Source organism: Mastigoproctus giganteus, chromosome 5 (genome assembly GCF_048544385.1).
Source record: "Mastigoproctus giganteus isolate SK-2022 chromosome 5, ASM4854438v1, whole genome shotgun sequence".
Classification (NCBI taxonomy): domain Eukaryota; kingdom Metazoa; phylum Arthropoda; class Arachnida; order Uropygi; family Thelyphonidae; genus Mastigoproctus; species Mastigoproctus giganteus.
The window spans coordinates 137541409-137829766 of record NC_143579.1 but is presented as its reverse complement, the minus strand read 5'-3'; positions in this window follow the sequence as shown (position 1 = coordinate 137829766).

Below are 288358 nucleotides of genomic sequence, written 5' to 3'. Positions count from 1 at the left end.
TCCAAAAAGTCCACATTATCAACAGCCTATGAAGATTTATAAGTGCTTGGTTCTAATCCAACAACAATCATTTTGGATAACTTGAAATTTCATCATGTAGCATCATGTTTAATTTGATAATCGCAATTCTTATGTAGGAAATTGTTTCTTCAAGAATTCCTTCATATTTACGTAATGTCAGAATTCTTAAGTGCATGCACATCTTCAAATGACGACACAGAAAATAAGTGCTTTCTTGAAAGATTATTTACATCAGCATGACAGCTGTCTAACCTACGCCCCCCTTCCCATCCATGCTTGCACGTGCTCATGACTATGCGGAAGAAAAGATAGGTGAAGCAGTCAAAGGATCTAACAGGTGCTTCTTTGAATTATTTTCTTTGTATTATCTGGCTCGTCTTCAAGGTCACAGTTTTGAATGTCAGCGAATATTAAAAGTGATGGAGGGGAGGGAGAGGGGTGGGTACAACGAGCACCACCTTGAATATCACGAGAGAAATTATGCTACTGTCGAATAAAAGGAAGAGGTGGCGATAGGTGGTGTGCCTGTATCCTCTTACTCGGTAATTCCGTGTACATCATGAATAAACTAAGTTTTTGAGTGCGTTAAATATTTGCAAGTGGGAAGAAAGAATGTCTTAATATTTGCATTCTGTTTACGAATCTACGGGTTTTCCGTGCAGAATAGAATGGGATGGATTCAAATACCGAACAACAGGTGTCAGTCACTCATAATAATGCACCAGTATCTCAGTGATATGTCTTAAATGATTATATGCATGTTTTAAGGATTCTTTACTTAAAGAAATCTTAAATTTTTTGAATAACTTGCCGAATTGTCCCTATTTGATTGTTTGTGATACTAGAATTTAACAAAAAAAAAAAAAAAAAAAAAATTAGCCAATGTACGCAGTGCGTTACATTTCACGCTAAACATTAATTGAACTTTTTTCTTTTCTAAAATTAATAGAACTAAAGAGTAAATAACTAAATACTAGATAGATGTGCGGAAATTTGTCTTTAGCCAGCGGGTAGTTGGTTGGTGGAACAGATTTCCATCCTTTGTTGTGGAAGTTGATAGCCTAAATAAATTTAAGGCTCAGCTGGACAGGTATTTCGAACGAAAGGAGGGATGAAATGGGAGTGGGTGTTTTTTTTTTTTTTTTTTGGCTGATGCTGCATAAGCTTGCTTTCTTGCATCATATCCTCTACTAATGCTAATACCTTGATTCCAATTAATTAATTATATATAAAAGTTTTCAATTTTTATTTCGCTACGCATATACCTCATTATGTAATATTCAGTCAACATTTTATTACTACTTTACTGACTTCCTCCTGGATTTTTAATAAATTTAAACGCAACACATGTTTCACGGTTTTTTTTTTTTTTTTTTTTCCCTGATTTCATTAAGTAACTAAATAGCAAACATACCCGTACGCAGTAAACATCTTTATAAGGTACTTAATATGTCATCTGGATTTTAATAACAACGAAATGTACCACGCATTTCATTTTTATGCTGTGATTAATAGATAAGCAATTGGTAATAGTTTCGCGATTTATATATTTAGTAAGCTGATAATAATAAAAACACTTTAAAAAGCAACGAGTTTCATATTCGCGAACAGAGAACGTTTCTTCTCTGCACATCCGCCATATTTCTCATTAATTCCTCCAATCAGCACGCGACAACAAATAATAATATCCCATGCTTTCAGCTTCAATCGGTATGTGGATATAGGCTATCCGCATACTGATTATTTGACATGTGTGAAAAAATGACACGAAACAATAATTACCATATTTCTATTTGTCCGATTAAAGTGAAATTTAGTAAGGCTCGACAAATCTTCTACAAAAGCTAAATACAAAATTTCACGAAGATATGTCCACTAGAGTTGTTTTCAACGTATACACAGAGTTTGTTTTATACATGAGATAAGGGCTCAACTAAACGTACGTAGTTTAATAAACACAAATGTGTCATTCAGATGGATTAAGAGTTTTAACCCTTCACAGTGTGTCGTATTTTAGTGATTATAAAATGTCATCTCATTTTCAGTACTGTATCTTAATTCTGATGTATTCCTAGATGATTCTGATGTATCATCTGTGTTCAATATATAAAAGAAGTCAAACCAGCTTCCGTGGCGTCTCAAAAGCAGCCCCAAGTTCAGAGGAGGAGAGACTTGATTAATCCCATTAGGAACTTCGAAAAATAAAATGAATTAAGATTAAGACACATAAACACATCAATAAAAGAACCTTTGCCTCTTTTAATGAAAAGGTAAATGACTTCAGGAGCGTCTATGCGTAAAGCTTTTTAACAACGTGACTTGTTAGTAATATCTCAGTTCATTTGAATCGAACATGTTCAGACATGTCTAGGAGACTTCACGTGACTGTCATACTATAATTCTAACACCTTTTGTCTACCATGGTTCGTAGCGCGAAACCAACCATGTGATTAGGCTCCTTTACTCTTCTCCGCTAGGAGTCGCCACCTTTTTATTTTTTAAACAAATTTCTATATTAAGAGAATATAAAGTTTTAATGAACAAACAATACTTTCAATGATGAAAAAACTTATATTAGAATGTAATTTCACATGATTTTTAATTAAGGGAAAAGTTTAATTTTTAAACAGAAGAATTTAATTAAAGTTTTAATGTATTTGCATATTATTCTGGTTATATATTTTCTAAACAAATTTTTCATTGAAGACACAGATTTTAATGAATTTATTGAAAACTATTTACAAAAGGGCTTTACCAATAATTTAAAAAAATCTGCACAATTCTAATAATAAAGCTCTAAATTCTGATGATATACCATTAACAACACTAAATAGGATGCAAATTGTGGTTACCAGGTTTTCATCGATTGTCTTTTGAGCAGTTACTTTAATTTGGATGCACTCTTCGCCCTTAACGACCAAAACACAAATATTAGACTCCATTTGAAAAATCACAGTACTAACACGAACAACTCACTTTGAACACAACGAAAGATAACGTTATCAGGGATTCGGTGTAAATAATTTTGTTTTTATTTTATTTATTTATTTTTTTGCAGTCATAAATTCTCATTCTTTGAATATTAATAGGAAACTTCACCTACAGACATGGCAGGAGAATAATATCCATGCAAGTTATTCGATCGTTAGAAAACACTATTTCTTTTTTTTATTATTGTTCGTTTAGTTTCAAGGAAAACTGGACGTCATACACAGAATTTCAACAGCAAAAGCTGTTGAAATTATGGGGATACCTTTTTAGGTATCCCCCACAGAAGCGTTTATTACCACCTCCAGAACCGATAACTGTATTGTAAAGCTTGAATAAAAGTGCAACGTGTAAATAAGTACAACGCAATGGTGGCAGTGTTAACTGGATACTTTTGCAGCATCCCCGTTCTTCAGTATTACACACTGGCTGCTTCAGCACAGCAGAAAGAAAACACATTTTTAGCAAACACCTCGCTGTGCCTTATACCGCTGCATGCAAAGAATGACTCACCTTGGCATACGATTTTTCACCTGGGATGTAAGGTAAACCATACACCGACATCTCCAGATAAACATACTTTGCTCTTTATTAGGAAGTTGAAATACCGCATGGAACACTTTTGGTTTTTCCTCCACAGAAACAACTCAAGCTTACTTTACTAGAAGTTTAAAATCAATGCCGTACACTTGTTTGAAAACTGGGGGGAGAGAAAAGGTACAAGAAACTTAACTGTGTCTTTTTATCCATGAAGTGCTTCTTTCCTTCAACACAACTGCACAGCGTATCATATGATTTCATTAGCCAGAGGTCGTAGGTCTTTCAACGGAGTGAAGCATCGACACCCGACGGTGTTCACTTCCAAATTTCCGTTGCACAATGTGACAACTGTTACATTCAGTGGCTGAGATGGCCATAGCAAAAAAAAAAAAATAAATAATAAATAAATAAATAAAACAAATGAAAGATGACTTATGAGAAAGAAAGAGAGAACTTTTCCTATATGCATGTTCTGTTATCACAACCAAAAGGAGAAATACAGATCGTTCTCGTAAAAATAATCAATTTTTTATTATTCTCACTCTCATTAATCCTCTTTGTGCGAGTATAAAGGGGATATGTGCGAAAATCTGTAAAGGAAGATGAGAATCGCTTCCTAAGTAATGTTTAGAAAAATATTGATTAGTGCGAGAGACCCATAGGAAATAAAAAGAAAGGAAGGAAAGGGATGTGTGAACCAATTAAATTATATTGTATATAAATATGACGAATACACGTGAGAAAAGTTGATACATATGTGTATGAGATGAAGAAAATTCTTATACTGTATTATGGGACCTAACGTAAATTCAGTTTGGAATCTATATATATATATATAATTTTTTTATATAGAAGGCTCATTAAAATTTGTTATTTATATGTAAATTTTGCGTCGTCTTCGTGCTCTGTTAACTTACTGCTTTACACACCCTAGAATTTGGAATTTTCTGAAAATAGCAGTCAGAGTTGCGGTTTGTGTCCATCAGGGACTTTAGTAGGGTGGAAGTAAATTTCAATTAGAAAGTAAATTATACATGGCTGGACGACCAAAACTGCCGAGCCATCCAGGGATGGTACAACAATTGACGTATAGCCAGCTAAATAAAGATAAATTAACTGGCAACCGCAATTGGCTAGAGCCAGCCAGGATTGACGACAATTGGCATATATAGCCAGTGATAAATAAAATATACGAACGTACACAGTAAATACTAATTATTAGATAAAAAAAGACACTTGTTATTTAATTCAAAAAATAGTTATAATTAAATAAATTTACTAATGGACTTAATACTTTAAGATGAGATGATGTATCTAGAGATCTAATACTCTCTGTACAAGTATGTAGGGAATTTAAAGATCATCTAAATTCGAATATTCTTTCAGATAAAGTGGGAATTTTTTCAGGATTTCGAAGACTGTCTGATGAAATTTATTAGGAAATTTAAAGAAAAAATAATCTCAGTATCAAAAAACTTAGTAATAATTTTAGCTAAAAATAACTGATTACGAATAGACTTTAAATATACTGTAAATAAATTTAAAATTATGAAAAAAGACAGATTATTCATCTCATAACAGAAATATATGATACACAAAAACAACTTATTTCAGATTATATGCCAGAATTATTTGATATCGATATTAAAAAATTTAATTTAAGAGACGATTTAAAACTAATTTACCATGGTTTACTAAATAATACTGAATATATGTTTAATTTCAATTATTGAAAATAATTTTTAAAAAAATAGTATTTATTTTTACATAATGTTTCTCGAAAGTTGCATTAAAATCGGCCAATTCGTCTTTGAACGTCCATAAACTTTATGTGGACTCATTAAACAAAGTTTAATGAGTCCACTTAACTTGCATTAGCATGAATAGCGTTTTCTACAGTACTTATTATCCTTTATTTACTTTTACCTACTGATAATAGCGTAGGTGTTAGAGTTAAGTTATTGGTTTCCCTTTTTCTGTTATAAAAATATCAATTTCACGACGTAGTTTAAAGAACCGATGTAATACTTTGTCACGACTAAGGTATCTCTCACTGCACAATATAAAATTACATCTTCAATTTCTGAAAGAAACCATAAAACATTCGGTGATTAAGGCCATGTGATCCTATAAAATTTACGGTTTTATGCAAACACCTCATAACGTGTTGGAGGTTCAATGCTTTCCTACAAAGAACTTCTTGATGCACAATGCGGTGAATTGCAATCGGAGTTTCAGCTCCGATATCTATCATTTTCTTGGTTATTCTACCCATAAGCCCAGTGCTTATGGGTAGAATAACCAAGTAACCAAGAATAACGACGTACCTGAACATATTTTTTGCACTGCCAGTTGTGACTCCTACCGGGTTTTTAATATTTAATCCTAACTTTTCAATAGATTGGTAAAAAATTTCAAAAAGATTTTCACCTACAGTTGTTCCGTGCATACTCTGTAGGTCAACTACAAAATTATCATTAATTCCAGATATGAAGATAAGGAGTTGGGCTGTGTCATTTGCATCAGTACTGCCATCCAGTGCCACACCAAAATATTTCATTTGTTTTATGTTTTCGAAAAGTTGTTCGAACAAATTCTTTCCAATATCTTCTACTCTTCGCATAATTGTTTGTCGAGACAAATTTCTTGTATCATTGTTCTTTTCTCCGTACACATTTTCCCACAACTTTTAACAAACAACGCTTAACAAATTCACCATCACTAAACGGTTTATTTTCAAAAGCGCGATCAAATGTGAAACTTGATAACTGGCACTTACAGCAGATAAATTTCTTGACTGATACGTTTTCAGTACGTTTTGTTGTTTTCTTAATTCGTTTTGTAACTCTGAATATTTTGCTCTTCGCAACACTCCTTTATGTTGATCATAACATTTATGCTTGGAATCATAGTGTCGTTTTAAAGTATATTCTTTGAAAACTCAGTCTCCTTAGGTACAAAACACACTGCTTTTTCGTGGTAATCAATGAAGAAATAGTCTTCGGTCCGCCTCTGATCAAAAACACGCCACTTCAAATCGATTTTCCTCTTTTGAAATATTTTTTATGGACGATTTTTTTTTAAATTCAATACAATGAACAAATTATATCAAAATAATAGAATTTCACGATAGGAAAAGATTGATACGTACTTAGCGTACATATGATGGCACTGAACCACATGCACACTTTTTTTAGGCCACCCGAATAATTAAATTCATCTGCCGTACATTGTGTATTCTGTCTGTAAATTGCGTGTGTTCTCTGGTCGATTTGCCTATTTTGCTGGATGAAAAACCCGAGTTACTGGGGAATAAAACCTTGCTATCTACGCCTGAGTCCGACTAACTCAGCCACGGAATGAAAGTCGAACTCAACGCTTGCATGGCTGTACACGCAGTGAGGTGACTCTTTAAAACGCTGTTTTAGTTCACTTTCCGTGCGCGCCGTATAAAAATTAATCGCGGGTTGTAGGTTGGACACCACATAGGGGAATGGTCTCCAAATTTTTTGGTCGCGCACCCTTATTTTACTTAAAAAGGCAAGTGCAGTAGCACACGCTCTTTGAGTAGACCGGAGTTCAAGCCCCTGACTGCTGAATACGGTCGATCTGCCAACCCGCACTGGACCAGCGTGGCAGATTATGGTCCATTTCCCTCAGCATGAATTGTTGAGAGGGCTTCCATCCTGCAGTGAGTTGATAATGGCTGCACTTTACCTTTTTACACCCCGGAATAAAAAAATAAATATATAAGTTTAATATATTTTTTATTTATAAACCATTTACATGGAAGGCATTATATCTAAAATCACATAATTTTAAAAGATCACAAATAAAAAAAATAAATAATAATAATAATAATACAAAACAAAATTAAATGGAAGTTCAAGTACAAAATGCATGTTTTTGAACGTGCATGATCAAACAAAGCCGCATATTGAAGTATTAAAAAACATTTATGTTTATTTTCAATTACGTTTCGAAAAACTAAAGTTTTCATAATTAATAAATATTGATTTATTGCGGATTATCTCGCGCACTCCACTTTTGGATACCACTGATATAGAGGATGTATAAAATAGATATGTATATAATGTATATAATTAGGACAGGATTTTTTATTAAAAAGTAAGCTTAAAACAACGTTATTTCATTTAAAATGTAAATAATTTTAATTTTTCCATTTAAGGTTTTGGCAGTTAACATGTTAACTGCCAAAACCTTAAATGGAAAAATAATTAAAATTAATCTTTAAAGATTAAAGTTAGTCTTGTTCAAGGATGTATTTACCGGGGTTTAGTGGCGCAGTTACTGTAAGAAGTAGTTTTGTTTTGGTTTTTTTTTTTTTTTTTTTCAGTTCCATTTCATTCATTGTAATTACTACTTTTTTTTTGTTTATTTCATTTAAATCTCTTCATTTCCACCTGAATTCTTTCATATCCGATTTATGTTAGAGCACTCGACGTACCTGAACATATAGCACGCATTTAAAGGGTGCTCTAAAAATAAGTGCGCCAGGGCTTCCGTCTACCTGAATCCGGAATCGATCTTATTTTTGTTACCAAATATTAGCGTTCCGGTTGTTAATCTTTTTCAAAGTTCACAATGCACATTTGAGTTCGTTCATTTGGTTGGGACAGTGCGAAGACACCTGTCTTTCTGACGGTTTTAAAATCGGTGCAGTCAGGCACATGTTCGCAAACATGAAGTCGATTTGCAAGAAGTAACAGCAGATAAATAAACCAATGCGGGGAAGCATTTGTTCGCGCGTGTTCCGCCAGTGTAAACTCACTTAAAAGACCGACGAACACACAACTGGTTCGGAACCAGCTTTCTGAACTTCGTCCATAACTTCGGTTTATAGACCCGTCTTTAGAATTACAGTTGTTATTTAACAGTAGAAGTAATGCTTTGCTCATCAGTAATCAGCGAGCAGTTAGTCATAAAGTTACGTGCTCCAAATCTGGGTCAAGATCCAATTTTGTGTCCGACGTTGTGTCGTTCTCTTCATTCACAGAAAAATCTTGTTTCCGGAAGCAGTGACGTGCGCGAATATATATTCATACATATACATGCACACAAGATGAAGACGACGAAACGTGCTGCCAGTCACAGGTCAAAGGTGAGAAAATCCCGGAAGCCTTGACTGTTAAGTAGCAGCCACGTCTTTCAAGATTATTAAGGATGAGTTTCGTGCAGTAGGTCACCTAATATGAAAGTATAAGGACCGGTAGCTACGGTTACGTGATGCAGAGAAATAAATTGCAAAATAATAATGGATAAAATGAAAAGACAACATCAAGACTTTTCGCTCTGCTGCCTTCTGTTAGGACAACGTGTCAGGGACTGCTATCGATTATCTGCTAACATATCAGTGTTGTTCTCTTTCCACGTCTCCCCCCTGAATTACTGGAGCCCAGAAACAAAGCTTGCTGTTAATGAGACGGGAGGGTTGTTCGGCACATAAAGTAGCAATTACGAGTACTGCGTGAAGTAACGTGTTTAGAGATGTTGAACTGAACTTACGAAATTCATGAACCACAAAATAAATACAGCAATTAATTAATACTGTTAATAAGGTTATAGGTAAGGCAGAAAGAAGGTCGAAAGGTTTCTGGCCTCTCGTAGAAAGAATACTGGAATGTTGTGTGAAAATCCATTTTTTTTTTGTCCCAATATTCCTTCCTTACAGTTCCCTCCTTAATTTAAAACACCCATTTTTGGCATGATCACTTGCTTTCGTAACTCGCTCAAATAAAATTCAGGCGATTTCGATTCAAACCAGTTGTTCATTGCATCCATTACAGCATTGTCACTGCAGAATTTCTATCATTTCAAATCCTTTTTGAGATTTGGAAATACAGAATAGTCCAGTGGAGCCAAATCCGATAGTAGGGCGGATGCATTAATATCTGAAACCCACGTTGAATTACAGACGCTGTACGTGCCGGTATTTTGTCTTTAAGCAAACTGACTCCTTTGGCGTTTTTCCCTCACTTCTTGAGCTTCAGTTCATCGCGGAAACGTCTCGGTAGGTTAGAATAATATTCGGCATTGACAGTTGCACCGCGTTCCAGGAAATAAACCACGATAATCCTTGTGCATCCCAGAATACGGATGCCACGAATTTCTCCGTCTACTTCTGCACTCGACTTTTTTAGGAGGGAGGGAGAGGAATATTTCCATTGTGTTTGATGTTTTCTTTTGTTTCAGGGTCGAAGTGGTACACCCATGTTTCGTCCATAGTGACATACCATCAACTGAGCTTCATTAGCTTCGAAATGTTGCACAATCTCATGATAAAACCTCTTTTTCCCGTTTCTAATCTGCATTCAGTGCTTTAAGGACCCACCTCAAAGAAACCTCTTCGTTCCTAAAACATTCACTACAATAACGTGAGATCGCTCACGGGAGATCTTGAATGTTGTCTCCATGTGTTTTAATGTTATTCTGCGGTTTTGCATTATAAGATCATGAATGGTATCCACATTTGCAGATGTTGACACGTTAACAGGCCTCCCACTGTGGGGTGCATCTTCAACACTGTCTCGTCCACGCTTAAACTCTGCAACCCAGTTTTTGACCGTGGTGTAGACAAGATTCCCTTAATGTTAATTCCCCTTTATCTACATGTTTTCATGAATTTCTTACGGCAACGTTCCCTTTAAATGAAGGTACTCAATGACTCTCTGACTCAGACTTGGTTCTTTCAACAGTCGCCATCTTCATTCAGCTTCCGCTCTTCAACGTTCTGCAAACAAGAAGAATGTAGTTACAAATCTGAAATTTTCTGTGAACGCACAAGAGTCGCAACGCAGATTAGCAGTATTGTCTTTCACGAAAACCTTTGAGATCTGTATTGAGCTAATAACTTTTCAACTCCAAACTCGTATAAATAAGTTGACAAGTATAGGTAAGGAAGCCCCGTTGTTGCGTTCGTTCTTTGGACAGAGAGCCGCACGTTCACTTTTCCAGGGATCAGTGCTGCCTTCGTCTTTCTCTTTTCTATTCTTAATCTTGTTTTTATGTTTATTGTTTATTTGTGTTTGATATAGTGGTGGTCAGGTTCATAGGAGCAGAATATCCTCTTTCCTTGACTGTAATCCTATTAACAGCATTAATAAATTTGCCGTATTTATTTTGTGGTTCAAGCGTTTCCTTAGTTCAATTCAATAGCTTTAGCGATATAACCACGTTTTCATTCTCCATAATAAATATTTAGAAGTTTAAGAACCTATCTAGTTCAAGTAAAGATGTAAGAATCGCGAATATTGATTAAAAAAAAAAAACAAGAATCATTATTTTTAAATAATGAAACACTAGGTCGCTTTGCTTCTTTTGATAAAATAAAATACTTACACAAGCTTTCGAATCTGTGTGTCTCTCTTCCTCAGCTATGAATAAATAAATACTTTACTATATCTATAAATTATATCAATGTAGATACACCTTAGACAACTCTTAAAGAAAAAAACTACGATCCTAGTGTGAAAGGTATCATTTCATCTGTATCTCATATTGTGCTCATCCTTCACAACGAGTTACCAAGTATTGCACTTCCTCGAATAAATAACGCTTCACTAATAGAATAGAGAAGACTATTGTCACTTATTCTCGTGGGCACCACCACCCAGACGGCACCGTTTCAAAGCTAGTTGGCTTTTCATCGGTGGGTGCCTGTCACACTACGATCGTAGTTTTTCTTTAAAAGTTATCTATGGTGTATCTACACCGATATTATATAGATATAGAATCGTAAACTCTATATGCCTTGTTACATTTAGTTTATTTAAATAAATACGTTACATGTGGAAATCAAGAATGGTACCGCGTGGTCATGTTAGATGAACATAGCGCGTGACCACGTTTACCGCAGTAAAACAAGCTTCTGTTACTTATTTTTGTATTTGTTGCGTAATACCACACAACCCGCATCTCTCTTCTCCCATTGGCTGAATAAATATCATTAGGAGGAAAATTATTTTAATGTATAGAAAGATAATTAATAAATATAAAACAAATAAATGACTGGTTTATTTATTCTAATATATGCCTATAGTTCGAGAAGAATAAAATTGTTCATTTACAACAAGGTCGGCAGCTCTCAAAATGCCGTATGTCAAATTAAAATATAATATTAAGAATTCTAATGTCGAAATTAATATTGGTATATTACAGGATAGCAAACATATTAAAGATATACTTTTGTAAGATGTAACTAGATCATATAAAATAACTTCTTAATTTTATTAATTCTATTGAGCAGTGAGTGGGAGGTTGGGTTTCTTCATTTCGGAAGAGTATAATGGGAGGACAGGATTGGAAACATTACAGACTAGATGTCTACGACGGGTTTCAACAGCGGCCACATTGGTGAATCTGAGTGGTATAGAAAGTCAATAGAAGGTTGACCAAAAACACAACATGTATTTACAAGCAGCTACTGTCAAAAGATAGTGCAATCTAGCTAAAATAAAAATAAGTAAAGAAAAATAAATAAAATAATTGTAGAATCATCTTAATATCCAAAGACAGTCACACTGCTTTTGTGTACTAAAATGAATCATTTTAAAGAACGAATAAATTAATAACGACTTCCTGCTGTGAAGAATATCAAAAATGGTTGGCCTTTAAACAAGTTAAACAGCTAAGTATACTAAGATGATTTAGAAAGCAAAGAATTCATTTTTTAGGACAAAGCTTTGATTTCAAAAAAATTAAATTACAGTATAGCAACAACTAGCTTAATTTAAAACAATTTTAAGGATAGAATCATGTAAATTCAGACAACCGAAAAAAAATGTGATTTGCGAATAACTTCTGTATATAAATCCCTAAAAAAAATCCCTAGAACCATTTGGTTTTTGACAGAGATGGGCAAAAGTTGCGGCCAATGACATTGGCAAGAGACCAGAATGCTCGGCTACCATTAGGGCAAGAAGCACGTTTTCTACTCTTAGCCTGTTCAAAATATAGTTTGGACTGATGAATAACTGCTTTACAATTGTTGCGAGCTTTGGTGTAGGCAGAAAATGAAACGGAAGAATTGGAAACAAGCCAACTACGATATGCAACATTTCTTCTCTTGAACAGCCTTAGCACATTTATTGGAAAACCAAGGTTTAGATAAAGGACGAGATTTTAATGTGGAATAAAGGATTCCATTCCTACAAGAATAAGTTCGCTGACACGATCTGAGAAAATGTTGTTATCAGAAGTTTTGAAAGAGTAATCCGACCAAAGAAAAGAAGAAACGAAATCTCGCAGGTCATCCCATTTTGCATTATTGTAATGCCAAACAACACGATGTTGGGAATAGGAATGACATAAAGGCTTCATTGGAGAAGAGACAATCACCAAGTTGTGATCTGAAGTGCCTAAAGGACCTCTCACTTCGACCGTGGAATTAGTATGGTTCTTTGGAAGAAAAAGGTCAAACGTGTTGGCTGCATGGTTAAGATTGTTCGGTATTCTGGTAGGTAAATGAACAATCTGTGCGAGGTCATTAGTAATTGCAAAAGCCTCGGCATCTCTACCAACTGGACCTGTGCGATTAGAAAACGGAAGCCAGCTGGAGTTGTGAACATTAAAATCACCAAGAAAAATTCTCACTGTTAGGAAAGTTGGACTGGAGAAAATCAAGTTGCAAAGAGAGGAAGTCCAAGAGTTCCAAGTGATTAGTGGAGTTGGGAGAACGATAAAGACAACAGATGAATTTGACAGAAAGAAGTAGAGAGATTTTAAGCCAGAGAAGATCGAAAAGAGGAGATTCCAAATTACCAAGTCTCTATATTGTAGTTTTAAATGGTTTTTTTTTTTTTTTTTTTTTTTATGTAGAAATAAACCAACCTTATGTAGAAATAAAACACAACGAAAACCAGTTTTCGTTTTCGTTGTGTTTTATTTCTACATAAGGTTGGTTGAAAAACATTTAAAACTACAATATGAATATACCCAACCTCAGAGGCCTGTTTGAAGAATTACCAAGTCTCTGACAGGGAATATCGAAACGGACATATGCCCAAGTACCACCTTTGAGACGAAAGGAATCATACAGAGAATAAATTGGGCAACTGAGATGAGCAGTGGTTGATTTAGGCGATAACGGAGATTCTGTCCGTAAAAGTACATTTGGTTTTGCAGACTGTAAGTGTAAATGGACATCATTGAGATTAGAACTGAAATCACATATATTTGCCAATTGAACTAGGAAGTGTTCATCACGGCACCAGCTTCGACGAATTAATGAGAATTATTTATTTTATTTTATTATTATTATTTATTATTTATTTGTTTTTTTTGTATTTTGTTGCGACCTCCATGGTTTCCCCTATACGCCGCAAAGGGGTTAATGGGATACAAACCACTAACTTCCTTGCGTGGAGTCCACTTGAATAGAATCTTCTTAACGTAGTTCGGTTGGAAATGTTTTCGTTTGTGGCCGCAGCAACCTCAAGACACAGTTCATGACAGGACATCGTAGGGTTCCCTATTGCTTGGAGCCAGATATCGGTCTGTTTTCGTTGGCGTAGCCCTCGGGCGACCTTGGCCAGCTCTCTTTGTAATGGCTCCTGTCTCCTGAAACTGCTGTCGTAGTACCGACGACACTGCTTGACACTTTTAGCCAACGTGCCACTTCTACGAGCAACCAGCCGGCTTTAAGTCGCTGTTTAAGTCACCATTTCAAAGAATAATCTAAACGAAGACTTGCCATGCTGAATACATGAGATGCGGCTATCCCACTGAACAAGCCAAAAAACGGGAATGAAGTGATGTGGTCGCAACCCATGTTTTCATAGTCATGAATAATTTGCATAATGTGTAACTCTGTAAGGAGTAGGTCGATCTTACAGAAGCAAGCAAAAGAACTGAATAGATATCGAAATGTAGGAATAGGTAAGTTCCTTTCTTCTTGCCTATTCCTACATTTCGATATCTATACTTTAGTTTTTCAGTTCTTTTGCTTGCTTCTGTAAGGTCATCCATGAACTGTATGCCCTACTAATAATATTTAAAATTATATTTATTGTCACAACTTATTAGACCTTATTCTAGCCGCAAAATTTCAAATTTCGTGAGTAATTTTCCGACATGTTCTGTATGCTAAGGAGCATGTGTGTAGACACGTACTCCTTAGCATACAGAACATGTCGGAAACAGAAGCAAGTACATAGCGGTCTTTCTCATAATTTTGGTGAATGATCTCTGACGAAGACACTGAAATTGTGAAAAACACTGCAATGTATTCCTATTTTGGGTCGCCTTTTCATTTTTTATTTTAAGTTTTTGTCAACTATCTGTCCCGTTTTTATATCTTACTTGGACACTTCATCCTAACATATATCGCTACATTTCTTATCCTTTTCGTCAAATTCACTTCTCGTGTATACCGTAGATTCAATAGGATTAAATAATATATCTTCTTCACACTTTCTTCATACTACAAAATATATACACCGTACGTTATGGCTAGGGTTCGTCTGTCTATGCAGTGTCCCTGATCCATAACTAACGTTATCTTTCTTTTTGCTACAATTACGCTGCAACCCTTACTTATTTTTTCTTAATACTATTATATATATATATATATATATATATATATATATATATTTAAAATATAGAAATAAAGTGGAATTTACCTCAATGCATAAAAAATATTACTCAATGGTTTCCTTCCCTCACAGACATATGAATGGTCCGACTTATCCGCTATCGGTAGTCAAGATCTCCCAACCCCACCATTAACACATCAAACCACCACCACATAATCCTGAGGGTCAGAAAACATCTTCTCTTATAATAAAATCATTAAACCCATTAAAATGATCGCAGCGTATAAAAGGTAAAATCTTTAAATTAGCTAAAACAATTGAATCCAATTTTGAATAACTTCTTATTCCTTTGAACCCATTAAAACCATTAAAAGGAAGATAAGTTATTCAAAATTGGGTTCAATTCTTTTAGCTAATTTAAAGATTTTGACTTTTATACACCACAATCATTTTAATGGGTTTAATGATTTTATTATTAGACAATATTTTCTGACTCTCAGGGTTATGTAGTGGTGGTAGGGAGATCTTGGATTCGTCGAACCATTCACTTCCCTCCTTCGTTTCCTTTCGAACCATTCATTTCCTTCCCTCACATGTCTGTGAGGGAAGGAACCATTGAGTAATATTTTTACGCCAAATTGAATTTACGAGGATGTTGTAGTGAAGCATTCTACAAAAAAAGCATTGAAGTAAATTCCTCTTTATTTCTATACAGGGTGTCTCAAAAATAAACGGCATAACATCAGGAATGAGTTCCTCATATGCAGACAATAAAAATATTTTATATCAACATAGTTCCGGAAATGCTTGGTTTCCGAGTTTTGAAGGTCTGTCTATGACACTTACCTTGTTCACATCACCTTATAGTAATTGTTCAAAATGTCCACATTCTGCCTGAATACAGGCCTCACATCGACGTCTCATGGACTCGCGAAGACGATGCTAAATTCCTGGCATGTTTCGTATTGTATCACAACCTGCCACAATTCGATTGCGGAGAGCTTCCACATCAGCTACCGGAGTCGAATACACCGACTTTAAATGGCCCCACAAGAAGAAATTTAGTGGGTTTAAATCAGTTAGCGTGGAGGCCAGGCAGTTGGTCCACCCTCTACTTCATGAATCGTATATCTTGGTCGTCCTCTGGTGGCAGCACGAGGTGTAAAGGTCCCATGTTCACAAAGGCGGCGATGGATACCTTCAAACGTTCTCCTGCCTGGACATCTTCATTCTGGGAACCTTTCGTGGTACAAACGATGAGCCTCCAGAGCATTGTCGTCCGCCAAACCGTACATAAAGTGCATTTCCGCTTGCTCCTGATTTGAGTACATGGTTGGAATGGAAAACCTGCGGGAGATAAGACATTCCGTTTAATAACTCGGGAACCAAGCGATTCCGGAATTATGTTGATATAAAATATTTTTGTTGTCTACATATAAGGAACTCATTTTTGCCGTGCATTTTTGAGACACCCTGTATATTAATATAAATGTATAACTCAATGGGCATGATAGCTCTGTTTTATTTATCCTAATTTATTTATTACCTACGCCGCAATATTTATATCAAATTGCACAATGATTAAAACTTAGCAAAGACCTTCTCTATTAAGTACGTATTCGCTCAAAATTCGTTTCATGAAAAGCATCTGAATAAATCTCCTCCTTACTCATCAGAAACCAATATCCAAAACCACATATTGTTTATCCAAAATATTCTATGTAGTTTCTTGTTTACGAAAACATCATGCCAATACACAACTTACACGCACGTTGACTAATGCAGCCTAATTAACTTGATGCGAATTAGAAGCAGCCAACCAACCAACCTTGATTATATTGACATATTTTAAAATGAAGGAATGGAGTGTGATCAAAATGCTTGTTGCAAGAGGTGACGAATGGAGTGTGATCAAAGTGCTTGTTGCATGAGAAACTCTGAAAGCCATGTTTCGATCAGATGTGCAAGTAATGCGATGGCCTTTTGATGTTCCAAGCTTGTTGTAAAAGATCACTGTGATTTTATGATAAAATAATACTTTTTAACACCACATGTATTGATACTGAAAAATTTTCACTAGGAATAATCAAATATTCAGTCGCAATTATCGCAAAACGCACAGACCATGTGATAGTGGTTATTTCTTCTTGGCCTTGAAATGTTTCTGTAGAAAAGTACATTAACGTAAAATAACCATGAGAATCTTTGTCCAGATTCCTCAAAATAAAGAAGAATAAAAAAAAAAAAAAACTCTTCCCAGATGTGTTGACTTTATATAAATCACGATCTTGCACTGTTTCAGACTAACACTGCCAGAAGGAATTTTCTGTCGTCCTACTGCTTCCATGACCTGAATGAGACTGTACTGAAATTATTGTTAAGGTCCATGGCAATCTCGTGAAAATATATGTACACAACTTTTTTGTTGATGAGCTTTAAAAAAACTCTTCCTTAATCTTTTAGAAAATAAAAAACTTCATTTATAATTTTATAAATATATATAATATCCTTGTTTTATTGATCATAGTTTTAAAAAAGGCTTTTATCACATAAAGGATGATCCAGTTTAGTTACTCTAATTGGATTCATGGTCTTAACAATCACTAGTCATTCAAAAAGAAAAAAAAGAAAAGGAACAGCAAAAACGGCCATCCTCAACATAAAAAAAAACTTTCATCTATTAAATAGGTAATATTTCGTCGACATAAGCAGTTGATTTAAAGGACGCGTTCAAAAGGCAAACTAGCTATGCAGCATTAGAACCAATGGAAAGTCATTGCACTGTATAACACTCCAACCAGAATGGTTGGGTTTCGGAAATAAAGGATTTCGTACTATGGTACGAAATCCTTTATTTCGTTTATTTAGAGTACGTTAGGAATTTATTTTATATATCCTACAGTCGGATTCCCTCATAAATCTTTCTGATAAGTCGATTAAGCATACTTAAATTGAGTATTCTGTTCATACAAGGAAGTAAACCTCATAAAATTTGAAAAAGGTAATAGACAATTACAATGCCACTAGAATAATATAGCACATAATAATAGGAATAGATAATAATCATAATAATAATAAACGAGTAAAAGTGGTTACCTCCCCTAGGTATTTTGCCCAGCATCGTTGTAACCGGTTATTACTGTATGTAGGCCAATCACAATTGCGTGTTTCGCTGCAGATGAACGGGTATAGTAGAGGGTGTCTGACTTAGCCTCATGGTGTTTGGGCTAATATATCACTCCTATCTTGGCAGTCCTACTGTTTCAGTATAGCGCTTTACTTCCACCTGTTCTCTAACCGTAACTTTCCAATGACCCAGTAATCCTCTATTTCTCCCTTTCGTAAAAAAAATCCTTATAAACTGTTTTCTCATCGTGGGGTAATCACTTCATACTGTTGTGAGGTTATTATTTATGCATTTCGCGAAATCTTCAGCTTCCTTTCTCAATAAATCGTGAAATAAAATAAATTTTCATGTTGCCACTTCCGTAATGGAAGATAAGCTCACAATTACGCTTCTTTTGTGGTGTATCATTCTGAGTAATGCTAAATGAAATTACGTACTTAAAAAAGAAAAAAAAAAAAAAAAGAAGCAGATACTAAAGATAATAATAACAGTTAAACCCTAGAGAGAATGTGCTGGGTTCATGGGGTAGAATTTTCCCAGCGTGGTCTGTGCTTGTTAACAGGAGCAACTGTTTTTGTAGGGCTGGGATACACTTAAATAGAAGATGTGCAAGGATATTTGCTGATGCTCTCGAGGCAGATATAGGTGGGTCAAAAAACTGCTGGCTTTGGGGATACAAAGACTAATAGATTAATTAGAGCCACAGACAGAGGTGAAAGTGATTCTTTCACTGTTTCTATTGGAACATTCAGCAGCTGGAAAGCAGTTTCGAGGATTTCAAGCCATTCTGTGGGTTATCATGGAACAAGTAAATACATGGACTGTGTTAGTGTAACTAAGAGTAAGAACATGTGCATGTGGTATTCTTGCATGTACACTAATGCTAGGAGCATTGTAAATAAATATGATGAACTGATTAAGTCATCAAATGCAGATATTTTAGGAATACTGAAGACATGGTGTCACTCAGCCGTAAGTGATGCCGAATTTGAATATGGGGAGTACAATGTATGCAGGTAGGACAGCAGGGATGAAGGGATTACGCTCTCAGTTAAGAAGTATATTGAATCTAAGCAGAGCATCATCAACATAAGGCAGAGCAGACCAGGGCAATGCCGAGTTAGTTTGGTGTGATATAAGGAAACGAAAATTGAGAGTAGGTGCGTGTTATTGGCCTAACGACTGTGATAAGTATACCAAACAGCTATACAGAGAAATAAAATGGGCCAATAAATCAGAATGTTGTATAATGAGAGTTTTTTTTTTTTTTTTTTCTAGTAACTTTCCAGATGGTGGCTGGAATTTGTGGATTGGTCACAAACACACTAGCAAGAATTTGGAGATTTATTGGATGACTGTTTTCAAAAGCAGCATGATAGAGAAGCAACAAGAGAAAACAATACTCTTGATCTGGTTATCAGCACTGATTCTTCGTGCATGGATGACATCCATGCATGAAGAATCTACTGGTCAAGGACGCAGTGGGTCCTTTACCTGCAGATTCCGACATCCTTTTAGGTCTAAATGGATGTCAGATGAACCATTAAGACAAATGACAGAGTAGAAAAATGCATGGGATGCATATAAATTATCAGAAGTCTGTGGTAAATATAAATTACTGTAATCTAGTCACAAATGAAGTTAGACAAGTTAAGGCAGATTAGCTTGTCTAACTTCCTTTGTTGAAAGTCTGTGACGAAAAATGCAAAGAACAGCAGCAAAGCCTTCTATGCTTATACTAACAGTAGATGGAAGGGGGGATTGAATCATATTGGGCAACTTTATGTCAATGAGTTAACTGTTGATGACGCTGCTCAGTTCACTGAGAAAATGGATGATATTTTGCGTATACATTCACACACGAGGAATTCTGTAGGTGAGGGGATGTCAGAAGTTTATCACACTGTAATAGGAGCTAAATGATTTTGATAACTGAAAGGAAAGTGGAAGAGATTGTTGAAGCTAAACATAAAAAAGGCGCATGAAAGCTATCCATTTATATTAAGGAAGACAGAAAAGTAGGTAAGAAAACACTTAGACATAATTATGAGAGCATCTTTGGATTCAGGAGAGGTCCCTATGGACTGGAGATGTGCAAATATATCCCTATTGATAAAGGGGAATCAAAAGGTGACAGGAGCATCTTTGGATTCAGGGGAGGTCCCTATGGCTGGAGATGTGCAAATGTATCCCTATTGATAAAGGGGGATCAAAAGGTGACAGGAATAATTACAGACCTGGTAGATTAACCTCTGTTCCAGGGAAAATAATGAAGTCACTGGTTAAAGAAAAATGTTCTTGTTTATACTCCGGCATGACCACCAGGTCAGAAGTTTGCAATAAATTATCAATACAAACATTAATCGTATTTAGTAGTCACGGGCTTGAACCCCGGTCCACTCAAAGAGCGCGCGCTACTGCACTCTCGCCCCTGACCACTCGGCTATGTCAAGCCGTAATGTAGATCTATCTAGACAAGAATATAATTATACGATACAGTAGCAGCTTGGATTTCTTAAGGGGTGGTCTTGTATAACCAATCTGATATCATATACTTGGATTTCAGGAAGGCTTTTAATACTGTTGCATGTAAAAGACTGTTGTACAGACTGGAACAATGTAATTAAGGGCAATTTATCGATTACTGCCATGGATAAAGTAATGGTTGAGTGGAACAAGACAGAGAGGGGTTATCAATGGACACTGACCTTCGTGAATAATGCTATTAGTGAAGTCACCCACGCTTCAGTTCTGGGCCCATTGTTGTCTTCAGTATTTATGAATGATATTGATGAAAGTATATCAGGCTTAATATCTAAATTTGCAGATTATACAAAGGTTGGCAACATGATCTAGATAAATTCTAGATCATGTTGGGCTGAGAAATGGCGGTTCAAATTTAATATTGACAAATGCAAAGTACTGCATATGGTTAGCAGCCAATCCCGAGCAACTTGTCAACTGTGTGGCACTATAATCAGGGAAGTGAAAAATAAAGACTTGGAGTCTATTTTTCACTACCCATTTTATTTGCCTCAATAGCGTTTTGTCAGTGATATACAAAAACTTTGCTAGCAGGGATAAGAGGCGGTTATCCCTTTGTACAAGGCCATGGTTAGTACTAATCTTGATTACTGTTTACAGGTTTGGAGGCCTCACTTTAGGAAGAATGAACAGGTGCAGAGGACAACTAGAATGGTGAAAGGAAAAAAGTGTGCTCTTACCAAAGGCTTTAGTTCTGCAAATTGCAGAGTTTGGACACTGGGCATTTGGAGAGATCTGATTGAGGTGTTTACCTCAATCAGATCTCCCTGCCCTAGATGCCCAGGCCTTGAATATATTAAATAAACTGAAAGTTGATAGCACTCTTCCTCTTGCTGAGACTATATACATGAAGGGGCACATATTCAAGTTGGAAAGTCGGAGAAATATGTGCAGTCAGCGGTGGTTGATTGCTGGAACATGCATCGTTTGTTGTTGCGAAAATTGGTTTTGTTTGAATAACTTCAAGGAAGAAATAGACATTCTTAGAGGGTGTGTAGTTTATTTTTTATTATTTTTTTAATTTATCTGATACTATAAGCTTGCTTTCTTGCATCATCTTCTGCTACTACGGCCTTAAAGAGAAACTTGAATTGCAGAGTACGGATAGATGCATTCTTCTTCCGCAACCACAGTTTTTTAACAATAAAAGGATGATTTTACTGGAAATGTCGTCATTCTTATTGACCACCATGGTAGACGCGTGGCGCATATGCTCGTGCAGTTTAAGTGATGGGGAACCCTTTCATCATCAAACTGCATAACACATGCTTTTTATTATTTTGTAGCTACTTAAACAGATGTTTGATGACTTTATACATAAGCGATTTCGGCCGAATTAGAAGCGAATATGCGACGAGGTCTGTAGGAATCAAGTTTTCTGCTAAGTAACACGGGCAAAGGTTGCAATCTGGTTATCACGAAGATGACTTTTAACGGATGTACGCAGGGTTTTTAAGACTTAATGAGCACGCCTTTCTACACAACTTGAATAAGACACGTCAAATCCAAACGGATGCGGAGCAGTAACTGATTTCCTGATTCCCACAATCCTCTTACATCCCTTCTCCTTAAGCGTCAATCTTTTTTCATTTTATTTCTTTTTTTCGTACATTTCTGCGAAATTCTACACATGTCTTCTGTCAAATAAACGGTTACTAGTCACGACTGTAGTGAATTATTGGGCTGAATGCATTAATTAATGAATTGGTTACGGCTTCTTCAAAGAAGGGTCAAGGCCTGCTGGCAAGCAGACAATTGGGTGGAGGCGAGGTTATAAGGTCCCTTGTAGTTAAAAACATGTTCGATGACTCTCCTTCGTCTTCCTTTTTGTGTGTGTGTGTGCTTTTTTTTTTTTTTTCCCCTGTGCGATTTCTTTCTTGTAATTAGTTTTTAGCTTTTTGTCAGCTTTCGTGTAAATCAATTTATCTGATAGCCAGAAAAATTTGAAGTTACCGTCTTCAAAATATTCCTTCAGTTTTTTTTCCATTAGGGTGGGGGTGATATTTGCATTGCCGAAGTAAGGTTGGGCTCTGGTGGCAAGTAGTTTTTGATGTGAAACATTTTTACGCGCACCCCTTAATTTTCGACACGGAGTAAACTCGCAGCAGGTATGTCACAATATCGGGTGACGGAAGTAACGGTCATCGCCCACACCACCCAGTCAGCTGCGAGAGCGCATACCAGTCTCCGCCTGGTACTGCTTTAGTATGGAGTAATTTTTAGTAATTAGATAAAATGTTAAAAAATAATTATTATTAAAAAAAAAGAAAAATAACAATTAAGGGGGGGAAGCGAGAGAGATAATAAGGTTAACACTGTCCTAGGAAACAATGAAGCCTAAGTAAATAAAACTGAATTTCAACACAGGAGGGTGAAGATCTTGTTTATACTCCGGCCAGACCACCAAGTAGGCAGAGTTTACAATAAATCTATTAATGCAAATGCTAATCGTATTTAGTAGTCACGGGCTTGAACCCCGGTCCACTCAAAGAGCGTGTTCTACTGCACTTGCGCTCCTGACTCGGCTACGTCAGGCCTCGTGAAAGTAGTTTTATTGAGTACAGAAGTCAACTCAGTAATCCGCGTCGTATGTTAAAAGATCATGTACTGTACTAGATAATGTTTGTCTTAAATCTTGGTAACTGGTCAAAAGAATAAGACATGGCTTTCAGAGGTGCCGCAGAAACAGGTATCTGACGTAGCTAGATTGAATTGAAGAAGACGAGCGTTCAAAGAACCGTGGCCAGTTAGATTGTATGCTGCAAAAAGGCTTGGGTAGAATCAAAACTGATTACCTTTCGACTAGTTTGGTTTGACAGTGTCCAACGGACCTTTTTGCTAGCTCTCCTGAGAACTTGCAGAACAGTTTCAACTGCATCTTTGCAAGCTATCGCAGGCTTATTACCTCTAGATCTGTACCTTAAGTACAAAGGCTTTGCTTCCTATATTTGTAAAGGATATTTTCTAACTTTTTCCGATTTGTCCTATGATCCCACTGCCGATCCAAAGAATGAAAAGGCGACATGTTGGATTGAGCTTCATTAAAGATGGCAAGTGTGATTGAATTCCTCGGTCAGAGGAGCAGCGACCAAATGTTTTATACCTGATATTAAATTCACTACCTCAAAAAAGTAATCAGCTTTGGTTTCTACCCAAGCTTTGTTTTCCGACGCGACATATTTTCCCTCAATTAAAACGTTTGAAACTTTCTGAAGAATCCACTCCTGCTTTGCCTTATTTAAATTACAACAGACATCGTTCCACACAGAGTTTGAAAGAAAATTTTGGAATACCGAATTTGGTGAAACGACGAGAAGCAGTACTTCTGTAGATGCAGAAGTTTTCAGGTAGAGATTACTTAATTTGCAATCATAAGTCTGTCTCATTTTTCATTTACCAAATCAATTGTATCTTGTATTCCGGAAATTGAAAACTAATAAATTTCAATAAAAAAAAAAAAAAACTTCTCCCACTTTTTTCTTTATTTCAAAAAAATTAAATTCCACAGAGATGTTTCACATAGAAAACGTCGTGTTCGCGAGTGCCGTGTGTATATATATATATATATATATATATTTTTTTTTTTCGATTTCCGAGGAATAAAGAAAAAAAATGTAGGGAAAAATTCTAGCAGATAGTTGTCTTAATGGTTCCACAAAATTAAAGTGTGTATCTTGCAAAAATACGTATTGCCGGAGACGAGTTCCAACGAACACGTCTCCGGCAGTACGTATCAAGTGCCATAAGACCTTAACTCACCAGTGTAGAAAGCAATGATTATATTCAGAAAAATTGTTTATTTCTTAAATGCGGATCTAAATGTAAAGATTTTCTGTGTTGTGGAGAGCAATTTAAATACACAAATGTTATTAGACTTACCATATGTCCGAATTATGAATACAGGTAATCTATGATATGATTTACATTGGGGACGTGTTCCTGTTTACAGCGGCGTATATATCGAAAGGACTTCAATCAGAGCCGGCCGGGCTAGCCGGGTGGGTAAAGTGCCTGCCTGGCAACCCAAAGGTCGCGGGTTCGATTCCCGCCTCGGGCTTGGATCAAAGTACTGCAAAAACCTTGGGAGGTGCATTATGGCCACAGAAGCCTATGCGCCAACAACTACCCAAAAAAAAAAAAAAAAAAGACTTCAATCAGACATTTTTTTTTATTACATTTTCCCATTAGTATGTTATAAACGAAAAATGCATTCAATTTTTTGGACGCTAAATTAAATTGATTTAAATACTCGTTAAAAACAAAAATCAAACAAATCATTTGATTTTCGTTTTTTCAATCTTCAACAAAGGCAATAAAAAAACATGCATTTGTACGCACATAAATATTTATTAATGATTACATGAACATGAGCAATAAATGGCAACATTTATTGCCCATTGACGTGGGCTCCTATGCTTGGTGAGGGACTTCCCAGTGACACTGCTGGTCCTCCAGACTAGCATCACTGTGATCTAACGCCCACAGCCTAGATTTCAGGCTAACACCATAGGAATCTGGCGAATTTGCCATGTTGCAACCTGTAGAAACTCGGAAAGGGGGATCCTGGTGGTTGAGGAGCCCAGCTTCAATACATAACTTTGGTTACTACTATTACAACCATGTCAATGCTATGACCCTATCCTCGTGGTTTGAGGGACAGGTTTCAGACTCGTGGCGATGCGGACATAGTGTCTGAGTAGCCCTGGCATCCCACTCCCGAGCGCATGGTTCTCTCTATCTCGGAAACTCGGATTTTTCGTCTAGCAAACAGAAAATCGACCACAGAACGCAACGCAACTTACAGAGAGTATACACGGATAAATATGGCCTTAGTCGCTAATGCTACTAAAATCCTACTACAACAACAACTCCCGAGCACATTTATTGCTTGCCGGCTATTGGGCGCCCCATTTGGTCTCAGTGGTGGGTAGTGAGCCCGAGCACTGAACAAAACCCATGAATCATGATAAAGTTATTTCTTCTGGAGCTCCAACACCGTCCCTTTCAGAAAAATTATATGTTGACCTCGATAATGCCACTTCAGCAAAAATTCAGAAAACAGAATTCATATCAGATCCAATACTGCTTACCTGATAATGCACTCTACAAGTGAGACACCTTTAGGGGTTTCTCACTTGTAAAGTGCATTATCAGGTAAGCCTTCTTTATCCAGATGGGTTTTGGAAGGGTTGGCAGGCTCTCCTAAAGCAGTAAAACGGCTTCGGTCAGGCGACATCCTTGTGGAGACCAGAAGCGACAGACATTCAGAACAACTCCTCCAAGCCACATCTATTGGGAGATACCTATCACAGTTCCCCTCCCCACCCCCCCACCCCCGCCATAAGACATTTAACTCATCCCGTAGTGTCATCGGTGAATGGGATCTCCTTGAAGTGTTTGAAAAGGAGATCTGTTCTGAAATAAAACCCCAAGGAGTGACAGCCTGGAAAAGAATATTCATGCATAGGGACGAGAAACGTGTTCCCACTGTTCCGTGCTTTGGAAAAGGTGTTTTTCTTCCTTTACAGGTTTACACATCATTTTTACATCAGTTGTCTCTTACTCACTAAAAATCGCCAATGTATATCAAATCACCCATCAAATCAATTGCTATTTTCATCACCTTACATCAGTAGTATTTACTACATATCGCTTATTTCTATCAAATCAATTACTATTTTCACCTTACATCAGTAGTGCTTACTACAACGTCACCCACAAGCATCTTTGTTACTTCCCTGTTCTGATACAGAGTGGGGTTCCCCTTTTCTCTCAGGGTTTCTCAATAAGATAAATTTTTCTTCCTTTTACACATTACCTAGAATCTTATCTGTTATATTATCATCTGTTAACATATTGTCTTGAATAATAATATAAGTTACCACATTCTCATCCCACTACGCCTATGATTTATTCTATTATTAATTCCCTTATATGTTTTTTCTTCTTTACCCCTTCGGTACCCTTACATCATTTCATCGTCATTAAATTTATCTATAATCTAACCCAACTTAATTGTACATTACAAAAAAAAAAAAAAAAAAAAAGATTTCCTTTGAAAGAACTATCAAACTCACAGAAATTATTTAGCTTATAAGTCTATGAGTTGGGGGTTCAATAAAACTGGAACACACTTACGTTCCGAAATGGCCCGCTACTTTCAATTATTTTGCCCTCTGGGTTTCCTCCGTGGCAGACATTGCTTCTCACTTCAGCTTAAAATCTTTCTGGTGGTCTATCTCCCCTTCTTGGGGCTCTTGGACGTCCATTCCTTCCAAGTAGATTTCTGAACTCGCATATCTGGCTCATTCTCGACGGGACCGGATCTATACGCTTTTCCGTTTCTGTTCTTCATCTGGACTCTCTCACACTTCTCTGTTTCCGAACTCCAACTCTAAAAGTCTAAATCTAAAAACTCTCCCTCTCTTCACTACCTCTGTTTTTTTCTTCTTCTTCATCTTGCTTCCACTATTTCCGAACTCGAACTCTAAAACAACTAACTCCCACCCAGTCGAACTCGCAACCCACGACTCTTCCTCAACTTTCTAAACTCTCTTCCGAACCCTTTTTCCTCAGAAGTTTGGAACGCCTCCCACAGGACTCTCAACCAATCCTAATACTATATTTCGTTTCTCACTCTTTCCTATTTGTTGAAAAAAAAAAAAAAAAAAAACTTACCACAGCCTTCTCCCTTGTGCAACAAAACAACCTCAAAACTCCTCTCTTGTTTATTTTCGCACCCCAGCATTACCACTCTTTCATCTATGTTGAGTGCTTCCTAAATAGCTATTTTTCGTTTTTACACTTTCCTTGTTAAATGTCACCAACTTACCTAAATTCGCCACAATGGAGCGGTCTTCTTTTTACGAAACCGCCAGACTATCCACTCGTTGCCTATTTACTTCCAGGTGCACGGCTCAGTTCAAACGCGCTTCATAATTCGGTCCTATTTTTTCTCGCATTTTGCAAATGCCACTCCTTTCCTCGCCTGTTCGAAAATGCCATTCCTTCCCTAATACAGGCCACTGCTTTGTTTACTCTCAGTTCACCCTTTTTGTATTACTTGTTACTTCTGGTCTCCATTTAACTGCTATTTAATTCACACATTTATAACCTTCCTATTTCTAAACTATATTTTTCAAACATTAACATTTACCATATTCACACTTAATATTCTAACCTTAATGTGTACCATATTCAAATTTAATATTCAAGCCTTAATAATTATTCTTATTTTTCATCGCCCTACATGATCTCTTGCAGCTCGAAGTGCTGCAAAGGACCAAGAAACTACATCATGTTCAGCCAGAAAACCCATCTGTATTAACTGCCAAGGAGAACACTCTGCATGCTCACTAGCATGTCAGAGGTTGAAGGAAGAAAAATAAATTTAGACTTAAGGCAGAGCTGAACATATATCAGGAGGCAAAAAAAAAAAAAAAAAAAGAAGCAGTGAAACCTATAAATGCAAACAAGCCTACGTATGTTCAGAAGATAGCAGGAAGATATCCTATCTGAACTCAGACAGAATTGACCATCCCACCAAAAGTGGGATGGTCAATTCTGTCTGATTCACTTCCATCGCACACTACCTGTTAAGTTCACAAAAACCAGCACAGAAAGATCAATTAGCTGCCACACTCCTGTATCTGTACCTCCTAATGCTCACCAATAACAAAAGAAATGACTGAAGAATATAAGAAGTCTGAATTACCTCCTAGTTCCCAAGAAAAACAGGATGTCGAGGTGAAGGAGGTAACTGAGGAAACAGTTTTGGAACTCTTTACTGAACAAGAAATGGACATAGGATAATATCAGTGCTTCCCCAAAAGAGATAAATCCATGGTTGAGAAACGTAAACCCTCAAAGCCGCCCTCATGGAAGTAAATCCTCTGTAATGGAAGTAAACCAGCCGTAAACCCTCATGGAAGCACTATGGAAGCCGCCTGATGGGCCTACTAAACCACAATAATGGATTAGTGGAATTGTAATGGAATCTAGCGAAATACAGACATCCTTGCACCCCTGCAAATGATCAACCACCATGCATAAGGATAGAATTGTGGATGGTCCTGCTCTTGGAGGAATCGCTGTTCTCATGGGCAACCAGACCCCATTTCAGCCTTTGCTAATAACTAGCAGACGGTTCGAAGTCGGAATCATGTGTAGGATCTGCTGCTGTCTTTCCAGACATTACTATATTCCAGCAGATTCTCGCTAAATGCACCATATACATTGCAGAACTGCACGCTATAGGGTTAACCATGTATCACATTAGGATCTGTCAATACCAACGGTTTATTATATATTCTGATTCTCTGAGGGTATTACAGGATTTATTAACTTGGAGATACAAATTTCATCCAGTTCTGTCTTTGGTTCAACAGGAGATTAATTATCTCTGTGAATTAATCTTCTGCTGAAACGGAATTTTGATATCCGTTTCTGCTATAATCCTATCCATATTGGGATCAGGGAAAATTATTTGGCTGATACTGCAGCCAAATCAGCAATTCCTTGTGATCATCATGGCCTCCAAATCCCATATACAGGCAAACAATACACAACAAGATTCGCTCGCAGTGGCAGAATCCATGGAACGGACAGACTTCAAATAAATTACATTCCTTAAGCCATGACAGTGTAATCTGCGTAGGAATCGTAAAGAGGAAGTTGTTCTTGTTCGCTCCTCATGGGACAGTCATTTGACGTTTCTTTTTGGTGGGAACTAGTGACCCTCCTATGTGCAAGTCCTGTGACACCGTGTTATAGATTAAACGTATTTTAGTAGATGTAAATCTGACTGTACAGCTTTTCACGATATATGTTTTAACGCTCTGAGCCTTATACACTCAGTCAGATTTTATCGACAATGGCAACGTGTCAGCTGTTTTTAACTTCTTAAATATATTGATTTATATACACGTATATAATATATCGTATATATTTTTATATATATACATGGCATTCTGCTCTTACCTACATAACCATTTGATGAAGTAACCTCTATAAAGGTTATCAGAATTTATTTTTACCATGCTGATGTTTAATTTTTAGAGGAATGAATTTGTTGAGTTGAGCGTTCTTCAAGAATGTTACTGAATGATTTCAAACTACTCGTAATTCAGCAATTGAGTTGCGTTTTCTTTCAGTTTTTCAATGTGAATATGGAATACACTTACCAATGAGGGTATCAAAGATATAATTCAGTGAATTCATTTTCAGAAAATTTCACAAAACTTTTGTGAAATTTTCACAAACATTTACAAACGCACAACATTCTTTCAAATCCTCAGGATGGGTTAATGTTGATAAATTTTGAAGATAGCATTTTCAGTTGCACTATGTACACAATTATTTAAAATGTGAGCAGGGCAACTCTGTTTTTTAACAACGTTTCCAGTTTTGAAAATACGTTATTCCCTTTTTCATTGCGGCTGATGCCTCTGAATATTATATTTTAATTTATCAGCGGTAAATGAAATACATTTTTCTAATAAATTGTTTTCGAGTGTTCTTTTTAAATAGTCAGAAACCGTTTCTGCTGTCTCATCTGTTGTTTCTATTTCAATCAAATTTGGTTGCGAACCATTGACTTTCCAATCAAAATATTGAATTTTTTTTTCTGAACCATGATTACTAGCATCAGTGAGCTTTGATCAGATCCCGATTGGATTATGGTGTTCCACTGTATGATTCTGCTCGAAAGGGTACACTACGCTGGTTGGATCCTATACAGCATTGCGGATTGCACGTGGTGCTTTCAGGACATCTCCTACCCATAGTTTATATATTGAAACTTATGAGCTCCGTCTTTACCTCCACAGAAAAACATCACTACTTAAGAACGCAGCTAAAATACAAAGTTAAGCCATACCTGTTTAATCCTCCACTGAAAAATCTCTATAGAATCAAACCCAGTAAAATAAGATCAGATGTGTCCTATTGCTTTAACGCAGAGTTGGAATGTTCCTAATGTCAACAGGCTACAAGTAATGAAATGCTCTGATCCACCTTGGACACATCCTCCTCAATTAACTTGCGATACTTGTCTTCATAAGAGGGGAAAGAATCATCTACCGTCACTCAACGTGGAACAACTCCATGCAAGCCATATTCAGAAATATGCTAATTTATTGCCAATATATACTGATGGCTCCAAATCACATTCAGCCGTTGGAGAAGCAGCAGCAGTATTTCCCACTACAATCATTTCTGCTGCCCTTCCACCTGAGTATAGCAACTAACTTCTCTGCAGAACTTCATTCAATAAAATTAGCTTTAGAAAACCTGACTCTCTATCCATCTTTAAAATACATAGTATACACTCTATCTGAGCTCATTTACAGCAATACAAAACTTTTTTCTTTCAAGGTTCACCTTATGTTAAACCAAATCAGAAGCCTCTTATTAAAAATTGAACGTCATCAATCAGTGACAGTTTGCTGGATCTCAGCGCATTCGGGGATAAAGGGGAATGAACTTGCTGACAAAACTGCCAAAAATCCATCAACTTATGATTTAACCATCGCTCCTATTCCAATCTCTGATTATAATCATATCATACAAACAACCTGTCTTGCAAAGTGAAAAGAGCTAGGACACACCCAAACCAATAATAAACTTTAACAGTTGAAACAGGATTCCCAGCTGTGGCGCTCTAGCACCAAAACAGTGCGAAGAAAAGAAGTAGTGCTTGCACGAGCACGGATAGGACATATGTACCTGACTCACCTTCATCTACTTACAGGAGAGGATCCTCTTCAATGTCCACACTGCACATTTAACAGTCAAACACATTCTCATTTACTGCCCTTACTATCATCAGGACAGAACATCCTCCTCTTTTCCCTAAAAAATCTTCGAGAACTGAAGACATTAAAACATATTATTGGTGACGATGCAAACATCAATGAATTTTTCTCTTTTTTGAAAAAAAAATTGGAATCTGTCAATTCTAAAAGATCTCTAATAAAAAATGAAGTGATTATATCTGAAATGTGTTTTTTATCATTTTCCTATGAATAGGCGCACTACAGGGTGTTTCAGTTAAACGTTTCAGAACTTCTAAGAGGGGTAGGGTACATCCTGACAACTCGAAATCATATAGCAATGTGGGGTCGGAAATGCTTTCCTGAAGCGGTGTTGTACACAGAAGCACCATAAAGAAAAGAGACCGTAAGTGAGAAATCGTTTTAATAATACATGAAAAGAAGCAAAAGATACATGGATTAAAGTAAGTATTCGAAGTTTCTTCCACGGGCTACAATGCACGCCGCACATCTCCGACGCATGGACATCCGAACATTCTGGAATACTCCAGGCGAATTTCGAATTTCTTCGGCAGCTACTGCGATTCTTGCAACCAGCTCCTCAGCATTGTCAACAGGGGTGTCATAAACTAGCGATTTCATATGACCCCAGAAATAAAAATCAAGACATGATAGGTCGGGTGACCGAGCAGGCCAACGCACGGGACCACCACGTCCGATCCACTGTTGACCAAATGTGACATCCAGGTAGTTACGAACATCTCCGCTATAATGGGCAGGGGCTCCATCGTGTTGGAACCACATTGTCTGTTGCGTCGATGCAGAAATCTGTTCATCTCTCAAAAGTTGTCACCCGACCTATCATGTCTTGATTTTTATTTCTGGGGTCATATGAAATCGCTAGTTTATGACACCCCTGTTGACAATGCTGAGGAGCTGGTTGCAAGAATCGCAGTAGCTGCAGAAGAAATTCGAAATTCGCCTGGAGTATTCCAGAATGTTCGGATGTCCATTCGTCGGAGATGTGAGGCGTGCATTGTAGCCCGTGGAAGAAACTTCGAACACTTACTTTAATCCATGTACCTTTTGCTTCTTTTCATGTATTATTAAAACGATTTCTCACTTACGGTCTCTTTTCTTTATGGTGCTTCTGTGTACAACACCGCTTCAGGAAAGCATTTCCGACCCCACATTGCTATATGATTTCGAGTTGTCAGGATGTACCCTACCCCTCTTAGAAGTTCTGAAACGTTTAACTGAAACACCCTGTATAGCCCCAATAGCTCGTGCGCCATTAAACTCCCATAACACACACTAGCATCAGTGAAACACCACAGAACGCAATATTGTTCATTTCGAATGTTTTTATCGCATCTTCAATTACAGAAACGATGGCATCATTCTTGGTTTTTGAACAGGAAAGCGTCTTGGCAATTTCAGAGTCAGGAAAAGTTTTGAACAAGATGGATGTGTACTTCATTGAATTAAAAACTCCAATGTGTTTGATACAGTAAAAGCAAAAACACCTTCGGCTGCAGAGACATTGAGGTTATATTTGTCATCATTCGCATTTCCAATATAAGTTGACAGTTTTACTCTCGCCTCTTATGGCTTTTTTGTGTTTTTCGCTTTCCATGTGATGTTTTAAATCAGCAGCACCTTTATTTGCCATTGAAACGAATGTTCCAGATTTGCATGTCAAACATTCTATTTCCCAATCATCTCGACCATGGGTAAAAAATTAGAATTTCTTTTCTTATGGGCTTCTGTGAATTTTCGTTTTGGCATTGGTTAGGGTGGTAATTCGTATATGAAATATTATTACATTTTTATTCAGTTTTATTACGGCCATCACAATGTTCTTGAATTATTCAGAACAGCCACTGTAATCGTCGAATACGAACCCAATTGAAAGTTTATGGGTATTGTGAAGGCTGAAGTGGCCGAATTAAAGCCTAAATATTTTTGCGAACTTAAAAAAAATATATGTATATATATTGAAGTTTCGTTCTAGTTTTTGACAGGTTTCAATTGGAATCAAAACCTTTCAAAAACTATAGTCGAGTTTTAGAATTTCGGGTAATTTATAGAAACTTATAGAAAAAATCTAAATTATAAATATATTTAGACTGATACTCGGTTTTCTTTTCCATTCATTCAAAAGTTACCAAATAGACTCGGTCACTTCCACCGTTATCGCATATTAAAAATGGCATAAATTTGTTTTTATTTTAAGTCTTTAGCAAATTTTAACAAAAAAACATCAGCAAAAAAATTATTTAACTTAGAATATCTTAACAATTTAGTTTCTTCATTTCCTGTTGATCCGTATTTTATTTTTCTATGAAACTATTTTTATAACCATCGTGCAAAATAACGGCTATATTTTTTGTATTTTGAGTTCGGCACAACAGTTTTAGAGTAATATTTTTAGCAGCGCTGTAACTCTGTGCTGAACATTTTTATGAAAATATGGAAAACATCTAAAAAAATCGCTTGCTTGGTTGATGTAGTTCAGTTAAATGTATTAAATTATATATTAATTTGATAGAGTATCTATAATCGGATAAACGGATCTGGCCTAAATTAGGCCAGATCCGTTTATTTGAACTTTTTCTAGAAGGAAGGACGGTGAACTGTACAATAAAGATCTTATTAAATATTTTAAGGTGGGGTTCCACCTTATGTGGATCACGTTGTTTATGAAGGTAACAAAACTCTTTTGGTCTACGAGAACAATTAACTCCAAGCACGGCTAAATCAGCAACGGATTGGACTAAATGAAAGACCAAGTACAGTGTCCAAGACACCAAGTACCAGCGCTCCTTCGGTGGATTTGCGATTATAATTTCGATTTCTCATTTTCTATCAAAATTTTGAATTCACTCACTCATATTACTTTATTTTAAGAACACTTATGTTCTAGAAACCACATACTGTATTTATCCAACGAAAAACATATTGACACTAACAACATTAGAATATGGACTGAACTGTAGTTCAGCTATAAAAATAAATACTGTACAGTGGACGCCGCTTATTGTGATCACTTCGGGACTCAGCGAAACTCACAATACACGAAGGAACAAAAATGCATCTGTTTACTGATGTGGAGCGAAAATGTATACTATATATGAAAAGGTGGAAGTCGACAGAAAGAAAACTTTAAAATAAAGTAATATGAAATACTTTAATTTGAATGTCTCCTTTTCCTTCGAGAAAACCATCAATAAAAATGAAATTCTCGATGTTTCTATATTTAAATAAAGAATTAGAAAAGGGTTACTGCTCTACTGTAAAAGAGTCAGATTGATAGGAGTACCGGTGCAGTCCTTTTTTTCATAACTGCACCGACAACTGTACGAACTAAACGAAGTAACAGCAGTAACTAGACACGCAATGTATTGGAATTCAAAATAAATCGGGATGTTACGTTCATCTTACATGCGATAAGGCAAAAATAAAAAAAATAATAATAAAAAAAAGAAGAAATAATATAAACCAAACCAAGATTACAATAAAAGGTCGTTCTGTGTATTTGGGGGGGGGGGGGGGCAAACCCAAAAAAATACACAGAACGACCTTTTTGCGTCCGGACGGATCACAAATTTGCAAAATATCCTGCTTTTTGCTATATCAGAGGTTAAACGACTGCTTACATTTTAAAATGTGTCTAAGTCGATAGTCTCTTTAATTTATTTAAATTGTTTTTTATTTGGTAGTTAACTTATGCTAATTTATTAGCATAAGTTAATTATTGTCATGATGGCGTGACACTTGATAACCACGAATGTGCTTAAGACTATCAGGTGCCGAAGATTAAAAAAAAAAGAAGTAAACTGCAGCCATTATCAATCCACTGCAGGATGGAAGCCTCCTCAACGATTCATATTGAAGGAAATGGACCATATCTGCCACGCTGGTGCAGTTCGGGTTGGCAGATCGACTGTATTTAGTAGTCAGGGGCGTGAACCCCGGTCTACTCAAAGAGCGAGTGCTACTGCACCCCCGATCCTGACCACTCAGCTACGGTAGCCAAAGATACAGCTATAATAACATAGTGAAACATCTAAATATATTTCTTGACTAAATTTCAGAGTATGAAAAGGCTGTTTAAGCATTACCCATGCTTAAACAGCCTTTTCGTATTCTTTGACATTTAGTCAATAAATATATTAAGATTAAACCATGCACACCATGAAGCATATCTAATATTGCGGAGTTATACTTCATAACTGGGTTGTCACTATTGCAACAAGGTATTTGCCCATCCACCGATGGTGAAGCCAATCAGCTTCGAAACGGTGCCGTCTGTGTGGTAGTGCCCATCTGAGAATAAGTAACAGTAGTCTTCTGTACCAGAGAAGCGTTAATTATTCGTAGTAGTGCAATACCTAGGCAACTCGTTGTAAAGGTATTCGCAATATGAGATGGAATGAAACGATGCATGCATACTACATGGGTAGTAGAAATGATGGAGATGCATTACCCATGCTTAAACAGCCTTTTCATAATGAAACGTAATTTCAGCCGTCCCCTATTAAACTCACCTTCTGTTAAACATCAACCGGTGCATTTTTTATCGGTCCCTTGCTGAGTCCCTTTTTTGAGATCAAGCTTTGGGAGACCTGAGTACACTGTTTACGTTAGATAGGGTGATAATTAATTAATAGAGGGTGTTCACAAGAGGGAATTAGCAGGGGAAAACAACAAAGGATGATGCAGGTAACACTTGATCTAGGATTCACCGGATATATATATATTTTGTTGTTTGAACAAAAGGTATTTGTGCATGTGTTTCATTATTGACCTTAAAAAAGAAAAGAAAAAAAAAAAGTGGATTCGCATCTCCAGGGGTTACGTGCACTCTTAGTCGAGAATTTAGAACCGGCCTGGGAGTGAAAATAGCTCATAAAACCCTTTCTTGAAAAATTATACCTAACCTTCAGATAGATATACAGTATATAAAAAAAAAAACTAATCAAACCGGACCTTTTCCATTGAGTATGAGTGAGGGCAGTGACACTGTCCAGCACGTTATCCTCTAAAACAGATGCTCCCAAAGTGTGAGGTGAGCCCAAAAGTGTCAAACAGTGTCAAAAGCTTTCGTGAAATCCAAGTATATAATATCACAATTATTTTTTGAATCCAGTTCCTTTGTAACCACATCGTCCCAATCAAATTTGTCAGACAAGACTTTCCCTTAACAAACCCATGCTGTGTCTGAATTATTACTGCAGTCTTGTCTAGATAATCCTACAATGGATATTTAACCAGTGACTCCATTATTTTATCCGGAACAGAAGTTAAACTAACTGGTTTGTAATTACTCGTGTCACCCTTCGACCCCCTTTGTGCATTGGGGATACATTTGCATATCTCCAGTCTGTAGAGACTTCCCCTGAATCCAAGGATGCTCTCATAATTATGGCTATGGGTTTGCTTAGTTCCTTTGCCGCCTTCTTTAATATAACTGCGTAGATCCCATCCACCTCAGGAGCCTTTCTTATGTTTAACTTCAACAATTTCTCCTCCACTTTGCTCTCAGTTATTACAAAATCATTAAGTACCCTGTTACAGTTTGATAAACGTCTGGCATTTTCCTCCCTTAATAGCTCCTCGTGTGTGAATGTAGATGCAAAATATGCATTCAGTTTGTTAGCTACCTGAGCAGGATCATCAACAGTCGAACCATCGATCAAGTGGATCAATCTGATTCATCCCCTTCCTTTTAGAGTTTATACATATATATTAGAGTTTATATAAGAAGTCCTTGCTGTTTTTCTTAGCATCCTTTGCCAAAGATTTCTCGTAATCTGCCTTCGCTTGCCAAATCTTCTTTGTGACTTGATTACAGACTAGCTTATATTTGCCATAGGCTTCTGTGTCGCCTGATAATTTATATGCATTCCATGCATTTTTCTTATCTGCCACGAGTCTCATTTGACAACCATTTAGGCCTAAACCTTTAACAATATTTCTTAATCGGTATGAAAAGCTTCCATGATTAATTCCTTCAATCATTATTTGTTATGACACATAATTAAATTTTCTTAAAACAAAAATGCTTGCTTACAGGCCAAAATTACTATGGGAGTGTAGAGTGTGTTTAGTGTGAAACAACACCAGTGGTTCTCCCCCCCCCATCTCCGCGTTGCTTTCATTGTATATGTACTAGTTCACTGGGAAGGACAGAGATTAAAAGTGTGTGGATCTTATCAGTAAAGTGTTGTGTATCGTTGTTCCTCTGGCCATTTTGCCGCTGGATTCCTGTTGAGGCCCAACATTTCCCGCACTCTGCCCCGTGGAGGCAGACCAGGTACCCAGTAGTTTAGATAGTATTTGCTCTATCAGGTCCTGCTACCTAGTTTCCTGAGATTTCAGTGGCTAGGACCTTAAAATAAAAAAAAAGAAATAATAATAAATAAAATAAAATAAAAAAGGGGGAAAACGCTAGAATTTTGGTAGCCAAAAGTCGTGCGAGGTTCAATTTTGACGTGTGGGGCGTACTCTGGTGTATAAGTAGAGTGGGGGAGGGAGACTGAAGACTGGGGGGAAAAGACAGAATGGGGACGATAGAGAAGACGACCCCGATGGTCATTGGGGCCTGCCCGGGCCCCACCAGAGGAAAATAGGGGATGGCAGGGAGGGGGGGAGATGGATAACCGGCTCCTTCTGCCCCGCCGGGGAGGAGGGTATAAAGTAAAGCGAGACAGGGAGCTCGATTAAGATCGCCAATAGGACATTTTGCAGCAGAGATGCACTGTTCAACTCTGGTGGATACCGTCCAGCCTCCGCAGAGGTTCGATCAGGTTGTTGTCGTACATGAGACTCGGGTGCTGTCTTGAGTGTAGTCCTTGCAAGTGGTAGTCAAGTCCAATGTTCGTCGCGTTTTCATCACTCTTGTCCGGCAAGTGGAGTTTACTGGCCGGGTCTGTTCGTCATTCAGTAATCATATTAGTCAGTCATATTTCATGATGACTTGTCGGGGAAGTGGAGTTCACTGGGCTTCGTTGCGTTCTGTGATAATCGCCTCGGATTTTGAATCACATCCTGGGATGGGTATGTCTTAAACTGGTTTGCTCTGATTTTCGTGAGAGCATCATCCTATCCTAAGGTGGTCAGATGCCTCTTTTCAGGCAATAAGCCGTTATTGCTTGGGTTTGATGCACTGTAGTTTTCATGGTAGCGGGTTTCTTTCTGTTCAGGTAGGTTTAGTGGTTGCGACAAGGTCAGTCTTGTTATGAAGAGAATAACTATGGAGGAAGTGTTTTTAGGGTCAAGTGGTACCAGGGGTTTCTCCCATCTCCGCGTAGTTTACGTTGTGTTATATTACAGTGCACTGTAAATGCCAGAGATTGAAAAGTGTATGGATCTTGGATCGTGTAATGCCGTGTACCGTTGTTCTTCTGGCCATTTAGCTGCTGGACCCCAGTTGGGATCTAACGTTGCCCCACTTACGCCGCGTGGAGGCAGGCCAGGAACTCAGTAGACTTAGTTTACTCTGGTAGGTCCTGCCGCTTAGGAAACTATTCCTAAGATTTCAGCGGCTAGGACCAAAAAAAAAAAAAAAAAACAAAAAAGAAAGGTGATTGTTATTATTCCCGTTGACGTGGGAGTATTGTAAAAAGTGTCAAAAGCTTTCCTGAAATCGAAATATATGATATCAAAATTATTTTTTGCATCCAGTTCCTTTGTAACCACATCATAATATCCTATCAAATTTGTCAGACAAGACTTTCCCTTAAGTCTTCTAGTTTCCGTCCGTTTGAGGTTCCCCTGCGGTCCGGTGTGGCACTGTGCCAGACAGGTGATCGGCAGTTAACAATCAAGATTTTATGCCTTGCCAGGGTTTGTCTGTACTGATTGTACATATGTTATGGCAAAGTTGATTTCTACTCCAGGCCTACAGTAGCGGGCTATTATGTAGTAGCTGCCTATGGAGAATATTATATGGGCACAAGCTGCCCAGGGTGTGCAGAGTTGTGGTATTTTTGTAACCGTTACCTCTGGATTTCTTACTAGTACTGCTGCTCAGGGGGTGTCTTCGTTGCTTTGCACAATTTTATAATTGAGCGGATAGTCCCTTACTTGTTTCTGATTGGTATATGGTTCAAGGACTATGGTAATGTCGGCGTCGTACCTGCTTAACAACCGCTCAAGCTCCCTGGGCGTTTAGTTGGTGTATCTTTAGTACGCCGTAATTTTATTTTTTATGGTGTATTCCCATAATCTATTCTTTGTTGGTAGGTGTCTTTTACATGAGGTAGGTGGAACAGTTTGCGTCTCGGATGGAGTGGTTGTGTTCCATTCTGAGGGGCGCAGTATAAATGTAGTCGTTTTTGTGCCAATAAAATCAAAATCAAATTAAAATCCATTCTGAGGCTTTCGCAATTGGTGCAGATGGGTTCCTTAGTTTTGTTGGGGCAGGTCTTAAAATCATGTCTTCTCTCTGAGAAGTGGCCGCAGGTTGGTTCCTTTTGGCGTGAGTGGTGTGGCTATATTTGCAACATCTAAAGCACGTCGGTATGGCCACATGCTCTCTAAAACGGAGGCATCTCCACTCGATAAAAATCCTGCTTTGGTTTTTTAGGACCTGCCAGGCGGGCGGAGTCAGCTCAACTGTTCAATTATATCCTCCATTTGTTTTGGATTGGGTTCTGTATTTTGGGGTCAGCAGTGCCGCCCCTTCTTGATTCGGTAGACCTGATGTAGACAGGTTTTTCCCAAAATTACCTGTATGGTTCCACCCAGGCCTATATGCCACCTACTTATTGACGGGTCACGGCCCCTTCAACGAGAAACTAACATCTCTGGGCCTCCTCCAAGACCCCAACTGTTCATGTGGCGAACCGGAAAGCTGGACCCACCTTATGCACGAATGTACAAACTACGAGGACCTACGTGGAAATCTAATAACAAGATTGACCTACGTGCCGCGAGGCCAGGAACATCATCTCTTGGACATAAGCGAAGAATATAAGAACCTCACCAGATTTGCACAGGAACTCTTTGCCAGAAGAAGAACCTGTTCTGCGATCAGGAACTAAGGGCACAGTACGCCTTGTAGCAGACATTAAACTTCCACAACACCGGACTATAAGCAGCACTAGACCACAATTCCTGATGATGGAAACAGGATCAACGGACCAGACCCATCCGGGATGCAAAAGAGACACTCCACGAGACTACCCTGGTCGTGTATATAACCCATAAATGTGACTGACCTCAACTTACCTGGATGGACACATAGCCAATGAATGACATCGGGGAACTGGTTCCGACTGCTTCGTTGGACCCATATCTTTTTCCCCAACTTGAACAGCAGATTTGCTGCCAGTGCGCCAAGTGGCGACCGAGCTGGGCACTCTTTCCTGGCTTTCTTTCCACTCCACTTCCCTGGCAGGGGGGAGGTGCCTGTCCTATTGTCTCCTCCCTTCCTCGCCACCCCCATTTTTCCTTCTGGTGGGGCATGGGCATGCCCCACTGACACCTATTGGAGTCGCCTTCCCTATTGACTCCATATTTCTGTCTCTCCCCCCCCAGTCTTCAGTCTCCCTCACCTACTCTATCTGTACACAAGCGATTGCCCTACACGTCCAAATTTAATCATGTCCAAATTACTGTTTGCCAATAGTTTCGGCCTTTCAAATCCTAGCCCTCTTAACCCCCCCCCACGCAAAAGATCAAATCTCTTTTTTTTTTTTTTTTTTTTTAAGGTCCTAGCCACTGAAATCTCAGGAAACTAGGTGGCAGGACCTGCCAGAGTAATTAATTATAATGCTGATATACCTGGCCTGCCTCCACGGGGCTGAGTGTGGACAACGTTGGGCCTCAGCAGGGGTCCAGCGGCTAAATGGCCAGAAGAACAACGGTACATAGCACTATACATATACAGTAATACCCCGACTTACGAGAACTCAGAGTTACGCGGTTCTTGATTTTTTCGTTTGGCAACACTGCCGCCCACTATCTTCAAGGTCGTTTTTCTTTAGGGGAAACACATTTCACCATAATATCGTAAAAACCAACACAATTCCAGCTATCGGTATGCAATTAGATCGAGTTTACTACCAGTTTATAACAGATTCCACCAGCAGAAATGAAACTGGATTTTTATTGTTTTATGGCAGTAATCCCTAGAAATGTGAGGTGTTAATAGTGTATCTCTGCCTTTATGGTGTTGTTTATTCAGTTGCTACATGCGCGCAGCTTTGTTTATGCATATCAAGCGTGCCTCCTCGTTTTGTAATTGTGCTTTATATTCCCTAAAAATGAGTAACATACTTAAAAGGTGTGAAAAGGAAGCGTACTGAAGACACTGCAGATTCAAAGAGAAAAAGAAAAGCAATTATCGATGAACAGAGGCGGACTGGGTCAAAAATTCTTACCCGGGAAAATTTATAGTGGCCTCATACTATGGTTTATGGCCAAAATCACACAGGCCCACCAGGGTTTCCCCGGTAAGGCTTATGGCCAGTCCGCCTCTGTCGATAGAGAAAAAATATGAAATTGTGAAACGCTTTGAGCGAAATGAAAGACCATGTGATATTGCAAGTGCTACAGGCCTAAATGAGGCAAATGCGTAAAGCACATGACAATTGCAAACTTGACAGAAGGTATCAGCTAAATTGAAAAGGGCTTAAAAATTTTAGAAAACAGGCTACAACGAAGAACGCGTTATAGCTACAAAGTAAGGAATGAAAAATTATTAGCTTGCTACGAAGAAATTCTGCGTGAAAAAAAGAAGTCTCTGTGTCGTCAGACGAATTTGTTAGATTTTATGAAGCCATCAACATCGAAATAACTTTTTTGCGTAAGTCATTTATTTTTTTAATACATATTTTGCATAATATGTATAAAGAACTGCAATTTTATTAATATTTTTCTTTTAAACTAGTGTTTTTGTTAGTCCTTGGTCCCAATTAAACAAAATTTATATGTATTTATATGCAAAGTTGTACCCCGACTTACGCGAATTCGACTTAAGCGATTTTCGTCGGACCCACCTATCGCGTAACTTCGGGGTATTACTGTACAATATCCACACACTTTTAAATCTCTGGCCTTTCCAGTGAACTGGCACACCTACAATGAAAGGAACGCGGAGATGGGGGAAACCCCTGGTGCCGCTTGACACTAAATACACTCTACACTCTACACTCTTGATTCGGTAGGTGGCTTTTTAGGTTTCTTCTATATATTTCTTCCGTGAATTGTTGTGGTTGTAGATTTTGGTCCACATTGAAAATAACTATTGATGGGCCTTTCTTTTTTGGGGTCTCCGCCATGAGTTCCAGGGCATTTAGCTTGGGGTTTGTTATTATCCCCTCGGCTTCCTCCTTACTTTCCGTCTCAATTACGATACCAGGACTTCTTGTTTTCCGGATAGACTTTATCCTAGTGTCTTCGAAGTCCTCTTTGAGATTGTTTATGACTTTTTTGCTTTATTTGTTCACTGGAGGGGTCTCTCTTCTCCGGTGGGTCTCAGTATGACGAGGTTTGGGGTTTCCAATAATACTTTCTTTTGTTGGATTTCCACTTTGTTTATTTTCTATGTTTCGTTTGGTATATTCCTCAGCGCTTGGGCATGTCATATTTGTTTGCCCCACATTCCATACAGATTTATAGCCGTGTGGCTATTCTCTCACTTTCTAAGTATGTATCATAGAGAATTGTCTCCATTTTGTGAAATATTGCCAATTTGAGAGCTCAGTCCGGAGGAGACCCTGTTAGGGTTCTCTTTGAATATATTTTCCAGGGCTGTTTTTAAAATGGGTGTTTTCTCGTAGACGGAGCCCTCTGGAAGAGTGGTTCAGGGGTGGTTCCTGTTGTTTGTTTCCCTTTGAGATGCTGTGGAGTCGGGCTGCTCTTTAGACTCGGTCTGGGAGCGAGTCACTTGCTTGCAATTTTTTCGCTTGGCTTGGGAGGTCCCTGGTCGGGTGTCCTCCCTTTCTTCTGTCTCCTCAATAATGTCGAGGTCGTCACTTTGCGACTGCATCCAGAGTTCCATAATTTTTTTTCTGCTTTCCCTTCCATTTAGCGAATTCTGGATAACCGGGACAGTTCGGTTTATTGGGCGTATGTTGGGATGATTTGGTAGTGCACTGAAAATGCTGTCGGACGATGTCCTCCACAAATCTGTGGTTGAATTTGGGGGCACACAGATGGTTATTGAAATTTTGGGCTATCCCCCTCGGTCACTAAGTGGGGGGAAACACCCTAGTGTGAAAATGCTCCCAGAAGAGCAGGTTCTCTTCCCAGAGGGGCTTCTGGGGACGCCGGAGACGATGGTATCATTAGTAATTCCACAGGATGCATAAGTAAGGAGTTCACAGTCAGCCAGGCAAAGTTTATGGAAGGGGGGGAGTCACTGAATTCATTGCTTCTGGTTTAATATACACATACTGCAGTTAATATACACATAATATAATATTCAGCAGTTATCAGCACAGTTTAGTGGAGCAGACTTCCTGCTCGGTTTTAACACGGTTTGGGAGCCTCCCCAGTCAAGTGCAAACTACCGACGTGGCCACTGCTTTATATCAGTGCCTCTCTATGACCCTGCCGCCAGCCACATGGTGACCATTGTAGGTCTGACAACAAAGGACACAGATAAAAACGCTGGTAGTTTACTAAATTCCCAGTAGAGTATAAAAAATTGTCTCACCTGGGGAATCCTCCAATTAAGTTCTTTCAGCTTGAACACTTTTTTTTTTTTTTTTTTTTTGAACTGTATACACATTTTAAACTACTAAATTTCATTAAAAATCAGGAGCGCGATAAAACGTGTCCGGACACTAAGGCCGCCATATTGGCTTCCCCTCAATATGGGGAATTGATGAATGCGCTGCTTGCTGGTTTTGTTTAACATGCTGATGCCTGTTAAACAAAATACAGTTAATAAACGATGTTTAAACAGACACTATTGTTGTAAGTCGCCAACGACGTGTCCCGTAGTTTTCTTCCATAGAAAATTCTGACTAGTAATATTTAATATACAATTAAGTTTTATTTATTTCGTAACTTAGTATTGTACTTTTATTTATTTTGTAATATAGAATTGATTTAACCCAAAGTACCTCGTTTCATGAATATTAGTGACTAGAAGCAACAGCAGGAGAGTTATTGAGCTTGCAATTTAAGTTTAACATCAAATTAAAATAATTCTTTTACTATCATTCCACTTTTTTTTTTTTTTTTTTTTTGTTCAAAAGTTTAAGAACTGTACTGAAGGAATTTACTTATGCATGGGTAATGCGCTCACATCATTTCTACTACTAAGGTAGTTTTAATGCATCGTTTGATTATATCTCATATTGTGAATAACTTCACAACGAATTGCCATGGTATTGCACTTCCTCAAATAAGTAAACGCTTCACCTATGGAGAAGACTAATGTTACATTCACTCAGCGGATACCACCACCTAGACGGTGCCGTTTCGAAGCTTATTGGCTTCTCATCCATCTGCCCACCTACCAATAAGAAGCCTCGAAACGGTGCCGTCTGGGTGGTGGTATCCGCCGAGTATAAGTACCATTAGTCTTCTTCATAGATGAAGCGTTATTTATTCGAGATAGTGCAATACCATGTTAACTCGTTGTGAATGTATTCAAAATATGAGATGTAATCAGGCGATACATTAAAACTACCTTGGTGTAGTAGAAATGATGTGTGTGCATTACCCATGCATAATTAATTTCTTCATACTCTTGGGCATTTAGCCAAGAAATATCTTTTAGAACTGGCCTGGTTTGTAACACTCTTCCCTCAATCTATATGTAACGTTTATTTTCATATTTAAAGAACTTACCTAATTGAAAGATATTTGGTAAGGAATGCGAGAACATATTTTAAGAAAAACAAAGGGTAACATTTGCTGTAAAGCTTAAGAACTGCTGTATGAGGGAATCATTTTCTCCCGGAATCGCTGGTTTTAGATCCTGCAACACGAAAACAGTCCATAAAATACGCGGCATACAGACAAATTACGCTTCTTTGGGTTGCATAATAGGCCTGAGTGTAATGTCTTCCTCCCCACTTCTCCCCTCAGCTTCGTACAAAGCCAGTGCAACCACTTTTTTTTCGATATCTTTTGATTCACAAAACGCTTTATCCGATTCAAACCCCCATTTTATAAACTGAACACTCAGCGCTTTCTACGAAAGAAAGTAGTAATTGTGACTAGGCAGAAGAAAACCCGAGTTTTTCTTTACTAGTAGGACTTGTTTTTTGTCGTCTTTGTTACATTTTCCATAATGAGATTTTGAGCATTTGTAATCACTGTAATGCATATTCATAGTACACGTTGGTTGTTAAATGCAGAGATTATATTATTAAAAAAATGCACATTCGAGTCTGTGGCCTTCCATTTTACTCCTAAAACAGCATTGCTTTACGGTGTCTGTGAAATGCTAATGAAAAATGCGCTTTGCTGTAAGTATTTCATCGTATTTGTAGTTTTGATATCAGCCTTGTTGTTGCCTGCGTGATAACGGTTATCGCAATGAAGTTTATTTAAATTCAAAAAGCATTTCATTTTCCTGTTTCAGGAAGCAGCACGTGTTAATCGTTGGATGCAGTTGGCCATTACAACTAGCGACCTACTTTAAATGGCCCATTGTGTGAGAGAAGAGAAAAAGATATTTAACCCTTTGTTTCCGCTTTTTTATTGGTAGGAAAGCAATTTAGAACGTGCTAATTCGTTTGAAATAAAACGATGCAATGAGGAGGGAATTTTAGTATTTTTATTTAACCCGTTTTTAAAACAACACTCGCGAGCAAACATAAATTTAATTGTATTACGACCAGTTTAAAATGTTGATTAAATATCCAACGGCCGCAGAGCTACTGCCGTGAGTTAAGTCTATCGTTTAACTATTACTTACGGCTTTTCTTTATATCATTGGGATAAATCAATCAGTCCAATTTGCTCATCATTTAGAATAAAGTGCTTTACGGTGGTCAAGCAATGTTTGTTCTCGTAAAGACACAAAAGCAGACTAAATCGCGGTTCCTTCCGAGGTCCCGAAATTTCCTAGTGAACTCTAGTTTTATAATCGGGTTAAAGTTAACTGCAGCCATTATCAACCCACTGCAGGATGGAAGCCTCCTCAACAATTCATGCTGAGGGAAATGGACCATAATCTGCCACGCTGGTCCAGTGCGGGTTGGCAGATCGACCGTATTCAGCAGTCAGGGGCTTGAACCTCACTCTACTCAAAGAGCGTGTGCTACTGCACACCCGCTCTTCACAAATCAGTGTGTTATGAAAAGACAGACTACAAAGTAAAGGTCTTTGCTTTTCTGTTGCGGTACTAGCTGGAATTTTAAATGGTTTTTAGAAAGTCAAAGAAAACACTTCTTCAGCTATTGCCAGTTTCAGCCGGGTGGGCAGATTAGAAATTGTAGTATTAAATGGTTGAAATTTGATCTGGGTGACCCATGTGGGGCCAGTTAACGGATGAAGATGCTTGGTGGGAATCACACGATTCGGGGTATTCTATATTAAAAAAAAATAATTTAAAAAATATATATTAATTAAATATATATCCATAATTTCATTTACTGTGAAGTTAATTGAAAATTAACAATTATTAGCTAGCAAATAATTAATCTTATTTCTGTGAGATTAATGTTTCTTTTACTTTTGTATCAGTATCTTCTATTTACATTTACACTCAGGAACAATCTGAGTGTAAATGCAAGCAGCTTACAACAAAACGTTTTTAATTCTTCTGAAAATTTAGTCATTTAATAATAATATCATCGTTAAACGTATTTAGCAGTCATGTGGATTCTAACAACAGTCAACTGAAACACGTATACTACTGATTAAAGTATAAGTGCCTTAATCGGGTACCTTGGACTTCATTAAGTTATTTTCCTATTACAATCCAAGATGTGGATATCTTTATGATATACACATCTTGGCTGATTCAAAATTCGCTCAACCCGAATTGAAACAGCTAACTCCTCAATTTGTTAATACACATTTCTTACAAAACTAAATCGGTGGCAACAATCCATACTGCCGCATGCAGTAATTTGTAAGATTCAAACTCATTCATTGCGAGCCATCATGACACATTTCCCGACTGTACCGCTTACAGTCGAATAATAATACTTTTGTCAAAATCGTATCTGAACAGGGGTGGAAACAAGAACAGATGGCCAAGAAAGGTTGTTCATCTGTGCTGACTGTATTTTAATGTATATTGATCACATTAGATTGTATTGATGTTATGGATAATCCTTTAGTTCCGAGGTGAAATGACGATAAAAGATCGGAAACGTAAAATACCGGAACTTACCTCCTAACTGCTTATATATTAATCGATGCGTTGGATTCCGATATTTTTTATTGTAATCACATTAAATTAAATATTCAATTTTAATAATAGATTTGACTCTTATTACAATCGATAATCACATGACCTTCTAACAAACCCGATCATGTCATAAAATAATTGAGTTAGGAGCGTTTCGAGATAACTTTTATGGCTCTGAGATAATCTCTACTCGCGTAATGCATTCAGGATAATTAAAAACTTTTGTATTTTGATTTTTAATATTTTTAATTACAATATATAATATTTTATCTGGGGTTTAAGTTAAGTGGGGAAGGCGCATTCTCGGGCCCCGTTGCAATAGGAGACCAAAAACTTATATGTACAGTATTATATTCGAGCATTTAACTCATATTGCATCTGCTACTACCCATGATCCATTTCTGATCCTGCTCTGTATGCTCCTTATCATCATCCCCACCTCCCATAGCGATAGATAATTAAGGGACTGTTAACAGCTGTCCATGTCTATCCCTGGCTTACTTGCATATAAGCTAAAATCCACTAATAATTTTCACATGTCATTGTTCAATTAACGTAGCTGTTATTTTCTCTCTGGCTGCATCACTTTGATTGTAAACCCCTGGCTTTCCTTAGCCTCGAAGGGACTTGTATTTTCATGTGCAACAATAAAGAGCATACTTATTTATTAATTTATCCATCAATCTGAGGGGGGAGGATTTGTCCGTCGAGAGAGAGATTTTAGCATTATGTATTAAATAGGCTTTTGCAGACTACCCTGAAAAACTATTTATAATCTTTCTTCTATGGCAAAACACGTTCAGAACAATCGACTTAACGAATGAGCTTTTGAGACAGAACTCATTCGAAATTTGTTCTAAGTTAAGACGCGTAATGAAATGCGATATCCAAGTTATTACAATCAAATTTCTCAAACATTGAAGAATTTTTTTAGGAATTCAAGAATAAAAAGTATTTTCCTTGTAATGATGGCGGATTACTGGATACGCTAGTATGATTAAGCGATTTCTTAGAATGTTTGGCGTAAATTTCTTTGAAAGAAAAGGGAGGAAAGCGCAGTGAGTACGATAACAATAACGAGAAACAAGTCGATTTGGAGATGTATGTACGAGCCAATTCTCCCACCTCCCCCTTCCTGTAGTGGAGTGGTTGAGAATTCATGTTGGAGGGGGGTGGGAAAGGACAGCGAGGAGGAGTAGGAGTTCTCTTTTTCTACTTTGAGGGAGTATCTTTTATTGGGATTTGGGGATTTTCAATCCTGGATCGGATGTCTTTGCAGCCCCACCCCCCTCAAAGTCCGCCGGCAAGGTTGGCTCTGGTATAACTTCTAATAATGACTTAATTGCTTTAAGTGTGAAGTATACTTCTATATGATCCTTCCTGTTAAGAAGAGATCATATTGTGGATTAATATTACAATCGTAACTATTAATCTCGCTGTGTTAAAATAATAAAACTAATAATTTTAGCACAACCCTTTCTATTCCTCGCACTCACACTTCAGGCCCTCTTCGAGGTCATCTTCGAAGTACCAGCGATTCATGGCAATTTCCCAGCTGTTCCGCCATTATATGTCAGAGCCGAATTTCGAATAAAATACCTTGATTCACCTGTATAAACAAATCAGTTTCACGATTAGTAACCCTTTTCCCAAAACAGCGTTAATAACAAAAAAAAAAAAAAAAAAATCATTCTTCATTATTAAGCGAAGAGAATTTTGAAAATCTTATTCAACGTTATATTATAATTAGCTAAATACAAGAAGAGGAAAAACCAACTGCGCCGCGGCCAATTCCTGGCTCACTGCTGATGCTCTCGACGTATAGTCAGAGGTGCTCTAAATTCATTGTTGTAACGGATTTTGCGGTGAATGCATCGGCAGTGAGCTACAGTGACGCGGCGCGGTTTTTGTCCTCTTCTTGTACTATGAATATTACAATTATTTCCTAATCAATGTGAATGTGACATCAAGAAAAGTCGTATGCAAAAAAAAAAAAAAAAAACAAGTACTGCGTGTTCTTCAAACGAAAAAAAATAAATAAATCAGATTTATACACGTAATTTTGAAGTTCCTAAAATATCAATACTGTACGTTTCTACTTTCTCGAGTATTAAATCAATTCAAAAAAAACGTCTATATTGATTTCTTCGAAAATAATTGTTTGTGCTGAACAAAAAAAAACATAAGAATTGTGATTATCTGGGAAGTTTTGACTGAGATATCAAGAAACAGGACAGACGTGATGCATTCGGGTGTTTTGAAGGTGGATTCGTCTGTTATTACGAGATGAATAACTGGAGTTTCCAGTGAAAAAGCACATCTAATCTGACACACATACACAGTGGTTGCATATCTCTGAAACGTTTCTAATTGCAAAAAAACAATAAAACATACAGAAAGTTCGTTTTTTTTTTTAATTTTCAATTTATCACTTTATTTCATATTTTGCTTCCTGCTTTTTAAATTTCTTCATATCCTTTGTCTTGTAGTGTCCTTTTTTTCCTGCTGTCATCTTTCTTTCCTGCGCTGTGTGGTGAATATTTAAAAAGCAGCAAACGAGAGAAAACTTCATCAGAATCTTGAGACCGGAATTTTTTAGAACCAGGAAGAGTTGAAGGCAGGAAAGTGAATGTTGTTAACAGATATAAAATATTAAACATTTTGCGATGATTTGCAGTATTTATCAACGTGAAGTCAAAACCCCACCGGTTTGCTCCGCCCATCGGAGAGCTGCGAATGCATTAGTAGACTGAAGGTTACCCGCCTAGTGTGTGTGCATCAGACAACTCTCCACAAGGCCATTAAGCCCTGACGTCAACCGGTGAGACTTCCTTGTGTCCGTGAGAGCAGTGGATGGCACATGCTACCGATCACGTGGAGCCGTCCTTCACTGGGAGCAGCTTTAAAAGCTACCTTTAATTTACAAGCGTGCAGGAATGACAAAGTGATATACGTGTCTGCATTGTGTGTAGAAATTTGTTAATCTGTAATCTACCGGGAATTTATGTCCTTTGAAAACTTTTCCCTCTAGCTTTACGTCACACGTTTATGCATAACGTAATTATTTAAAATGTGAATTTTTCACAGTGAGGATAGCGAATTTTTTCTTGAAATGATGCCATTTTCAGCCCCTCCAGCCCACTTCAAACTCTCAGAGATTTTTTTTTTTTTATTTGCGAAAACTGTTTTCAAAATCTTCCCGAATCAAGTTTTCAGGAACAAAACAGAATAGATGACATTCCTCACTATTGTTATTGCAATAAAAGATGCCCGGAAAACATATTTTGAAACACCATTGTGAAAACTTCTTTTATTAGGCATGGGGAAAATCAGAACTCAATCATTGTTTTTATTTTATTTCGTTTAGCATTCCACTCCACGAGCTCTATCTTCAATTTAACAATTCTGAAACGCTCATCGGAATTGAAATCTTTTCATTATAAAGTTTCATAAAACAATTTTGGCAGCATTTCCTAGCTTCGGCATTATGAATATAGTCGTAATTAAAATTTCCTTATTTATGGTTATTTCATTTAGAACAGTTTGTCATTGTAAAATTGTAACACTTTGTCACTGTCATTGCAAAGTACAAGCAGGTACCGTGTGATGGCACAAGCCAGAGATTCATTACGGGTGGCCAACTTTATTTGTGGTGCGATCTACTTTTTTTCTTCAAAATGTGCCGCGATCTACCATCTTCAAGAATTTCATTGCACATAGTTAAAAAAGTTAATCAACGCATATTGAAAAATGTTGTTTTTAAATTTAATTACAATTCAGGATTCTTATTTTAAATTCATACATTTTTTTAATTTATGCGAAGTTTGTGTCTTCATTTCATCTGCTAAGCTTTCAAAATCGGGAATGTACTATAATAAGGCCAACCGTAAAGAAGCTTCTGTATGCAAGAGTAGAGCGATTCTTCGTCTTTGGTTTTTTTTTTTTTTTTTTTCAAATGCGAAAAGGCCGATTCATATAGATATGTGGAACCAAAACAGGAATTTAAAAGTTCACTGCATTTTTTTACATTTGGGTACTTTTCTCGGCAAACATATTTCCAAAAGTCTTTTTCTGATGATCTGGCTTTTAGGAAGATATCGTTTCCCAATGTAATCATTTCATTTTCAAGTAATATTTGCTCCGTGTGAAAAATCTCAGCAGATTTTTTCTGCAATTTGTTTCGTATCTAAGTCGACATTAAATGGATATTAGTAAATTAATAAGAGGAGTTTACCTCAATATAGTACGTGGAACACTTCCGTATGATACCCTCCAGAAATTAAAACGGAAAAAACGAAAAAATCGACAACTTACCGGTACATTAAAGTAAAATATAAATAATTAAATAATTAAAGTAAAATATAAATAATCAATTTAACACAATTCAAAATCAATTCAAAACAATTAAAATTCAAATGATCGTGATCATTTGAATTTTAATTTGAAATTGAAAATTCGTGATCACAGGAATTTTCATTCCTGTGATCACGACAGTCGGTCGAAAAGCATTGTCAGCTTCAGGAAGGAAAATCGTTTTGAATATTTTCGTTAGATTCTTTTAATTGCGTTAATTTGAATTGATTTTGAATTGTGTTAAATTGATTATTTAATTATTTATATTTTACTTTAATTATTTAATTATTTATATTTTACTTTAATGTACCGGTAAGTTGTCGATTTTTTCGTTTTTTCCGTTTTAATTTCTGGAGGGTATCATACGGAAGTGTTCCACGTACTATATTGAGGTAAACTCCTCTTATTAATTTACTAATATTATTATCAACGTAGAACATATTGAGTATTACAGCTCTGATTCATACTATCTAATTAAATGGATATGAAATATATTGAACAATGTCTTCAATTGTTTCAAAATCATCCACAACTTTTTCAATTTCAGAAACATATTTCTCACTATTAAATTCAAAAACATGATATTTTTGCAAATGATCTTGCATATTTGCAAAATGATAGATTTTTTTTTCTTTGAAATCCTTAGCCATTGCCAAAAATTGATATTTATATGCAGAAATATTACTAATCATGCCACCCACATTTTTATTTTTATCTTGTAATTCCAAATTCAGATCACTTAATTTACTGGTAAAATCTGCCAAAAAAGACAGACCACACAACCACTCTGTATCTTGTAGCTGCTGATAATAATCTCCCCTTTGATCAACAACTTTTTAAATTATATTCAGCAAATTTCGAAATCTCTGTAGAAACTTACTGCACTCAGCCACCTCACATCTGTGTGTAGTACCAGATCTGGTTCATTTTCATCGAGTTGCATTTTGAAAAGTCTTCTTTGAAGAGATTGTCCTCTGATGGAATTCACGCCTTTGAAAGCTATGTCCACTTTTAGAATTTAATCTTTTTCTGGTTAACACTTGTTGGTGGATGATACAGTGGTAACGCAAAAAATCCGGAAATTCATCATCATCATCCTTTTGGCACAATGCGATAAATTCTTAAGATGCCCTGTCATTGCTTTAGCTCCATATGTTGTTATTGATATGAGCTTAAATAGTGGTAATTTAATTTTCTTCAATAAAATTTTTGAATGCGTTAAATATATCAAGACCTCTAGTTCTTTCTTTCTTTCGAAACCATACCCAGCAGTTCTTCTCTAGTGGCAGAATCATCGAATAAAAATTCGTAATCTATGTTTTTATATGTTTAAAATTCGTCGTGATCGACTTGATGGCCAACCCTGCTGTATATCATTACTGCTCCTTAACTTTTTTTTTTTTTTTTTTAATGAAAGTAAACATTTTCGATCCTTGTTTATACTCCGGCACAACCACCAGTCAGAGGAGTTATCGCATTTAGCAGTCACGGGCTTGAACCACTGTCAACTGAAAGAGCACGTTCGCTGTGACTACTCGGCTCCGTCTTCCGTAGCACATTAACCAAAAACAAAACATTAAAAGCCTCATAATTTTGTTTCCATGTATATTGCCTCAGGAATTATCAACAGAAGGAGGGAATTAAAATTCTTAACTACACTCAATGTACAATAAGGGTATTTTACTTTTGTTTAGGGGCTTACCATGGCCTAGGAAAATCATGCCAATGTGAAGTTTCACAAGCGAACTTGTACAGTCCCACCAATAGACGGGCTGCGGTCTTCAGCCCATGGATGCATAAGGTTAATCAATCCCATTGTTTTCACAGCGCGATCTGTTTTTATAGATTGAGGGTACTGTTAGCTAGCTGCTGTGCTTTCGGATAGTGGTTCCAAATTAAAGGTGTTGGCGGGTGTCTGCGATCTGACAATTTCGTGTTACATTATTATTATTATTATTTTCTAAGCTTAGCGGAGTTTACTACACTGGCTTTTTTACATTACTCATTAATGTGCATTACTCTCACCCAATTTATTATGTAATTCATATCTTCCTCATTCCAAATTTAATAATCCCATTTTGCTTTTTCTTGACACAATTTATTTAAAAAAAAAATAGTAAAATGGATAACAAAATGACTAATGAATTTTTTAAATTTTCACTTTATGAAGTTTCTGTTATGTATTTTAAGTATGCCACTAAGAGTAGTAAACCCATGAGTAAGCTCGTAATTCCTAATAGCACATAATGGAAACATCTAAGAGCAGTTTCTTTCTCCCTGCACGTAAAACACCCAGCTGTACTCTTATCATGATCTTTCTGCTTAAAGGCAGTGATGTTTTTATAATGTGAAATTTTTAGAACTCTTTCTAGTAGGTGACTCATCAGGCAATACCCTTTCCATTTCAGTTTAGTCCAGTTTCCTGCCATGATCACACGTGATGCACTGATGTACCTTTTGGACTTTAAATAGAATATTATGTAGATTTTTGTTTTATAATGTTAGTTCGCTTTGTGGATTTTGAGAAACAATCCCCACCCAATTTCCTTGCCTTATAAATTACAGACGCAAATTTGAGCTGCGTTGGTAGCACGGTAACCAGTTATGTATTCATAATGAATTATGCATCCCTCAGTGCATGTATCAAAGACAAGATGGATGTCTTTTCGTTCAGGGACGTATTTATTTGAGACTAAGCAGTTGTTGACTAACGTAACCATCGAAAACAAATTAAAATATCTTCAGTTTTCTCTTCACGAAATCGTTTCCGGAAAGATGCCTTGCATAATATTTAAGCAAAATTGAAGATGAGCAACAGTGACATCATAAATGTTGTTGTTAATGACCCTAATAGGAAGGCTAGAACGTGACCTCACACCCAGGTACACTAAGCCCACACTGCTTACTGAAGAAGCCGCATTCCTAGCACCATGGACTGGAACTCTGCCAACCTTTCTCAGAGGTGCAATTAATACTTCTGTCAATCGCTCCACATAAACAAAGACGGTCACGGTTAAAATACGGTTTCTAAACATCAAGATATTTAGAATCTCAAAAGAGATTTTAATTGGGTTGAAATCGAGGCGGAAAGAGAAATATGGTTGACTTAATAACAACTTTTGATTATCCCTTTTATTACGAAAGACTGACAGTTGTATTCCCGATTCAATAACAAGCTGGGACGAATAAAGAAGTTGGTGAATGAATCCTGTTCTCATTGTGACTTTTCACCGGCTGGCTAATCGGTAAACGATGGCAGACTAAACATGTGGGACGGAATTCAGTCATAACTGAAATCATCTGCCACTATGAAGCCAATGTGCATTAATAAATTGTGTCAGAAGTTGCTTTGTGTAAAAAGAATGGCGCATCTGTTAAATAGGAAAAAGTTGGAAAATAAGGACTGAAATACAATAGACTGAAACCCATTACCCCTGAATGTGCACCTCTAAGTGGGGACTGTCCTTTCCTTAGAGAAGGCCATTTCCATCATTAGCACAGTCAGGAGCTATAATGTTTTCATGCTGACTGTGAAATAAAGCTTAGAAAAGAATAATTTAATTGACCAAAACGAGGTGCTGGGAATGGCCTTGAATTAGACGTCATTACTCAATTTTATGGTTGAACGTAACCTATTTCAAATTCTAGATTTTTTTAAAATTCCGATGGCAGCCTGACGTTTAGTATAGATTGCGAATGCCATATCCTACCAAGCAGTAATCCAAAGCATCTTAAATGTACGTTAGATCGTTTATTCATTATAATTTCGACATTGGCATTCTGTTAACAGTTCTATCTGTACCGTGTAACTCTTTTAGATAAAAAGGCCGCCGTAGCCTAGTGGTCAGGCGCGCGGGTGCATAAGTACTCGTGCCTTGAGTGACCGGGGTTCTAGCCCGTGACTGTTTCTTGTATTCTGTGTATCTTGTAAACTCCTCTGACCGTTTGGTTGTCCCAGAGTATAAACAGAATATTTATTTATTTACTTTGGTGGTAATAGGCCCTTGTGCTCGAGTTCACGTCCCCATTATATAAGTAAATATTCCTTTATTTACTTACGTCTTGTATTAAACCAAGTAAGATTGTAGGCGAATTTTGTCTGAAATGTACCAAGTAATAAAAATTGTATTTAAATTCTTATCCTCTCCTAATGGAATGTCTTACAGACATTCTTCTCTAACTGCCATTAATAGGATGTTCATAACTGCCAGGTTTCGACGAAACCATTTCTCCCATAGATTATAAATGAATGATACGTTCCAGAAGACCAAATCGGCAGCAAATGGAAGCGTTCGAGGCCAAATTCGGGCTTAAATCAACAAAAAAAAAAAAAAAAACACTAAAGGCTTAAATCAACAAAGCGTGTTGATGAATTAGACAGAGGTACGGACAGAATACAGAGATTTAACGGGTTAGCTGTTGTAATCGGTGATCGTAGCAGTCTCAGCCGGCCCTGTCTGAAACCGTTCTTTGAGCTTTCTACAAATTGTAATCGTCTTCTTATCACGGTTTCGATACACATGGTATTAAAACTTAAGTAAACCTCCAGATACTGCTACATTTTTCTGTTAGAATGTAAGATGGGAAATCCACTCTTCCAAACTATGAAGAAATTGCTGCATCCTCAGTCCTCTCTGCCATGGCGAATAACTTCTATAGTTCAACCCTTTTATCCGTTTATTTTTGTAACCACTTTTAGTGTTTAAGCGTTTTAATAAATTTGTATCTATCTTCTTATGTAAAACACCTAGAATTTCGCTGTGTTTTACTTAACCATTTGTACAATAAGTATTCATTTATTTACTTATTTTGTGTGTTCTGTGGTTGGGTTGCATGTTTTGCTAGATGAAAAATCCAAGTTTTCCGTGGGGGGAATCTTGTTATCCTTGCTTGAAACCGACTAATTCAGCCACTGAGTGAAAAAAAAAAAAAACAAAGAGCCCATAAAATTTCCATGCATCATTGGCGCGATTCGAATTCAGGCCTTTTTTTTAACCAGCTTGGGAAGGATGGTAATTATAACCATAGTGCTACCGCAAGGGCTCCCGTAAGAGTTCGACACAAAATTGCAGAGACATAATATGTAAGAAGGACCGCGTAGAGTAGAATACCATGTGAGCTGGAGCACGGTGACCAAAGTAATAAATAATAAATAAATTTTCTGTTTATACTCCGGGACGACCAAACGGTCAGAGGAGTTCGCATGATAGATTGAATACAAGAAACAGCACGGTATTCAGTAGGCACGGGCTTGAACCCTGGTCACTCAAGGCACGTGTACTTAAGCACCCGCGCGCCTGACCACTAGGCTACGGCGGCTTACAAGTAGTCGAGCGTCAAAGATACCTAACGAAACAACAGTAGTTGTCCACAGTGCAGCAACGAGTTCACTTTTAATATATTTTATGAACTTCGATTTTGGAAATAACAAAAACAGTCATAAATAATAGTTAACGTACCGGTTAAGAAAACAGCGTTGTAAATTGTTTCAAAATCTCTAATTTTCTAGTACTGTACAGTACAGATTTTCTCCTTCATCGTGACGTAATTTCTGTTACATAAAATAACAGAAACTAACTTATCACTTAGGTACGAATCGTGCCAAACTATCATATAATCAGTGCGTGTTATTAATTACTTCCAGCTGTAGAAAAAAATGTCATTGAAACCTCGTTGTAGTAGAATTTAACAGGCAAGCAAAAAAAAAAAAAAAAAAACAGACTGCGCAAATCTTTTAAGTGAAAAAAAAAAAAAAAAACGATGGAAAAAACACGTCCAACACAGAAATTTTTATTATGCAGTTAGGCTGCTTTATTAACTAATGTATGGAGTAATAAAGAAAAACATTTTTTTTTTATAAAGGCGGATACCACTATCAATAAAGGAGGGGAATATATACATATTTTAAAAATCAACCTTGGTATTGTTATTAATTAATCCCCTCCCTTCCGGTTTAATACGTTCCGGAACGTATTAAACAGGCAAAAAAAGAAAAAAAAAAATTGCGCTAATTCTCAAGGCAATATAGAATGCCTATCGTATTAACCACATCTTTAAGATTGTACCATGATTAGAACTACACTACTTGTAAAGCTGACTGGTTTAAGAGGCGTCTGTGCTTTTTTTTTTTTTTTTTTTTTTCAACTTCCCTCTTTTTATTTTATTTTATTTCTATATTTTATTCTTTTATAAAAATTCCCAATGCCTTTCTCGAACAACAAATACTTGATGACGGTACGTTTGTACAAAACTAATAATTTTTAAAATCAAAAATAGTTTTCTGGCAAAAAGACACGCGAAGGGAGGCGGAGTTGGGTTTTCCTTGATCTAAAATTCTCTTTACTTTAGAGGCTGGAAGCTCAAAACAATGTTTGGAACGCTTGACAGCTAAATGTTCCTATCAAACAGTTAATGTGATAATAATTATTGTCTGTATAGGGTCATGAGTTATTACATCACTCATTGAATTTATATTGTGGTTTTTGTCCATAGGAAACAAGTTAGTCAATGCAATCCATTACATTTCAAGCAGTTAATTTTTTTTCTTAAATAAATTGAAATTTTCTTTTTCTGTGATTAATAGCAAAGAAGCGCAAAGTAAATACATAATTATCTTGTTTCCAATTAATTAATAATTTATGAACTAATATTATGTAAAAGTAATTGTTTTTACTTTACGCCTCCCAACGTAATATTTAGTCCACGTTTTGTAATACTTTATAATCAACATGCGTGAAATGCAACACGGTATCTCAGTCTCTGTGATTTTTATAATGGCTAAATATGATGCAAAGAAACAAGCGTTTTCTGCATCTTACAAAAAAAAAAAAAAAAAAAAAAGACTAACAAATAATAAATCCTTCATTCACCTCTCTCGTTGCCAAAAAGTGCCTGTCCAATTCCGCTTTAAATTTTAACGGACTATCCACCTCGACCACTGTTGCTGGCAATTCACTCCAGCGATCTATGACACGCTGCACGAAAGTAAACTTCATGAGATCCAGCCTTCTGTTATTCCCCAAAATACTGTACTTGTGTCCCAATGTTTTTCTCCCTTTTTCCAGTGAAAATATATCCCCCCCCCCATTCATTTTACTGATTCACTTCAGGGCCTTATAGTTCTATCTCCCCCCCCCCCAAAGATATCTAGTTGCCAAACTTTGTATCCAGATACCTTACTGCGATTACAAACGTCATACAATGTACTGAAAGGGGAAAAAAAAAAAAAAAAAATGGCTATCCCTTTGGCAGGAGAACAAAAACAATAAAATCTGTAAGATTAAAAATTATCACAAGCAGTGGCCATCAAGCCGAAGAGGAAATAGGAAGGAAGAAGTTGTACTTTCTAGATTACGGATTGGTCACACCCACCTAACTCATAGTCACCTACTCACACGGGATAATCCACTAAAATGTTCTTGTTTATACTCCGGCACAACCACCAGATCAGTGGAGTTTACAATAAATCAATCAATAGAAATGTTAATCGCATTTAGTAGTCACGGGCTTGAACCCTGGTTCACTCAAAGACCGTGTGCTACTGCACTCGCGCTCTGACCACCCGGCTACGTCAGGCCATTGTGCAGCAACTGTCAATTTCACCCGACAGTAAAACACCTTATAACTGAATGCCCATTATACTTGTGAGAACGACATATAGTTTTCTTTTCACTTCTACGTTCTTCTGATCAACTTACTTTATAGCATATTCTCGGAGACCGACCACATATAAATGATCTCATTACCTTTCTGAGAACGATAAACAAATACTATCTGATCTGAATCCACCTGTTTAGTATATCAAGCCTGTACTAACTAATATTGTAATTGGTACATTATGGCCTTAGGTAGCCCTTGCACCAATAAATAAACAAACAACTTATAACAAAATAGAGCAAAAGAAACGACTTTTATGCGCGAAGTAAAACTGAGTACATTTCATTTCTACATATCCTCTATATCAGTAGTTTTTAACCAGGGTGCCGCGGCACCTTAGGGCACTGCAACAACATTCCAGGGATGCCACGTAATTTGGGTTTAAGTTACTTAAACTTATTTTTTTAAAATTTATATATTTATTTCATTATAAAAAGGTGCACAGTATATTTTTAATTTTGTGGTAATCTATATTTTTATTAATTGATTTTTATTTAAAACTCCTATATCAAGAATAAAATTTTTTATATATATATATATATAAACTGTAATTTTATGTTTCAATAAAAAGAAATGAAAGTATGCCAGTAGCGTGGCAAACCAGTAGAGCGAAGAAGAATTTAACATGCAAAATTAAGAATAGAGAAATAAGTTGGAGAACATTAATAAAGAAACGTCGAAAACCACTGCTCTGTATTGTCCATTCATTCCTCCAATCACTGCAGGGCAACAAACGTAATATCCAGTGTTTTAGCTACAATATACAGTATAGCGATAACCTGTGTGATATTTATTCAAACAATTAAATAACAATTGCTTGCGGGATTTCTGTTGGTCTGATTTTAATGAAATTTGGAATGCCTCTAAATTTTGAAAATATAAATATCAAAGTTCATGAAAATATCCATCCGCTGGGAATCCTGTTATTATATAAATAAATAAAATTTCTGTTTATACTCCGGGACGACCAAATGGTCAGAGGAGTTCACAAGATAGACAGAATACAAGAAACAGCACCGTATTCAGCAGTCACGGGCTTGAATCCCGGTCACTCAAGGCATGTGCTCAGAACCAGTACTCGGTCCTAAGGATGGACTTATAATGTGAACTGGAGCTGAAGACCAGATTTTTTTATTTATTTGAGAGGCATACATTGCAATTGGCAAAATCGGAGGCCAGTTTGTTTCACCTCCAATTCCGCGTTGGCTGTTTATGATTATATATTAGTAAAGTCACAAAATTTGAAACACACACACAAAACTCTGGTTAATAAGATCACGGCCCTGATCATACGTCATCTTCCTGCATGACCAATCGCACTTTTGGATCCGCGCTACATTTCTCAGCACAAGATCCGGTCTGTGGCCAAACACGTCAACATCTTCCGATCTGATAAACTTTGTCAGCTCAACTAATTAGTGATCTGCAGACGAATTTGGTAGCAAACATATGCATGAATGACACGTGGATTCAGAACCAAAATCGGTAGTTGAGACATTGCATTTTTTTTTTTTTTTTTATGAAAACCCCAAACACGAGAGGTATTAGAACCTATAGTACTTAGTACCGTGCTTGGGTTGGAGGTTGAGAAGACGAAAGAAGATATTTGTTGACAATGGACTTGAACTTCTGTAGACTGTAATTTTCAGGAAATACGTATGAAGGAAGGTTGTTCCAGAAAACGGCAGTTGAATGAATAAACGAGGAAGATGAAAAGTTGGTTCTGTGAATTTTAAGTTGGACAGTAAATGGGTGTTGGCTGGTGGTGGCATGTGTTCGGACTGTTTTGAAAGAGAGAGCTGGAATTATAGAAGCCAAGTCAGAAGAACAGTGCCCATGGAAGAATCTGTAGAAAAGGCACGCAGCAGAAACAATACGTCTATGAGACAGCGAGTGGAGAAACTCAGTTAGAGATGAGTCGTTAATTAACCTAACTGCCCTATGAAAACACGTGTATATAATGTAGATTCGAAATTGAGGACGGAGGCTACATTAAACCCACAACTGCGAGACTTGAAAGCTACAGTATAATCGACGCGACAGCTGGAAGGTGTAATAGCAGTGGTTGAGCAATACAAATTGCTTCCATTATGTATATTAACACAAATGAAAGAACATATCTCGTATTGTAAGCGTTGGAATTCCCTTCCTTTCCAAATGACACTGTTATCAGATTCATTCTTACCGCAAAAGGCTCTGACCAGGAATGTACTTCACCGACCTTTGGATTTCTTGTCTTTACTGATGTCCTTGGTATGACAGTCTTTGAATTCAACTTAAGGACCAGGCTTCGTTTTCTTTTTCAAAAAGACTGATTTCAACTAGAAGTTAAAAAAAAAAAAGAAAGAAAGTGGGAGTGGTAAAAACTATTATTGCGAATTCAGAATCTTTTTAAAAAAATAACTCTTGGCAGTGGCGTATCCAAGTATCATCGAAAGGGGAAAACATGGCAACCAGGTCCAGCTATCATCGTAATAAGGGGGTTATGGCGACCAGGCTTTGATTTTTTTTTTATTTTTATACAACGCCTCCTGCTTTATGATTCATTCTTAGGGCCCCCTAAGGGTCCCTTGAGAACCCCTCTACTCACCCCTGAATACGCCCCTGACTCTTGGTAAGCACAGATATTTAGTAAAAATTCGTATTAACCTCATAAAATTAGTACGGTTTTAAATTTTTCCCCCTTTTGAATTTTAACAACACGTAAAACGCAAAATGTCTGTCCAAAGAAAGTTGAAAGAAAAATAAATCTTTTCCTAAGCAAAAAGTCATTTCTTCTATCCAACAACTATTAATTATGTGCATACTCCTATATACTAGAAACAGTTCTTCAAGTAATGTAACAATTACTAACAGGATTTGGCATATAGAAAATACTAAATTATTGAATTCTCCAAGAATTTAATTCATACAATTCATATACAATTGTATGAATAATTCATACAATTCCAATGATATGTAATTATGAAATTGTTGAGAGAAAAAAATATATATATATACAGTATATATATATACAGTATATATAAAAAAAAATATATATATATACAGTATATATATATACAGTATATATAAAAAAATATATATATATACAGTATATATATATATATATATATATATATATATATATTACAAAATACATGTAATATATATATATATATATTACATGTATTTTTTTTTCACAAGTTGAATAATTTGTGGTCGGCATATGAGTACTACATGACGATACGTTGCTAGTTTTTTATTCTCTCTACTTTGAAAGTAAAATTTGTGCATTGACTCATAAAGAAGACTGCTTTATCGTTCACATGCTCTTTTCACTTTCTGATTTTTATCTCAAATATTCTTTTGAATGGAAAAGCTTGTTCGATTTGCCAAAAGCTTGTTGGTAATTTACCACCCTACATGAAATCTCTTAAAAAGATATATCGAATCAAGGCAAACCGTATTAAATTGTAGGTTATCTACATATTAGGAATAGAGAAGTAAATAAGCTGAGTCAATTCATCCTGAAAGATATTAATTACGGAATATTGAGGTATTAATGAATTAAGTGACTCTAATAATCAGAAAAACCAAATTTTTTTTTTATAAATTCTTAATTGGGCAGTGAAATCTTCACTGGAAATTGATATTCCAGTAAGAAATATACTGAGGACAAATGGGCCTGTTGCCCATGGTGAAAGAAGATTATACAATAATTCATACAATTCCAATGATATGTAATTATGAAATTATTGAGAGAAAAAAATATATATTTTTACTGGTTAACACTTAATCTTCTTTCAAGACATATACTGTTATATAAAAAAAATATTGAAACCTGACACGACATTATTTTTTATATGTAACACGGGGGGGGATATCATTCACGTATGGTTTTGTAATTCTTGTGAACACGGAAAATCCGAATAAGTTGGTCACAAAAGAAGTTGTAAACGGTTTTAAAGTTTAAATTGTTTGTGTATTGATGAATATTTGTTTCGTGGTTTTAACATTTTTTGCAACAATTGTTTTTTAATTATCACATTAGCATGCGATATTGGTTGGTTGGTTTTTTTGGGGGTTGGTGGCCGCCAACTGTCCATGGCTCCTCTCGATGCGCTTGGTGTGATATGAGAATTGAATGCATGATGATTTTAATTAGTCGCTATTTTTAATTTGATTTATTTGAGACTAAGTGTGTGGGTTGGGTTCATTTATTTATTTTATTTATTTTTTATTTTTAACATATGATATACACAACAGGCATTCGCCCAGTTAAAGTGTATAACAGAGCAAAGGTTGTACAAAACATAAAAATAAATGGTAGACTAATATACTTTGTACAATGAAAGTTAATTCAAACGGGAAAAGTCCAATTCACAAAAATAAAAAAGATATTCATGACGTCAAGTCCAGCGCTATGTAAAATCGCAGAAAGCAGTTTGCTGCAGGAGACATCATCATACACACACGAATTAATAAGGACATCTTTAGCATAGAACTCATCCGTCAATCGGTCAACCTACTCCAAATAGTTCTGTGAAATTGTTTCTTGTTCACAGCCATATCCAAGTCAAACTTGTTCATGAGTGCCAATGTTCTTTTGAAGAAGGAGTTCCTGGATATCTCTAATCTGGAGTTACCGATGTGGAATGTAGTCTTCTGTCTAGTAGCCACTACTGGAGCGTGAAGGTCAATATGGCACAGAAGATCTGGCAGGTAGGTTGAACCAGCGAAGATGTGGTACAACAATTTGAGATCAAGAGCAGTTCGTCGAGTTTCCAAGTTTTGAAGCTTGAAGTAGGAACAGAGATTCCGGTAGAAGATTCTGTGGTAAAACATGGGATTACGTCTGGAAAGATAGTAGATAAATTTCATCTGGAGCGATTCTATTTGCTATATCATGTATGCATAGTGTGGGTTCCATATAGGAGAAGCAAACTCCACTATAGGGAGTATAGTTGTCTTAAATAGGAGCACAGAGAACTGAGGATCTTGAAATCTGTACGTCTGCCGTTTAATGAAGCCAATTTGTTTTTTCGCTTGGTTTAATATATTCCTAACATGTTTATCAAACCCACATGTAGCGGTAAAAGTAACTCCCAGATTTTTAACTTCGTCAACTCTGGAAATCGGCATCTCCTTGATGTAATATTCATTAACTAAAGTCTTAGTTTTCCTCGTAGCTGCAAAGGAAATAGAGCTGCATTTCCTAGTGTTAACCTCCAAACCATTCAAAGCAACCGAATCAGCAAAAGAGTTGAGAGCAGCCTGAAGGTTGACAGCATCATCTTGACTGCTGATACGTGAATATAGTTTCACATCATCGGCTAACATTAGTGTCTTGATTCCACCTCTCTCAACAAATTTCGGTAGATCGTTGATAAAGATGGTGAATAAAAGAGGCCCAAGAGATGATCCCTGTGGTACTCCTCTCGATGGAAAAAATTCCCTTGAGACTTCCTGTCCGATGATCACCCTATGTTTTCGATATGAAATATAGCTCATCAACCAGGATAATAAAGGGTCAAGTATTCCATAGTGGCTTAGTTTTTGAGCAAGTTGATTATGCGGGACACTGTCGAAAGCCTTAGTAAGGTCTGTGTAGATCACATCAACCTGTCCCCCGCGATCGACGGTGTCTAGAACCTGTTGCCAGATAGTGAGAAGATTAGTGGTAGTTGATCGGCCCTTGATGAAGCCATGTCGGCAGTCGCAGATAAAGTGATGAAAATATTCCATTAATCGGTGGTGAATGACAGTGTCCAGAATTTTTGCCAACGAGTTCATAAGGCAGATGGGACGGTAATTCTCTAGTGAGTGGTTTGCACTTCTCTTTGGGATAGGAATAACATTAACAGTTTTGAAGTGAGTGGGGTAGATACCAGACTTAACGGAAAGATTGAATATATGCGATATTATATATTTAAGTTGTGGAAAGCATTTCTTCCACAAGATAAGTGGAATCTTATCTGGGCCTGCAGAAAAATCTTTTGTTAGTTTCCGAAGCGCTTGAATGATATCGTCTGTGTCCACCGAGAGATTATTCAGTGTATCATCCTTAATGATTTGAAATTGATAAGCTGAAGCAGCAGTAGCTGCTGTTTTCTTTGAAAAGGAGGAGAAAAAGGTCGCAAAAAGATCTGCTTTAGTTTTGTCACAGGTTATAGGCTTTCCATCGGAATCAATGATCCTGGTTCCTGTTGAGCAGTTATTAGAATTCTTTAGCATGTTCCAGAATGGCTTCAGGTCTCCATTTACTGTGAAACTGTGTTGAATTGATTGAATATAACGAGCGTACTGATTTCAGATCATCCTTTTAACGTTATTTCTGTGTTCCTTGAACAGTGCCATATATGCTTCATTATGTGTCGTCCTAAAGTGTTTTCTGCACTGTTCTTTGGCTCGTATAATCGCAATTATGTCTGTCGTGATCCAATGAGGGAATCTTTTCCTGTAATTTTTACTAAGAGGTACGAACTCTTGAATGATAGAGGAGATTGTGCTAATAAGATGATCGGTGACTGCGTCAAGATCATTAATCCGTGGGAAAGAGAACCAATCAATGCAATCGAGCTCACGCCCTAATAGTTGCCAGTCTGCTCTCCTAAAGTTCATCTTGGCTGGGACCGGAGTAGTGCATCTACTCTTCTGTGATATGTTTATTTGACAGTTTAAAGCCTTGTGATCAGACGGCAGAAATGAAACTGCTTCTAAAATAAGGATCTGCTTGGATGCGAAAATGAGATCCAGGATCGCCTTGCCTCTAGTACAAGTATTGTTATACTGCTTGAGACCCAGTTCCGACATGATGTCATATAGCAGCTTAGTTGTAGCGGTTGACTCCTCAATGCCTAGTGGAGAATGTTGAGTATTGAAGTCTCCAAACAAGTACACCTCATCCGACTGGTGAAAAAAAACTCCCAGAGTGCTTGCGACAGCCTCTCCATAAGAAGAAGATCGACCGGAAGCGGAAGGTAGATAGCTGCAATGAGCACAGTTTTATTATGAACCTTCAGCTGACAAAAGATTCCTTCTATGTTGTGGAAAGTCCTGTGCATTGTAACTGCAAATTGGTTTGAGATAATAATCGCGACACCACCTCCCCTAGATCCCCTGTCTCTTCTGAGGACAGTATAGCCCTCTGCTGCCACTTCCAAATCCAGAATTCCATCGTGTAGCCATGTTTCTGTGAAGATATATATATCAAACTCCAGAGAGCAAAGCGAGATTCTAAATTTGTCAATTTTATTCACTAAGTTCCTACAGTTCTGATAATATATGTGAAGAGATTGCTGACAGGTAGCATCGGTTCTCCCTGTATGTACAGAATCAGTAGAGGCCTGGAAAAGAATAGAACAAGAGTTATTTGTGCACCGTGATTGCTAACTATCATTATTCTTCTCCACATTATTTGTACTCTTGTTGTAGATTTTGAATGGTCTGATTATTAATCCAGGAGGCCAATATAGGGAATCCAGTAGTTTTCTTTCATCCAATGTATTGCAGGTCACCAGGAAAGAAGCGTAGGATGGATGTTTAGTTCTAAGCGCACGAACTTCAGCTACCACTCCGAATTCGTTTCTGATGAATTCATGTAAAACTTCCACTTTTGTGTGTGGACTGAGCCGGGAAATAAATACATTCATCCGCGATTGAGTGTCGAGAGAATTACAGTCCTATTAAAAAGGTATGAGGTTTCCTCTTATAATTTAAGATTATAATAATAGGACATATTGGGCTTCATTGCTCTTTTGATTCTAGTCAGTTATTATTTTACATACTTGAAAGTTGTGGAATACCGAATTGTCCCAAATTAAAGGATATTATTTTACCAAAATTGCTGTAAATGTACAAAGCATGAGAAATACCTACAAAAATATAAAGGATTGAGGCAGTCCATCACCGGTTGTGGTCCGTGGTGTTTCTTCAATCTTTACTGTCCTAGTGCTCACAGCCACGCGTCTTTGGAGTAATAGATGCCAAGAGAGGGAACCAGTGACAGCTTCACTTTATTTTACATTCATAGTGTCATGGGAAGCATTGTCGTGGCAATTTTCAGTCTGGTGGTATCTCATAACTGTACGTAAGTTTGTATATGTGTCCGTTAGCTTCTGGCGTCTGTATATGCTGCCTGCAGGATTTATCCAGGTCGATGGCTAAATTGTTGATCAAACCTACCGTGTTTCCTGGGAACATGCGTCTCAAGACTTTCAGGTTGTTGAAACTGATTCTGAGTGGGAACCTTGGGTCCACTTGATTTCTACCGGCAATGCGGGGAATTTTTTTATCAGATCAGTGATATCAGGGGCGTCCAGTCCTCCTGTGATTAGTCTGGCAAGTGTAAGCAGGTTTGCTGCTACAATCTGTTGTTTCCGTGGAGTGTCGCTGCCTGTCAGTCCCCTATACAGACTACAGGCAATCAATACAGCAGAAGATACATTCCCAATGGCAGGATTTGTGGAATGGATAGACTGGAAATAAACTATATCGTATAAAGCCTGTAACTGAACCGTGGCAGTCTAGTCTGCGCAGGAATCGTAAGGAGGAAGTTGTTCTTGCCCGGACCCGCATAGGACATAGTCATTTGACTCATTCTTTTTTGCTGAGGGCTGATGACCCTCCTATGTGTGAGTCCTGTGGCCCAATTTTATCAATTAGACACATTTTAATTGAATGTCCAGATTTTAGCAATATCCGTTTTACCGCTTTTAACCATCTGACTGAGCCATATACACTCAGTCAGATTTTATCTGACAATGACAATGTGTCTGCTGTTTTTAGCTTTTTAAAATCAATAAATATTTTTACTCGTATATAAAATTTTTACATTTTTCTTTTATATATTTGTTATACCTTTTGACATAGTGACCTAACTAATTAGGTCACTGAAAGTTTAAAATTTTTTATAAATGACCTGGTCTTGGCGCATTATAGCCTTAGTAGCTAATGCGCCAATAAAACCAAATACAAACCAAACCAAACCAAATTCCGTGGGGTGACTTCGAGATTTAAGTAGAGTTGGGCCCCAGAAATGGTGTACTGGTTACCAGTCCGCCAGTTGATCTATTTCAGGAGCCAGTATTCCAGGCTGAGGAACTTCTTGAAGTGTGTTGTGGAAGCAGAGAACCAAATGATTGCTACATAGAGAGGTATGGGATAGAGACATTGGATAACATACAGTATTTCTTTACCAGTTCGGCTTCATGAATTCCCGTTAGTTCCTGGCGGATTGCCCACATAACAGAGTACATTTTGGGTTTTGTGTTCAGGAGGTGAGCCTGGAATATCTCCCCCTCATCCCATACAAATCCGAGATCCTTTGTGCTTTAAATTTCTGAATGGGTGATCCATTGATGGTAAGATTGATATTATTGCGTGACTTCTTCCAGGTGAAAGACATCTGAGCCGTCTTTGCTTGATTAATCTGTAATCCGATTGAGGCCAGATATTGTTGGAGGTTATGAATAGTTTTACTTGCATGCAAGGTAGTGCTAAGAACCTGAGTTTGGTCAGAAGATGTGATGTAAAGTTTCAGGTCATCAGCATATGATTGGAAGTCAGTTTCGGATGCCAGGAAGGGCTCCAGGGCTCCAGCGCTGCGGCAAATAAGGTCGATGATAGGACCATCCCTTGTGGGACACCTCTATTAGTAATGCATGTTGTTCGAAAGCTGCGATGTGAGATGATGAGATGTCTATGGTCCAGCACTGATATAATGATGCTGAGAGTTCTTCCATTGATATTGAAGTAATGCCGGAGAATGGTGATTAGAGCTGCTATATCTATTTTGTCATAAGTCGCTTTTATGCCAAAGAAAATAACACCAAGATGTGTCCTGTTGTTGAGGGCTTTCTGGATTCTGGTAAGGGTGTGCTATTAGTAGATCTCTCCTTAATCGCGGTGTGGAGGTACAGGGGCCTGTGATTGAAACAGTGGTCTGCAGTGGTGGGTTGGATTGCTTTTTTCCAAATATCTTGAGGAAGCCACAGCCGATGGCAATAGGCCTGAAGTCTTGAGTCCGCTTGGGGTCTCTGCATTTGGGGACTGGCCGAACAAAGTACGTGTTCCAGATCTTTGGAATCTCTCCACTTTCTAGGATTTTATTGGAAGTATGGATCAGATATTGGAGGTTTGCGGGGAGGGCCAAAATGTGTAAAGGGGGTGTGCATGTGACTAGTCGGTCTGTTGAAAAGTGAGCTAAGCCCATTCCTTAAATATTTCTACCTTCGTAGTGATTTGCTTGTGGCTCTATTTCTGGAGTCTTTTACATCCTTTCAGCTTATCCAGGGCAAGTTGGTTGCAGACAAGTCTTTTCTGTCTTAAGAAGAGAGTCCTTGCCTTTTTATAGGCGCTGAAGTCTTCTGCGTCAGCTGAGTTTCTGCATCGTCGGTAGGCCTCCTGCTTCTGGAGGAAAAATTGTTGGATTAAACCATATAGAGGTTCTGGAGGTGATGAGTATTTCTTTTGCAGCTCCCTCTTTGGCTATTCCATAAAGCTCTTCGGCTAGGTGGTTTAGGGCTACATTAGGAGGGACAGTAAACTATGTAGAAAAAGAATCCCTTATTGACACACCTGAAGACCGCCCTCCAACTGCTGTTGCTTCCATTCCCTCTTCCAGCTCACAAGTTAACGTGTCATCAAAAACATATCAGTCCCTTCTTCTAAATGCAATGATGCAAAATGCATCATTGCATTTTGCATCATTTGCATGTTATGATGCAAAATGCATCATAACAAAATGATGCAATATGCGACAATTTTTTATTACATTGATAGAAGAATGGGAATTCAATAATATGCTAGAGTGAAAAATGCGCAACTTATTGCTCAAACTTTCATTCTACGAGTCGCCTTGATCGAGTTAATCTATAATTGAAAATTCTTCGCTATCTGCTCAAATTTTTTTATGGGTATGTTAGTATTAAATTTTCAGTCAATACAAATGCTTCGTCCCTTACAAAAACAAATGGCATTGCCGGTTCAATTGTACCATGAAGAGCTCTATTTAACGGCAAATTAAGTTGTTTCATTAGCAATGTTCTTCCAAAATTATTTGTGCAATACATCCAACTTTAACGACATCCATTTTGCAACTGAGAATAGAAAAAATTGAGTCGCTGGTAGTATCCAATGAAATGTTAGAAACGCCTCCTCTAGTTTGAAACGCTACGCATAGTTTGCGTTTTGGATGACTTTACAACGCCAGCTGACATCGGCGCTTTAAGCGCCCGTCTAGTATAGCCTTTAATTTCGACAAGCAGAGTTCAGCATATACAATGGGCTAGCATGTTGAATCCTGAGGGGTTAACCGGACGACCTTCCACAATCTTTAGAACGCTTTGCATCTTCAGAAGAAATGCCTTTGTATTAGACATTGTGTCTCTGTGAAACTGTATGCAGTTCCAGGGGCGCCTCCGTAGCCTTTTCTTCTCCCTTTTAAAGTCGCTGGCTGGGTTAGTCGTAATTCCAAGCATTATCTTAGACTGGCCTTTTTTTAGGTAGTAAATCAAACCCCGAAAAGCAATATATAAATCTATAGGAATCGTACCACCAAGCATTTGGAGCGCGTTGTTTGAAACAGTCCTTGGAATATTATTGATCGTCAAAAGAACTGATCTTTGTGTGCACCGAGTTGGAGGAAATTATGAGATCGCTCAGGATAGTGATGACCGCCAACACCACCCGAAGTCTGCCATCGAGAGATTGATCATAGCCAAGAAAGGAGGAGTGAGTAGGTTTGACTGACATCACTGATTAAGAATCTGCGGGATTACTTCCAGGAAAACGCAGCGCCAATCTACCAAACCATAAGGAAGACAGACAAACGGACACACTGCTCAAACTCAACAACAAGGAGATCCCCACTCACACGGACAAAAGAAACAAAGAAAGATATGCGAACAAGGTACTCCATGGTAGACACTACAACGACCTCCATCAAGCCTACATAGATAAGATGGCTTCGAACGCATGGTCTCACGAGCGGGGGGCTCTTCCCCCAAGACCGAAGGATTCGGGGAAGAGCTGGTCTTGGATGTCGTGCTCGACATCCAAGACCAGATAATACATATTGTAAATTCATCGCCAAAGGCCTCGACTAACAGATGATACATGTCAACGATGCCACCTAGCCAGAGAAACAATCCAATACATCATCGAGGGGTGCAGCTACACTCACAGACACGACCAGGTCTTCAGGATAATAGAAACTAGCGCAAAAGTACCAGTTGATCAAAGAAAGTGTACCGTATTAGGCGTACGAACAACAGGCCGTACTAAAAATTGCTACTCACAAACAATACGACGACCGCGACAATACGACTAACGGCCAAAAAACCAGACATAACCTTCATCGACAAGAAGAAATGGCTACCTACCTGATCGATATAGTGGTGTCCAACACCAGCAATATGGAACAAATAATGACCATCCCGATCACCGTGTTAACCACCAGATGGTACTAAAGAGCATCCTATTTAGTACCGTCTTATGGATGCATAAGAACCTAGCAGCTTTTGGCCTCCCACATAACACTTACATGTAACTCCAGAAATCTGCGATTCTGAACACCTGTAAGATAGTAAGAGTTTCTCGACAACAGTAATAACAACAACAACAATAATAATAATAATAACCGGACAGAACCAACCACCCCATGCACTTGGTAGTAAAATCCGTGACGGGGCGGAAAAATATTCCATAAAGAAGAACGTTTTATAATAATGACAATAAGGAGTTTGCGCTTACGTCCCCTATGCATATACACCACTTCCAACTCATTTGGAGAGGTTAGGGTTTATATCCAGTCAAAGACCGGAGGAATTATTAAAGTTCAGGTGGAAGTAGTAGTTTTCTAGATTTTATTCCGGGTTTTTCAATCGCACACCACAATACACAATATATGCGTATCATAAGAACTGGCACACTAATGATCAAAGTAGTCGAGAAGCTAGAAATCTCTAAACAACCAACCGCCGTTATTGAAAATTCATATTATTGACTTGTTTAGGATGGGTTACAGCGAGTCTTATAAAGAAATTTATGATTTAAAAATATTGCGCTGCAGGAAGACAGAAGTAAAAGAGTAATTTCCTGTCAGAATGAGGGAAAATGAGATTCATTTATCTTTAAACTTGAAGGAAAACATCATTCACTTACATAGGCAGTGCATACAAGGACTACACGCATGTTAGTTTAACATATGTGCATGTATTCTTTGCATATTTAATAAGCTACAGAAACTTTATTTTCACAGACAAAAAACAGGATCTATTAAAACGGGTTACTTTCAAGGACGTTTCATTTTGGTTTATCGAGGCCGGATATTTGCAATGACGCGTCACAACACTTAAAACTTAATCATCTTGGGAAAGAAAAAAACATATCCGCCAACATGAACATCAAGATTGTTCAAGTTATCATTATTACAGAAATGAACGAGTGCTCATTTCTGTAATAATGCGGTAGTGAGAATGAACATTTTTGCTTTTAAGAAATCGGAATCTGAATAATGACCGAATAATGAAAGTAGAACGACTTTTTAGGAAGTGGCGACAACATGCTCTCAACATTTGCTCTTTCATTGGTTTTCATTAACCATATATATACTTTTTTTTGATTGACTATAGTCTATACTTTATAGGCTACTTATAGACTTAATAAATATTCCTGGGAATGAGCAAATAGACTTACAAAAGAAAGTGAATCTTAATAAAGAAGAGCATGAATCTTTGGGTAATTGCACTCTTCTTTTTTCAACTCCTCTCTCTGTCTCTTGAGAGAGAGAGAGAGACAGGAGATCAAGGACCTTGCAGTAGGTAGGAATATTTTTTGTTCAGCCCATTTACCTTTTCTCAGTTTTCCAGATGGTTTGAACTTGTTCGTCCTAGTAGAACGAAATTCTCCTAGCGGATAGCGTTTCTGTAATGAAAGGGTGTTCAACCCGCTACCCATTCCTTCACATTCAGTTTGGCCAAGTAGGCGGCTTTCATGTGTTATGCGTCCCCCGAGTTTAAAACTAGTGTCACAAAATATAGTTTCACATTGACTACTGAAAATATGTTTTTAATAAAATTCGATTTCGTTTATTTGCTTTCTCATGTTTTTTGTTTCTTCCTCAGAATGTAAAAATATTATTATTATTACCACATAATGTGAATGTTATTAGTAATATGTAAAAATTGGTGGATTTTCATATTTAATTAATGTAAAAAAAAATAAAGCACTAAAATTTTATTCTATTTAGATAAATGGAAATTAACGGTAATGAAGTCGTCTTGCGGCCTTCGACTCGTTTGCCCTTACCTTCAATAATTTGTTTTAGCCACTAACCTGAAAAGTTTGGATGCTGTTAATGCTTTTTTCTAAAAACTGTCCCCATCTTAAACTGTTTACAGTACCGTATTTGTCGGCTTATAAGACGGTGCGGCGTGGAAGACGCACCTTAATTTTGGAACAGTAAATTTAAGAAAAAAAAACTTTTGAAAAAAATTGTTAATACAATAGAAATTGTATAAATTCAATAAATATTCAATAAAAATAAAACCCAAAATCCAATAAAGAAAGGTATAGGATTAATACTCTTATTATTCTAGTATTATTCAACTTCAGATTCATTTCTGACTTGATCATCATTATTCTAAACATCATCATCGTTATCCTCTTCACTAGTATCACCGTCACTCTCATACAAAAATGATCTTCAGTGCCATCCATTGCATTACTTGTACCACATTTTTTTTTTAAAAAAACTTGACCACATTTTTTTTTTTTTTTTTTAAAGAACTTGACCACAATTTCAGTTTTAACATCGTGCCCTGACTTCAACACACACACACACACACACACACACACACACACACACACACTTGTGCTATTGATGGACGTTTCATACTTCCCGCAGGCGTGGTATCATGGTTCCCCTCTATCATCCATTTATTCCATTGCCCCCGCATGTTGTTCTTGAATGGCTTATTGACGCTGGCATCAAAGTCAATGGAATTTCATCGATATTACCGATTTAGCTAAGTTCGTAGTTGCATTTTGTCGCTTGCCGATTTTTCCATTGTGCGCATGTGCTGTATTGCCACTTTAGGCTTCTAAAACGCAGGGCGATTTTTTAAGGAATTTATAAGGAAAAAAAAAAGTGTGTCTTATAAAAACCGACAAATACAGTAGTTTGGAATTTTTTTTTTTTTTTTTTTAAATTCGAAAGCATGTTTTCGAACGATTGCTGGAATGGACGGTAATGGTTTATTCTCTTGTTACTGGATTCGATAAGTCCCATAATGATAAGGTTTTCGTGATGTCTAGAGCTTAATGAGCTAATGAGTTTAGGGCAGTTCATTGGATATTGTCAATCGTATGTATTCATGGCTAAAACGCAGTAATAATCTACGGGAAAAGTTCCTCTCTCTCTCTCTCTCTCTCTCTCTCTCTCTCTCTCTCTCTCTCGCTCTCGCTAACAGGATTTGAACCGTGATGACCTCTCCGAACAAGGAATAAGGGTGGAACCCACTACACTGTCACGGAGTGAGAATGTAGCGGATTCACTTAAAGCAATAAATGAAATTTAGTGTCGGTATAAGTTATTCTTCTGGGCTGGATCACGATGCCCATGGTTGGAGACGTAGAATAGCGTGGATATCATGTAAGGGTGCTACGTATAACTTTAACTTTCTCACGGTCCTTTATTTCAATACATAAACTTCTAGAATTCTAGAACTCCCAGCCGAAAGCTTATTAATTGTAATTCTAGTTTAGTTTGCTCTGAGAAACAAAATAAAAATTTCGTTCTAGAATTATGAAGTTGGAGCAAAGAACAAGCATGCTGCACAATATTACGAGATGGGAGTGTGCGATCGTGTGAGGCGTGTCTTGACTAATCATTCCGTTCCAGGCACTTTTTTTTTTTCTTCTTTTCTTTTAAGAATGTGAGCATAACAATTTAATTTCGTTTTTCTTCTTTTGTTCCATGTCAATCCGAAGTCCACGCTTATTTACTTTTGATAGAATTTCTCTGTTAATGACTACATTGATTGTTTGGTCTAATTAATTTTGTACATACCAAGCGCGCTGATTTTTACGTATTGATTTTTAGGACAAGTTATTTGAGCCACTAAATTAATTAAATTAACTATAATAAAAATAATCAAGTTTCTACTGTTGTTTCTTGAATAACTGCTAGATATTGCTGAGTATGCGAAGATTTTTTAGATCTTCCGCATATATTGGAATATTAGTGGAGGACATAACGAAGGCTTCAGAATCATTGTAAATAGTATTTGAGAGTAATGTATATCACCTTGGGGAGATACCACAGTTCGTTTTGATATACGAGCTCGTAGCTTTCGAGATGCTCATATTTGGAATAAAAGGTATGTTTATTTTAAGGAACATCAGGATCTGAGCATGTCGTTGTTTTCCTTTCTATTTTTCAACATCTTATGATTTTATGTTGGTACTATCCTTCATTTTCGAATAGGAAAAGAGAAATAAAATACGAACAACACGCGAATTAGTATTAGTAACGGCCGCATGGTGCAAGAAAGCCTATGGCTTATGCTGCACCAGCCAAAAAAAAAAAAAAAAAAAAAATTAGTGCTATTGCATTAATAACATCACATTAAAATTAGTAATGAGACAGCGAAAGGCGTCTTGTATGCATTAATTCACTTTTATCAGAAGAAATTCCTAAACTATCGAGATTATCCATAGTAGAATGCTGGCAATATGCAGGAATCCATAAAACACCGGTACTTTGCTTTTGTTAATTTAAACTTAAACTGCCATTTCTCAGTCCGTCTGGCTTATTTTTCTAGATACTTTTGCAGTAGCTTACCTTGATTACTTTTATTAAAACTTAGACATTAAACCTGACATACCTTCATCAATATGATAAATTAATGTAGAAAACATCATAGTCCTAACAGTGAACCCTGGGGAACTCCTCCAATAATATTAGTCCATGAAGAGTAGTGTTCATTAATAACCAATTTTCTCTTCTCCCAATCAACCGCCCCTTGAACCATAGCACTAACTTGCTCTTAATGCCACTTTGCTCCAATTTATACAGCAGTGTTTTATGTGCAACTGTATCAAAAGCTTTCCCGAAATGCATGTATATGATATCGGAATTCTTTTTTTGTATCCAGTTTCTTGTTGTTGGGCAAGCAAGCAGTAAATCTATGCTGTTGGACAAGATCTCACTTTAACAAATCCCCCGCTCGTTTAATAAAATTTTTGCTGCGCTATTTTTATTTTAAAAGTTATGGAAAATCTGCTTTTGGTGTTTGTTTTTATTAAGACTTGTTTATTCTTTTAAACATGTCATTGATATTGTTCTAGTGAAAAATAGTATCTGCTAATATCCTTCATTTTATGTTAAAAATAGGCCCCGAGTGCCAAGCGAGTGATCATAGCGATATTTCCAAAGTGATTTGAAAGCGTATTTTCTCTAAGCGACAGATTGTAGAGATTGTTAAAACCTTCTTTATTTCAAGTTATTTAATTTTGGCTTTTTCTAAATAAAGAACTAAGCTTAGTATCAAGGAAGGAAATACACCTTTCTTTTTTATATATATATATATAACCCATTTCTCTAACAAACTAACCACTAATCTCGTATCGCTTGGTCACTGGTGGCACCGCTCCTGCCTCCACGTGGCGGGGCTGGTAGTCTGAGTATTAATCTAATACTCAGGGCGAAAAGGAGCAATTATGGATCCATTAATATCACCGACTGTAGAGCCCACGTGCTCGCATGAACTTAAGTCATCTCAAGCAAAAAGAATCAAAAAAGATGATTCTTCACATGACATACCTGCTTTTCTAATTTTACACTCTTTATCAACGAAACCTCTTAGTAGCTTATCGCCATTTCTTGTGCAGAAAAGCATAGAGGCTGTAGCAGGTACTCCCAAAATTGTCAAACGCCTTCGCTCAGGAGATCTTCTTATAGAGACTTCCCATCCCAGTCATTCTAGACAACTCCTGAAGCAAACGACCTTCGGAGGCCTTCCCATTTCGGTAACCCCGCACAGAAGTCTAAACACCTCAAAGGGAGTCATCTCGGAATGGGACCTCCTTAATGTTTCTGAGGAAGAAATTGCCGAAGAACTTAAAGCACAACGTGTTGTCGGTGCTAAAAGAATTATGACCGAACAAGATGGTGTCCTTACACCCACAAGAAATGTTATCCTTACCTTCAGCAGTCCGAATCTACCAGAATCAGTAAAAGCTGGCTACCTTTCCTGTAAGATCCGACCATATATACCAAATCCACTTAGATGCTTTAAATGCCAGAAGTATGGTCATTCTCAAACAGCATGCCAAGGTAAGACAATCTGTCCCCTGTGTGGCTCATCAGACCATTCCCAAACTTAATGTACAGCAGCTACGCCAAAGTGTCCCAATTGCCAGGGTACTCACCCCGCATATTCTAGAACTTGCGAATTATGGAAAACGGGAAAGAAAATAATGAAGTACAAGGTAGAGAAAAATGTATCTTACCAAGAGGCACGTAAACAAATATTAAATGTGATCCCTGCCAAATCATATTCCAATGCAGTTAAAAACACTAAAGAATTTTCTACACAGACTTATAAAAAGAGATAATTTAGGAGGAATAGTAATAACTATTCCTCCTAAATTATCTCTTATTCAATGGGCTAGATCCATCCTTGCGGATGGTGAGACACTAACAGCAACAAAGACAAAGAGTCCATCAAATTCTACTAATACAAAGCCATCCAAGCCACAACAAGACGTTCCAAACTCAGGCACATTATTAAAGGAGAAAGATGTTCATCGTACACAAAATAAACCAACTGAACGAACCATGGAAACCGATGAGAAATTAGACAATGATGATGCTGTTCTCATGCTTCATGCTGAGATGGATATTACTCGCCCAGTCTTTTCAAAACGAGAGAAATATAAACAGGATCGAGGGAAAAACAAACGATCAGACCAATCCATCTAACCTAAACCCAAGTAATGCAGAAAATTATTCAATGGAATTGTAGAGGACTAAGAAGTAATCTTGACGAATTAAAATACCTAATGCACCAGCATGATCCTGCATGTATTTGTCTACAGGAAACTTATTTATCATCAAATTATAGCCCACACTTCTCACGGTATACACTATATAGACGTGACAGATGTTCCGATTCTCCAGCAAGAGGAGGAGTAGCAATATTAGTTCGTAGTAATGTACCATCGAAACCCGTTCAGCTTTCCACTAATCTAGAAGCAATAGCCGTTCGTATTGTTCTTGGGATTAATCTCACTCTTGTCACCATTTATATTCCACCAAACGTTTCATGCTCCATTGCAGAACTTGATAATTTACATAATCAACTACCCCAACCTGTATGCTTTCTAGGTGATCTGAATGCTCATCATCCTTTGTGGGGTTCCCCGAACATGGATCGTAGAGGGAGGATGATCGAAACTCTACTTGATAACCATCACTTAACACTACTGAATACCGGTGTGCATACTTATATCCACTTGCCTACAGGTTCTAGCTCTGCTCTGGATCTGTCCATATGTTCCTCGTCCATTTATCCTAGCTGTGATTGGACAGTATTAACTGACCTTCACAACAGCGATCACTTTCCTATAATTTGTGAAATACAGACGGATACAAACTATACATCTAACCAAAAAATTACGTGGAATTTTCACAGAGCTAACTGGGAAAAGTTTTCGAAAACAGTGCAATTTGATAACCATTTGATTCTTTCTGCATCTATTAATAATGCCACTAGACATATAGTAGAACAATTACTTGGAGCTGCTACCAGCGCAATACCGAAAGTTAACCTTACGAAACAAAGGTATAATAATTGGTGGACAAGGGACTGCTATCTTGCCAAAAGGAAACAAAACAAAGCTTGGAACACTTTTCGCCGAAATGCTATAATGGAGAACCTTATAAACTATAAACGGCTGAAAGCTGAAGCACGCCGAATTCGTCGAAAAGCTAAACAGGATGCGTGGATTCGATTCAGTTCTACCATCTGCAGAAACACTGACCCCAGAATAATTTGGAGAAAGATCCGTATCCTCAGTGGAAAGTGTCAACAAACCAAAGCCCCAATCTTGTCCTGGAAAGGAATAGATATTTCTTCTCCAACTGATATTGCAGAGGCTTTAGCACAAACATTTGCAGTCACTTCATCATCTCAATCTTATGAAGACTCATTTAGACGCAAAAAAATTTCCATGGAAAAATATAAAATTAACTTTGTTACAAAACAATCTCATTCTTATAACCTTCCTTTCACTATGAATGAACTCAACGAAGCTCTCCAGAATTCTAGAAATAGTTCTGCTGGACCAGATGGCATTTTCTATATAATGCTTTGCCACCTCAACTCAAACTCAAAATCTATACTACTGAAATTTTACAATAGAATCTTTGAGGAGAATGTTTACCCCGATACATGGCATCTGTCAGTTGTGGTAGCCATAGCGAAAGCCGGGAAAGATGCTTCCTCTCCCAATAGTTATCGTCCTATATCTTTGACCAGCTGTTTAGGAAAGATAATGGAAAAGATGGTACACAAGAGACTTGTCTGGATTGTTGAAGATCAAGATGCTATATCATGCCATCAATTTGGTTTCCGCCGTAATAGATCTACAACTGATGTCCACGTCAAGGTCGAAGCTCAGATTCGAAATGCTTTTCTTAAAAAACAGCACATGGTAATGATAACATTCGATATTACCAAAGCATTCGATACAACCTGGAGATATGGAATCCTCCAAGACTTATACAAACTTGGACTTAGAGGTAACCTGCCTAGATTCATTCAGAATTTTCTTCACCTCAGGACCTTTCAAGTAAGATTCCAGAATGAGTTGTCCAAAATTCACACACAAGAAGAAGGAGTACCTCAGGGATCGATATTAAGTGCAACACTCTTTGCATTACGTACCAGTAGCATCATAAGAGACATCCCATCCACGGTAGAAGTTTATATGTATGCAGACGATCTTGCTATTTCCTGTCAATCATCGAACATGGCTACCATCGAAAGACAACTACAGATAGCAATAAACAAAATTGAAACTTGGACAGAAAGCAACGGCTATCAATTAACTGAGGGAAAAACAGCAGCAATACACTTCTGTAAATTACGATCGCTTCATCCGGAACCTGTATTAAAACTGAAAGGCAGAGAAATACCGATGACAGACTCCATAAGATTATTGGGTCTGAATTTAGACACCAAATTAAATTTTCGTAAACATGTGACCTATCTACGAACTACGTGCCTCCAGAAACTAAACATCCTTCGTGCAGTATCCTCAACATCTTGGGGTGCAGACAGACAGTCATTGCTGAATTTGTATCGTGCTCTAATCCGGTCACGATTAGACTATGGAGCTATAGTTTATGCATCAGCTAAAAACAGCATCTTACGGTCTGTGAACACCATTCAACACAGTGCCCTTCGATCAGCACTAGGCGCCTACAGAACCTCTCCTGTACAAAGCTTGTATATAGAAGCACACGACCCTCCGCTTTATCTTAGAAGACAACGCCTACTCTGCCAATACGCTGTCAAAATTAGAAGCTTTCCAACTCACCCCTGTTGGGTATACCTCAACCAACCTTTATGGCCAACACTTTATGAATCCAAGCCTAATGAACCCAGACCTGCTGGGATTCGTCTTCAAGAAGTAATCAAAAAGTGGAAACTCGATCTCAATAAAATTGCGGAAAATGAAAATATGCCTTTACCTCCATGGAATAGACATCATATAAACATTGATCTTTATTTCGCTCAGTGGCCAAAAAATACCATTCCACTATGTAATATCCGACAGTTGCATGCCAACTATACTTCGCAACACAGTGGGAAACTCATAATCTATACGGATGGATCTAAGACCCAATCACATGTAGGTGCAGCAGCCGTGTTCCCTTCGCATGTAATTTCAAAATCCCTTCCAGTCGAGTGCAGCATTCTATCTGCAGAACTCTATGCTATACAGCTTGCATTAAGTGAAATATGTCAACAGTCGTCCCTCTCTGTCTTAATATATTCGTATTCACTCAGTGCTATTTCAGCCATACAGGGTAAACGACATTCTCGTCATCCTCTCCTACAAGAAATTGACTTTCTAATCAACCTCTGTCAAAAGAAACAATCTGATATAACTCTTTGCTGGATCCCAGGACACTGCGGAATAGAAGGCAATGAAAAAGCAGACATTGCAGCTAAGTCAGCATCAGAACTGCCAAATAGAACAATGATAGTTCCACACACTGATTTTAGTCCAATCATTATTAGAGAAAGTGAAAATGAATGGGCTCAAATATGGAAAAATGAAATCAACAATAAACTGCAGGAAATAAAACCTAATCCAGAAATATGGAACTCCAGCATCAGAGAGAGTCGCAGAGAAGAAGTAATACTTGCCAGACTGAGAATTGGCCATACTCATCTTACTCATTTTCATCTATTGGCAAACAAAAATCCCCCACGCTGTGTCCAATGCCAAGTTCAGCTTTCCGTAAAACACATTCTTTTGGTATGCCCTCGATTCAGAAATTCCAGATTCCTTTGTTTTCAGAGTTCATGCAATAACCAGAATCCAGTTACCCTTCAACAGATTTTAGACAATTCTGCGAATATAGATGAATTACTTAATTTTATTCGGCAAATCAGATTTGATAAACAAATCTAATGTTTGATTTCCATCAAAAACTTGGAAAGACACATCTTGGCCATTGATGCCCTTGTGTCTTTAAACCCTTAATCAACAACAACAACATGTTAAAAATATTGCTGAACTTTAATGGATGTGTTTCCATGTGGTGTGTTATTAGTACTTATAATGCAATAAATAGAAAGAAATTTTAGCGTTTTCTGATCAGAAAAACTTGAATATAAAAACCAGCTTAATGCATTTGTTGAAATCTGTGAACTAATGGAATCATAAGAAGGCAGTCAATAAGAAGAAATCCTCACAAGTTATAATTTCGTCAGTTATAACTGAAAATGAGAACTCAGTCAATTGAATGTTTTCCCCATTATTTGGTTAAATGCAAAATGTGCCATAAACAGGCTATTTTAAACTCTGAAGAAAAATTACATAGTAAGGAAGATAAGTGGTTGTAGTGATATCTCAATTTATTGTCAAAGCAAGTTAGTGAAAATGCATCAATTCTGCACACATCACTTACTAATTGGCGTAATTTAAGTATATCTCCTATTGTGAATGCCTTCACAACGAGTTACCGTGATATTGCACTACCTCGAATGAGTAACGCTTCACCAATGAAGAATACTACAGTTATTTATTCTCGGCGGATACCACCACCCAGACCGCATTGTTTGAAAAATGGTATGGGATAAAACACTATGGTATCCGCATACTGTCCTTATTAGACTTAGAAAGCAAAAACGTGTAGGAAAGTGATAGTAGGAGAGGAAGAAGAAGAAATGTCGTTGAAAGAGGAAAAGGATAGTTACTCACACTCACTCGCTAAACTAAACTACTTACAAATCCCCCGAATAGGAAATTTCCCAATTAGGGAAGAATGTTGTTCCCTATTTGCGGTAACGAGGGCTCCATAAAGAACCCCCCCCCTCAAGACCGTTTCACCGTTTTGAAGCTGAATGGCTTCTCATCGGTGGGTGTGTGAGCAGGTACCCTGGTGTTGCAATGACGACAACCCAATTGTGAAGTATAACTCCACAATATGAGAGATGCCTGATGGTGCGCAAGTAATTAAGATCATAGAGTACTTTAGGGCTTAAAGCCCTAAAGTATTCTATAGGGCGTATAGCCCTAATCTATATATTGCGAAATAGTTAACTGACATGGAAGTTAGCGCAAATGCATCATTTCTGCACGCAGCCAACTACTAAGTAACTAGGAATTGGCATCATTTAAGTATATCTCATATTGTTAACGAGTTACCATTATATTGCACCACCTCGAATAAGTAACTCTTCACCAATCGAAAAGACTAAAAGACTCCGAAACGGTGCCGTCTGGGTGGTGGTATCGGCCGAGAATAAGTAACAGTAGTCTTTTCCATTGGTGAAGCCTTACTTATTCGAAGTAGTGCAATATCATGGTAACTCCTTGTGAACGTATTCACAATATGAGATATACTTAAATAATGTCAATTCTTAGTTGGCTGCGTGCAGAAATGATGCATTTGCGCTAACTTGCATGTCAGTTAACTATTTCGCAACCTGAGGCTTATATCCCTAAAGTGCTCTATGATCTTCATTGCCAAAGTTAATATATGAGAGGGTTCAGAAAATATTTGGATTCACTCAGAAGTTCAGAACTGCTTGTGATAGAAGGTCGCAGTGACAACAAAGTCCTTTTGAAGATAATCTGTATGTATTACACCACGCTGATCCAAAAAAAACTGCCAGCCCATGGTTGCACCTTTGCATTGTGTGTAGCGAGGGGTAATTCTGCATGCTTCCACTGTTTTGACATTTGTTTAGTTTCGGGATCATAGCGATGGATCCAAGTTTCATTCATGATGACTAGCCAAGGAAAAAACTTTTCTTGCTTTTCTTGCCACATCGATTACAATATCACTGCACATTGTGTCCTTTCCTTCTTCTGATAAGTGGTAAGAAGTCTGGGAACCCATCTAGCAGGTACTTTACTCATATGTAACTGTTGACGGATGATATCCTCCACAGACCATAAATTGCAGGAGGAATATTGCAGTTTATCAATGCATGTTTAGGTAATCTGTCGGAAGCTTGCCAAGGAGCCATGCCTTATCACAGTGAACTGAGAAAAGTGGTAAGAGGGAAAAGGAACAAGCTAGCGGCATATACTGCTAATCCATCAAACTTGAAATCATTAGTGGTTCCTCATATTTTCCAAACCTGTTCCTGTAACGAACTTGAGACAGAAAACTCTTTGCTTGGTGACTGTGGCCAAGAGTCATGTAGAATTCTTCTGCTTGGGAGAAAAGAGAAATGCATTTTTGCTAAAAACATCGAGAAAATAGTACATTTGTAGCACTTTCAAAATTTCACCGCCTTTGTTTTCTGTGTTATTATATCAGAAATGCATGGAGGAGTACATCCAATGGAATTGGATGTACGCTCCCTAAAGCTGCGATATTACAAATTATTTGATATGATTCTCCAGATTCAAGACGAGTGCAACCAGAAATAATTTATTTATTTATTTATTTATTAATTAATCTATATATTTATTAATAAATAAATATAATTAATTATAATTAATCGCAACTTTGAGTGGCTACATTCAAGATTATAAAGCAACATTTTCCACTTGTTGAAATTCGGGGTTGTATTTTTCATCTTGCACACAACATGAAAAATCATCTCGCTTCAATGGGGCTTTCACGTCAATAGATCAATCATGGCACAAACAATAAAATCACTACATTATTAATAAATTAAAAATATTAGCGCTATTATTAACATATTTTCTCGTCGCTATAAACGTAATGTGCTTTATCAATATCGATCGCTGAATTAAAGGAACAAGAATCACTTCGTTGTGTGGTCTCCTGTTGTCGTCACAAATCAGGGTTAGAGGTGGTGGTGTTAGGTGGACCTGTTTTATGGAAATCAAGGCATGATCAATAATTAATGTGCCTTATATGTAATAACTATACATATTCATAGTGCTTATATTTATTGTATTGTAATAAGTCTTGTGCGGAAAATCAATAAAATGCAAAAAAAAAATAATAAATAAATAAATAATAAACAAAACATAATTTAACTCACCAAATATGAAGATATTGAAAAGATAATGCGGATAGCAGCGATATAGGAGGATCGATTAGAAATTTGTGAATCTGCAAATGCATTGCGATGTTCTTTAAAAAGAAGTTTCCCCTTCGATTTCTGCGGTTAGAGCCCCGAGTCCTTTTCAATTTTAGGCTACGTTATATCAAAGAGTTCGTTTCAAACAGTTTGTCAGCCAGAGCTTCAGACCTGTTCAAAATCTTCGTCCATACTTTAAGCGACATCTGACAAATTTACATCGCAGCACTGTCTTTTTTTTTTTCCCCCTCTCGTTGTTTTCACCTCCCTTTCCTTGAGATCGCAGAAACACTATCCTTCGCACATCATGCGCCAAACTCACAATCGATGGTTTAGCATAATAAATAAATAAATTTCCCTTCATTCTCCAAACGGCTAGTAGAACTCACTTATTCATCGTGACTGCGTACATAATTAAGGGAAGCCGGAATTTTTTTTATTTTTTTTCACCGCTGCACAGTGCGTCGTGCATTTTCATGGCAGCATACAAGCTCGATCTTTCAACCTCCTTACTTAATATGTTTGCTTGTGTTGTAACTTTTATTTTCATTTTATTTATTTATTTATTTTTCTTATTTTACGGTATGTGTTGCAGATATGCACTTGGAATTTCATACTGCAATTCCTCCTTGTGTGAATTAAACAAAAACTACACAAATGAAGGCATATTAGTGCATTTCTTTTCGACTTGGTGCGACCATATACAGGCAAATTGTTCCACCGTTACAATACACTTATGAGTGCATTGTAACGGTGGAACGAATAAAAAAAAAAAAATCCCATTCAGCAATGTTTCAGCATACTTGTTTACTTAATCGTCACCTTTAAATCGCTGCTGGATTTCTTTTCAAATGCCTGCGCAGATGAAAGTCAGAAGGGGAAAGGTAGGGTGGATGGGCAAGCACCTCCCATCCATAACGTTTTAACTGCTGATATGTGCAAACGGTACTGTGTCTTTGTAAATGATTACACCGAAAACAGATATTTATTATTAACATCCTTTTATTTCCAGATCCGTGAACTGCCACCAGTACAGCCAGGTTCGGCAAAAAGGGATTTGTTTCTTGGACGTGACTGTTGGACCACACGCACACAGCTCGCAGTTGCTGAGGAGTATGCAGGCCTTTGGCATGAAGAAATGGGATAATTGCGCACCTTTCTTCAGTTTCAAGTAAGGTAGCCATTTAGGTTAGTCACTTATGTCGACAAACGTGAGGTATCCTATAACAAGTTTAAAGTCAACAAAAGCCAACACCATCCTGCAACAACGTTTAATAAATCGAGGGGTTAATGTCAGAAAACGTTAACCACAAAATTGCATTTTTGTTTTGAGACAACTTTAGTTCAACGTTATCCAAATAACAATGCATATCATGTAATAGAAGTGTATTTCTCTAGTAGTTTACAAATTAGCCTGGGCTATAAGCACATTTCCGGTAAACCAAGAAAATGTCAAATAACTTTTTCTTGGTTCAATTACAAAACCGCTTACCAGAAAATGATTTTGTAGTTAACGTTGTCGAGACACTAAACCCTCGTTTCTACTACATGAATGCATTTAAACATACGCGATGTTTTAGTATCAAGGCAGGCATGATCTCTTCTAAAAACATCTGTTACCTTACTTTACAAAACAACCCTTGTACATGTGGGCCATATATTGGCCTCTCCTGCTAAGTTACTACAGTTGGATACTCCAGTATTCAGTATAACATGGTTATGGTAAAAACAAACTTATTAATCTGTGTTATAATAATAACTGTTTCTTCTTTTCTATTCTTTAACTTCTGTCATCGTTTATTAAAAAAAAAAAAATGGTTACAGAGTAAACTGTTACCTAAGTGTAGTTGCGATTAAATAAAAACATAAATAGAAGGTTTAAGGGACATAAATAAAACAGATACGGTTTACCGAAAATTAATTTGCAGTTAATTTGAGAGTAAGAATGGATGGCGATTCATTGCGTCCAGATGTAATTGGTAAATACTAGTGTTCTCTGTCAAATTTAAAAGAAGGAAAATTGTGATACGTCAAGTTTCGAACATTGACTTCTTCGGGATCTACTCATTGACGCAGTCAATATTTACATATTTGGACATGATTTAGTATTGTTATGACGTAATTGGAATCCTAAGATGGTTAACGTGGTTAGGTGTACATGATTAAGTTACTAATCGAAAAGAGTAATAAATGAATTCAGTCTAGCGCTATGCGTTGGTGTTTTGGAAATAGTTTTTTCTTGTATGGGCACTCGATCAGAATAATAAATAAGTACTTTGAAGCAAAGCTGCCTTCTTGATGAGTTATTCTAAAAGTTTTCGTTCCATATTTGACACTAAAAATGACTCATTCTTCTCTTACTGGCAATGATTATGCAATTCATACAGTTTTCATGGTCAACAATTCGCAGATAATTTTGCCCTTGTATGTTATCTGATTTCAAGGACATCGATTGCAAGAAGCGTATGAAGGACGGTACGGAACAATAAGGAGAACTTTAACACCAAGTAATGCACAGTTTGTTTTAAGTTTGTAGTATAGACACATTGGAAGAACACAAACCAAATTTTGGTCTCACATGCACTTAGAAATTAGAAGGTCGTTAAAGAAAATGTTCATTGGTTATATTGTCGAGGCTTTTCTTTCCTACTGTATACGAGTTCAGTGGGATCCCAGGACGTTGTAGAGGGGAGCTGTGGGAAACTACCGGTGGGTTCCAACAACTGCGTCGTTTCTCTACGATGAAACAGTACTCTGTAACAGCCAGAAGTGTGAGTTGTTTTATGTAGGTGTAGTACTGGGTTATGTTGTTCTTCTAGCTTTCTGCAGCGGGGCCCCTAATGGGACGGCGTTTCGCCCGCAACTAACCTCTGTGAGGTAGCCAGGCACTTCCAAAATCTCTGACTGGTCTCTGTCAGGGTCGCCTGACAGAAAAAAAAAATGATACAGTGGGGATTTAGGATCAGAGGGAGCTGAAGCAGAGTGTGTTTAGTGTCAAACGGCACCAGGAGTTTCCCCCATCTCCGCAGGGAACTGAAAACAGTGTTCGGGGATTCATTATACTTTAAATATCATGTAGCAAGAATAAAAAATCACATTGTTTTGATCACAAGGGTTAGGAGCTATCGCCCCTTTAAGTTATACAGCGAGAATCCCAAGTAGGGGACAGCCGCTGTATATGAGCTTGACTTACCGGTTATCACGGTTTTTGTATGCGGTGACCCTGGGTTTTCATCCAGAAATCAGGCAAACCTACCAAACAATGCACAAAAATTATGATAAACTGTATATGTTTTATAGAGTTTATCATAAGTAAAAGTATAATACAGTATAAGTAAATTAAAGAGACTTTTATCACTTGAAATAGGACACAAAATAAGTTTAATCGAAACTCATATAAGATACAACTTGATATCACACAGATGATCTTACAGGATTCTTAATCTTTCTGAAACGGAATAGTAAAATGGCGCCTACTAGCAGTCTAGTGTAGATATCGAGCTTGTCCTGATAATATAAATATATAAAATCGAAAGGGTGGGGTTAAGACGAACAGCTACAATTTACTAAAAATTAATCTACAGCTAATTTGAGAGTAAGAATGGAGATTCACTGCGCCTAACTGTTGTTGATAAAGCAACTGATACCAAAAGAAGGAAAGTAGGATACCTCTAGTGGCGAACATTTGACTTATTCGGGATCTGCGCACTGTTGTGGCGTAGTCAATATACATATATTATGACCTTGTTTAATATTATTATGACGTAATCAGTTTGGTTAAGATGACTTGAACAGGCTCCAAGAATGGTAAGAAAAATGACAGATATGTTTTTTTATACAGCAAAATGGAAAGTTTGCCACTTGGGAAATAACAACCTTAAAATTACTTACCCACTTGGTGGGGTTCATTTTAAAGCAGTAAAGGAAGAGAGGGCTCTGTGAGTTACATTACGGTCAGATATGAAGTGCTTTGAGTAGCTTAAACAGGCGACCAGGAAAGCCCATGGTGTCGAAATTTACGAAAATATTCTGTAGAGATAGTGAGGTCATAATTCCACTGTGTAGGCCAATTGTAAGACCGCATGCGGGATATGGTGTCCGAGTATGGAGACCATATCTGAAAAAATATTGAGTTTTTTTTTGGAAAGGTCCGAAGACCGGCCACTCGCGTGATGAAATCGGCAAAAGAACTGGACGAGGAAAGACTTTATGTGGGCTGCAGAGCTTGGCAATGAGAACACTTAGAGGAGTACCTGACTAAGGTTTATAAGGCTCTGACAGGAGTTCATTTTAATGAACGAAGGCGCAAGTTTCGCTGTTATAAAGAATTCCAGAATTAGCGGCCATAAATTCATATTACACAGTTTAAATTATGGAAGTCCATAATTTAAATTTTATTTTCTACTTTTTACTTTTATTTGTTTATTTTATTTATTATTATTATTTTTTTTTTTTAGGCCGATGCGGCATAAGCTTGTAGCTTCCTTTCGCTATATGGCTAATATTATACGATTTATCGTGCGAATAGAGACCACACAATTCCCCAATTTTATTTTAAAATGAAATTATGTTAAACACCTCATAACCTTTGCTGCCGTGGCTAATAACACACATTTAAAAAAGTGTGCGTAAATTTAATTACTTCAGTGTTAATTATGTAATACAGATAACAATTTTCTTCAACGGCAGTGGCCAAAAAAAGGTGTGTATTCAAGGCTAGTACTCCCACAACATCTACGAATCGGGATCCGAAGTGTTAGAGTTAGAAAGACAATATGAGAGTTACTTAAATATCCAGAATAAAAGGAATTAGTAGCTCTATATTGAAAAACCGCGTAAAAGTTATTTTAAATTAACAGAGAGCTACGGCCAGCGACGAGAATCAAACCTAGCATCTTCAATACAAGTATCTTGTACACCAGGGGTGGGCACACATGAGGTCAATGAGAGCCGAATTCCGGTTTTTCATATATTATAAAGAGCCACACCATAGTTACATAATATTAAATACACAAATTTAAATTAAATTAAATTTAATTATTATGATTGCATATTCTACACAAGTCTTAAGTGCTATGTAAAGTATACATACAGATAAGAAAATATAATTAAGAGAAAGAAAATACAAAATAATTATTTCAAAATTTTAATAATAAAAATAAAATATAATAAAAATGCATTAATAAAAAGTATAACATTTAACGAAGACCTTTGGTCAAATCTTTGAAATTTGGCCTAAAATTTGTTAAAGCCGTTTGCAGCAATTCTGTGAGATGATGATTGGTCAACTGTGAATTAGACGGCAAGCAGCTTTCTTTAAATGTGGATATTTTGATTCTGGCACGAGTTTCCAAAATTCAATTATAGAAGTAGATTTGTCTGCATTTGCAATGCCTGATCCTCTTTCATCTCTAATAACTCCAATTCCCCAGCCTTACAAGGATAGCACTCGGATAACACTCGCTTTTTGTAGAGCTTGTCGAATGCAAACTTGTGAAGTCGGCGTCGAGTTTTTAGACCTGAGATAACTTCAGTAATCGATGGATATGTTATATCGCATACATCCAGACTACTGGAAGGCAAAAACAGTTGTAAATTTTCCCCTGGATAGAGGGGCAAAATTTGGGATGCAGTTTTTAATGAAATAAAAGTATGGGATGAAGTTATTAATAAGTTCTAAATTTTCAGTTCAGCGAGGATTCCCTTCCTGTATATTTTGATGTCGACCCCTTCTTAGACCGAAAGCAAATCTCCAAAATTAAATTAATTAATTAATTAATTTAACTACTTTGGTAGATGGCTACGTTAAAATTATGCTTCTGCACTAACCTATATGTTAGTCATTCTGCCTCGTAACATGAGGCCTTTGCCCTTAAATATTTTAGTCTATATCACTGCACACCATCAGACATCTCTCATATTGTGAAGTTATACTTCATAACTGGGTTGTCACTTTTGCAACACCGGAGTACCTGCCCACCCACCGATGAAAGTCCAACAAGCCTTGAAACGGTCACTAGGGGGAGCCTGATATTCACGGAGTTTCCGAACATAGGTAACAACAGTCTTCTCTACTGGGGAAGCGTTGCCTATTAGATGAATTTGAGTTTTTGAGTGGTGTGAGTTGAAGGAGTTACTGTCCCTTTCATTCTTCTACACAGTTTCTTTTCTTCTTCCACTCCTACTATAACTTTCCCTCTACCTTTTGTTTTTCTAAGTGTAATAGGGACTAGTAGAGTTATTATCCCACACATATACAAACAAGCTTTGAAACGATGCCGTCTGGGCGATGGTATCCGCTGAGAATAAGTAACAGTAGTCTTCTCCACTGTTGAAGTGTTACTTATTCGAGGTAGTGCAATGCCATGGCAACTCGTTGTAAAGGTATTCATAATATGAGATATAACAAAAACGATGCCAATTTAATTAATTAATTTAACTACTTTGGTAGATGGCTACGTTAAATGATGCTTTTGCACTAACCTATATGTTAGTCATTCTACCTCGTAGCATGAGGCCTTTGCCCTTAAATATTTTATAGTAATTAACATTATTAAAGCAGTTGGAACTCCAAAATTCGACTAAGTTCCAAATCATGCAAATCAGACAGTTATAGGGGGTTATACATGTTACAACAGCATTTAAAATCTAACATGGTACAGAGCACTAGGTTGTTACTTGACTGTTTTCACCCTTTGATCGTAGTGCGTCATTTACTAATGGTCTTTATTGTATCTATTTTGTCTTGAAATCATGTTCACTGACTGACACGTATAACGTGTACACTGGAGGATCCATTAAAATTATGGCAGGAGCACCATTTTGTGCCTTGTGTTTTGTTGGTGCACAAACAGGACACAAAATAATGCACAGAACAAAACAAATACGACACTCACACGTAATGTGACTGTCAGACGTAGGCACAGCTAAACTCTGAATTACTTTGAGATAAAAATTACGCACGACCAAACTGCGTGACGCCTCGAACTACAGGGTGATTCAAAAGTCTCCATACATGGGGAAAATGGTCACATTTTTAAAAAACTGTCACTTTATTCACAAAACATGCTCGACATGGTTGCCATTCCTTTGGAAGCACATGCGGATACGTCTCTCCCATTCATGTTGTTGAACTCGCTTTAACACATCTGGTGTTATGCGTGTAATTGCAGTTCGAATGCGTTCCTTTAGGTCAGCGTTTCCAAAAGTGGGCCCGTAGACTAGTTCCAGGTGATCCGCGAAACGGATCCTCTGGAACTGGTCAAATTATCAGTTCTATGTATAGCAAATTGATGATAAATAAAGTTTTTTATTATATGTTTATGCAAAAATAAGAATAAAGTCGAGTTGTTTAAAACATAAAACTTTGAATTTTCTTTTCAGAAAATCCAGTGTTTATACACACACACAAGTATATGAGTGTGTGTATACAGTGTGTCTCAAAAATATTGGTACGAACGTTTAGGGGAGGTAGGTAACATCTAAAGTAATGTGAATCGCATAGGAACCCATAACCGGAAACGTCACCGTAAGTCGGTAGACGGCGCTGTCCATCAGTTCGCGAGAGGGAAAATTTCTGGTTTACTCATTCAAGCAGTTGTCGCCGCACGAAGAGCATACATCGGTATACGAACTGTGAGCTGGCGGATATGCACCTAGTGTATGGATTAGCAGAGGGCAATAGACGAGCCGCTCAACGAATTTATTTTTTAATGGATGTAATTTTTTAATGGACAATAAAATATTTGTATAATAACGAATTATATTTAATCGGAATTCAATACATGTTTAATAAACAATTACCACTGTCAGTCATCGTTAAAGGAAATAAAATATTATTTTGAAGAAAAAAAAAAAACTATACCAATAACACTGGTTTACAGTGTACTGGGGTTTGAGTAAAAGTATGTGGCGTTATTTATGCATGTTTACTGATTACTAAATCGAAGGCCGTTTGTTTCTATCACGTAAAGCGCTAGTTGTTGGTATTTCAGTGTGTTTCTTGATTTCCTTTTCTTTTTCAGCTCGCTCTTCTTAATGGGTTATAAATTTATTCTTTGTTGTCCTGCATTTTTCACAATTCATTAACAAAATATTACCTAGGTATTATACTCAAATCTGTACATAACTATGGTTTATGCAATGGTTTACAAGTTTTATACCCCTATATTCGTAATCAGTATAAAAAATATTGCCTCAAATACAACAAATTGTGCATGTTTAACCCGTAACTAGACATTACAAGGTAGCCGACCATGTCGAGGGAAGGTAGACGGCTCCCACCCCGCTCTTCCGACCCATCTGTGATTCCCAGAATTCATTTTCTGAGTGGAGTCTGGGAGACTCCTATGTGTAGTTACGGGTTAAACTTGCCTGAGCATGTACGCACTTGTTTGCACAGGCCACTCAACCACGGACAGTGTCGGATTTAGCATTTGAGAGGCCCCGGGCACAATTCAATTTTGAGGCCCGCCTCTAAATATTTTCGGTACCACTACAGTGTGCATTCTACTTCTAGGCGCACGTTTTTACTATAGCACGCGCTCTACATTTGGTGTTGCGGTTTTAATCATTTTGGTTGCGCAATTCCTTCATACATATTTTAACTAATGTTTAAATGAAAAAAATTACACAACTACCATCCCTGCCAAATCTAACATTAATACAAAAACAACAAATCTCCAAGCCAAAGCTGTATTAATGTGATGTTTATTCTTGCTTGCAATCCGCTGTATTTGCCAGCCATATTTTCCGCATTATCGTACGTTTATCCCCTACAGTTTTTTATATCTACCGATAAATCTCTTAAAAATTCTAGAACAATTCGTTCTAAATATTCAGAATTGTGATTTTCGATTTTAAGAAAACCAAAAAATCGTTCTTTTATATTTCCATTTTTGTCAACAAATCTCAAGATACAAGTTAATTGGTCTATATGAGCAAAAACTGGGGTAGAGTGTACAATAATGGAGTAATAAACTGCTTCTTGAACTTCAGAAATTAAATATCTCTTGACTTCCTTACCCATTAAACCTATAAATTCGTCACATACCGTGTGCGATAAATAATTCACCTTTCCACTACCTGGATTGCTAAATTTTTGCAAATGAATTTGCAAAAAGCTATCGAATTCCGCTAGATACTCAATACAACTTAAAAAATTTCCCTTTCGATTTGAATCTGTGTCTTCTCTGTGGCCACGAAATGCTACTCCCAAACTCGCCAATAATTTCACAGTGGCAATGATTCGTTGTAAAACGGCTCGCCAATACTTCTGTTCTGAATAAATTTGCTGTTCCAAGTGCGTATCAATACGTTCAGCAATTGATAATCGTTTTTGTAGAGTCAACATTGATTTGATATGGCCTCGGGAAGATTCGTGTTCTTTTAAGCTTCAGACTAAATTTTTCCAGTCATTGAATCCCGTTGAAAATTGTCTGTGCATGGGAAAACAGTCTACACACATAATAATAAAATACAATTACTTGTTCTTGAATATATCAACCACTGACGGAATTCTTTGGTGCCATTTGCTTTCACACAATAAAAATTTGAATTCGCAAATATTTCTATAGTAAGATCGGTTGCTGTCTACATATTCTACTTTAAGAGTTGTAATATCTCCAGTATTGCATGGTTTATTTATTAAATAGTATTGTATCATTTTATCAGATGAGTTCACTGGCCACAATGCAATATCATTGGAAAAATCAGTCATCTTTATTTTTACCATAGTCTGCTGATAATTTGTTTTGTTGTTCCGATTCCTCTTCGCTGTTATTTGGTTCTTCATTGACGACATCTATATCACAAGTTGTTGATCCTTCAGTTTCTTTTTCAGCTCGCTCATCAGTTCTTTCCGGTTCCACTTCATTATTATCCCGTTCTTCATTAGTAACATCTATAGCGTTAGTTATTGGTATTTTAGTTTGCTTCTTGATTTCCATTTCTTTTTCAGCTCGCTCTTCTGAATGGGTTATAAATTTATCCAGCGAATTTCTTTACTGTCGTGCATATTTTTCTTTTTGTCTTTTGCGTTTCTCGGCTCCGCTCTCGAATCTTCTTTTCATGGCTAGATAAATTAAATAAATACATTAATAATAAATAAACAATAATTTATGAGCACCAATTCCTAACAGTGTTCGTGCATAATTAAAAGAAATTGCTGTGTTGTCACAAAACACTATGCCACTACGTTGACGGCCACCAGTTTGGGAAGCACTGTCGTAGACAACATAGCGTTTTGTGAAAGGGGCCACCTGTGGTTTCCCACATCTGCACCATGGTACTTTGTGAAGTACAGAATCTCTGTAAAAGCCAGAAAAGGTGTAATGTCTGGTTTCTGTCAGAGTAGCGTTATGTTTTGTTGTTGTGTCTCTGGTTGCTTGGCCGCAGAGCCCCTAGTGGGACCCCACGTTGCCCGCCACCACCACTGGGAGGTGAGCCAGGCTGCCAATTATACTCTGGCTGGCCTTTGCCAGGGTTGCCTGAGCTTCCTGACAGAGGCCAAGTAAAAAAAAAAAAAAAAAAAAAAAAAAAAAAAAGTGGAAACATAGAACCCAGGGGTACAGGAAGAGGGGAAAGGATGGCGGACTAAAGTTGAGGAGCAGTCCGTACTTTGTGAGGTGAAAATAGGAGTCTGGGAGTGGGAGTTAAAAGTAGCAGGGGACAGGTGCCCATGCATGATCACCAGAGGCCAGTGGACTCTGTATCCCCCACTCAGGAGTTCTCCAGAGTGCCAGCAATCCCGCACCAGAACGGTGCCGGCTGATCCTACCCTAAAGGGGTTTGCAGCAGTATCCCGCAAATGAGTGCCAGCAGTCCCCCACCAGAATGGTGCCAGGGGTGTTCCTACCCTTAAAGGATTAGCAAGCTGTCAGGGCAGTGTCCTCTAGCAGAGAAGGAGCTAACCCACGCCAGTCTGATTCAGGCCTTGGGCAGCATGATCCAATGTTGTTCTCATTTCAGCAATCTTGGCTCGCCTCAGTGCGAAGATTTCCTGCGCATACACAGTCAGTGTTCTGTACGTGTTTTCATCGAGCAGCAGCAAGGACTCTTGATTACGTGGATTCCTTTGAATTGCGGTAACCAATTTGATTCTACTGTTGTCATAGGCAGGGCACTCATATATGAGATGCCCTCAGGACTCTTCTTCTTCACAATGGCACCGTGGGTCTCTTTCAATCCCCATAGCTGTAAGTTTCTGACGGAAGGGGCCGTGTCCAATGATAATAAACGTCATCTGCAGACTAGGTGAGAACCAGGGAGGGGGCTCTGGGTGAGTATGGTTTATAGTTGGGAGGAATCGCCTCGTGATGTCTCCTTTCTGCGTGGTTTTCCAGCTCTGGTTCCATATCGCTTGTAGGTGTTGGGTGATTCTCCTCTTCTCTATCTTGGGGTCATTTGCAAGATCCAGTTGGAGATTTACTATTTCAGCTGGTGTTCTTTTCCTAAAGTGGTAATATAGGCCTCGCCTGATTACTTCTAGGTAGAATGGCTGACAACCTGTTAGAACTTGCAAGGCAGGGGGGCACGCCCTACTAATTGATAGCAGCATGAACCTTTGAATTGTATCCAGCTTCTGTTTGTTTTTTGCTAGTGTAGCTTGTCTGTACCAGGTAGAATCACCGTAGCAAACTATCGGGACATATACTGTTTTGTATATGAGGGTCAGAGCTTTGTGCTTCAGGCCCCAGTCGGCTCTGCTCACCCTCCTGATCATGGCGGCATGCTTCCGGATTTTAGTGGCTAGATATTTCAGGTGGTTATGGAAAGTAAGACCCGAGTCAATGTAAATACCTAAGTATTTTACCTATGTGAACAGTCGGATGGCAGTGAAGTTTAATTTCATTGTAGGTGGTCTTCTAATTTGTAGTCTGCCTTTGAGGAGAATGGATTTTGTTTTTTCTGCCAAGATGGTAAGATTGTGCAAGGCTGCCCAGTTCTGGAGCTTCACAAGCGCTGCATTTGCAATAATTTCCAAGGACGACCTAGTGTCCGCACGCACCAGCAGGACAAGGTCGTCCGCAAAGGTCAAGGGCTCAGTCCCCCCCCCCAGGTCCAAACCCACAAACTCGACCAGAGGAACGGGCCAAGCACAGAGTCCTGCGGACAGCTCCGGTGGATGAATTTGGTAACTGTCTGATATTTGTTAGTAACTCGTACTTTTCTGTTGGTTAGGTAAGACTTCAAACTGTTATAGAGATCTGTAGAAACATTTGATTGCCGAAGTCTCCGAAGAACGCTGGGCCACCACAGGCGGTCGAAAGCTTCAGCAAAGTCCACAAATATAGCAAGAGAGTACTTGAAAGCTGAGTGCGTTGCTTAGTTGGTTAGATTGTTGATAGCGTCTTTAGTGCTGCAGCCTGTTTTAAAGCCATATTGTTTTTCTGAGAAGAGTTGGTGTTCCTCGTAGCAGGCAGAAAGTCGAAACAAGAGTAGACGCTCCAGTGGTTTGGCCAACCGTCGTGAGCTCTCATTGTGTGTTAGTTTTCTTTTAGTATGGCAACCAGAAAGTGTATAAACAGTCTCGACATATTTTGTTACATGTGTGGTTGTTTTGTTCCTGTAATGCAGAGGCCGACTACTGCTGGTGTTTAAAAAGAGAGAAACCTGGAGAGATAAAAGAAAAATGATTAAACATTCTTTTCAAACAAAGAGACGGTCTGATTAATGAAAGTTTCAGAATTTTGTTAGTATTTTGTGTACTAAATTGTTAGTATACTAACAATTTAGTATACAAATTAGTATAACTATTTAAATTGTTAGTATACTAACAATTTAGTATACAAATTAGTATAACTATTTAAATTGTTAGTATACTAACAATTTAGTATACAAATTAGTATAACTATTTAAATTGTTAGTATACTAACAATTTAATAATTGTTAGTATTTTGATATATGAAAATGTAATCCTATCAATTTGTCATTACTAATTACAATAAACTTATATACTTTTGTAATAAACAATACTTTTTTATTTCTTAAATTGTGATGTATCTGGATATGATAGAAAAAAAAATCTAAGTCATATTTGAAATCAGAGCAACATATTTTGGCAGTAGAACCTATTGAAATTCAAACCCCAGTAAACAAACTTAAATTTGTAAACTAGTGTAATTCTTTCAAACACAAATACAATATTTCGAAAAATGCGTCGCGGACAAAACACATCGTGCGTCCGGTCGTTTTAAGGTTCCCCTGCTCGAGGGCTATTTTTGTTTTTTTTTTTTTAGTTTGGCGAATTGTAATTTGGTTTGAAAACTTATACTGGTATTTCTACTCTCCTGATGACAACCCCCCTCCTCCTGGCTGTCACCCGAGGCGGACTGCATTTATTATTATTATTATCTGTTCATTGCTCTGTTCAGGAGCCGCCCCCTGGACAGAATTAAGCTGGAGGGTGATACGTTAAGACAGGGACGTGTGTCCAGGGTTACATGGAGCACTTGTATACTTAACCTGAAAGGTACAGTATTTACAGTTATTTATTTACATACTTGAAAATTGCGGAATACCAAAGTATCCCAAATTAAGAAAGATATTATTTTAACAAAAAGTGCTGTACAAGAATATGAAATATATGTACAATAATATAAATTTGATGGAATGCCACGAAGTACTAATTTGCTGATGTTTTAGATTTTGTGTTTGTATCTTTTGGACATCAATATACAGAGCTATGTTTATATTCATTAAACTATTAATCCATCAGCAAGAGATTCGGCCTTCAGTCTTATCAATATTAGAGGTGTTGACGGTAACTATTTATGGTTAAGTTGGCTACTGCTAAGGTATCTGAACATGAAATTTGCGAATTTAGCAGATTCCATATCAGATTCCACACTCCTTAAGAGAAAGAGCCCTCCATTTCTCCAGATCTCGAGAGAAAGCCCTTGGCACAAATCATATTGTCTCCAAATACACGTATATTCTCAAAGCCCTTGAGAAAAAGCCCTTGGCACAAATCAGATTGTCTTCAAATATATATATTCAAAGCCTCTTTCCTCTGAACAGAGGAAAACCGGATTAAATTGGATGCTTCCCAGCCATTGGTACACCTGCCCCAAACATGAAACACCTCCCACAACCTGTTCTAAATGCGTTTAGTTCAGTCGTTGGAGCTGTTTTATAGGCACTGATTATGAAAATGAACAAATGGAGTGTATTATGATCACGTTGCTACAAACGGTCTGAGAAACGGAAAAATCGAAGAAAGTAAGTCGACTAGTCAAACGCGGGAGTGCAGCTGTGCGAGCTGTCGTGTATTATTGTTAAAATGATTAGTTGTAAATGCCTATGTGGGCCCGCTGGAATATAAACAGAACTTCTATTTTTTTTTTTTTTTTTTTTTTTTTTTTTTCGTAACTTCCTGATGGAGATCTTATGTTTTGTCGTGAGATGAAGAGCAAAATGCATTGCAGGAATATAGAAACAACTCATTTTCGCATTCAAGCGACTTAAGAAAGAAAGGAAAACAGCCAACATTACTATAAAAATCCGTGGAGTGGGCCGATTTCCTTTCCAACCCATTTTCCAGTAAGCATGTCAGTTATTTTCCATCCTACAGCCTGTTCCACTTCACGATTACCGCGACTTAATTCTTCTTTTCTTCTTTACAGAAATAGTTATCTGTGAAATAAATAAAGCCACAGGCTTTATGTTTGACCCTTATCTAAGTGATTGAGGTGCACAGATGACTCCCACTAATGTCCAGAAATACGACTGCGATATCCGGTGGCTGCACAAATGGAACGATTTGCATTCGTGCCACACAATTGGCACCTGGATATCGAAAAGCAGATCTAGTCACGTGTTCGTCTTTACCTGTTTGGTGGTTTCCAACAATTCTCCCACCTGACGCCGGTTACGTGACTCGCGGCACGTTCACCGCTGCAGCGAACAAGGTGATCTACTTTGGAGCTGTAGCGCGTTCAAGGTCGAGTGAATCATTAGCGTTTTCACCCACTAACGAACGGTACTCCTGTGTTTGGGGTCAGGAAAAAGTTGAAAGGTGAGAGTTCAAACGATTCTGAGTTCATCAGAGAGTGGAATGCTGCAATCAGGAAAAAAGCAGCCATCTGATTTTGCTTTCGACGCAGTCATTAAATTGATAAACGCGAAAATGCGTGCCCCCTAAATTTTATTCGTGTTATTTAAAGCTGACCGATGGAATGAGCGACTCTTCAGAGAAGCAAGAACGAAAAAGAATGCGCAATAATACGTCATGCTTCCAATGAAATCACTTTCCTTGACGTCAATTAAATTTGCAGGAGTGCATTTCTGAGAAAGCCGCATGTGTATCCTGTTGTTTCGCTTATGTAAGCAAACATGTTTCTTTCTGAAGAACCCAACGAAACAATTCTGTCTTGAATTCTTGAGATGAGACAATCTTGAGCCGCGGTAGACGCGTGTACAGAAGTATGCGCGTTTAAGTGACCGTGGTTCAAGCCTACGTGACTACCAAATACAGCGATGTTCTTGTATGTCGTGTATTGTGAGCTTTCCTGGCCTCTTGTGGTTTCCCCGGAGTATAAACAGAATTTATTTTATTATTATTATTTTTTTCTTTTAGATAACGTCTGCGCCACATCAATTGAAAGCAAATTTATTAGCAGAACTTGCGTCTGCTAGCTTAATGGCAGTCCACAGAGCGGAATGCCATCAAAATGTGTACAGAGCAGTGTTTCTCAACCTTTTTTAAGTATCGCGCCCCTAAAGGGCTTTGTTAGACAATTTTTTTTCCTAATCGTCCCCCATGAAATTTTAAATAAGAAAATACTTTATACTTACTCTTTTTATTACATGGGATCCCTGAGCTTGATGTTTCTTAATTAAAAGTTCAATGTTCTCTATGATGTTTGTAAGTTTAATTCTAATGTCTCCTCTTGAACATATATCAATTCTGTTTCTTTCCTTTGCTAATATTTTATTTACTGAACTAAAACCACTTTCAACCATATAAGACGTTGGAAAACAAAGTATTACTATGGCCATTTCAGACCACATTGTTGGATTAAAGAAGTTTAGTTGTTTTTGATCCCCACAACTGAGCCATTCCACCATTTTCGAATTTATATTTGCATTCTTCGTTACATTTTAATTCAATGAGTTCTTGAATTTCTTCACTAGCAGACCCAGTATTGCATCTAATTGGATACAACATCCATGGCTTCCCTTCAAAAGAAAATAAATCTGAAAATCGATTTTTTATTTCACCTTTTAAAGAACACAAATGATCTGAATAATTCTTAATATCATTCTCAGTGAGAGATTCATTCATTTCAGCTAACTCATGCATGCCATTAAATTGTTTTCTCATTAAATTGCTTTCAAATATTTCCAGTTTTTCAATGAAGACTTTTAATACACGTTTCCACCATAATTAATTTCCCCTTGAATTTGAAGTGATACTTCATTAAGTTTTTGAAAAATCCAAGCCATATAGTACACTGGTGTTCAAAGAAAGTGCATCACCTAGGAATTTCACATTTCTAACCCTTTTTCGCGATGGTATGTTATACTGATCACTAGCATCACAAATAGAAATATAAACAAAAGATATTTATTAATAGTTAAGGCAAAGCTAAGTAATATTTGATAGCTGCTCTCAAAATATTCCAAAATGAGCATTTGCAACCTTTATACAACAGTTTTGGTAAACACAACAGTTATGGCTGAAATGTTATCAGAAGCAATCAATTTGCTTCAGTTTATCATTTTAAATGGAAAACAAAATGAAAAGTTCACCAGGTGCAAACTAATATTTAGTTTAACCGCCTCTGGCCCTAATGACTACAGCACACCGTCGAGGCATTGACAAGATCAATTTCTGAAGATAATCAAGTTCGTGGTTCCAAACACGAATTATGAAGTTCACGAAGGGTCTTTGGTTTCTTTCTGGCAACTGCCGATTCCACACGATGCCAACAGTTCTCTATAGGATTCAGGTCTGAGCTATTTCCTGTCTAGCTAAGAGTTGTAATGGACCGTTCTTCCAACCAGTTTTTCACCTGTAACAAATGTAAACACTTTACTGTCGAACCTCTAATGCAGAAATGAAGCTAAAGTAACTGTAGAAGTGTCTACTCATACTTTTCGCCCGATGACAAGGAGCAGAGTCGTCCTGCAAGATGCAGTTACTTGGCAGGTTGAAATGGTCACTAAATGGTTGACAGCAATTTGCCTTCCAATATAGGCAGGTATCCATTGGCATTTACTGAACCTTTTATAAACTGCAGGTGACCTACTCCGAGAAAAGGAAATACACCCCCATATCATTTGGCTGGTAGGGAATTTCACTGTAGACACCATACAGTCTGGATGGTATTCTTCACGACGTCTACGACGAATCGTTTGTCTCCCATCAGAGCCATGCAGGTTGAATTTCTTCTCTTCCGAGAAAATAACTGACATCCACTGCCCGGGGTCCATTTGACATGCTCCTTACACCAAATTATCGGGCTTTTTTAATTTTTTGTGTCAAGAGAGGCTTCTTCTTAGGACGACGGGCTATAAGTCCATTTTTTGAAGGCGCATTTTCTGACTGTTACTGAACTTGCTACCACTCCTGTATGTTCTTCCCATTCTCTTTTCAGCTCAGACGAAGGAGCTTTACAGTTTTTAAGGAATAAGCGTTCCAAAACGCGGTCCTGTTTTGGAGTAGAGACTCGTTTGCGTCCGGTTCCTTTTTTCCTATCAGCAGAACCAGTATTCTTGAGTTTGGAAAGAAATCTACTCACTGTCGACTGATTACAAGAGACTCAAGCAATATGACGTGAAGAACATCCTTCCTCACGTAAAGTAACAATAGCGGTCTTTCTTCGTGGCGTCAACTGCACGTAACTCGCCATCCTGACACAAGCAAGGAATGACTGCAACTCTTGCAGAGCGTGCATAGCTGAGAGTAACAGCTGATGCAATATTACGTCATCACCCACGCGTGTCAATCTTATCTGATGCAATCTGTAAGAAATATTGCCATATATATATTTATTTATTAAATCCGTTTATTAAAAATAGCAAGTGTTTGCTTTCACTCCTTATACACAGCCGACCGGCTAGAACGGTGTACAAAATGCAAGAATTGCAATTATATGCAATATAAGAAGGGTGTACAAAAAAAAGAAAGAATTACAATTATTTACAGTATTTACAATATAAAAAGGGTGTACAAAAATTCACGATTAAAATTATTTACAATATTTACACAAGTGCGTATATTTACAATATTGTTTACAAAATTCACTCATTGACAATATTATAGCTGAAGTAAGCTGGGCGCTTCTGAGAGGCTCTTCACTCTGTACTGCTTGCTTTCGGAGTATTTCACAGGGTATATTGCCAATGAATTGAAAAGGTTGACTGTGTTGTTTGGGAAGAAATTCTTCAGACAGCACGGTATAGAATGCAACAGTAGGTAGGGCTGTCATTACTGCGTCCAGCACGTGGAGTAGAGAAGTCCTCGAAGACTGGGGTCGTCAATCACACCGGTAATCATCTGAGAAAGAAGAAGAATATTCCTGGATGCAATGTGAACTCTCCAGGAAGTGATATTTAAGTTGGTATATAAAACAGCCCTGGAGATGGTGAATGCATTGCCCGTGACCCTGTTCATCCATCGCATTACCCAGTACTCGACTGGGAGGAATCTATTTATGTACGACGTCGGGGCAGAAGACCAGATTGGTGATGCATATAGTGCGATAGGTTGTAGACACCGCTGGACGTATCCTCCGACTACATCGACGTGGAGTAACCCCGTCAGCTCTTGTCGAATTGCCCACATCGCCGAGAAAGTCTTATTTTTCATGGTCGAGAAATGGTTCTGAAAAATGAGGCCCTCGTCCCAAGTCAAGCCGAGTCTGCACTTTCCTTATCTGCACTCCGTTGTGATAGGTTGTGATGTCATTTTTTATTCAATTTTTTGTAAATGTGATTTGGGCTGATTTAGATATGTTTAGCTCCAGACCTATCTAGTAGATAGGTTACAAGGCTGTTGATCAGGACGGCGACTCGCTGATTTATCAGGAGGGTTTGTTCAGGGTGTTTTGATTTTATATGTAATTTGAGGTCATCTCCATATGATGAGAAATCAGTGTACCTTGCGAGGAAGGGTTCGAGGGCATCGGCGAACAGTACACAGGATAGGACACCTCCCTGTGGTACTCCTCTCGTTATAATGCACTCCTGTTGGAAGAATTTATAGTTGATGATGAGTTGCCTTGGTGTAAGGAAGAGGTTGATGGTTTTTAGCAGGTTTCCAGTAATGCCAAAGTACTTTTCTAGAATGTAGATGGGAGCGGGAATTGAGAGCTTATCATAAGCAGATGAAATATCAAGGAAGATGACGTCCAGCTGAGATTTACTGTTGAGAGCAGTTTGAATTTTAAATAGGGTATCCAGTAGGTTTGTATATGTAAATCTTTTGGGGATCACAGTATGCAGATGTTTGAGTCTATGAGAGAAGCATTGGTCGATCAGTGCTGATAAGATAGCTTTCTCAAACATTTTTAATAGAGAGCAACCCACTGAGATCGGTCTCAAGTCCTTAGATTCCTTTGGGTTTCTTCTAAGGGATTGATCGGGATTGTCGGGATTGATCCGGACTTCAATATGCGATTAAAGATTACAAGAAGGGGCTCCTCAATGAAGGCACTACATACTTTAATTATGAATAGAGGGAAGCCGTCAGGACCAATTGTAGATTTATTAGGAAGTGTATTGATGGTATTTATAAGGTGTTGTTTTGTTAGCGTTATATACTTACGTTATTCGGGCGACAATTACAATTTTAAGGGGTGATGCATTTTCTTTGAACACCAATGTATATGTTTGTTTATGTTTGCTGATTTCCTTTGCTAAAGATGTGTCTCCTTCACTTTATAAAAAAACTAATTATCGTATCAAAAAGGTTTACAAATCTTGTTAGACAGTTTCCTATAGAAAGCCATCTGACTTTTGTATGTAAAAGAAGCCTCACATATTGTTCTTCATTATCAACACAAACTTTTCTGAAAAGGCGATCATATTTGAAATGTGACTTTATTTTATTGATGGTTTTAGTAACTATACTGAGATACTGATAAAGAACCGGAGTAATATTTTTGCAACCACATGTCTGTGCACAATGCAGTGTAGTGCAAGAACTTCGGGACATATTTCCTTAGGTGGGCACTAAAACCTTTGTCTTCCAACCAAGTAGCTAGCACCATCAGTGGCACAGGATACCAAATTTTCCACGTACTGTACTTATTTTTCATCAAACCGTGTTTTTACAGCAGCAAAAATGGATGCTCCAGTACAGACAGTTCCTAGATTTTACAAACGAACATCTCTTGTTGCAATTTGCAGTCATCAGCGAAATAACGAACTTTTGCTATTAAACAATGGCAAAAGTTCGTTAGGCAGTAACTGTGGATTCATCCATAGAATAGAAATTTTTATGGTTTGTCAATTAGCTGCTCTTCAATGTTAACTGCCATCTCATCGATTCGTCTTCCAATTGAATCGTTGCTCAATGGCAATGCTTTTAAAATGCTGAAAGTATTTTGATGCATCACTGTTGAAGTTAGTCTCTAATGCGGGTCGTATAACAGTCTCAGCAACTATATGAGCACTACCAGTTTTTGCAATGATTTCTGCAACTTTATAAGGTGCGATTATTCCATCGTCATTTGTTTGTGTTCTTAAATAAGGAAGCAGCAGTGTTATATAGCTCAAAATTCTGTTTCAAATATTTGAAATATTCAATATGTTTACTAACTTTATCAGGATGTTTTCCTTTTTAAGTGATCTAAAAGTCTTAATGATTTCAGAACCTCATTTGTAAAAAAAAAAAAAAAAAAAAAAACTATTGCGCACAAGACATATAGGTTGTGTTAAGTCGAATGGGCTTTCAATAAAACCATAAGCAAGATATTCATCCAGGCACTGTCGACACTTTCTCTTTTCCTCACTTGACATGATTGATGACTGAATAACTACAAAGAATTAAATAATAAAATATAAACTATTTTTATTTAACTCTCGTAGGCCATGCCACTCACAAAAGCACTGGATGAAAAAATAAACAACTTCCACAAGGAAAAAATAAATCAATACTAATTGTCACTTAGAAAGTAGAAACAATAGACTGAAACATTTCCTCATCCCAACCATGCCTCATATAATGACCAATGAAACAAAAGAATAAATAAATAAACCACGTCCACCATACCGCCGCCAAGTAGCAGCTTTCGGAAAGGCGCCAATGACAACGATTGCGAAGACATTGCCTCTGAAAACGCTTAGGCATTTTAATGCTTTTCATAAGCAAAGGTGGTTGAATTAAATCACGCCCATTATCTTCCTTTTTATCAAAATTTCTCACTCACTCCTAATATTATATGCCTGTATGTTAAAAATCAGTTGTCTCAAGGGAAAAGAAAACAAAGTGAGAGAGATTAAATATTAAGGAATAAGATGTCGTCGGGTAGGGTTGAACTTTTGAGGGCCACAAACCATTGTAATACCAATGATTTTTTTCACCCCAAAAAAACAATTTTCACCCCCTTGGTGGCGACGTTGCCGCCGTTGAAAATCCCTAGTATAGAGTATATCTAATTGTTCTTATTTACTATACAATAAGGACAATTTCTCCACCACCAGGTCGGTCGGGGACAGGGGGCAGTTTGGTAAGGTTGTTAAAGATCACTGTGCAGCTGCTCAGCATTTTCGCGACGCGGTGCGGGAGAATTTACAGTGTATTTCCACTGCTGGACGCCTCTTAGTATTTCTACAACATTTCATTTAGGTCTGTCCCTAGTAGATTATTCAGCACATACATACATATCTACATTCTCTGTATGATACTACTGTGCTTATACTTAAGAATTCAGGCCGGCCGGCCGGCTTTGACCTTTTCATCCTCGGCAAGCTCGCAGGGTAGGGCTGTATTCGTCACATCGAAAGCCCGTGTCACTCAGAATTTTGAGAGGTTCCTCATTTTTGTAATTACTATTTGGATCTTCTTTTGTAAAGCTGTCTACTGTGTTAACGTATATGCATGTTTATTTAAAACTTTTTCTCTTTCACTGTATTTTTTCCGTCCTATGAAAGCCGCGATCCTGATGAACACCTATAGGATATTAAGCGATTCCATTGCTGGTACAGAAACTCTTAAGTTCATGGAGTGGTTGGGTGTGTCCGGTTTATAGTCTTTATTATTAGTATTGGTCGAGGAACTGTCTTCGTACATGCGTTCAGGATCCAAGCTTTCTGGAGTTCCATGTAAGTGTTTTTTGGGAGGTCTTATTGCTGATAGGTTCTTATGGAAGCTCTTTGACCAGCCAGTTGTTGACACGGTGATCGGGAGGGTCATTGATTCTTCCATTTGCCACATTTCTTTGACTTCTTCTATTAGATCTGTGTACCTCCTATTTTTTTTTTCTTTTTTTTTCTCCATAGGTTTTCTGGAGGTTGCTTATGTTGGGCACCGCTATGTCGATCAGATAGGTGACCATTTCCTTCTTGTCGATGAGGGCTGTGTGCTTATAAGGCTTGCTTCCGTCTGTTGTGCGGAATCGTCTTGTCCTTTATTAACGCACTATCCGAATATAGTGCCTTAATGAATAAACTGATAATAATAATAGTTTGTGAGTAGGGATCTCTAGTACGGCCTCAGGCTCGTAATGCGGTAAACTTTCTTTGATCAGCTGATAATTTTACGCTTGCTCCTGATGCAGTATCCTGGCGACCCGGTCGTGTCTGTGAGTAATCCATCTGAGTCTCCGCATCCTGCAGTGATGTGTTGGATTGTTTTTAGGGCCAGGTGGCATCGTTGATATGTATCATCGTCGTCATCTGTCACCAAGACCGGATTTACATATAAGCTAAACTAGCTACAGCTTAGGGCCTAACATTACAAGGGGCCACGCTTCATCTTAAAAAATCCTTTTTGAATATTGTCACAGATGAAGTGTAAGAGAGAAAGGCCTCATACATGTTATAGCTTAGAGTCACAACAAGTTTAAATCCGGCCTTGTCTGTCACTCTGGGGTCCTTGGCGATATAATCTCCGGGTGCCAAGCGTTTCTTGTGCGATTAGACAGCGTTTTCTCACCGGTGACTAAGTTTTCCTTGGTTTTCTCTCTGCTTATTGTATTTCTTATTCCTGTTCAAGAATAATGAAATCATAAGGTTCAAGTATAAATTGGAACAACTTTTGGAACTTGGTAAAAGAGAAAATTGAGTTGGATCAATATAAATATATCTAATATGAATGCAGAGGAATTTGCATTCTACATTAAGACAGAACATAATTTACAGGGCTCTTTATTTTTCAGTTAAAAAAAAGGAGGGGAATAAAGAAGTTGATTCCTTGGTGGAATGAACAATTAAGTATTAAGCGTAGATAGATATTTTCAGCGTCATAGGCCATTGGGATTGCAGAAAGCCATGTATTATAAAGAAATCTATAAAATTAAGAGGGCAGTTTATCATAAATTAATACTTAAAATAAAAACTGAATCATGGAAAAACATGGTCTCAGGGGCGGGTAACTCTAATTCATGGAGCCTCCTATATAAGTTAGTAACTAATAAGATGCAAATCAGCCCCCTGTTATCTATTATTAAGTCAGGTAGTTGCGAAAAAAGTGATTGGGAGACAACAGTTGCTGGTATAGTTAACTGCTTATTTCCGGATGATAATGTGGGAGATGATACTCTAAATCAATTGCACATATGGTGTGGTAATTGTAATTATGTTGGTTTAGGTGAGGATACTTTATTTATGGTTAATGATCTTAGACAAGTTTGCTCGGGTATTAACATCAATAAAACTCCAGGTATTTACCTTGTTGAAAATAATGTAATACTCAAAATGGTCCAGGTCTATCCACATCTAATGTTGGAGATTTTTAATAAGTTTTATTTAGCTAGTAGCCTTCCTGGATATAGGAAGATTGCCTTTCTAAAGTTGATACCTAAACCTGGCAAAGATTTGTCAGAACTTAGAGCATACAGGCCTATCTCTCTAATATGTCTAAGATTTTTGAAAGATTGTTACACCTCAGATTAAATGATTGGTTTATTAAGTGTAATTATACACTACCCATCAATATGGTTTTAAACGAAAATGTTCCGCTGAAGATGCACTAAAGGACCTTGCAGGTTATGTTGGCGCTTCAAATAGTAAATATGTATTAGTTATTTATATAGCCTTTGAAAGAGCTATATCTCTTTCAAAGGCTAAATCCTGGAGAGAATGGTCAATTCTCGTTTAATATGGTATTTAGAATCAAATGACCTTCTCTCCAGCATCCAGTGCGGCTTCCGAAGGAACCGGTCCACTTTGGACCATCTTATTAGACTGGAAACATCCATCCGGGATGCTTTCCAGTCTAATAAGATCTGCATAGCCTTGGCCTTAGGGGGCAACTCCCCATTTTTATTAAAAACGTTTTAGCCAATCGATCTTTCCAAGTTCGTGTGGTATCCTCACTCTCTCGTTCCTTCAGTCAACAGGAGGGAGTACCACAAGGATCGGTATTAAGTGTCACGCTTTTTTGCCATCAAAGTAAATTCCATCACAGAACAACTTCCTCCAACAGTGCCCTCTATGTTGATGACTTTAGCATATTTTGTCAGTCATGCAACATGAGGGTTATTGAAAGACAACTGCAGAAAGCTATTGATCGCCTCAACTCCTGGGCTCTTGCTAATGGCTTCAGGTTCTCGCCGGAGAAGACCGTTTGCGTACACTTTGGTCGTAAACGTAATCTTCATCCTGATCCTGAATTAAAGCTAGGACAAAATGCAATTCCAGTAGCAGCGGACACAAATTCTGGGACTCGTATTCGATAAAAAGCTGACCTTTCTGGATCACATCCGTCAACTCCGCACAAAGTGCACAAGAGGGCTGAATATTCTGCGCTCTCTTTCCTCAACATCTTGGGGTGCGGATCGATGCACCCTACTATGCATCTATCGTGCACTTGTACGATCCAGACTAGATTACGGGTCCCTGGTATACAATTCGGCCAGAGACAGTGTACTTCGATGGCTGGATCCTGTCCATCATCAGGCTCTCCGTATCGCTATTGGAGCATTTCGAACATCTCCTGGCCAGAGCTTATACGTCGAAGCAAACGAACCACCGTTATCACTTCGAAGTAAGCAATTGTCTCTAAAGTACGCCTTAAAACTGAAATCCCTGCCAGACCATCCTACGTGGCCATTCGTTTTTGAGCCACGATGGGAAAATTTGTACAACACCCGTAAGACTGCCAATCGTCCTTTTGGTATTCGTCTCCAAGAGCTACTCAAAGAACTTAATATTAAGGTAGACAAGGTTGCCCAAACACCAAAGCAACCCCTTTCGCCCTGGCATGCTCATGTACCAACATGTGACTTGTCTCTTAGAAATTGGGGAAAGTCGGACACTCCATTGTCTGTCTACCTGCAGCTTTATTCAGCACACCGAGCTGAACATTCTGACTTCGCGCCAGTTTACACAGACGGTTCGAAGTCGGAATCATATGTGGGATCTGCTGCTGTCTTTACAGACAGCTCTACATCGGAGCAGATTCCCTCGGAATGCGGTATATTTACTGCAGAGCTGCACGCTATTGAGTTAGCCTTGGATCACGTTAGTGAATGCCAATACAAACGGTTCATTTTATATTCCGACTCTCTCAGCATGTTACAGGCTTTAATATCGGAGAGATATAATCCTCATCCAGTTCTGTCTAATATTCAGCAGAAGATTCACTTCCTCCGTGGACGTGAATATGATATCCGCTTCTGCTGGATTCCCAGCAGACACATTGGGATTAGGGGAAATGATTTGGCTGACGCCGCAGCCAAATCAGCAATTCCCAATAATAATCGCTGCCTGTCAGTCCCCTATACAGACTACAGGGAAATAATACACCAAAACATACACTCCCAATGGTAGGACTCGTGGAATAGACAGACTGGGAATAAACTATATTGTATAAAGCCTGTAATTGAACCGTGGCAGTCTAGTCTGCGCAGGAATCGTAAGGAGGAAGTTGTTCTTGCCCGGACCCGCATAGGACACAGTCATTTAACTCATTCATTTTTGCTGAGGGCTGATGACCCTCCTATGTGTGAGTCCTGTGGCACAATTTTAACGATCAGACACCTTTTAATTGACTGTCCAGATTTTAGCAGCACCCGTTTTACCGCTTTTAATCATCTGACTGAGCCTTATACACTCAGTCAGATTTTATCCGACAATGACAACGTGTCTGCTATTTTTAGCTTTTTGAAAGCGATAAAGGTTTTTAATCGTATTTAAAATTTATATGTTATTGTTATTTATTTATGTTTTTCGTTTTTAGATCTGGACATGGTGGCCTAATTAATTAGGTCACTGAGATGTTATTTTAGAAATTACCTGGTCTTGGCGCATTATAGCCTTAGTTGCTAATGCGCCAATAAAATCCAAACCAAAAAAAACAAACAGACCTTGACATCCCGGTGCTTACTCCTTGCCCGACTGTCCCATTCACAGCGGAATTGGAGAAAACTCCTGGAGCTGCATTACAATTAACACTATATCCCACTCACGAAGAAAAGCAAGGCATTTTTGAGTAGCCAGGTTGCTGTCCAAGTAAGATGAGTCAAGAGTGAACTACTGGAATTGACACATTTTTATTTACATTGTGGAGCAATACACCTTTGCGACTCCTCTTTAATAAGTAATAAAAAGTCTCCACTGTGTAGGATTGTAACTAATTCCTGAATAGTTCATTAAGTCATTTATTTATTACTGGAATAAACATAGAATTGTCTTCAGAAAAGTAGGAGAATAGTTCTCATTGTCTGTGTCTCTACCATGAGAGAAACGTCCCATGACTAGAAGATTTTTTAAATTTAAGTCTAAAACCAACGAGTTCTGCGGATTCCTTCGGTAAATTTAAATCTCCTACCACATTATTGAGTTCATGCTGTGGAAACTGTTGAGGGCTAAACTCAGTCTCCAAAGGTGTAGGCTTCAATTTCATTTTCAGAAGTGTCTCCTACTGCATTCTGCAATATAAGTGGAGGGCATGGACTCGGCAGGTTATCTCCATGTGGGACTGTCTAATGGTATGTGGACATGTGTTTTTGTAAGGGGCGGCTCCTAGAACGTTAGTTCAACTCCGCCTCGTATCTCTGTGAAGATCAGTATCACTACAAATGGGCCAGATATGTGTGTGATGTCGGTTTGTGTGTATTATGTGTGTGTTCTGTTGTTCTGTTCTGGCCACTTGGCTACCCAGAAGCATCAGTCACCTGGACAGATGATTCTGGGTATTCGTCCACACCACGGGAAGGTGGGCCAGTCTCAGCTAAATACGTAAATATGAGACTCTCATCCACCTGATGTTGCCAAAAGGTGGGCCAGATTCCTCTAGGGGCCCACTCCAGAGGAGAGAGAGAAAAAAAAAAAAAAAAAAAATATATATATATATTTATTTAGATTTTTCCCGTGGTGGAAAAGAAAGAAAAAAATAAATAAATAAAACAAAAGATGTCACTGTAAAACGCGAAACAAAAAAAAAGTGACAGCAACCCTGAAGAACGCAAAAAAAAAAACAAAAAAAAAAAAAAAACAACTATGTGACTGATTGTAGAACGTGAAGAGAAAAAAAATATATATTAAATAAATAAAAAATATATAATAAATAAATAAATAAATGAATATATAAAAAAAATAATAAATAAAAAAAATAAAAAATAAAAAGGGCGGGGGAAGAGAGAAAGATGGTGTTTTCCTTCCTGAACACAGGCTGCAGAAACAAGCTCCACAGCCCATGTAGAAGGATGGGGGGGTGGGAAATACATGGTTGGTTTCAGTTTACTGTTGGGTCCTCGTTGTTTGCCACTGGGGGCCTGTTAATCCTTCGTCTGCGCTTAAAGACTTCAGCTGAGTAGGTTTGCAGTGCAGGGAGGTTGTTAGGATTCTGTAGGAAGAGCTCTAGATGCTCGCCAGAGATCTGTGTACAGCTGACAAGGTTGTGTCTCAGATCAGCATACGTAATGCACTCGAACAGTACATGCCACCAGTTCTCTTTGGCTCCACAATGGCAGAGATCTGTTGGGTGGAGACCCAGATGGTGTAATTTTTTATTCATGGATCCGTGTCCGGTAATTAGGTATGATGTTTCTAGTGAAGGGGTGAACCAAGACTGTGTAGGTTACATCAGGTAGGAATCTTTTTGTGACAATTCCCAGTGTTGAATTATGCCATTGAGTTTGCCAAATGTTTAAGAGCTCGTTGTAGCAACGCGTCATCTCAGCCTTGGGGTCAGCATCCAGATTAACCTCAATGTCGAGGATCCTTGTTGGGATATTTCTCGTAATTCTGAAGCACAACCCTCGGAAGATGACATGTAGATCGAGCGGAAGTGCTCCAGCAATGACCTGGAATGGCAGGAGTGGAGACCGTTCTACACACTCGACAGTTTGCCATTAACATTGACCTCTGGATGGTTCCAAGCTTGTTTCGCATCTTTACAAGGGTAGATGGAATATCAGGATAGATAATGCCCTTCTTACTCTTCCATTGTATTCCTCTACAGCAGTGGTTTCCAAACATTTTTGGGCGCGCACCCTTATTTTACTTAAAAGGACTAGCGCGCAAACCGGAATAAAAAAATTAAATATATAAGTTTAACATCTTTTTTATTTATAAATCATTTACATGGAAGACACATCTAAAATCACATATAATTTTAAAGGATCACAAATTAAAAAAAAATACAAAACAAAATTAAATTGACGTTCAAGCACAAAATTATATGAAATCATTAATGTAACAAGTGTAGTAAATGTAATGTAATACTATTTGTTTTATTTATAAATAATTTACATGGTATGCATTATATCCAGAATCACATATAATTTGAAAAGATCACAATCTAATTCAATGCAAAAATACAAAACAAAAGGAAAATGAAATTAAAATACAAATCAAATAAACAGCATTTTTTAGTGGGAAAAAGTGCTTGAATATTTTTCATTATTGCTGTGTATCTCGGTTTCATATTTTAGGAGACAGCTACCCGAAGATCTGGTTCCAAGGTAAGTTTATTTTTAAACTTGGTTTTAATAATAGACATTGCAGAGAAAGTCACCTCACATAGGTACGTTGATCCAAATGAAAGGATTACATCGCTCGCTCTGCTTACCAAATCCCTCCATGGAACATCTTGCGCACCCCACTTAGCATTAGCATTAGTAGAGGCATATGATGCAAGAAAGCAAGCTTATTCAGCATCAGCCAAAAAAAAAAAAAAAACCCTCTCCCATTTCACCCCTCCGTTCGTTCGAAATACCTGTCCAGTTGAGCTTTAAATTTGTTTAGGCTATCAACTTCAACAACAAGTGATGGAAGTCGGTTCCACCAACCAACCACCCGCTGGCCAAAGGCAAATTTCCGCACATCTATCCGACATCCGTCCTTCCTCAATTTGAATTTATGCCCTCTGAGGTGATTATTCTGAGAAAGATGAAGAATCCCATTGGCATTGAGCATGCTCAAACCATTCAAAGCCTTATACACCTCTATCAGATCACCTCGCCGGTGCCTAGTCTCCAGACTCTGTAATTTGCAAAATTTAAGCCTTTCTTCGTAAGAGCAACCCTTTGTTCTATTTACTAATCTTGTTGCCCTTCTCTGTACCCGTTCCAGCAGCTCTACATCCTTCTTGAAATGAGGCCTCCAGACCTGTATACAGTACTCAAGATGTGGCCTAACCATTGCCTTATACAAGGGAATAATCACCTCCTCGGCGCCTCCGTAGCCAGGTGGGAAGGAGCAGCAGTGCGTAGCACACGCTTCTTGATTAGACCGCGGTTCGAGCCCGTCACCACCAAATACGGAGGATGCGGAAAGGTCAGGGAATGACCACCGCATATCCCGGAGCAATATGTCCTTAGTTGCTAATGCTCCTAAAAAAAAAAAAAAAAAAAACCAAAATCACCTCCTTATCCCTGCTAGAAAAATTCCTGTATATCATTGACAAGACACCATGAGCTACTCTTGCAGCTCGTCTGCACTGCTCAGAGAACTTCATATCTGCCTGCACAATTACCCCCAGGTCCTTTTCATTCTCCACCACTGTCAGTGTAGTACCGCAGAGTTGATACATTGCTCTGGGGTTACTGTTACCCATATGTAGTACTTTACATTTGTCAATGTTAAACTTCATTTGCCACCTCTCAGCCCATCTGTTCAACCTTTCCAGATCCTGTTGCAGCAGCATAGCGTCAGTAGTGTCCTTAACGACCCTGCCAACCTTTGTATCATCTGCAAACTTAGACATTAAACTTGATATCCCATCATCAATATCATTCATAAACACCGAAAACAACAATGGACCCAACACTGAACCTTGAGGAACTCCACTAATAACATTAGTCCACGGTGAGCAGTGTCCATTGATTACCACTCTCTGTCTTCTGCCACTCAACCATCCCCTTATCCATAGCAGCAACTTGCCTCCAATGCCACACTGCTCCAATTTGTGCAGCAGTCTTCCATGTGCAACAGTATCAAAAGCCTTTCTAAGATCCAAATATATAATATCAAAGTTATTCCCTGCATCCAGTTCTTTTGTGGCTACATCATAGTATCCAATCAAATTGGTCAGGCAAGACCTGCCCTTAACAAAACCATGCTGCGTCTGAGCTATAACTGAATTCTTGTCTAGATGATCCTGCAGTGCCTCTTTAACCAGTGCCTCCATTAATTTACCTGGAACAGAAGTTAAACTAACAGGTCTATAATTACTTGTGTCAGCCTTTGATCCTCCTTTGTGAATTGGGGTTACATTTGCACATCTCCAGTCTATGGGTACCTCCCCTGAGTCCAAAGAAGCTCTCATAATTATGGCTAGGGGTTTGCATACTTCCTTTGCTGCCTCCTTTAATATAACTGGATAGATCCCATCCACCCCAGGTGCCTTTTTTATGTTTATCCTCAACAATCTCTCCTCCACTTTCCTCTCAGTTATTACAAAATCATCCAGCTCACTGCCAATGTTTACTTTACCTACATCATTCTCCTTCCTGAATAACTCCTCATGCGTGAATGTAGATGCAAAATACTCGTTTAGATTGTTAGCCACCTGAGCAGGATCCTCAACTGTTGAACCATCAATATCCAGTGGACCAATCTGATTCATCCCTTTCCTTCTCGAGTTCAAGTATGTAAAGAACTCCTTTCTGTTTTTCTTTGCATCCTTTGCCAAGGATTTTTCGTAGTCTGCCTTTGCCTGCCTAATCTCCTTTGTGACTTGGTTACAGACCAACTTATATCTATCATAGGCTTCCATGTCACCCATTAATTTGTATGTATCCCATGCATTTTTCTTCTCTGCCACATGTCTCATTAGTCCATCTGACAACCATTTAGGCCTAAACCTTGAACAATATTTCTTAGTTAGTATGTAAAGCCTGGTAGCCACCAAGATTAGTTCCTTGAATGCTTCCCATTTTGAGTTTGCTGTTGGTAACATCATCAGTTGGTCCCACTGTATAGAATTTAAATACTGTCTCAGACCATCATAGTCGCCTTTACGAAAACAAAAACCCTTCCCTTTACCTCTGATGGTAGTTACCTCCTTGAGTAAATCCCACTTCAACACACTGTGATCACTGCCACCTAGTGGTTCATTTATCTGCAGGTTCTTAATGCATGAAGAATCACTACTGATAATCAGATCAAGAGTATTGCTCCCTCTTGTTGCCTCACGAACATGCTGATGTAGAAAACAATCATCCAATAAATCCACAAAAGCCTTGCTAGTGTGCGAGTGACCAACCCACAAATTCCAGTCAATATCTGGGAAATTAAAATCCCCCATTATAAGACTCTCTGATTTACTGGCCCACTCTATTTCCCTGTACAATATATTATTATACTCATCAGAGTCCCTATAGCACACTCCTACTCTCAATTTTGATTTCCCTATGCTTATGTCACACCAAACTGACTCGACACTGCCCTGTCCATCGACGTCAACTGGCTTCACTTCCTTTGACTTTATGTGTTTCTTAATTAATAGCATAAGCCCTCCTCCCCTCCTGTCCTGTCTATCCTTTCTATATACATTGTATTCCCAAAATTCCAGTTCCGCATTACTTATATCTGTGTGACACCACGTCTCTGATATCCCAACAATATCTGCCTTTGATGATTTGAGCAATACCTCAAATTCATCAAATTTATTTACCAAACTCCTAGCATTGGTGTACACGCAGGTATACATGCACCTGTTTCTATTCTTAGCTACCCTAACACAACCCATGTGTTTACTTGTAACACAATGACTACCAGCAGTCTCTGAAATATCCTGCATCTTGTTTTTCAGACTTCTGCTCATTTGAATAGAAGCAGTGCAAGAATCACTTCCACCTCTGCCAGTGGCTACTGTTAATCTATTAGTCCTTGTATCCCCCCAACTAGCAGTTTTCCGACCCACCTAACACTGCCTCGACAGCATCAGCAAAAATTCTTGCACCCTTTCTATTTAAGTGTATCCCATCCCTGTAGAAGCAATCCCTCCTGTTAACAAGTACAGTCCAGGCTGAAAAAAATTCTACCCCTTGAGCCTTGCACAATCCCTCCAGGGCCGAATTGATCGACAAGGCTCTCATCATATACTCCCTCCTATCGTGTCTGGGCAGAATTGCAGACACTTTCAAGTTCAACCCTAATTCACGGCTTTTTTTCAACAGTGACCTGTACTTGCTAAGTAATTCCACCGGTCTCCTACTCTTAATATCATTAGTGCCAACGTGTACAACTATATCACCTTTTGTGCCCTTAAAAGATGATATCCACTCTACAACATCATCAACCTTTGCCCCTGGCAGACATACCCTGGTCCTATTCCACCTATCCTTTTTACAAAGCATGTTCCCCGTTTCCCTGACAATAGAGTCACCAACTACTACTACTTCCTGTGGGACCAGCGCATTCTGCCTAGGGGGCTGCCCCTGTGTTGCCTGATGACCAAGTGCAAGCTCTGGCGTTGATGTGGGCAGCTGAGAGCTTGATGGGCCCCTCAATTTATTTCCTTCGAGGGCATCCACCCTGTCCTTCAAGGTCTCATAAAGGCCCATAACAACGCTGAGTTGTCGCCTGATTTCCTTGCACTCCTTACATCGTGCACACACAAAGACCTTGGCAGTATCATGTCCCGTACCCGACTGTCCGCAAACATCAAGCAAACAGTGCATTTTAATAGACTGTGATTCAGAAGGCAACTGCCCCCCTCAGTTCTCCCCTGAACCACAGCACTCCCATTAGCTTGAGCCTTTTGCTTTGCTGCTCTGGTCTGAGTCATGATTCCAATTTAATTCAATAAAATTTAAAACAAAAATTAAATCCTTAAGTTATATCCCAAAACAGTTATGTTATATATATATATATATATATATATATATATATTTTTTTTTTTCGGTATCTAGTGTTCCCTTTATACAACTTCCGTATCACGTGTACCACTATAGTTATGTATTAATTATTTGTTACGATTAAGTTGTTATATATTATTTATAGAGTTAAAAATACAATTTAATTGACAATAAAGTTTATCAAGATTAATAGATTTACTGATTAATTGACAGTATTATATTATGCAGTATACTACACTAAGCTTATGCTATCGTGTAAAAATGGCGGGAAGTCACGAACGGTATTTCTACGGACTCGTAAGTATTGATTAGCTTCGAAATCTCGCTATCTCAATTTAGAATAAACTAAGGATCCTGACTAGGTCTATAATCTACTTATAGAAGATAATTTGATATAACAATTGGTTAATAAATCGACTAAATTTGGTTAAAAGACCTCTCGTTCAATTTGTGACACGTGGATTTGATACCGTTACCGATACTAAGTAATATCTACGAAATCTCTGTCTAAGTTAAACTTTAAACTAAGTATCGTAACTAGGAATATAAGCTACTCTAGAAAATAAGTTAATATGACAATTTAAACTAATAAAGCAGAAAATAAATCAGGAAAAACTTCTCTGTTTGAAGAGCTTTAAGGAGCAATGGCTGCACAGGCTAACCTCGCACCCAGACTCCCCAATTAATTAATTAGTTAATGTAAACTGTAGAGTAGTGGTCACTTTAGAGACCACTACTCTACAGTTTACATTAACTAAGCAAAAGTAACACAGATCACAGTGGTTTGTAGGCTCTCGACAAACCATGGGAATTGCAAATGCCATAGCCTTCCTCTTACCATTTGTCCACACTCTCAGTGCTTCAACACAGGTTCGGAAACCTCTATGTGGAGTCCATTATTTATCATTTTCGCCGAGTTTTACTCCAAAATAAGCACAATACATTTTTTTTTTCTAAATTCCGTAATATCTTCTCTTTGCTTGAGGGCTACTTAACTTCCATAAATATAACAAAAGTTCGAAGTGTTCAAACACTTGCTTGAAGACATTTTACCCACTTCTTAGCAAACGTTTGACAAAAATACCTCAAAAATAAGCAGGACTGAAACACTGCTGTATCGAGCTCTCAAGGTCAAGAAAAAAATGACTGAGGTTTATAAATTCCCAGTGTTTACTCCTAGCTTAATACATTACATTCAATAATATAATTCACGACGTTGATTTAAGTGATTTGTGGAACATAAGTGGTACGTGGTGGGGGGGAGAATAAAATTTCAAAAATCAGCGTAAAAAAACAGTTAAAAACAGTTATTAGTTTACAGATATCGAAAACCATGCAGAGTGACGTATAATCGGTGCAGGATGTGGCCCAGGAGGGCCACATCCTGCACCGATTATACGTCACTCTGCACCGATTATACTTCTTGATTAGACCGGGGTTCGAGCCCGTGACTACCAAATACGGAGGATGCGGAAAGATCAGGGAATGACCACCGCATATCCCCAGAGCAATATGGCATTAGTTGCTAATGCTCCTAAAAAAAGACAAATAAATAATTAACTTTTGGAACCATGGTGAGGGGTTTTTAATTTAAAATAAATGTAAAACAGCGGTATAATCCGTGATATCAGTACAGAATTCACTTTCAAAATGGATAAATACAGTAATCAGTGACCTGCCGTTTTCTTTCTTTTTTTATTATTATTAGTCATATGGTGTAAGAAAGTCTGAGGCTTATGATGTGCCAGCCAAAAAAAATGTGTTAAAAAAATGAGTTACCCTGAGAGAGAGAGAGAGAGAGAGAGAACAGTAGTCAGAAGTAGAAGAGAATCACCAAGACAGAGAACAATGATGATACCCAGCTCAGGACCCTGGATGTGCCAAGCCCATACTAACCAGATGTGAGTCCTTGGAGTTCGGCATTGCAAGACATCTGCGCTGTATGTAAACATTCTATCTCAATGTGCCGTTAGCTCGAATGTTCCGTTATTTGGGATGCTGTTATTTCGACATCTGCTGTATTACTTTATTAATATAAATTTATATTTTCTAATTCATTATTTGTGGTGTTATGGGCACTGTTATACTCAGTCACCTATACAACAAAGAGTATTGTACTACTTTTTTAAACTATAGTTTCGAGGACAAGAGCATGGAATTTTGGAAATGATGGTCATTGTGCACGATTAGGAAATGAGTTTCTATTTTTCCTTAATCGCTCAGAGAGAACTCAGTTTCAAGTTCTCTTGAAAATAATGATATGTATTATCAAATTGCACCTTACTTAAAATATTTTTGCGCTCTACCGTTTGAAAAGAGCTTTACAGAAAGATGAGGTGTTTATTTTTATACTGCAAATTTCAAAAAAGTTTCTAAATGTTCTAATGTCTTCTAAAATTGCTGTATTACTGTTCCATCATTTTGTGTCTTCATGGCGCTCTCTTATATTTTCTCCGCCTCTCTTTGTTTTCTCTAAGATTTTGCCCTCATTTCCTAACAAACTTTTAAAGCGAATACATACTTATATCTATGGATACCATGACTTATTTGTAATCTTCATCACAGAAAAGTTACGTGAAACATAGATGCTTTTGAGACCGGTGCTTCTGTTGGAAGATCTATCAACATGTAAACCTTGTCACTTTCAAGGTTTAAACTCTTCCAGATTCCATCATGTCCCAGATGCTGAGTTTTATTTGGTTTTGTTTTTAGTATTCCGTACGCAGAGTAAGTTTTCGTGCCCACACATAAAATAACAGTGTTCCGTGAGGTCTAGCTTTTGGCGACTGCAAGACGGCACGTGGTATTTTAAGACAGAATTTACGTTGGATTTATTTTCCTGCCTATGTCAGAGGTATATACTCCTATCGTGGAATGTTGATTACTTGTTTGTTTGTTTGTAGCTATGTCAAAAAGAACATGAGTGGGAAGGTTATTGGAATGTTGTGCTGCTGCAATGAGTGTCAGGGTATAATGATGAGAAGCAGAACATGGGGGGCAAACAAATTTACAAAAAAGAAATACTCGTATATTCTCAAGGTACAATTTGGAAGCCAGGAAGTCGCTTTCAGTCCTTATTCTCGGATTTTTACCAGATAGCGTTTTATCAATCAATATCTCAAAAGCAGCAAGAAGAATATTCTTTTCATTCTGATCAAAAATCAAAATTATTTTCAAAAAAATGTACTCCGCGGACGAAAATTTAGTAGCATTTCGACTTGTGCGAATGATGGTATTCGCTGATTAATTTCTGACCTTCATAAGGGATTTCCACCTTCACCAAATGACTAACCCATCACCTGTCTACTTTTGCCAGTTTCGATGGTGCTTCGGGATAAATAAGTTAAACCCTTGATTAGGAACGCATCTTACTACAACCAGCACGGCTGCTGTCAGTATCCATCTTAATAGCAGACATTTAAGAGTGTTTTTATGTTAACCTCTGTTCCGGATACGATCCATCACAGTGGACAGGAACATTTTCTTGGAATTTCTTACATGACAATTGGAGACAAACCGTTGGTCTATAAATTAAATGTATTCTTTGATAAGTTCGGGTGTTTTGCAGGACCGAAGCTTATGGAAATAAAATCAAAACAAAACGTGCAATCATGTCACCTGAAACCGCGTACCTCGGGGAAAAAAGCTCAAGGCTTTCCTTACTTTCTAGAAGGGAATCCTAATCATAGCCCTCTTCCACACCATGCAGAAGAAACAGCATTTATGCGATTCATAGCAGAAATTTAAAAAAAAGTCCATTTATACTCCAGTCAGACCGGAGCATTATGGCTTTGCTATTTGTTCATTAGTTAATATTCGGATAATGATAATGATAAAGAATCGCATGCAGAGTCTTGGTTCCGTAACACAACGCCTAGCTAGAAATATCGCGAAAATCTGATCTTGCTTGACTCGGATTCTACCTAGCTCATAATATTTAAATATTGGGTACTTCATAAAGATGCTAGCACGAATATATCATCTACGGAACTTTTAATACACTTTTTTCACGATAAGCTAATATATTACTTTAATATAATGTAACAGTATGCAGATATCACTTTTAAATTTTAGTACAAATGATTTTATTTCATTATATATATATATATATATATATAATGCAGACTATTTGTCCTTCACAGCAAGTTTACTAAGAATATTACAAATAAAAGATATGGCGCTTTGGAGGACAGATATTTAAATATGTATGGTCCGCTGAGAGAGGGCGAAAGTTTATAAGGGGCGGCAAAATCATGGGTATTACAGTGGTTTGTGGCCTCCAAAGTTCAACCCTATCCGACTACATGTTACTCCTTAATCTTTAATTTCTATCATCGGGTTTTCTTTTCCGCTGAGACAACTGATTTTTAACATATAGGTATATTATATCATTTCAAAAACTGGTAGTGCTGCTACAGTTGCTGAAACTGTTATACGACCCGCATTAGAAACTGTAATTTCGAAGGTAATGCATCAAAATCTTTCCAGTATTTTAAAAGCATTGCCATTGAGCAATGATTCAATTGGAAGACGAATTGATGAGATGTCAATTAACATTGAAGAGCAGCTAATTGACAAACTAAAAACAAGAAAATTTTCAATTCAGACTGATGAATCCAGTTATTGACAACAAGGCCCTTTTAATGGCCTTGTTGGCCTCGTTATTTCGATGAGGATTGTTTATTGCAAGAAGAGATGTTTGTAAAATCTATAGAAATTGACTCTACTGGAGCATGCATTTTTACTGCTGTAAAAACACGGTTGGATGAAAAACAATTTTTCATCCAACCATGAAGGAAACTGTCTAACAAGATTTGTAAACCTTTTTGATACGATAATTATTTTTTTAGAAAGCGAAGGAAACAGATTTGACAAAGGAGATCAGCAAACACAAAAACAAAATATACTGTATGGCTTGGATTTTTCGAAAACTTAATGAAGTATCACTTCAACTTCAAGCAGTTGTTGGTGTTACACCCGCATGGTGCCCAAGGCAAAATGGAATTTGGGGCCCCCATCTAAAGAAAAAACTAATAAAGAATATTTTCAATTTCATTTTATTGTGACAACAAAACAAACAAATTATATGACATAAGAACTAAATATAAAGTTTCATTAAATATCGGTAAAACCATTTTTTAAAAAAAAACGTCATTTTCAAATTATTCAAGTAAAATTCATTGACCTTGTTGGCACGTAGAAAATTTAGTTTCCAAAAAATATCATTTAAAAATATTAGTAAAAAACAGCAATGAGTTTTTGAAATAGTAATTTTGGGTACCCCCGTCTGATTGGGGCCTTAGGCAAATGTCTTTTTGGCTTTAGGATAACACGCCACTGATGTCAGAAAATATAAAAATAATTAATTTCTCTTGAAGTCTTCAAGAGAAATTAATTATGGTGATTGAAAACACGTATTAAAAGCCTTCACCGAAAAATTGGAAATATTTGAAAGCAATTTAATGAGAAAACAATTTCATTGTATGCAAGAGTTAAATGAATTCAATGAATTTCTCACCGAGAATGAACTTAAGAATTATTCGGATCATTTGTGGTCTTTAAAAGGTGAAATGAAAAATAGATTTTCAGATTTATTTTATTTTGAAGTGAAGCCACAAACGAATTTGCAAAGTTTGCAGCAGGGGTCGCAATGGAAAATTTTAAGGGAACGCTCGTTAATAAAATATATACGGTATTAATCAAGTATGTATATAACATTATCGATGAGGAGCACGAACTGAAACTGCCTTCCGTTGCGTTCTCGTTCATTTGGAACCATCGTTTATTTCTATAATATTATAATACAGACAGATCAGTAGATCAGACAGACAGTTGGGTAGTAGACGGTAAAGAACGTTAAGAACATAAAGAGATTGTTACCTACCATTTTTGCATAAACTCGCATAATTTATTTATTTGTAAAAAAAAAAAAAAAAAGTTTCATTTTAATGTTAAGTGGCTAATTTAAGTAATTTGGATACTATTATTGGTGATATTTTGTTAAAAAAAGGAATTGAAGAGAAAAAAAACCCTAACATCTGTAGTCAGATTTCAACCACAAATCGACAAACAGCATTTATGCTATTCATTGTACAATTTGCTAATCTGTTAGTAAGCTGGTTGTTAGAACACTCAATTCAGATTTCCATGTCATATAATATTCCAGAGACCAACAACTTGTGAAATCCTTCTGAGTCAACCCAAAGCGATTAGAGGGCTCATTCAGCTGAGTAACTTCGAGATTAAAAACTAAATAATTAATTCCTCGTCAAAACTCTTCCAATTCTGCCATTATCAATGGTCTACAAAATCTGATAACACATCTTTCCTCGTTCTCCCTAAAAGCAAATCAAACAAAATCTGCAAGAATAATAATATTCTCTCACTAAGCACTGAAATCTTTGGGTCATTTTGGGCACACACTCAGCTTTAAGCATGAAATGTATAGCATACATGAGCATATAGTAATACAGCATATATATATATATATATATATATTTAAATAGTAATATAGCGATAGTTAATGGAAAAAAACATACTATAAAAGATTGTTTTTATTAAGCATTGAAAAATACTTAATATACTGATTTTTCACATCAAATTATCGTCCACGAGTTTTTGTCACTGCCTTACAAAGACGTGGCATCCTGGCAATTGATTTTATAATGGTGCCCTGAATAACGTTATTCCAAGTGATCTGCAAGGTTTCCCATAAATTTTATTTGTTAAAAAAAATTCATTTTAATGTTAAGTGGCTAATTTAAGTAATTTGGATACTATTTTTGGTGATATTTTTTTAAAAAAGGAACTGAAGAAAAAACCCCTCAACATCTGTAGTCAGATTTCAACCGCAAATCGGTCCAGAGGATATTTCGTTATGTTCAAAAATGTTTTTATAGCCTTCTTTTCTTAAAATTCGTTGCAATCTGACGATGGCATCCACTCCAGTGAAACACCAGCAATCCCACATTATGATGGAACTCCACCATGCTTGACTGTAGGCAACAAAAAGTTTGCACCATTTTTTTTTTTTTTTTTTTTTTAGTTGATCATCTCACACTTGTATCCAAATTTTCAAATTTGGATTCATTCGACCATGGTACGTTTTTCAACCCTTCATTTGTCCAAGGCCTCGAGTGCCAAGCGTTTTTCAAGTGATTATATAGTGCACTTCTACATTGTTTTTAGTTTATTACATTTATAGTGATCTTTATTTTCCGTACTTCATAAGTAGGTTTTGCAACTATAAGAAAGGAAAGTCACCTTTGTTTTTTTTTTCTTAATTTCAAAGTATCTACCAATCCTATTAATTTATAGCTGCTGCTTGGTCCCTTGGTGGCACCGCTCTTTCCTCCTCGTGGCGGGGCCGGAAACCTGGGAGTTGGAAGTTACTCCCAGGACTAAAAAGAGCAAAACATGAGTAGTAAAGTCACTACTTCCCAAGGAAGTAGTGACGGTTCCAATAAATCTAACTGCTGAAGATCCTGAAAACACTGCTAAAAGGCAAAGGACAGACAATTCAAAACCAACACCCTTATTCCTAATCATTCACTCCACTGGAGAGGAGACATTAGGGAAAGAAATCCCCATTTTCATCCAAAAAGTCTTGGAAGGACAAGCCGGAACACCAAAAACAGTCAGCCAACTCCGATCTGGGGATTTGTTAATTTAAACATCCAATACCAGACATTCAGAAAAGTTACTGAATGTATCGAACTTTGGAGGTATACCAGTAGTGATCACGCCCACACCCCCATAACACTTTAAACTCTTCGCGGGGAGTAATCTCCGAATGGGATCTCTTACACTTTACTCAAGAGGAAATCAGCAACGAACTCCAAAATCAAGCAGTGACGAATGTAAGACGGATTTCTATTCGGAGAGACGGAAATATAATACCACCCAAAACCCTCATTCTCACATTTAATACAATAAAAGTCCCAGTAACCGTAAACGGTATTTGAACTGCCAAGTAAAAGCATATACCCGAAATGTCAAAAATATGAACATTCGCAGACTGCATACCGACATGAGCGAAATGTGGATCCAAAGAACATCAGATCGAAGACTGCCCAGCTTCAATCCCAAAGTGTCCAAATTGTGAAATAGAACATCCTGCTTACTCCAGAACATTCGAAAGATGGAAAAAAGAAAAAGAAATACAGAAATACAAAACTGACCACAAAATTACATAACCAAGAAGCAAGAAAAATGGTCCAGCCAACTATAATCAATAGACAACGTATGCACAAGTAGCAATTAAATTGAAATCAGAGGAGTGTCAAACTGAAATCTCAGTTCCTCCAAATGAATCTTTTTCACCACAAGTGAAACACTTACTCCAATCAAAACAAAAAGAAAAGATAAATAGGAGAGAACAGTGAACACACCAATCTCAATCCCCTCAGATTCTCCAAGTGTGAAACAGTGTAATAGTAATGAAGGACCACGTAATTATGAACCTCTATCAGAAAATATGGAATTAGAGAATACAGAAAAGGTAGATGATGAAGTGTTGGAAATTCATGCCAAAGATGATGTGAATACGGGAAAACCAGTCTTTCCCAAAAGAGATAAGACTAAGAACAGAAAAGCAAAAGACTCCCACCCAACGAAAACAGCTTGGGGGGGGGGACTCAGCCAATATAAATAATGAATAAAATTATTCAATGGAACTGTCCAGGACTACGCACTAATTTTGACGCTGTCCAATATCTCATCACACAGTACACTCCAATCTGTATCTGTCTTCAGGAAACATACTTTAAATAACAAGATACCCTGAATATCAGGAACTATTCAATGTACAGGAGAGACCGAATAACTGCCGGTATAACTCATGGAGGAGTGTCTATATTAGTAAATGACAGAATACCAACACAATAAGTGCATATAAATAGTCGATTAGAGGCGGTAGTAATTCGTATATTCCGTATATTCACAGGATCGCTATTAGCCATATGTTCAGTATACATACCACTAGCAGATGTCTCTTATGAAGACTTAGATGCATTAATACAACAACTAACTCCCCCAAGCTGTCTGATGGGAGATATGAATGGACATAATCCTTTGTGGGAATGCTCCGACTACAACAGAAGAGGATGCATCATTGAACAACTGCTAGTTAATCACAACCTCCTACTTCTTAACAGGGGTAACCACACTTACTTCCACTTTCAAACTCGGACCACTCCAGCAAATAGACCTCACCATATGTACGCCTACGCTTTACACAGCATTTAACTGGGAGGTATTTTAAGATCCTCTTGTGTGATCATTACCCAGTAATTTCCACACTGGTGGGCGAGTATCCAAGTCATACTAGCAGGACTCCCCGCTGGAAGATAAAGCTAACTGGGAAGCATTTGGGAGGAAAGCAGTTTTCAACACCAATATAATTGAGCACAAAACAAATGTTGCACTAGCACATGTCACAGAAACCATACAGAACGCAGGCAAACTAACAATTCCGAAGACTACATCACGTTTCCCTAACCGCCTGAAGACATGGTGGAACGCTGATTGTACTGAAACAAGAAAATAACAAAATAGGGCATGGAATCGATTTCGCAGATACCCCACCACAGACAATCTTATTCAGTACAAAAGAATGCGAGCCATAGCAAGATTTACTAGGAAACAAAGCCGATGAGCAAGATGTATCCAATTCACTTCTACAATAAGCAGGACAACGAATGCTCATGTAGTCTGGAATAAATGACAAATAAAAGAAAAATAACAGGTAAATATTGAAATAGGCCGTCGCCACTACTGGTATGCAATGGAACCAGTTTGACTGACTTTACCTTTATTGCAAATACATTAGGTGAGACCTTTGCGAAGGTATCAGCGAAAACTTCATACAATCCTGAATTTCTGATTCAAAAAGAAAAAGCAGAAAAGCATAGGATTAAATTTAAATCAAAAGGTAATGAACCCTACAATCAACCATTCACAATAAATGAACTTTTTTTTTTATGGAAACCCCAAACACAAAAGGTATCAAAACCTATAGTACTGAGTACCGTGCATGGGTTGAAAGAGAAGTATGGAGGGAATACCGGAAACTTTGCTCTAGAGACTAAACATGGGTTTCACCACTTCAAGCCTCCAATAAGCAAAGTGGTGGTATTGCACCGGTCGATGAGAGTCATCTGCCATCTATAACTGTACGACGTTTTGTCCACAGCCAGGCCAAGTGTAGTAGGTCCAGACGACAGGCATTGATATGATCAAGCACCTTAACAAGACTGACTTAGAAAATCTATTGAAACTGTACAACAAAATATTCCATGAAAATGTATTTCCAAACACATGGAACCATGCAATAATACTGGCTTTTCCTAAACCTGACAAATACTTAACAAACCCATGTAACTATCGACCAATAACTCTCACTAGTTGTTTAGGAAAAACTACTAGAAAAAATGATAAGAGAGTGATATGGTATTTAGAAGAAAATAACTTCTGCACAAACACAGTGTGGTTTTAGACATCACAGGTCTACACTAGACTACCTAGTAGGATAGAGGCCAATATCAGAAATGCATTTATCAGATCACGGCATATGGTTACAGTATTTTTTGACATTGAAAAAGCTTACGATACCACTTGGAGATACGGGATTCTAAGAGATATGCACCATGCTGGACTCAGAGGCAATCCTCCCATGTTTATCCAGAACTTCCTTATGAACAGAACTTTCCAAGTCAAAATACAAACTGTTTTCTCCAAAATCTAACAAAAAGAAGGCGTCCCACAGGGCTCAGTCTTGAATGCAACTTTGTTTGCCATAAAAATCGATCACAAATCAACTCCCTCCTTCAGTCTCACATGCACTTTATGTCGATGACTTTAGTATCTCATGTCAGACACAGAACATGAGAACAATCGAGAGGCAGTTACAATGAGCAATCAACAATATAAGTGAGCACTAGATAACGCATTCAGACTGTCAACACAAAAAAACAATGTGTACATTTCTGGCTCAAAAGAAATCTCCATTCTGATCCTGAATTAAAACTAGAAGGCCAGAATATACCAAAGCAGCCGAAAGCAATATTTCTTGGGCTAATCTTAGATAAGAAAATCACATCCGTGAGCTACGTAAAAGCTGTACAAAACAGCTGAACATACTTAGTCCTTTCATCAACAGCATGGGGATCAGACAGATATTCTTTATTAAGCCTATACAAAGCACTAATTAGATCAAAGTTGGCCTGTGGAGTACGATTCAGCACGGAAAACAGCTCTAAAATGGCTGGACCCAGTTCATAATGCACTGCGTATAGTTACTGGCGCCTATCGTACCCCTCCCATATACAGGGTATCTCAAAAATATTGGTAGAAACGTTTAGGGGAGGTAGGTAACATCTAAAGGAATGTGAGTAGGAACCCATAACCGGAAACGTCACGGGAAAGTAGAAGCAGAGGCACAAGAAGCAGAAATGACGCCAAGACAGTAATTAGTGGCAAACGTTTATTTGACATAATATTAACAATGGAGTACGAGATGGATGCATTTCATGATTTTTTTTTTTTTTTTATGTGAACCCCAAACACGAGAGGTATTAGAACCTATAGTACTTAGTACCGTGCTTGGGTTGGAGGTTGAGAAGACGAAAGAAGATATTTGTTGACATTGGACTTGAACTTCTGTAGATTATAATTTTCAGGAAACAGATGCTCGAAGGGATTCATGCGTGACACCGACGCAGCATGGATTGCCAGACACGGTCAAACACACCTGGAGTTTCTTTGACAGTAGGAGCAGCGCAGACGAGTGGCCACGAGATCCATTTCGGTCTCCACAGGCGATTCATACACGATAGATTTGGGGACCCACACAAAAACAAATCAAGGCTCGATAAATCAGGTGAGCGTGGGGGCCAGGCAACAGGTTCACCACGGCCAATCCATCGACGCCCAAAATGCCTGTTCAAATGGTCACGAACACACCTTCCATAATGGGCAGGCGCCCCGTCATGTTGAAAACAAATGTTGCGCCTCACATTTGCTGGAACATCGTATAGTAACCCTGGTAGAACTTGTTCAAGAAATATCCAATATTTAGCGGAGTTCATGCGGGCCGACTAAGCAGTCACCGACCATACCTGACCACACATTTATTGCAAAGCGATGTTGTGCCGCATGGGGATGCACACCGTGTGGGTTGTCGTAAGCCCACACATGAGCATTGCGCTGATTGAATAAGCCTTCCCGAGTGAAATAAGCCTCATCCGTGAACAAAACATAGGCTGGAAAATTCAAGTCTTGAACACTTTCTTGGAGAAACCACTGCGCAAAAGCCACACGTGCAGGATGATCTTGGGGGAACAGTAACTGAACCCTTCGGAGATGAAAGGGGTGTAAGGAATCGTTGTGCCAGACACTCTGCACACTGCAACGAGACACTCCTAAGGCAGAGGCAACGGCACATGTGCTGGTAGTAGGATTATTCTGGACGGCATTCAACAGACTTTCTTCCATGGCGGGAGTTCGCGTCGAACGTGGTCTGCCCGCACTACTCCTGTTACCTCTAAATGACCCATAATCGCACAAATTTTGATGCACAACGCGCAAAAAAACGGTGGTCCGGTACATGTCTGTGTGGGAAGCGTTCTCCATAAATTCGTTGAGCGGTTCGTCCATTGCCCTCTGCTAATCCATACACTAGGTGCACGTCTGCCAGCTCACAGTTCGTATATCGATGCATGCTCTTCGTGCGGCGACTACTGCTGGAATGAGTAAACCAGAAATTTTCCCTATCGCGAACTGATGAACAGCGCCGTCTACCGACTTACGGTGACGTTTCCGTTTATGGCTTCCTATGCGATTCACATTCCTTTAGATGTTACCTACTTCCCCTGAACGTTTGTACCAATATTTTTGAGACACCCTGTATATATATATATATATTTGTATTAATATATTGAATAAAGTATACATAAATGGATGTGAAAATTACACAAAGTACCAGTAACTAGAAGGGTGAGGATAGTAGAAAAGGAAATATAGTAGATATGTTAAAGGTGAAAGCATGTTAATATCCTAAAAGTTATAATGAATTAAGAAAATTATGGGCTGAATTACAAAGCCAATAGAAGGTGGGTGAACTGTAAAGTAAAATTAATACAGTAAAATACAAATAAAATAAAATAAATAAAAAATAAAAAGTGGTACAGCTGTCATCAGATATGGGGGAAAACATATTTAGATAAAGGTCGAATACAGGTAAGGCAAATGTGCAGAATCTGATGTCAGCTGAAGCAAATATTGATCAGGTATTTCATCAGGGGACTACACCTGACCATGTGTCAGAAACTGCGTTTCTATATTTGTTCATAGTAGTAGAAGAAAGGTGAAAGGCCAAAAAAAAAAAAAAATGACTAAATGCTCAAGGCATAATACGTTATGAGCTGAAATTAACTATATAATATCGGTGTAAGTACACCATAGTTTACCTATAAGTTTAACTACATACGTAGTGCAACGGCATCGTTTAGATTTTCTCTCATATTGTGGCTACCTTCACAACGAGATACCAGGTATTGCACTACTTCAAATAATTATCGCTTCTCTAGTAGAGAAGCGTTAATTCTCTACTAAGTAACTAAAACTCACTAAAAATAGCTATTTTTAGTTATAATTAGTTAGAGATGGCATGTCTCCATTACCAAGGTACCTGCCCGCCCATGAGTGAGCTAACAAGCTCCGAAACGCGTCTGGGTGGTGGTGCCCACTGAGAATAAATAAGAGTAGTCTCCTCTACTATAGAGAAATTTAAAATAAAATGTGTGGGTATATATATATATATATATATATATATATATATATATATATACCCACACATTTTTTTAATTACCTATAATTGGTTTAAATTCAAATTACTTAGCATATAATGATCATTACAGAAACAGAGAACTTCTTGTCGTTTTTTGCATTCAGTCTGGGTGGTTTGCCCCAGGTGAAGTCATCTGGATTGTGGGTAAACAATGATAACAATTTTTTTTTTTTTAAATCCTTTGCGTTTTCTTAAAATTCCTGAATGGTATTATTTGATTTACCTATTCTATTATTATCTTCAATATTTTATACATATTATATATATATATATATATATATATATATATATATATTATGTAAAAAAATCTGCCAACCCGCACTGGACCAGCGTGGCAGATTATGGTCCATTTCCCTCAGCATGAATTGTTGAGAAGGCTTCCATCCTGCAGTGAGTTGATAATGGCTGCACTTTTTATATATATATATATATTAGACAGTCACATGAGCAAAAGGTAGAGACATAAATACACAGAAAATAAAATTATACATACAAATCGTAATATATACTACAAACGAATAATTTAAGACAAATTAATTCTCGGCAGCGAGGTGCAAAGTAGGATTGAACAGAGATTTCATCGTGGAAATCAGGAAACTACTACAGCTGTGTATGATGGTACATGTTTTGTATCTTCTGAGACGCGTACGCTTTATCATCACAGAACCTGTGCGGGTCGGTCTTCAGGGTGATGTACATATGGAAGGTGTTAGCGGGAAAAAAAAATCTTCTAAGCATGGTTAAATTCTGTAATAAGCTTCTTAGGGGAATCCACGCATCATTGCAAAGGACGCGGGACAGCCTAGAGTCTTCAACAAGATTTTGGACATTTGGGGTGTCAAAATGATCAGTGAGGCGCTAACAGAGGTTGCGTAGATTTTCTGCCATGAGCAACTGATTCAAAGAGGTACAGCCAAGGTTTGAATGCATTATAGATCTCGAGATGGTGAAAGGGTGGCCATTAACACGGGTTAAACTACCTTAAAATCCAGTACTCGATACTCAGGTAGTCGCGCGCGCGCACGCTCACATATACGCACTGGGAGAGTTCATTGGTTGCGAATCTGTAATAGTAGTAAATTGGTTGATCGGTTGTTTATCCATTGATCAATCGCCAACTATTTTCATTATCGGGAGATTCATATAAGTCTGTATAAGTGTGTTCAATAGGCAGACCGATCTCAAACCGATCATTCAATGTGTATGCATGTTGTGCTGGCTGAAAAATCCATCCTCGAATAACTCAATAAGGGAAACTTACTCCGTTCACTTGAGATTAGCTAACTACAGCTACTATTCAGGAGATTTTAAATTTTCCTCCGGTCTACAAGGACTTGAACAATGAACTCTGCAAACGAGAGGCAAGTGGCAAACCCATTATATTGTACTCTCACGAAGGATGGTGCATTGTTTAGCTAGTAAAGGATGTTGTTCTTGCATGAACATTTGCAATAATGTGACTTTGGAATCATGCGATGGCCATCCTTTGATGTGGTTATTTAGGAGTTGGAGAAAGTTTGAAATAAGAACTGTATATTCCATCGTAAATCAGTCGATAAACTTTAGCTTCGATGGGTAATTCTAGTTCAGCGGGGAGGAATCGGCCAGATGCCATGGAATCCTTCCAGTGAAATCATTCAAAACAATTATAAAACTAATATAGCCACTGATCATTTTTTTTGGGTCAAAGAGCCAGCTTAAATCTTTAAAGCATCGCTATGTCGTGTTTTTAAATTTCAATTTTTCTAGGATCATGTTTAGCAGGATGAAAAACTATTCAACCTTCCTGACTAACCTGGCCACGGTGTGGTAAACTTTTCAACTGTGAATTCTTTTGCAGAGTCAAGTAATTTAGTGGGGAAGTGATTTTTAAGAACAGTCACAATTAAATATTTGTTTCAGCTCTCGCTTTGAACTTCCTCTTCTCCTTGCGTGGCAGAAATAAGCAGTTGACGAAGACCATTCAAGTAATCCGACAACTTCAACAACGGCAAACAGTAAACTTTCTGAACCTTTCCATCCATTCGATACCCTTCTTTGACTAATACACTCTTCTCCTTATTGGGCTAATATTTTCCGTGAATCCAGACGAGAGTGACTCCTTCTGACCATAAAAATCAAATCACAGAAAGTTGTTCACTAACGATGCAGTTGTAAAGCGAAGCCGACATGCTTACTTCTTGGCTGCATAAAACATACTGAGGGCAGCAAGTAGCAGCAGGGTAAGACTTGTCTTATAACGTAGTCATCGTGATGATCTAAGGAGAGTTCTGACATGTGTATTAGTTTTGGAAACGAATTGCCTTTACTTTTTGATTTATCCTCGTGTATAAAACTCTTTGTATAGCTAGTTTTCATATACGTACAACACATGAGATATCACAAAATAAATTGAGATTTAGTGTTGAGCATATCTCTGAAAAAAAATTTACACGATGAACCTTTAACGATGAAGGAATATAAATATACTCAGTGCAATTTGTGAGTGAATTAAATCACTAATTATATATTCAACGTAGTGGTGTATGTGACCCTTTGCATAATTGTGTATTAGATCTTTAGTAGTGTTCTAAGTTCTTAGTAGAAAGCCCACTAATTTTAGAATTTTGTTTAACTTTTTCTTAGCAGTAGAAATCTTCATTATCTTTGCAATTTCGTTTCTCTTCATTATTTTCAGGCGATCAGTTTTGTTACTATTCGCTATTCTTCTGCTGATATCTAGTACGTATTAATCTTTTCATTCTGGTATAAAGCATCGCAAGCTTCATGGAAACAGTCTCTGGCATATGGCCAATGCCTTGCTCACGTGACCTAATTTTTTAAATAGATATTCGACCATTATAGCCCTTTGCCAAGCAACTCATTGCCCTTCGCAGTGCAGTTTTGTTTGTTTTGTCTTCCTTTTATGAAATCTAGCATAGGGATTTATCACTTTACCTGCCGGAACAAAACCAGGCATTTCCCTTTTTGTGATGAACAGAACATGATAGCACTTCACACAGCAAATACTTTATGCATCGTATGAAAGTAAAAAGTTTCCAAATAGCTTATGGAAATATAAATTGTAATTACTCTGGGAAACCCTGGCGTTTTATAGCTTATCTAGATCCTAAACTACTAATTTATGGCTGCGCGTAATATGATACGTGAATAATCCAATATTCAGGACGTAAGCTACCGGGATAGTTTGTTTCCGGAAGCAAATTCATGATCGCCAAAACAAAGACAACTTTGCAGAGTATTCACGTTGTCTGTAGTTTTCTCTCTCGTTTTCTTTAACTATGCAATTTGAGAGAGAGAAATAGTACCAAGGACAAAGAGTAGGTGATGTTGCTGTTTCATTTCTTAATTTTTATTAGTTGTACTTAAAATCCATCTATATCTATGCAATATCCTCCCTCCCTCGTGTCTTCAACAGTCCTGGCTCACTATGGCCATAGATGCCGATGCGCCAAAAAAAAAAAAAAAAAAAACAGTTGATTAGGCGATATTCAAATTTAGAAATCGTAAAATCTAAAATGTAATACTTAGTTCAATTTTAACAGCAAATTCAAAAATTTCAGCCAACATATAACAAAAAAGGTTCAGAACGACAAATAGTCTAAAACTAAAAATAAGCGAGGTAAATCCCTATGCCTTTAACTGAAACAACCTCTATATGCCGCACTTTCCGGTCCAGCATGCACAATAACGATGGATTCAAAACTAAGAATGTATCCGTATGTCTTCTAGATGTTACCATTGGACATGAATGTAATGGTAACGTCTAGAAGTACAGCTACGAGCGCAGAATTCTCTCCGCATTATAGTTCTTGAAGTTAAAAGCGAATTGGCTTTTAAATTCATGTGGTCATAAACCATATCGCTAAATATTATCACATGTGTGTGTATTGTTGTTGATAATATCTATAATACAGGGTGTCTGTAAATGTTTACGATTTTGATATTTTTTATTCAGAATTACTTCAAGCTGCACTCATAAAACATATCAGCTAAAAGTTCAATTCAATAAGTTTTATGAAGGTACATAAAGTCATTGGTAAAGCTCAATGTGGGCACCATGAGTAACTGGAACAATATCTTAGCGATATTCAATCTCCGGCCACAAGCTATGCTTCAATTCGTGATCAATTTTACCAAAGGGCTCTATGATCCGTGCCTTCAGCTCCTGCAGTGTCGTTGGTAGTAGAGAATTGTCCTTCACATAACCCCACAAAAAGAATTCCATTGACGTCACATCAGGATTCATGAAATGCTGACACACAGAACTCTTTCTCCTGCCCAGTCGCCATTTTGCCATTCTGTCGAATGTAGCGCTGCGTGGCAGGTAGAATGCAAAACTGACAGTCGAGTGCCAATTTTAATAAAACTTATTGAATTGATCTTTCAGCTGGTATGTGTTTCACGAGTGTAGATTGAAGTTATTCTGAATTTAAAAAATATCAAAATGGGAAACATCATTTACGGACGCCGTGTATACAGTACGTATATCAAAAATAAATTATATTTATAAAATATAGCAAAAATTATTGGTTTTTTTTTTTTTTTTTTTTTTTTGTTGGAATGGTGAATCGAGAGGTTTTTTCGCGATTCACACAACCGCCATCACATGATACGCATGTGTAGCGTAGGTATGACAAATATTACTTATGACTTCACTTTCGGGAAGTATCCTAGCTCTCCGATGTTTCTGTCGATTTGAAAATATTGTAAGCCGACGTATGCTATTGTAGAGTTCTTGAAAGAGAAATTAATGGATGCAGATAGAAATTAACGCCCTGTGAAAACGATCTGAGATTTTGACACAACAGATCTACAATTTTATGACACAATATATATAATTGGAAGGGTTATTATGATGGAAGGAGACCTCGTATCCCGAGTATTTCAAAAAAAGATTTTGTGCTTTTCACAACATGGCCGAGTTAGTCAGGCGATGTTGCATGATTTTATCTCCAGGAAATTTCAGTGTGTGTGAGAGTATAACTTTCAAATTTGTACCCATACTAGCAAATCTCTTTCGCACCTTTCGCAAGAGTAGGAGGGAAATCCGAGTTTTTTTTTTTTTTTTTTTATATAGTCCAGATTTTGTGTTGTGCATTTTCAAACTTCTAATTTGCCAGGGTGAAAGGTCGGTTTGGCCATTCTTACCTCCTCTACCTACGACTACAATTAAATATCTGCACTTAGTTTGCATTTTTTAAAGTACTATTTTGGTCAAAAATGAGCTAGATCATGCATGGGGTTTTGCCGTTTATAGACATCTTTATTGCAATAATAATACAGTACAAATTGATACATTACAATATTGCCTTTCGGGGCTACCAGGCCAGGGGTTAACAGTGATAATACAATATACAAGAGAAATAACATTTGATAAATTAAACATAAGGAAATACACAAGGAAACATAACGAATGTGGACGCATAAAAGGAAATACAGCTCAAAACACAAACTATAATATAGTTATATACACTACAATGTACAAAGAAGATGGAAACCTGAAAAGTTAGTAAGCCATCTTCATATCATATGGTATTACTGGCTTGCAGCATTAAGACGAGCTTCGAGGAGAAAGATTAGGGACAGGGAAGTACAATTGAAGGATGCGGCTTCTGTATTCCCTGTCATAAGCAAACTTCCATCCAAAGACTGGGCACATGAGAGTAGCTGAAAGGGCAGAAACCTGTCGGATAGGTGGAGACGAGTGAGATGTGGGCACAGAGCTGGAGTCCCTCTGAGGGCAAGCTGAGGGATTCTCCTTTACCCACAGTCCCAGAATGATGGTGTCGAAATCTTTCCAACGATCATTTTGACAGTCGTGGCAAGGCGTTTCACCCTAATCAGCATGAGGAAACTGAATTTATATCAAACTGGTCATTTCAGTTCTCCTTAGCTGGGGAGGAAGTTTGTTTGTTTATGGCCCATTTTAAGAGCCAAAATTCAGCAGAAAAAAGTGGCCTAATTGTGGTAGGGGCAGCAGATGCCCATACCTCTGCAGCATATAAAAGTGGAGAGTGTACTGTGGTATTTATATATTTTCTGGTAGTTGCGACTTCATTAATATGTTGTTTCTGCCTCTTATGGTATATATTTTCTCCAGTGGGAGAAGAATGTCATACCTCCTTGAAATATCTGACAGTTGCACTCAGCTCACGCTACTTTGAACATCCATGCCTGTAAAATATTTACCGACGAATCGAAAACTCACGGTATGGTAGGTGCTGCGGCAGTTTTTTTTTTTTTTTTTTTCACTTAGTTACATTCTCACTACCGTTAGCATGCAGCATCTTCACTGCTGAATTATACGTCATCAAGTTAGCACTTAGTAAGATTATTGAGCTTTCCATCTCGCCTGCCATAATTTACACCTACAGAGTCAGTGCGTTTCCATCTCGCCTGCCATAATTTACCCTGGCAGAGTCAGTGCTGTCTCTGCCAAAATGAAGAATTTATCATATTCTCATTCTACCTTGAAATACATTAATTGCCAGCTATTCTCTTGCAGCGTATTAAATCAGCTTTTGATAGATCCCTGGCCATTCTGGCATCCGGGAAATGAGAGTGCTGCTGACTTTGCCGCTAGACATCTTCATCCCCCTCTCGCAACGTTCTCAGTTTCCTTGCACTGACTATAAGCCAGTGCTACGACCTATTCAAGCATGCGACAACTTGCCACAGATTTGGAAAAGTAACTTTACCAGATAAAACCAGATCTAAAGCTGTGGTTCTCTCTCTAGCTTCCGATGAAACAGACGAGAGGAAGTGACGTTGTTGTCAACTTACGCTCCGTCATTTTCTGTTTGATTGTCCATTACATTCCGTCAAAGAGTTTTCAGTTGCTCTCCACGTTAAACATATCACATGAACTTTTAATCTATTTAAAACATGTTGACTTGTACAAGTGCACATAATTTAACACCTATAACGATATGCCACACTCATATAAATTATGAACAGACAATTTGGCCTCAGCAGCCCTTGTGTCATTAAACCCAATTCCAACAACGACATTCATCCAAGGTTGGCATGTCGCAATCTCTCAGAAAGACGTTTTTATGAAACAAACAAACAACAACAAAAAAAAAAGAGAGAGATTTAAAATAAAGCCTGATATAATTAAAAGAAATCCTTCATTACTATATCCTGTCTTACAGTCAGTGTTATGCCAGCCCATCTAGGATTTCATCTGTAGGTGGGTATAATTGCTTTAATAAACTAAATTAGTTTCTTTTTATGGTAGCTAGATGTGAATAAGTCCAGGAATGGAAGTATTCATTTATCAAAGTAGTGGGTTGACTTTACTGCTTTCTTTCAGCTTCCCTTTTAAGTCTCAGAGCGAACGTTTACTGATTATGCTATTCTAACCGGTTAGACATTTGCAATGCACGGTGAGATATACGTTCGATGGTACTGACCTTTCTCTCAGAGAGTGTCTGTGGGCGTGAAAATAAAATTACTGTGCCAATAGCTTAAATCGTTCTGAAGTCCTCGACCAGTGAGATTTTCCTGCTAATAAGGGTGAAACGTAATTCTTGATTGTTTTCGGATGCCATACAAGAATCAAAGCGTGAGGATAAGTTGTTTCAGATAACATATTCATTAAATAGAAAATATAGACGGAACAATGGATATTATACGATGTACATAGAATGTCCATTTTGGTGTTTGTCTCGGTATAAAACCTTTTGTGTAACTGAATAACTCTGTTCTTAAATTAAAATAAGTTTTCTTTGTGAGTTAGAGCCCTCTAATATTGCAGCTGGCCCAACTACCACCGTGTTATCATTTATTTTATGAAAAGATATAATAAGAATTGCATTGCAGAATTTTTCTATTAATAAAGTTAGTTGAGTTCAAAAAGAAGTTAATAAATATAGGAAGTAAAAGTAAATAAAGGTTGATTCTCTTTCTGGGTTCTTACTTCAAACCTTTTAAGTATAGAACCACTTACAGTAAACTGAAGAGTTTATTTTCGTGATCACGTGCAACAATTCACATCTAGTACGAAAGAGAAACTGAACGACTACTTTTTCTTAAGTTATTTTAATGGCACCGGACAGATGCATGTGCAGACTGAAAATTTGCGAGTAACTCACATCGAAAAATGTTTTCTCTTCCCGGCCGAAGTGCCAAGAATTAGAATGCTCCCTATAAATAATTTAGTTCTGTTTCTGTTTAGTGCCTTTCTCTCTTCAGTTTATTGTACGTTGTTATGTACTTAAAATGTTTGAAGTAAAAACCCAGAAAGGGAAGCTACCTTTCTTTTCTTCATATATTTATTAACTTCTTCACTGATTAAGCTAACTTTATCAACCTCTTGGTCACTGGAGGCACCACTCCTGCCTTCACGTGAATGAGGCCGGAAATTTCTGTGTAAAGACAGCATCCACGGCTGCAAAGAGCACAATGAATTTCTGGTCAGTTGTGAGGGAAAGTCTCGCGCTTTATTATGGCGCGATCCCAGTATAGTTTTGCGGTTCGTATTTGTAATACGGTACACTTTCTTTGATCAACTGTCATTTTTCGATAACCCTGCATCCTCCGCTGATTTGCTGGATTCTGGGGCCAGGTGACATTGTCAGTATATGTCATCTGTCACTTCGGGGTCCTTGTCGATGTATTTCTACTGTATTCGTGTCCTAATTATACAGATTTTATGGCCAGGCTTAGGGAAGCAGTGCCTAATCTTTCCACTGGTCAACAATCGGTGTTGGTACAGGATGTTGATACTGTACCTACCTTACCAAGGGTTGCAGTCTTTTGCAAAAGAAGCGTTTATGAGAAGACTTTTACAGTCTCAGGTGATAGCAATTATTCACGCCTCCGGCCCTAACCCAACTTGAACTGCAATTTGGTGTTTAGGGAGAAAATGTTTGTCACTGCTCGTTACTAATGGTGTACACATTGAGTATATTTTGTGTATATTGTAAGTTGCTTGTAATTAACTGATTATTAATTTCTATTGTTATGTTCAATTAACATGTTTTTGAAAATAGTGCCTAAAATGCTGGTCATAGGCAACTTTGAATGAAAGTTTCGGTTTTTGGTGAGAGTATGATTAATTAATTAAGTATCAAAACATTATAATTTTTATGGGTTTTGGCTGAGCTTGCTATAAACTCTGTGTAAATCTTTTAGATGTCAGAGAGGCTTGCTTGGCTATGGTGTCTATTGTTGGATTGGTTTGGCTTGAGAGGAGTTCTCTTGAGCTAAAGTCTAATTATCTTTGACTAGTTTTTGATTTAATATTAACTTGAATATGTTAAAATTTATTGACATTACGCAATGGAATTTGATTGTAAACTTTTTTTGAAGAGTGCTTATTTGTTTCTTATTTGTGATAAATTATTGTAAATAAATTAAGTTATTACTGTTTAGTTAAATAGCCAATATGTAGTGGTTGAGGAACTAATTTTTTTTTTCCGCCCTCCTGGTTTGACCAGCCAGAAGCCTCTTCCTCTCCTTTTTTCTTTTCTCCTCCTCCAGGTTTGGCTGCCACCAGGAGCCTCTTCTTTCTTTCTTTTATTATTTCTTTTTTTTCCCTCCTCTGGAGTGGTCCCCCAGAGGAATCTGGCTCACCTTTTTTGCAACATCAGATGGGTCACAGTTTTGAATTGAGACAGTAAGAGCACTTTGGGGATTGGGCCACCTTCTGGTCAGTTGATTCTGGATCCACTTGGTGTGGACCCAGAATCATCTCTCAAAGTGATTGATGCTTCTGGGTAGCCAAGTGGCCAGACACAACAACAGAACACACACATAATACACACAAACCTACATTACTCACATATCTGGTCCCTTTAGCAGTAGCACTGTTCTTCACAGAGATACGAGGGAGAGTTGAACCGACGATCTAGGAGCTTTACACATGTCCACAGTCACATTGTCGATACATTTCCTGTAGTTCATGGTGTTGATTACCTGGTCTTGGACGGCTAGCATGAATCGTTTGGTCTCGGGGAAGAGCTTCCCGTTCGTGAGCCATGCACTGAAAGCCATTTTATCAATGTAGTCTTGATGGAGGTCATTGTAGTGTCTGCCATTGGGTGCCTTTTCTCCCATCTTTCTATGTTTATTTCTTCTGAGTGTATGAGTGGAGTCTCCTTGTTGAGGTTGATCGGTGTGTGCCGTTTGTCTATCTTCCTTATGGCTTGATAGATTGGCGCAGTGTTTTCCTGGAATTAATCCCTCAGGTTCTTAATTGCCTTGTGTTGTTCACTGAGTTCTGCCAAACCCTCCCTCCTTCCTTGCCGGCTATGGTAAATCTCTCGATGGCTGAATTGGAGTAGTGGTGGCTGTGCTTGGTTATCATTATCCTGGTCAATCTCATAATCTCCTCTAAGTCAGTGTTGAACCAATGTATGATCCCAAAGAAATATGTTGGTAGGGACTGAATAGGTGTTTATAGCTCTGATTAGCCCGCCTTAAACAGCCCGATAAAATCAAATCTGAATGCTCCTGCCAATGAGCTTTGATTTTAGCAGGCTTTTCAGTCTCTGGTATTTCTCGGTCGGGCAGGCCTTGATTTTGTGTTCAGCTATTGAGCCTGCATCATTCCCAGGTATTTGGAGGTCTCTTCCTCTGGTATGGCTGCAATTTGTCTAGACCAAATTGAAGATTCTGGCCTAAACAAATTTGTCTAGGCCAAATTGCATCCTGATGTCAGTGCTGAACTCATCGGAGATCCGGAGTAACTGTTGAGTTAACCAACGTAAAGGTTTATGTCATCCAAGTACATTAGGTGAGAAAGGGTGTACAAGTTCTGCCTCCCATCTTTTAGGGTATGTCTATACTTGGTCTTGTTCCGAATGATGGGCAGTGGAGGTGAGTGCTGGACAGAATCACAGTGGACTCAGGGCATCTCCCTGTAAGATTCTCCTTATGTTGATGACAGTGCATCAGGATTAACAGATAAATTTTCAGATGATATGAAGGTTGGCAAGGTGATTAATGACATTAATAAGAGTAAGATACTGCAGCAATATCTGGAAAAATTAGACTGATGGAGTGAGAAGTGGTAATTGAAGTTTATGGTATTTCCTATGGATAGAAATAATACTAAATTAATGTAATAACTGTGTGATACCACACTCAGGGTAGTGAAGAATGAAAAAGATATGAGGATAATTGTGCAATCAGATATGAAGTTTTGTGAGCAATGCAGACAGTCTGCTTGGAGAACTCGATAATATATATATGTAGCAATTTTTCGAGTAGGGAGACAATTATTCAGTTGTATTAGTTAGTGGTTAGATCACATATTGAGTACTGCATACAAGTTCGGAGGCCTCATTTGCGGGTGAAGTAGATCTGTTGGAACGGGTAACACAAGAGCAACAAGGTTCGTGAGTGGAGCAAAAGGGTGCTATTCCATCAAAGGCTTCACTTTTGCAAATTGCAGTGTCTGGCGACTAGACGCTTACGAGGAAATGTGATTAAGGTGCTTAAAGATTTGACTAGACTGAGCAAACTCAATGCCGATGGAATCCTTCTCTTTCTCAGATTACACATATGGGGGGGGACATAATTCAAATTGAGGAAGGATGGTTGCAGGGTGGTGCGGAAATTTGACTTCAGACAGCGGTAGTTTATTGTTGAAACAAACTTCCCTCTGGTGGGTAGTTTGAATAAATTCAAGGAAACAACTTGAAAAATTGTTAGAAGGGCGGACAGGTGACAGGGTTGTTGTTGTTGTTGTTATTTGTTATTTATTTATTTTTTTTTTAGGAGCATTAGCAACTAAGGCCATATTTCTCCGGGGATATGCGATGGTCATTCCCTGACCTTTCCGCATCCTCCGTATTTGGTGGTCACGGGCTCGAATCCCGGTCTAATCAAGAAGCGTATGCTACGCACTGCAGCTCCTGCCCACCTGGCTACGCAGGTGCCCAGGTGACAGGGAATTTTTATCTGATACTGTATAAGATTGCTTTCTTGCTTTGTTTGCTACTGCTGATACTAGTGCTGTACTTGTGCCATACGCAGCAGCCATAGAGAAAATTTTTAATGCTGAAATCCTCACCGCAAAGTGGCGCAACAAATAGTAAATAGGTTCTCCGTATAGCTAATAGTTCTTAGTTAGTATTGTACGATAGCCTTTCTTTGTTTATAAGGTACACTGTTTTAAATGGAAACATAATTGGACACAGAATTCAAAATAGACGATTGGAAGTTTGTCAGCAACTTTAGTCCTGTTTTGAGCCTATGAAAAAAAAAATCCATTTTTAAACGCTATTGTGACTAGCGATGGATTCGCTGTTGTGATCCAAAAGAGAAGAAACAGTCCAAGGAAGGCCATAAAGTTTAACCGCAAAGTATCTCCATGTGAAAAAAAAAAAAAGAAAAAAAGTAGAAGCATCAGCCAGAAGAGTGATGTTGACTATTTTTAGCCTCTGTGGGTGTTACCTGCATTTAATAATAATAAATAAAGTTAAATTAAATAAAAGGAGTAAAAGATCAAAGGCTTGACAATGCAGCAACGTTGCAGCAACGTTGCATCAACCCAGCAACAGGCGCCTTCACTGAAGCCGTACAGCAATGGCAAGGATTTCGTGGCTGGAAGTTGTTCCGCATTTTCTCATAACCCAGATTTCATCACAAGCGACTTGTTTCGTTTCCAAAAATTTAAAAAAAGAAAAAAATTCTAAGGCAACAGTGTTTCGGTATACATCATCTATAAATTATGCTTCCCTTCCCCGAGTGTATCCCTTTTATACTATTATGAATGTAAACTACCTCATGCTCTGACATGTCATGTGTATTGGTCTGATTGCTTCATGCGTATTTATTTTCTCGTGTTTGTACGTATTGTGTATATTTGTTTTAAAGCATCCCGTACACCATAGATTACTTGTATATACGACTTAATGTCAACACTTTTCGCTCTTTGTGGCCTACATTGTAAAAGGATCTTTTTGTGATGTAGGATTTTAATTAAATAAATAAATAGATATGACTCCGATGAAGAAGTTAAGCAGCCGTGAAGAGATGGGACCTCTCAGCCGAAAGAATTTTATTTGAACGGCCTACAAAAACTTGTAAATCACCGGACGAAATGTATCCAGTTAGTTCGGACGTCTAAAAGAATCATTCATAAAATTATCTTTTTATTTACAAGTAAGTTTTTTTCTTTTCTTTCTGATTTATATTTATTTATACTCCTACAAAAGTTATGCATTAAGAGGCATTACTTCTAGCTCGCTCTTGTAAAAGATATTTTTATTTATTAAATCCAAGCTGTACCATAAAATAAGGTGATATTTTTGTAGTGTTTGTATTCCTCATTCTTCTGAACCTATGTGGCCACTCTGGAGTAAACATTTATTAGAGAACATTTATTATTTTTTCTTTTTTAAAATGTATAATAATGTTCTTTAATTATTGTCTATATAGCATAATAATAGGTGCAAGCCTATTATTATGCTATATTTGGCTGGATTTTTTTCTTGGAACTAGTCGACACCGATGAAAAGCCTTAATGCTTTCCACATGAAAGCTGAGATGGTAGTTATATACATTGACCTAAGCAACATTTGACGTAGTCAACACGTCAGATTCCATTCAGTTGTTAGAAGACTATTATTATAACCGCAGCGACTTATTATGCTTTCCATCACTGTGACTAATCGATTGTGAAACAAAGCTACAATCAGTAGATGGAATTATGCCAAAAGGATTAATATTGGGGGTCCACAGGGAGGCGTACTCTCCGGCTTGTTGTTCATTGCTATTTTAGCACTTTTTTGTGAACAATAGGGCAGACATCATCAGCTATGCAGATGACTTGAAAATCCTAATTTCATTTCCCCCAGTTAATCCTGAAGAAATCACATTATCATTAACCACATATAAGAGATGATGCTTTTCAGATTTATTTCTTAAAGTTTCTAATGCTCAAGTAAATGAAATCAGTAATTGCTAGGTGATCACTGAATGACAGTTCTCACGATAGTAGCATAGTGGTTACGATCTCTGTTTTTCTACGTTGGGCAGGAAAGGCCTCGGTTTAAATCTCATTGGTTGCGTGATTATTTAGGTATTTTTGGCCATAGAGAGCAAATTCATATTCTAAGACCGGAAGATTTTTTTTTTTTTTTTTTTACTTTGTGACCGAGTGAATTAATCTTAGGTGGAGGTCCCTCTCTCCCCACGAAACGTAAGTTTTTCGCCTAACAAAACAGGAACTTTATCATTATAGTACTTGACGCAAAGCAAACAAATAGAAATTATTGCATAATTTTGATTATTAGTATTCCCTAGGATGTGAAGGAAATAATCTGTGAAATGCATGTGACTAGAACTATTGTTTTTTCTACTTTGACGAGCAATCCATAGTATTCAGAAGGAAACTTGACTACCATAGCCTCTGACACTCCTCGTACCACATCAAAGTTTTGAAAAAATAAAGTTTTTACAATACGAGTGTCAGGATACAAAGGTTCTTCCTTGCAATCACAAGTTTGCACTTGAGTAGATAATGTGCTTAATAAAGTAAAAATAAAAAAGAAATACTGCTGTGTTACTATTTTATTGCCATAATTATTTAATTTTCTGCGAACAGATTCAGATATTTCCTATCTCACCAAGCATAGTTTGCTTTTGCTAGGATTTTTTTCTAGCAAACATTACTTTTCTTGCTGCAAGAGGGATGTAGCACATAATGATACTATTTCAATGTTTTTTTAGAAATAGGGATGTGCATTTGGAAATTACAAAAAAGTCATCTCTCTCTCTTATAAGCTTAACTGAACATAATACTGGGATATATCTAAGCGTTGGACAGTCATGCACCATCATTAGACCTTGAGCAGGTCTAATGATGGTGCATTCAATCATGAGTTAAGTGCCAAGTGCTTATCCTTGAACTTTACCAAGTGATGATGTAGACAACTACCTAGCAGTACATTTGCATAAAGTGCAATTATAATGCTTATTACAGTATAATTTTCATAAGCGATTTTTCCTATTCTCCAGTTTGAGCTGTTTTACATGTTTGCATTATTAAGTTACTATATAATATCGGTGTAGATACACCATACTTTTCCCATAAATTAAACTAGGTACATAGTGTTGAAGGCATCGTTTTTAATTGTATTTCATATTGTAAATACCTTGCGCATTTAATCTTCAAATTCCTAAGTTACATAAGATGCAATTTTCTCTCTGCTCTTTCCTATTCAATTGCATTCCACCTGAATGAACAGGAAGGATCAAAGAGTTATTTATTTCTTTATTATTATTTTTTTTATCTTCAAAGTAGCATACTTAGAGAGTAATACTGAAAATTGTTTTCAAACCTACAATAAAAATATGCAGTAAGCATAACTTTTTTTTGGTAATTGTTGGCGCGTCGGGTTCTGTGGCCATAATGCACCTCCCAAGGTTTTTGCAGTACTTTGATCTAAGCCCGAGGCGGGAATCGAACCCGCGACCTTTGGGCTGCCAGGCAGGCACTTTACCCACCCGGCTAAATCGGTCAGCTAAGCGTAACTGTTAATTTCTTTTATCTCTACCATCCTTATCATTTGAACCCATGCGCTTCTTGACAAACATTTATTTAAAAATAGCCTCTCACACTTCAACAGTGGGTAATATACCATAAGAAGGTATTGGGGGAGTGTACTCAATTCATGATTTTTTTTCTCTTTTGAGATACATGATGTACAGCAGAAATTGGTTCAATTGGTAGTATTGATAAAATTTAGCGAAGAATCAAGTCGAGGATAGAGCCCCTTGTTCTTTCTCCGACGTCTTGGAATAAATAAAAATCATCCAGATTGCTCAAATGTCTGTTTACCAAGATTTCCAATTTATAGGAGGCAGGGTTAAAGTGGTTCATAATGAGGCAATCGCACTTGGCTACCTGCTTAAGTTACCTATACAGATTTTGTTATACTTCGCAGAATTGTTCTCTCTGTGATACCTGATCTGCAACATTTGGACGATACCCGTAATCAGATATGAACTTTATCTAACTCATAAATTCATGTTTCACAGAACTTTTAATAAGAAGCATGACAAAATCTCACCATAATGACAATATTGATCCCCTAGCTCTGGATAGCATCGAGTCACTGTTAGCCTAATCATATCAGCATTTGTTGAGCTAAACAAAATTTCAGATTGGTTTAATTTTAAATAAATTAAGTAATTTGAATAACATTTAATCTCATTTCTAATGTTTCGGCAATTAATAATTTTAAATATTCATTTTAAATTATACCAATTAGCAATTAATAATTTAAAATATTCTCTCTGTTTATTAATAAACAGCGGTAATATTTTAAATTATTAATTGCCAAAACATTAGAATGAGATTAAATGTTGACTCTATTAATATACGCAGACCTTATAATATTTCGGATTCGTGGACGCTTACGCGCATGCATGAAGAGTAATTCATACATTGGTCTATATAAATAATCTCGTGTCTATATAAATAATGTCGTTAATTTTGTATAAAACATAGGGGGGTATCATTCGTGTATCATTTTTTTACTTCTTGTTTTTTTTTTTTTTTTTTTTTTTAGCGCATCGGCTTCTGTGGCCATATAATGCACCTCCAAAGGTGTTTGCAGTACTTTGATCTAAGCCCGAGGCGGGATTCGAATCCACGACCTTTCGGTTGCTGGAAGGCACTTTACCCGCCCGGCTAGACCGGTCGGCTGTACATACCGAATAAGGTGGTCTCTTAAAAGAAGTTTTAACAAAACGGTTTTAAAGTTTAATTTATGGGTGAATTAATATGATAATTGAGAGCTATTAAGTGCTCGATAATTCCTATATTCTATTATATTATAAATCAACAGGGATTACCTTTATTTTAGATATAGGAAGCTTCTTTTCCAACTCTCCTAGTCCAACTCGCTAACAATTCTTGAGGATGGCGATATCTATTTTGGAAACCAGGTGGGACATCTTCACACCTGTCAGAACCGTAGTGTTCAGACCGTGCGGTCTCAACAATGAGCGTTCAAGACTGCTGTCTTCAAACACCATGCTTCTGGCAGCAAGGAAACCATTACTTGGAATGGCATAAAATTAGATTTTTCAGGTCTAAACTGTCAATAAATATGGACCGATTATTTCTTTTGGTCCTATAGCTGGACTTGAGAGTTAAATTTAGGGGTCTAATAAAATTGGATATGTGGGGAGGTTATTATTCTCTAGATTCCTTAAGTCGGACTAGAACTTTTCGGGCGTCATGTTCACAGGAATAGAGCAACTCACAATTAATCCGAAAGTTTTGTCTTATGTTGTAGTGTTTGTTCTTCACGCATGCGTATAAATGACCAATCGTCGAACAATAGGAATGGCCTACGGATATTGATTGAAGTTTCATGTAGTTTCATCTCTAAGGTTTCTGCAATAAGTAGTTTGTGATAGTTGTGTTGAATATTTATAATTTTTGTTTCATTAAAACCGAATGAATGTCGTTCATTTATTGCGTGGAACGAAAGTTCCGATGCATTTGAACGACCCGCCCGCACAGAAGCTTCGTGTTGTTTTGCTCGAAGCTGTGCCACTCCCATGGTAGATCCTACATAAACAGCGTCGAATTTTTGCATGGGATGCTGTATACCAGGTCATGCTGTGATTGGAATGTGGTGTTTGAAGGTCGATTTCTGAAGAATGTGTTTGTTCATGGGTTTTGCTATGATTTTCGTGTAGGTTCCCTTGCATATTTGATTAAGTTTATTGTACCAGTACTCGACATATGGAATGGTATGAAATGTATTTTGGTCTTGTCAGATTTTTATGCAATGTTTGTTGCGAGGTTGTTGTTATTTATTTTATCACAGGCTATTGTTTTGACTTGGTTTATATCGGTTAGCGTCCACACACGTCTTCGAAGAGGTCGCACTCATGGAGGAGGTGCTCCCAGGATTCTTCTTGTCCACAGGCACAGTATGGGTTGTCTGTGAGACCAAATTCTTGCAGCTTTCTTCTAAAGGAGTTTTCTTCTAACGTCCGGGAGATAGCCATGTTGGGAAGAGTGGATGCACCCTGCTGATATCTGGGAGGAACTTTTTGGTATTGATTCCTTTGGATATATTCCATCGGTTCTGACAGATGTCGTTTAGGTATTCTATAAGCTTTTTGTGTTGTAAGGTTTTGCTGATTGCTGTTTCAACAGTGAAATCCATGTGGGTTATCGCTCTTCCTTTTGAGTGTTGGTACAGCAGCCCACAGTGCAAAGTCTTCAGGTCCATGGGAAGGGATCCAGCCAGGACCTCTAGCACGTGGGTGCTGACAGTGCAACAAGCTCTGGAAGTCGTAAGTAATATGGGGTGTTGATTGGATTCAAGCTTTCTTTTGTTCACTGCCGTATTTGCCTTGGTGTACCACATCCCCACAGCATATATGTCACGGCTGGGATGAAGACTGACTTATATAAGAGGGAGAGGGACCTCATTTTTAGGCTCCCGTCTCTGTGGGTTATTCTGGCTATAAGTCCCGATAGTGTTCTCATTTTGTTCTAAGGTGCTCCAGGTGTGGGGTGTAGCACAGGTTTTTATCTCGTACAATTCCAAAGTACTTCAGTTGTCTGCAATTTGATAGTCGCTCCATTGACTTTAATTTGCGGAGGCCGTTGAGTATCAAGAATCCTTTTAGCAGGATTGAACTTGTCTTGGCTCTTGAGATGATCTGATGGTGCAGTTTGGTCCATTCCTCAAGTATTTTAATTGTGCGTTTGCATTTAGTTAGAGCTGTGCCCTGCTATTAACCTCAATCAGCAGCACTAAATCATCAGCGTAAGCCTGAGAGGCGACAAGGGTGAGAACCAGATTGAGGAATCCATCCAGGACTATGTTCCACAGGAGCAACCCCAGGACAGAACCCTGGTGGAAGCCCCTGTGAACCGGTCTGGTAATGTGACAGTAAGGAGTGGTAATGGATACTCTTCTATTTTGGAGATAAGATTGTAAGCATCGACACAGGTCGTTCAGGATTTTTGCCTGTTGCAGTCTTTCCGGCATGCTGGGCCACCATAAAGAATCGAAGGCACCAGCAAAATTCACTGAGATAAGAAGAAAGTATTTACTATTACAGTGTTTGGCGGCCTCCAAAATTCTTTCTAGTAGTCTATGGTGGATCGGTCTTTTCTGAACCCAATTGGTTCTGTGACATGAGTCCTGCATCCTCTTTTGAGTGTAAATTATTCTTACCAGGGCATTATAATCCTGCAAATTAACGGCCAAAGAGCTAGAGCAGCTATGGACGAGATAAGGGTGGCAGCGTTTGATAATAAAATGGATATTATTTGTATTCAGGAACCTTATTGCTCTGCACAAATTGGTGGTAGAGCATTTAAGCTAATGGGCTTCCCAACTTCTGCAAGAATTGTGCATTCGCTTGACAGTTCGCCCAAGACAGCTATCGTCATTTTGAATAACGATTTGATGGTCACCTCTATTTCTGGTAAATGTTCTCAGAACGCAGTCTGTGTGCTTGTCTCCTTGAAATTTATAAATTTCTACATCGTTTCTCTCTATTTCCCGGCGTCAGAAGACTTCCAATTGGCTCTGCACAATATAGATAGATTATGTACAAAGTTTGCCTCGAAAAACGTGATAATTTCTGGTGATGTAAATGCAAAATCCAATATGTGGCATAGCTGGTTTACTGACCCTCGTGGTTCGGCCCTGGAAGATGTTATTCTTGCTCATGGACTTACTGTTCAAAATTTGCCTAATAAACCCTACACTTTTTCGACCGTCAACGGTGAAAGCAACATTGATATTACTCTGACCTCTGTCAAAATTGATTGTTGTATCTCTCATTGGGATGTTGTCCCAGAGTTAATCAACAGTGACCACCGTGCCATAGTTTATGGTCTTCTTCCTGGGCAGCGAGTCGATGACCTTCAACTTACTGATCTTAGGAGATTTTCCATTAAGACTATTAAATGGAACAAATTTAAAGATTTCCTCTCTGCTGTCTTTATGACAGAAATGATCGAATCCCTTAATATATTAATGGCTGAGGAGATTGTTGATTTTGTTCAAACCCAGTTGTATCTGGCCACGGATTATGCAGCGAAGGAAAAACACAACAAGACAACTCCTGTCCCTTGGTGGAACTCAGATCTTGCAAATTTAAGATCGCAAGTTCAGAAAGCAAGGAAGGAATATCAAAAACACAGACATCTGTCTCAACAGGATGTTCAAGCATACAAGGATTCTTATAGAGATACCACAAAGAAATAGCTAATGCTAAAATAGATTGTTGGCAAGGATTTGTCAAACAGGTTGGAAATTCAGAACCGTGGGGATTAGTTTACAAAATCTCCAGAAACAAATTAATCTGTGGAGAAGTGTACAATACAGTAAGAATAAACGGAGCAGAATCTGAGGACTGGAGCTCCACGGTACATGCTATAGTGTCAAGTCTGTTCCCTAAAGATATTCCAGAGTTGGATACATTGGAGCAAGGCCAGATACATCTGGAAAACAGTATGTATACGGGTTCAACTGATATTGAGTGTTTTAATCTGTTGGAGTTGGGTTCTGCCATAGCTAGACTAAACAACAAAAAATGCCCCGGAATTGACCTTGTGGAGAATCTTGTTATCGTCAAGTTTTTCAACTTATACCCACAAGTACTGCTAAATCTCTTGAACAAATGCCTCCTGGAAGGATACTTTCCAAATCAGTGGAAATTGGCATTGCTCAAGATTCTTCACAAGACGGAAAAACACATCCGATCCCCGTGCTTACAGGCCAATTTCCTTACTTGCTAATCTGGGAAAGTTATTCGAACATCTTCTGGCTCCCAGAATACTAAAGAAATTTGAGGAAAACCAACTATGCTCAAACTGTCAGTTTGGCTTCAAAAAAGGGAGGTCCACCGACGATGCTATTCTTACGTTGACGAACTTTATCCAGAATTCATCTTCTAAATATGTTTTGACAATTTTTGTGGACTTTGAGGGCGCTTTCGACTCCCTCTGGTGGGAGAGTGCCCTCAGGTCTTTAAGGCTGGATAAATGTGATAATTATGTGTACAGGGTACTGAGATCATACTTTAATGAGAGTTACATCATGGTCAAGGCAAAGCATCTGTCTTACAAGGCCCAGGTTTCGAGAGGATGCCCCCAGGGGTCTGTGTTGGGGCCTCTCCTCTGGAATGCCGTACTAGATCAGTGGCTCACGAAAACACACGAGGATTCTCTAAAGGTGGCCTACGCCGATGATCTCGTTATTGCCATAGAAGGAAGGTCACGTAAGGTATGAGAGGACAAAATTCAACCCATCTTAGATGACTTGGTGGCATGGGCTTGTTTTACTCGGAGATATCAACAAGCTCAAGATATCTCCGAGTAAAACAAATTTCATGACATTTAAAAACCACTTTAATTATGGAAGACCACCAAGAATTCAACTGAATGGTTTACAGATACCTTATGTTCCTCAAAACAAATATCTTGGCATAATTATCGATGATAAATTAACCTTTCTCCCTCATGTCACCAAACTGAAGGAAAAAATTAGAAAGTTTACTGCTTCGGTCATAAAAATCTCCAAAAGAGACTGGGGTTTGAATAAAAAGACCATGAAACTATATTATAAAGCAATATTTTTGCCTATAGTATCGTACGGAGCAGGTATTTGGCATCAGAACGTCGTTAAGGTGAAAATTAAAAATAAGCTACTATCAATTCAAAGAACAATGCTTCTGGCACTAAACCCCTCGTACAGTATCAAACAATGCCCTCCAAATCCTTAGAGGAGAACTGCCTTTAGATTTATTTATCTTATACCGTGGCATGATTTATAAACATAAGAAAGTACTGCAGGTATCTATTATGGGAACTACAACCGACCCAGTTAGTAACTTAAAGACAGAACGGAAAAGATTATGGAGTGAAATGGTTAGTATTTGGCAAAGTAGATGGAATGAGTCTGTGCACGGTGAAGTCACAAAGAAGTACAGTATATTGAAAATGTTGAGTTTGCTTCTATTCAACTTCTGTTTCGTGGTTTGCACCAAGCATGTTTACGACGTATTTATTAACAGGCCATGGACCTCTGAGGGCCAAACTATTCGACAGAGGTTTGGAGCCGGATCCTTTTTTGCACGTGTGGTCAAATGGAAGACTGGATCCATGTCTTACTGTTTTGTCCGCAATATACAGACCATCGAGTATTGCTACTTAATCAGGTTTCAGGTCTAGCTGAGGACAATGTGAAAATACTAGTTGAGAACAAAACAAACTTTGAGACTTTCCAGACATTTGCAGAATCGGTCTTTAAGAAAATACTTCAACTAAGAACTCAAATCCAAAATCGAATATAAATCTGATAGCTGAGAAGTTAATATATATGTTTGTATTCCATTAAATATAAATAGGATGATTTGTAAGATATGTAAATTGAATTGTATTGCTAGGATTTAGAGTTAAAATTCTATTATCTTTTGTACAAATGTAAATATTTACTTCGCTAAGTTTATTGGAGTTTCCAAACTGGCTTGTGTCTGCAGAGGCTTGGATTTTTTTTTTTTTTTTTTTTTTTTTGCTGGTTTCCAGGTTTGGGCAACCTGGAGACGGGATTGCTGGCACCCACTGGTATTGCACTATCTCCGGTGGGTGCGGGATTTGTGCCCAAGGCACTAAAGGTAATAGTAGACCCAGGCAGGCTGCTTGTGCCTGGGGGCAGGCAGCGGCTGCATAGATGTTGGCTGCTCCCTGGTGGCAAGGTGGACGTACACAAGCGATAAAAAGCTTTGCAGAGTTTCTGCACCAACACAGACGTGCAAGGTGGAGATGGGCTAAGGCCTAGGAGCCACCCTTGATACAGTTAAAACACACACACACACGTGTTCGTATATAATACAGTGTGTAATATATATATATATATATATATATATACATACAGGGTGTTTCAGTTAAACGTTTCAAAACTTCTAAGAGGGGTGGGGTACATCCTGACAACTCGAAATCATATAGCAATGTGGGGTCGGAAATGCTTTCCTGAAGCGGTATTGTACACAGAAGTCGTCGTGCGACGTCGTGCAGCACAGATTCGATTTTCGGTCAATGTATGGGCCGGTATTATGGAAGATCACCTCATCGGACCTTACCTGTTACCGTGTCGTCTAACCGGACCTATCTACTTGATCTTTCTGCAGCAAGTATTGCCACAACTTTTGAGAGATGAACAGATTTCTGCATCGACGCAACAGACAATGGGTTCCAACACGATGGAGCCCCTGCCCATTATAGCGGAGATGTTCGTAACTACCTGGATGTCACATTTGGTCAAGAGTGGATCGGACGTGGTGGTCACGTGCGTTGGCCTGCTCGGTCACCCGACCTATCATGTCTTGATTTTTATTTCTGGGGTCATATGAAATCGCTAGTTTATGACACCCCTGTTGACAATGCTGAGGAGCTGGTTGCAAGAATCGCAGTAGCTGCCGAAGAAATTCGAAATTCGCCTGGAGTATTCCAGAATGTTCGGATGTCCATGCGTCGGAGATGTGAGGCGTACATTGTAGCCCGTGGAAGAAACTTCGAACACTTACTTTAATCCCTGTACCTTTTGCTTCTTTTCATGTATTATTAAAACGATTTCTCACTTACGGTCTCTTTTCTTTATGGTGCTTCTGTGTACAACACCGCTTCAGGAAAGCATTTCCGACCCCACATTGCTATATGATTTCGAGTTGTCAGGATGTACCCTTACCCCTCTTAGAAGTTCTGAAACGTTTAACTGAAACACCCTGCATATATATATATATATATATATATATATATATATATAAAATCGTTAAACGTTTAATGTAAAATTAAATTAAAATATATACAGATTTTTTGAACAATATTTTTGTAAATAATATACAATTACATACACAAGAGATAAAGAAAAATCGTTGAACGTTTAATGTAAAATAAAATTAAATTATATACAGATTTTGCACAATATTTTTGTAAATAATATACATACAATTGTGCTATGCATATTATGACTTTATCTTAAGAAAAATACATACAGTAATCACTTATTTTCTTCTGCACCTTCTTCCGACTGATAATTTTGTTTTCAACATTTGTTTGGAGTGAAGAAACCATCGAAAGTCCTTCAGTATCTTCTTCAGCGGCGAAAAACATTTTTAAACGATTGATTTGTATGAGCGCTTCTTCTATTTTCATCGGTGGTTCGTCGTTAATATGTTCTTCGACAGAATGACCTCCATTCATTTCTTTATCCTCATGAGGAACTTCTTGAAAAATATCGATGATAATGTCGTTGATATCTAGAGCACCATCTTCTGTAGTGAGGTTCGAGTCTATATCTTTGTAGCCAGGGTCACTTGTAGCGGAAGTTTCGTACATTATCAATAGATGTTGAAGTCCTTGTTCTTCTTGGTACGTACTCCACATTGCTGTTCACAACTTCAATTTTTGCGTTTTGAGAAGCCAGACTTTACAAAACAGTTCACGACAGTTTGTTTTCTAATTGCGTTTACTGAAGAGGAAATCCATTGAATCGCATCTAGGATGCTGATTTTCTTTGCAAGGTCACTCGCACATGTTACATCGTTCGTGTTTGCAATGAGATGTCTTAAAACACGTTTTCTGTAGTGAAGTTTAAATTTTTTTATTATCCCTTGATCCAAGGGCTGACACTCTGCAGATGTGTTTGGTGGCAGAAAAACGATTTGAATGTTGGACAATTCAATGTGCGGTTGAGATGCAGCATTATCCATGAAAAGAATAATTTTTCTGTTTTGACGAATCATGTTTTGGTTAAAGTCGCTCGTGATATCTCGTGTCATCCATGCTTTTTTATTAGACTTCAAATCAACTTTCAAAAGATTCAACTTTATGCCCTTGAAACAACGAGGATTTTGTTGTTTTCCTATAACAAGAGGTTGTTCAAAGTCTCCCAGCATATTTGTACACAATAGTACAGTCAAGCGTTCCTTAGAAATTTTTCCGCCCTGGCACTTTTCGTTTTTTAGACTCTTGTTTTTTCAAGAAGAGCTTTAAAAAATAACCCTGTTTCGTGACAGTTGTAAATATCCTTAGCTTCAAAATCATGACATAAATCTTCCAATTTGACGGTCCACTCTGTTACAACCCCAGTATCAACAGATCCACCTTCACCACTTACGGTTTTCCAAGAAATTTTATGCCGAGTTTCGAACTTGTCTAGCCATCCCACAGAAGCTTTGAACTCATTTACTCCCATAGATTTCGCAACCTCCAAAGCCTTTTCCCTAATAATAGGCCCATTAATGGGAATTTTTTTAGCACGTGCGCGACAAAACCACTCATACGTAACATTATCAGTTTGAAGTCCAACAGTTTTCGGGAATGATTTTTGAACCTCATCATTTCAGTGTTGCCAAAATTGTTCAAGCAGTTCATTTTTTTTTCTTTAGGATGTCGCTTACCTGCGTCTTCCCGATTTTGAATTTTGCAGCGAGATTGCGAACACTATTTTTTTGCCGATCATACGCATTAATGAGTTCGACTTTATCTTTTAAAGTTAAATGTTTACGAGAAGACATTGTGCACTTCACACGACACTGAACAAAACTGAAAAGACGAAAGGCCGACCATATCCCGCCCCCCGCACACACCGAATTCATCAGAAGTTTTACACGTGCCTTAAAAGTCTTGAAAAAGGGTTTAGAACCGCGACGTAAACCTTGATCAAATTCAGAGAATCGGAAATAGAAAATAGATTGAGGCAATATGTGGAAGAAAAGTTCCTAGGAAAAGGGCCGTGAGCTCTCTCGCAGTCCGTTATGGGGAGATCAAATTAAGTGCTAATCTAAACGAAACAGTGCAGATTGCCTGTCCGCGTCCGTTACAGAGAATGTCCGCTAGACAGAAGCTGCAAACACGTTAAAACCAATGGAGGTGAGTTGGGGAATTTGAAAATGTCCGTTGTAGAGAGGTGTCCGTTAACGAGAGGTGTCCGTTAGGAGAAGTTTCACTGTATACTGTATATATATATATATATATTTTATATGTATAATGAGAATGCTAATGTATATAAAATGTATATATATCTTCTCTGTAAGTTTTTGTATATAATCTGTAAAGAATTGTGTGTACCAATAAATGGGAAAAATGGTAGTGGCGGACCTGAACGCCAAGTCGACGTTCTGGAACAGTGGTTTCAGTGATCCTCGGGGAGCTCAATTCGAAGGCTCACGGGGTGTGAGATGGTGAGCTATGGAGCGACTGGCAAGGTTAATTCTTAGCCTTGCCAGTCGACAAGGCTAATGCGCTACAGTCTAAGGTGGATTCCCATAAGCAAGGCTAATGCACTACAGTCTAAGGTGGATTCCCACAGCGTGCTGGAAAACGTGGAGGGCTGATTTGGTCTATTTAAGATAATTAAGTTGCTGGTGGAAATAAAGTCCTCTAGGCGCTGTCCATTCCTGATACTCCGGCGTCCATGTCAGTGATCAACTTAGCATTCGGGATGTGTAGTTGCGAGTTCTGCATGTATCTAATTGCGGTCATGATGTCTTTCCCCTCTGTGCATAGATCAGTGAGTGCGGGATTTCATGCGCGAATTGCGCTACAGTAAAATCAAACCCAGATAATTGAACATACTTTACCAGGCCTGCTTCAGGAGAGACTACATATTCACAAGTTCTCAAGGTAGAGTTGGGCTTATGCCTGGGAGCTAGCGTGATTAAAGAACACACACACACGAGGGTTTAATGATATGTACAGAGCATCTAATTATATGTAAATATATATTGCATGTAAATAATGTATAAACTTTGCTGTACATAATCTTGAGACTGTATATTGTGTGTAATTAATAAATGAATGAAAAAAAAAAATGCCGTGCATAGATGGAATGTCAGTGAGTTTGGAACCATTACAAGAGGGTTCATTCCAGCTGTAAGCTTTACAGTGAACAAGAGGGTGTCTTCTTGGTTTGCTCCCGCCATGACGACGAGTTACTTAATCAATGGACATGGCTCAAGGGCCAAACTATTTGAAAGACGATTAGAATCTGACCCCTACCTTAATGCGGACTTTTTGCTTCAGACAGGCAGGAATTGCTAAATAGGTTACCAAACCTCACGGAGAATAATTTACCTCTCTTGGTTCAGAGCTGGGACATCTTTGCTTTGCTTCAGGAATTCTCGTCCAAAGCTTTTAAAAGAAGATAGGAGTTAAGAACTCTATTGCAGGATACCAATTAATGGAAGTGCTGCACATTTGAAGAAAGAATGCTTGGTGTACAGTCATCTTCATTGGATGTTTCTGGATTATAGTGCGAGTTGATCTTCTGCTCCTGGATACCCAAATTCAGGCTTGCATTTATGGATGGACTCTAAGTGGAGATAATGTTTTTCTAAGTGTTATTGTTAATTTACTGTCATTATAGTGTATGTTATGTATGTATTTGCTATTTACATGTAAATAATTGTAGGCCTCCAAGTCTGGGCAGCCTTGGGGGCGGCATTGCTGGCATCTACCGGTATAGCACTTCATCCAGTAGGTCGGGATTTGTGCATTATAGCACACAGAGAATGGTTGATCTAGATGTTGTTTGGTTCCTGGTGGCGAAATGGCCTGACACAACACTTTTTTTTCAGGCCTGTTTTTGTAGAGGTTCTGCGCTGTCCCAGGAGTAATAGGTGGAGTAATAGGGTTGTCAAGGACACTACTGACACTATGCTGCTGCAACAGGATCTGGAAAGGTTGAGCAGATGGGCTGAGAGGTGGCAAATGAAGTTTAACATTGACAAATGTAAAGTACTACACATGGGAAACAGCAACCCCAGAGCAACGTATCAACTCTGTGGTACTACACTGACAGTGGTAGAGAATGAAAGGGACTTGGGGGTGGTTGTGCAGGCAGATATGAAGTTCTCTGAGCAGTGCAGACGGGCTGCAAGAGTAGCTCATGGAGTATTGTCAATGATATACAGGAATTTTTCCAGCAGGAATAAGGAGGTGATTATTCCATTGTATAAGGCGATGGTCAGGCCACACCTAGAGTACTGTATACAGGTCTGGAGGCCTCATTTCAAGAAGGATGTAGAGCTGCTGGAACGAGTACAGAGAAGGGCAACAAGATTAGTGAATGGAACAAAGGGGTGCTCTTACGAAGAAAGGCTTAAGTTTTGCAAATTACAGTGTCTGGAGACTAGGCACCAGCGAGGTGATCTGATAGAGGTGTATAAAGCCTTGAATGGTTTAAGCATGCTCAATGCTGATGGGATTCTTCCTCTAGCTCAGAAAAATCACCTGAGAGGGCATAAATTGAAATTGAGGAAAGACAGATGTAGGATAGACGTGCGGAAATTTGCCTTTAGCCAGCGGGTGGTTGGTTGGTGGAACAGACTTCCATCCCTTGTGGTGAAGGTTGATAGCCTAAATAAGTTTAAGGCTCAGCTGGACAGGTATTTTGAACGAACAAAGGGGTGAAGTGGAAGTGGGTTTTTTTTTTTTTTTTTTTTTTGGCTGATGCTGCATAAGCTTGCTTTCTTGCATCAAATGCCTCTACTAATGCTAATCTAGGAGCCACCCTTCATACCAGGACACCCACACATGCATATGTACACAAGGGGCACAGCATATATAAGAGTATGTATATAAATTTTGTACATAAATCTTGTATATAAATTGATTAATATGTATCTTGAGAATTTGGAAAATATTAAGAGGAGTTTACCTCAATATAGTACGTAGAACACTTCCGTATGATACTCTCCAGAAATTAAAACCAAAAAATCGAAACCTTACATTAGAGTAAAAAAATAAATAATTAAAAACCAATTTAACGCAATTAGAAATCAATTTAACGCAATTAAAAAGAATCTAACAATTTTTAAAGATTCAAAACGATTTTCCTTCCTGAAGCTGCCAACGCTTTTCAACCGTATGTCGTGATCACAGGAATGAAAAGTACTGAATAGCGTTGAACCTGAAACTTAAATAGTGATTATTTGTCTTCGTTTCTTTTATGTTATTCACTAATTGGTTAACTTGTTGAATAAATAAATCTTTTTGTGGAACATTACGAAGTCCAAATTCAATATCAATTACGCACTGTTTTTTAGGCAATTTTCGAGGTGGTGGTTTACTTTTATCCAAAGGACTAAATTATAATTTACCACCTCGAAAATTGCCTAAAAAACAGTGCGTAATTGATATTGAATTTGGACTTCGTAATGTTCAACAAAAAGATTTATTTATTCAACAAGTTAACCAAGTATTGAATAACATAAAAGAAATGCGACTTCCTAAATTGAATACACATGACAGTTCAGCTTTACGAGAACTTCGGCGAAATAAGGACATTATTATAGAGGGCAGATAAAGGAGATACGGTGGTAATACTAGATAAACCTGATCATATTAATAAGTTAGATTCAGTTATTTCAGATACCTCCACTTATCTTGAAGTAGACCTGGCACTGTTTACCAGTTTCGTCAATCAATACAATAAAACGTTAACTACGTATCGAAAAAACGACAACATTACTACTACTACGGCGCGGTTAAAGGAATTGAAGGTCAGAACATACAATATTCCTGCACTTTTCGGTCAGGTAAAATTACACAAGACTGGATTTCCTATTCGACCTATCGTTTCCTACAGGAACTCGGCATTTTCATCCTTAGCCACACATGTATATAGCATTATAAAACCCTTTAGACAGGTAATACAATTTGGGATTAAGAACTACGATACATTATTTAATAATCTTAAAGACTGTAGACTCGGCGACAATGACAAATTATTCTCACTAGATGTTGCCTCGTTATATACGAATGTAAACGTTGAATACATATTAGATATTATTTTGGATATGTTAAATAAAAACTCGATACCGATTAATTATACGAAGCTGCCTATTAAAGAAATTTTTCACTTAATTAAACTGTTAGTTGAGGCTAACTATATCACCTTTCAAGACAAGGTGTACAAACAAATTTTTGGATTTAATGTCAGAGATCTATCTCTCAACGATTGAGCATATACGTTTGACACCTTTTCGACCCCGTATCATATACTATGGGAAGTATTTAAACGATGTTCTAGTTATTACTGATAGCAGTACTATTCAAGACATTTTACATTCGTTTAATAATATTCATTCTAGACTTAAATTTGCATTGGAAAGGGAGGATATGGATACAAAGTCATTAAACTTTCTAAATTTCACACTTACTCGGACTCGAATAAAATCCAATTTAGCATCTGTCGAAAACCTACAAACACCGGTATGCTTCTACATTATAATAGCTATCACCCGTTCACCTACAAAAGATCGATTATCTTTAATCAATTTCTAAATGCCTATAAATATTCAACGACGGAATCTGCTTTGGGCTCAGAAATACAAATATTAACTAGCAAGTTCTTAAACAGGGGTTATCCCCTTGCCACAATAAACCGAATTAGGGTACAGGTTAAGGATAGGATACAAAATACTACACCAGGCAACAATAGTAATATCAAAAAATACTTTATTTCTGTCCCATATGTTGAACAGCGGCACAAACAGCTTAATAGATTCTTTAAAGATGCCGAATTTAAAATTGTGGCCAGGCCAATACGGAAATTACACACTATACTGAACAATCGCTCGGTTCTTTCCGCGTCGCAACACAAATTAAAGATCTGGTATACAACATTTCTTGCGGTGACTGCGACTCGTCTTACCAAGGTTCGATGCGTTTTCTCTGAATATTCGTGTAAATCAACATGAAGCCTCAGTTCGTGCTTCTCGTTCAGCAGCGTCAGAATTAGCCTTTCATGCCATTAACGAAAAACGTACTTTTTATTTAACGAGGCCAAAATACTTAATGTTCAACGTAATTATATGCGACTATTAATTACAGAAACCGTAGAAATTAAATTACACGAGAATTCTGTTAATGTTCGGCGGCCATATTTGATCTCCGATGCGTGGGCCTTTAAGCGCATGCGCGAAGACAAATAATCACTATTTAAGTTTCAGGTTAAACCCTATTCGGTAATTTTCATTCCTGTGATCACGACATACGGTCGAAAAGCATTCTCAGCTTCAGGAAGGAAAATCGTTTTGAATATTTTCGTTAGATTCTTTTTAATTTTTAATTGTGTTAAATTGGTATTTAATTATTTATTTTTTACTCTAATGTAAGTTTTCGATTTTTTCGTTTTAATTTCTGGAGAGTATCATACGAAAGTGTTCTACGTACTATATTGAGTTAAACTCCTCTTATTATTTTACAAATATTAATATCAACGTAGAACGTATTGTGAGTATTACAGCTCTGATTCGTAGTATCTTGAGAATGTATTAGTCGTGTGTTAAGAAATGAATATAAAAATGAATGCCGCACATAGATGGAAACTATGTAAAAGGCTCCAAGGGAGGACAGTATGTGGGCACAGACTGCCCAGTTGGTGCATAGGTCAGTGATCTTAGTTATAGTGAGGTTAGGATTCCGGCCGATGATTGCGGCCCGTGCAGTATCATCCTCAGTCTGGACAATCTTGAACTGGAGGGGATATCCTCTTATCTTTTTGCTGTGGGTGTAGGGCTCTTGAATTATGAGTATGTCCAGGTTTTCTTCTTGTGTTTTCTTTACCATATGAGCAGCGACTGCTATTGATCTTTGCCCATTATGCTGCCCAATTTTGACTCTAGTTAAATTGTATCTGTTTTGTCTAGTCTCCATACTCGGTCCTCATTTGTTGTGTGCTCCTAGCTTTTACATATATCGGACATTTGTTGTCCAGGACAGAGTGGTCACATGGCATGTTCATCGCCTTGCAGTTTGCGCAGGTTGGAGACTTTTCCTTATTTGGGTAGGACTTAAATTCCTGCCAGACGCCTGTCCAGTGGCCACAGGCAGGTTCTTTTAGCTTGCAGGTGTGTGTATCGTATGGCCGAAGCACTTGGGAACGGCCATGTGCTCATTGAAGAGGTGGCTGCCCCAATTAATATATATTCTGGTCTGGTGGTTGAGGATTTTCCATGCAGTTGTAGATAGTTCAATGACCCGGTTAGTTGCATTGCCTGTTCTGGGTTTGGTTTTGAACTTGGGAAGGATATGGCTTCCTGGTCCTTCGCTTGGGCGTTATCTCTGCAGGTTTCTTCTAAAGACTTCTTCTGTTATCTCTTCCGCAGTGGTTTCTTTCCGTACATCATAGATAACTATGCTTGGTCCTTTTCTTCTGGGTGGTTCTGCTCTTAGTCCTAGGGTTAGAATTTTGGGGTTTTCTTTATGTGTGAGTGTAAGTCTGTGTTGTTTTCAAATGGCACCAGGGGTTTACCCCATCTCCGTGTTGTTTTCATTGTGGTGAACCAGTTCACTGGGAAATTCCAGAGATTTAAAAGTGTGTGGGAATTGTTCAAGTGTAGTGTCCTGTACCGTTGTTCATCTGGTCATTTAGCCGTTGGATCCCTACTGAGGCGCAACGTCACCCCACTTATGCCCGTGGAGACAGACCAGGAACCCAGTAGCTGTAGTTTCACTCTGGTAGGTCCTGCCGCTTAATTTCCTGGGATTTCGGCGGCCGGCACCTAAAAAAAAAAAAATAATAATAATAAAATAAAATGAAAAATAAAAAATTAAATAAAATAAATAAAGAAAAAAAAATCTCTGCTATCGTAGAGGTAATATCGCTTAGGTTTGTTAGGCCGATTTTGGGCGTAAGGTAATTTTATCATATTAAATTTTTTAATGTGTGGGGCTTTTCCAATAATGAAGGTAGAGAGACCGAAGATTGGGGGGAAAAGACAAATGTGGGGCCAATAAAGTAGATAGTCCCAGTTTTCAGTGGGGCATACCCATGCCCCACCAGAGTAGAAGTTTGGGGGTGGAGGAGAGGAAACATAGAACGTCTCCCCCAAGGAAGTGGGAATAATAGGTGAAGAGGGCTAGGGTGCCCTCTTCAGATCGCCATTAGGCTGTTTGCGGCTGTGCTGCGTTTAGTCTGTTCTGTTTTGTCACACATGGGGCAAGCCCCGTCCTTGCTTTTCTTTTCTGTGTGATCAGCACTCTTCTTGTCCAAGTACTGGTCCCCTATGGGTTTCAGTTTTCTATCACATTTGGCGGCGATTTTTATCAATCTATGTACGTTGCTGTAGATAGCTATTAGTGTTTTTCTCTTGGTGAATAGGTCTTGCGCATACTGGGAGCGCTCCCTATATTCATCCTCAGTGTCCAGGAAGTGGTGCTCCAGTCCTTTTGGGAGGTATCTCAATCTTGTTATTAATAGCCCTCTGAGGTCTTCATAGTGTTGACAATCATAGACTATGTGGCTCCAGCTTTCGCTCTCCCCACATATGCAGTTGGGGTCCTCAACTAATCCGAAGCCAAACAGCTTCTCCTTGTAGGGTCCGTGTCCGGTTAATAGTGTTGTCATATGGCACCCTGGGAAGTACCAGGCCGGCTTCTTTGGGTATGTTTTCCGGAGGTCTCGTAGAAATCTTTTTGTTACTTCGCCTTTTGTAGTCTCGGTCCACCTTCTCTGCCAAAGGTCTCGGAGGTGGGTCTGTAGACTAATTCTTTCGATTTTTAGGTTGCCTGCCGGGTCAGTCGTGTATCCTTGGTGGGTAGCGGCCACTCTCCTGGCCAGCAAAAACAGTAGCTCCGCTCGAACAGCCTCCAGGTCCAGAAGGAGCGTTCCAGCAAGTACCTGCAATGCTGGGGTACTTACCGTGCTGCAAGCACGCGTTGTTGATAGCAGTATGGTCCTTTGGGTCATTTCTAGTGTTCTTTTGTTGACTCCCAGTGTCGTTTTTGGATACCAAACCGCTGCTGCGTAGGTGATTTCTGTTAGAAAGGTCGTTTTATAGTAAAGCATCAGTGTTTTTGTCTTGAGTCCTCAATCTTTCCTTGTGATTCTGATTCCAGTTCGAAGTATCCTCTGATTTTTCTTCTGGTGTATTTCAGATGCGGGCGCCTCCGGTAGCCAGGTGCAGCAGTGCGGAGCACACGCTTCTTGATTAGACCGGGGTTCGAGCCCGTGACCACCAAATACGGAGGATGCGTAAAGGTCAGGAAATGACTACCGCATATTCCCGGAGCAATATGGCCTTAGTTGCTAATGCTTCTAAAAACCAAATAACAACAACAACATTTCAGATGCGGCTGGAACATCAGGTTTTTATCTAGAATAACGCCCAGATACTTCAGTTGGCTCACAAATTTGATGGTTACATTGTTGATTTTAATTTGCGGTGGTCGTCGTAGTTGTAGAGTCCCTTTAGGAGGATCGATGAGGTCTTGTCTGACGATATTTTCAGCTGGTTCTTTGATGCCCATTGCTGCAGTGCCTGATTTGCCAGCGCCTCCAATTGGACCCTAGAGTCCGCCTCTACCGTCAATGTCAAATCGTCCGCGAAGGCGTGTGCTGACACAGAACCCAGGTCCGTCTTTAGGAATTCATCGAGGACCATTGTCTAGAGGAGCGGCCCTAGCCCCGATCCCTGCGGACATCCTCTGCGCACCTCTCTTGTTATTTTTTGATAGTGTACGTTGATTTCCACTCTTCTTTGCGTTAAATAGCTTTTAATTACTTTGTACAGGTTAAGAGGCACCTCCGCCTCCCTCAACCTCGCCCGGACTCTTGGCCACCAATGTGAATCAAATGCCCCAGCAAAGTCAACAGAGATGAGTATCAGATACTTTTGTCTGGAATATCCTTAGTAAGTTTCCCAGTGCGTCCACAGTTGAAGATCTGGTCTGAAGCCATACTGGTTTCCGGCATGTACGCCTGCTACTTCATAGTGTTTTATAACTCTCGCATGGAGTAATCTTTCAAACAATTTGCTTGCCACTGGGAGCAGTGCGATGGGTCTATATGAATCCGGATATTCTGGATTTTTGGTAGGATTTTTCAGTATTAGTTTTAAATTTGCTCTTTTTCATGCAGTTAAGAAAAATCCTGTTTCCAAGCATCTATTGTATAGTGTGAGAAGTAGGTGCAGCTTGTATTCCACGGTTTCCTTGAGTATTTCAGGCTCAATAAGATCGAAGCCCAGGAATTTTCTATTTCTGCCCGTACTTGTGGCCATGCTGAGTTCATCCAAGGTGAAGTGGGCTCAATCGCCTGGTTGTTGCAGTTATCGTTTCTGTTACATGTCTGTTGCTGAGCTGGCAAGGTTGACATATCTAGTTTTTGATATGTTGTGTCGAGTATGTTATTCATCGACTGCTCCCAGGTCGTGGTAAGGTCTCCCTGCCGAGTTCTAGTAGTAGCAATCACCTCACCCCCCTAGGCAGCCTATTGGTGGTTATCTTGTATACAATTCCCCAGGGGTCAGTGTTCCCCGCTGTGGAGACTAAGGACTCCCAAGAGTGTCTTTTACTTGTCTTTATGGCGTCAGTGTACCTGTTTCTGATTTGTCTATATCTTTGCCTCAGGGCTTCGACCTCATTTGCTGGCCATGTTCTTCAGACCCGCTGGAAGTCCTTCCTACTCTTGTTCATTTGTCGCCGGAGCATGGCAATATCCCGGGTCCACCAGGGGACTGTGCCCAGCCGGGGAAGTTTCTTCCTAATAGTTTGGTTGCGGATGTCTATCATCAGTTTAGTAGTTGCCTTCTGTAGTTCGTTCGGATTATTCTGTGGATACAGGGACGGAGGTTTGTTGTTAACCGCTGTAGTTAGTAGCTCTTTGTATTGGGGGCCAATCTTGGTAACTGTATATCTGCTGTTATTCTTGGCAACAATCTTGTTACTTTACAGGTGATAACTCGATGGGTCCGAGGTGGTCCAAGCGTCCTCCACCCTCCTGTCGGTCAACGTGGTTCGCCAGGTTCCTAGCTGCTAGGGTGATGTCGATGGTGGCCTCCCAGAGGGTGTCGAAGAATTTTGGCAGCTGGTGCGGTTGGTTCAGTACAACAAACCAGGATCCTATCAGATAGCTTTCGAGTTGCTGCCCGTTTGCTGTTCATCTTCTGTCGGCAGTAACGCTGTGCCATAGTGCAGAGCGACAGTTTACATGGCTCCTATAATTATTTTTTCATTCGGTAGAGTGTTTTGGAGACGGCGAAGGTAGTTGATTGTGGTCTGAATTTCCTGTCGTGGCCTGCTGTATAAGGCTACTACTTATAGGGAGCCTAGTGCTGTAATGAGGCAGCCCAGGTCGTGCATAGTCGAGTTATGTTGTTGTTGTTGTGGTGTTTTCTGGCGCAAGGGCAACTTAGGCCATACTGCTCCTCCCAAATCAATTCAATTTAAATATAAGAACTGCTTGTACAGCAGTTAGAAACGGTCATACATTTGAATTTGTTTTAAACAGAAAAATAATTCAGAGAGGTTTGCTTCTTTGCCTATGATGCTATTGAGAGACAGTGGTGGTTGCAGATCTGAAATGAAATTAAAATCCATTCGTCGGGCGTTGTTAAACAAGCTATATTCAAGAAGCATATGTTTTACTGTAAGAGGTTGCGAGCAGTGCGCACACTGAGGAGGATCATTCCCTGTAAGCAGATATAGATGAGTGAGGTGAGTGTGACCTATTCGGATTCTGGCTAAGATTACTTCTTCTTTTCTGTTTTTACGAAGGCTAGAAGTCCATAATTGTGGTTCGGGTTTTATTTGAAATAGCTTGTTATTTGTTTGCATTTTCCACAGAAGTGTCCATTGTTCCATGCATGTTCTCCGTATTTTGTGTCTATAATCACGATATGGGACTAGATCATTTGTTGAGGCTACGTTGGAAGGATGCTTTGCAGCACCAAGTCGAGTTATTTTTGTTGCCGTGATATTAGTGTTTCTGACTAGGACCGCCACCCACGGGGTGTCCTCCTCAGTGTGGACGGCCTTATATTGCAGCGAATACCCCATCACCCGCTTTGCGTGAACGTATGTCTCGTGCAATATGATTACGTCGGTGTCTTCCTCATCGGCCCTGACCCGGATTTGGTCTACCACTGTTTTGGCTCGTTGCGCTTTAGTCTGGATTATCTTAATCATTGCTATATTATACTCTTTATTTCTTGTTCCCATAATCGATTCTATTTTGGTATATGCTTTTGGCTTTAAGGTAGACTTAGGGTCCTTGATTGAATGTGCGTGTTCTATTTTCATTGCCTTACAGTTAGGGCAGGTGGCTTCCTTGTCTTTGTGTGGACAGTCTTTAAAGGAGTGTCTCTTCTCTGTGCAGTGTCCACAAGTTGGGACCGTCTGGGTACAGACATGCGTAGTGTGTCCGAACTTGCAGCATCTAAAGCATTTCGGAACCACCACTCGCTCCCGAAAGCGGTAACTGCCCCACTCAATATATACTCTTGTCCTGTCCTTCAAGACTTGCCACGCTTCCGGTATAAGCTCCACGCCCCAGTTGTTGTTTATTTCTCCTCTCACCTTTATGTGAAACTTTGTTATTACTTCGTGTCTAGTATTCCCCGTTACAGATTCCTGAGGTACAGCTCTTCGGCCCGCTGGACGGCTGTGATTTCTGGGTTGACGTCATAGATTTCTTGGGATTATCTTGGGGTGTTCTATGATACTTTGTATTTATTGTCTAGTTTCGGTTTCAATAACCAGTCCTACGTCTCTCATCTTCCGTATTCCTTTTATTCTTGTATTTTTAAGGTCCTCCCTCATATTGCCAATTATTTTTGTTTTTAATTGCTCACTAGAGGGGATCTTACCTGTCTCCTTTGGTCGAAGTATCACCAGGTTTGGTGTTGGTTACAGTGTTTTCCTCTTCTGGTGCGTCTCTGCGGTCGGTTGGGTTTCCGTTGTTATTGAGATCCTCAGCGGTTCCGAATATGCCGGGGCGCGCTGTGGCGTTTGTTTGCCCCGCATTCTTTATATGCTTGTAGCCGTGCCTTAGATTTCTGGCTTTTTACATACATCGTCTTTTTACATCGTCTCCATTTTGTGAAATATGATCACTATTTGCGACCTCAGTCCTGTGAATACTCGATTGGGATTGTCCTTAAAGATATGTTCTAGGGCCGTTTTCAATATGAGGGTTTTCTCATAGTGAGTGTGGGTAAGTGTAAGTGTGTTTAGGGTCAAGTGGCACCAGGGGTTTCCCCCATCTCCGCGTAGTTTACATTGTGGTGTGTTACAGTACGCTGTAGATGCTAGAGATTTAAAAGTATGTGGGTCTTGGATCGTTTAGTGTCGTGTACCGTTGTTCTTCTGGTCATTTAGCCGCGCTGAACCCCAGTTGGGGGACCAACGTTTCCCCACTTACGCCCCGTGGAGGCAGACCAGGAACCCAGCAGCTTATATATACTCTGGCAGATCCTGCCACCTAATTTCCTGAGATTAAAAAAAAAAAAAAACGAAAAAAACGGGGAACACTTAAGTTTAGAAAAAGCCAGGAAAGGTTAATGTAGTTCAGGTTTCAATTTAGAAATCGTTAATTTTGATTAGTTGTGTGGGGTTTACGCTGGCGTATTAGTCAGAGTAGGGGGAAGAGAATGAAGACTGGGGGGGGGAGACAAAAGTGTGGTGTCGATAGGGAGAGAAACCCCAGGGGCTCAGTAAGGCATGCCCATGCCTCACCAGGCGAAGTATATGGAGTGGCAGGGGAGGCAGAAGACAGGAAGATCATCTCTTCCTCCCCCTGCTGGGGAGAGGAAAAAAGGTACCAGACAAGGGAGCTGGTACAGATCGCCATTTGGCTACATGGCATTAAGGCTGCAGTAGTCGTAGTGTAGTCATAACATCATGTCCGGTAGTAGAGTCACTTTGTTTTTGGTTCTCTATCTTCAGTTAGTACATTTTTCAGTTTCACTTAGGTACATAGGCAGGGTTTCTTGCTTCCAGTGTTCGTTCGTATCATTGTAAGAAGTGCACTGTCACTATTCCTAGGCAAGACAGCTAGTATCTTCCACCTAATTATCATTCCGGGGTGTGTCTGAAAGGATGTGTTGATTTTTTATCTGGCTGGTCATCTTTCACTCCTGGTGTATTGCGTTTAGCGTTTTCCTTCTTGAGAGAGTTCTTGAGTGAAGTTGGTCAGGGCTCTGTATTCCTCCTCTGAGTCCAGTAGGTGAAACTCTTGCCCTCTGGAGAGGTATCTTATACTCGTGCTTAGAATGAACCTGAGATCCTCGTATTGCGGACACTCGTACATGAGGTGTTCCCAGGTTCCGATCTCTCCACATGTACAACATGGGTCCTCTACAAGGGCGAAGTCCATTAACTTTGCGTTAAAAGGGCCGTGTCCAGTTAGCAAGTATGCTGTTTGCAACCCCGGAAAGAACCAAGTAGGCGATTTTGGATAGATTTTTTTCAAGATGCGGAAAGAAATTGAGTGTTTGCTCCTTTGGTTGTTTCTGCCCACCTGTCCTGCCACATCTGCAACAGGTGAGACTGAAGCCGGATCTTTTCTGCCTTATGGTTGTTTGTGGACACGCTTGAGATACGGGCAACTAAGGCCATGTAGTTTCGTGTTTTTCTGCTTATATGGTCCAGGTGTGGGGAGAAAGAGAGATTTCAGTCCAGAATAATTCTGAAGTATTTAAGTTGGGTAAAGAGTTAAATGGTTCTTCCCTGAATTTTGATTTCTTTCAGGTGTGTTAAGTTGAAGTTTCTCCTAATGAGGATGGAGCTGGTCTTCGTGGGAGATATATAGTTTATTTTGACTGGCCCAGTCAAAATAAATTATATATATGTAGCTTATTGAGGGCTCTGTTAGATCAGTTTTGCAACAGTGCCGGGAGTCCGCGGAGAGAAAGAGAATTAGATCGTCCACGTAGGCCTGTGACTGTACATCTTGTAGGTCTGTGCAGAGGAATTCATCAAGAACTTTTTTCCGAGCAATGGTCCGAGAACAGATCCCTGTGGACATCTCTTGTGGACACACCTGACAACTTGACTATATGGTGCTTTAGCCGTTATTCTCCGATGTGTGCGGTATTGTTTTAAGTAGTTATAGAAGTTGGCTGAAATTATGGCAGCTCGAAGTCTGCCGAGGAAGTTTGGCCACCTGAGGGAGTCAAATGCCCTGACAAAATCGATGGGAATGACTAGGAAGTATTTTTACGTGGCGTTTGTTGCAACTGTAATAATTCTTTGAAGGGCATCAATGGTTGAACAGCTGGTCTAAAGCTAAATTGATTCGACGAGTGTAGACCCTCATTCTGAACGTGGGTTTCTGTTCTTAGCCTGAGCAGACGTTCGAATAATTTGCTAAGAACCGAGAGCAGGGCAATCGGCCTATATCAGTTAGGTAGATCCTGGGGCTTCGTTGGGTTCTTTAGGATAAGTCTGATGTTCGTTGTCCGCCAGTCATATGGGAGGCAATGGTTATAAAGGTTAAAGACTTCTGGGGCATAATCGACAACTTTTTTTGACGATCTTTCGTTCTAACAGATCTAAACCAGGTGACTTTCTCTCTTATTTTGTGGGCTGAAGCAGTAAGTTCCTCTTTGGTGAAGGGAGGCTCGGACTGTTGGGTGGTATAAGTCGTTCGTGGTGGAGTTGGGAGTCAATAGAAGGTGCTTTGTTTCAAGCATATTGTTTATTCATTGTTGCCATATCGTTCTCATGGTGCTCTGAGGGATCTTGTTTGATGGGATGGCCTCCGTCTGGGGAGGTTTTTTTTTTTTTGTGATGACTTTATACACCACTCACCGGGGGTTGGTGTTGCTGTAGTGGAGACCAATTGTTCCCAGGATTAGCGTTTTCTTTGCCTTATCATGGTTGTGTAAGCATTCCGTGTCTCTGTGTACTGCTGTCTAATGGCATCAGCCTTGTTTGAAGGCCAGGATCTGCGAGCCCTTTAAAATTGTTTTCTTTTGGTGTTTACATCCCAGAGCAGGGTTTGTAGCTGTCGATCCCACCAGGAGACTGCACCTGTGGTGGGTTTCTTCCTTTTTATGGTTGCATCGCAGGCCATGATATTCATTCTGGTGGCTGCTCGTTGTTGAGAGTCAAGATATGTAAAGCTGGAATTTTCAGTTTGAAGCTCGAGTAGGGAGGTATCCAGCTCCTCTCGGAAGCGGTCTCAGTCAGCTTTGTGCACTGCATATCTTTGTAGCATTTGGCATGGTATAGGAAGGCGTGTTAGCGTTCGATTTATTTGAAATGTGATCTGACCCAGTGATCTGATGTTGTCCAGGAGTTCTGGATATTCCATTTGGTTATATATAAATAATAATACATTTTCTGTTTATACTCCGGGACGACCAAACGGTCAGAAGAGTTCACAATATAGACAGAATACAAGAAACGGCACCGTTTTCAGGCAGTCACTGGCTCGAACCCAGGTCATTCGAAGCATGTGTACTTATGCACCCGCGTGCCTGACCACTCGGCTACGAAGGGCAGCTAGTGATCTTGTTGCCAGAGTTATGTTAATCGTTGCTTCCCATTGAGTATTGCAGAATGAGGGTAGTGATGTGGTTGATTCAGAACAATCAGGCTGGAATTTGCAAGAAACTTCTCGAGGCGCTGGCCATTCCTCATCCCCCGGCTGTCTGGAGTCAAGCTGTGCCACAGCGGAGATCTACAGTTGACATCCGCGCCTGTAATGATTCTTGCCGTTGGTGAAACCACCATGACAGTTTGCAGCTATCTTAATACCTGCAGACGGGGGAGGAATGTCATCCCTCGGCCTACTGTATATTGAAATGGCATATAACTCTCCAAGTGGTGTTATAAGGTGGATGCAGGCCGCCCAAAGCTGTGAGATTTTGGTGGCCATTATTTACGGGTTCCTAATAGCGATTCCTGCCCATGGGGTATCCCGTCATGCTGTATGATTTTGTATGTTAGGGATAAATTCTAACCTTCTTGGAGTATGTGTGTGTACTGCTCTTGCAGTAAGAGATTGTCGGAGCCGTCCTCATCTGCTTTTATCCTCAGTTGATCCACTGTGGCCCGTTGCCCGTTAATTTGCATGAATTTGAGTTGCAATCCAGAACCAACTATGGAGAGTCCTCATAGCTGGTTCTGAATTGGTAGTTGCTCTTTGCTTTTAGTTATATTGGACACTTGCTGTCCCTGATTGGATGGTTTGACTGTGTTTTGGGATTTGCAATTCACGCAAAAGGCTGAGAGGACTTGTTGGGACATGAATTGAAATTGTGACCTTTGCTGGCACAGTGGCCACAAGTTGTCTTTGCTTGTGCGCAAGTATGTGCTGTGTAGCCAAAACGACAACACTTAACTGAATTCAAGGTGCACTGATATCAAGGCACTTTGATACCCTTATAATAAATGCGAGGTTCTACCCGTCATGCCACTGACCAGCTGTGCGCTTTCTGGTCGGTATTTCCAGATTAAAGGTGGCGAGAATCTTGAATATTTATGTCTCAAATTTAATTTGGAACTGTTTAGAGTATGTGATTTGTCAGTTAGCCCGCTGACCAGTAATAAATTAAGTGGTTTCATTTATAATATTAACACTAATTATTTTTTTTAAAAAGTTAATAATTAAAATTAATAAAAAATGAAGTAAAAAATGTAATACCTTAAAAATTATCTGTCCACACACATGGAAAATTAAAACTATTTCATGCTAATTTCACGCAGAGATTCACATTTATTATCCAACCGAAATTTCACCACCTTTCTTTTTTCTTTATTTATTTCTCTTTTCTGGCCTTTTTTGAATTTCGTATAACTATTAAAAATCCTTCAGTGCGATCTGCCCAAGAAAAGTAAAAAAGTAAGGAAAAAAAGGAAACTAGTAATAATTACGGAAAGACAATAATAAATAAATAAATTTTCTGTTTATACTCCGGCACGACAACCAAGTCAGTAGAGTTTACAATAAATCGTCAATACAAATATTTATCGTATTTAGTAGTCACGGGCTTGAACCCCGGTCCACTCAAGGAACGCGTGCTATGCACCCTCGCTCCTGACCACTGGGCTACGTCATGAGGTACTCGAAACAGGAGGTGAAAGTACGTATAAAAAGAGCGATAACACTATTTTTTTAAGTTCTGTCTTTGGATCCATCAAGTTCTTGTCCCTCAGGCATCCTGAAACTGAAAATCTCATAAAGATAATTACGTAACATCCAGGAGAGGACTATTATAGCCATAAATGTAAAGAGACTTAGTCTGACCTCAGCAGCGCAGTTTTATTATTTTTTTTCTTCCTTTTTTTTCCTTTTTTTTTTTTTTACTCTCGTTAGAAGCTTTAACCTCTTGCTCCATTCGACCTTCCCGTAATGTAGCTAAGTTCGTCCAGTGAGTCGTTGATCTTTCAGAGGCATGCCATAAATCTCTTGCAGGTTTGCATGGTTAAGTCCCGGATCTACGCGTGCTTTGGCTTTGTATACTGACGAACTGGAACCGTTTTTTGGAATAAAGGATAAAGGGTCATAGCGAGGAGAAAATATCTTGAGCTCTTGTGTATTCGGATTCAAGAAACAGTAATTTGCTGCCTTTAGCGAAAGTATTTAAGAACAAATATCACCTCTTTATGCGCCGCCAGAGGCAAGTAGAAAAGGTCGTTGTAGGAGCAGCATACTTGCGCGTCACTGTCCCAACGTGAACAAGACAAATTCGGTTACTTTGGTTGGAAGAATTTCTCCATATCTCGGGGCGTAGTGTTATCCACTTTTTCTTATAATCCCGTCTGATTTTATATTTATATAAATTTTTATATATTTTATTTATATAAATAAAATATATAATTAAAATATATACTTTATATATATTTACTTTATATATATCTACTTAAAAATATATACTTTATATAAATAAAACACGTAGTATATAAGTTGGTAGCAGGCCACACTTCTCCATTTCACCATCTTTTCTTTGAGTAGCAATGAAACTCCTATGATTTGCCGTGCAATACCACGGCAAATCATAGAAGTACTTCCACGATATGAAATTGATGCACTAAATAGCAAACTTAGTTTGCTCAACGCTACTTACAGAATGAAACTATGCCCTTCATGGACAGTGGCAATATGTAAATATTGGTGTAAATACACCATGTTAACACATAAATTTGAACTACGTAAGTAGCGTAGAAGGCATCGTTTTAATTGTATCTCATATTGTGCTTGCCTTCAAAACAAGATAGTGGTATTGCACTACTTCAATTAAATAACGCTTCTCTAGTAGAGAAGACTGTTATTTATTTTCAGAGGATAATACCACCACCCAGACGATCGTTTCGAAGCTATTGGGCTTCATCAGTGGGCAAGGCAGGTACCCTGGTAATACAAGATGTCATCACGGTTGCGAAGTTTCGCAACCGCATTCCCTCAAAACTTGAAGGAATCTGCAAGGCTTTAGGGGGTAAATTTCTATCAGCATGGCCCACACTTGTAGGTAGAAGGAATTTGTTTTGTAGAGACGGGATACACTTAAACAAAGGTGGTGCAAAAGTTTTTGCCAGTATTATTGAGGATACCTTAAAGGTTCAGGGAAACTGCTAGTTAGGGGGGATGTGGGTAATACTGACACGCGTTTATCTGATAATATTGGTCAAAGTAACTCTTGCACATACCTCAAGAGTTCTTATCTGTTACCCCAACTGGACGTATTATCTAGATGTTCTGGGGGCACAAACGTTTCACGTGGGCGGGTAGCTAATGCCAGGTAAGAGAGCCTAAAAAACTTCAAGGGTTGTGTTAGGGTTGTTAAATATACAAGAACAGTAAATCTTAATTGTTTATACAGTAACGTTAGAAGTGTCGTCAATAAAATGAGCGAATTCGAACTGCTGGTTAAAACAAGTAACGCGGACATAATAGGGCTTACGGAGACGTGGTGCCACCCGGAAATTGGGGATGATGAGTTTCAGTACGGCTTGTATAATGTATTTAGGAAGGATAGGTTAGATAGAAGGGGTGGTGGGGTAATGCTTCTTATCAGAAGCAGCCTGAGTGCGACGATAGCTTTCCCGGATTCAGACGTCTCACATGCTAGTATAGAGTCTGTATGGTGTGAGATAGTTGGAAACAAAGGTATAATGCGAGTAGGAGTAATCTACAGACCAGGTGATTGTGAAGATTATGACAAAAGCCTCTACATGCAAATGGAATGGGCAAGTAAGCGTCAATGCCTTATTATGGGTGATTTCAATCTGCCTCTAATTGATTGGAGTAAATGGGAAGGAAACTCGACATGGGGAACAAAATTTTTAAATCAACTAGATGACTGTTATTTGTATCAACATGTCAGGGAAAATACTAGAGAAAAGAATATCCTAGACCTCATCATCACACATGAATCAGATGACATAATAGGGCTGACAGTAGAGGAACCAGTAGCAGGAAGTGATCACGGAGTTCTACGGTGGATGATGACGAGAGAGGTAGCAGAAGTAAAAGGCAAAGGAATGGGTTTTAATTTCAGAAAAGGAAATTACGATGCCTTAAGGTACTACATGGCCTCTATTAACTGGGTAGATATCGCGCAGAGAATGAATACAATTGAACTGTGGTACGCTTTTAAAAAATTAATCACAGATGCCTTGAATGCGTATATACCATTAAAAAAATACTCCACGAGGAGGGTTCCAAGTTGGATGACTAGTGAAGTTGCCGCATTACTTGAGCAGAAAAAGGTGGCATGGAAAGGTTACAGAACAATAAAAAGTACTGAAGCCTATAACAGCTACAAGGTGATGTGTAATAGAGCCACAGAAAAGGTTCGACAGGCAAAGGCAGTTTATGAGAAATCACTAGCAAACAGAGCAAAGAGGGGGGGATAAAGAATTCTTCACATATATAAATGCCAAGAAGAGCAGGACAAACCAGATCGGACCTTTATGTAAGGGAAAGGGGATAGTAATAAATACACCAGCTGCCGTTGCAGATGAACTCAACAGTTATTTTGCATCAATATTTACAAATGAAAAGCCTTTTGTGGCAAAGGGAAATTGTGGGAGCGAAGTTAAAAAATATGTAATTAATGATATTGAAATTTCGCAAGATTATTTAATGAAAAAACTTTCGAGCCTACAGACCAGTAAGGCTCCTGGAGTTGATGGAATATACCCTATAATCTTAAGAGAGGCAGCAAGCGAGTGCATTGAACCATTGAGGCTAATTATGCGAGCATCATTAGACTCTGGGGAGATTCCCTTGGATTGGAAAAGTGCAAATGTATCTCCCATACATAAGGGTGGCTCTAAAAGTGAAGTTGGAAATTATCGACCTGTCAGTCTGACTTCAGTAGTAGGGAAAATCATGGAGGCAATGATCAAGGGTGGAATTCAGGATCATTTGGATCGAATTGAAATTCTCAAGGATACTCAGCATGGTTTCGTAAAGGGAAAATCATGTTTAACAAATCTGGTTCGCTATTTCGAAAGGGTCACTCACGAGCTGGATTTAGGGAATAATTTCGACATTGTTTATTTAGATTTCAGCAAAGCTTTTGACTCAGTCCCACATGAGCGGTTGCTTTATAAGCTGAACAGGTTGGAATCACTGGGAAAATCCTTAGATGGATAGAAGGATGGCTTCAGGGCAGGAGGCAGAGGGTTGTGATAAATGGCTATTCCTCAGATTGGGTTGATGTAAGAAGTGGGGTTCCCCAAGGATCAGTATTAGGACCACTGTTGTTTTTAATTTTCATAAACGACATTGATGAAGGGATAGAGGGCGTGATGTCTAAATTTGCAGATGATGTTAAAATTGGGAGAGTAGTTAATGATCACTGTCAAGCTGAGCTTCTTCAGAGAGACCTAGATAGACTTCAGGAATGGTCAGAAAAATGGCAGCTGTGCTTTAATCCAACAAAGTGTAAGGTATTACACCTGGGAAACAGTAATCCCAAAATAACTTATTCACTTGGTGGAGTTCAACTAAACCCAGTACTGTAGGAAAGGGACTTGGGTGTTACGATACGGTCAGACATGAAATTCTCTGAGCATTGTAAACAGGTTGCAAGGAAGGCCCATGGTGTCCTATCGATGATCTATCGAACTTTTGCAAGTAGAGATAGGGACGTGATAATCCCATTATATAAGGCTTATGTTAGACCACACTTGGAATACTGTGTTCAAGTATGGAGACCGCACCTGAAGAAAGACATCGAGCTTCTTGAAAGGGTGCAAAGAAGGGTAACTCGCCTGGTGAGATCGGCAAAAGGGCGTCCTTATGAAGAAAGACTTCGAATATGTGGGTTGCAGAGTTTGGAAACTAGACACCTTAGAGGAGATTTGATTGAGGTGTTTAAGGCTCTGAGAGGCATCAGTAAAATGAATGAGGACAAAATTTTCAAGATTATAAATGATGCTAGAACTAGGGGACATAAATTCAAGTTACGGGGGGAAATGTTTAGATTGGATTGCAGGAAGTTCTATTTTAGCCAGCGAGTTATAAATTACTGGAATAAGTTGCCTTCATGGGTGGTAGAGGCCGTCAGTTTGGGGAAATTCAAAGGTCATCTGGATAGTACTTTCGGGTAAGGGAAGCACATAGGATGATAGGTTTAATTTCCTTTTTATTTTATTTTTTTATTTATTAATTATTATTATTTAGTTATTTATTTATTATTATTATTATTTATTTTTTTTTTATCATTGTTTTGTTCGGATTTTTTTTTTTTTTTGGCTGGTGCAGCATAAGCCATAGGCTTTCTTGCACCATGCGGCCGTTACTAATACTAATACTAAGTTATATCCACAATATGAGAGATGCCAAAGGGTGTTGGTAAAAATGTAATTTGAAAATGAAATGAACAAGGCATAATTCTTATGGGTTTTGGTAATTAACTGTATAGTATCGGTGTACTATATAGTTAATTACAATTAACCATATAGTACACAATTAAAACGATGCCTTCTACGCTACTTACGTAGTTCAAATTTATGGGTTAACTATGGTGTATTTGCACCGATACTATATAGTTAATTACCAAAACCCATAAGAATTATGCCTTGTGCATTTCATTTTCAAATAAATATTGGTATTAACGGTCCCCAAGCATGAACCGTACTTGAATTATGTCTGTAGAGGACGGGCACTTTGCATGTTGTGAGAGCTGAAAAACCTGAAATAATTCACGGGAAAAAGTGGATAACACTACACCCCAAAAATGAAAATTGAAGTTGCTTTAGTGCAGATGTTGAAGAGAATCGAACTTAGACCTTCCCAGAAGAGCGGCAAACGCGATGTGTCCTGACGACTACGCTGCCACGAAGGACAATAAACTACAGTAAATCAGATTTTGGTCTTTTGTTAAGCTAGACAAAATACCGGTAATTTTCATGTAATAAAGTGTGTTAGGTCGCCATGTCGGCTGGTCGAAAGCGAGGGTATAAAAGTATACACGCGTTTGAGTTAATCTTCAAGCCCCTCTAAATATGGTTGTGATCTGTTCTGGCCTTATGCGCCATTCCGGAGTACAAACAGAAAAAAAAAAAAAAAAACATTAGAAGGAAGCAAAAAATCGCCACAAAAAGATTCTCTGTCAGAACTCCGTTCCCCTCCGAAACAACAATAACAACAAAAAAAAAAAAAAAAAAAAGAAGCAATATTCATAAAGAATTTATATGAAATATGTTTATCTCTTTCTTCCCCTTATAAGTTTTCTCCTGTTAATTGTATTTTTCTGTCCCAATCAAGGGGCAGAGCACCCGCCAGAAGCTGGAGTGCATGGGTGCTGACCATAAAGCAGGCGCGGACAATAACAAGTAGAATGGACCGCTGAAGACTATCGAATATTTTCCTGTTGGAGGCCATAACTACTTTGGTGAACCAGATTCCTTAGGTATACATGACGATCGGTATAAAAACAGCCTTATAGAATAATAAGAGGGTTCATCTTATAAGGCCACAGTCCCGGCGTGAGATCCTGGCAACAAGAGCAGCATAGTTCCGGATTTTGGTTCGGAAGTATTTCAGATGTGACTGGAATGACAGCTTGGTATCAAGCATTACTCCAATGTACTTCATTTGCATTGACAGTTTAATGGTCTTTCCATCTATTTTAATTTGGGGTGGTCTACCAATGTTTAGTTTGCCTTTCAAGAGTATAGAGTTAGTTTTGGTTGGAGATATTTGAAGATTATTCTCTTTTGCCCAGTTTTGAGAATGCAAAGGGCAAGATTAGCAAGTGTCTCAAGGCCGGTTCTGGAGTCAGCGGCCACAGCGACGATAAGACCATCAGCATATGCCTGGGATTTGACCTCTCCCAGATCAATGTTGAGGACGTCTCCGAAACAATATTCCATAATTAAGGTTCCAGGACCGAACCCTGCTGGCAGCGGCGGAAGACTCTCTGATATCGAGCATTAACTACGACAGTTCTGTTGGAGAGATATGATTTGATGGTCTCATAAAGAGTTTTAGGGATGGAAGCTCTGAGAAGCCTGCCAAGGACGCTTGGCCGCCAAGTATGGGGACAGTATGAGGACAAAAGGGAAGACGTCCCCAGGTTGAACAAGTAAGTAAGTATTTTTAGGGTCAAGCGGCACCAGGGGTTTCCCATCTCCGCGTAGTTTACGTTGTGGTGTATTACAGTACACTATGAATGCCAGAGATTTAAAAGTGTATGGATCTTGGATCGTGTACCGTTGTTCTTCTGGCCATTTAGCCCCTGTACCCCTGTTGGGATCCAACGTTGCCTCATTTACGCCCCGTGGAGGCAGGCCAGGAACTCAGTAGACTTAGTTTACTCTGGCAGGTCTTGCCGCTTAGTTTCCTGAGATTTCGGCGGCTAGGACAAAACAAAAACAAAAAAAAAAACTTTAGGTGGCATATTCCAATGGTCATCAAGAAAATAAAAAAAAAGTGATTTTTATTATTTGCGTTGACATGGAGGTATTATCGCTTTAATTTTTTAGGCCGAATGCTCGGCGTATGGCGGTTTTGATGTATGAATTTTGATGTGTGGGACTTTCGCTAGCGTGAAGATAGAGGGGGGAGGCAGAAGACTGGGGGAAAAAGGCAGAAGTATGGAGCCAATAGAGAAGGTGGCCCCAGTTTCAGTGGGGCATGCCCATGCCCCACCAGAGAGGAAACAGGGAATGGGGAGAAGGGGGGACCGTACGGACGTTAAAGTTATGTCGATCGTTTCTTCCCATAGCATGTTTCAATACGTTGGGAGGCAGAACGGCTGTTTATGACTGTAAATATTGAATTTGCTAGGAAGTCTTCTAGTTTCCGTCCGTTTGAGGTTCCCCTGCGGTCCGGTGTGGCACTGTGCCAGACAGGTGATCGGCAGTTAATATCAGCTCCAATCAAGATTTATGCCCTGCCATGGTTGTCTGTACTGATTGTAGATATGTTGTGGCAAAGTCGATTTCTACTCCAGGCCTACGGTAGAGAGCTATTATGTAGTAGCTGCCTATGGAGCATATTATATGGGCACAGGCTGCCCAGGGCGTGCAAAGTTGTGGTATCTTTGTAACCGTTATTTCTGGATTTCTTACTAGTACTGCTGCCCAGGGGGTATCTTCGTTGGTTTGAACAATTTTATAATTGAGCGGGTATCCCCTTACTTGTTTCTGATTGGTATACGGTTCTAGGACTATGATAATGTCGACATTATTCTCATCTGCTTGGAGTCGTACCTGCTCAACAACCGCTCGAGCTCGGTGGGCGTCTAGTTGGTGTATCTTTAGTACGCCGCAATTGCATTTTTTTATGTTGTAATCCCATATTCGATTCTTTGTTGGTAGGTGGCTTTTACCTTGAGGTAGGTGGGACAGTTTGAATCTCGGATGGAGTGGTTGTGATCAATTCTGAGGCTTTTGCAATTGGTGCAGATGGGTTCCTTAGTTTTGTTGGGGCTGTTCTTTAAATCATGTCCCCTCTCTGAGCAGTGGCCGCAGGTTGGTTCCTTTTGGGCACAGGTGTGAGTGGTGTGGCCATATTTGCAACATCTAAAGCACGTCGGTATGGTCACATGCTCTCTAAAACGGAGGCAATTCCACTCGATAAAAATCCTGCTTCGGTTTTTTAGGACCTGCCAGGCGGGCGGAGTCAGCTCAACTGTCCAGTTATATCCTCCATTTGTTTTGGACTGGATTCTGTATTTTGGGGTCAGCAGTGCCGCCCCTTCTTGATTCGGTAGGTGGCTTTTTAGGTTTCTTCTATATATTTCTTCTGTGAGTTGTTGTGGTTGTAGATTTTGGTCCATATTGAAAATAACTATTGATGGGTCTTTCTTTTTCGGGGTCTCTGCTTTGAGCCCCACGGCATATAGCTTCGGGTTTGTTATTATCCCCTCGGCTTCCTCCTTGCTTTCCGTTTCAATTACGATACCAGGACTTCTTGTTTTCCGGATAGACTTTATCCTAGTGTCTTCGAAGTCCTCTTTGAGATTGTTTATGAATTTTTGCTTTATTTGTTCACTGGAGGTCTCTCTTCTCCGCTTGGTCTCAGTATGACGATGTTCAGGGTTTTCAATAATACTTTCTTTTGTTTGATTTCCACTTTGTTTGTTTTCTATGTTTCGTTTGATATATTCCTCAGCGCTTGGGTCAGGGCATATGTGGGGGCGCGCTGTGTCATTATTATTATTATTATTATTATCTGTTTATTTCTCTTTCGAGACACCCATAGACAGCACGTGGCTAGAGGGTGTGGTTACATTATAGTATTTACAAGCATGTTTACATGAACTTATTTACAAAATTTGGAGATGCAAAAACACAGAATATGTAGTTAATGAATTAATTGCAAATGGTTGTTAAATGCTAAATATTATTATATAAATTATTAAATTAGTCTTATTATATTTATACTTGCCGATACACATTACCAAAGATTTCTGTCCTATACATTTTGTCTGTACATAGTTTCTCTGCATCTATATTTAAATTATTAAAATAATTCACAGTATTTGCTGGGAAAAATCTCCCCAGAGAGTCCAATTGAGTCAGTTGGCACTTGAGACTTGGTTCTTCTCTGTTTATTCTCGGTCGTATCATCCGGGGGCGAGTGATCACGTTTCCCACTTCTGGCGCATCTGTTCTCTCCGTTAGTAGCTTTGCCAGAGTTAAGATGTTTCTGGTTGTGATGATATACTTCCAGGGTGTGATGTCCAGATTGGCAGACAAGACCGCTCTTGAGATGGTAAACGGTTTCCCGGCAATCTTGTTTAGCCATCTCAGGAGCCAGTATTCTACTCCTAAGAAGGCCTTGATGTTGTTCTCGGGGGCCGATGACCAGATAGTCGATGCGTACAACGGAATCGGTGTAACGCATTTAAGGATGTATTGAATCATGAGATGAGGGCTTCGGAGACCGGTGAGTTCTTGTCTAGTGCTCCACAGTGCTGCGTATGTCTTTTTCCTAATGTGTTCGAAGTGAGGTATGAAGTTTAATCCTTCATCCCACTTAAGGCCAAGGTCAACATGTGCGGGGGAATTTTGGATTCTGGTATTGTTCACAAAAATCGTAATTTCATTTTTCTTCTTTTTGTTGGTGAAGGTCATTTGGGCAGTTTTCTTTTCATTAAGTTTCAGGCCAATGTAGTGCAGATATTCTTCTAGCTTCTTGATTGCCTTGTTTGCTTCCTCTGATAGATGGGGTGCAGTTTCTTGTTCTTTAGATGTTACAAAAAATTTCAAATCGTCAGCATATGTAATAAATTGTTCACAGTTTTGAGCTAAAAATGGGGCTAGTGCTATTGCAAAGAAAGTGGCGGACAATACGCCCCCTTGAGGTACACCCCTGGAGATACAGTAAGATGCTGTTTGTTTCCCGTTTATTGCGATAATTTGTCTTTCTTGAAGGGTGTTAGTGAGAATGCTTAAAGTGCTTCCTGAAATGAGGAAATACTCCTTGAGGATTACTGTTATAGCTGGGATTGAGACGTTGTCGAAGGCTGCTGCAACATCCAGAAAAACGATGTCCAACTGTTGTTTATTGTTTAAAGCTAGCTGTATTCGGAGTAGAGTCTCCATTAAATTAGTAATAGTCGACCTTCGAGGAAGCACAGAATGTAAGTATTTTGGCCTGTCCCCAAAGCAGTGCTGATTGATGGTGCTCAGGATTGCTTTTTCAAATATTTTTTGCAGGGAGCATCCGATTGCGATGGGCCTGAAATCTTTACTGGTTTTAGGATTGCTTATTTTTGGAACTGGTTTTACGTAATATCTCTTCCATTTTTCCGGGATAACCCCCTCACTTAGTATTCGCTGGAAGAGGTGGTGGAGCGGGTCGATTATATAAGCACTACATATTTTTATCATGAATAGCGGGAACTGGTCCGGCCCGACCGTTGCTTTGCTGGGGAGCGAGTTAATAGCTTCCTTTAAGTTTTCCCTGCTGATATTAATTTCACGTAATACGTTTCTAGCTCTAGTTTGGTTTGTGCCAGTGGGATCCGTCAGTTTTTCAATCATTTTCTGCATCTCGCGGATGTTTTCCTCACAATTTTTCTGCTTCTCATTCAAAGGCTTTCCGAATGTGACTTCTGTCCACTCTCTAAACAGCTGGTCCGTCATTTCTTTTTTGTTGTTTTTCTCGCTAACTATTCTCTTTCCCTTTTTTAATTTTTCCTTCATAGCCTCAAAGTATGCTTGTCTTTTCAGTCGAATGAACTGTGCCCTTTCGCGTTTGTACATAGTCCGATCAGTCGGGTGCCCAGTTCTTTTCCACTTTCGGTAGAGCTTTTGCTTCTTTTTAAACATAACTTTTACTTGTGGAGTGAACCAAGAGTTCGCTCTGTCGGAGATCTTTAATACTTTTGCTGCTCCTAGACGGGCGATCTGCAAGAGTAACCTCGAAATCTCCTCTATGGCTTCTTCAGTGGACATCTTATGTAGACTTTGAAAGTTGTATCGCGCTAAGCATTGCAATATGACCTCGCATTTGATATATTTTGTGGAAAATATCAAATTTGATTCATTACTCTGAGTGTCGCAGTTCTGATCGGCAATCTGTCTTCGAAGAGCAACTTCCATTGAAAGCGCAGAGTGGTCGGAGGAAAACTGTAAGGAGTTGTCTATTAAGTTAACATCTTGCGCGTTGTAATAAATTAAATCCAAGCACTGTAATCCTCTTGTCGCAGGTGTTGTTAATTGTTTCATTCCGAGTGCTTCTACTGTGGCGTCTAGCTCTGCTTTTGCATCTTTATTCCTCGGTAACGGCATATTCAGATCTCCTAAGATGATTGTCTCAATATTTACGTCTAAGTTTGATACCAGCCAGGTAAAGAACTCATTTCTGATCTCTCTCGTATGTTCTGGTGGCATGTAGATAAGACAAAGCTGTACCTTGCTGTTCTCACCAGAGAATGTGGCGATAACAGCTTCGAAGTTATCTGAATTAGAGCTTTGTTCTTGCACAATCTGGAAGTCGGTTTTATATAGCATCATTACTCCTCCGCCCCTTTTGATTTCTCTCCCTCTACCGATGCACTTGTAGCCTAAATTGTCTGCCAGAGCGTTCAGCTGCTTATTATTTTGGAGCCATATTTCTGTCAGACAGATAAATGAGTGTTCTGAATTGATTAGAAGGCTCTGTAAGGTGTGGAGTTTATTGGATATGCTGCGAACATTTTGTAGGAAAATGGAGACTTTTGTATCTTCTTTGAAGACTGGCGAGGTGTTCGTTAATTGCTATTGTTTTGCCAGGGTGTTCACTGCACTAGTTGTGGGCCTTGTCGATTGCTCTCTGTATCTTTTAACGAGGGTGCCACTGGGCCATATGTTTCTGTTCAGTAGTTGGGCTTCACAATTAATGGGGCAAGAGATGGTGAAGGAGGAGTAGGCAGGGTGTCTGGTTCGTACTTGACGTACCTCAACATCGATACCAATTCCCTCAACACACATTTCTCTGATGACACCAGGAGTAATATTGGGGTTGATTCGCGACACAAATATTTTCCCTCTCGTTTGAACCGAAGTGATGTTGTACTTTTCGGCAAGGCAAGGACGATATCTTGTGGGAAACCTCGGCGAGGAAACAGGGATTTTATCCATAGGATCTCCGTTTGGTCGCGTTGCATCATGTTGCTGATTGGTAGGTAGCAGGTGGCTTTCTCTTTTAGTAGAACTTTGGTCAGCCGATTTTGATGGGAGAGTAACCCTCTGTGCGTAGGTAGGTTGTTTCGGTGCATATGGCTCTAAGTTGGAACAGCGATTCATATCTATGCAGGGTTGGCTTGCGGGTAACGCAGTGCTAGCGACTGTTGTCACTGCTCTGTTTTCCGTTCTGCGGTCTGGATTTCTTCTGTTCGGGCAGTAGTTTTCAGTACTTTCTACAATTTCAGAGCGTATCTGTTCTCTGCGGGGAACAGCTTCGTGCAATACTGTTTTTATTTCGCCTGGGAGGGTAGTCCTGAGACGAGTATCATGCTCTTTATTTGATTCTTTAGGATGGGTAGCAGGGCCAGCTCGTAAGTTTTCAGCTGTCTGATTATGTCGTCTGTTAATATGTTGTAGCTGTGTTAGGACGGTGTCTAGTTTCTTATCCATTACTTTTTGACTGGCAATTAGTTTAATGTTTTGCTCTCTTAGTTCGTGATTTTCCTTTTGGATGTCCTGGAGAGTTTTGAAAATGGGGAGAAGGAGTTCTTCTAGTAGGTCTCCCTGCCTCCGTATGTCGTTGGCTAATTGGTTGTTCTTCGCTTCGTTTTTATCTTCTGTCTGAAATGCAATACAGCGTGCTTCTATAGTGTGGTCTAAAATGTTACAAATATCCTGGGGGTCGTCACTTGTTTTCTTGTGTTCACATTCTTCTGGGCATGTGTCACAGCCTAAGATTTGAGCTAAGGAGTGATTTAGTTTCCTGTTCCGCTCCGTTACCGTATGGTTGCTAGCGGACGGTGAGGAGGGGTCTTCATTTTCTGAGTCACTAGTGTCTATGATACCTTGTGGCGCTTCAGTTGTTTTATTCAGTTGTTCCGTTCTATCATTTTCATTTGTGGACTTACAACTTGTGCACAGAAACTTCTTGCGTCGTTTCTGATTTAAACGCACTATATCCACTTGAGAACAGCAACTTCCAATTATGATTCTGCACCGTGAACATTTGATCGTGTATTTATTTGCTGTCATACAAACGCTGCACGTCAGTTCCGTTGAATCCGTTGGTTGTTTTTCCATGCTGAAGGGTAAATTGTAATAGCAAACTGAATTCTTTAATCCTCCAGGGAGGGTTGGCTGTTGTAGGAAAGCTCTTTCTGACTTTAGCTCTACGCGGTAGTGCCTAATTCTTTAGCGCAGCAGGGTGTGTGACCTTGAGGGACACTTGCAGGTGAACGAGGATGAAATAGCAAGTGATAAACATGCAGAAAATCATTAATAAAACTTTACCTGAGCATTAATTTCTTCTTCTGTTGGAATATTCAGATGGAGGGAGTCATACGCTTTCTATCGGTATTAATCATATCTAGTAAATGACTAATTGTTAAGTAAAAATAGACAAATAGACGGAGCACAAATATTACACTGCTGTCATCTCCGCCACCTAGCGGATCTCCTTTTTTTTTGTTTGCCCCACTTTCCATATAGGTTTGTAGTCGTGTAGCTATTCTCTTACTTTCTAAATATGTATCATGGAGAATTGTCTCCATTTTGTGAAATATTGTCACAATTTGAGACCTCAGTCCGAAGGAGACCCTGTTAGGGTTTTCGTTGAATATATTTTCAAGGGCCGTTTTTAAAATGAGTGTTTTCTCATAGACGGAGCCTTCTGGAAGAGTGTAGTTCAGGGGTGGTTCCTGTTGTTTGTCATCGTTGTTTGTTTCCCTTTGAGATGCTGTGGGGTCGGGCTGCTCTCTAAACTCGGTCTGGGAGCGGGTCACTCGCTTGTAATTTTTTCGCTTGGCTTGAGAGGCCCCTGATCGGGTATCCTCCATCTCTTCTGTCTCGTCAATAATGTCGAGGTCGTCACTTTGTGACTGCATCAAGGATTCCATATTTTTTTCTGTTTTCCCTTCCATTTAGCGAATTCCGAATAACCGGGACACTTCAGTTTATCGGGCATATGTTGGGATGATCTGGTAGGGCACTAAAAATTCTGTTGGACGATGTCCTCCACAAATCTGTGGTTGAATTTGGAGGAACACAGGTGGTTATTGAAATTTTGAGCCCAAGGTCACTAAGGGGCGCGGGAACAGCCTAGTGTGAAAATGCTCCCAGAAGAGCAGGATCACTTCCCATAGGGGTTTCTTGGGGTGCCGGAGGCCACGGTGTCATTAGGAATTCCCTGGGATGCATAGGTAAGGAGTTCACAGTCAGCCAGGCAAAGTTTATGGCAAGGGGGGGGGGGTGGAGTAACTGAATTCATTGCTTCTGGTTTAATATACACATGCAGCAGTTAATACACACATAATATAACATACAGCAGTTATCAGCACAGTTTGGTGGAGCAAACTTCCTGCTCGGTTTTAATACGGTGGGAACCTCCCCAGTCAAGTGCAAACTACCGATGTGGCCACTGCTTTATATCAGCGCTTCTCTATGACCCTGCCGCCAGCCACATGGTGACCATTGTAGGTCTGACAACAAAGGACACAGATAAAAACGCTGGTAGTTTGCTAAATTCCTAGTAAAATATAAAAATGGTCTCACCTAGGGAATCCACCGATTAAGTTCTTTCAGCTTGAACACTTTTTTGAACTATATGGAAAATTTAAACTACTAAATGTCATTAAAAATCAGGAGCGCGATAAAACGTGTCCGGACAGTAAGGCCCTCCTATTGGCTCATATTGACGGCACCTGGGATTTCTCCTATCTCCGCGTGTGTTTCGCTGTATCGAGGACAGTACACTGTCAAGCCAGAGACTTGAAAGGGTGTGGGCCATGTCTGTGCAGTGTGATATGTTGTGCCCATTGTTTATCCGGCTTATTGGCCGCCAGGCCCCTAGTGAGGCCCGACGTTGCCCACCCTGCCACATTGAGGCTAGCCGGGTGTATCCAGTATCACAAAATATTTCTCTGGCAGGTCCTGCCACCTAGTTTCCTGGGATTTCAGTGGCTAGGACCCCCAGGTTGAGCAGCGGGTATGACCCACCAGAGAGAGAGAATGGGGTAGCAGGGGGACAACGCAACATGTCTCTCCACCCCGCCAAGGAGGAGAGTTAAAGAGAGCCGGGCTAAGGTGCTAAGCTCATGCAGCCGTCTGTCCTTTGTTCAGTTCTTTTATCAGTCTTCATAGTTACCCGTTGGATCGTTGTTGGTGTTGCTTATTACTGTCGCTACTGGTCATGATGTGGTTGGTGCGTGTTCAGGTCACATCTTCTGTACAGGTCTTCGGCAAACTTTGAGAAGGCTATATATTCCTGCCTTCCACCGAGGAGGTTTTGTTCTCTATCTCTGGGCAAGAAGGTGATTCAGGTAATAAGCTGACAGTAGAGGTCATCATAGAGCTGGCATTCATGCATAAAGTGGTGCCAGCCCTCCAACTCTCCACAGCAGCAGGTTAGGTCGATTGTAATGCCCAGGGCTGTGATTTTGGCCTTGAAGGCACCCTGTCCCAGGACTCTACTCAACAGGAAGGTTGAGTAGAATCCCGACGCAAACCATGTCGGTGCCATTGGGTATAGTTTGTAGCCATTTGGGAAGAATCGTCTGGTGATCTCACCCTTTGGAGAGTTCTCCCAATCTGTTCTGCCAGATCGGCATAAGATGGGCGATGAGTCTCTTTTTCTCTGTCGAGCGGTTGGCAATAGTGTTCACGTCAAAGCCAATGAAGGAGCAGGCAGTCCTTTCTTTGGAGAGTTCATGAAGGACTCCACGTCTAGCCACCTCGAGGTTCAACAGTAGAGATCCAGCCAGCACCTGCAGCGCGTGGGTACTCACGGTGCTGCAGGCCAGGGTTATGACCAGCAGCATAGCTCTGTGAATGGAATCGAGAATTCTGCAGTTTACCGCCATGGTTACCTTGGTGTACCCTGCTCCTGAAGCATATGTGGCTATCGGCACGAAGGCAGCTTTGTAATAGAGCTTGAGGGTTTTGTTATTTAACCCCAAGTCCCTTTTGCAACTCTGATGACAAGGGCTGTATAGCCCCGTTTCTTTTTCTTGATGAATTTTAGGTGTGCATTGAAGGAGAGTGTGGTACAGGATTACTCCTAGGTATTTTAGTTCTTTGGATAGTCGCAGTGTGGCACCGTCTCTTGATTTGTGTGGCCGCCTATAATCTAGGGCACCCTTGAGGAGAATGGAGTCTGTTTTTGTTGCGGAGATCCTAAGGAAGTGGGTATTGGTTCAGTCCTGTAGAATTTGTAGGGCGTGATTTGCCTTTCTTTCCAGTCGATTTCTGTTGTTTGCCATCATAGGTTGTCGAACGCCCCAGCAAAGTCGATAGAGATAGCCAGGAAGTATTTGTTGTCCATGGCAGCCGCACGCCCAAGGAGATTGCTCAAGGTATACACAGTCGACATTCCCTGTCTGAAGCCAGAGATTTTAAAAGTGTGGGGTCATGCGATATGTAATGTGTTGTGCCCATTGTTCATCCAGTCTATTAGCCGCCGGACCCCTGGTGGGACCGAGAGTTACCATACCCAGCCACGGGAAGGCCGACCGAGTTTACCATTAAGACAAATGTACTCTGGCAGGTCCTGCCACCTATTTTCCTGAGATTTCAGTGGCTAGGACCTAAGAATTAAAAAAAAAAAACGAATGCGGTGTATTCTGCCAATAACTTTAGAAATTTCTCTAGATGGGGTTATGCACCGGAAATATATATCAAGCTTTGAGGCCTAATAGGCCGGATAAGAATTTTGGTGTTAATTAAATTTGGACGATGGGGCAGATGCGGTGTGAAGTGAAAGAAAGGTAGGGAGACTGAAGGGGAGGATAGAGTAGATGGTCCCTGCTAGCAGTAAAGCTTGCCCGTGCCCAACCAGAAAGAAAATTAGAGATGCAGGGTGATGGGGAACAAGTTTCTCTCCTCCGCCGGTGGAATGGGTTAAAATATACCTCCGTAGTGCGGGATAAAGAGCGCCAAATGCCTTCTATACGTTGCAAGATGTTAACTTGATAGTGTCATGTCTAGCATTTGGGTCCAAAAGATGGGTCCTACTCCTAATATGGTGTGTTATTTTCTTTAGGGAGGTAAAAGGGTTCTTCGTCTTGTAAACAGCAGCTGGGCAAAGCGGGTGAAGGCCCTATAGTTGTTCAGCTCCTGTACAATGACGTGCTCTTTAATTCCTGAGTAGTGAGTGGATAGTTGTGTACGGTTGTTCACGCAAGTCCTCGAAGAGGTCGAACTCATGAAGGAGGTGCTCCCAGGATTCTTCTTTTCCACAGACACAGTATGGGGTGTCTGCCAGGACCTCTAGTTCCTGGGTGCTGGCAGTGCAACTATGGTAGTCGTAAGTAATATGGAGTGTTGAATGGATTCAAGCTTTCTTTTGTTCACTACCGTATTTGCCTTGGTATACCACATCCCCGCAGCATATGTCACGGCTGGGATGAAGACTGACTTATATAAGAGGGTGAGGGACAACTTTTTTAGTCCCCAGTCTCTGCGAGTTATTGTGGCTATAAGTGCTGATAGTTTTCTAATTTTTGTTGTAAGGTGCTCCAGATGTGGGGTGTAGTAAAGGTTTTTATCTAGTACAATCCCCAAGTATTTCAGTTGTGTCTGCAATATGATAGTGGCTCTATTGACTTTGATTTGAGGAGGCCGTCGAGTATCAAGGGTTCCTTTTAGTAGGACTGAACTTGTCTTGGCTGTTGAGATAGATGATGCAGTTTGGTCCATTCCTGGTGTATATTAATTTTGCGATTTGCATTTAGTTCCAGCTGTGCCCTGCTATCAGCCTCAATCAGCAGCGCCAAATCATCGGCGTAAGCCTGAGATGTGTGACAAGGGGAAGATCCAGATTGAGGAATCCATCCAGGACCATGTTCCACAGGAAAAGGCCCAGGTCAGAACCCTGGGGGCGGCCACGTGAACCAGTCTGGTAATATGGCAGTAAGGAAAGGTAATGGATACTGTTCTATTTTACTGGTAAGATTGTAAGCATCGATAAAGGTTGTTCGGGATTTTTGCCTGTCGGAGTCTTTCTAGCACGCTGGGCCATAAAGAATCGAAGGCACCAGCAAAATCCACTCAGATAAAGAAAAGTATTTACTATTACAGTGTTTGGCAGCCTCTGCAATTCTTTCTAGTGCGTCTACGGTGGATCGGTCTTTCACTAAACCCAAATTAGTTCTGTAGCATGAGTCAAATCATCAAATAATGTGCTTCTATCCTGTCGTGTAGTAATATTTCGAAGAGTTTGCTTATCACTGACAACAAGGCAATGAGCCTATATGAGCCAGGTTGTTCTTGTGGTTCTTGTGGATCACCTGTCTTCTGATTTGCTAGGACTCTTAAGAACGAGCCGAACCCTAGTAGACTTAGAAACTTCGGGGAAGACACCCTGAGAGAGGCAGTGATTGTACCAGTCCAGTATTATGTGAGGCATGTATTCCAATGTTTTCTTGGCTAGTTCGAGTTCAATATAGTCTTCTCCCGGAGATTTCCTGTTTATCATTCTTGCAGCAGCTAGATCGAGATCTGTTAAAGTAAATGGAGGTTCTTTCATTGCTGTGCAATATCTGTCGTTATCTAAACATAGTATTTGTTGTTCCGTTGTGTACAGTTCCTTGTATGGCAAGAGTATGTGGTCCAGATTGTTTTCAATCGAGGATTCCAAAGTCCTGGTGTAGGTGCCTTGTGGTGTTCTCGTCACTGATACTACCTATCCCCTGAGGAGTTTGTTTGTGGTTACTCTGTAAACCACGCCCCAGGGGTTGGTGTTCCCACAGTGGAGACCTCCGAGGAGCATTTCTTTCTGACCTTAATTTTGCCATTGTACTCGTTCCTAACCTCGCGGTAGCGCTGTCCGAGGACGTCACCTCCTCCTGGGGTCAGGATCTTCGGGCCCGTTGGAATCTCTTCCTACAACTGTTAAGACTTTGTCTTATATCTTGCAGTTCGCTTGACCACCATGGCACAGCTCTGGGTTCTGGTTGTTTTCTTTGTATATCTATATTAGCTGCATCTGTAATGAGTTGAGCTCATGTGGATTGAAGTTGCTTGTAGAGTCTGACAGCATCCTTTGGAACAGGTTCCAGTGTGCTCTCGATATATTGTATCTTTGGGTTGGAGTTGTTGCCTGGTTACAGTGAATCAGTGAGTGATACAGGTTGAAGGTTAGAACAAGGTGGTGTGAGGTGGTCCAGTTTTCCTGTACCACCCAGAGTGTGAGATAGCAAGCTATGGAGCGACTGGCAAGGCTAATGTCTAAAGTGGATTCCCCCAGCGTGCTGGAAAACGTGGCGGGCTGATTTGGTCTATTTAAGATAGTTAAGTTGCTGGTGGAAATAAAGCCTTCTAGGCGCTGTCCATTCCTTGTACTCCGGCGATAAGCTGTCTCACTGTGCCAGGCAGGTGATCTGCATTTGGCGTCATTGCCAATTATCAACTTAGCATTCGGGAGGTGTAGTTGCAGGTTCTGCATGTATGTGATTGCGGTCATGATGTATTACCCCGACTGTGCATAGACGGAAACTACGTAAAAGGCACCAAGGGAGGATGCTATGTGGGCAGACTGCCCATTTGGTGCATAGGTCAGTGATCTTGGTTACAGTGAGGACAGGATTCCGGCCGATGATTGCGGCCTGTGGAGTATCATCCTCAGGCTGGACAATCTTGAACTGGAAGGGATATCCTCTTACCTTTTTGCTGTGTGTGTAGGGCTCTTGAATTATGAGTATGTCCAGGTTTTTTTCTTGTGTTTTCTTTACCATTTTTGCAGCGACTGCTATTGATCTTTGCGCATTATGCTGCACAATTTTGACTCTAGTTAAACTGTATCTATTTTTGTCTTTTCTCCATAGTCGGTCCCCATTTGTTGTGTGTCCCTAGCTTTTACATATATCTGACATTTGTTGTCGCGCACTGAGTGGTCAGATAGCATCTTCATCGCCTTGCAGTTTGCGCAGGTTGGAGGCTTTTCCTTGTTTGGTCAGGAGTTAAATTCGTGCACGGTGGCGGTACAGTGGCATTAGACAAGTTATTTTCCAAAGCGACGGCACCTGAAGCAGTTGGGAACAGCCACGTGCTCATTGAAGCATTGGCTGCCCCAATTAATATATATTCTCGTCTGGTGGTTGAGGATTTTCCATGCAGCTGTAGATAGTTCAATGACCCAGTTAGTTGCATTGCCTGATCTGGGTTTGGTTTTGAACTTGAGAAAGATATGGCTTCCTGGTTTTTCATTTGGGAGTTGTCTCTGTAGGTTTATTCTGAAGACTTCTTCTGTTATCTCTTCCGCAGTGGTCTTTCCCTACGTCATAGATAAATATGCTTGGTCCTTTTCTTTTGGGTGGTTCTGCTCTTAGTTCTAGTGTTGGGATTTTGGGTTTTTTCATGATACTCTGTATGTCTTTCTCGGTTTCAGTTTGTGTTCCATGTTTTTTTACTGACATGATTCTTGTGTGTTTTAAGTCTTCTTTGAGTTGGTCCACTACAGACTGCTTCTGCTTCACCTCCTCGCTGCTTTTGAGTCCCTCGGGTGATGAGAGTTTATGTACCGCTAGATGTCCTCTAAGTAATAGGGTTTTCTTTTGGGTTGGGTCTGTATGGGTTGTAATAGCTGTTTTGGTTAGTTGTTTCTCGTTGGTCCTCAGCGCCTGTGAGTGAGTGGGAATGGGCTGTGGCATTTGGTTTGTTCCACTAGTTTTGTAAGACCTCCAATTTTGCACTTGCAATTTCTTTTCCATATTTGTTTGGAGCAGGATAGTCTCCATCTTAGTCCAGATTGAGACAATCTCTGCGAGTAGAGATATTGTAATTCTGTTGTTCGCTTCCTTGAACAAGCTCTCCACGGCAGTCCTGATGGCAAGAGACTGTTCAAAGGACAGTACCTTTCGGTAGTGTTGGGTTCAATGGGATCTCTTGAGTTTTTCCCGGTGCAGTCTGTGGCTTTTTGGCCCCGCTCTCAGTTTGTGAGGCATTTTGTTCCATTGATTGTTTGTTTTCCGGCCTAGATTGAATCTGCCATTCGGATATTGGCATTATAAAGTTCTTATTTTTCATTTTGACTGTAGTACAGCCTGTTTGGGCGTTGTCAGTATCGTTCTGATTGTCGATTATGATTGGTTCGTCATTGTTTGTAGCTGGCGACTGCGTTTCTCTATTTAAGTTGGATATTTCATCCAGTTCGGGAGTTGTGGAAGTAATTCGCTAATCCGAATTACTTCCACATATAGAGACGATGAATATCACTAACGCAAAAGTGTGTACTGTTATTGGAGGCGAGCAACAATTCTCACGAAATTTTCTGGTTTCCCCCAGTTTACTGATGGGGAGGGGGAATAATGCAGAAAAAGCTCGTAAGATGACTAGACAGCTTTCTTCTAGGGGTTATCGAGGGTCCTAAGAACGATGGTGGTGTTGATTTGCCTGTAAGATTCATAGGATAATATATGACATCGTACCAAGTAAAGTCTATGGTCAGGGAGAAGGGGCAGAACATTAAAATCATAATTCTTCCATTAACAGCGGTAGCACGTCTTCTAAAGTGCGGAGCACGGTTCTTGAATAATCTAGGGTATTTGATCGAAGTAGCCTCCTTTAATAGAGGGGAATTCCCTCTTTAATATAGTATGTTTATTATTGCTTTCCGATTTATAGTTTTCAAGAAAAGGTTTCCCGAAAAGCACTCAATTTACCGAGATTGGCGAATGGCCGACCACGTGGTTCAACAACGGTGAGCGCAGCTGTGTGGATAACACTTTTTAACCACCAAAATATCATAAGTTAATCATAAATGTAATCAGTTGCTGTGCCAACACTATCATTTCAGAGTCAATAAATCAGGGTAACACATGTAAAACGGCTTTGTATCATTGCTGTTGTGGTCAAAAACCAAGATGGTGGCCAATATGGCGTCGCTATTGTCCAGCGAGGTTATGATTGACGTCGCAACGAATTTGATTAAATAATGTCATTTTGAAATATAACTGCTTACCCTCAATATATCTAGGCAGGCCTCAAGTTTTATATAGTTTCTAGGATGGGATTTCAGAAGATAACTACTATCCTTCAATTCAAAGATAATGTATATCAGCGTTATAGCGTAAGTATAGGCGCAACATACACTGTTGTATATAGTAGATTTTTACATTCATAACTGTGCCTATTACTATCTAAAAAGTACATAAAGTCACCTGTGAGTACATATTTCTTTACTCTTTCTGCTGGTAGCATCTGCGATCGATGGAATCACCTTTAAACACTAAGAATTGACATTTTTCTGAAGAGCACATACAAACCGTGACGGTCCAGGTCTGGTACTTAGCCCCCTCTCCCCCACTCTAAGAAAAAAAAAAAAAAAAAACTATTATTTTTAGGCCACCCGAATAATTAAATTCATCTGCCTTGCTATGTGTCATATGCCTGTTAACTGCGTGTGTTCTATGGTCGATTTGTCTCTTTTGCTGGACGAAAATTTGTGGGGGAAATTTTGCTATCTACGCCTAAGACCGACTAACTATCCCACTCTGAGATAGGTGGTAGACGTCAGAGTGCCCGGGACATGGTTGACTGAACCCAGGGTATTCCAGCAAAACATCGCCCAAAGCATGACACTGCCACCACCGGCTTGTTTTTGTCGCACGGTGCATCCAGACGCACAGGTACCCGGCCGTCCAAATGGTGCAACAGGAAACGTGATTCATCGGACCAGACGACTTTCTTCCAATCACTGAAGGTCCAGTTTTGATGCTTGCGTGTCCATTGTAGGCGCTGTCGCCGGTGAACCGTGGTTAGCATGGCCAATCGGAGCGGCCTGCGGCTATGCAGCACAGCCCCATTTTCAGCAGGTTCGATGTACTGCGTGTTGTGACACATTACTCCCGTCATCAGCATTCCAATTACCGGCGAGTTGCGCCGCAATCGCCCTTCTGTTTCCACGTATCATTCGGGAGAGCTTTCGAGCATTGGTGATCCGTGGTCGTCCAACACCTTGCCGGCAGTTCGTGGGTTTTCCCTCCGCGGACCACTTTCGGTAGGTACTAACCACGGCTGACTGTGAGCATCCTACTGGCCGTGCTGTTTCAGAGATGCTCTTACCCAGTCGTCTGCCCATTACAGTTTGGCCTTTGTCAAACTCACTTAAGTCCGCTGCCTATCCCATCTGAGAACAAGAGTAGCACTGATTAACGGAACTCAGTATCAGGTGTTTTTTTGTACTGTGTCCCGACCCGCTCACGCGCCGTTGGTCACCTGCAGTTGCTTCGATTTGCATAACGATTCGCTAGTAATAATGTTTTGGCTCATCGGTGTGTATATATATATTTTTTCTTTTTTTTTTTTTTTGTAGTATAAATTTGTTTACTTGCATCATATGTTACTACTATTATCGGATTTCTAGGCCGCTGAAGCCGTTTACCACCTCTAGACGAATCCTTTCAGAAAACATGGATTGGGTCCCCTGGCAACTCATATTAAACAAAACGAACATCTCGAACCTCTCAAAGCTCATCACTGAAAAAAAATATAAATCCCAGGTATTGCTTCCAGCAGATCTCGTCGCCGTAGTCAAATTACAATCAAGCCACCCAAGTATAAAATAAAATCTTTAGACTGGATATTCCCATCCAATCCAAAGGAATGTTCCTCATCCTGGACATAGACTGTGACCGATTTTGTGAAGAAAACGCCTACCGAACTGAGATCGTCCATCGTATATACACCCTCCTGCCAAACAACTACCAGGTTTACATTGGGCGAAAGAAAGGTTATTCCTAAATAAACACGTAGGTGTTTGATTGTTATGTGTTCCTAATGTGTTCATTTTCTTTGGTTGGAAGACTGGGCAGTCTAAAGGAAATGATGAGCAAACAAAGAGATTCATTCATCTTTATTGATTTATTTATTTGTTTTTTTGCACAGTAAGAAAAAGTATGTTCGCTATAACTAACATATACAGTACAGCGCAAACAACAATTGAGAGAGAGAGAGAGAGAGAGAGAGAACTGGGGTAGAGGGTGGCCTTAGGGAAATTGATGAGAGGGATCGTCATGGTTAGATTCCGTTCCCTCGGATTCGGACCACATAGGTAGCAGTGGGGGTGTTACGGGAGGTGGAGGGTCTTGACTGCTTCCTTCAGCGCTTGAAAAAGGAATCCAAAGTTAGTTGCTTTGCACGTTGCTACTTCTCACGCAACAACTCATGTTCTAGCGTAACTTTACCTTCGTTCAAGATTAAGATCTTCATCAGCTAACAGATTTAGGTCTTCATCTAAAAGAATTAATGCTTTCGATATTCGTTTTACTGTCAGGTTCCAGTCTTCTTTAACTTCTGGGTTTTCGCTCGCTGCTGCCTCCTCCTCTGCAATGTAATGCTGCTCCAGTGCAAACAGAACTTCATTTGACAATTCTTGATGATGCGAATCAATTAAACCATCGATATCAGTTGCCTCCACTTCAGTGAGGCTATCTTTTACCGAGTTTCATGCATTTGTCTTTAGTTTGCGTATAATCTTCATCGGTATCAGAGCCTTTGAAGGAGTTGCTAAGATCTGGACATAACTTATACCATGAACTTTGAGTACATTTATGTAGAACTTCATGAATTTTGAAGCATCTTTTATATTGAACTTCGCCAATATTGCTGCACACTCATCTTTTAGTGGGCGATCAGCCAGAATGCGCTTTAGGTACTGAGCCTTAAAAGATTTAATCACATTTTGGTCCATAGGCTGGAGTATTGAGGTTGTATTTGCCGGAAAAAAAAACAACCTTTAATTGCATGGGGCTCCGACTAAATGAACACAAGACAGCACAAATGGTTTTCACCAACAAGGTATTAAAAAACCACATATCAATACGCGTAAATGGCAGTGTGGTCAAAAAAGTCAGGACACATATTGATCTTGGTCTGAAATGGGACGAAAACCTAAACTTCACACCCCATTTCGGACATGTAAAGAAGAAAACTTACGCAGCGCTATGGACCTCCAGACACGAACTGGTAGGTATCAGGAACCCTGACCTTGTTAAACAATATATTTTAAGATGCGTCATCCCCATCCCTCTCTACGCATCTCAGATTTGGTCTTCTGCCCCAGATGATCAAGGCTTTCCTGGGTTTAGAGTACTGGACCCTGGAATGGTTAAACAGGATCACTACGCAGCCATTTACAGTCTCAAGAACCATTTTATATGCCAACTTGGATGTCACGCCTTGGTCTCACATTATTGTCACCAAGAACATTCTCACGCTTGCAAAACTGCTGACCGGGAGACTCGACTTGTTGAAAACTGACTACCTCCTGACTCGGCCCCGCATGACGCAAAGATGGGCGAATAGAACACCATCCTCTCCAATCAGTAGCGCGCTCACGCAGCTGGAAGGCGCAATATGGCCTAAGTAGCTCTTGCGCTAGAAAACACCACCACAACAACAACAACGCAGCTGAAAAGCCTTCGGCGATTTTTTCCTTTGAACACAATTAAGATGTTCAACGATCTTCAAGCAGACCCAGAAAGGCTTTGCGCAGAGAAGAGATAGAGGACTAAAGTGTTTCAAAGTGCATTACTCCACCTATAAATGTTGAGTAATGCCCACATATGAAAACAAAAGAGAATGCAGGAAATGAAGAATGAACTGGTCGGAACTGTTTTTGCTCCGCACTGGTGCTCCTGTTATGTTTATATTGGACGTCTTGTCTTTCTGTTATCTCGCTGTAAATAGTGGTGTAGATGTGAACATTCTCTAATTCCTTGTAAAATTGCAAATTATGCTTGTGCTCTCTTTCTATCTGCCTGTCATGTAAAATAAGGCAATGATATGTATATTATAATTAATTAGACAATGTATAATTTAGAAAATGTATAATTTGTATAATTTATAAAGACAATGATTTGTATAAATTATAAATAGATAATTATGTATATAACTTTAATTTGTATGTATGAATGTGCACCCCCTGGTTAAGCTGTAAGCGGGTGTCTCTTAGGAGAAAATAAAGATAATAATAATAATAAAAAAAACCTTGATGTTGGAACAGACATCAACAATACTAAGTGGATGGCTTGTGGCATTATCAAGAATAAATAAGATGTTGAACGCAATTGCAATTCTGGTCGTAACTGAGATGCAAGATAACTTCTGAAAATAAGTCATCGACCCTTTAGTGTTTGAGTACCAGTACACTGGTACTCAAACACATGTACTATTTGTGGGGACCATTAAGGGCACAAGGGTTTTGATAGTGGTAAATGCACACAGGTTCAGTTTATAACCCTCCATATTAGCACCAAACAGAAGTGTTATCCGATCTTTCGCCGTCTTAAAGATAGGCGCAGCATTTTCATCAATGGAAATGTAAGTGCGATCAGGCATTTTTTTTATTTTTTATTTTATTTTATTTTATTTTTTTTCAGTATAAACCTGTTTCGACGAGATTGAATGTCTGTTTGGATATGTACTTCCCCTCTCGTGGGGTTTTCCGTAAATATGGTTATCAAGCGTTGTTTTAAATTCGCGTAATTTAAACACGCGTAAAGTAAAAATTCACTGTATATACTTAGCGTATATTGTCTTCACTATGTCCGTCTACATGTAACAAGTAGACTTCTAGTAGACACAGTTTAATGAAATTTTATATTTGGAATTTTTAAAAATAATCCTCGAGACCTGCACATTTCAGTAAAATTGAAATAAAACAGAAATCTGGAAATTATTTGTTTTTTTCCATACAATTTCTAAAGGAAAAAAAAAAAACGTTAGCTTTAAAAAATAGTCCATCGCGCTTTACGTGTATTTTTAGGTATGACTCAATGTGTGTATGAAGAGAAGTTACAAATATACATAGAAGGAAAACAGTTAAACATAAAAAAAAAAAAAAAAAAAAACCGTATACGGATGAAGGGCAATAAATATTATTAAGTTTAGAGAACGTAAAACTATAGTTTTATTAAGTGTCCTATAAAGTTAAATCATAATAATCAGTTTACAAGATGACAGTAATATTTACTTTTCACTTCTATTAATCAGAGAAATCTTAAAAAAAAAAAAAAAAAAAAAAACACTTAATTTAAGAAGAACGCACGGAATATATTAACTAATTTGTATTTGATATGATTGGGCTTTATGAAGTTGGTATTATTCACAGTCAGTAAGAGTGGTGTATTCTGTCTATCTTGTGAATTCCCCAGACAGTTTGGTTGTCCTGTAGTAAACGCAGAAAATTTTGTTATTTAATAGACATTTGAATAACATGTTTGAAAGGTATGTTGCTTCACACTGGGAATACGCATCCATAGACTTCTGTTTTGATTTTTAGTCATATTAAAGAAAGCTACGGAAATGTGACACATGCTTTCATTGTCGCCTCACAAAATTCAATCCCACGTCCGAGCCAAATGGACACGTGTGAGGTGGTGTTACCACCTCAGTGCATTTTTGTTTTGGTTAACGGGCATCTGGACAAGCTCTGACAAGCCCAGCAAGCCGACAGACAGGTGAAAAAAAAAAAAAAACAAGAAGAGTCAAAGTCGGACTGAAAATAATGGAAAACGACATAACTCGGACACTGGAGTGCGAACTGGAACACTGAATATACATTATTTAATAGACAACATGGAGGAGTTAAATGATATGATGAAGGAAAGAACATTTGACATTTTTAGTTTGAATGAGACTAAGCAGAAGAAAGAGGGAAAGAAGTGTATGAGAGAAGGATTGACATTATATTGGAAATGTGCAGAAGACAAATACAGGAATGGAGTAGGTATATTTGTAAGCAAGGAGATAAATACAAGAATTAAAGAAGTGGAAGGAATTAGTGAATGAATAATGAGACTCACCTTTGAACGTGAAGGGACGACAAATTTGACTCTAGTGCAAGTTTATGCTCCCCAACATGGAGCAGAAGACAGCGAGAAGAACGAATTTGAGGAGGTTGGAAAATGTCATCCTAGGAATGAGTGTGTGGTACACAGGTAGGGAGAGAAAGAACAGGGTTGGAGAGTGTTATTGGAACTTATGAATATGGACATAACTTGTCACACCCAGGTGTCCTCAACTCTTAGACCGGCCATGACAGAATGTATTATTACTTTCAATTTTTTTTTTTTTTTTTTTTTTGCATGTTTTGCAAGAAATTTGTAGATAAATGCATCCTTCTGATCTTAGGTCGTTCAGGGGATGAAATTCTTTATTTAAAATAATTAAAATATTAATAATAATAAAAAAAAAAAGACTTTCGAAGCTAACGGAATATATGCCAATGTAGACTCATTAGTTTATTTGTTAAAACACGGACTGATTACCAGAATTAAGACTTTTATATGTATGATAAAGAATTTTATTTAGAAATGGACAAAAAAATGTTAATGACAATTTTTTTTTTATTACGAACATTTTTTTTTTTTTTTGACGGAAAAGGATTTCCTTTGTTTGCATATTTATTTGTTATTTATTTTATTTCTAGAATCGATTGTCGAAGGAATTTCGAAATATTTCTGGATATTGGAGAAATGCAATTTAAAATGTAACACTGCAGTTTCTTCGCAATATACGTTTTATGTCCCTTCTATGGAATCTCTGAATTTTCCTTATATCCTTTCAAGCTGTATAATGTTATAGTCAAGCAAAATTAAGCCGAACTTTTTTTTAAACAGGTAAATAGCCGATTAATATAGTTGCCAAACCATCATCAGAAAGAACTGAGGCTTACGCCATCTAGTATCGGAATGTAAAAATCGCCATCGTCATTGGCCACTTGCAGTTCTGCACGTAAGCCAGCAGACTTCAGCAGAATCACCGTTCCACCACCACGTTCCCCACCCTCTACCCTGTAACGTAGTATAAAGAAACATAAATTTTAAAGAAAGTAGGATACAAGTCAGTTGGTCATTCTCGATCAACCTACTTTCTGTAGCACTATCCCTTCGTGAAGTATAAGAATCTGTGCGCGCCCGCGCATGCACACACCGCTTGCACGTCAGGAGTGAAACGATATAAAGACAGTAAAAGCTAACCTATTTACCTGTGGACAGTGTGCGAAGTTTGGTTCGGAGACTCTTGCAGCAGTTCTTGTATGCGAAGTTGGTTGTGCCCCAGTTCACACTATGCACAATAAGCGGACCACAAAGAAATTAATTGTTCTTTTTCTTCTATAGCGTTGGGAGAAAGGACATTCGTTTAGGTAAAGGACATTAAGCCATGAAATGACGATACATGAAAGCAAAACGGGGCAATTAGAACAAATAAACAATGCAATCTTGAAAGTTACGAAGCAAAAGAAAAGAGAAAGCATCCTCGTGTGCATTTTATTATTTTATCTTTTTATTCTAAAATAAAAGAGTGGAACGCTTTGGAGATTCATTCGTTAATTGGGTTTTGCTGGGAGTTAAAAGCCTCTTAACACAAAGGAAGATCTCGATTTCCTTTTCTCCGTTGAGGAAATATGCGCACCCATGAGGGAGGGACTCAATCCCCTCAAGAATACTGTATACAGTATATATATATATATTTTTTATTGCATAATTTGTAATGTCACGTGAAGACTTGTAAAATGTACCAATGCGGGTAGTAATGAAGCAATCTAATCCAAACGAAATTTCTGGATACGCCAGAAATCGAGAATAGGAGAAAAATAAGCAGAAAAAAAAAATAATAATAATAAATTAAAATCGATAATAAGTTAACTGGGTGCTGGATGGTGAAATAAATGCGTACCACATAATGGTAAAAAAACATTAATGGGAAGAGCAAAGAAAAAAGAAAAGTCAGAATTAAAAGAAAATCTTCGATTTCATCAAAAGAAATCGAAGATTTTTTTTTTTTTTTTTTTTTGTATTTCACATGCATACAGGCTTATAGAGGAAACCCTGGAGACCGCATACTTCAACCAATAACACTTTGAACTTTGTAATTCACATACACAACACACTACACTTTTTCTGGCTTTTAGAGAGGTTCTGCATACACCACAGGAGTGCCATGACGCAGATGTGGGAACTACCGGTGGCACCTTACGCAAACACTATGCCATAATAATAATAATAAAATTGTTCCACAAAAAAATTCTTTGAATTTGTTTCCTCTCTTAAAATAGGCAAACTTTACTAATTTTGGGTCGAGAAAAAAATGAATATGACTTCAGAAATTTTTTTATTAGCTCTAGTTTTTGAGATAAATCAAGGCCGCCGTAGCCTAGTGGTCAGGCGCGCGGGTGCATAAGTACACGTGCCTTGAGTGACCGGGGTTCAATCCCGTGACTACTGAATACGGTGCTGTTTCTTGTAATTCTGTCTATCTTGTGAACTCCTCTGACCGTTTAGTCGTCCCGGAGTATAAACAGAAAATTTATTTTATTTTATTTAAAGTACTTTCACTATTGTCTAAGAATATAGTAATTTCAGTACTAGTCGGAGTGAAAAGTAATATTAAAATAATCTCATATTTACATTTTCTTGATATAACATAAATAGCAGTTGTTTTTAATTAAAACATAACAAAAAACAAGGACCCAATAAAACTGCACAGTAACCGAAAGTACTTTCTAAAAATGTGGTCTATTCATGACAGCGCCTTCTTTTCGCTTGTCTCTTGTATTCCACTTCTGGGGCATCTCTTGTTACTATCGAACTGTAGACAGCTATTGTAGAAGCGTTCCACCTACCCTGATATCTTCTTTCCATTGCTGAAATATCTTGGTGGAATCGCTTACCGTGTTTGTCACTCACTGCACCACAGTTGTCAGGGAAGAACTCCAGTGAGTGTAGGGAAAGTGGATTTTTAGTGACATGTTGCAGCCTAATTGATGATACTTTTCTAGAAGGTCGTTCACAGTCTCAACATAGTTTCCAGCTCTTCAGTTTCCCAGGAAGTCATGCACAACGCTTTTAAAGGCTTCCCAAGGGAGTCCTCCAGAGTAAAGAGAACGCAGTTCTCTTTACTCTGGAGGACTCCCTTGGGAAGCCTTTAAAAGTTCACAAATATGCGGACCAAGAAAGATTCCTTCCTTAACCTTAGCATCACCAACAGTGGAAATTGTCCTCTCAGGTACTTGAAAGCTTCTCTATCCTGGTTCATCCCCTTAACAAAGCTCTTCATGAGTCCCAGTTTGATGTGTAAAGGGGGCAGAAGAATTTTGCTTCGATCAACCAGAGGATTGTTCTGGACATTTTTTCACCGGGGCGCAGATTTTCCCTTATAGGCCGGACTTTTCTCTTGTAGTGTGAGGACTTAGCTCGATTATCCCACTCACACAGGAAACAGCAGTACTTCGTGTATCCCAACTGCATGCCCAGCAGTATTGCAATCCACAGATCTGCCATTGGTGGGCTTTGTACTTCATTGCTTCCAGAATTAATTTCATATTCTCATATGTCTCCATGTGGACAACGAAAAATCAAATTATTATATTAGGATCACCAATTATTTCTAATATATACCCATATATGTATTTTTTCTGTAAATTGCGTGTGTTCTCTGGTCGATTTGCCTGTTTTGCTGGATCCCCAGTATCTGGAGGAAAGCCTTGCTGTCTACGCATGAGACTGACTAACTCAGCCACAGAGTGAAAAAAGCCCATTAAAGTTCCTCGCGTCGTCGACGGGATTCGAATCCGGGCCTTTTCCACCCGGTGTGGGGAGGACGGTGGCGATACCACTGTGCTACCGCGCAAACCCTTCATGTGGACATAGTGTGTGCATAGTATTGGGGTCAGGTGCCACCTGTAGTTTCCCACATCTGCGCCATATGTACGCTGTGAAGAAATACAGTACTACTGTAAATGCCAGTAAAGTGTTATGTGTTGTATATAACATACTGCGTTAGGTTCTGTTGTGTGTTCTGGTGGGACTCCACGTTGCCCGCACACAACACTAGGAGGTAGCCAGGCTGCCCATTATTCTTTTTGATTGTCTCCTCCAGGGTCACTAGAGCTTCCTGGACAGCATGGCCTAGAAGAATTGAAAGAAGAACATTGCCATTGTGCAGCAAAACAGCTTTTAAACTTAGCTTTGATGAGTTTATGAATAGCCTCCAGTTCTGTAGGTTGTGCTTCACATTCAAAGCTGTTATCAAACCATTGACATCACAGCAGGCAACAAAGTTGTTTTCACTTTTAAAATGTGGAGTCAAAGCATTCTGCATGCTCCTGTACACGGACACCTTGACATTTGATTGCAGAAGATTCCACTGTTGGAGCGTTGATCCTAGAAGCTCTGCTTTATCTTTCGATAGATCTAGGTCTCGAATTAGATCACTTAGTTCACCTAGAGTGATTCTGTGTGACTCACTGGACGGCTCAGGTTCTGGCACAAAATCAGGATCCTGTGATGTTGAAGGCCCAGGTTGACCATCATTCCACACACTGTCCCCATCTTTATCAGACTCCAAAGTGTACTCTTCTGGAGGGTGAGGTACAGGCAGACCATCCCCATGTGCCACTGGTCGGTTAACTGACGGGATGTTGGGATATTCTACAATCCACTTCCTTTCTTCTTTTTTTCCGGGCTTTTCCACCCGGTGTGGAGAGGACGGTGACGATACCACTGTGCTACCCTCGCAAACCCTTCATGTGGACATAGTAATATGCCATGCTGAAGAGGCGGCGCCATGCAGAAATACCAGTCATTTACATGATTCGAAGGCTTCCTCCAAATCATTGGGATGGCAAAAGGCATTGAACGTCCTCTGTTATTCAACCATCCACGGAGATTTACAGCACATCTGTTGCAGCAAATATGAAGTGCCCAGGGTTTGTCTTCAGCCCCTACCTTACAGTAAATAATGGTAGTAGACTGTTTTCACAAGTGGAGTCAATTGGCGTTCCTGAATGGAAATTGTCACAAAAATAGCAAAAATTGTCAACGATATTAACACATTTACGTGGCATTCTGGTGTTTTACGTAATTATTGTCCATAAACCTGAAAAAAAGAAAAAAAGAAATGAACATCACTTTGCAAGGTAAATGATACACAGAAATAAAAAAAAAAAACATGGCTTATCGGTTCCTGTTTCAGTGTTACAAACCTATCTACTGTATTCTCTAGTATTCATCAATATTCCGCTAAATCATAAGAGGTGCTATATCGTGGAACTCAGAACTAACTAAGAGTTTTAAATGTTATATTCGTTTTCTCATGCTGAAATTAAGAAGAATTGACTATTTTCAAGCCAGAAACATTTTTGGTGTTGACCAGTGTAATTAATCTTTTTGTCCTAACAATAAATGAAACGTTACATTGGTGAGTGACAAACAAATTTCCTTCACGGCAGTAAATGCCAGAGGATTAACATATAATAAAATATACAGGAATAGAAAATATATACTGATTAGATTTACACAGCATTTCAGTCTGGAGTCCTGGCAGTTAACATACAAATTGCTCAGTATAACAATTCCACACGCTGAATCCACTATAGACGTGGTACCCTTGTTCACATAAACACACCATTGAGTATACACAGTTACTCGAAAAACTCACAGAACTGTTAGGCGACAGTAACCTGCGCGAACCACATCGCAGTATGCCACAACGTACAACTGAAACATTGCAGGGCTCTCTGGGCCTGGGTGGGCTTCCTGGCGGGGAGTGTCAAAGCCTTCATTCCTTCCCTGCTCTGGAGGATGCCTTCTTTCCTCGTCCTTCAACCTTCCTCCGTGCTTCGACTCAATCTTCGATATAACCTTTGCTCACACTTTTCGTTTTTTTCTTCTGCTCCATCCAGGAAGCTCAAGTGACCCTGGCGGAGACCAGCCAGAGAATGATGGGCAGCCTGGCGCACCTCCTATTGGTGGTGTTGGTGAGCAATGTAGAGTTCCACTAGGGGCCCTGTGGCCAAGTAGCCAGATAAACAACAGACCCAAACAATACTATACACACTTCTGGAATTTGCAGTGCTCTGTATACTTCATAAGAATACTGTACTGATGGCCAGTTGTGTGGCACTACCTGTGGCGGCTTACCCCAAACACTATGTCACTAAGTACAACAGAAATAGCCTATGCGCTATGGCAGATACTACCGATGGGTTGCCCTACTTCTGGCCACTGGATTCAAATTAAGGACAGCAACAGACAAACCCTGAAAATTTTTGGCAGGGTCCTTTCAACAGGTAAAAGCAACTGTCTTTCTTCCTAGAATTAGAGATAACCTATGAAGGAAGTTGCACAGTTGCTTGAAACTGCAAAAAGCATCTGTCTTATCAGATGTCAAAACTGTACGCTCCAGTAATTAACCCTCGTTGTTCTCCTTGCCGATCAATAATTATATTTTATTTCACTCTTTCTAAAAGTTTTTCTTACTGTCTTCGCGTATATACACCAGGATTTGCAGTCATGGTGGAAGTCATAAAATATATTAGAATTCGGAATTACATGTGAATATCAGTGACAATTGCAAAATCACGGACACAGCCAACAGGTGTCGTCAGATGACATTCCTGTCTTAGTTTGGGTCACAAGGATTTGTGAAAAAAAGAAGCATCCATCTGTCTTAGGCGAAATGTAAAATGTAATTATGGATCATTAGAATCAATTGACTGCTTTGTTGTCGCCTTTTAATCGACACTTTCAAGCACCAAAAGTGTACTTTCTCCTCCCCATTTGTCCAAAGCTATCTTTAAACGAGATGCGTTCTTCGTTGCGTGCTAACTTCCAGCAAGACCTGACCTAAGATGACTTTCAGTTATCCTACTATGACTTAAGAGTCGCTTGTCAAAGTCACACAGGCGCGTGCAAAAGAAAAGACCGTATCAGAGATTAAGGCCACTTTGCTAGACAAAACCTTGTTTCTCATCTTACCCTAGTCTGTAGTGACAAGGTTTTTAACCATAGTGAAGGACGTGTTTCAAATAAAAAGAAAATGGAGGAGGTTGATAATAAAATTAATGAAGAAATATAATGTTGAGGAAAACAAATGAGAAACAAACAGCTGAAATAGGAAAATCACAAAAATAAAATGAGCGAGAGAGAGAATTAGGGACAGAGTAATGGGAAGAATAAATAAAGACGACAGAAACAAAAAAAAAAAACTAGAAACAGTAATATAATTACAGAAAAATTAGCGTACTTTAACGTAAGTTTAAGATCTGTTCATAAATTATATTAAAAGAATGCGCTATCGCCATCATTATCAGATGATTAAATTCGGCTATTTTCATAATTTTTAATATCACGTGCCGTAAAAGCTAAAAGAAAAAAAAAAAATAAATGGAACTCTTGGAAGATAAAATGTTTGACATCGTAAAGTTTTAAAATAAAATATTTGTAACTTTAATAGATTTTTTTTTTTTTTTCTCTTTGTAGTTGTTGGCGCATTGGCTTCTGTGGCCATAGTGCACCTCCCACGGTTTTTGCAGTACTTGGAGCCAAGCCTGAGGCGGGATTTGAACCCCCGACCTTTGGATTGCAAGGTAGGCACTTTACCCACCCGGCTAGCCCAGTCGGCTTAATAGATATAGAGTATGTAAAAGAGCATAACAGTGCAATTTTTTATTGTTTTGCTATTCAAATCACAGAAAATAATTACCGAAGTTGATGTTTAAAGTGACTGTTCTCATTCTCAAGAATTACGTATTGCTGCATTACTTCAATTAAGACTAAAATAGGTATTTCGAAACAGACAATTTTCAGATGAATTGGGACTGGACCTTTCATAGTAAGTCAAATATTCGGTTCCAGTGTCATAAAGTGTGCATCGAAATCGTGTTGAATTGGATAAAATCTGTTTTAAAACATTCCTGCAGCAGCTAAATGGGGGAAAAAAAATTGCCCTCTACATCACCTACAGAGATGGCGCAGCGCATAGAACTTGCCTAGTGATGGTGTAGGAAGTCAGGGGTTTCTTTTCCGCCAACGCACTTTTATTATGTATTTTCTCCATTTGAGGCTTTCCTGTTCTCACCGTCTGAAGCAATTGCAGACACCCGTTAATTCAAATATGAGTGGTGACTTTACAGGGCTTCTGCGATGTTTAACCAGACAAGGCTTTTTGCCCTATAGATCCACCTTCCTTTGGCGATTAAAAGCTGACAAGACAACTGTCAGGAAGCCTGTAAGGTTTTCCTTATTTGATTGTATACGATGTAATCTTCCGGGAACTAGATTTCAAATCAAACAATTTCGAGTCACAGCAACCACTATGAAATGTATTTAAGTTATTTTGAACAATTCATTCATAATGGAAAGCATTATTTTGCTCCCTCCAAATGAAATTTTTTTTCTTTTTGTCTTTTAATGTTGTTGAGAGAGAGAGAGAGAGAGAGAGAGAGAGAGAGAGAGAGAGAGAGAGAGAGAGAGAGAGAGAGGCTAACCGTACCAACATTTCGTTATCGCATATCAACGATTTTTTTTTTCCTTCGTTGACTCGCGAACCCCTTCTTCACACACTACTCTTCTTCGCTCCAAAATCCTTATAAAATATGACATTTTGATTCCGCGCCAAAATTATAAATCGAATATAATATATTCCATTTATTTATAATTTTTATAATAATAATAATTTATTACATATAATATATGGAATTTTGGCGCGGAATAAATATATTAAATTCCTATTATATAATAATACAAATAGAAGAAATATATTTTTTTTCCATGGACCATTTTCCCCTTTCTATTTCGTCACAACCTGGCCAATCAAATCCCTTTCTATTTATTTCGCCTTATTCCTCCTTGCCTTTGTTTCATTATTACATTTATATAAATTTATTTTTCAGCTCCTCGAGCTAAGCATCTCTCTTTCCTTCCCTACCTTTTTCACTGGAAACACTTCACAAAGCTTTCAACTTCCATTCTTTATGATTGGTTCCAGTTAAGGGCACTCCTTTCTCTGGGAAACATAGAACTAAAATTATATCTATTGCTCATCAAGCTACTTATTTTCCACTATCTAAAGCCTATTCTCATCCTACAATTTGTCTTAATCACTCTGCCCTTTTCTTTTCATTTCAAAAGCTTGTTTCCAAAATTTCCTATGTAAATCTAAGCAGACGCCATTACAGAATTTTTAGTGCGAACCCCTTGGAACAATTTCGCCAACCCCCAAGGGTTCGGGAACTACCGGTTGTGAACCGCAGAATTCTACAGCACGCTTGCCGGAAAGTAAACTTGATATGATGTAGCTTTCTGTTATTCCCCAGTTGGGTTTGTCTGCCGTGGTTCTTCTCCCAGGAAAATATACCTCCCTCGTTCATTTTACTAATTCCCGTCAGGATTTTTTAAACCTGTGTCACCCCCCACAAAAAAATCTAGTTACCAATCTTTGCAATTCACACGGTCGAAGCCCTTCTTCATATGGACATTGATTAGCCAATGATCAGACCCAGGGCCGTGCTAATGGAGGGGGAGTTGCATTGGACGCACGCACTAGAGTCTTCGATCCACGAGCTGCAATTGAAGCAGCCATTAAAGTCCTAACATAAATAAACGAGGCGCCTTAACCCCTTTTGCATCCGGGCCCCCAAGTACCTTTATACGGCCCAGATAAACCTTTTCCTCTTTTTGAAATCTGTATCTTTCTTCAAGTATGGCCTCCAGATCTGAAGACAGTAATCTAAATGCGGTCTCACTAGCATCTTATGCAAAGGGATACTGACATTTTTCCCCTACACTTGAAAGGTCTATATGTATATCGTAGACATGCCTTTCTAGATGTACTGCATGACAAAACTCCATGAATTGAATGAAAAACTCCTCAGGTTTTTTTTTTTTTTTTGCCATGGACTGTTTTTAGCTCCATTCCACCACTAGCTTCTAAGTAATATTGTGTACCTAGTTTTCTGTTTCCTAAACATCAGTTAAACATCAGTTATCATTTTTCAGACCATTTCTGCAACCGAACTAAGTCATTTTGAAGAAAAATGGCCTGATTCTCATCGCTAACCTTTAAATTATCAGCGACCTCTGACATCTTTCCCTATCCTCCTTCATCATTGTCAATAAGGAATATATAGGGCGTCTCAAAAATGCACGGCATAACTTCAGAAATGAGTTCCTCATATGTAGACTATAAAAATATTTTATATCCACATAGTTCCGGAGATGCTTGGTTTCTGAGTTTTGAAGGTCTGTTTATGACACTTAGCTGTTCACATCACCATCTAGTAATTGTTCAAAATGTCCACCTTCTGCCTGAATACAGGCCTCACATCGACGTCTCATGGACTCGCGAAGACCATGCCAAATTCCTGGCATGTTTCTTATTGTCTCATAACCTGCCGCAATTCGATTGCGGAGAATTTCCACATCAGCTGCCGGAGTCGAATACAACAATGACTTTAAATGGCCCCACAAGAAGAAATCTCGTGGGTTTAAATTAGGGAGCGTAGAGGCCAGGCAGTTGGTCCACCTCTACCTATCCACCGACCAAGAAATCTTCGATTCATGTAATTACGGGCTAGGTGGCTGAAATATGCGGCAGCGCCATCGTGCATGAAGTGTGCTTATTGACGAATGATCAGTGGCATGTCATCCAAGAAATCAGGCATGTTGTTTTCCAGAAAGCTTCTGCACGCCTGCCCTGTGAGTTTGTTTGGAAGTACATGGGGCCTAAATAACTTATCACCAAAAACACCATCCCAGATGTTGAGGCTGAACCGCTGGTGGTGATGTGATGGAAGAATTGCATGTGGCTTTTCCTCAGCCCATACATGCTGACTGTGAAAATTTAGGATTCTGTCTCGTGTGAACTCTGCTTCATCCGTGAAGCACAGTTCACACGAGACACACGTTGTGATACAACTTCTCACTTTCCGCAAGAAAGTGAGAAGTTGTACCACACTGCTGCAAGAACCACTGACAGAACATTACTCGCGCAGGGTGATCTGCTGGTGACAGGGCCTGTACCCGTTGCAGATGGTAAAGATACAGTTGGTGTTCTGGCAACACTCTCCAAATAGTCGAACGTTGAACAGCCTTTGCTATTCTGTTGCATTGCTATTCTGAGTGTGCTGATTCCAGGAGTGACATGCACAACATCCAAAATCTCCTCCTCTACTTCAGGAGTCGTAGATCTTGGTCGTCCTCTGTCGGGAGCACGAGGTGTAAAGCTCTCATGTTCACAAATGCGGCGATGGATACCTTCAAACGTTTTCCTGTCTGGACATCTTCGTTCTGGGAACCTTTCGTGGTACAAACAACGAGTCTCCAGAGCATTGCCGTCGGCCAAACCGTACATAAAGTGCATATCCGCTGGCTCCTGATTTGAGTACATGGTCGGAATGGAAAACTCGGGAACCAAGCATTTCCGGAACTATGGTGATATAAAATATTTTTATTGTCTACATATGAGGAACTCATTCCTGAAGTTATGTATTTTCTCGTGTATTTTTGAGACACCCTGTATAAAACAGAAGTGGCCCCATCCGATCACAAAGTGTCAAGACTACTGCAAAATTCCGATTTGAATATTATAATAAAATATGTAACAAAATCATTGAAGGAGTAAGACGGGCGAGAGCTGATTACGAGATATCACTGGCTAAAGAGCAGGGATAGGAATTATAATAAGTGAATAAAAAAAGAAAAAAATCAAATACAGGAACTCCCCGACTTACGGAAATTCGACTTTACGTAAGTTTTTGCCGGCCGGTGCAAACTTTAAAAAAATCATGGAAACGTATTTTGCATCCCGTATGTATAAATGGTGGTATCGTGAAATCGTGAAAATATCTTAATGTGAACACAATAAAACATTGTTTTTTTTTTTTTTTTGTAATTCGTTCCAAGTCCTTGGAAGTTAAAAATTTCGCTATATTACTAAGCTATTTATCTCTCTAAAAGGTCATATTTAAAATGGAAATATGATAAAACTTTCATCGTTATCATATGTTCCCGTTATAAGAATCAATTTTGAACGCCTTTGTGATATTTTTTTGAAGCATGTTTCTGGAGGTCACGACCATAAAATAAAAACAATTTGCACTTTCCGGTTTATTGAACTTTTCTGTCAGTGCATCTAATTATGAACGGGTAGTAAACTCGATCTTATCGCATTTTCGATAATACCGATAACTGCAGTTGTGTGGGTTTTTACGCTATTATGATGAAATGTGTTCCCCTTCACTGAAATATTCAATCATATAAAAAACAAATTTTCAGAAATTTCTTTTCATTCCTATTTACGTATTGCAATGATGAAGGGAAAGGGACCATGGAAAGTGCAAGTGATTGATTTAGAAATTAAGACGAAAATGATTAAGTACGAAGCAGGACAAAGTTTGTCATCTATTGCAAGAGAATTCGGTCTCGCTGCTTCAACAGTGGATACTATTTTAAGGGACAGTGCGCGTGCAAAAGAACATGTCAAAGGATCAACGCACTTAAGATCAACAGTGATCACAAAACAACATTCAGGTACTATATCGAAGATGGAAAAGCTGTTAATAATATGGATGGAAAATCAGATTCAGAAGCGAGTGCCCCTGAGTCTAATGACCATTCAAGCAAAAACAACAAGTATTGATAAAAAAATATTAAGGATAAGTTCGGCGAATCCCAACCCAAGTTCGTGGCAAGCAACGGGTGATTTATAGGTTCAAGCATCGCGCCCCGGTGAAGTCGCCAGTGCCGATTCTGCAGCTGCAGAGAAATTGTATGATGTGTTGGAAAAATTATTGAAATTTTTAGGGTTGGAAATTTTTAACGTTGACGAGACTGCTCTGTATTGGAAAAAAATGCCGGATCGAATATAAATTGCCAAAGAGGAAAATACAATGCCAGGTTTCAAGGCGTCAAAAGATATGGCTAATGCAGCGGGAGATTACAGATTAAAACCACTGCTTGTGTACCATTCTGGAAATCCTCGTGCATTTAAGGGCATCAATAAGGCCACCCTACCCATGATCATGCGCGTGCGCGAACTCGGCATAGCCGTTGTTTCAAGTGCTCCTAATAATCGGTTCAAAGTCTTCTCTTCAGATCAAAATTGTGCCCATCGAATTCTCTAGGTGTTGGTGAGTCTGTTGATGATTTATTTGTGCCCAACTTCTAAGGCATTTCGAAAATATGAGTAATTTTAATTTCAGGCTGTGCGTCGTTGCTTTCAACAGGACACAGCGCTGAAATGCCATATAGGTTTGGCTGTTGTTAAAATTGCAATTTTCTGTTGTGGATCACCTTGATATTGTTTATTTTAAAACTTGAGTGGTGCAGTGAACTATTCCTCAATAGTAATAGTGATTCATGTTATTATTTAGAAGATTGGCTCACTACAAACTAGTTTCTGCGTAGCTGTAAATTTTGTGTCCTATAATTATGTACCTATGGAGGCAGCCATTGCTTCTCCCCCGTGGTAGAAAACAAAGGCCTTTGTTTTCCATCGTTGATCACGTGACCGCCGCGACTGTCTCTTGATTGGTGAACCAGCCTTGATGCAGTAAGCCACTTTATTACTAACTCTAATCTCAAATAACAATTGGATACAATATTGTTGTGATCTAACTGATGGCGTCATAAATATAATAATTATAGCATAAATGCCTTAAATGTTATTTGATACTAGAGAGCTGTTACGTGCTCGATAATTCCTATATTCTATTATATTATGAATCAACAGGGCTTACCTTTATTTTTTGATATAGGAAGCTTCTTTTCCAACTGTCCTTGTCCAACTCGCTAGTAATTCATGGGGAAGGCGATATCAATTTTGCAAAACATTGTCATAAAGTTAGATTTTTGAGGTCTAAACGGGATAATAATTAAGGATCGATTTTTCTTTTTGGTCCTGTGGCTGGAATTTTGAGTTAAATTTAGGGGTCTAATAATTGGGTAAGGGGCGGGGTGGGGGGGTAGGGGTTGGGGGTTATTCTCTACATTCCTTAAGTTGGACTAGAACTTTTCGGGGCATCATGTTCACAGGAAGAGAGATACTCACAATTAATCCGAAACTTTTTTTCTTTCCTTATGGTGTAGTATTTCTTCTTCACGCATGCGTATAAGTGACCAATCGTCGGACAATAGGAATGGCCTACGGATATTGATTGAAGTTTCATGTAGTTTCATCTCTAAGGTTTCTGCAATGAGTAGTTTGTAGTAGTTGTGTTGAATATTTATAATTTTTGTTTCAGTAAAGCCGAATGTTATATAATTGGAATGAGCTGTATTATTGTCTATTGAAGATGTATTAAGAGTTGTCTAACTTATGTATGATTATTGCACATCTCAAATAACTTTAGTAATTAAGTCTGACGAAAATTGCTCAATTTCCATGCCAGGGGATTTGACCGTTGCCCCGGAACGGGCGGAGGCTGGACTGGAGGATTCCCAGGCCCCTTCTATCAATATTGTTGATATTTTAGGGTAACATTTTCCCCCACTTGCACTGGTCCAAGAAAGGACAAAAGTGACTGATAATGGTCAGAATAATGAGACAGTCCATTTAGAAGACTCTGCTGTTCTTGATTACGTTATTGCTCTGAAGAATAGTTTATTTGACTTTCTTAAGAATGGGACCCCTAAGGTTACCCCTTCCATGATTGCTGAGGTTGGCAAAGTATGGAATTCCATGGAACGCATGTTACTTGAACTAACCATTGAGAATGGAAAGCTAAAAACTGAAATTGCATGTAAAACATTGCCTGCTCAAATTTCAGCAGCTAGCTATGCTGGTGTAGCTGCTTGTGGTGTAGGCAAACAGGTTAATGTGAGTGCGATCCCCTCCGGGACACAAACCAGACACGCGGTATTAATGCGTGCTGATGACAAAAGTGAACTCAAAACAAGTGAAGAGATAAAACAAATGGTGACAAAGGAGTTTAAATCAGAATTGAAGAGAATTAAGATAAAATCAATAGGAAAGGTTAGAGACAGAGGTATTGTAATGGAGGCTGCCTCTGACAATGATCTTGAGAAACTAAAGAAGTGTGGTAAGTTTAAGGATCACAATTTAAATGTGGACCTTCCTAAGAAATTGAATCCCACTCTTATAATATATGACGTTAATAAAGAGATTACTGATAATGATTACTAATAATGATCCTCTTCTTGAGGATTTATACGATAAGAACCTTGCCGATTACAGTATAACTGGTGACGAATTCAAAAAATGTGTCAAGGTTAGATTTAAAATTAGGTCTAAAATTAAGAATAACTTTCACTGAGTCATTGAAACCCCTGCCAACATTAGGAAAATTCTATTGAATATTGGTAATCGTGTATACATTGGATGGGCATCACATGGAGTAAAGGATTTTATTATAGCATCACGATGCTTTAAATGCCTCGGCTACGGGCACTCTGCAAGTAATTGCCATCAACCTGAATATACTTGTGGGCACTGTGGCAATCAGGGGCACCAGATTGAGTCTTGTCCTGACAAGGATTTTCCTGCAACTTGTCCGAACTGTAAAATGCGCAAGAAGAAAGCAGATCATTCCTACCGTGACAACGGCTGTCCTGAGTATATACGCGCGCAAGAGGTGACCAAGTCTCGTACTAATTACATTTAATCGCAATATAAATCGAAACAATTAAAGTTTTGCAATTGAACTGTCAAAGGTCGATCGCGGTCTCTAATGACTTAACTAGAATAATCTCTGACCACGATATTCAAATCTTAGCCCTTCAGGAAGTGTATTCATATAAAGGAGTTGTAAAGGGATTACCATTATCATCAAAAGGTCAGGAGCGAGAGTGCATAGCACGCGTTCCTTGAGTGCACCGGGGTTCAAGCCCGTGACTAATAATACGATAAATATTTGTATTGACGATTTATTGTAAACTCTATTGACTTGGTTGTCGTGCCGAAGTATAAACAGAAAATGTATTTATTTGTGCGGTGAGAGGACAATATTAACATAGCAGAAAACCCAGTTGAATTGAGCAGATACTTCTTGCAGATTTTTACCACCGAAAGCAAGCTTGAATCTCTGTAGAATGTTAAGGGGTCAGTTTGCTTTCAAATGTGTGATATAATGATCGCCGAAAAGAAAGTCGATTATTAGAAAAGCTACTGAAGTTAAAAAGAAAGCAAGGCTCAAGAGGAGAATGGTATTTTTTCAATTGCAGTAAAATCCCGTTACAATGAAAAGTAAAATTAAGTAAAAAATTAATTAAAATAATTAAATTATTTTAATTGTTTTTGTTTATTTTTTACTGTAATGTAATATTCGTTTTAATTTCTGGAGAGTATTATACGGAAATGCTCTGTGTATCATATTGAGGTAAACTTCTCCTATTCTTTTACAAATATTGAAATCAACGTAGAAAGTATTGAGCATCACCTGGTTTATACTATCAAAATAATAAACATTTTTACAGGGGCCCGCATGTCCTCAAGTTAGGCCCTGGTAGTTGAATCAATTTTATTCGTTGATTCAACCAATGCTCATCTCAGTTGTCCTAATTATTTACTGTATGAAATCCTTTCGCTTTAAAGGTGGCACTTGTACATATGTTCGCTCTCATATTCCCTGTCAGAGACTTAGTAATTTGAAATTTCCTCTTTTCGATCTTCTCTGGCTTAAAATCTTTCTAACAAGTTTTGTCAAATTCATCTGTTCCCTCTCGTTCTCTCAACTACCCTAATCATTTGTAACTCTTTCACTTCCTTTCTATAAATTCGAATTTCTCTAGTCCAACATTCCTGAGAGTGAGGTAATTTTCCTTGGCGATTTTAATGTTCACAACTCCAGCTAGTTTCAATTTCTAGTAACACGGACCGAGCCGGTCGAGATGTTGATAATTTTGCAGGTACTAATGACCGCCCAGAAATTTACCTGTAAGAATACCAGACAGTCCTAATCACACAGCCAACACTCAACACTCTTGATCTTTTTCTGAAGAACACCCCTTCCAATTAAATAGTCGAATGATCCTCTAGGAAAATGAGATCACGACCCGGGATGGTCTCTTCTCACATGGAGCAATTCTCAGCCTCGTGTTTGGCATTACAAGAATGCAAAATGGGATGTTCTGCAATATTTCTGTTCTTCTTTTTGTTGGTGGGATTACTCTTTTAAATCTTCTAATGTCAATATTCATTCAGGTCGTATTTATGATATTATATGCATCTTATAGGGATGAAATTCTTTATTCTACGCTCCACCTGCAGTCTCGTCATTTATCTAAACCTTGGTTTTCCAATAAATGTTCTAAGGCTGTTCGAGATAAGAATGTTGCATATCATAATTGGCTTGCATTGAAATCTCGTGATTCACTTTCTATTGCAAAGCTCGCAACAATTGTGAATAAGTTATTAATCAGTCCAAACTAGCTTTTCAACGGGCTATGAATAGGAAACTCGGTTCTTGTCCAAAGGTCAGTCGAGCATTTTGGTCTCTTTGCCAATGCATTTTGCCCACCTATGCTCTCATTCTTGTTAAAACCTCATGGTTCTATTGCCGTCTCAGTTAAACATAAAGCTGATTTACTAGCATCCTACTTTCTTTTAACTCTCTTGTATGGACGATCTTTGTAAAGCACCTCCTACCATTCGCAGTACACCATGCTCGATGCCTCCTGTTGTCTTCTGTCACCGTTTCTTCACCTCTTGGCTAAGAACATAATGTAGTATCAAACTGTGGTCGTCCGTTAAAAGGATAGAAGACTTTTGAATAATCTTGATGCCAAGAAAGTTTTAGTTCCTGACGGTATTTCTCCACTTGTTCTCAAATCCTGTGGTCCCGGGCTTACTCCTTTTCTGTGTGCCTTTTCACATTTTCGTGTTCCACTGCTGTTTTTGTTTCTGCTTGTTAATTTGCTCATACCCAGTCAGTTCCTAAAAAGGGCGAAAAGTTCATCCCATCTAATTATTGCCCAATTGTACTTCTACTATTTCTAAAATAATTGAGAATTCCATTAGCAGTCAATTCCTGGACTATCTTGAAACGTTCTGTCTGTTCAATGATCGCCAATATGGATTCCGTCAGTGTCGATTCACTGTTGATACATTGGCTTATTTTGCCCATCTATGGACTATTTAAATTAAAAAGGCTTGTGAAATTCAAGTAGCTTCTCTTGACATTTCAAAAACCTTTGATCGTGTTGGGTTTAGCGATCTTCTAAATAAAAATAAAATTTCTGTTTATACTCCAGGACGCCCACATGGTCAGAGGAGTTTGCAAGATACAGAGAACACGATAAAAAACAGCACCGTACTTAGCAGTTAATGGCTTGAACTCCGGTCACTCAAAGCACTTGTACTTATGTAACCTCTCGTCTGGCCACTCGGCTACGGCGGCCATTAGGTTAGGTTAAGCTCCCGCCTGTGGGTTTCTGACTGTCTTTTGTAAGTGGGTATCTTCTGCACAGAGAGTGGCGCTACTGGCCACTGTATGTGCTTAACGCGGTTACTGTGCGCTCCTGGATTTTATGTTAAAATGTGATATTAAGAAGAGTTATTTGATTTTTCTTAGTGATCACCTTGTTAACGAGTTGTATTGTAGTTAGGGTTGAGTGCTTTTGTATCATATCAGATAGTATTCAACTACTTATAGACATGCGTTTATTTGACAGTTGGAACATCCTTAGTAGTAGTAGTGGCATGTGATGAAGAAACAAGTGTATGAACTTATGCAGCATCAGCCAAAAAAAAAAAAAAAAAAAAAAAAAATCACACCATTTCCTCCAAATGACTGTCCAGTTCCTCCTTAAATTTATTTAACCTATCAACTTCCACAACGACAGATGGAAGTTTGTTCCAGCAATTAACCATCCGCTGGTTAAAGGCAAATCTACATGTCTTTTCTTAATTTGAATTTATGCTCCCTTAGGTTCGTAATCTGAACAAATGGAAGGATCCCATCAGAATTCAGCGTGCTCAACCCATTCAAGGCCTTATACACCTCAATCAGATCACTGCACAGGTGCCTAGTCTCCAGCCACTGCAATTTGCAGAACTTAAGCCTCTCTTGGTAAGGGGATCCCTTCATTCCCCTCGCCAATCTTGTTGCCCTTCTTTATACACGCTCAAGCAAATCTACATCCTTCCTAAAATGAGGCCTCCAGACCTGTACGCAGTACTCAAGGCGTGGCCTGACCTTATGCAGAGGGACAATCACCTCCTTTTCCCTGCTAGCAAAATTCCTATACAGGGTGTTTCAGTTAAACGTTTCAGAACTTCTAAGAGGGGTAGGGTACATCCTGACAACTCGAAATCATATAGCAATGTGGGGTCGGAAATGCTTTCCTGAAGCGGTGTTGTACACAGAAGCACCATAAAGAAAAGAGACCGTAAGTGAGAAATCGTTTTAATAATACATGAAAAGAAGCAAAAGGTACATGGATTAAAGTAAGTGTTCGAAGTTTCTTCCACGGGCTACAATGCACGCCTCACATCTCCGACGCATGGACATCCGAACATTCTGGAATACTCCAGGCAGCGTGTCCAGACACAGCAACCGGAGGATTATGCACCTCGTATTGCTTTCGCACAGTGGTACCTTGGAAAATGTGTTACAAATCCCCTTTTTCCTGCTGAAGTGTTGTTTTCCGATGAGGCATCCTTCACAAGGGAAGGAATTTTCAACACGCATAACGACCATATCTGGGCGGTCGAGAACCCGCATGCAACACGACGTCGTGCAGCACAGATTCGATTTTCGGTCAATGTATGGGCCGGTATTATGGGAGATCACCTCATCGGACCTTACCTGTTACCGTGTCGTCTAACCGGATCTATCTACCTGATCTTTCTGCAGCAAGTATTGCCACAACTTTTGAGAGATGAACAGATTTCTGCATCGACGCAACAGACAATGTGGTTCCAACACGATGGAGCCCCTGCCCATTATAGCGGAGATGTTCGTAACTACCTGGATGTCACATTTGGTCAACAGTGGATCGGACGTGGTGGTCCCGTGCGTTGGCCTGCTCGGTCACCCGACCTATCATGTCTTGATTTTTATTTCTGGGGTCATATGAAATCGCTAGTTTATGACACCCCTGTTGACAATGCTGAGGAGCTGGTTGCAAGAATCGCAGTAGCTGCCGAAGAAATTCGAAATTCGCCTGGAGTATTCCAGAATGTTCGGATGTCCATGCGTCGGAGATGTGAGGCGTGCATTGTAGCCCGTGGAAGAAACTTCGAACACTTACTTTAATCCATGTACCTTTTGCTTCTTTTCATGTATTATTAAAACGATTTCTCACTTACGGTCTCTTTTCTTTATGGTGCTTCTGTGTGCAACACCGCTTCAGGAAAGCATTTCCGACCCCACATTGCTATATGATTTCGAGTTGTCAGGATGTACCCTACTCCTCTTAGAAGTTCTGAAACGTTTAACTGAAACACCCTGTATATCATTGATAAAACCCCATGACCTACCCTGGCAGCCTGTCTGCATTGCTCAGAAAAATTCATATCTGACTGCACCAGGTCTTTTTCATTTTCTACCACCTTAAGTGTAGTACCACACAGTTGGTACGTTTCTCTGGGGTTACTTCTACCCATATGCAATACTTTGCATTTGTCAAGGTAAAGGCAGACTGCTAGTTCTAACGGTCAACTGATTATTTGCCTATGTTACAGCACAGCGTAAATACTTAACATTTTATCTGGCTATAATTTAATATTTATTCATTGGGACTAAGCCTGTACAAACCACCATGAAAATATATTTAAGAAAATTCAAAAAATCATTAATATAGTGGACATTATTAGCTAGAGATTGAGCGAGGAAGAGGGATAATGTGCCACCTCACTGATGATTAAAATAATAATAAAATAAATACTGTAGTTCAAAACGAATTGAAGAATACATATGCATATATATCCGGACTTCATTCCGGCTCGTTTTCGGATTATTTCAGACGTAGTTGAACCAGCGGACACAGCTGAAGTACTGCGGTGCAGTAAGCAAGGGAAATCTACTGCATTATGCTTTCCAAGGATAATCACAGTGGCTAGTAGTAGACTGGAAGATCAGTTGAGGATTCTTTTTTCATTTCGCTCAAGACAGAGAGAAGTACAAGGTGGTGATCGCCAACCTCCAATAGGAGACAGCATCAAAAGAAGAAAAAATATTGAAGGGAAAAAGGCTTTGATATAATACAGTCAGGCGACCTCTGGAAACCAGGCGAAAACCAGTTGTAATCAGCCTTTTGCACTAAGTGGTGCTCTGGAGTATTCACCTTTCCTCTTCAAGAGCATCTCGTGGGATGCATGATGACTTTTCCTATGATTAAAGCCGGCCCCTTTCAAAAATGGCCATGTGATAGGCAATGGCATAGCACCACATTATCTGATGCCATAGAGGCCATAACAAAACCAACTCCAAAAACTGATGTTAAAGGAAGACCTACAACTAGGTGGAAGGATGGGATCAGTGAACTTTTGGGCATGACATTTTGCGATGCCGCTCGTATAGCCTATGATCGATGCAGTTGGAGGATTTTGTTGGTGGTCACAACAGCTCCTCAGGGAACTATGTGACTGGAAGAAGAAGATCTTGTTTTCCCTCTGACCACTTACTGTGGGCGATGGTAGATGGCCCTCTGTCTTCTACTAGAAATCATATCCATAGTTTTGCTGATGATAGCGCATTGCATTCCAACTTCCAGTTTTAGAGACCTTACCATGCACTAACAACTTCAGGTTATTTAAGAATTTGGTAGTGGATGAATATCCACTACCAAATTCTTAAATGTTGATCTCCAGGTAATTCTCCAGTGGGACTTAGTTAATTTCAGTTCTTCTACAAGTAACGCATTCCATCTTACACCTCTAAAAAATGATTAATCTTCTGCACCTCTGCTTATCTTTGACGAAACGCAAATTTCTAGACATGATCAATATACAGTGAGTGATCACTGAATTATGATCACTCGTATAAAAACTGAATGAGACCCGTTGACCACGTGAGGTACGAGAGTGTGGAGTTTGTCGACCTACGTAGTATAGATAAGGTGTCAGTGGTTCAGTAGGCAGTAAAATTCCGAGCGTGATGGTTAAAAGGAAGGATTTATCGGACTTTGAAAAAGGATTGAATTGGTGAGGGTGTTCGAGAGCCGCCATAGCTGAAGTGTACCAGGACTGCCTTCAAAATGGTCAAACAACGATCCGACGACAAAACTGCAAAGGTCAACGAAAGGTTGATGTTAGAGGTGAGCGCCGGGTCCGACGACCCGTGCAGGCGAACAGGTGCAGCACTGTTGAAGAGTCGACTACCCAATACAACATGGGCCAACCCGGAACAATATCTGGTATGACCATACGTCGCACGCTCGCACGTATGGGCTATACCAGCAGACGACCCCTACGGCATCCTCTCCTAACTAAGGTTCATTGGCTTAAAAGACCCGCCTGGTGCAAAGAGTATGCAAGTTGGACGTTGGAAGACTGGAAGAAGGTGTGCTGGTCGGATGAGTCACGTTATTTACTCCATATCGTGGATGGTCGTGTACGGATTTGGCGTCAACAACATGAGGCTCTTCATCCATCATGCATGGTATCAAAAGTGCAGGCAGATGGAGGCGGTTGTATGGTGTGGAGCATGTTTCACTTCCAAGAACTTGGACCCCTGTTGCATGTGGAAAAACGTATCAGTGGTCTCCGTTATCATCAACTGTTTGCTGACTGTGTACACCCAGCTATGTTATACTTTTTCCCGAATGGCGATGGTGGCTTCCAAGATGACAATGCGCCGAGCCATCGGGCACTTGTTGTGCAGGAATGGTTTGAGGACCACAGTTCTGACTTACAGCATATCGATTGGCCTCCGAGCTCCACCGATATCAATCCCATAGAGCATATGTGAGTCACTATGGAAAGGCATATCAAGCGTCTGAATAACCAATCACCTCCATACCTGCATTGCTGACCGCATTACACACAGCTTGGTTGGCCGTACCTCCTGAACGCTTCCGACATCTTATTGAATGAATGCCACGTCGGATAGCTGCTGTACAGAGGAAAAAGGAGGACCTACGAAGTATTAGGTAGGTGGTCATAATTCACTGATCATTCAGTATATCTCTATTATGGATTGACTTCTAATGTCTCTTGGAATACGCACATCAAAAATATTGCTTCCTCTGCATCTAAAACCCTGAGTTTTTTCTTTCGCTCACGGCATTACTTTATTATTATTATTTTTTTTTCTTCTAAAGAGCTACGTACACTACTTACTCTGTACAAGTCTTAAATCCGCCCTACCATGGAATATTGTTCTCACACTGGAGCGAGCCGACCGGGCTAGCCGAGTGGGTAAAGTACCTGCCCGGCAACCCAAAGGTCGCGGGTTCGATTCCCGCCTCGGGCTTGGATCAAAGTACTGCAAAAAACCTTGGGAGGTGCAATATGGCCACAGAAGCCGATGTGCCAACAACTACCAAATCAAAAAAAAAAAAAAAAAAACACTGGAGCGATGTTTCCATAATTTCTCTCACGCTACTGGATTCCATTCAAAAGAGGGCAGTTAGTTTAATGACTTCTCTTTTACAATGTCTTTCCACTCTCTCTTTCCCATAGACATTCTTTTTCTGCTGCATACGTTTTCTACAGATACTTTCTTGGGCACTTACTTCGGAATTGGCTTCTATAATCCTCCCTTCCCTTCCAAACCAGTCCGAACATGTGCCGTAACCAGTCAACGTCCGTTTACTGTCCAACTTCAAGCTCACCAAACCAACTTTTCTTCTTCCTTATTTATCTCTTCTTTATTTATTTATTTATTTATGTCCAGAAAACAGAAAACTTCTGTTTTCTGGACAACCTCCCTTCATATTTATTTTCTGAAAATCACAATGTACAGAAATTCAAATCTATTAACAAATATCATTTCCCATCTTCCCAAATTTCAACCCAGAGACGATACTAAGTAATGTAGGTTCTAACAAGTGTTTTTTCTGGGATTTTTATAAAAAAATGACATCTTGCTTCCAAAAGACTTCGATCGGTTGCATATATAGTCCAAAAAGTGCAACTAAAGTTTAATATATCTAAATGTAGGAATGTGTAAGCATGTGTCTAAATGTAATAATATGTATTTGGGGAATAGAAATCCGATAGTCATACACGTATAAGCCGGAGAACTTAATGATTGCGATTCAGCGAGAAATAAAAATTTCCATGCCGTGTAAACAGACTACTAAGGCACATGTTGCCCTTTTCATGATTTATTGCTAGTAGGGAGAATGACATCACTATCCCCTTTTTAAAAGGCGATGTTTAGACTGCATTTGAAATTTCTATTTATGTTTCGAGGCCGTGCCTAAGAAAAAAAGGCATGGAACTTGTGGAGAGGTTTCAAAGAATGGGTGACCACATTAGTGATGAGTGCAAACGACGCGCATTTGAAGAACAACAGAAGGTGTGAATTGCAAAGTCTAACAACCAGACATTTAAAGGAGAGATTCGACTGAAGTGCGTAAGGTGCTTCAGAGGATGTGGATGAGAAGCCTCCCCCCCCCCCTCTCTCTCTCTCTCTCTCTCTCTCTCTCTGCAAATTGGATCTCTTGAAATTTGCCTCTGTGCAGAGTATTGTCGAACTCTGGAAGACGTTGTCTCTCAATGTGACAAGGGCAGTGAGTTTGTCTAAGATTAAAACGGAATTGGATGGTTCGTTTGTGGAAATCGGAATAGCATGAATATTCGGAATTTTTTTCATTGTATTTTGTGTAATAAAAGTCCACCTCCTTGCATCATTTGGTCTTCCTAAATTTGTGATATGAGGATTTCAACAATTTTTTCCCCGTGAATTTTAATAGTGTATAGTGTGTTTAAGGTCTAACGACAACGGGGTTTCCCCCATATCCGCTATGAATTTTAATAGTGCGACGCCAACTTTAACAGTGCAAAAATAATCATACTATTTATATTTATTTTTAATATCTGAGCAATGTGATTTACGCCGAATTCGAAACCGCATCGAAAGCTAAAGAAATGCCTAGGAAACAAGATTGAAGGTCCATCAGTTCAGGCTTGCAAAATTTTAAATTCCTAAGAAATTCAAGCAGTAAAGCGTAGACTGGCTAGGAAGTCCATAGCGGATGGTAGGAAGCGTATATGTGAAGATTTTAAGCATAATTCTTTTTTTCCCAAGAGTTTCAAAAATGAGAAACCAACTGGCATAGTGCGAAAATTTGACATCAAGATAGTGAATGATTTTTGAACATCAAAATGGAATTCATAGAGGCAGCGTGTTTAATGACTGTTTCTGCTGGCAGACAATGTCATTTTCATAGCAATAAGCAAGAAAGAAATAGTTATAAGTGTACAAATAATAATGCTGAAAAATAAATATAGCTTTCTAAAACATGACAAATGGAGTGATCGGTGGATTTCATCAACCAATGATAACTCAGTGTAAATATCACATTGCTCAATGTAGGTTATGCAAAAAAAAACATATTTTAGAAGTCTTAAAAATAACGCGATGGGAGAACAGATCCTAAACCGACTAACTGCATTGAACAACGACTATTCCAGGAAGAGTTATTTCAGATTTCAAGAAAAGTTTGTGGAATAGCTATTCTTGGAATAGTTTGTCCATTGCAGTTCGTTAAGTCTTTTTATACAGACACTTTAAGTTCCTTGCGTCCTGTCAATGACGTGAGGAACTTTTAAGGGTTTTTTTTTTTTTTTTTTTTTATTCCGTAGCTGAGTTAGTCGATCTCAGGTTTTTCGTCTAGCAAAACGGGAAAACTGACAAACACATGCAATTTATCGATATAATACACATGAATAGATGAGGTTTGACCTCGGTAGTTCTAATATGACAGTTTTTTTTCCACTTTGGTAAATCCGGCTTTGCTGATAAATCAATCATTCCCAGTCATGACGGTCACGTTTCTAAACACTGGTTTCTATTTGTTACGATTTATTTTTATTTTCGATTTACTTTTTTTCGTAATTTGTTGTTGCAATTAAATGTCGTAAAAGTACACTGATGCAAACGCTGTCTACAATTAAGACCCTAAACGGCCGCGTGGGGAGAGACACTTTACAAATATGAAGCATACTTCTTTTTAGAAAGAGTTTCTTACTCATAATACAGTAGGCAGCCAATTGGAGTTGTAGTGTGAGAGATCAATTCACTGAAAAGATGCCTAAAGTTGCCTATTGGTCACCGCGGCGTGTACAGTAGCATACACATTTAAGTTGATTATGGATCAAGCCCAAATGACCCCTAATAATGTCCTTTGTATTTTCTGTTCCCAAAGTCCTCTGAAACTGAGTAGTCGTCCTGGAGTTAAAACGGAGGATTATTTTATTTTTTATTCTTTGATTCAAAAGTTGTCTGGTAAAAATGTTGTTCACAAGACTTATATAATATTTAAAATATATATATATATATATATTAATCGATATTCAGTTGGTGTAATTTTTTTGGCTAATCCTCAGAATGACAGTCAGTACATTATACGTATGTTTTTTTTGCCGAAAGCATTCAGAAACCCCTGATATTTGGGGGTAAATGAACCATCCATGTGTCATAAATAATTGTATCTAAAAGCCGCTGTGTTCACGGTAGAAATAAACAGATCAACGAAATACACTACTGTGTCAAGAGCTTGTGATTTCCAACAGGAAGTCACAAACTCTTGACCCAGTATTGCTAATATAGTACTCTATGGTGACTTCCAACAGAAAGTCACCATAGGGTTCTATATAAGCAATCTGTTCGCCATTACAGCAAAAGTGCAACACTCTAGAACCGTGGTTCCCAAAGTGGGCACTACTGCCTCCTGAGGTAGGGGTAATACTTGGGGTTGGTAAGAAAAAAAGGGGCAACAGGGGTGCGCTGGAGGAGGTGGGCCCCTCCGAGTACGTTAAGCGTTTATTTATGATTGACCAGGGACATCAAAATGGAATTCATAGAGACAGCCATGTTTAATGACTGTTCCTGCTGGCAGACAATGTCATTTTCATAATAATAAGCAAGGCGAAACATGCCGCGCTTCGTATTGAAACTTTTGATGGTCTTATCACTTTAAAGACTATTTCCTTTGGCCACTTTGTTTCTATTTACGATGGAAATGCAAGCTCTTCGTTTCATTTCCAACATAATATTTGGTGGAACGTGGATTTAGTGGGGTTATCCAATTCTCTCAAAGCAAAGAAATCGACTCTAGATTAATAAACATGGTGACTCTAAACCAGACATTGACAAAATGGTATCACTTTCATAAAGCCCATCAATCGCATTAAGAATTTATTGAACAGTGAAGTATTTACTAAATGTGGTGTCCATTGCTCTTGCTGAATGACTATCAGACTTTCAAAAGATGTTTCACTGTTGAATTTATTAAACAAAAACTTTTGATTTGATTTTGAATAAATGTGAAATTTATTGTTACACTTTTAAAATTTTATTGCATTATCTTTCTTAGCGGGTCGTGTAAACCGCTAGTCTGAATAATGCTTTTAATAGGGTAGTGTAAGGGCACTGGGGATGATTTTACGGAACCAGGGGGCGGTAGCCGAAACCCTGCACTAGATGAACGATAGCTGAAGCGATTACCAAAAGAAAACGCCCTGACGCTAATACAGCCTAGAAATGTTCGGATACAATTCAGAAAATGACAAAAGTGACAGGAGGGTGCTCAGAAGAGCAGTTCGGTTATTTCTTTCTGGTATTGTTAACCAGGAATTCAAAGAGGCTACAGTAACTGATATTAGTACGATGATGATACGTAGGGAGCTGGAAAGCATGCTACGTATCAGAGAGAGGAGTTGACGGAAGTGTTGCAGAACACAAACGAAACATCACAGCGGCGACTTTCCTGCAGTATAATCTATCGTAATTGGCCCTGGAACTTTAGAAAGATGTGTTATGAACTGAAGAATCACGATATATGGTTTTCAATATGATGACTATGTTTAGGTTTAGTGGATACCGGATTAAACTTATTTACTAGAGTGTACCATCCCAACTACGAAGTTTGGCGAAGGTGCTGTGACCATCTACGGTTTCTTGTGGTTTGGGCTTGGACCATTGGTCATCGTCCCTGGAACAATATTGTGGGGTACATTGACATTCTGGATTAAACAATGTAGCAGTAGTTATGAGTAGGATCATTTTCTGCACAGCAAGATACTGCATCTTTTTATAGTGATTTGGTTTAAAGATATGGACGGATGTGCAAAAGTTTCATTTTACTGCCCAGACTCCCGACCTTTAATTTCTTTGAACACCTTTGGAAAAAACTGGAATCTTTACTTCGGGCCTGGCCAATACGCTGAATTGAATGGTGTGGCATAAACTATATTACCTCCTTCCCCTGGTTAAAATTTGGTTGAAAGTTTATCGACGAGAGTATAGTGTGTACTCTCGTTGAGAGTATAGTGTGTATTCTAATTTAGGCCACAGGCGTTGAGACACTTTATTAAATATTTTATTAATACAAAGGTTCTTCGAAATATGTACTCAAAAAAAAAAAAAAAAGAAAAGAAAAATCAAATTATTATTTTAGGGCTGCCCGTAATTGAATGCATTAATCCGTATTTGTGTCTGTAAATTGCACGTGTTCTATGGTCGATTTTCCTGTTTTGCTAGACGTAAAAGCCCAAGTTTCTGGGGAGAAAAACCTTGATATCTACGCCTGAGACCGACTAACTCAGCCACGGAGTGAAAAAAGCCCATTAAAGTTCCTCGCGTCATCGACCGGATTCGAACCCGTGCCTTTTCCACCCGATGTGGGGAGGACTGTGACGATACCACTGTGCTACCGCGCAGACTAGAAATATGTACTGGTTAATTTTGGCAATATGGCATAGTTCTAGACATCCTCGATTGCACCAAGTACAAATGATGATAATACATTACAAATACCGCTTAGAATAAACTCCTATCTTCAAAGTGGCTATCTTAAGCAAAAAATTCAAGATAAAAACCCGGATTACTCTGAATCAGGGTAACTTGCGATGCTGTCCATGCTGACATTCTGCACAGGACATGATGATAGATATGCGCTTCGAATTAATGTGTCATCTATTGTATTTCCTGAGATTTGGCTTTTTTTCAAATTTTTTAACTTTCATTCATTATCAATCTCAATTGTAACCGTGGCGTCTATTTAACATATTTTTAGCTTTTTTTTTTTTTTTTTTTTTACTGAACTGGAAACGGTGATCTATTAATTACGATTTTCTAAACCCAAGGAAAAAAAATATCAAACGAAAATAAATGAGAGAAACCAATATTAATACTAGACCCAACCTGAACGTCTGTATTTTTATCAGCTGTTCGCATTTAGACCGCGAAATAAAACCATTACAGCAAGCAAGATTACACACTTGGCACTGGGGTCTTACAGACACCACATGGGAATGGAAGTATCTTAGAATAAAGGTAGACGCTTTAACTCACTTGGCATTTGTTAAACTCCAAACAAAAATTTTAATGTCCTATAATTCATAGTATATTGAAATGAAAAGAAAGAGTACAGTATAACCGGTTAGAGAACATGATGGGGAAAGATACATGGGGCATTTGATTTTATTTACAGATTTTTAAAAAAATATATAATTTTTTTAAAAGTGGTATCTGTCAGACACATGATAAGCAGATAAAGGTTATTTATTTATTTTTTAATCAAAACGTAAACTGATTCTGAAACTGTAAAACAACGAACGAACTGGTTGTCTGAATATGAATTCAAATCAGGTATTGAGGTATTGATGTATTGAGGTTGTGGTTGCTTATAAAGATAAGTTTTGCATCAACGATAGTAGTTTCTTCCAACAAAGCTGCTAAGTTTCTTGTCATAAAACTGACTAAAACTACTCTAAAACTACTTAAAAATGATGAATTATAGATTTATTAATTAAGCACCTCCATGCTTGAAAGGATTCATAAAATGCACAACAGTACTTCTTGTAAGGTTGAAACTCGAAAAAAATTTCAACAGTGAACACGTGCTTATCTTAGGTAAAATTTATAATGATCCGTCTGAAATGAAAATTGTGGTAAGAATCAGAAAACGAATGCATTTCAGGGGCTAGCCATACTCCTAACAGAATAAAGCGACTCACTCACATACACCTATATAAAATTTAAAAATTGGTCATTTTAAAATTTTTAACTCCTGAACGTAGTTTTCTGTTTCAAATCGATTACGCTATATCTTTACAGATACTGGATAATGCATTGATGTACTGTAGCATTCTTCGGGGCATAATTACTTTGAAGATAGTTGAATTGAATGCAATCAATTTTGAGTGCCCTTGTATCTAACATAGAAACATAAATAAGGGTAAGTGAGATGTCCTCTTGTATATGACTGCAACTGCTGAGCGATTAAGGTTAGTTATTTGGAATTAGCTGTGATGAAGTTAAGGCCCTGTGGTATCGTTTTATACTGTCTGCAAGTTAGGTGCATTACCATTGTTTTTTTTTTTTTCTTTTTTGGCCCTGTGATAAAAGCTCAAAAACTTCTTCCTTCTCTACGCGATTTAAGCCTAAGACTTTTTTTACATGGTGTGGAAGAACGGCTGGCTGGTTGGTTGGTTGGTTGGTTGGTTGTTTTAGGATTTTATGGTGCATTAACGTCTAAGGCTATAATGCGCCAAGTCAAGGAATAACGGCAATCACAAAAACTGCTGACACGTGTGTAAGATCGCATGAGGTTAAACCATCATTTCTGGAGAAATCAGAAATTCGGTTACATCGCAGTCTGCACTCTACATAGGTCTACTAATATAAGCAGGAAAAAATATATAAGGATATTCATATACTGCTGCATGCTCGTTTTAAAAATTCAAGAAAGGAAAATAATTGCTTTGTATTTCGTTAATAATTGATATGTTTAGACATTATTTTATTTGATTATATGATGTAGGGTCATATTTGTTGAATCAGGGACGGTGGCCTTTTAAGGGGGAGGGGGGAAATGTAGTGGGTCCAGTCCATCCCGGCAGCGGACAAGAATCCACCGTCAATACATGCAAGGCTAATTCCTTCATATTGTCCTTTTCCCCAAAATCAGTTCTTGCACGAGGGGCATGCTGAACGCTAAGACAGGCCTTGTGCTCACTACATTACCCTACTACTCTTTCGTGTCACCTTAGAAAACGCGATAGTTCCACTTTAGGGAAACAGAACTCGCTTTTCTCACAATTCTTACATAAAGAGTAATATAAAATCATAATTTTATTTTCGTCAAAATGCTGATTTGTTCAAGAAATCTTTTTCAAGGTGTCTTATAGAACTGACTATATATACATTTCCTTTCCGTAAAGGACATTAATATAGAGTGTAAGGTATTTAATATTTCTGTATGTTATTCGACTGTTTTCCTTTGGTTTTAATTTTGGATAACTTTATTAGCATTGAACAAATGCTAGTAATTGCGAATTCAAATTAATTATTGCTCCCTTTTTCATCTGCAGTGAAGAGTGGGAGGACAGAGGCAGTTGCTACAGTAACCCAGAAACGTGATGGTGTTGCTAATAAGCAATACATCACCTCTTTCACGTCATGCGACACCAGTGTCCTATAACCATTTGGGAGAGGGGGGGAAGAGAAGAAATACACCAAAACGAACCAGATGGGTCAGGTATGAGTTGCCTTTCTTTGTTACAGTATCGGATAGAAAACGCAGGAGCGATCACCTCCATAATGCGGCATATCCGACCTGCTATCAGTGCATCGCGTGTAGAGAAGGGTTGGGTTTAGCGATACCAGCTTCATAAGTTGTAGACATTTTGACGTTGCTTCTTATTTCCTACCGCACCCATGTCCTGTAACTAGACCATCAAAATTACCCTCTGAAACTCGGACTCTTAGCCTTTCATCAGAGAACTCCAGCACCGCTGCTAAAATTCCCTGATATCACCTGATTCTTGGGTGAACCCACTTGGCATACAAACTCAGCCGGTCATTATTTTCATTCATACACGGTGTTTCACCGTGCAATTAAGCATTCTATCGCAGCTGCAAATGGTAATTAGGAGGCAAATTTAAACACTGATGATTTTGATTATAATCAACTCAATGGTTATTTCTTATATAAGTCCACTTTCGGTACCGTGAATTAAAACAATTTCAGATCTCGGCACTGTTTATGGCTACAGAAACTTTCGGCAGAGGTCGCGAAACGGGGACGACTTTTTAAAATGAATTCATTTAATCTACAAACAGATGGTGCATCCAAATTTGGCGCATTAACTTTGAATGAATATTGGATCCTATAAATTTTTTCTCTGAATCGTGAAAATTTTCATAGCATGCTAATGATTTCATAGTGTTGCATGTTTCAATGTCTCAACTAGCCCTATGTTAACTAAATATATAGTGATATACTAGTATACTAAATATCACTAGTATGCTATTTTAAATTATTTCATTTTTCTAGAATTTAATTAGAATTAAAACTAGTTTCTAATTGTTTGAAAGGGGGATGATAAGTATTTTGTTATTATTAGAGGGTAACTGAAATAAAATACATGCTGATGAAATGAGAATTTATTTTAAGACACTTATTGAAATGTTATGACATTAATCTACGTTTAATACAAATTGTCTACTTTTCATAAGTGCCTCTTATTTCATCTAACTTTTAAAAATTAGATTAATTTAGTTTAAATAAATTTAACAAAGATAAAATATATTAATTAAAGAAAAGTAAAATTAACCACTTAAAAAGAATGAAGAATTTATTTATTATTAAAATAATGTTTTTTTTTTTTTTTTCCTGGCAGCTGAAATACTGCGTACATTGAATATAGTAATAAAGATATTTCAAGAATGGAAAAGTAAATAAGGAAATGAATATATAAAATGAATATAATATTATAAATTATAAATGTGTAAGCAAATTTTAAAAGCTGAACACGCAATAATTTGCGAGTATTTTATTAATTAAGGTGACTTTTGAAATTTATGATAGCAATGAAAACAATATGGGACATCGGAAATGAAACGACACTTTAAAATACATTTTAAATTAAAAAAAAAAAAAAAAGGAAGAGGAGATTTCTATGGAATTCCTAGTTTTTATTCCTCTTTAACTCCAAAATAGGCAGAAAAACCACTTTCCAAGTTTATTATTATTATTATATTTTATTTTTATTTATTTATTTTTTTTTTTTACTTTTTTCAGAAGCAAACATATTTGATTTTTGAAAAACATTAAGGATATATCGTTTTGGTTGCAGACATGTCGGTAAAGCTTACTCTCAATGGATACAAATCACGTAGCTATTTAATTCCGATTTACCAGTACGCAATTCTGGTTTATTTTCATAGGATATCAGTTTGATATCACATTAATATTAAAATTGTAAATAGCAAAGTACAGAGATTTTAGGAGGACTGAAAGATCTATATATACCCATGCAATAATTGTATTTAATTATTATAAATTTGCAACATAATTGGTTGCTCCATGTAATGGAAGTTGTTAACTTATAAACAGAGTAAAAAAATAAATAAATTCTCAAGCAGCTGCATTATAAAGAGCACGTAAATTCATAAATCATTTAATATTTTATTGTTCAGTTCAAGAAGAATGCTTCTTAATTATAATAATAATAATAAAATTCTTTATTAACATAAATTTTTTTTTATACACTAGTGATTCCTTACGCAGAAAGCCAGAGGAATCTTACAATTAGTTGTTTATACAAGTGATTTTGATTTATAAAAAAAAAATCATAATAATAATAAAAATAATAATAATAACTAAATCATAATTAATAGATCGAAGCAAAGATAATAGTCAAAATGTAAAAATGAATGAAGTAGTAATTACAGCGAAAAAGGATGTAGTGAAATTACAGTGAAGTAGTAATTACAGCGATTATAAACAATATATGATGCACTTGGAACTTGTAAAGTTTATTTGTCCATTTAGGCCGCCTAGAAGAGGTAGATTTAATTCATATAAAAATATAGAGCGAATCGCATAAACATCAGTTTCAACAGAGTTGTCATTTTATAATGAAAGCGATTTTTTTCGGTGAGAGAACCAAATTCAGGGCAGAAATTTTAAAATATGTTAAATTACCCTCACATTCGTAGAATTAAAGAGATGTCGCTTTACGTAACTTCATAATACTGAATGGATATTTTTATTATAACTTTGTTCTTTGTCAATTGTACACAATTCTAGAGGGTAGACGGCTCTTATCAACCAGTGCAATACCGCCACTTTGCTTATTGAAGGCTTGAAGTGGTGAAATCCTTGTTCAATCCCCAGAGAAAAGCACCGACAGCTCTCCATCTCTTCCATCATGCTGTCTAATAGATGTCTTTTGTGGTTCTGCTGAGCATCATGGAGAGATTCAATCTTCTTTACATTTCGAGGGCATAACGGCTCTAAAACGGTGTTCGTAGACCGGCCCGGCCACTGAGTATTCCACGGGACTGAAACACTTGGTAACTCCCTATGAGGCATCCGAATCAGCTAGCGTATAATCTCGCTGCATGAACTCTGCCAGACAGTGACTACAGTGACTGCGGGTAGAGTGTATGCGAGGATCATTGTGAGACCACGTTTTGTCAAGGAGCTAGGTATACCCTTGCTGTGTGTTAAACCATATCCAAAAATTCAATTACTTCAAACAACACAGCCCCCTCCCCAGCGTTTTCTTTATTACTGAATACATCATGATAGTCAAACTAATAGAACAAACCCACTGGCTGAAAAGTCTAAACCTCCCAAACACTTCCTCTTTCATTTCACAAATATATGGTCTCAGTTCCAATCTCAATTATGTCCATTTCCGTTTACAGTCTGCCAAGCCCCAGTTACTTTTACTGAAAGAATATCAATTACTGGTTGATTCAACGACTGCTCATTTGTCTTAATTATTCACTATACGAATCCTTTCAGTTCAAATGTGGTAATTGTGCATATGTCCGCACTGATATTTTATGTCAGAGCCGGGTGCCAAGCGTTATAGTGATCAAGCAATTGTCTGAGTAATTTCTAGAGCGTAAATGTCAAAAGCTACAGTTATTCATTTTTTTTTTTTTTTTTTTTTGATTTGGTAGTTGTTGGCGCATCGGCTTCTGTGGCCATATTGCACCTCCCAAGGTTTTTGCAGTACTTTGATCCAAGCCCGAGGCGAGAATCGAACCCGCGACCTTTGGGTTGCCGGGCAGGTACTTTTACCCACTCGGCTAGCTCGGTCGGCCTATTCATTTGTAAAAGTCTTCTTACGTTCCCATTAATTAATTGTAAACTTAGTATTACGAATTGTAACTAAGTTACAGAAAGGAAAATCACCTTTTTTCCCCATTAAAGTAACATATTAACTTTTATACCGCTTGATCACTTCAGTCGCACTGCTCCTGCCTCCCCGTGGCGGGGTCGGTAACCTGAGAGAAGATATCCACTCTCTCAGGGCTGAAAGGAGTAAAGATGGATAACACTGTCTTTCTACCTTTAGAGCAATCGAGCTCAAGACTAGCTACAAATGACAACTATAATGCCTTTTCCCAACCCAAGAGTTTGAAAACAACCCCTCAAAAAGAGATACCAGCATTCCTCATACTGCACTCTCTATCAGAGCCGCCGCTGAGTAACCTATCCCCATTCCTTGTGCAGAAATGCATTGAGTCTGCTGCAGATTCACCAAAATCAGTAAGGCGACTCCAGTCTGGGGATCTTCTGGTAGAGATCATGCAATCCCAGCATTCTGCAAAGTTATTAAACTTAACTTCTTTTGGTGGACAAACAATAAAAGTTACTCCCTGTGCTGTCCTAAACTCCTCAAAGAGAGTAATCGCAGAATGGGACTTATTAAATGTATCAGAGGAAGAAATTGTCCAGGAGCTGTATGAACAAAGAGCAATCAAAGCAAGAAGAATTCGAGAATTTGGTGTCAAACAACATTAACTACAAAATTGCATTTTTATTTTGAGAAAACTTTAGTTTTACTTTATACAAATAAAAATGCATATTATGTCATAGAACTGTATCTCTCTGGTACTTTACAAGTTAGGTTGGGCTATAAGCACATTTCCGATAAACCAAGAAAATGTCAAATGACTTTTTCTTTGTTAATTACAAAAACGTTTACTACAAAATGATTTTGTAGTTAACGTTGTTTGACACTAAATCCTGGAATTATGAATCGGAAAGACGGTATTCTTATTCCCACCTTTAGTATAATTTTCACCTTTAGCTCTCCCATCCTACCAACATCTGTTAAAGCAAGCTATCTCCATTGCCATGTCCGTCCTTACATATCGAATCCAATCAAGTGCCAAAAGTACTGCTACTCGCAAACTGCATGTCGAGGTGAAGCAATATGTCCCAATCGTGGATCAGAGCCCAAATTGTAAGGGTAATCACCCGGCTTTCTCCAAAATATGCGAACTATGAAAACAAGGGGAAAAAAATCCAGAAATGTAAAGGGGAGAACAAAGTCCTCTATTCAGAGGCAAGAAGACAGGTAATGAAAACAGAGCCAAAGCATACATATCCCACAGCTGCTAAACATTTTCAGTCAGTAAGTATACAATCAGATGTTACCGTTTCTCTCAATATATCTATCGCTAACTGGGCACGTTCCATACTCTCAGGTTTCAAGCAGTGTCCTTCACAAAAAAAAAAAAAAAAAAAAACTGAACAAGCCAGTAATACCCCAATTACCATTCCAGCCGATATGCCTCCAATAGCAAAACCAAAAGTGACAGAAACCATAATACTGAAACCACCGGTTTCAACTGGAATGGATATTGACCAACCGAATGATTCCGATGACGGAATTTTAGAACTTCACGTGACTGATGAGACATCTTCCTATTCCCTAGAGTTCCTAGTCTTGAAACATAAAATCGAAAAACAGGCACTTAATTTCACATCAAAGGACCTTTATCCTTACAACGGACCATTGAAAAGAGCTCTCATCCTTTCTAAGGCAAGTGCTGTTTGACCAGATGGCATCCATCATGAAATGATTAAGCATCTTTCACCAAAATCTATGGATCATCTGCTCCTTCTGTTTAATAGAATGTTGTTGAAGAGCAGTTTTCGGATTCCTGGCTCAAGGCAATCGTTCTTTCCTTTGCCAATCCAGGAAAGGTCGCTAAAATCCCTACTAATTATCGTTTTATTGCTCTGACCAACTATTTGTGCAAAATCCTAGAGAGAATGGTTAATTTTCGTTTAATATAGTATTTTGAATCAGATGACCTTCTCTACAGCATCCAGTGCGGCTTCCGTAGAAATAGGTCCACTCTGGACCATTTAATTAGACTGGAAACATCCATTCGGGATGCTTTCCTAAAACGTGAACATCTTGTATCTGCATTCTTTGACGTGGAGATTTGGCATCTTAAAACATTTGTATAGCGTCGGTCTTAGAGGGCATCTTCGGTATTTGTTAAAAACCTTTTAGCGAATCGGTCTTTCCAAGTTCGTGTGGGATTCTCACTCTCTCGCTCTTTTGGCCAAGACGGGGGACTAGTGCAAGAATCAATATTAAGTGTTACACTTTTCGCCATCAAAGTAAACGATATCACAGAACAACTTCCTCCAACTGTAAACAACGCTCTCTGTGTTGATGAATTTAGCATATTCTCTCAGTCATGCAACATGAGGGTTATTGAAAGACAACTGCAAAAAGCCATTGATCGCCGTAGTTCCTGAGCACTTGCTAATGGACCCGGGTTCTCGCCGCAGAAGACCGTTTGCGTACATCTTTGTCGTAAGCGGAATATTCATCCTGAACTTGAATTGAAGCTCGGACAAAATGCCATTCCAGTAGTACAAGAATTGCAAGACTCCGGAAGGACTTTTGTGTCTTGCACAAATGTCCATCCAGAAACACATCCGCCAACCCCGTACAGAATGCACGAGAGGCCTGAATATTGTCCGCTCTCTCTCTCCTCTACACCTTTGGTATGGACCGATGCACCTTATTACGTATTTACCGTGTACCAGTACGATTCAAATTAGACTAGTCAGAAGCAGCATACTTCGATCGCTGGACCCTATTCAATATAGTTTTTGCGATCCCAGACATACTCAACCGCTTCCTCGGTTGGGAATTTCTGGATAATTTCAGGGTCGAGGTTAGCTAATTTTTTATACGTCTTCCCAGTCTGCTTTATCAATGAGCCACTGTGGAATTTTAGTAAGATAATAAGAGGGCTTATTTAGTAATTCAATTGTTATGGGAAAATGATTACTATGCAGTGGTTCATTGTTTATCGTTCACTTTATAATGGGATACAAAGTTGCTGAACAGATAGACACGCAATTGCAGTATTTTTTCAGGAGGAAAGATGAACATAAGTAGGTGACCCGTCATTTAGAAGAAGAAGGTTGTTAGCGTCTAAACATTGTTCAATTAGTTTTCGATCATTATTGTTGTTGCCCCATAGTGCGTGATGACCATTTAAGTCTCCCAGAATGAGGAAAGATGTGGGGAGTTGAGCTATGAGATTGTTTAGATCATTTTGTTGAATGGAATAGCTTGGTGGAATGTACACCGATGAGCGAAAACATTATGACCAGCGAGTCGTTATGCAAATCGAAGCAACTGCAGGTGAACTACGGCGGGTTCGCTGGTCGGGGCCACGGTATAAAAAACACCTGATACTGAGCTCCCTTAATCAGTGTTACTCTTGTTCTTCAGATGATAAAGGCTGCGGACTTAAGCGAGTTTGACAAAGGCCTAATTGTAATGGCCAGATGACTGGGTCAGAGCATCTCCGAAATGGCACAGCTGGTGGGATGCTCACGGTTAGCCGTGGTTACTACCTACCGAAAGTGGCCCGAGGAGGGAAAACCCACGAATTGCCGGCGAAGTGTTGGACGACCATGATTCATCGATGCTCGAGGTGAGCAAAGGCTCTACCTGATGGTACGTGGCGACAGAAGGGCGACTGTGGCACAACTAGCCGGTAATTGGAATTCTGGTTACGGGAGTAATGTGTCACAACACGCAGTACATCGAACCCTGCTGAAAATGGAGCTGCGTAGCCGCAGGCCTCTCCGAGTGCCCGTGCTAACCACGGTTTACCGGCGACAGCACCTACAATGGGCAGGCAAGCATCGAAACTGGACCTTGAGTGATTGGAAGAAGGTGGCCTGGTCCGATGAATCACGTTTCCTGTTGCACCATGTGGACGGCCGGGTACGTGTGCGACGTTTACCTGGAGAAGTGATGGCACCTGGATGCACCGTGGAACGAAAACAAGCCGCTGGCGGCGGTGTCATGCTTTGGGCGATGTTCTGCTGAGATACACTGGTCCAGTGAACCATGTGCTGGGCACTCTGATATCTGACTCTGCTTGTTGTACTATTCGACTGTGCGGAAAGTTCGCAACCACTAGCCCGAAGCCAACTCATAGCAAGACATCCACGTAGACTACGCAAACACCCGTCTATTGAATATCCCCACTGCTTTCCTCCCAAATATGAGCAGAAACGGAAAACCCCTCAACTCAACACAGAAATGTGCCCTCTGTTATCATTTGACTGGTGACGTCATCCTCTGTACCAGCTGTGATAACCCCATCTGTCCCGGATGTTCGGGCCTGCCCCCCCCATGCAGCTGGAAGAAACTTTCCATGGCAGCCAGGTTGAAATTCCAGGGATCGTGCTGCAAGAAACTACGCTCTTTAGGCCACAAGGACAACCCGAAAATTTCCAACGAAAATTCACACAACTCACCACGCATAGCCCAAAGCGCAAAGCAGAAACAGCCCAGCGAGGCAGACTTCACAGAAGTCGCGCCACCACTTGATAATACTCAGCACTATGCCAGTCTGCAAGAAAATATGAAAGATAATACCTAAGAGACTGACACCATAGTTACTGATATAACGCCTCATACTGACGCCTCCAACAGACCAACACCGGGCCACATGAACCTGTCCGCATCGCATGCAAGCATCGATGCATCTTCAGCAACCCCTCAAACAGCTTATATTATGCCAATATCTGAAAATAGCCAAAGCGCACCTGCGCGGAGGTCCGACGGGTGCCAAACCGAACCAGAAATTACCATTCAATGCTTAAAGTCATCCCTAAAGCAAATCATTGACAGCAAAATCAATCAACGAAATAGTGAAAGATCTCATAGGAAAAATAACTAGTTGCCTAACAAGTCACGAAATCACTGCCATCCTGCAAGCCAACTCTCACACACTGGAAAGCATGACGTGAAAATTTGCTGATACAACAGCACCACCCCAACATGGCTGCACAGCCCTAAGAAACACCCATGATGCTCAATCTTCAGAGTCCCCCGGGATAAGTCATACGCGGAAATCCTGGCCACCGAAATGAGCAATAGTGGCAAAACCATCAAAGGTCAAGCTCTAATAGGCACCGCGATAAAATCGCACAGTTCTCTCCGAACTTCAATCCCTGACAGTGACCTAAACCCATCGCTGACTTCCCAATGCAGTCAAGAAAATATACCGACAAGCTCATCAAGCCACGTCGAAGCCCAAGCGAGCTCAATCGACACAATTCAAACTCAGACGAATGACAAGCACGATAACAGCACTGCCCAATCTGTAGCAGCTTCACTAAACGGCGATACCAGACAAGAAATCCGCACTCAGGGAAACTCTGTAAAGTACGGCACAGCAATAAACTCCAAGCTACGAGCTTTCAGGACTCAAGACACTACCAGAAACAGTACAACCAGCCTTTTCGTATCTCGACTGGATCCATGCACAACCCCTGAACTAGTCAAACAGGTTATATGCGAAGAGCTGAATCTACGGCCAACTGTACTCAAACTACAAACTAGGAGTCAACAATATTCTGCATTCAAAATCGACTGTAGCCGACAGCAAGTAGACCTGATAGGAAGCGTCGCCATTTGGCTTGTCGGAACGAGGATCAGGCGTTTGTTCACTATCAATCAACCTTGAAACCTAAAGCGACTACTCAGACCCGACAAAAGTACTCCCACCGCAGTCACAACTGACTTGGCGATTATAATTGCTTGCCAGAAATGATGCCAGCACCAGAATCTTCCAACACTAACATACTGGAACAAACTCCGCCCAAGGTTGCTAATACCGTCCTCCAATGCGAGAGACCCCAAAGTCGCCTCATCCCTGTCCTGATCTCCCATTGTCGAGAACCTCTACTTGTTCGCAGCCGGGAAGCAAGGCTCCCTCCCGTGAGGATAAGCATTAAGTGGAAGCCTTAATGATAACTCTGGAACATCAAGGTACCACTATAGACGTCGCACCCCTGTACCTTCCTCCAACGCCGAACTATGATGGCAATCGACGAAGCCGCTAACTGGTTGTATGTGGAGACTTCAATCTTCCACCATCTACCCAACACCTCAAAAGTCGGCTCACAGAATCTCTCCAATCAATCCAAATATTCCAAATTAATTACCAGCCAATAAGAGACCAAAACCTGCTGGACATAGTGTATTCTTCGGCGATATGTCAACTCGAAGAAACCACAGCCGACATGTTTCAATCAGACCACCAACCAATCATATTTACAGCTCTTCTACCCAAAACATATTTCAATACCCCCAAAACCAAATCTGTGCAAAAGGTCACCGCTCCAAAATTTCTGAATCCAGCACTCTGCATTGAAGCTGCATCAACAGTCCCATGGAACATCTTAGATGGATGTGAACTGAGCTTCGCAATCGATCTAATGACCAAATGGATCAATACCATAGCCTTTCACAACGCTACCAAGACGGTCAAAATTACGTCGCGCTCCAGAGCATGGTGGACTCCCCAGCTCAACCAAAGTTTCCACTACAAACAATCACTACACGCCAAATGGAAAGCTTCCGGCGATGTCCAAGACCGCATTTCATTCTCCAAAGCCAGGGCTGAATTCAACAGAAACAAATCAGCTGCAATTAAGAAGCACCTCGAAAGAACCCTAAATGGGGGAAACCGTTCTACAGAACAAAGGCTAGTTCTTCCAGCAACATCGACCTAGTTGACTGGCTCGACTACGTTGCCAGATTTTCTAATCAATCCCCAGCTCTACCTAATCTGCCACTCTTCAACCACTCTCATCCCACTGATAGTCTCGCTACGATCCGAATTTCCAAGCAACAACTGATGCAGGCCATTAATACTCTCCCTCTCACAGCAACCACCGGTGACGATGGAATTCCCCAGTTCATATTCAAATGCTTAAGCGTCTTCATCATCGATGAAGACCGCAGTGGCGGGCCCCTTCCTAAGCACCGACAATCGACGCTCCCAAGCCAATATAGGCCCATCGCTTGCGCCTCTGTATTGCTAAAAATTCTGGAGAAAGCACTGCTACCGTCTGTCACCCATCAAATTCTCTGTGACAGTCCTCAGCAAATACTCTATGGGATATCAGGAAGGTTAACTATAACTAACCTTGCAACAACCACTCTGCACATCTTAGAAGCCTTTGAACAAAGGCTTCTAAGATGTGCAGAGTACCGTATTTATGTGTTTTACAACACATAAATACGGTACTACAATTAATTGTAAAATTCCATAGTTGTCATTTAATTCTTAATTATAACGGATTTTCATTGCTCATTAGTCAGATTGTTGTTTTATAGCCACTTAGTAATATACAAGTAATATTACTTGTATATTACTAACTTGTATATTCATATACTAACTAACTAGTAATATACAAGTAATATTACTTGTATATTACTAACTTGTATATTAATATACTAACTAATATACTAACTTGTATATTAAGTAATATACAAGTTAGTGTAATTGCATCATTTCAGCTCATAGCCAACTACTTAAGTAGTTATAAATTGGCATCATTAAGTATATATTTCATATTGTGAATACCTTTACAACGAGTTGCATTGATATTGCACTACCTTGAATAAGTAACGCTTCATCATAGGAGAAGACTATTGTTACTTATTCTAAGTGGATACCATCACCCATATGGCAACGTTTCGGAGCTTATTAGCTCATCAGTGGGTGGTGGGCAGGCAGCCTGGTGTTGCAATGATGACAACCCAGTTGCAAAGTATAAATCCACAATATGAGAGATGCCTGATGGTGTGGAGTATTTTAGATTACAGTATAGTTTATGGCTAAAGCCTCAAGTTATTTAAAGAGTTTAACTAATGTACAAGTTAGCACAATTGCATCATTTCAGTACATAGCCAACTACGTCATCATCGTCAATATCATCAGCCATTTTCATTCCACTGCAGGATGAAGGCCTCTCCAGAAACTTTCCAGTTCCTTCTGTTTTGTGCAATAGCCATACATTTACTATCCACAAACTCATGAATTTCATCTGTCTATCTCCATTGTTGTCTTCCAGGTTTTTTCTTAGCTCCTCTTGGGTATTTTCTTTGTCCATCTGTCATCATGTCTTCGAGCTATGTGTCCTGCCCAAGACCATTTTAGTTCTTTAGTTTTGATAAGAATGTCCTTTACTTGAGTTTGTTGTCTAATCCACATGTTTCTCTTCTTATCTAACAGTCTGATTCCCAATATAATTCGTTCCATTTTTCGCTGTGTAGTTCTCAGCTTCTCTTCCATTCTTTTGGTGAGTGCCCAAGTTTCACTTCCATAAATCATGGTGGGGAGTATACATTGGTTCATTATTTTACGTTTCAGACAAATTGGGATATTGCTCCTCAGTATGTGACTATATTTCCTGAATGCTATCCATCCAAAATTTATTCTTCTCTCGACTTCCAGTCATTTATCATTATTACAGCTAACGACTTGTCCCAGATAAGTATATGACTCCACCTTTTCAATTACTGCTCCTTCTATCATCATATCACTTTCTGCGGTATACTTGTTCATCATTACTTTTGTTTTAGCCATATTCATCTTTAGTCCAAAATCCTTACTAACTCTGCATAAATGATTAAGATTTTCTTCTAATTCTTTGGGATCGTGGCTTATGACCACAATGTCATCTGCAAATCGTAAATGGTTTAGGTACTCGTCACCAGCAGGTATGCAACACAAGCTACGGCACTTGCGTTCGGTCCACTTCCCGTGCGTTTGAACTGGAAATCGCACTGGAGCGAACCATTCCAAAACGTTCATCTGGGATAAGGGAAACAAAGAGTGGATGAATACGACAGCCCTTATCCCTATTACGACTATAGCGTCCAGACGAACATATCCTTAGACTCTCTAACCATTTCCGTTTCCAAAAACCATGCACTTTATCTACAATCACGGCTTCTTTAGTCGTAATACCATGCGCAGTTTCCCAGGCATGTTCAGCTATGGCTGAACTACATAATTAGCCATCTTGAGGGCCTTATCATACTCCTCCAGGCGATCACGCAGCCTACCCCACATAACATTCCCCACAATTCGGACACTCAAGTTCATATACAACCCCACTAGTGTCATTAGTTGCAATAGGATCTTTAATTGCGGACATTACCATACGCAGTCTCCGACCCTCTCAGAAGTCTCCGAGTCTCGGAAGCTGCACATAGCGTATCTGACACGAGCACAATATACGAGCGATGGGTTCCGAGATGCCCTGATAGTAGGGAATGTATGCGGTAGCAACAGGTGTAAAAACATCCCTACAACCGCTACTCATAACTCTTAAACATCCCTCAATAATGCTCTGGGGGTAACCGCATGTTACTAGGTCAGCCATAACCCGTTTGGCCTTGTTGTCCCTCTCCTCAGATGAAGAACAATGAAACCCCACCCTACCTATTAAGGCCTTGACCACAATAATTTTGTGGCAACTGGCCTAGGCACATTTAAAGTGCGTGTATTTGACGCGACACATCGGTTTTCTATAAACCTTGGTTTTCAATTTTCGGCCTTCTCTATACACATCTCTATACACTAGGTATTAAGGGGCCCTTCCGCTTCTCGGAAAGGAAGGGCCCCTTAATACCTAGCTCAAACTCCGAGGTAAACTGAATGTAGGGTGAATCATTATTTAACAATTAAGTACTTCAGTTTCATATCTATTTTGTATTATCGTGAACATGTCATCAACATACCTCTTCTATGTCCTCAGTGGCGGAGTGGGACTAGAGTACTGGAACATCCTATCTTCAAACTCTTTCATGTCTAAATTCGCGATAATTGCACTAAAAGAACATGGTGGTACTAGACAAGCACAACCCAACACCTTTACAAATGTCTTCACCACTTCACAGTTGCCAAAAAATTAGTGTGGTCAAGGCCTTAATGGGTAGGGTGGAGTCCCATTGCTCTTCATCTGAGGATAGGGACAACGAGACCAAACGGGTCTCGTTGTCCTTCAATAATGGCACTAGTTACGGCTGACCTAGTAACTAGTGGCATTATTGAGGGATGTTTAAGAGATATGAGTAGCAGTCGTAGGGATGTTTTTACACTGTTGCCACTGCATACATTCCCTACTATCCGGGCATCTAGGAACCAATCGCTCGTGTCAGATACGCTGTGTGTGCAGCTTCCGGGTCGGAGACTGCGCACGGTAATGTCTTCAATTAAAGATCCTATTGCGATTATTACACTTGTGGGGTTGAATATGAAATTGAGTGTCCGAATTGTGGGGGAGACGAAATGTAGGCTGCATGATCCTCTGGGGGAGCATGATAAGGCCCTCAAGATGGCTAATTATGTAGGTTCAGCCGTAGCTGAACATGCCTGGGAAATTGGGCATGGTATTACGACTAAAGAAGCCGCGATTGTAGATAAAGCGCATGGTTTTTGGAACCGGAAATGGTTAGAGAGTCTAAGGATATGTTTGTCTGGACGCTATAGTCTTATTAGGGATAAGGGCTGTCGTATTCATCCATTCTTTGAAGCCCTTATCCTAGGGAGAGACGAACGTTTTGGAATGGTTCGTTCCAGTGCGATTTCCGGTTCCAACGAACGGGAAGTGGACCGAACGCAAGTGCCGTTGCTCGTATTGAGTACCTGCTGGTGACGTATAGGTGTACATATATAGATTGTTGGATAACCTGTAACCATTATTGCTGATGAAGGCGGCCGCTGCTGCCAAAAGTTACGGTTTTAGTAATTTTAAACATCCTTTTAGCGCTTTTATATTTTTCATATTGTTATTTTTCATTCTTTTTATAATATCATCTTATTTTATTTCATTTTATTTTAATATACAGTTTATACAGTCAGTATATTTAATAAAGGTAATTTATATTGATTTGAGTCAGTGTTTTAGTAGCATTATAGATGAATCACAGTTTTAGACTAGATTGTAGGAAGTTTTCTATTAGCCAGCGAGCTGTTGATCGCTGGAACAGTTTGTCTTCACGGGTAGTTGAAGCTGACAGTTTGAATATATTCAAAGGTGAACTGGATAGTTACATATGCCAGGGAAGCAAATAATTTGTATTTTCTGAGCTACTGTTTTTTTTTTTTTTTCTGCCAGTGCAACAAAAGCCGTTGTCTTCCTTGCCTTTTATGGATATTACTTATTATTTATTAACTCATTGAAAACCCCATAACCACTGGTTGTATAATTTTATTAGATCTCATGCTCAATATTCTTACATTTGATTTTTTTAGATCAATAATCAGTTTTAACTTTTTTAATTACTGTATACTGACGTTCATTATACAATTACTGCAACACATAAATACGGTTCTACAATTAATTGTAAAATTCCATAGTTGTCATTTAATTCTTAGTTATAACGGATTTCATTGCTCATTAGTCAGATTGTTGTTTTATAGCCACTTACCGTATTAATCAGTTGTGACTATTTTTTTTTTTTTTCTTTTTTTTATGCCCACGAAATCATTTATTTCTGTAGTTATCAAATAGTCAGCTCTCCTTTCCTTTAAATATCAATTGTCTGCTGATGTCATTTTATGAATCAACTTAAAAGAGCTGATATCAGTAATATAACTTCCGTGTGCATCGATAAGAAGGTTCAGAAAATTTTGCCACTTTCACTTCTACTCCTCCTCGTATGATAATTGTAAAATTTTGATTCTAAGTAATGCTTCCATTTATTGTTCTAAATATATAGCCCCTCTTCTTATCTAATCATTCGCCTCATAACCAGAAACCAATATTTTATGTGGAATAATTTCTCTCTGGAGAATTTTAGAATTATATCTGACAATATTCGCCACTAACATTCATTCATGTCATTTAAGATAAGCCCTATGCCGGACGATTAGCGTAACTATTCCTGCTTTTATTGAATGTCTGTACCGAACTCGGTTATCGTCTTGGTATCTTGTTGTATGTTTTGTTGTCATTAAGAGTCTTTAATGCCTATTTGATACCAGCTGCTGAAACAGAGAAGCTGCGTAAAGTTAGTGAAACTGCTGTCGCGTGATATCGATGCGTTTATGTGCCCTTTCTCTGTCTGTGTTAAATGCACCAAATTCGTTTCAATTTGCATCTCAAAAATGGCCTTCGACAATCCAGACAATGACTACGCTGTATTTATTCAGATTTGCATCATGGATCAGTGTAGCGTGCGTGCGTCAAGGCACTGAAAGAAATGAATTCCCGTTAGAGTTCCGGTTGTCAAATTCATGTGGATAATTTTGTGCTTGAAAACCAGTCGGACAAACCCACGGACTTATCAGTTATGACATTTAATAAGTGATGGGTGGAGTTTAAAACAAACGTTGATGTTTTTTGAGGAAAAACACTTCTAACAGGCTTCAGGGGAATGCTACGTAACTGCATGCATAGCCTTTCTAACGTCTTTTGAATACAGGAAAGTAACGGAAGTATCCTGTATAAAGGCTTTCGTGATGGCTTCTGATAAGTCCCATTGGAAACAACTATGTCATTTGTCATTGGAAACATCTGTTTCCAATGACAAACATTGCAAAATTCCAGTATCATCACGCAGACGGAGAATGACTTCATAAAAAAACCGTGACTTCCTTTTAGGTAAATCAGAATCCAAAATTTGTCCTTAGATTGGTGGGATGTAAACAGTCAACTACTTTGTAAACCTAAATTACATAAAAAAGCATCTAAAAATCAGTAGACTTCCATGTTTATGGGTAGCCGTCCTACATTTCCAACCATTGGCTAGAGAAAAACAGCCATCATGCATTTTGAAATTCCAATGGAATGGTGAATATTTGTAGTTTTGGGTAAAAAATTACATTTTGTATATTGTGGTTAAGTAAACAGTAGCATAGCTGAAAAGCGATATACTGTTTAGCTCACTCTCAAAGTAAATTAGCTAACCTCGAAATCATTGTCTGGCCTTACTGCTAACACAATTGCTGTCCTTTCGTGTGGAAAACGCCTGTGTTCGAAATCTATCTATCTATCTATCTAGAAAGAAAAAAAATTATGGGCATTTTTCACACCATGACCGAGTTAATCAGTCTCGGTCGAGGGCCGATTAACCACGAATCAGAGACATTCTGAAAAGCTTCTAGAACTAACAAGCTTTGCTGGCGTTCCTGTAAAAATATCTCCTCATGAGAGATAGGAGGAACCTTCCCAACTGACTCGATTCCGTGTGACAAAGATTTTAGATATCCTTCCAATCAACGATGGAAATCGAACTAAGATCTTTACAACCAAGCCGCTAGTTATTATAATGCGATCAACTATTTATCATAGTTCACATACAGAAATTCTAATCCAAAACGATTAAGCTTCAAAGTTCCATCTATTACTCTTTAATGCTAGTCTCACGATTATTAGTGTCCTTATGAAAAATATTCCTTAAAAGTTTGCATACTTTATTAAGAGACAATGTGTGATAGTGCTTACATTAAATATAAAAGAAAGTTTGTGTGCACCTTTGTGCACATATCCACACCTCTCAAAGTTTGTCTGAATTCTAACTGACAGATTATTTCAATAAGTCTGCTTATTAACGCTTAAAATTGAGAATTTGGGTTTCTCGCAATAATGCGAAGATATGATTCAAATTAATCTTAAGTGTTTTGATATATGAAAGAGGTTCCTCCTATGTTTATGATATTCGCATGAATTCTGTACTCCGTGCATCATAACATGGATTTTTCAAATCCAGTAAAGCATTATTTTGAGATTTATATGAATTACTTGATAATAATAGAAATTAATAATGAACAACTGTAATATGAAAGACAGAGTTACTTGTTCCAGTGAAAGCTGGTGATCCTAGTCATTTTTAGTGAACACTAAGAGTAAAGAGTAAGAAATTCGTCTGAGTTACAGCGATAAAACGCCAGGATGGGAACATTAACGTGGCATGAGCAGCAACTTTCTAATCCAATCTGCAAGATGACAGAACACTTCCCATTTAGTTCAACATAGTTAATTTATATTGAGATAAGTTATTTTAATACCCTCATCGTTTGTTAGCGATGTTAAATTCAATGATTTCGGGTGGAGGTCACAGAATTGTTTTACGTGGATATCAGAGAATGAAATTCCTTCTAATTAAATGCACCTATAGTTTATTGAAGATTATTCATTTCATCTTCACTTACACGAAAAAGACTTTGAAAATACTGTATAAATGATCAATACTTAAACTATGAAACAGGCATAAGCATTTAAATTAGAATGTAGATTGCACTTTTGGGATTTCGTCATTTCTATTCATGGACTAAAATGCTATGTAATACAACGTTTCATCATACCACAATGCCAGATATTCCTTTGCTTAGCCATTGTAGTACAGTACTTACGAAATATTCTACCTCATATGTTTTAAAATACTTGCTATCAAATGTATCTCTTCATGACCTTCACCGGTTAGCGCGGTCGATGGCTATAACGGGTACAGGTTGTAGAACTTATAAGGCCAAAGGGTTTGTCCGAACATGCTAGACAGGGTGCTGGGAGTCAGTTCTCACGACGGAATGCCGCATCTCGGAAAGAACAAAGCCAAGAATAATGATAGTGCCGAACGTCCTCAATTTCAACAACCTCTTCAGAAGCTTCTTATAAGTATCATATCGAGCAGACATTATGGGAGGAAGAACCGTTATCGGAGGGGGTGGGTTAAGACCTCAAAACATGTGCCATATCGGATTCAATCTGGATGGGTGAAAAAAAAAAAAAAAAAAAAAGAGAGAAGATCCGGGCGTTTCTTCCACAACTTAGCAAAGGTTACAGAGAGTCGAAGGTCACCAATCGTCGGGAGAACGCTCGGACTATACAGTTAAGTGTGTTGCAGAAGAAACGTGTCCGGATCGGAGTGGTATTTCTTCCACTGTCTTATCCTGCCCTCGAAATTCGTGCCAGCAAGCGGTATAAGTGACCTGAAAATTAAAAATGTGTGCGCTAGTGTCTGTTGGTTTACGGCTGAAAGTCAGAAAGAGCATGTTTATGTGGGAGGATTCATGGGGAATGCATGGAGACGTCTCATAAATAATAATGCAACCTTGGCATACGATCCTGTAAGTATTATTTGATTAGGTTAAATGCTTTGTGTTGGGTTAGAATGAAGTATTTTCTCAGCAGTTCATCGACATTGCAACATGGACATCCAAAATGCCTTTCTTCAGACAACAGAGGAGATTTATTTATTTTTTCGATGTGCGATTTGTTGCAGATATACAACCAATCGCACAAACTTCATATTTGGAACCAAACTTCGTATTTAGACCCCTCACTGTTAAGTGGGTTCCAAATATGAAATTGGAACCCACTAAAAATTGGAACACATTAAATCATGAAGAAGCCCAAGAGGCCCTTGTGCCAAAAAAAAACTTCCTCAAATACTGCTCCTACTACTATTTAATTACCTCTTGTATAAATAAGTTGTATAAATTCCTTCTCCTTCTTGTGGATATGGTTTTTTTTTTTTTTTATTAATGCGAGTTCTTTGCGCATCGTCACCGTGTCTGTTAGTTCGGATGCGCCCGATTTTGGTGGCATTTCAATCAAATTGGTATGGCTGTGAGGAGGAAGTTTGTTATTGTTTAGGATCGGGGAGGGAAGAATCTTGCTATTTGTTGACGCCTTGCCGCAGGCATTTTGGGCTTACACATCTGACTCATTCGTTTGTTACAATTTGCTGTCCGCTGAGTGACGGGGCTGTTCCGCGATGTCGTTGCATCTTTATGACCGGACATGGTTTTCTTCACTTTAGTAAACTTGCACCTGCCCTTGGGTTGATTAGCATAACTGTGCTTTGCCATGTTCACAATGGAATTGTCCGACGAGCTTTCCCCCGCGTTCTTCAAATTGGGAGAGTAGATTTTTGAAAGTACAGTACTAAGGTTAGTCACGGTTGAACAGTGACCTCGAAGGTGAAATGCACTTAGCTCCTGCAACTGTTGAGAAGTGACCCCACGCAGGGTGAACAGCTTACATACGACCTCGAGTAGGGATTAACAAGGAGGGGAAAGCAAGGCTGCACATAGCACATTGGATAGTTTATATAGAAAAGTTAATACAAATATCAAAAAATTTCTATTTATCTCGAACTTCTCCAATTGATTCGGAAAGAGAACAGAATAGATGACTTGATTCTGATTCGAATGATATAAAACTCACTGTATTATTGAACTACAGCACTGTAAAAATATACATTAATTGCAGAGCGTATACGGATACCTCTTCTCTCACGGAATGCATTCCTTAAAATTCTCTTCCTTATTTGCTGAGAGGACAACATCTGCTGCAAACACAGCTGTTCCACCTTTTTTATCATCCAGCGTTCCAAGGATATTTATTATCCATGACAATAATAAAAAGTGGTGGCGACAGTACACTACCCTGTCGAAGTCCATTGGACAATGGAAACCAAACTGATCCCCCAAATTTTGTCCTCACATAACTTTCACACTTGAATACATATTTTTAATCATCACAACCTGCTCCAAAAGTGTGGGAATGTGAGAAGAAAACGGGAATAGACATGGAATCTATTACCGTTTTCTTCTCACATTCCCACACTTTTTCTCTTTGCACACTATCATATGCTTTTTCAAAGTCTAAAAACCAGAAAGAGGCTCTCGGCAAATTCCCAATGTCTTTCTAGCAATTCTCTTAAAGCAAATATTAGGTCAATCGTTGACCTTCTTCTTTTAAGTCCATACTGTTCTTCCCTCATTCCCTCTTCTATTTTATTCCTTAATCTTGCCTCGAGTATTTGTTCAAAATTGTTGGACCCTCTGGACACTTTCTTGGCGCCTCGGTAGCCAGGTGGGCAGGAGCAGCAGTGCGTAGCACATGCTTCTTGATTAGACCGGGGTTCGAGCCCGTGACCACCAAATGCAGAAAGGTCAGGGAATAACCATCGCATATCCCCGGAGCAATAAGGCCTCAGTTGATAATGCTCCTAAAAACAAATAACAACAACAACAACCTTTTTCTTAAAAATTACCATATACAATGATGGTGCATAAAAAGACTATATACAATGATGGTGCATAAAATTACTATATACAATGATGATACATAAATAAATACTGGGCTTCGAAGTCCTGCAGACTGATCAATACATCAGGTAAGAGTAATCCAAAGAAACAGAAACAGTCTAGCATTTACTGAACCTCAGGAATTCGTTTTCTCCGTTTAAACAATTTCACTGCATAGGTGGAGAAAGCAGTATAATATTCAGAACAGTTAACCAATCTTGGCAGTTCAGAGCAGTCAAATACATTTGTGAGAAGTTGAAACTCCAATCTTAAATCATCGTACAGGGGACAACGAAATACGAGGTGCTTCCCAGTACCCGTCCACGCCATGAGGAGGCGGGTCCAACTATATACGTACCAAACTAAATGTAATATTTCAAGCACCCATAGTAATAAGCGCAAGTCATGGGTGCAGCAGCCTCCTATAAGCACGTTCGGTGGTGATTACCACAGAGAATCCCGCATCCACTGCAGAAAGTGTAATAGCAATGGATGCCAGCGTTTCCTGTACCCAGGAAGCCCAAATCTGGGTACAAGCAGTTTAAAATCTCGTCTCTAATCAACCAGAGACCAGCGAATCCGGCCCCCTAAGGGGCTAGCTAGCAAAAAAAAAAAAAAAAAAAATTAATGGACAAAATATTATTACGTTTGAAAAATATAAAAATAAATTTAAAAAAAAAAATTCCTGATCGCACTTACATTTCCATTGCTGAAAATTCTGCGCATGGCTTTAAGGCGGCGAAAGATCGGCTAACACTTCCTTTGTTGCTAATATGGAGGGTTATAAACTGAAACCTGTGTGGTGCATTTACCACTATCAAAACCCTTGTGCCCTTAATGGTCCCGACAAGTAGTACATGTCCGTGTACTGGTACTCAAAAGGGTGGATGACTTATTTTCAGAAGTTATCTTGCATCTCAGTTACGACCAGAATTGGAAGTGTATTGCAAAGCAGAAAGAATTCCATTCAACATCTTATTTATTCTGATAATGCCACAAGCCATCCGCATAGTATTGTTGATGTCTGTTCCAATATAAAGATTGTTTTTTTCCCGACAAATACAACCTCAATACTCCAGCCTATGGACCAAAATGTAATTAAATATTTTAAGGCTCAGTACTTAAAGCGCATTCTGGCTGATCTAATTGGCAAGACCGACCACTAAGAAATGAGTATGCAGCAATATTGGTGAACCTTCAGTATAAAATATACTTCAAAATTCATTGATGCTGCATGGCGTGAAGTTCCACATAACTGGGCCCCGAGTGCCAAGCGATTGTGATCAAGCGATTTCTGTGATTAAAATGCAATTGTATAAAAGCGATTTATAGGTCTTTTAAGTTCCTCACCTTAAAAAAAATATATTTATTTAATAACAGCTCCTGTTACAGAAGTACTTGTACAGAGCAAGAAAGAAAAGCCACCTTTCTTTATTTTTCATATTTCTATTACTAACACTTTACTACTTTACGTTTGGTCACACCAGGCACTTCTCGTGCCTCCCGGTGGCGGGGTCGGACTCTTTGGCATAGCCAAGGGCCAAAAGGAGCAAATATGGATCCTAATGTGTTTCCGCCTTTAGAGCCGACAAACTCTCGGCCAGACATGGAAGCCGAACAATGACATGTCGCAACCAGAGAGGTTTAAAACCAATTCCTCGGCGAAAGATTTTCCTGCATTTCTCATAATTCTCATGCAGATCAGCCTCTCAGTAAGCTGTCTCCGTTCCTTATCCAGAAACACCTGGAAAATCTGTGAGGATCTCCTAAGACACTCAAGAGACTGCAATCGGAGAACCTACTAGTGGAAAAAATGACCCGCAAACTGCTAAAACTTACAAACTTTGCTGGAATTCCAGTAAAAGTTTCTCACCATGCAACCCTAAATACAACTCTAGATATCCTAAGGGTGTGATATCCAGTTGGGATCTATTGAATGTCACGGAGGAGGAGATGATCAAGAGCTTCAAGATCAATATTATTATTATTATTATCATTTTATTTCCAGTTGATTACATTGATTGGACTTGCAATAGATCAAAACAGATTGAAAATACACAACAAAATAAAATCCAATAAATAAAATAATAAACAATAAAATAAAATCCAATAAATAAAATAATAAACAATAAAATAAAATCCAATAAATAAAATAATAAACAATAAAATAAATAAATAAAATAATAAACAATAAAATAAATAAATAAAATAATAAACAATAAAATAAATAAATAAAATAATAAACAATAAAATAAATAAATAACAACCAATAAAAAAACATAACGGTGAATCCAGGGAAGCCTTTGCAGGGAATTCTTTTTACATAATGTTTATTGTTCATGTTTATAGAGTTCTTTCACTATGTCCTGTCTATAGCGCTTCGAGCTGCAGAAAGATGCATCAATTCCTAGAGAGTTATTCATTCCGAACGTATTCGCCGGAAACACTAATCTAAGGTATTGCACGTTTTTCATTTTGCAGAGAAGATTGTAGGCTAGGCGTTCCACAGGGCTCAGTCTTGAGTGCCACTTTGTTAGCCATAAAGATTAATTCGATCACAAATCAACTCCCTCCTTCGGTTTCACATGCACTTTATGTTGATGACTTTAGTATCTCTAGTCAAGCACAGAACATGAGAACCATCGAGTTCTCATGTTCTGTGCATGTTCTATAAACATTGTTCATGTTTATAGAGTTCTTTCACTATGTCCTGTCTATAGCGCTTCGAGCTGCAGAAAGATGCATCAATTCCTAGAGAGTTATTCATTCCGAACGTATTCGCCGGAAACACTAATCTAAGGTATTGCACGTTTTTCATTTTGCAGAGAAGATTGTAGGCTAGGCGTTCCACAGGGCTCAGTCTTGAGTGCCACTTTGTTAGCCATAAAGATTAATTCGATCACAAATCAACTCCCTCCTTCGGTTTCACATGCACTTTATGTTGATGACTTTAGTATCTCTAGTCAAGCACAGAACATGAGAACCATCGAGTTCTCATGTTCTGTGCATGTTCTATAAACATTGTTCATGTTTATAGAGTTCTTTCACTATGTCCTGTCTATAGCGCTTCGAGCTGCAGAAAGATGCATCAATTCCTAGAGAGTTATTCATTCCGAACGTATTCGCCGGAAACACTAATCTAAGGTATTGCACGTTTTTCGTTTTGCAGAGAAGATTGTAGACTAGGCGTTCCACAGGGCTCAGTCTTGAGTGCCACTTTGTTAGCCATAAAGATTAATTCGATCACAAATCAACTCCCTCCTTCAGTTTCACATGCACTTTATGTTGATGACTTTAGTATCTCTAGTCAAGCACAGAACATGAGAACCATCGAGAGGCAATTGCAATGCGCAATCAACAGTATAAGTAAGTGGGCGCTGGATAACGGTTTCAGTCTGTCAACACAAAAAACAATGTGTGTACATTTTTATCGCAAAAGAAATCTCCATTATGATCCTGAACTGAAATTAGAAGGCAAGAATATACCAACGCAGCCGAAGGCAAAATTTCTAGTACTAATCTTAGATAAGAAACTCACATTCTTGGAGCATATCCGGGAGCTACGTTAAAGCTGTACAAAACACCTGAACATACTTAAAATCCTTTCGTCAACAGCATGGAGAGAAGACAGCTATTCCTTACTAAACCTATACAAAGCACTAATTAGATCAAAGTTGGACTATGGAGCCCCGGTGTTCGATTCAGCACGGAAAATAGCTCTGAAACGGCTGGATCCAGTTCATCACAACGCACTGCGTATAGTTACTGGCGCCTATCGTACCTGTCCTATATATAGTCTCTCTGCTGAAGCCAACGAACCACCTTTAACTCTTAGGCGACAACTTGCGTTGAATTATACATTTAAAATAAAATCTATGTATGGACACCCTACTTGGGAGAACCCTTTGATCCACGTTGCGGAGACATATACCAGAATCACCAACAAGCAAACAGATCCCTGGGAATTAGAATGCAAGACTTTTTAGCAGTACATAACCTTAATATAGACAGAGTAGCATACATGCCAGTTCACACTTCTCCACCATGGGATTCGCATATCCCAACATGCGACTTCTCCTTTCAGAAATGGAATAAAAAAGCGATACCTGCAACAATCTTCTAACAGTTACATGCACCGCACAGAATTCAATTTCCTGACTATATTCCAATATACACAGATTGTTCGAAAACAGACACTTAATGGGAGCAGCAGCTGTATTCCCAGATATTACTTTAACGCAACAGCTACCGAAAGAGTGCAGTGTATACACAGCAGAATTATACGCAATAAAAATAGCCTTAACTCATGTACAAGATAAGCATTACACGAGAAGTGTAATATATACAGATTCCTTGAGTTCCTTACAAGCCATGCAAAATATAGGTGCACCCAATCCTTTGGCACATACAGCAAATACTAACTGACTGCGCCAGAAATGAACAGGATACACGTTTCTGCTGGATCCCAGGGCATCAGGGATTGCTGGAAATGAAGCAGTTAGACAAGTCAGCAAAAGAAGCCCTACTACAGATCGGAGAAGGTATATCAGTGCCGTATTCCGATTACAAGCCTGCGATATGCCGTACTTGCCAGTTGCAATGGCAAGAAACTTGGAATCAGCAAACCGCAAACAAATTATACCAAATAAACTCGAATATTGAAAACTGGATTTTTGCACTCGAAGGTTGAGAAAAGAAGAAATAGCACTGACCAGGCTATGAATCGGGCATACCCATATTACACACTCAATTTTGTTGAGAGCAGAGAAACACGACGATGCCAGACTTGGGACACTATCCAAGCAGTTCAACACATAATAATAGACTGTCCTACATATGCAAATGAACGCAAACAAGCCTTCAAAGATATTTATAGGACTCATGACACCATTACCCGAACAGAACTCTTGAAAAATAGAGATGACTTCACAGATGTTTTCAACTTCCTTAAAGCTATTAATTTATACCACCTCCTAAGGAAGTGAATATAAGCAGACTAACACAATGAAGTATGAATCAGGTTAAAAGGAACATTTTAAATCCAAAGTAAACACCTGTGAAACACATCACACCATATGAACTGGCGCATTATGACCCGCGTAGTCCATGTGCCACTAAACCTCAATACAAACAAAAATGCCAAGGTGCGTAGTGGGTGAGTGAGAAACCACTCTCTTTGACAGTGGTTTCCCAGGGTTTCATGCCAATGCTTGCATAGGGCACGCTCCTAGAGATGGTGAAAGGGTAGCCCATCTCTCTCTCTCTCTCTCTCTCTCTCTCTGTTTAGCCATCTCAGGAGCCAATATTTAACCCCCAGAACCTCTTTAATTGAGTAGAGGAGGCTCCTGACCAGAGTACCGAAGCGTAGAGTGGACATGTGTGGACATGTGTTTTTGTAAAGGGCGGCACCTAGAACATCTGTTCAACTCCGCCTCGTATCTCTGTGAAGAACAGTATCACTACAATTGGGCCAGATGTGTATGACGTAGGTTTCTGTGTATTATGTGTGTGTTATGTTGTTATGTCGGGCCACTTGGCTACCCAGAAGCATCAATCACCTGGACAGATGATTCTGGGTACTCGTCCACACGACGGGAAGGTGGGCCAGTCCCAGTAATGCACGTACTGTCTCAAAAGAGACTCTGACCCACATGATGTAGCCAGCAGGTAGGTCAGGATCCTCTGGGGGACCATTCCAGAGGGGCAGACAAAAAGAAAGAAAAAGAAAAAAAAAAAAAAAACAACCCGTGGTGTTGGTAATGGGGAAAAAAAATAATAAAAAATAATAAAATAAAACAAAAATAAATAAAAAAAATAATAAATAAAAAATAAATAAATAAAATAAATAAATAAAAAAATAAAAAAAAATAAAAAAAATAATAATAAATAAATAAAATAAGAAAAGAAAATAAAAAAAGAAAAGAAAAAATAAAAATAATAAATAAATAAAATAAAATAAAATAAAGAAAAAAAAAAAAATATATATATATATATATATATAATAAAAGTAAGTGTGGAGTGGCTGACTCCAAACAGAATGCAAGGTGGAGCAGGAGAGAGAAAAAAAAAAAAAAAAAAAACACCATTGTCTAATCCACTTCAGGCCCAATGCCGGGGATGTTGACCACTCTATATGATCTCCTCCTTCGAGAAAAGACTTCCATAGCAAAGTTGTGAAGAGCAAATAAACGGTCAGGGGTTTGGAGTAACTGGTCTAATTGGTTTTCTGATATTGGTCACCAAATCTTGTCTCAAGTCTTCGTACAGAATACAGTCAAAAAGGAGGTGCCTCCAGTTTTCCTTGGCTCCACAGTAGCACAGGTCAGTCGTGCAGAGGCCTAGTTGGTGCAGTTTTTCATTTAGAGAGCCATGTCCAGTAACTAGGAAGGAAGTCTCCATGGTGAGGGAAAGCCAGGATTGGACCAAATTAGAGGATGTAAAGGTTACATCAGGAAGGAATCTTCTAGTAACCACTCCAACCTGGGATGTATCCCATCGGGTCTGCCAGATGTTCACTAACTCGTTGTAGCATCTGGTTTTCTCAGCTTTTGGGTCAGTGTCAAGATCAAGCTCGATGTCAAGGAACTTAGTGGGGATGCTGTTTTTGATTCTAAATACTAGTCCTCTGTAAGCAGCATACAAATCCAGAGGAAGAGTTCCAGCTATGACTTGGATGGCTGCTGTAGAAACTGTTCTGCAGACTCTCAGGGTAGCCAGTAGCATTGTACGTTGGATGGAACTCAATCTGTTTCTCATCTTGACCAAGCCAACTCGATGAAACCAGGCACCGGCTGCATATGTGACAATTGGAAGGAAGACTGCTTTATAGTACAGACGAAGTGTCCTCTTGGAAAGGCCCCAGTCATTCCTGGAGATACGAATAATGGAGCCAGAGAGTTTCTTGTCTTTTGATCTGAGATGGGTGAGGTGTGGCAGGAAGCTCAGTTTGTGATCAATTACCACTCCAAGAATGGTAGCTTCAGTAACTATGGGTAGCCGTATTCCAGAGATTTTAACCTGTGGTGGACGCCTGAGATCTAGCTTGTGCTTAAAGAGCATCATTTTGGTTTTACTTGGGTTAATGCGGAGTTTGTTCAATGCTGCCCAGGAGGAGAGATCAGACAGGACCAGATTGGCATTATGTTCAATGGCACTCCTAGATTTTCCAGACACAATGATGGTAAGGTCATCAGCAAAGGCAACAACTTTGGTGTTCTCAAAAGAACGGGAGAGCCAATTCTGAAGAACCATATTCCACACCACAGGCCCCAAAACCGACCCCTGAGGGCATCCCCCGAGAGACAGGCCTGAGGACATGTTGATACTTAGATTTTAGGATAACAGTTCTTTCGGAGAAGTAGCTAAGGAAAAGTTTATATAATTGATGGGAACAGGAGGCAGACCGGAGGCGCTCCAAAACGCTGTCCCACCAAACAGTGCCGAACGCTCCCTCAAAATCGACAAAGATTGCCAATTCAAACTTAGCTTCGGAGTTTTCGATATGTAATACCAGGTCAAAAAGGGCCTCTTCAGAGGAGCGTCCTGGTGTGAAGCCATATTGATGTGGAGAGATTAGATTTTTCGCCTTGAAAAGCGCCGAGACTCTTAGGGCCATAAGACGCTCGAGAATTTTCCCGAGATTTGCCAATAGTGCAATGGGACGAAAGGAGCGAGGATCTGGAGGTGGCTTGTGTGGTTTCTTTATCAAGCGCAGAAGAGCAGTTTTCCAGTCTTTGGGAAAGATACCTCCCTGGAGGCATTTATTGTACAACAGGAGGAGGTATAGCGGCCTTAGTTTAAACAGACGAAAGATGAAGGTATACTCTATCTGGTCTAGGCCAGGGCATTTGTTTGGGTTTATTTTCTGTAACACTGCATTCAGCTCTTCCAGGGTGAAAGGATCCGTTGTGCTTTCTGTGGCGTAGTTTCGATTTGCAATTCTAATTGCTGTATGCTCTGGGAGATTCTCAGCAACATCGTCTGGAGGAAACAACCTGTCAAGGATTAGGTTGGCTGAATCAAACCAGCGGAGGTTTCCTGGGAGTTAGCCTGTACAGTGTTAAAAATTTCAAGGTTGAAGGATTTATCTCTTGTTATTTTATACACTAAACCCCAGGGGTTGGAATTTCCAGTTTCCTTAACAAAGCTCACCCAGGTTGCTTTTTCCCTGGCTGCTATGGCTTTAGTATAGTCATTTTTCTTTTGGATGTAGTCACTGTAGAGCCGTTCGACTTCTGGGGGTGCCCAGTCCCGGTGCAGCTGGTAGTAACGTCGTGCTCGCATTGCCAGTCTCCGAAGTCTAGTGAGATCATTGGTCCACCAAGTGGAGACAATAGGTCGGAATATTTTCTTTTTGGCGGATTTATAGGATGCTTTGAGGATTGCTTGCTGGAGAGCAGTTACCAGTTCATTGGCTTGCATGGATTCATTGGGATTTGGCTCACTTTCAGGTAAGTCTCCTTTAATAGAACGTTCAAATAATTGCCAGTCGACATTTCTGGTGGAGAACCTCACAAGTGCAGGCAGTCTTATCTGGTTGTCTTTTTTCAGTGGGGTTAAGTTTATGAGGAAATGTATGACTCTATGGTCGCTGAGGGTCCAGTCTGGGATAACCTTCCAGTCAGAGACCAGGGGGTCAATGTCTCTAGTGGAGATGGTGACATCAATGTTTGATTCTCCTGTAGAACTGCTGTATGTGGTGTAGGGACTGGGTTGATTGTGTATTGTTAGGTTTCTATTCAGGACAAGGTCCTCCAGAAGTGATCCACGGGAATCAGCAGTAGGGCAAAACCAGAACTCAGACTTGGCATTAACATCAGAGGCAACTAGGAGAGATTTTGAGCCGAGGAAGTCAAGAGCATATTCCAGGAAGTTAAGTGAGTTGTTAAAATCAGCAGAAGGGGGACAATACAGGGACAGCAGGTAGAATGACTGTGTGGCATATGTGATCTGCACACAAGTGGCAAGCTGATTGCAGAGGCCATGTATTACGAGGACATCCAAATCCTTGTTTAGAACGACGATGCAAGTCTTTGGGTCCTCCAAGATAGGCTGGATTACTCGAGTGTGCATTGAGAAGCTGGTGATTTTGGATGTGTGGTTGGAATGGTTTTTAGCAGCATAAGGCTCCTGGATGCGATCACATCCACTGCATGCAATTCAGCAGCCAGACGAATCTCATCAGCAACGGCACGAGACCTGTGCCCATTGATTTGTATGACTTTGCGGCATTAGTGGCTGGGTGTGTCCATGGCAACTGTATCTATTGGAGGAAAGGGAGTATTCCGGGGAGCCCGTCCTCTAGTTCTTGTAGGAATGGGATTGGGGCTATTCATCAGCGGTCCTTAGCCGTACGAGTTCTAGAGCCTTCTGATATTCCGGGCATGCTGTATCCCGGACTGAGTGGTTATGGGGGCGGCGGCGCCTCTTGCAATTTACACAGCTGGGCTCTTCCTCATGATGCGGACACTCCACATGCACATGACCACTTCGGGCACAGTGACCACAAGATGGGGAATTATGGGTACAGCTCTGGGAGGTATGCCCATAGCCAAGGCAGAGGAAGCATTTTGTAACTAATGTGAACTGGCAGAATCTGTGGGCTTGGCAGCCTAAATAAATTCTATCTGAAGAGAGAATGTGCTTAAAGATTCGTGGACTGAAGCTGATTACTCTATGTTCAGTAGCACTAGACTTAGATTTGGTGTTGAATCTAAAAGTAGTCTCTGTCTTCACTTCATTCCATGTAAACCCATAGTCTACTAGGTTCTTATGGAACAGATCTTCTAGCACCTCTTCGTTTGTCAGCTCCTTAGGTATGTCATACACTATGATGGATGGATTGGATAGTTTTGGTGGGCTATGGCGACTCCAGCTGTGGACAGAGAGCAACTGGCTGAAATGGACCTCAGGTCCTCTTGGGTAGCTGTCTCCAGCAGCACTCCTTTATTTCTGATTGGCCGGACGGACTTTATCTTTAGGTTCTTATATTCCGTTCTGATGGTGTTCTGTATCAACTCTTTTACCTCACTGCTTGTTTTTAATTCCGAGTTTTCGCTTGCTCGTAGAAGAAGGAGATGCTGTTGTCTCTTCTCTGCAGGCTGGGGCTGTAGGGTCCTCACTTTGACTTGGGTGGAAGAACTAGGTATGCCAGATTTGACAGCTCCAGCATAGGATGTGGTTCCAATGGAAAGTCCAGAGGTGATGGGATCCTTGGCAGCTACACATTCATGGTCGATAGAGGCTGGAAGTGTAGTAAAGGTGTTTATCACTTTCTCCAGCAGTGAGGTTTTTGTTCTGAGCTCATCATTTATTGCTTTTAGCCTTTCATTGTCTATTAGCAGCTCAGTTCTTATGGACTGCAGGCTGGACCAAAGTTCCTGGATGTGGTTCCCAGCTACTTTCGTAAATCTATTTGAGTCGTTGTTTAGGAATGCAATTAGATGTCCGTGGAGCAATGAGATTTGATTGGGCCAGTGTCCCTGGCCCATGATTGGGCCAGGGACACTGGCCCAATAATGGGTCCCCTGTCAATTTCAGTGCTGGGTGGGGGTATTCCCAATCTCGTAGAGGGTTTTAGCCCAGTTGCAATGGCATTTGCAAGGGCTGTTGTAGTTTGAACTTGGGTGGTGCTTTTGGCTGGCAGTTGAGGAGCAGGAGCTATGAGAAGAGCAGGGGCTGCAGATGCAGCAGCTGTGGCAGATGGAGAAGCTGCAGCAGGAACAGTGGCAATGGCTGATGCTGAGGCCATGGCCTCTTTTGATACCGAATCACGAGGGGACGTATCAACTGGACCTTGATCAATCACCAAAGGTTTGACATGCCCCTCGTCCTGTACTGGTTGTTCTGCACAAAGCGTAGAGCGGTATGGGTGTTAAATTTCTTCGGACGGATTCCAAAAGGAAATCTCGAGGTCTCAGACCGACTAACTCCTGCCGGACTGCCCAGAACGCCGCAAGCGTTTTTATCCTGGCCATCTTGAGGGGTCTTTGAAAGTAAGTGCGTCATCCCACTTCAACCCTAAATTCGTGTGGGAGTGCAGCTTTTTAATGGCGGTCCCATTTATTTTCAGCATAATTTCATTAACAGTCCTCTTTTTTGTGAAGGTCATCTGAGCTGCTTTCTGAGGAGTCAGTTTAAGTCCCAGACGTCCTAGATAATCCTGGAGTTCAAACAGTACTATGTGATTTTCATAGGCGACTGCCTCAGCTTTTGCTGGATCATCGGATGTGACGAGCTTCTTAAGATCATCAGCGTTTGAAATGAAGTTTGGGTGCTTCGCAAGGAAGGGCTCTAGTGCTGCGGCAAAAAAAAACCGTGATGACCTTTGTCGGCATCCCGCAAGGGATGCCGTCCAATCTATGGTCATATTTAATAAAGATTTGGGTGTTGATGAGGACTTGATTGAGGATAGCAAGAAGATTACCTTCGATTCTGAAATAATGCTTCAACTTTTTAACTAGCTTTGTTGTGCTGAATGTATCAAAAGCTGCTTATATGTCTAGGAATAAGATTTCAAACTGTTTCTTAGAGTTAAGGGCTTTTTGGATTGCCCAGCTGGTCATTAATAGATTTGAAAGCATAGACCTCCTAGGAATAATTGTATGAAGGATGCTGTGGATGCCCATTGAAGCAGTGATCGACTAAGATGGACTGTATCGTTTTTTCAAACACGTTTAGAAGTCCACAGGAAATAGAGACTGCTCTGTAGCCTCTGGGATCTTTTGGTTTATTAGTTTATGGAACTGGTAAAGCATGGTAGACATTCCAAATTGTCGGTGTGATACCAGTCTCGAGGATACGGTTAAAGATGTGATGTAACAGGTCAATCACATAGAAACTGCATATGTTGAGAATAAAGAGGGGAAATCCGTCGGGATCAACTGTGGATTTATTGGAAGGGCTGTTTATTGGTTTCATAATGCGGCCGTAGCCTAGTGGTCAGGCGCGGGTGCATAAGTACACGTGCCTTGAGTGACCGGGGTTCAAGCCCGTGACTACTGAATACGGTGCTGTTTCTTGTATTCTGTATATCTTGTGAATTCCTCTGACCGTTTGGTCGTCCCGGAGTATAAACAGAAAATTTATTTATTATTATAATCATTTCCCTTGAGAAAATATCATTGCTGTGAAAAGAATTATGGTTAAGAGAGAAAATACACTCACACCTAAAAGAAATATTATTCTAACCTTTAACACGCCAAATCTGCCATCATCAATAAAAGGAGGCTTTTATCTACTTTGCTGCATTAGACCACTGAAATCACTCCTAATCCACTGAAATGTTTTAAGTGCCAAAAGTATGGCCACTCTCAAACGACGTGCAGAGAAAACCAAGTTTGTCCCAATTTTGGGTCGTCTGACCACCCTCAAAGTGATTGCTTAACTGTAAAGGCAACTATCCTTCTTATTCGAGGGCATATGACAAATGGAAACCGGAAAAGAAAATTGTCAAATATAAGATTGAAAATAAAGTTTTCAAGAAGCAAGAAAAGTAATTGCTCCCAGTATGACTAAACGTACATACGCCAGTATGGCGCAAAAATATCAATCAGTGGGCACCCAAACGGATGTTACAGCCCCTTCAAACGCTTCAATCTCTAACTGGGCTCGGACTGTTCTCTCTCAGGAACAGTCCAATGTCCCTAAGCAGTTGAACCAGTCAAGCAATACTGCACTTACAGTAGCAGCTACATCTCCCCCCCCACCCAGTGATTGCTTCTACATAGAATAATCGAAGCTCAAATTTAAAAAAGAATATCCAAGAAACAGCTATGGATACAATTGACTCGTCCAGACATGAAGAACCGATCGTAGAAATATATTACGAAGAAGGTATGGTCACCGGTCAGCCATTCCTCTCAAAAAAAGACAAACCAAAGCCTGAATGCCACAAACCAATCACATTAAAAAAAAAAAAAAAAAAAAAAACAGTTAGATACAGCTTCTTCTACTAAACACCAATAATGCCATATATTCTAAGATGGAATTGTAGAGGATTTCGTAGCAACCTCAATGATATTCAAGTCTTAATCAACTGCTACTCTCAAGTTGGTTTCTGTCTACAGGAAATCTATCTAACTCCTCAAATTTCCACCAACAACACACACACACACACACACACACACACACACACACACACACACACACACACACACACACATAATAGATAAGAACCTATCCTTCCTCCCACACCTGAATTATATACAAAGGAAGATCAGGACCTACATGGCAATGGTGGCCAGGGTGACCCGCCGAGACTCGGGGTTGAAAAAACGCACGTTGGCTCTGTTTTATAAAGCCGTATTCATTCCCGCTATCACTTGCGCCTCTGGGGTGTGGTTTCACAAGACCTCCACCGTAGTCAATAAGAGAAAACTGGAGTCCATTTACAAGCCAATTCTTCTTAGCATGACCAGGGTGTGTAACACGGTTAGCACGCACACATTGCAGGTACTAGCAGGGGTGCTACTCCTTGATCTGGATATCACGCGTGTTGGAATGCTCTACTAACTCAGTAGGGACAAACATATATCCCTACCTGTATCGACCATACAACAGATCCATAGCAACAGACCCAGCGAGAAAAGAAGACTTCTGACCTACCTATAACAAATTTGGCAGGAGAGGTGGACAACCTCCACCAAAGGAGAAATAACTCGAAAATTTATACCGGGCATCAACAGAGTATTTCCTAAGTCCCTGACCTGGTTTTCACCAGGACTACAAACTACTCAACTTCTAACTGGACATGGCACCATCCGCAGCAAACTTACCATACTAGGCATCGAAAACAGCCCTCTATGTACCTGTGGCTCGCAAAAACCTTGGTCCACTTGATGTTCGACTGCCATCTGTACGAAGATCTCCGATCCCTTCTCATCACTCAGCTCCAGTACGATCCCAGGAACCAGGAACACTGCCTACTTGATGACGAACGGAACTACAAACCATTCACAAAGTTTGCCCAAGACTTGTTCACAAAGCTCAGAACCCTACCACAACCAAGAAACCTGGCAACCACTTAGCATGACCAGAACAACCTCATCACCACGAACTCTGCACTGACCCTCAGCCTGAACAGCGCTGGTTTGCCAGTGCTGTTCAGGCTGAGGGTCAGTGCAGCCAAAACTCAATTAGAAACAACCACTATCCTGTTATCGAAAAAAAAAAAAAAAAAAAAATCTGATTACAAAACCGAACAGACTCTTCGCTTCCTCTACGAAGATCTGATGTAACAACACTAAACTAGACACTCTGCCATCAGGACCAAAACTGCAGGTAACTAACTGCGCTGGTTGAAGCCAAAACTGATGTTTCATCTTCCTCTTATAAGACAAGACAAGACAAGACAAGACAAACACCAAAACTGACTCTCTAATAAGACTGAAATGGACTCTCCAATCAGACCACAGCTATGCTGCCACCTTGTCAGTTGGCAGCCCAGGCTAGACACCTTGTGAAACCCACTTTGTGGGTGAAGCCAAGACTGAAGTCCCATCTTCTTACCACGATAAGACAAGGAAATCATCGAAACGGACAATCTCCAACCAAGACTTTGAATGCAGCTGAGCTGCCACCTCGCCAGGTGGCGATCTGGGTAGGGGCACCTAGCCTTGCCCACTTTCTTTACCTGTCCTGGTGGGGGGGATTTGTTGTCTCCTTCCTTCCCAGCCACACTGGGGCATTCCGGTGGGGCATGAGTATGCCCCACTGGAAATCACTGGGGTCAGTCTCTCTCCCCTCCTCTGTCTGTTCACTAGGTCACGTCCCACACGTCCAAATTTAAAACTGACAAAATTAAACTGCGTTCACCAGGCTTTTCCAATTCTAGCGTTATCTCCCCAAATTTTTAAAAAATTTTCCTATAGGCCCTAGCCACTGAAATCTCGGGAAATTAGGTGGCAGGGCCTGCCAGAGTAAAACAGATTACGGGTGTACCTGGTCTGCCTCCACGGGGCTTAGTGTAGGCAACGTTGGGACCTACCAAGGTCCCAGCGGCTAAATGTCTAGAAGAACAACAGTACACGACATTACATATCCATTCACTTTTAAATCTCTGGTATGCACTGGAGTAGCATTGCATTCAAGAGGAGAAGAGCGAGAGATTTGATGAGCGAGCGAAAGCCCAGGGGTTAAAGAAGAATGGAACCTGACAGTAAAACGAATATCGAAAGCATTAATTGTTATAGATGAAGGCCTAAATCTTATAGATGACGACCTAAATCTGTTAGCTGATCAAGACCTTAATCTTGAAAGAAGCTCTAAAGTGTAACGTAAATTTACGCTAGAACATGAGTTGTTGCGTGAGAAGTAGCAATGTGCAAAGCAACTAACTCTGGATTCCTTTTTCAAGCGCTGATGGAAGCAGTCAAGACCTTCCACCTCCCGTAACACCCCTACGCCTATCTATGTGGTCCGAATCCGAGGGAATGGAACCTAATCATGACGATCCCTCTCATCAATCTGCCTAAGGCCACCACCCTCCACCCCAGTTTCTCTCTCTCAATTTTTGTTTGTGTTGTACTGTATATGTTGGTTATAGTGAACATACTTTTTCTTACTGTACAAAAAAGAAATAAGTAAATCAAAAAATATGAATGAATCTCTTTGGTTGCTCATCATTTTCTTTAGAATGCCCAGTCTTCCAACCAAAGAAAACGAGCACATTAGGAACACATAACAGTCAAACATCCATATGCTTATTTGGGAAGAACCTTTCTTTTGCCCAATGTCAATCTGGTAGTTGTTTGGCAAGAGGGTGTATACACGATGGATGATGTCGTTTCGTTAGGTTCGATCTCGGTTTTGTAGTTCTTCACAAAATCGGTCACAGTGATCGGTCCAGGGTGAGAAACATTTCTATAGGGTTGGATGGGAACATCCGGTCTAAAGATTTTATCCTGTACCTGGATGGCTTGATTGTAATTTGGCTACGGCGACGGGATCTGCTGGAACCAATACTTGGGATTTCTATTTTTTTTAGTGATGAGCTTTGAGAGGTTGGAGATGTTCGTTTTGATTAATATGAGTTTCCAGGGAACCCAGTCCAGGTTTTCCTGAAGGATGCTTCTAGAGGTGGTAAACGGCTTTCCCAGATAACGCCTTTAGCCGCCTCAAAATCGGGTATTAGTAGTAGCATATGATGCAAGTAAGCAAACTTATACAGCAAAAAAAAAAAAAATATATATATATATGTTATTTGTGAGGTTTCTGTATAAATAATTTGAATGAAACTACTCGCCTACATTGCGACTGGCTGTATAAAAAAAAAATATATATATATACAATATGTATACATAATCCAAAAATTAAATAGAGGGATAAAAAAGTAAAAATAGTAAAAAATGAATAAGAAAAATAGTAGAAAAGTTAACATCAGCGGCAGCAGAAAAGCATAAACCACTACACGTTGCGTATAATAAACTAAAATAAATTACAGTAGAACCCGGATAAGCAGTTTTCTAATGGACCGGAGGTTTAGAACTTCTTAGAAGGAAAAATGACCTAAGGGTGTAAAATTAACTACACTAATAAAAATGAAAAGATACACATGCATAAGTTAAAGATCATTTTTAAGTACTATTTCAGAATTTATAAATATTTCGCTCTGCCTATGGGAAACATTTTTAAACTGAGGATTTCTAATTGCTTAACGTTCTGTTCAACTCCCTACGAAATACTCATTACCAAGTTCGAAGGATCAGCTCCTTTCGAGTTCCAACATACTTTAAAAGGTCGCTATTACAATAATACAGAGCAACAATCTACAAAGTGCAATTCATAACCATTTGAACTTAACGGCAAATGCATCACTGTGCTTCGCGTGGCCGACGCTATCCAATTATGGTTATCGATTAAAACAATTGCAATACGTCACTTCCATTACATGTATATCAAAATATTTATACTAAAAAGATTTTAGCGCTGAAAGCCTGAGATTACGGGAAATTCGCTAATCGAACAAGTTAGTGCCAAGCATATTTTAGTTCGCAGTTAATCACCGAAATAGGTGACATGGCATCGTTTTTGTTACATCTCATATTGTGAATGCCTTTCCAACGAGTTTCCCTGACATTGAACTACCTGGAATAAGCAACGCTTCGACAGTGGATTCTCGGCGAATACTACCGCCCCTGGGTAACCGCATAATATTAGTCTTCTCCATTGGCAAAGCGTTGCTTATTGGAGGTGGTGGAATATCAGAGCAACCCAACCCCCACAAATCAAAATCCGGTGTAGAACAATAAAACTAGCAGCACAACTAAAGTACCTGGGACTGTATCTCGATAGGAGCTTATCATTCCAACCCCATTTAGCCTATATCAGACAAAAGATAAAGGGCTACTCTGCCCTAATTGCAAGAGCAACCCGTAAGACTGGGGACTCAAGAAAAGAACTCTCAGCCTCTTCTACAAGGCAGTATTCCTACTTGTCTTCACATACGGCGCTCCTGTATGGTACACAAGACTGTAGTCAACCGAAAAAAACTTGAAACCATACACCACTCAATCCTGCTCACCATCTCTCGGGCGTGCTGCACTGTAAGTACGCACGGTCTCCAGGTCTTGATGGGAGCCCTCCCCATGGACCTGGAAGTCGCCCAGTGCGCCATGCTCTACCACCTGGCTAAAGGCAAATCTGTCACCTTCCTAAACTTCACCACCGATCCTAATAATAACAACCGCTCTGTGGAGAAGCGACGACTTGCTACCTTTCTTCAACAGACCTGGCAACAACGATGGACAGCCACAGATAAAGCGGCCGTAACCAAAAAAAAAAAGCATTCCAGACATCCGGACAGCCTACCCGAAGTCACCAACCTGGTTCTCCTCAGGTCTCCTAACAACCTATCTGTTGACTGGACACGGCGCCATCAAAGAAAAACTTATCACCCTGGGCCTCACTGCAGTGGCGGATTTAGCACTTGAGAGGCCCCAGGCGCAATTCAATTTTGAGGCCCCCCCTCAAAATATTTTCGGTACCACTACAGTGTGCATTCTACGCGCACGTTTTTACTACTCTAGATTTGATGTTGCGGTTTTAATCATTTTCGTTGCGCAATTCTTTCATACATTTTATTAATTGGGAATTAAAAAATTAATTCCCAATTATTACTATAAATGTCACGCCTCGTAAAACAATTCAATTTTGATAAATACATACACAATACATAATATATTACAGATACTTGATAACAAAAGAAAAATACTCCTACACTAAAACACCAACCACACCAATTTGTAACAGATTCGTGTGTGAAATGTTAGTTCCGAAAGCCATTAAAAAAGACAATGCTTCGTTACTTGTGAGCCAGCGCAGTAGTGATTTCAGAGGCTTTAAAAGACTACGGCGCTTGCTTATTGGTTCCCAATTAGTTGCGCGCGCCTCGTGCGGAAATCCGCCACTGCCTCACTGACAATCCGTTCGGTTCCTGTGGCCAACTTGAATCATGGGAGCATCTGATGTACCAGTGCCCATTTTATATGAGGACCTTCGATGCATTTTGATATCAAAATTCAATTCATCCCGAGACTCTGGGAGCAGTATCTCCTGGAATCAGAGTACACCTATGCTGCATTTTCCAAATTCGCCCAAGACCTCTTCGGAAGGCGTACCTACCTGATTTTGTCCTTCCACCAAATTTCCTAGATGGCACCTGTTCCAGGATCTGTGACACCTCAGGACAAGAGCTATAACCTTCAACCCCACTGTCAATGCCACCTGTCTGAATAGGGTGCTCTTACCCGATTTCACTTTAACTCCCTATCCTTCGGAGGGGGGGACAGTTCCCTGTCTCCTCCCCTGCCACTCTTCTTTTCCCTCTGGTGGGGCATGGGCATGCCCCAGTCTTTACTACTAGCGTCAAATACATGTCAAAAATTATCGAGCCCAACACCCAAAGTTTTAATCTTTGCATTCCTTTTGGCCAAGCCCAATCTTAGTGTGTGTGTGTGTGTTTTTTTTTTTTAGGTCTTAGCCACTAAAATCTCAGAAAACTAGGCAGGACCTGCCAGAGTAAATATCTAATACTTGTATACCTTACATGCCTCCCAGGGGCATTGGCCTACGTAGTTCCAACAAGGGCCCAACGGCTAAAAGGTCAGATGAACAATGGTACACAACACAACACTTTACAACAGCGTTTCCCAAACTTTTTTAGTCACGGAACACTTTTTATCTCACAACATATTCACGGAACACTTACGAAACACAAGTTTAGCAGGAGCCAAAGAACTGTTTGCTAATACAGTATTTTATTACATATGGCGCACTGTGCATCAGGAGCATCTTTATTTCCAACACATATAAAGCCGAAATTCAAATAACTGTCATTATACTTTCGTTTTGGTCTTTTTTTAGTTGGTTCCTGTTTTTTCTCTTCAGATTTTTGGGGAACAAAAGGCTGCGATTGTTCATCATCACTTTGAAGTGTGACAATATTGTGTTCGTTTTCATCGACGACATTTGCACTACTAGAAGTACTTTGCTTCTCGTTTTAAAGTTCCTTTTTTGAACCACAAATCCATGGTCATTTATTTTAATAATAATATTTCGAAATAGTAATAATTATCAAAAAAAATTATACAAGGAAGTGAGTTTAGTTATGATATCGGTTCGCTTCCTCCTCTCCTTCAACCCGTGTACTCCAGGCTAAATCGCATACGAATGGCATACTTGCTATACTAGATCACCACATTGCTACGTACCTTTTTTGTAGGTGTCATTACCTCTAAGCATATTTTCTATGCAAAGCCCGCCAAAATAAAGTGTTCCGCGGTCTATGCCACTATGTTAATAACCGAATAAAATTATGTTAAATATTATAATGATACCAAAGTGGTGTACGCTACAAATATGCAAAATTTATTCATTTTATTTTTTTAATTGTTAATTACGATTTTTCGCGGAACACAGTTTGAGAAACGCTGCTCTACAATATCCATACACTTTTAAATCTCTGGCCTGTACAGTGTTCTGTATCACATGGCAATGTATGCTAGGCGGAGATGGGGGAAACCCCTGGTGCCGTTCGTCCCTAAACACACTATACGCTATCACATCGTTGTGAAGGCATTCACAACACGAGATACATGTGTATCAAAAACGATGCGATTTCACCTACTTCGGTGATTTACTACGAACTAAAATGACGCTTGGCACCAACTTGTTCGATTACCAAAATGTTTGTATTGTTTAATGTTTTTTAAATATTAAAAATAAAGAATTTGTATAACAGATATTTATTTAAAGTATACCCAGTAAAATAAAATAAAATAAAATATTTCCAGAAGCTTTCGGAGTTCCGAAAGCTTCTGGAAATATTTTATTTTATTTTATTTTACTGGGTATACTTTAAATAAATATCTGTTAAACTATGGACCCCAGTACTCCAGGCCCATTTGTCACTATAAAGAATTTGTATATTTAAAAAACGTATTAAGTGGGAAAACGTCATTATAATAATACTCTGTGTATTCTTTATCATGAACTTTTTATGCGGGAAAATAATACATTACAACATACAGAGTTGAAATTGGGACTTAAGAAACTAAACCTAGTACAGGGGAAAACTTCTTATGCAGGGATTTCTTATCCGGGTTCTACTGTATATGCCAGTAGAACCAGGATACTCTTTGCATATACATACTCTATTGGTATATGCAAACCAATAGAGAGAAAATGAACTTAACCAATAAGATAACAAAAAATAAGTAAAATAGGGGGGATAAAGAAGAAGAGGATACTGTTGAAGCAACGTTCCTAATAATTTAGAAAATACAAGCCAATTCAAAAGAAATTTAGTGGCACCCCCAGATAGCACCGGTTTTCGAATTATGCGAATTCTCGCTAAGGTGGAAACGTGGACTACCAACAATACGTGACCAAATGACCCCTGACCATTATGACTCACCTAGACGGAGAACCACGAGGAAATCCTGTCTTATTATTTTCTTATATTCTTATTATAGGCTTACTGTCATTATTTTTCACTGCATAAGGACCACCGCTATGCAAATCTATTGCATCGACGTTTTGATTTTAGTATCATTCCTTCGTTGCCTGGATTTGTTTAGAGTTCGAAATGCAGTGATTCTCTGACTATTATTGGCCTCGTGGTCCTACGTCGAGATGGGGCCTAATGATCAGTCTATTTTATTTTATTAATTATTATTTTCAGTTCATTTGGTCACGTATTATTGGTAGTCCACGTTTCCACCTTAGTGAGATTTCACACAATTCGGAAACGGGTGTTATCTGAGACCGCCAATAAATTTCTTTTGAATTGGCTTGTGTTTTCTAAATTATATTAGGAACGTTGCTTCAACAGTATCCTCTTCTTCTTCTTTATTTTCTACCCCCTTCCCATTTTACTTATTTTTTGTTATTTTATTGGTTAAGTTAATTTTCACTCTACTGGTTGCCATGCTACCGGCATATATTTTATTTTAGTTTTTATATATATATATATACACACACGAGTATACACTGCCCTACCATTAATATCCAGACACCTGCCTTTAGACAAAAAAAAAAAGAGCTCTTATTGTTTCATTTAATATTTTGTGCTGAAACTTTTTGCTTTTATGACGGCCTTCAATCTTCGCGGCATACTCTCAACCAGCTTTTTTAAATGTCAGGTGATATGTACCTCCGCTAGGCCTTTAACACAGCCACCATGTCGGCTTTGTTCTTTAGGCAATCTCGACGTGCACGTACCCGACGATCCAATACATCCCAAAGATGCTCGATACAGTTCACAGCAGCACTCTGGGCTGGCCAATCCAACTTTTCCACACCTATGTCCTCAAACCACTCTGTTACAACCCGAGCAGTATGGCATTTCGCGTTGTCTTGCTGATACAGGTATGGACTTGCTGGTATACAGGTATGTCTTGCTGATACGGGGATGTATTGCATTATTGCAATACATCCCCGAAGTATTGCCATAATGTTGGAAGTGGATAATTGTCCAGGCTGTCCTGGTATTACGCAGCATTCATGGTTTTGTCGATAACGACTAATGGGCCCAAGCCAAACCATGAAAAGCAGCCCCATACCATGACGCTGCCTCCACCAAACTTCATTATTGGGAGGATACAATCAGGAAGGAACTGTTTTCCTGGCAGTCGTCACACCCAGAAACGGCCATCAGACTGGTAGAGTGCGAACCTCGATTCGTCTGTCCATAGGAATTGTTTTCCACTGCTGTACAGTCCAGGATTCGCGCTTCTTACACCATGTTAATCGGCGTCTAGCATTTGTTGAGGTGATCAATGGCTTGTGAACAGCTGCACCACCATTGTAACCTATATCATGGAATGTCCTTCGCATTGTACTAGTGCTAACTTAGTCCCAATACCATCACAGAAGGTTTGTGTAATTTGAGACAATGGTAAATTACGATTTGCACGCACAGTTCTCAGGACTCTTTTGTCCCGTTCTGTTAGTTTTCGGGGTTTACCAGGCCGTTTTTTGGTAGATTCGGTCCCATTCCGCAACCATTTGCATATGACGTCACTAACCGTTGACCTAGGAATCCCCAGAATATCTCGTACAGAACGCTTGCTTATGTGGCATCCTACTATCATTCCACGTTGGATGTCTGTTAATTCTGTTGAATGTGTCATCTTGCATGCCCACTTTTCCAATTGTCTGTTCTGTTCGAAGTCGAGTGTGCATATTTATAGCAGGTACTGTGACGTGTTGCTTACATGGGACCTCTTTCCCATCCACGGAGGGATGTCCGGATATTAATGGTAGGGCAGTATATATATATATATATATACAGGGTGTCTTAAAAAATATTGGTACAGACGTTTAGGGGATGTAGATAACATCTAAAGAAATGTGAATCGCATAGGAACCCATAACCAGAAACGTCACGGGAAAGTAGTAGCAGAGGCACAAGAAGCAGAAATGACACAAGACAGTAATTAGTGGCAAACATTTATTTCACATAACATTAACAATCGAGTACGAGATGGATGCATTTCATGATGTTACAACAGATGCTCGAAGGTTCCACCATGAGACGCGATGCATGCGTGACATCGACGCAGCGTGGATTGGCGGACACGGTCGAACACACCTGGAGTTTCTTTGACAGTAGCAGCAGCGCAGACGAGTCTCACCACGAGATCCATTTCCATCTCCTCTGGCGATTCATACACGATAGATTTGAGGGCCCCCACAGAAAGAAATCAAGGCTAGATAAAGCAGGTGAGCGTGGGTGCCAGGCAACGGGTTCACCACGGCCAATCCATCGACGCCCAAAACGCCTGTTCAAATGGTCACGAACACACCTTCCATAATGGGCAGGCGCCCGTCATGTTGAAACCAAATGTTGCGTCTCACATTTACTGGAACATCGTCAAGTAACCCTGGTAGAACTTGTTCAAGAAATATCCGATATTTAGCGGAGTTCATGCGGGATGGTAGCAGGTATAGGCCGACTAAGCAGTCATTGACCATACCTGCCCTCACATTTATTGCGAAGCGAAGTTGTGCCGCATGGCGGCACGCACCGTGTTGGTTGTCGTGAGTCCACACATGAGCATTGTGCTGAGTGAAATAAGCCTCATCCGTGACCAAAACATAGGCTGGAAAATTCAAGTCTTGAAGACTGTCATGGAGAAACCAATTGGAGAGCAATAACTGAACCCTTTGGAGATGAAAGGGGGTAAGGAATCGTCGTGCCAGACACGCTGTATACGGCAACGAGACACTCCTAAGGCAGAAGCAACGGCACGTGTGCTGGTAGTAGGATTATTCTGGACGGCATTCAGCACACTTTCTTCCATGACGGGAGTTCGCGTCGAACGTGGTCTGCCCGCACTACTCCTGTTACCTCTAAATGACCCATAATCGCACAAATTTTGATGCACACGCGCAAACAAACGGTGGTCCGGTACATGTCTGTCTGGAAGCGTTCTTCATAAATTCGTTGAGCCGTCCATTGCCCTCTGTTAATCCGTACACTAGGTGCATGTCTGCCAGCTCACAGATCGTATATCGATGCATGCTCTTCGTGCGGCGACTACTGCTTGAATGAGTAAACTAGAAATTTTCCCTCTCGCGCATGATGAACAGCGCCGTGTACCGATTTACGGTGACGTTTCCGGTTATGGGTTCCTATGCGATTCACATTCCTTTAGATGTTATCTACCTCCCCTAAACGTTTGTATCAGTATTTTTGACACACCCTGTATATATATCTCATTTGTCCATACCCTGTATTAAAACTATCCACTTCCACAACATCAGTCTGAAACGGTCCACGTTCAGTTCGGTGTATTAGATAACTCCGTGAATGACAGGGCAGTGTACCAGACAATTTAGTGAATGCCATTTTGCTGTATGTGACAATTTGATGAAAGGCAATTGGTGGCTACGACAATTTGGTTTATGAGCATTTCGTGTATGACAATTCGGTGTCATACACGAATTACACAGAGATGAGAAATTAAAAAAAAAAAATCAGTGATTTAAATGGTTCAGGAAACAAGAGAAATTTTGGCGATTTAGAAAGGAGAAATGCAGAAATTTAGAAAAAATAATATAATATATTTTGAATCTATTTATTTATATAAAACGATTCACGCATATCCTTGTCATAGACTTTAATGGGCTTTTTTTCACTCCGTGGCTTTGTTAGTCGGTCTCAGGCGTAGATAGCAAGGTTTTTCGTCCAGCAAAACAGACAAATCGACCATAGAACACACGCAATTAACAGACATAAGACTCACAGCACGGCAGATGGATTAAAATATTCGGGTGGCCTAATATAATAGTTTGGTTTTTGATCTTTCTCATAGGGAGGTTGCAAAGAGAGTACATGCCTATTTCAGCAAGACTCCATCCATATCGTAACGCCTTTAACCCAGATAAGATTAACTATTATTTTTTTTTAGCATGTCTACTTAGTTGAATCGTATGATTTTTCCAGGAGCTTGAACTAGTCGAGAGTGGGAACCTAGAAGAAAATTATTGAAAAAAACAAAACTCCCCATGTGTTTTTCCTAAGAAATGCAACCGAAAATGAAATATTAAGTGCAAACAAGGTTATCCTGTATCCTAATCTTTAGTTGTCATGGTACTTCACCTCACACTACCCTCGCCTCAGACCGACTAACTCAGTCATGTTATTAAAAAAAGTCCATAAAAATTCCTGACGTCATCGACAGGACTAGAACTCAGGTCTTTACCACCCGGTGTAGGGAGGATGGCGATTCTACCAACTGTGCTACTCACGAGGGCATGGTTCCCACTATAAAGATAGTTAAGGTTGTTTGCTTAATATAGGGCATGTTTTGCTGGCAAGACCTAAGACTCCTGTGCGTATGGGCCAACGGTTCACTGGTGAGTTCTACCAGCGACTCTTACGAGACCATGTGCAGTCTGCAATGTTGCATTTTGTTTCCGGCCAGAAACGGGCTCTTCCAAGACGATAATGAGTCGTGTCATCGGGCCCACATTGAGCACGAATGGTTCTAAGAACGCAGTGAAGATATCATTCATATTGATTGGCTCCCAAATTCGCCTGACCTCAATCCAATTGAGCTCCTTTGGGATGTTTCGGAACTGGAAGTGAGGCGTATGAATACGCAATCGTCATCTATTTCGACACAGTGGAAGCGAAAACCTTGCAGGCAACATGGCTGCGGATCCCTAAGGACGTTTTTGGATATCTAGTGGAGTCAATTGCCTAGGCGCATAACCTAGGCATTGTTCATTGAATTGTGACCCCCTACCGAAATGTTGCAAAAGCATAAAACCCTCAATTTACACCAAAGTTTTTACACTGGAGAAATGCCATTGACAGCGTTGGATTCAGCACCCAAAACACATAGGAAAAGCAATTAAATATAAACAAACCCTTCTTTTTTTTTTTTTTTTATTAAAAATAGTATATTCTTAAGCCGTCTATGTTTTCTAATCAGCGCCCTTTTTTATCTTTTTCAAGTTTAAATTTTCTTTGGAATCCCATTAAAAAAAAAAAAAGAAAAAGATTTATAATAAATTTAAATCCGTAATAAACGTGTACAAAAAAAAAAAAAAAAGAGGGAAAGAAAAGAAAAAGTGAGCGATAAAAAATTAAAGGGAACATTTCCAGAACCCTTGGGATCCTCTACCCGAAGCTCAGGTTCCGCGGAAACCACACACACACGCCCTTCAAAAACCCTGCTCTTGGCCCTGGTTTTCAATCCGGGTTCCTGAGATTTTTAATGAAGGAGAGATGTTTTACTGTAATTTTTTTATGTTTTGTCACGTTTTGTGGTTTCTTTTAATGAAGAGGCAGACGACGTGGGAAAATGTCTGGAATAAAGGAATTTTGATATATTAATAAGGACTATAAATGTTCAAGATTCAGTACTGTCTAAAGCAGAGAATTTTTATAAAATTTTTATTACTAATTTTTTATTTAATTTGCACACAGATATTACTTTTTAATTTATTATTAATTAATTATTAATGTTTGTTTTTTACAGTTTTAATAGGAAGATTAAGGTTTATGTTATGGTTCCATGGCCAAAAAATATTTAAACAGTTCTGAATCTTGGATATTCCTTAATTTGCTTTAAAATATTGCTAAAATATTTAAGAAGCCCTCATCCCAGATGTCTTTCTACGTTCTATGCTCCACTTTCATAAAAAAAAAAAAAAAAAAATGTTGAGCCTGTCAAATTTGTAAAAAAACGAAATGTGTGTTTTTCAATTTTCTTATCTGAGTTTACGACTTGAATGTCGATTGCAGCGAAAAATACGACTCCTGTCAGAAAAGAAATGAGGTTAATTTTGTAACAAGTGTAGTGGCATCACTGGAAACAAGTGACGCGCAACATGTAGCGTGGTCCTTCCCCTAACCTCACTGTGTATTACAAGTCGTTAGAGTTAGTAATCTGACGCTAGTGCACTTATAATAATCACGTGTTTTAAGTGTGTTACTGTTATGGAACACGAAATATTGAACAACGATATGCAATCAAGTTTTGTGTGAATCTGAAAGACAGTGATACTGATGTGTACGAAAAATTGAGAACGGCATATAGAAAGGATGCCATGATACGATCTGAAGTATTCCTTTGGCAAAAGATGTTTCCAAAGGGACGTGAAACTGTGGAAGATCGAAACACGGCACGTGTTTCGATCATATAATCGGACATACATATAATAACAGCTTCATCCTATGCGTGCCTCCAGGGCCGAGCCCCATATTTACTAATTCTCAAGTTCAAAAGGCCATGTACTGTATACAGCATTTGATTTAAAATTATGTATTCATAACCAATTAAATAATGATAATTAAAATAAATAAATAAAGTAGAATAATTACAATAAATCTTTCTAAAATTTCCAATTAAATTTTTATTCAATATCGATAAAATTTCACATAATATGCACTATAAAAACAGAGAGCCCGCATATTAGCCCGTCGGCACTGAACTGCACTTTGTGCTATCCAGTGCCTTCGGCTGCCATCCTTTACGTTGTGAAGAAATACCTACACTGTCATTTAACAACATGGCCCACCTTTTAAAAACATCACTAACAAAAGTTGAGAAACGTTTAAAAGACACTCGACTTGCAAAGGTATCCAAATCCAAATGAAAGGTTCAAGTTTGTTGCGCAGATCTTCATAATAGGGACAATAGAGCATGACAAAAAGGATAGTCTCCATCGCCTCACAGAAGCACAATCCAGAAGGGACCAAACCAAACTAACTCAGCCTAGACATTAAGCTATGCCCGGTCAACATGAAACATGTACTCAAGTTGAACTGCAACCACGATCTTAATTTCCAATCCATGGTCTCCTAGGCAAAAACCCATCTCCACCTTGAAATCATGTGATGGTAGAGATCATTTGTAAAGCGGGCCTGAAAAAAGTGTAATATGTGTATGTATATATTACTGTGTGTTCTGTTGTTTGTGTCAGGCCATTTTGCCACCAGGGAGCAGCCAACACCTGGGCAGCTGCTGCCTAGTGCTCGTGTCTAGGGGCCGTACCTGGGTCTACTACCTCTTTACTGTGCAAAAGTGCACACATCTGGCATCCACTGGAGGTTATATAATACCTGCGGATACTAGCATAAAACAATCTCATATCCGGGATGCCCAGTCCCGGGTACCAGCAAAAAAAAAAAAAACTACTGGTTAATACGCTGGGAAGCCAGACACGGACAACATCAAGTCCAATTTAAACCTCCTAGAATCCAAGAAACTTAACAGTTTCTTGGATTCTAGAATCCAAGAAACTTAACAGTTATTTCTTTGTTAGAAATAACAAAGTTCTAGTTTTCGCAGTAACACAGATATATCAGATTCTTCTGGAAAACAAAAGTCCTTAGAACTCCAGAAAGTCGGTCTTAACACAATAAAATTAAAGTCTTCACTGTAGCCTCTATCAAAAGTCTTGCACACACCATTAAGTTGTTGTAGTTCATTCAGATAGAGTCAGACCCAACACAGTGAATCAGGTCCGACAATCCAACACCTCAGAAACGAAAAAATTCTTGCTTATAGCAAGAATTTTTTCGTTTCTGAGGTGAGAGCTTCTTTATAAGAAGCTCTAACCTCAGTTCTTCGGGAAAAGACAGAAGTTGAAAACTCCTGAAAGGCAGTAAAGCTGTCATGATTTCCAACTAGTAATTGTTATTAACTCATCATATATCATCTGCTTTTCGATGGCAAGCAGCCGCCCCATCCCCTGGACATGAGCGAATATCTAAAATCTCTGGGGAGATGCCTTTTCTAAGACAGTACCTCAAGCCCGCGCTGGTTACCAATAAATCAGCAAGCATCTTTCCAGATATTACACTCTTCTGCTCAGCTATTGCTGGTTACAACATGCTGTCTACATCCAGGGAGCAATCTAGAGGCGGTGGAGTAGCCATACTGTACAACACCTCCCTATTCTCATATGAGAATTCGACCTCAACTACAACTGAAGATTTCGAAGCAATTATAGTCTCGCTACGCTTCCACTCCAGCCACATTGATATCGCATCTGTGTATATTCCCCCAGGGCCTACAATTGAAATTATTGAAGATTTAGGGAATTGGCTCTTAAACCATCTTCGTCCGTCTGCACAACGCCTTGTTTGTGGTGATTTTAACCTGCCTCCAAACCGACATCACCTCTTTATCAGGCTCTGCGAGTTCTTCAAATCCATCAACATGATACGGGTCAATGAGAACCCCACCAGGGGATTGAACCTACTGGATCTCGCTTTTGCTTCAACACCATGCACAGCTGAGGATGATCCCATCGCATTCTTCCTGTCTGATCACCAGCCCATAGTTTTGACATGGTCATTGCAGGTGCCAAACTTCAACATCCCTGACAACAAAATAGTCAAATACGTTTCAGCACCTAAATACCTTAATCCTCAACTCTGTGTAGAAGCAGCATCTTGCATTCCTTGGGATGTCCTCATTGACTGCGACCTCAGCATTGCAGTGACACTCCTGTCTAACTGGATTAAATCCGTCACCGACTATGCTGCCACCAAACGAGTAACAGTAACTCCCCGTTCCAGATCGTGGTGGACTGCTGATCTTAACAACAGCTTCAAAATGAAACAAGTCCTACATAAGAAATGGAAGCATACAAATGACAGTAAAGACAGAATCGCCTTTTCCCGTGCCAGGGCCCATTTTAATCGAAAGAAAGCTGACGCAATCCAAGTGAACCTTAACCGCACTCTGAAGAAAGGAAAGCCATTCTATGCTGCTCCACATGGTGGATTCAATCACATGCTTGATCCTCAAGAATGGCTCAAATACATCGCCAGATTTTCAAATACAACCACAGTCCCATCTACAGTTGTCCAGCCTGACTATGAAAACCCTTCAGATGTCCTAGGGACTATCCAGATCACGGAACAGGAGCTCATACGTGCCATCAATTCCCGTCCCACAACAGCCACTGTTGGGGAGGATGGAATTCCACAATTTATGATCAAATGCTTAAGCACATTCATCATAGGCCCTCTTCTTTCGATCTACAACAGATGCCTCGCTGAGCATTATTTCCCACCCCAGTGGAATAAATAGAGAGTGTACCCCATCCACAAAAACCAATTTGCCACAAACGTCAGCCAGTTCAGACCCATATCAGTTGCCTCTTGTCTGTTAAAAACTCTTGAAAAGGCTTTGCTACCCACAATCACTCAACAAATCCTCCAGACGAAACCACCTGAAATCCACTATGCTATCGCAGGAAAATCATCAATCACTAACTTGGCAGCCACCACAGAACGCATTCTCTCAGCATTCGAACAAAGAGCTGAGCTAGCAACCACATACCTCGACATAAGCGCAGCCTTTGATGCCGTGTCGATTCCGGCCTTGCTCCTCCTACTTAACGAGAATTTTCACATTCGAGGTGATATGCTGTGCTTTTTGGAATCACTTCTCAGTCACAGAATACTTATTCTCCATCGGCAGCAACATACCCTATCCTGCGACATTACTGCTGGAGTACCGCAGGGAGGTGTCCTGTCTGGTGTCCTGTTCACAGCCATCATCGTGCCCATTATTGCCTCAACGAATGGTCTCCTATGCTATGCCAATGACTTCAAACTGCTGACTCCAATTAACCCTGGCGACAACCCCGCCCAGCTCAGCAACAGGATCAATTCCCAACTTAAGGATCTAGAATTGTACCTGGCAAACTTCAATCTAAAAATCAACCCTCTGAAGTCTGCTCAGGTTATATTCTCCCTTAAATCCATGCCGACAGTACTCAACGTTTCACTCGCAGGGGTACGAATACCAAACGTACCCTCGCACACAGACCTTGGAGTTCTGTTCGACCAAAAGATGTCCTTTGTCAACCAGATCGACAAACTCAGTACCAGATTTTCTCGCCTACGGTGGATCTCAAAGCAGCAGCTGCTACACGTCCGACATCCTGCCACTGTTAAAAGGTTCATCACCTCCACCGTCTACACTGCCATTCTCTATGGTGCAGAAATATGGGCCTCTGCTGCACATACAAACCTTAAGTGGGTGTACACTGCTGAATACTGGCTACTGAAATGGGCGAATAACAAGCTTCGGCTACCTCCCGCTACCACAACTACCATGATGGCACAAGCACTCGACATCCCGAGGTTGAAGTTCCTGATCGTTGAAAAGAGGCTGGTCTTCACAGCCAAACTCATCTCAGGCCAAATATCATCTCCAAATATTTGGAATGCTTGCTCTTGGAGGATTCCACAGCCAGGCCTAAGGTCGGTACCAGCACTTGTGGCTCACCACAACAGGCTTGTACTCACCGAAAGATTTCTGCCCAAGCAGATGCTCGCTGCCATCAACCGTGTGGACGCCGACATCGACACCATAATAAGTAAAAAGAAGGACAGACACAACTTTATCAAAGCTCTTGAAACCTGAATCACTGCCAAGTTGTATTTGTTTTTCTTTATTTGTGTTCAGCTCCTTGTTTTTATGATGTATTTGTATTTCTTTTTGCATTTGTAATCTGTATTTTGTAGCCTTTTGTATGTGTTCGCTATATTTTGTAGCCATTTCAATTTGTACTTATGTTATCTATATGTGAACCCCTGGCGCTCGTCGCCGTGATGGGATATTGTGCTGTAATTCTACTTCACAATAAAGATTTATTTATTTATTCAGAGCGTCAATAGAGACAGTACGATAGGCCCTGGTGATACCTAAAAGAGCCACTCTTTGAGCAGACATTATATGCGTCCTAATTACAACACGTGCCGGACGGTCAGCAAACAACACGAACTGACGACAATGTTCAAAATGTCTCGAATGACCAACTAAAATGTGAAAACGATGATTATGTGGTTTTGGATTATTGAGGCATCATTCACAAATAGTTTCTGCCAGAGGGACAAACGATGTACCAAAATTACTACAGAGAAATTCTCAAGTGGTTGCAGAAAAGAATCCTTCGTGTGCGACCAGAGGTCAGTAAAATTTGGATCCTCCCCCACGACAACGCACCACCCCATACTGCCGTCTCCATTACAGAATTTCTGGCTCAGAAGAGCATTACGGTCCTCTCGCAATCGGCGTATTCACTGAACCTTTCTCCGTGTGAGTACTTTTTGTTCCCAAACTGAAAAAGAAACTGAAAGGAAATTGTTAGGAGTCGATAGAGACAAACCAAAAGGCGATAACCGACACTATAAAGGAGTTCACAGATGAAGACCACTAGACTTGCTTTAACGACTGTAAATGACGTTGGAGACGTTGTGTAGCTGCAGAGGGAAGTTATTTCGAGAGTGACTATTGTTATTCTGCATAAAATTCAAATAAAATTTTTTATTGGTTTAATCTCATTACTTTTCTGATAGACCCCTTATTTATACACTGTGTGAGTAATATAAATACATTGCCCGTCTCTGAAATTTCCCCAGCCATATCTGAAAATCTGTACCATTAACTGTGACGTATACGAAAGTAAACGATATTCATTTTAAGTTGATTGGCTCAGAAGAACGAGTCTAACCTAACCAAGAAGAAAAACAAAACACGAAGCGAGACTATTTGAAAATAAAAAGCA